At 46.5% G+C, this 241,662-nt stretch overlaps 1 protein-coding gene across 1 annotated transcript; it reads right to left on the bottom strand.

The window, feature by feature from the left end:
• Positions 1–52,342: 52,342 nt before the first annotated feature.
• Positions 52,343–231,551, bottom strand: XKR6 (XK related 6). The gene is made up of 3 exons (XM_058802390.1): positions 230,830–231,551; positions 72,089–72,285; positions 52,343–53,307 (listed from the first exon to the last, which is right to left on the bottom strand). The coding sequence occupies exons 1-3, from the start codon at positions 231,549–231,551 to the stop codon at positions 52,343–52,345; spliced, it is 1,884 nt and encodes a 627-aa protein (XP_058658373.1).
• Positions 231,552–241,662: the final 10,111 nt, after the last annotated feature.

Here is a 241,662-nt window from a genome sequence, read left to right as displayed (position 1 = left end):
GAATGATAACAAAGGTTTGTAGCTTCGCTTTCTGTCCAAGCCAGCTGACTGTGATTGGCCATTAATTACAAACATCCAACATGGACCAATCACAGATGCACCTGTTGCATTCCACAGCAGCAGATAATCATTGTTTACATTTTGTTCCCGAGGCCTCTCAGCTTCTCAGGAGGAAAAATCCTAAGGAAAGGATTTTCCATAAAAGATGTCTGTGACACCTGTTTGCTTTGGGAACACTGTGCAAGACAGTTTTTACAAGGTTTTTTGTCTTTTCTTCACAGACAAAGCAAACAAACATTTTATCTGAGTCTATTCCACTCTAAGACCCCTTCTGTCTGTCAGCAAAATTATGGTGGAGCTTGATCCTGGCAAATCTCTAACTTTATAATTAGCTTGGTGATTTATTTTTATTAGTTCATATTCAGGTCCTATTAAACTGGCTGCTCTGGCTGCCCCACTTCCTCCTTTAAACAAGAGAATTGAACTGGTCCTTTTATACTTTTCTGAGGCCATATTCCACTGCCAGGAATCCTCACAGGCTTTGTTCTCCCCAGACTTTTTATTGCCAGTTCTCTGCACTTTCAGGTCACCTTCATCAGGCTTGACTGATGTGAAAACAAATAAATACTGCCCGGACCTTCACTTTGTGGCAGAGAGATATTTTCCTGGTCAAAACTTTCACTTAACACTTTTCTCCAGGAGGAAATCCTTGGAGATCAGAATCAACCATAGAAGAGCCCTTTTTCTGTGTTCATAGGTTGGAAAAGGCCTCGAAGATCACTGAGTCCAACCTGTGACTGATCCCCACTTTGTCACCAGCCCAGAGCACTGAGTGCCCCGTCCAGACTTTCCTCAGACACCTCCAGAGATGGGGACTCCAAACCTCCCTGGGCAGCTCCTTCCAATGCCTGACCACCCTTTCCATGGAGAAATCCCTCCTGATGTGCAACCTGAACTGAAATAGCAGTCTCTTTGAGTTAGGTTTTATAAGCTTTTGGAGATTTGTTTCACATTTAAGATAGCTTAGCTACTTTAGAAGGCATAAAATTAATAGGATGGCTTTTGTGGTAGTGTTGGAAACAAAAAGTTTTTTAATAAAAGGCAAAATAACAAACTCTTTACAGAGAAAAACCAATAGGTGCAAGAGGCCCTCTTGCCCCTAGTAAAACACCTCACAAAAGTGATTAATTTCTTTGTTCTCTTCTTTTTTTTCTAGTAAGTTGCCTAGGTGAGACTTGTTGGCTTCTGTCCAATTAGCTATCCTTAATTTTGGGATGAAGTCCCCCAAGTCCTATGAGGTGTCTTCTTCACCTCATTGAGGAGATAAATTTTTAGGCTTATTTCCTTTTTAAGGGGAAAAAGCATGGTTTTGTCACTCCATCAACAAGGGGCACATTCCTACACTGAACCTCCCTGGCACAGTTTGAGGCCATTTCCTCTCATCCTGTCCCTGTTCCTGGGAGCAGAGTCCGAACCCCCTGCTTAGATTGAAAGTGCTGGGAAAGTAAAGGTAGAAATTAAGAAATATCTCCTAATTTCAAGAAATAATTCTGTTTGGTGCCTTTCTGCTTTGTTACCAACAACCTCCTGGGAGCAAAACATCTCAGGGGCTTCTCCACAGGGAGAAATACTCAGGAAAAACCATAGAAAATCACTTCTGAAGCTGTGGTTGAAAAGAAGGGCAGCTGCTCAGCTGGGGAATGTAAGATCTGCTGGAAGCCTTGAACCAGAGTCACTGAGGCTGGAAAAGATCTCCAAGACCACCAAACCCAAGCATCCCCCAGCACTGCCAAGGCCACCACTGAGCCATGTCCCCCATGTCCCCAAGTGCCACATCCTCAGGGCTCTGAAGTCCCTCCAAGGATGGGGACTCCTCCAGTGCCCTGGGCAGCTGTTCCAATGTCTGACCAACTTTTTCATGAAGGATTTTTTCCCTCATGTTCAATCTAAACCTCCCCTAGCACAATTTGAGGCCATTTCCTCTACTCCTGTCCCTGTTCCCTGGGAGCAGAGCCTGAGCCCCCTGGCTGTCCCCTCCTGTCAGGGAGTTGTGCAGAGCCACAAGGTCCCCCCTGAGCCTCCTTTTCTCCAGGCTGAGCCCCTTTCCCAGCTCCCTCAGCCCCTCCTGGTGCTCCAGCCCCTTTCCCAGCTCTCATCTGCATTCCAGCACTCACAGGTTACTCACAGCATCCTCACAGAATCACTCAGGTTGGAAAAAACTTCCAAATCCAACCATTCCCTCAGCACTGCCACGGCCACCACTGCCCCATGTCCCCAAGTGCCACATCCACATTTTTTTTAAATTATAAATGTATTTTAAATCTCTCCAGGGATGGGGACTCCAGCAGTGCCTGGACAGCCTGTTCCAAAGTTTGACCATGCTTTTGGTGAAGAAATTTTCTCTCGTATCCAATCTAAACCTCCTCTGGCACAACTTGAGGCCATTTGCTCCTCCTCTGAGGGAGTTGTAGGAAGTCTCCTCCTCCCCTTCCACCACCACCCAGGCACTCTCTGTAGTGGCCACTCTTTGCTGTCATCTGGATCTGAATAAAAGAATTTATCCCTCCCTTATCCTTTTACGTGTATTCTCTGATTCAAGTTCTCTTCCTGGCAGCAGCATACATTTTCTTGAATTATACCTCTAAAATCTCTTTTACATCAATGAAATTGTACTGTGTGTCGGGTGTTTGGATGGTCACTTGTGTGGTCCACTTCACACCAGCCAAATTCTGCTCTGGTTTTAGTTTTGGAGAGGTTTAAGTCTCTCTGGCTGAGAGCTTAGTGCTGTATTTGATCGCTCCAATAGGGAGCAGCATTCCCCACGTTTGGAACAGCTTCACTGTGGTATAAAGACATCACTGGAGGTGGAAAATGTGAAGTAATTTCTGTTAAAGGATGCCTGGAGGTTGAGATTTTTTTCTCTTGTTTGGTTTTGAAACTTAATATTCGGCTGCATCAGAGCTGCTTCTGCCTCCAGAGCTCTCACTCCTGGCTGGCAAAGAATCTCAACTGCAAACACAAAGGAGGTCGTACTTGATTTAATTATTATTTAATATTTGCTTAACGGGAAGCTTGAGGTCAAGGTCCAAATTATCTGACACGGCTCTTGCAAATTAGGAGTTTATAAAACAATTAAGTCCACGAATATGCATAGGGGCAGTGAAATTAGGCAGAGAAAAGGTTCCATCCGGGGTCAATGTGTGTTTCCCAATTACATTCCTGACTAAAAGCTGATGTCACAGGAAAGAAAAACATATGAATGTTTGAATATATATTTTTTGCTATGGGTTTTTTCAGCCCTCTGAGAAAATAGCCTAAAATCCTATTTCCAGTGTGCCTGGGGAGGTTGAGCTGTAGCTCTGCTCTGGAAAATAAAAGGATAAAGATGCCTGGTGGGCATTCCATTTGGAGCTCTTCCTTGGAAAGAGCTGTTTCCCTAGAGCCAGCCCTGCAGGCATCACCCAGGGCTCGGAGTCTGAGCAGGGAATTTTCCTCCCAGCATGTCCTTACCCATTGCTGTCAGCTCCAGAGTCCCTTCAGGCTTTGGGGAATTCCTTTGTTGCCTCTCCCAGGCTGGGTTTGGGTCATAGGGAAAGATCCAGCTGGGATGAACAGAGTCAGCAACATGGGAATTGAAAAAGCAGGAAAGTGGAGGAGGGTTGGAAGCACTTCTGAGCCTGATACTCACCTTGCCAACCCTTTTCCACCTGGACCAGATCTTTGGGAAGAGAGAATTACATTTCCCAGAGCTCTGTGCTCTGCAGAAGGGCCCCATTCCAATGCCCCATAAACCAGGGAGATGTGAGGAGGGAGAGGTGGCCAGGAAAAGCAAAGTGGGGGGAAAAAGGAGGTGGAAAGCCAGGAAAGAAATAGGATGTGAGTCACGGCTGTGCAACAAGTCCTTTGTGAGGCAAATCAGCCTCTGATATGAGGAGAGGTGGCCAGGAAAAGAAAAGTGGGGGGAAAAAGGAGGAGGAAGAGTCCCTTCAGGCTTTGGGGAATTCCTTTGGTGAAGCTCCCGGGCTGGGTTTGGGTCATAGGGAAAGATCCAGCTGGGATGAAGAGTCAGCAACATGGGAATTGAAACAGCCGGAAAGTGGAGAGGGGTTGGGAGCACTTCTAAGCCTGATACTCACCTTGCCAACCCTTTTCCACCTCGAGGAGACCCTTGGAAGATGAGAATTACATTTCCCAGAGCTCTGTGCTCTGCAGAAGGGCCCCATTCCAATGCCCCATCAACCAGGGAGGTGTGAGGAGGGAGAGGAGGCCAGGAAAAGTGGGGGGGAAAAGGAGGAGGAAAGTCAGGAAAGAAATAGGATGTGAGTCCAGACTGTGCAACAAGTCCTTTGTGAGGCAAATCAGCCTCTGATGTGAGGTGAGACAGGCAGCCAGGAAAAGAAAAGTGAGGAGAAAAGGGAGGAGGAAGAATCCCTTCAGGCTTTGGGGGATTCATTTGGTGCCGCTCCCAGGCTGGGTTGGGGCCATAGAGAAAGATCCAGCTGGGATCAGAACAGAGTCAGCAACACTGGAATTGAAACAGCAGGAAAGTGAAGGAGGGTTGGAAAAACTTCTGAGCCTGATACTCACCTTGCCAACCCCTTTCCACCTGGAGGAGATCCTTGGAAGGAGAGAATTACATTTCCCAGAGCTCTGTGCCCTGCATAAGGGCCCCATTCCAATGCCCCATTGTTGCTATGATATTTTCTGAAAAATCCCTTCTCCAGGATTTTTTCTCCTGGGAAGTTGGGAAGCTTCAGCTTCTCCATGTTTTACTGTTTTGAAATGTGATTTGGAGAACTGTTTATTCAGCATATGAATTGTTTTAACTTAATGACCAATCAAAGATAGCTGTTCCAGACTCTCTGAGGAGTCACAGGTTTTTTTATTATTCATTCTTTTCTAGCCTTCTGGTGTATCCCTTTTCTCTATTTCTTTAGTATAGTTTTGGTATAGCATTCTTAATATAATATATTAAAAATTATATCTATAAAATATAATAATAATAATAATAATAATAATAATAATAATAATAATAATAATAATTATTATTATTATTAATAATAATAATAATAATAAAAACATAAATCAGCCTTCTGAAGAACATGGAATCAGATTCCTCATCTCTTCCCTCATCCTGAGGATCTCCAAACACCACAACCAGGGAGATGTGGAGAGAGAGAGGCAGCCAGGAAAAGAAAAGTAGGGAGAAAAAGGAGGAGGAAAGCCAGGAAAGAAATAGGATGTGAATCCCGGCTGTGCAACAAGTCCTTTTGTGAGGCAAATCAGCCTCTGTTGTGGGATAAATGGCCTGAGGTCAGGCTGGAAATGCTTATTGAGGGAGTCCTGGGAGAGGCGTGATGGAAGCACAAGGGACAAGGACTGCCTGGAGACCTTAAAACGACAAGACAGCTTTGATTTCGGACACTGATTCAAGGGAGCACACGGATTAGAGGTGAGCTCTGGTGGGAGAAGCCGCCCATCAAGCGCCAGGCAGGGAGCAGGAGATTAACAACGTGTGACCCACGGAGCAAAGGATGTCACAACGAGTGCCCGCAGCCAGGAGACACGAGGGGTTCAAGGAACAGCTACTGGGGCACTGAGGAGCACGAACAGGCTCAGGGAGAGGGGATGCTGTTCCTGGAAGTGCTGCCAGCACAGAGCTGGGCAGTGGCTGGCTGGGAACGCTGGAGGGAGTGTGGTGAAAGAGGCAGCAGAGAAGAATTCTGATGATTTTTCTTCTGTTTCATGACTGCAGTGTGATGGTGTTCACAGGGGTTCTTGGATGTGAGAAGAGACGGAGGATCTGACTCCATGGTTCAGAAGGCTTGATTTATTATTTTATGATATATATTATATTAAACTATACTAAAAGAATAGAAGAAAAGGTTTCATCAGAAGGCTAGCTAAGAATAGGATAGGAAAGAATGATAACAAAGGTTTGTGTCTCGGACAGAGAGTCCAAGCTGGCTGACTGTAATTGGCCATTAATTAGAAGCATCTCTATGAGACCAATCACAGATCCACCTGTTGCATTTCACAGCAGCAGATAATCAATGCTTACATTTTGCTCCTGAGGCCTCTCAGCTTCTCAGGAGGAAAAATCCTAAGGAAAGGATTTTTTCATAAAAGATGTCTGCGACAGTGCAGTGTGTTTATATTCTTATGATTGCTCTTGTTTCATCAGCCTGGGCTTTATGGGATCATGGAAACATGGGGTGGTTTGGATTGGAAGGGATCTTACAGCTCATCCTATTCCTCCTGCCATAGGCAGAGACATGTTCCACTATCCCAGGTTGCTCCAGGCCTCATCCAACCTGGCCTTGTTCTCACCTTGATGCAGGTGAGGAGGTGAAAAACCCACAAGAAGCATTGGCAGGAGATTGAAGGCTTTGAAGATTTCTTGTATTCAGTTTTTACAGTGAAATCTGGAGTGAATTTAATGGTGAGGGTTTGGGAGTAGAAGAAAATTGATGTATCCACTTGGAGGTTTGTGACTCAGGGAAAGGTCAGCCTGGAAATTTTGAGAACTGTCGTGTAACAGCCTTTGAATCGGTAATGATCATACTGGGAGGAAGGGTGGTGGAGTTCAGGGAATGGTGGAGGAGCCACTTTGCCTTCAGTCCCTGGGAAAACCCTGCAGAAGTTCTTCCATAAATGGTTCAATATTTGTGCACTGGAGGACAGCAGAGTGTTGTAAAACACCTGAATAATTCACTGGGGACAATCCTCCACAAACCAACCCAATTTTTGTCTCTGACCATGATGATGCTGGTTTTGGTGACCAAGGGTCAAAAGGGACCAAAACTTTTCATGTGGGCACCAGCCAAGTTGGGAAAATGGGAATGACCAAGAGGCACCAACACTGGGGGGAAATAAAAAAGGAGAAGTAATAAAGCTAGAAAACAAAAAGTGAAATGAGAAACCTTAGTAAAAAACTGGTTCAAAAGAACAAATTCCTTTCTGGACTCATTACCTGTGGTGAAAGAGGATAATGGCTCCCAGTCTTGGAGATGGAAAAGCCCCACAGCTGTAACAACGTGCCCATATCTGGCCACTGCACTTCAGGAAATCAGGGATGAGCCAGGGATGGAGCAGACAGGAGAGGAAGGGATACAAGCAGATGATTGAAAAAGATGATCTGAGGAAGAGCTTGGATGAACTGGACTTCTTTGGTCAAGAAATGAAAGCACACAGGTGTCGGAACCCAGAAAATCCCTCTGGCTGTCCTGAGCAGTCAAGACCCCTGCCAGGGGGCTCAGAGACCCTGGCACAGAGACCAAAACATCTGTGATTTTGATTATGACCCATGGAGCAAATTACCAACCTTAAATGAAGATCTGCAGGCCATGACAAATTAAGTAGAATGATAGTGAAGTTATCATGGGGTGGAAAAGTAGATTTTGGGGGTTTTGGTATGGAGGTTCAGGGGGCAAGATGGAGGAATCTGGGCATGTCCAGCCTTTCTCCTTCTTCTTCTTGGCCTCCATCTTCTGCTGTGATGTTGGCACTTTTGGATTGGTTTAGAGTAGAAACTCACTGTCTAATATAGGTGATAGGTATTGGAAAGTAATTGTAAACATTGTATATGTAATTTTTAATATAAAGACGTAACACCACCCCAGGGGTGGGCAGAGTGCCTGGACTGTCTTGCTGAACAGACCTCAGCTGGACAGGAGAAAATATTTTATAGATAAGATACAATAAACAACCTTGAGACCAAGAACTGAAGAGCTCTGACTCCTTCTTCGAGTGCCAGGCTGGGAAAAGAGACTTTGGAACATTTCTCGGGGTCACTGTGACCAGCGAGAGGCCCCAAGACACACAGGAGCTCCAGCAGTGCAGGCTGCTTGGGATGGATTGGTTTCCTTGTGCACTGGCACCTGGAAAAGCAGGATCCAACATAATTGAGCATGTTGGAGAACAGGCAGAGTACAGAACACCAGGGAATGGCTAAAGGGTGCTGGGAGTGTCTTTTTGATGGTCACATTTGTCATGGATGCACTGTTTCACCTGAGCACAGAATGGGGAAGGGAGATAGGTGGCTGCCCAAAGGCTCCTCCAGCTCGTCCAGATTTTATCACTTTATGAGTTAATTCAGGAAGCCCTCTGAGAAGGCATCTTCCCTCAGGCCTGATGCAATGGCTTAACCACAAAACCAACCCTGTGGTAATTGCTCCTCTGTAAAGTGCAGCTCACTCTGCAAAATAAAGTGTCCCATTTAATCCCATGAAGTACTCACTTGCTTTGCTCTAACTGAAATGGGAGAGGAAGGGAAAAAAAATTATTTCCTGCAGATGCTGGTTCAGATTTCAAAATTAATCCCTTTCCACCACCATTTTGTTCTTTTTCTGGGAAGCAACTGGGCAGCAAATTTCATTTGCACAGGACATTTGTTGCCAGGGGTTTGAGTGTAATTTACCACACATGTGAGATAAGAAGAAAATGGCACTTTTGTGGAGAGAGGAATCATGGTCATGAAGCAGAAAAAGAAATATTGAGCAGCACAAAAGCAATGCCAATGGCTCACTTCAACAGAACCCACAAAAAATATCAGGAAGAAACTGGTAAAATAAAACAAACCATTCCTGCCCCAGATATCTTTCTTTTTTTTTTTTTTTTTTTATTTGCAGACAGTTGCAAGGAAAGTTCATTGCTTTCCACAAGGAGGAGGAAATGCCAGGCCCAGCAGCGCGTGTTTGATATATTATTCATAAGGAATTATGTGCTGAAGACTTGTCAGGATCCGGCAGCAGCAAACAGAGGTCAGCAGTGAAGAAAGCAAATAGACCTGCAATGGATTTTAAAGGGTTTTAATGCAGCCAATTTCCAGCCCCTTTTATTCATTAGCCCTGGTTGTCTGGGATGTTCTTGTGGCAGGATGGAGGTTCCTTCTGAAGGTTTCAGAACCAGCACTGCTCATAGTCCCAGCAGGGCTCAGCTTTGTAAACACAGCAAATTAGATTTAGGGCTTTTGAACAGAAATAAAGAGGGAAACCCACAAGGACATTGCTCACTTTTCAAAGTGGAGCTGCACTTTCAAGGCTGACCCAGTACTGTCATTTTGGGGCTGTTTGAGCAACCACTGGAAAATAAAAGAGCACTAAAAATAGCCAAGATGGTCTCATTAGCTCTTTAATTACATGTTGGTTTTCTTGTCTCTCATTACGCTTTGTCCTGTGAGCTCCCCATTGACAGTGACAGGGGAATGCCAGGTCTGGGGACATCACTGTCATTCACTGCCAGCCCATGTCTCTGTCCTCACCTTTTCCACACACTGGAAGAACAGGATTCCCTCATGAAGACCATGGAAGCATCACAAACATCGAGGAATGATGCTGAGAGAGTTGGAACTGTTCATAATGGGGAAGGGAGACCTCAAAGCTCCTTTCAGTGCCTAAAGGGACTCCAAGAAGCTGGAGACGGACTTGGGACAAGGGATGGAAGGACAGGATACAGGGAATGGCTTCCCACAGCCAGAGGGCAGGGATGGATGGGACATTGGGAAGGAATTCTCCCCTGTTAAGCAGGAGCTGAGCTGGAGCTTTCCTTTGTTCACCCATCGTGCAGTCAACCAGGCAGGGAATTTATTGTGCCACACTTATCCATCCCACAGACACTTCCAAATCCACAGCTAATGGAAGCAGCAGCACTACCAGTGCCTGTAAATACCATTGTTTGTTTAAGGTTCTCTGGAGCTCTTGGAAAAGTGCTCAGCTTGGGAAGAAAATCTCCACTTTACTGCAGCACTCAGGTCCTGGCTCGTTCTAGGGAGAGAGAGATTCACAAACAGGTAAAAGAGACATGCACATGTGGTCAGAGGTTTTGTAAGGTCAGAGGTTTTGTAAGGCCAGAGGTTTAGTAAGTTGTAGGCAGAGAATTAGAAAAATCAATTTAATCTATCGAGGGGCACCCCTAACAAACCCTGGAGCAGAGTCCCCCTTACTGCTGCCACCTACACCAGTCCTGCTGAATCATATCCAACCCCTTCTTCACCTCCACTTGGGAATGCTCAGCTCCCACCCACAGAACCTTCTCAGTGTCCTTTTATCCAGCCAGGAAAAAGCTGCTCCTGCTGTCTCACCCCTCACTTCCTTTCAACCATTTCTTGCTCATTTTCAACCCATTTCTTTGTCCTGACTCCTTTGTTTTCTCATCCCAGCATGTAGTTTGAGTGTGGCCATGCTGACCCACTCCATGAGTTTTCCTACAGAACCACAGACTGGGAAATTCCCAAATTCCAGGAAATCCCCCTGAATATCTGGTCTAGGTGGAGGCAACTGCTACCTACCTTGTGCTGTAACATGGCAGGAGTTCTCTCCTCAGGCAGGTGAGGGACAGCACAAAAACCAGCCAGGTTGTGGGCTAAGCTGCAGTTGTCCTCTCCAGAAGTTGTTTGATAGCAGCAAACCAGGGAAAATTATTAGGAAAAGTGCTAAAATGGAAGCTGGAAGATTGATGGAACAGGGAACAGGGAGCCTGTTTTGTCAGAAGGTTGTCCTGGGATGGGTGTCAGCAGGAGAGAAGTAATTGCTGTGTGAAGTAATTTCTTCACTTGTTTTTTCCTCCCTCAAATAGGTGAAAGATGTTTTTTCCAGGATTGCTGCTCTGCTCTGGTCCTGGTGCTGGTTGAAATCCCTTGGAATTCCTCCCTTGGCATTTATTTCTGCCTCCCTTCCTACCCTTAAGGAGTTCCTAGCTGCTTCTGTCTTCCCTCAGGTTCCTTCTCAGTTTCTCCCACCATCCCAGGACCTCTTCAGCCTCATCCCTATGTGCTACTCCTCTTCTCTCCCTTTTCCTCCACATCCCAGCCTCAAAGACCCCATTGCAAGAGCATTTGGATATGTTTGTGCTTCAGAGTTGCCATTTTATGTCGAAAAGTGCAGGAATCTCAATACTCCTGACGCATCTGGGGAGTCAAGGACATAGAGGGGTAAGAATTTCTAATTTCAGGGCTGATCCTGGTGCTGCAGATCCTTCCTCAGCTCCATTCCCTTCCCTGGACACTCTCCAGCCCCTTTTTGTCCTTGTCATGAGGGTTCCAGAGCTGTCCCCAGCACTGGAGGTGCCCCAGCAGTGCCAGCACAGGGGACAGCACTGCCCTGGCCCTGCTGCCATCCCAGAGCTGGCACAGCCCAGGTGCCTTTGGCCTCTTGCCCACCTGGGCACACCTGACTCATGCCAGCAGCACCCCCAGGGCCTTTTCCATCTTTCCAACCACTCTGCCCCAGTCTGTGTTTGTTGTGACATCCCCAGAGAGGGAAATTCGAGTCACAATAAAGGACACTGTGTGCAGTGAGTGCCCACACTCACCTGGTTTTCTTCCAGATGCCTCTCCATAACCCATGAGCTCTCTTCTCTGATGGCTCTCAGGCGTGACATTGAGGCTGCACAACCTCCCAGCCCCTTCTCCTTCCTTTCCCACTCAATATCTCCCAGCCCTGCCTTCCAACCAAGCTTTGGTGTGTCCTGAAATCCAGATCCTGCCCAGAGCATTTGGGAAGCACAAAGATGTTTGGTTTGAGCTCTTGTTGTGTATGAACACCTCCTTTCCTAGTTTGTATTCTTTGATATGCAATGAAATGCAGCAAACTGGGAGAGTTGTGGTACAAAAAGTTATTTTAGGGAGTTTTTGAAAATGAAACATAACTTTTGGAGAAAATCCCCAAGATTTTGGGACATCACTGTACCAGAAGTCCTTTTCCCCAATCACTTCCCAGGATCAGGTATTTTGCAATGGAACTGGCACCAAACTGGCAAATATGAGGAGGAATTTTCTGTGAGTCTGTACCAGGCATTCATTCTGCTTTGAAATATAGGGGTGGAGAAAACTCTCTTCTCTGATGGCTCTCAGGTGACATTGAGGCTGCACAGTTTTTCACCCCTTCTTCCTTTCCCACTCAATATCTCCCAGCCCTGCCTTCCAACCAAGCTGTGGTGTGTCCTGAAATCCAGATCCTGGATTTGGCATCTGGGAAGCATAAAGATGTTTGGTTTGAGCTCTTGTTGTGTATGAAACACCTCCTTTCCTACTTTGTATTCTTTGAAATGCAATGAAATACTGGACCTTCACAGCTGTGAGGTTCTGCCTGCTGCAAACTGGGAGTGTTGTGGTAAAATAAAAAATTATTTTAGGGAGTTTTTGAAGATGAAAATGATAACTTTTGGAGAAAATCCCCAAGATTTTGGGACATCACTGTACCAGAAGTCCTTTTTCCCAATCACCTCCCAGGATCAGGTGTTTTACAATGGAACTGGTACCAAACTGGCAAATTTGAGGAGAAAATTTCCTGGAGTCTGTACCAGGCATTTATTCTGCTTTGAAATATAGGGTGGAGCAATTTTGGGTCCATGTTTCCACTGCCACAAAAACTCCCACCAGAGGGAAGAGAACAGCAGTTTCTTGAGGGGAACAGATTTGTACTTCAGTCATGGATAATATGATCTGCTTTTCCTGAAAATACCCAAAACCTGCCACTAGAAATCAGGACCCAGTGGGGCTCCCTTGTTGTTGTGCGCTTTGGTCCTCACTACTTGTATCTATAGCAAAAAATTAAACCAATGCTGGTTTCCAGGCACATTCCTGAGCAGTTTTGGACCAGGTCACCTGGAAATGTCCCAAATAATCCTTGGACTTGCCTCAGGAGTTAGAACAGACCATTCCCAACTGGCGGTTTGGATGTGACGCCTCCTCTCCTCTGGAGTTTTGGGGGCAAGGACCTGGCCAGAAGTGTCTCAGACCCCAGGATGGAATCAGCATTTCCCTCGTGGCCACAAAAGGATTTGCTCTTCACATGACACCAGCCTCCAGCCCCTCACCAGCAGGTTCCTGTCCTCACAAGCAGCATGTCCTGGGTGCCCATGAACAGGAGTTAGAAGGACATGGCAGACCCAGGTGTGAGGGAGGGCAGCTTGCACAGACTGCATAATATGTGGGTTTTCCCTATGGAGTGATGGATTGAGGGGTCAGTTATCATCAAATGTGTATTTGGGTTCAGGAGTGGGCTGGGAGAGACACCCAACAGGAGGCACAAACTGAGGCTGGAAAACCGGAGCAGAAAATCAAGGAATGGTTTGCTTTGGAAAGAACTATAAAGATTTTCTTGTTCCCCCTACTTCCATGGGCAGGGACACCTTCCACTATCCCAGATTGCTCCAAGCTCTGCCCAGCCTGGCCTTGGACACTTCCAGGGATCCAGGGACAGCCGCAGCTTCTCTGGGCACCCTGTACCAGGGCCTCCCCACCCTCCCAGGGAACAATTCCTTCCCAATATCCCATCTAACCTAAATCTCTCCTTTTTTAGTTTACAACCATTCCTGCTTGTCCAATCACCTCTGTCTTTGTAATAAGTTGTTCTTACTCTTTTTTTACAAGCTCCTTTTAATTACCACAGTGGACTTGGCCTGGATCCTTCTCTTCTCCAGGTGAGCACTCCTAGCTCTCCCAGCCTGGCTCCAGAGCAGAGGGGCTCCAGTCCTTGGAGCATCTCTGGGGCCTCCTCTGGACTCTCTCCAGCAGCTCCAGGTCCTCCTGCTGTTGGTCCCAGGGCTGGAGGCAGCTCTGCAGGTGAGGTCTCACCTGAGCTGGGCAGAGGGGCAGAATCCCCCTCTCCCCTGCTGCCCCAGGACTTGGGGGGTTCAGGAATGGGTCATGTCCAGCTCCTACCCACCAGCACCCCCAAACCCTTCTGCCAGGGCTGCCCTCAGTGAGTTCCTCTCCCAGTGTGTGCTGATGTCTGGGATTGCCCCAGGACAAAGGACAAAGCAGAGAATGCAAAGCAAAGCTCGTGGGGAGCAGCAGAGATGTGTCCCCCTGTGTGTGTGAGGGGTTTGTGCACCTCCCTGGGCAGGGACTGGAGGAACAGCAGGGAACAAAGGAGGAATAGATGAATTTGGTGTAGGAAAAGGTCAATCCTTAGGGACTGAGTGAGTGGGGATGAGGAGGGCCAGGACAGGTGTCACACACTCAGTCCCTGTGAGAGTGGCTCTGTTGGGGTCTGAGTTCAGGGACCACACCGCTGCCAGAGGATGGAAATGGGACATGTGGGGTGATGGTGGTGCCATTCCCTGTCTGGAGACTCCACAGGGTGTCACATCACCCAGAGCCAGCAGCAGGCAATTGGATTTCCAGCTGCATGTGGGAACCCTGGACTGTTCCTATGCCCAGGTCCTCTGCTCTCTCAGGAGACCTCATCCCATGGTCTGACCCAGTGCCTCATCCTGCCCAGGACACACTCGTGCTCTGGTCTAAAAAACCCTCAGGATTGTCAAGATCTAAAATATTTATTTTGGTTTCATAATCTCTCTGTTCAATGTGGAGTGGAAAGGGAAGAATAAGAAGACACAGCACACTGCAAACATGTTATTAAAATGAACTGTTTATATTATCTCGGTTGAGTCAATACATTATAATGTATTAAAATGGAAAGGTACAAAATTGAAATAAATACTTTCTGATTCATGTATAAATCTTTTGTCAAGATGACATTTTGTTTCTTTTTTTTTCATTTTTTTTCATCGGTACATGTTTCAATAAAACATTTAAAATGACAAAATATCATTTAAAATATGGTTCATGGAAGAAAAGGTTGAAATCAAACAACTTTTGGCTTGTTTTGGCATGAGATCTTGACACAATCTGGGTTCCCCAAAACCACGTAAATGGTGGTAAAATATAAATGCTCAAACTTATTTAAAAAAATAAACAGGCTTTACAAAACCCTCTGATCCTTGACTTAGCCACTTTTCTGTATAGTCTGCACTTACGATATATACATTCATTATTGTCCAAGGGAAGACAGCCACTGACGTTCACTTAAAGAGCTTGGTGGAGAGGCTTAACAAACATTTTTGCAGCTGACAACAATTAAACACTGGTAAAGAAACTCCTGACAGTGCAAAAAAAGAAAAAAACAGCTCAGAAACCAAAGCCTACAGATGGGACAAGGAAGAGGCAGGTGCACAAGCCCAGATCTGATGCAAAAGCTCCAGGCCAGGTCTAACAAAACAGCTTCTTCTCCAAAGGGGAGCGCGGGCTTGGAGATCAGCCCTGATGAATTTTGGGCTCCACTGCAGCTCCCAGGGGTGTTCATGATGCCACGAAAATTCCCCCTTGGCACACAGGAACCTTCTGCAGACTCCTTCCTCGCTGGTGGTGAAGCAAGAGCCGAGCTCAGTGGAATATCCTGGAGCAAGCCTGGCCTGGGAGAGGGGGCTGATGTTGAGATGAGAAAACACAGAATGAGAGGGGCAGAGGGGGAAGTGTGAGTGTGGGCTTGGGACCTTGGAGGGGAGGCAGTGGGGAGTTCCCTCCTGGGCAGCAGGTTTTAACAGGATTGCAGAGCAGGCTTGGAGGTGTGCTTTAATCTCAAGTGTGCTTTTTGTCTTTGTCACTGCAGCCAGGGGCTGTCGTGGTCCCTCTAACCTCTACCATGTGCTTATCGTTCTGGGCAATGGGCAGGGTCCTGCTGGGGGCTGGGTGTGGGAGAATGGGCTCCCCTGATGGGTAATGGTGACTTCTTCCCAATTTCAGCATGCCAGCAACTCTTCAAGTTCCACTCAAAAGGGCAAAAGAAACGTGGTTATGTTAAAACGGAATTAAAGAGAATCTTCCTGCCAACCTCTGGATTAACCTTCTCAAGGCTTGGGTTGTTTTGCTGCCAGCCAGTGAAACCACAAAAAGAAGAGGGTGGATTTTCTTTGTTTGCTTGGTTTGAAGGCAGTAGAAGATTTTGCCACCTCAGAAAGGAGGGACAGCCCCATCCTGGCTGGGTTGAAGGGCAGGCAGGACTTGAGAAGGTGCTGCCTGTGCTGTTCTTGGTGCTCCACTGTCTGATGGGGATTAGATCCTCCTGGAAGCCTGGCTGTTCCCATCCTGTGAGGAAGGATCTTGTGGCACCAGCTGTTTGCAGTGCCCTGAATGTTGCTGCAAGCTCCCATATCAAAGGGAATCCCGTTGTAAAAAGAACCCTGTAAAGATGCGATACACGGTCAAGATTTGGGAAGGAAAATTGTTTTCTCTCCCTCCACAAGAAGCCAGTGAGTCACAGTTAAAACTTCTTGGGAAATGCCAACTTCAGGCCTTTTCCTGTTGGAAAATATCACATCCGTTGGGAAAGGAATGACGTGATTTGAAGCTCTTGGAGGTCTTCTTTGACATTTTCCTTCAGTTTGTTTACTTTTCATTTCAGAAAAGCTTTTGTTTCAAAATGCAGGATAATTTATACATTAAATTAAAAAAAAATGAAGAGGATGCAAACAGGGAAAGATCAAAACAATCTCCCTCCATGATAGCCAAACTGTTTCTGTTGGCATATACATTGTTTTGCATGTTTTTGTTTCATGTTTGCTGTTAGCCTTGAGGTTTCCATGTGGGCTGGAAAAATAAATTCACAGAAATTCTTAAGGGATGGAACAGTTCTTTCCTGTCCAACTCCCCTGTGCAGAAAACTTGATTCACCTTATCTAAAGCCCTCCTCTTCTCTAGTTTTGAATTTGTGACTCCATTTTCAAAGGCAAACAAAGTAGAAGTTCTCTGAGTGCTGCTTTCCAGTGGGAGGGACCCACTCAAAGCTGCTCCAAGAATTTCCACATACCAGTGTGGCTGGAAGGAGGTCATTTGTCCTACTGTTTTCCCTGAATCAAACTCATATAGTGCACAAGAAGGGTCTTTTTTGTGCTCCTTTTCCACCCCTGAGAGGGCTTTTTGCTCCTTTTTTTAAATTTTTTACCCTTTTGTTCCCTAATCCAATTTTCTTGCGGCTTTCAAAAGTCCACCTCAGTGGAGCTCTTGAAGGAGCAAGCAGAAATTCTGAGCAGAAATTCCTGCACTTGAACAGAATGGCTTTCACCCTGCTAACCATTCATTCTGATTAAGATTAAACTTGGGATAAAATAGCATTTTTTTTTTTCTGACTGTGGGGTAGGCTAAGATGGTGACAAAGTTTTCCTCTCCAGCACCAGTTGCTGGGATTCATGTCCTAAATCTTGTCTGTTGGAGCCTGAATTCATTGACTGAAGTGTGTACAGTCAAGGAGAGGCTGGCTGAGGGTGCTAAACTCCTGCCAAAACTGAGAAATTATTTTCAAATTACATATTTCTGCACATTCTTTCAAACAGCAACCAGCAAACATTTCCTGAGCTGCTCCTGCAGTGTTGTAGGACAGCCTGGACTGTGGCACAGAAAGCACTGGCATCCTTTATACAGACAAAATGTGCACTTGCACCATTCTTCAGTGAGTTGTGCAATCCAAAGGCTGGGTTTGTGGTGGAAAAGATGATTAGGTGGTTGGTGGTGGCTTGGGAATGTGGGACTAAATCCCTTTGTCCATGGTTGTGTTGGAAATTTTATGTATTTCAGGAAAAAGAGCAGGAATTCCCATAACTGATCTCCTCCACATCTCACACCCAAGCCTTGCCTGTGGGATGTCGATAGAAATGCCCCAAATTTTGGCATCAGATGAAAGGAATGAATAGAACTCCTGGTCTTTGCCAACAAGGATGTGTCAAGACAGAGTTTGGGAAAGCTGATGAGCTGATCCATAAATGGTGGATGTTCCTACCCCAGACAGGGGTCTCACAGCAGCCCTGTGAGGTAGATATTGAACCTGGGTGGGCAAATGGAGTCACACAGAGAAGATGAAGGGAGAAAGTGTGAGGAAAAACTACAGCAAGGATTCAGGGATCCTGGATACCAGCCTGCTGCTCCAGGAGAAGAAGAAATATATCTGTCTGCTGGAAGGCGGGAGGGACACCAAAGGAGCTCTTGGGACAATGCTCATTTTCCTGATTGAAGTCCAGTTTTTGGCTTTACACTGGGCATAAGACAGTGAAAGAGAGAATCCACAAGATTTGGTAAGTCAGGTATGGAGTGGGGACATGAAGGAAAGCACTTCCAAAAGGCTGCTCCAAAGGGACATCTGTGGAGTCTTCACAAGCACACCCTCAAGTGAGCTTTGGAGCTATGATGGAAAGAGCAAAGGGATTTGATTTCACAGATTCCAGTGGCTGCCAGTGGAAGCTCCTCATCTCACAAGAAAGAAAGAGGAGGAAGGAAAGAAAGGCAAAGAAGGAGGTTGAGAGAGCAAGACTGGGGAAGATATATTTTTTAAAAAAAGGAAAGAGGAAGAAAAATAAAAGAAAGAAGAAAAGAGAAATAGAGAAAAATTAGAGATAAAGGAGAGAGAGAAAGACAGAGAAAAAAAGAGAAAAAAGAGAGAAAGAGAAAGAGAGAGAAAGAGAAAGAGAAAGAGAAAGAGGAAAGAGAAAGAGAAAGAGAAAGAGAAAGAGAAAGAGAAAGAGAAAGAGAAAGAGAAAGAGAAAGAGAAAGAGAAAGAGAAAGAGAAAGAGAAAGGGAGAGAGAGAAAGAGAGAAAGAAAAGAAAGAAAGAAAGAAAGAAAGAAAGAAAGAAAGAAAGAAAGAAAGAAAGAAAGAAAGAAAGAAAGAAAGAAAGAAAGAAAGAAAGAGGATTAAGATAAAGAAAATTAAGAAAAAGTAAAGAGAAAGAAAAAGAAAGAAAAAACATAGTTTTCCCTATTTGCAATCTGCAAAGGGGATGTTTTCCCTTCCAACATTCTGCAAAGTGCTGTGAGGCAGAGACAAAACAGGGAGACTGTCCCATGCAGAAGGTTTGGGAGATAGCACCTGGCACAAGGTTTGCTACAATAACTTGGTTATTCTTTATTGCGTTGGAAATAAAACAGTCATGGAAAGTCCTGCATAAATCCACAGCCATGGCCTGCAAAATCCCCACCTCATCTTGACTTTGCTGAATATTTTCAGGGTTTAGGGCTTGAAGATTTTTGATTTTTTTTTTTAAATTTTGTTTCAAGGATGGAAATTAGAGCTGGTCATGGCATTTGTTCTTCTGAGGGCAGGAAGGGAAATTCTGTCTATACAGAGAGATTCTTCTGATGTGTTTCTGGTGAGGGTAAGCAAAGTATGTGCCCAGCCTGTAATCCAGGTCAATATTGTAAGAGGATTTTTATTTTATCCTGAAACATGTTCCTGTTGAGCAAACCAAAGCTTAGTGGACAACTGGAAGATGAACAGCTGTGGAGAGCTGTGCCATGCGATATTTCTGTGGGATTCTGGTAATTTATGTCAGATCTATGGTTAATTAATCATACGAAAGCATTTTCATGCTGGCCTTGGGACAGGGAAGGAGGATGGGCCGTTGGAGACTGACTCTGCAGGAGGCTGCTCCAAAAGCCAACTCCTCTTGATATCTGTAGGACCATAAAGAGGCAGATGGGCCAAGGGCAAGGGGACACTACAGGTCCATAAATCTAAATGGCATCTCTCAAGGAATAAACTTTTTCCTAGCAGGGCGCAGCTCCTTCTCCCAGATGTGCTGGAGATACAGAAGGCCAGCTCTGCAGAAAGAAAACTGATGGGAAAAGCTCTTGTAAGGGATTGAGTGGTGATGTTCTCCATCTGAGAATGCTCCACAACCCTGAGGGGTCTGGAGCAGCTGAGCTCGCAGCCTTTGAAAGCAAAGCTTGATTCCAGCGCAGCTTTTCTAAAGAAAGACCTCAGACTTGGGATCAACTGAATTCCTCTTGAGGGGAAAGATCCACCGAGCACCACGCCTCGAAACATCAACTAGGAGGTCTCCTCCTTTGTCCAGAGAGCCAGTGCTGAGGCATTTCCACTGTTTGACTGCAGTAACTCTGGACCTGGAACAAAGGAAGAACAAAGCTTACCAAGCTGGGGAGATGAGCACCACGAGCAGCTTTTCAGAGATGCAGCCAATCCTGCAACAAATCACAGGATTTGCAGTCAGCGGCAAGGCCAAAAGCCGGCATCCATCAAGCTGTAGGATTTGGCCACAGGACAGTGCCTATATGTGCATGCCAAGCAAGGATTCCTGCCAGTGCCTAGAGTCAGGCTGTTTATTTCTGTCTGGATTAAAACCAATTAGAACATCAAGCAGCAAAATCAGAGTGCAGCTGTCGTTTAAAAGATGTGGTGGAGATCAGGGAAGACTGGATGTTAATTGGTCAGTGACTAGAAGGAAGGTAAGCAAAGAGAGAGGTATGGAGTTGTTCTATTTCTGGAGCTGGGAAGGAAATATTTGTTCCCTATCCTCCTGTGTGAAAAGAATATTTTAAAAGCTTTCAGGAAGGAAAAAGCTGATGAAAGCAAACTGTAAAAGTTTAGGTTACTTGGACTGCTTGTGATGTGAAGACAGGAAAGAAGAGAGGGAACTGCCCAGAAAAGAAAAACTAAATGAATCAATCTGTCCTCTTGGGTCCCAGCATGGGTTTAGCTGGGATTTGTGCATGTTATACCTTTGCCAAGTCCCCCCAAGGGTGTGATCCACACCTCTTGCACCAGACTGTTGCATAGAGTGGCCGTGAGCTGGCGGGGTCACCCCAGAGGTGGCTGCAGGTCGCTAACAGTGCTCTGCCACTTTACAGGCTGCACGAGTAAGATCGTGTTATGCTGGAAAAGCCCTTGGAGACCCTCTGGGGTGAAGGACTTGAAGAAGCTGGACAGCTCCATATATTCAAGTCTAGCTCTGTCTCGGTTTTGGAAAAGGCCACTGAAGATTTTTCAGGCATTGAGAGACAAGAAGACTTGTGCTGGCATTGCCCAGCACAGGGAGGGCAGTCACACCAGCCATTAATGGTCAATAGCAAACTTTGTTGTTTCCTGCTGGAGGCTTGGAAATGTCCCCATTCTGGTGATTCAGCAGTAGCAAAGCTCGGAGAGAACTGGGAAGAGGTGTGGTGGGGGCAGGAGATGTGAAAACGAACCATGGCCTTTGCCCGCGTGGTCGCCTCTTGGACGTTTGGTCCTAACTGTCATGATGTCCATCAGCTCTGCAGGATGCAGAGCCAGCTCCTCTGGAACATGGAATTTGTGCTTCTGGAAGGGAACATGGTGCTTATTGCAAGTGCTGAAAGCTCGTTGTGTTTCTCATGGTGGCAAGGGCTGGTTGTCCACACTCCGCTACTGCTGGTACCCTGTGATTTCAGCAGTGTGGAACGGCTGCCACAAAAGCCAAATTCATCCATTAGAGAGCTGGGAGAAAGCCCAGGGCATGCCTGCTGTGATCCTGATAAAACACGTGCTGCCGAGAGGAAAAACCCAGCCTTTGTTGGTTAAGGATGGACCAAATCCTGCCCTCAAACCCCTCCTTGGTCAGAGACCGCCGGGCCTGGCGCTGGTGTCCCACTGAGCCACACCGTCAGATCCTCCTGGTCCCAGTGGCACCTGCAGCCCGGCCTGGAGCATCTCCCCGCTGTCAGATCCCAAGGGAAAGTCAAACCTGGGCTTCACAGCAAATCGAATGGAATGCAACTGAACCACGAGCGTGATGCGAAAGATCGTTTTGGCCGGACGGAACGCAGTTTCCACAACCTGGTTTTAAGGAACAGTATCACACAGAAATAGATACACTATGCTAGGTCTGGAGGAAAGAAAAGAAACCAATATGCTAAATAAACTAAGACATACAGTATAGGGGATATTCTGATCAACGAACCAATCACCATTAGAATCAAAAAGTAAACCAGCCTTTCACTTAGGACCCTAACAACATTTCTCAATGCACTAAGTACATTTTAAACCATGCAAGTTTACACAAACATCTTAACTAGGTTTTTTTTTTTTTTTACTTTTTAAAACACCAACATTATGCATTTCTTTGTTAATTATATTGGTTAAAGTTGCAGCCGTTCACTGCCAAATATCAGATACATCATATACATATTTTTATACAGAATCTGGACAACACAACATTACACAGCCTAAATAGAGAAAAAAAGATTATTTGTTCCTTTGTTTGTTTGTTTTTTTCAGTTTTGTAAAAAATATGAAATGGTGATAGGAAGGAGGGAGAAGGCGTGGGAAATCTTCTACCAAATTAAAGGATTATATCAAAATAATTCCCAAATCACAGTACATCAAGGAAAAAAATGGTTCGAACTCAGCTCCACATTTAAGATTCTCTTAGCTAAGAAACAAGACTTTACACACAGAATGTATCAGTATTTAAAAATAGAAAGAATTGCAACACCATGCTGTGATTCCAAATACATCTTAGTTTGAAAAAATGTTCAAAAGGGGAAGGTTAAAAAAAAAAAATAAATAAAAAAATCAATCAACAAACTCAGTGATTGCAAAGTTATCTGGTTGGTTTGGATTTCCTACCTACTCGCGATGCATTGCCGTGGGATGGAGCTGGACGGCCACGGCAGCCAGAGCAATGCCAGGATAAAAAGGAATGACTCGGGAATCGCTCGCTGGGTTCTGTTGGGGCAGCTAGAACTCGGAACGGGATCTGAAACCATCCCAATGGTTTGGGGGGTCTTTGCTTTTTCCTTCTGCTCGGCTCTGAACAAGAGCGGGGTGGGGACCCACGTGGCTCCCCCAAGGCCATACCCTGCCCATCCACACGGAGCAATGCATGGGTTGGATTAGACGGAGAGGAAACGGAACCTGGAAATCAACCGTGGAGGGTGCTGTGGTTGACATGGCAAGAATACAAAAATGCTAAAATTTCAGATATAATCAAAGATACAAAATCAGTTCTGACAAGAGGTTTTTTTTTTTGTAGTTTTTTTTTTTTTAATAGCAACCATTACAGTGCAAGGTTTTAAAAGTTATTATTACAGTAAAAGGTGTGTATCTGGTTTTACAGTAACTGTAGCACTGATTTTTGTTGTGTATAGTAGGTCCCTGATGTAAAGTGTATGCACCAGTTTGAGAGAAAACCCCGCACAATAACGGCTCTTTAGCTTTAAATACATTTTTCTTTTTTTTTAAACAGATACAAAATAACACAACAAGTTCACAATTTCACAAGCACGGACTTTTGCCTTAATAAAAAGCATGAAAACTTGGTTGAAACCCCGACATTTAAAGAAATGTAAAAACCATTCAATGAGGGACGTGAGTGTGTGTTTGAGTCACGGCTTTCTGCCACCCCAGCTCCTGGATGAGTCTGTGCTGTCCAAACTGCTGCTTCTTGCTCACCCACCAGCTTTTTTTTTGGCCAGGCAAAATGGTGTTCAGCTTCCCACAGCTGGGATTTGAGTTTGTGCATTTAACATTATCAACAATCTATTTTTTGGATGGATGAGTTTTCAAAAAGAAGGATCATCCACAGAGGGTCTGTGACTCCAGGCCCCAGGTTTATTTGGAAAGGGCTCTTTTTTGGAATGATCAGGATGAGATGCAAATGACTGCAGCCCTGCAATAATCCTTGGAAACTGGTTGGAAAAGACCTCTACAATCATCAACCCAACATCATGTTCACCATTAAACCATGTCCTCAAGTGCCACATCCACTCTGGTCTCCCTGCACCCAACTTTGAGTTTTCTGAGTTAAAGAAGCTTTAGAATCATAGAATCACAGAATATCCTGAGTTGGGAGGGACCCACAAGGATCATGAAAGTCCAGCTCCTGGCTCTGCACAAGACAGTTCCAAGAATCCCACCCTGTGCCTGAAGCGTCATGGTAACTCACTGATTTAGTCAAACACATTGATTTTACTCCACAACCAACCTGACTTGTCTGAAAGCAAGAAAACAGTAATCAGAAAATAGCCAGGAAAATCTGATGATGCAGTTTAAACCCCAGCTCCAAGAAGAGGGATCCAGATGACATCATAACCACCAAAAACACAGGCTTCCAACAGAAATGTTCCTGTCCCTCACCAGTGTTTCAGAAATTTATTTATTGCATGATTTTACAATTTCTACCTTCTCAAGTTGTCTTTTCTCAGGTAGATAATATATTTTTCATCTGAGTTCCAGTTATTGAAAGACCCAGAAAAGTGGTGGGGAATTCTTCTCCAAAGCTGCATATATCCTTCCACTGATGGTGGAGGAAGCAGATGCAAAGAACTCAGACTAGACTCTTTAAGGGAGAGAAAGTTAAGTGGGATTAATCCCTGTTTTGACTTCTCTCCCCACTCCAAATGGGTGGGTAAGTAAATATGCTATACTCAGGTGGGAAAGACTGCAGAACTTCTTAAAAGGAATGTCTTATACAAAAAACCACCAAACATATTTTGAAAATTGCATCTGCAATCCTTAACAAAATGCAGCCCCAGTCAGAGGCTGGAGGAGGTTTGATGAACATTGTGAGCTCAAAGGAGATAAGGACAAATGTTTTATCAAAGTTCTTCCATCTCTGCCTCCCTTTAGATTTTATTCTGGACATTTTAGAAGCAGCAGGAGTCCAACACAAGAGTGGGATCCCCTTGGTTGTGTCAGTCACCCTGTTTTAGTTCTGTCTGACACTACATCCTCCCAGCAGATTTCTCCAGTCAGCTCCACCACTGCCCCTCAGCTCCTTCTTGCCAATTCTGTAGGAATTCCAAGTAGGAATCCCTCCTTTCCCACAGCACACCTGGACCTTGTCCTGGGGAGCTTTTCCCCATGGCAAACCTGCACCTGGGTTTCCCAATTTTTAAACACTGCCTGCTTTTTGAGGAGAGCCCGACTCTGCTGGTGAGATCTGCCCAGCACTGAGGGAGCTCGTAGCAGTGCAGCTCATGGAAAAGTAAAGAGCTTGACAAAATCCCTGGTCAGGAAGAATTAATCTCTTTAAATAGGAAAGCTTTCATCACAGCGCTGCTCTACCCTAGTCTTTAATTAACAAGACATTCCTCTGGAAGCTTGACAGGCCAGTGGAAGAGCAATCCAAGCGTCGAGGCCTGTGGTAAGCCAAGAATCCAACCATGGAGGCCTGTGGTGTTGTGTGGTGCCCCACAGCAGGAAGAATTTCTTTAGGGTCATTTTTCTAAAGCAAAAAATACCTTTAATAGACTAATTCAACAAAAAAATTTGCAACCTTGTCAAAGGAAAAGCACGACTCCTCCCAGACTCTGAGCAACAAGGCGGTGAAGCACAAGCCTAACTACAAAAAGCTGAAAAGTCAGGAATTCCATGAAAACTTCATGGCCTGCCCAGAAAGTACTTGGACAATTAAAACACAATCTTTCAAGCTGGAAAAGAAGTGGTGGAAATCAGATAAGCCAAGTTGCTTCTATCAAACTATGTCAAGGTTTGGGATCTGAGACTGTGAAGCTTTTCAAGAAGGGTAGGCTTTGATTATTCCAGGAAACAAAGAAGATCTCTACTTTTTACAGTGATTTTGCCCCTTGGTGTTAATGTCTGAACTTCTCTGATGAATTGCAGATGGAAGAAGGACAGCAGGAATGTTGCCTCATTCCTACACAAAGGAATTTGCTGCCTGAGTACTGAAAATGGCCTGTGATCTCTACATTGTGTTAGAGGATCACCCCTGTCTCCTTCTGTAGTCAGTGGAAGAAAATTGGCATTTCCAGAGCTTGATTGATCTCTCCTGCTTTAGATATCTCTGCTAGGGGAGGTGAGTGTTCTTCTCCAAGGATCAAAGAAAAAGTTGAGCAGCACCAGTTAGAGTTTGGGGAGTTAACTTTTAGTTATCTAAGTCAGCTAAAGTGAATTTTACCAGCAATATTCAGTCTTAAAGGTTTGTGGAGGTCTGGATTTTTTAAAGTACTGGCACATTTCCATGCTGGCTTATTCCATCCTGAATTTATTCATCCACATTGGAGCAACAGCCATCTTAAATTTGTGTTCCTTCATTTCATGCCAGGACAACAGAGCAGCTGCTTTTCCCCAGTGTTGTCAGCACAGTTCATCTCATCCCACTGTACCTGTAATTGTTTCCCCATTTGAGTCTCCCATCGGCAGCCCTGGCCAGCGGCTTTGGGAACTGAACACCTCTTGTTCTTTGAGTCAAGCAATGGTCAAGCTGGAGCATCCCACGGAGTCCAGATTCCAGAGAGATGTTCACAAAAAAATCAACAGGATCTGTGCTTTTTGGAACATGGGAAATGCCTCAGCACTGGCTCATTGACACTAATCCTCTAAAATCTCTTTGGAAGATGGAAACAAATGATGCAATTTGTTCTGCCAGAGAAAAGATGTCAGCTTTAGGCAAGAGATGTGGGTACACTGAAGAGAAGGATTCCTTCTTCCAAAACAAGGTACCAGACATGGCAGTTCAAGCGTCTGAATTGTTTTCACATGTTGCAATAAAAATCTAGAAGAGGAGCTGCAGGACCTTGCAGTGTCCCTTTGGAGGGGCTTGGCAAGCTGATCTTGTTCAAATTTATCTGAATTCCCAAAATGAGCAAAATTGGCTGTGGCCAAATCTGGACAGAAGACCGAGAGTGAAAGCAGCTCAAGATTTTCAACAGGTGATACTTCTCCACTGAAACCCTGAGCTGGCGAAGAAAATGAGTTTGTTTGGGATGAAAATGAGATTGTTTGCAGGTGCTGCTGTGTAATTATGCTGTGGCCATTAAGGTTCCAATGAGATCTTTTACAGAAATCGAACTTTTAAATATTTTCAACTTGAGCCACGGTATTAAAAGTGAGAAATTCTCTTCCTCCCATAAAGATTGGAAGAAACAGGAGATCACCTTGACAGGTGAGCAGTCTGCAGGGCACACTTTAAAAACTGATTTGATCTTGGGACACCGGGAGCCTCATTATCTGAACAAACAGAGATCGATGCCTGTGTTTGAGTTGGTATCTCGGACTCCTTCTAAAGTCAAGACAGATGCAGACATTTCTAGGTCATGATTCACCTGACAAAGTGCAGGCAGCTGCTTTACAATGACAGGAATTGCATCCAAGAAAGGCACATTCCTTCCTAAATGTGGCATCCATTCATTAATCTACACAAGTGGGACAACCACGCTGTAAATGTCTAAAATTGGGCGAGTCAAATTTCACCTTCATTGCAAAGTTATTTCACATCTTTTTTTTTTTCCTCCCAAAGCATCCAGGATATCATGGAGCAAACACAAATCTCAAGGACCAATCCTATTTCTAGGGGGACAGTCAGAAACCTTATAACTTGAGAGATTCCTACTGCAGCTCTGTGGGAGACCTTTTCTGAATAAAGAGCAAGGGGAAGAAATAAAATTGCCCTGGAAGAATGACAATAAATTATTATCTTGCCTCACCCACCCATCTAAGGTATACAGGGGTGACAAATGGTCATGGGAATGTAGATGAAAGATACCTTAATAAAGAGTAGAAAACAAACCATGTGCTAAAATCTTCTGTTGTTGCTGCTAAGAGAAATTTTCAAAGGACAAAAACAGGTGGGTATTCTCACAGGTTTCTACAATTATCCCAAAATCCTATAGTGATAACCAGGTCTGGACACACCTGGGGAAGGACATCTGGCTCCTAAAGCCTTCAGGTTTAAGGATTTATCTTCTGGAACTCCTCAAGTAGCTAAGTAAATTATAAATGTAGCCATGGGATGTGAAGACAACCAGATTTCAATTGTTGTTTACATATTTCCAGATTATACCAAAAGACAAATGAGCACAGAATAGTTTCTTTAAATACCTGGTATAGTTTTTAATACCAGATTGATTCCAACTCTTTTTGCTTCATGCAAACCAGATTCTTCTTTTCCTGAGGAAAGAACTGAGCTGCTCCAATAAAGGGTAACAGGTGATTTCTGCTGTTTGAATTACCAAAATTTGGCAGATGTGGATGGAGGTTGCTCTTGTCATAAGAAGATGCAAATACATTTGTTTTTTCTGCTAAAATGTGACATTTTTATAGAAAAACCCTAATATTGCAAGAGCATCTGATGCACTGAACACAGGAGCTGATGAAGCCAGCACAGAGGTGATCCAGAGAGTTGTGCAGCCAAATCTCATTTACCAAATCTGTGGACTTTTAACCCAACCTGAAGTTGCAAACACCTCCCCAGGCCTCACTTGATGCAAATTCTTTCAGTGCTCTTGGCTGTGAGTTTTAAGAAACCCCAAGGCTGAGTTCTTAAAGTGAGCATCAGAGCTGGGGAATCAGATCCCCCATCAGATTTGGGGAAGAAAATGAAGAATCTTATTTTAAGTCAGTTTTGGACTGCAGAAAAGCCAGAAAAAAAAGCAAGAAAAACTCCCCCTAGCCTGAAAAATAAGGAATTGTTGCAGGAAAATGCAGCCAGCTCTGAAGGTGCTGAATTCTGCAGAAATATCTCACTTATTGAAGGGAAATGGACATAAGCACAGCACTATTTAAACTCAGGCAGCACTGTGGAGTCGTTATTTTTTTAAAAAAGCAAATGTAACAAGGCCATATGCTGTCCTTGAGGCTCTGCTGGCAGCATAACAAAGGGAAGGCATGGACCAAAAAAATTCTGGGCTCTTCTTGGAACATTCTGATCCCTTCAGCTCCCACAGAAAGCAGGGATGGTATTTTGGGACTTAATAAGAAACCTTTGGCACCTTGCAAAGTTGAATCCTCTTGATTTGGTGTGGGATAAGAACAGGTGCAAGTCAGAAGGGTGAAATGGGCCACAAAAGTTTGTTAACAATAGAATGACAACACTGGGATAAAAATCCATTTTTAGACATTTCTGAGCACTTTCCAGTCATGTTTTGGGATCTGGCATAGTCTGAGGTGATACAAGAGGCATGGTTTGAAGGGGGAGGTATTTTAATAATAAAATACATATTTCTTGTAAAAGATATGACCTCTTCCCCAAACCTTGGCTCTCTCTTATTAAACAGGAACTTGTTTTCAGGTTCGGTCTGATATCACCTCCTCTTGACTTTTGCACTGTTGCTTGTCATGACATTGAACCAAAAGCTAATGAGGTTTGTGGTGACTTTATCCATAATAAATTAAAAAATCACTGTGACAATGGTTCTTTCTCCCTGTGACAGTGTCCCTGACCCTCCACCAAAGGGTGCCCACAACCAAAGTTTTATCCAGACCTGCTGCTAAATCCTCACATGGGGGAATCTCTGGATCAATATTCACTGACTGCAGCCCAAACTGTGCCAAGAACCGAAAAACTTTTGACAACTGAGTGCCAGATCCTGCTCTGTGCAATTCCTTAGTGTGAGTGGAGACAAGGAATGCAACAGGAATGGGAGAATAATCTGGGTGTCTTATTAAGTTTAGAGTTTTTGCCACTTCAAAGCACATCCAAAATGTTACTCAGCCCCTCATCCTGCATCTCGGGGATGATGATGAAGAGACCCCAAGCAATTCCATCAGGGAAGGAGTTTGGTTGCTCATCTTGAAGACTGAACTTGGCTGGGCACTGAAACTCTCATCTGGTGCTCAGGAAGAGCTGTACCAAATTCCCTGCCAAGTGATGTCATCGGGGCTGAGCTAATGATCCAAAAGAGGGACTGGCACCAAGAGCTGAGTGTCCTCACAGCCAATGCCATTAACACCTCACAAAAGTCACTCAGGGTGCATTTTCAAGACTGGAGCCAGCCTCGGAGATGGGGCAGGCCCCCTGAGGAGGAGGAGGAAGATCATCCTTTGAGCTTCTACCAGCCTTACATCTCCTCCTGGCATACCTAGTCCAGGCCAGGCAGCACTGTGTGTTGACGGTGAGACTGCTTTGGTGAGTGCAGGTTGGTTCTCCTCAGGTTCAAGACGATCCATCACTTGTTTGAACAATTAGCTTTTCCTGACAGTAGAACAAACATAATTCACAGTTGCCCCATCAGGCATTTTGTCCTCAGCCTCCATTGCTGAGTCTGTATTTCAGAGGAGAATTTCAGTGAGCTAAAATTGCAGCACTTTTCCCATATATTTTAAGGTCTGGTATCTTTTGTAGGATCTTCTGATGGTGCACTGATCTGTCCTTCCCGTGAGAGCCTGGGCATGTCCTGATGCCCAACCCTACAGCCATGAAGGGACCCTCAAACCATGGTTTCACCCTCATGCCTTGGACAAAATTCTGTTTCTTGACTTGAGCTGAGGAGTGAATGAGCCAAATTTGACTCTGTGCAGGGCCTTGTGCTTCCAAACATCAGGAGTAACAGAGAGAAAATAAAACTGAGTCCTGCAGCCTTTCTCACTGCTCTGCTGCCTAAAGGATCTCAGGAAAAAACCTTGATCCAAATCAAATGAGTCTTGGTTTCTGTAGGAGCTCCATGGACTGAACCTGCTCAACATTTCAACCAAACCTTCTCTTTAGTAGGTGAGACAGCAGAAGACATTCCCAGTGCTGTTATATCCACTTGCTATATCCCATCTGTCATGCAGCAGACAACACAGAGGCAATTCCTGCTCAAACAGCACACCCTGCTCACTCATGGGGACTCTGCTCTAGGCCAGGATAAAAGCTGGGTCAGCTCCATGGAAGCTTTCCCACATTTAGCAAGGTGGAATAAGAGGAAAATTTTGCTCAGGAGCCAGCTTCCAAAACAAAGGGATCTTTATAGAAATTAAGAGTACTGAAAAATGGAAAGGAGCAGATAGCCCAGCAGTGAGCATGAAGCTCCTCCACATACATGGAAGACACACAGGAAGATTCTCAAAAAAGCAAAGCTGATCCCCCATAAGGACCTAAAACCTCAGAGCTGGCATTAGGAAATCATTGCAATACGACCACAGTAACAAACCAACCAGCTGGGACAAGAAAATGCTTCCATGACCAAAACTAAAGGCATCCCATCAGCACCAGTGGAAATAATTGTGGAAATAAGGGAAGAAAACCTGAGCTCCTTTCAAAGAGATGAAGAAGAAGGAATGCTGAAGAGTTCCCCAGTTCATCAAACCACCACCAGCCCTCTGAACATTTAAGGACATTGTTGATGCTGCTTCAGACATGAAGTTCATCCAGCACCTGCAGCTCTGGAGGGCAGAGAGGACCCACCAGGAACCTTGTTAACATTAATTAGTGTGACCCAATCAGATCCACGACCTGGTCCTTCCCAGAGCACATTTCATTGCAGATGAGAGGAAAGCCAGGCTGTCCCTTCCATTTACTGCACAGACTCTTTGCCACTCAATTAAAAGGAGACATTTTTGACTTCACAGCAGGGATTGAAGGCAATAACCACAAAGTACAAAATCCAACCCTATTTCTGAAGCAAATAAAGAACAAATAAGGCCAGGAATTCCATGTGATTTCTGAGCAGAAATTAAACAGCTGCATCTCTCCCTTCTGCCTAATGCAAGATGATTAATGAACAGATTGAAAGGATTGCGTATTTTATGTCAAAAATTTGGGGATTATAATAGGCAAAGATTGAACTACCATAATGGACCCTCAATCAAATTATAGCAGTTTAACAATAAATTGTGCTTTTTGGTATCTCAAGCTCTTCTCAAACTTCAGAAAGTCTCATTATCTCAAAATAAACCTTTCAAAAAGCTTGGTAGAATGACAAAATGCCCAAATTCAAACACACACATTTGAAGCATACTTTTCATATAGGTATTTTTCTCATTGTTAGGTTAATTCTTTTTCCAATTAAACTCCAACCTGTAATTCCATCTGCTATACAACTTCATGAACACATCTGTATTTCATTCCAGATAGACAAAATACTACACCATAAAAATAGAAATAGGTGAGAACAGGCAAAAATAATCAAACCGAACCAAAGAACAAGCCAGATTTGTACAGACACCAGATCAGAATGAGGAAAAAAAACGCTGTTTGTACTGAACAATTGTGCCAGTTTTAGAGAGAAGACTACGCAGAAGGGGTCTTGTGAAACCCAGTCTAAATCTGTGCTTTGCAGTCCTGTCTTGTGCTTTAACTGAAACCCAACAGCATTTTCTCCACAGAGATTTATTCATCTTTGGGTTTCATTTCCTGCTTCTTTCTTTATTTCATTTTCCTTTCTAATTTTTTTTTTATTTTTAAAAATATTTTTATTTCCTAATGGAACAGCTGGATTTATATTCAGTAATAATTATTCTCCTTGCTCTTAAAAAAATATGTCATATTCCATTTGTGTCCAATTCTTTCTGGTCACTAATTTTTTGTTTGCTTTGACAAAGCAGTGGGGGAAAATGTTACATTCCCCATCTGGTGGAAAGGAAATGGAGAGGATTCCCCCTCATTTTACTCCCAGTAAAGTAAATTACCTGTAAATATTTCCTAACCAAGCTAAGAATCCCAGTATTTGGGGCTTGGTGCTTTTTTTATTTTCTAATTCCAGCCTGTGGGAGCGGTGAGAACATTGCAAAAGGATTGCTCTGGACAGTTGTGTCCTCACATTTCTGGCAGGAGGATCAAGCTGTGAGCTCCTAGAAAGGTTTTCCTGGGAATAAACCATTGAGAGGTCCCATCCACCTCAGCAGCCCTCTCTAATGCTCCTCCCCACACTGCCAGAATTTCAGTGCCAGATGTTGGTCATTGTGGTGCTCCTGGCTACAGGGTCCAAGGACATTTTCCACCAGATAAGCACAGGGCAAAGTCTTCCTCACTTTTCCAGGAGCTCCCACATTCCTCACCCCTTCCATTGCTGGAGCACGAGGAGCTGTGTGGCTCAGAATGATGCACATGATCAAAAAACAAGGGTTTTTCACTTCCCAGGATATTTGTGCTCTGACCATGGGAATTTGGCTTTAGCTCATCAAGGTCAGATATCCAAGGTGAGCCTCAAATCCTCAATTCCAGCCATACTGAAGGAGATGCATCCCACGTGCCTTAGCCAAGTGGTGATTTGTCCTGGGGAATTCTTTGTCTCTCTCCAGTCCCCCAGAAAATACCTGGATTAGTGACTCTGGGTCAGTGGCTGCCATAAGATGGACAAATCTTTAATTAATGTGGTCCCATGGCTCGGGAAAGTGCCACATTCCAATTATTTCATAAAATGGACCCCTTCTTCACCCAAATGGAAAGAGATGAACATATTTTTCCTCCATCGGCCCTAAAAGCCCCTCTTTGTCTGCTCCCTCTCTGCCAAATTCAGTGTTGAGATCAGACAAACCAAAATTGAAAGATCAGGACTGCAAATAATTTTCTTTCAATTTTGCTGTTTGATTCCAGTTACAAACAGTCTGTATTTGGGGAAAAGAAAAATAGTAAATTCATGTTTGACAATTCTGGTGTCTATCTCACATCTCAAAAACATCACTTCAATGGAAAAGGAACAGAAATAATAACCATTCACTCATGAACACAATATCAATTCCAGTGTACAGGAAAATAGGATCTAGACAGATTTTACAACTAAGAAGGAAACATTACAATAAAGATTATGACATTTTATGAATATTCGTGTTATAGCTTTGAGCTTTATTGCAAAGCAAAAAATATATATTTGTATATATATATATATATTTTTATCTACATATCACCTCTGACATTGTATACAACACTAAATCACAAGAAATCAAAGAAATCATAGTGAGGTAGATACAAAACAAAGGGATGGTGAAGAATCCAGCTGCTAAATTTGGCTTAACGCAACTGTCATTAACATCTGTATATCCACCACAGCAGTGAGCTTTGATTCACAGCTTGATCAATGGATCCTACTAACATTGATATTGATATTAGAGCCCATTTAGGAATGATGCCATTTGGGGAATGGGGAGGAAAATAAATCAGAAGTGTTTCCTACAAATCTGTCGTCTCCGAGGGAAAATTTTCCATTGATTTTTCATGACTTTTAATGTTGATAAAACAGCTCTGAGAAATAGCCTGTGATCTAGGGGTACTGGTAGTGCCTGAGGGCAAAGAGGGAGGACTCTCCAGCAGGGAGAATCTACTGGGGTTGAACATAAGCAAAAGCAAAATAAACCATTTTCCCTTCCTTTCAGGTGGCTGAGAGGAAGCAGCACACCCGGGAATGCTGGAGGCTGCATCCACAAAAGTGTGCTCGGGAATATCAGCTTGGACTTGTTGATGATGGCAAACAAAACAAGGCTTCAGCAGGAAGGCAGCCCCTGGATGGATCCTGCTGCTCTTTTCAGGCAGCAGCAGGTACGTGGCAAGAAAATTGGTGCCGCTGAAGTGACCGGCGCTGGTGGGACCGGCGCTGGCACCTGGTGGGGTCTGGCTGCTTGCTCTGCATTCCCACAAGGAGACTTGTTAAGGCACCTGGATGACTTATGGGGCTCTACGGGTAATTCTCAGCACAATATCCCAGAATGGATTTGGGACAGCCTTGGGCTTTTAAATTTAGTCTGTCAACCCAGCACAAGATGTACCTGGTGCTTCCTTCCATGAGTGGAAAGACCGATATGAGAAGCTGTGGTTTAATGTTAGCCAAGGGGAACCAGGCTGGATCCAGGAAAAGATTTCCAATGTGTTTCCAGCACAGGGATGGTTGATAAAAGTTCTTTAGGCCATTGGACCACCTTCATCCATGGGGTGGCATGTGCAGCAAAATATAGATATGGCACCCTCATATCATTCAGGAGCCGTGAATTATCAGTGGTGTAAGGAGCTCTCAGTGCTCTGTGTCCAACACAGACAAAAGTAAGTTGGATTTTCTGGAATAGGAAGTCCCTTTGCTGCTGCTCAGACATCTCCTAATCTTCTTGCAAAGGGAGGAAGTAACACCCTGGAAGAAGCACGATTCCCCAGCTCTCCTGCAAACAGTGGCAATGCAAGCTTGATTCTTCTATCATTTACAATGTCATGGCTGGATTAAAGAAAATTAGGAGAATTGACCAGAACAAATTGCAAATGAGCAGGAGGAGAAGCCAGTGTGACTGCTACCAGCTCTCTGTGTGAATTGAACAAGTCACTGTCAGAGAATGACCTTATCCTTTAGGAAAACACACAGAAGGTTATTGCTTGTGCATTCATTTCTAAGAGATTTTTTTGGGAACACCTACAGCGACCAGAAGACAGTCACAGAAAGTGTGCAGCACTTAAGAAAATCAAATTCCCCCATTTATTTAATTCCCCCATACCTTTAGTCCTGTCAGGGGAATGCCTGATGTGGATGTGCCACTTTGGCAGGGGCTGCAGAGCCAAATTTCTGACTCCAGAGCTGTGTTGAAGGAGATAATTTTGAATGCTCATTGGCAGAGTACAAAATTCTCATGAGAAGCCGTGGTGGAGAGTGTCTTGGAAGCATGGTAAATCCTGTCCAGTTTGGATGGGATTCAGCTCACCTAAACATAACCAAATAAAGGCTACATGACAGATCTGAAATCAACTGGGATGAATTCCTACCTGGCAGTCACCCTTGAGAGAATGGATCTTGATAATTTGTGGGATACCCAGATCTTCTGGCTAAATTAGAGGATTGGATCCCTTTCACATACAGCCAAGGAACTTTGGACAAACCTCCTTATCTGAGGGAATCTGTCAAAAAATGCACCCTAGTCTTAAGCTCTGGAAGCCCGAAGTGGCTTTATACTTGTCCACAAAGTGAATTTCTCCTGTTCTGTCCCAAAGACACTGCTGAAGATTTGGATTTGGATTTGAATTTTCATGTTACCAAAAAAGCTATTTGGAACTGAAACATTGGTGTGCTTTTATTGATACTCTAAAGGGTGCCTTGCTTCGCTTTCAAGAGGCTGGGTAACACAAAAAGGAAAAAAGTATTGCCAAGCATCTTCCATTCCAAGCATTTCTTTTCCCTAACAGATTTTCTTGGTGAGTCATGGAACAAGCAGCTTTTTGCAAGTTACTTCCTTTAAGAACTGGAGTGTTCTTAAGTACGAACTTAAAATATTTTAGCTGCTGGATTACAGATTGGGTCAAACTTAACTTCCAGGGTCCTCTGCTCACTGAATTTAGCCATTAGGAAAGTATTCTAATTTTTTTCCTTAAAACTTTAGAAGAAACTGGGGCAGAGGATGACTCCACTTGGCCTCTCAGCACTGCATTTTCAGGAATGGAAATTCTAACTTAAAGTGAGCTGGGGAGGGGGGGAAGTACTCTCTTTGAAAAATACTGATTAATCATGAAATTAATCATTAATAATCATTAACACAGACTGCAGATGCTGGCATCCAGCTTTTCCACTACGGTTGTTTTCAGGTAAATGTGTCTGTAACTTGAGCAGGAAGACTCACACCAAGTTCTTGGTGAGGAACCAAATGCAAGAAGATTGGATTGAAGAAGCACCTTTGATACCACAGAATGATGAGGACACTTGTGCTCCCAGTGATACATGGAAGAGATGCCATAAATCCATTCCTTCCATCCTCCCCACTTAAGAAAGGGCCCTTTCTGTATCTACACCTGTTCCTTGGTCACGTGGAAGAACTTCACTAAGTTAGGTGTCCAATGAGTCAGAAATGGGATTTTATCTGTCCCACCCCAAGAAATTCAAGGTCACAGAATCATTGAACCACAGAATAAGTTGGAAGGCAACCATGAGGATCCAGACCATGGGATCTGGGTGCAGGATATGGGATATGGGAGTTGACAGCAGCAATCCAGGATTTTGCCCTCAGCCAAGCTGTGGCTGAGAAGAATCCAATAAAGAGATTTGAAGAGTGTCACCATGGTGGGCCACGACTCCTAAGGACAAGGAGGCCTTGAGTGGAAGGAAGAAGCACAGCCAGAAGATAAAAATAAGTTGATGATGGAAGCAGCAGTGAGCTTTGAGAACAGAAGAGAGCTGGAGGACAAGGGGCAGGTTGGTGAAGAACTCACCATAAACTGGCCCAAATCGCCTCCCGCTGGCACGGAGAGGGACCCCGCGGGGCATGCCAGGGAGGACCAGGAGTGCAAAGTGCTTAAAGGCTTGGTCAGCAGTGGCAACCCCCGTGTGACAGGCACAGAGAGGTGGGAGCTACGCGCTCGAAGCCGCAGAGGAGCCGGTGGTGGGCGTGGGGGGACAGGGCAGCCGCCTCTGGGGCCGCATGGTTTCCTGAGCTCATCACTGGACGACCCTGTTTCCTCACCGACGCTCTCCCCGTGGCTAACCGGGGGGAAGAAGAAAAGTTATCAAGACTGAATCACTGAATTCCCCTTCCCAGGAATGTTCACTGTGGATAACGGGTCGATTTTCTGCCTTTCACCTAAGGACAGGGGGAATTTTACCCAGTAGAGCCAGGCTATTTATTACAGCTGAAAGAACGACAAAACTTCTGTTTGGATGGTGTAGATGGGTATGATCCTGGGTTTGGATGTGTGTCTATATTATACACACCCTCATGTGGACATAGGCTATTATATATTTCTATAATATATAATATAGTATATAATACACACACACACACGCACACGCACGTGAGATACTCAAACACCTGAACTCCTCTTAAGTTATGGAATCAAAAGGCTCTTCCTTGAGGGGGACACTCACTACATTTTCTATATAGACAACTTTGTACATACAAGTCGTAAAGTGCGTTAAAAAGCGCGTAAAATTTTCTATGTAGAAAACTATGTACATATAGCACACACATGTACTAAAACACTTGGAATTAAGCCAAATTTCACCTTTATCTTCACATCCCCAATACCTACAATACAAAACCAGAATTAAAAAGAAAAACCAAAACAAACAAAACACAAAAGGAACCAAACAAAGAGGAAAATTTCTAAAACCCAAGAGAGAGAAATGAATTAAGAAAGGAAACCAAATCCAAAAAAAAGTCAACAGAAGCCTGGCACATGTAGAAAACATTGATTCACTTAGAGAACATAAAGAGGGTCATGTCCGAACCTCCTTTTTCTTAAAAACAAAACCAAACCCCTTTTGTTTGTCTGTTTGTTAGCTCTTATTGTTTGAGAAAAGTCACAGTAGCACTCTCACCTTGAACCAGAGTTTGGAACTTTTTGTGTTTCTTTGTACAAAAGAAAAAACGGTTTAGGTTATGGAAAATAGTTGGGAAATTTGAGGTTGGAGAGAGGAGATAGAGAGAGAAACTGGAAGATTGCATAGTTGTGAACAGTGGCTTCTCATCAAGGTGAAAAAGTGCATCATCTGATAAAATAGCATTTGATTATTATTCTTTTTTGTTCGGTTCCATACTTTTTTTTTTCCTCAGTCAACTGTACATGTCACACATGAAAAGGTATTTACAGCACACACACATGCTAACATTAAACGTCTGACACTGAAACAGCCATTCTTTAAAGGTTCCATCAGAGTTTGTTCCATGCAAATTTGTATTCTTTTTAAATACATTTTTTGCTACATCCTAAGACCACAGACTTGTCTAAGCCCATCTCATGTAATTGTGATCATTAGCAACACAAAAAGGGGAAAAGCACCAAAATGGCTCGGTTTGATCACCAAACCTCTGCTTTGACTTCTTTCTCTTTTCATTTTCATTCCTTCATCACTGCTGGTTGTTTGCTTTTTAAATTTTTTTCTCTTTGTTTTTGTCATTTGTTTACATTAATTTTCCAGAGATGGGAAAAAACAATTGACTCTTTTTTTTTTTAAAGTTTTCTTGAGGTAAGAGTTATGCTCAGGACCTGGGGCAGGCAGCAAAGCTTTCAAAAGCATTTGAGAGATGAGGTGTGAGGCCAAACACTGCCACCAACATCGTAAACTAACAATGAAACAAAACAAAACAAAACAAATTGAGATGAATATTCCAGGTTTCTGTCCCAGCTAAACCTCCCACCCTCTTTCAACCCTCTGTCCTTTTCCAAAAAATCACAAATGGAATGAAAAGGAAATAAAAGCAACTTGGCACATTCCCTCTTGCACCAGCCAAACGAAAAAAGACAGGTGTTGTGCATTAAAAAAGATACTTCAAAAGCCTTTCATGCTTGCTGCCTGTCTCAAGTGCATTTTAATATATGTCTGATCATTTACATTTATATAGGAAAGTCATATTTGTTACACTTTACACAGAATCACTTCATTTTTGTCCTTTTTAAACCTTTTCACTTTTTTTTTTTGTCTTTTGGATAATGAGTTGGTTATAACAATCTACAGTAAGGCTGCACAGGAAGAATACTGTGTGGTTTATTTTTTTTTAATCTCTAAGAACCAAAGTATATAAAATGAGGTTTGATTCTAGCACCTTTTACAGTATTATTGGTGTTGTTCCCTTTAGGAAAAAAAATACCTTCACATCTGTTTTATCATCTCTCTTTAGTTTCAGCAATACTTCAAAGGTAACAATAAGGGGATGATTGACCCAAACCAGCAGTCCTTTGACAAAAAAACCTCTCCCGCCTGAAGTCAGGCAGAACGGCTCATGTGAGCAAAGCCTTGGCCAGCTTCCCTCCTGCCTGCCAGCGAGGGCTGGGGCAGCAGTTTGCTCTGAGCAGCACAAAAAACCGAGCATCCAAAGAGGGAAAAATCCGCACCAAGTTGCTGGGGCAACTGAGATGGAGAGGCTTGACAGCAGATGGTTTTGCTCGGGGTGGGGGCAATAACACTGCTTGCCACAAGGCGCAGAGGATGCTGCCCTAGGATGCTCCCCTGGGATGCTGCCCCACTGACCCCATCGTCCTCCCACCATGGCAAGGGGAGACCTCCCCATCCCACGTGAAGAGGAAGATATGGCCTGGCAGCATCCACAGGGGAGATTTGGAGAAATTTTTGTAAATTTCTATGATGTCAAACAGCATCTTTCACTGAGAGCGTTTCTGGGAGTTGGGAGGGGAGAAGGAAGCTGGAAAAATAAAGAAACCATGGGAAAGAGAAGCTCCTTGCCAAGGTTGTAATGTTTTACAGGACGTTTGTTGGTTTCACTCAAGCAGTGTTAATCCTGCAGAGGAATGGTCCATTCCCCTGACAGCGGCATCAGAACCTCAATTATATATATATAATTATAACTATAGCAATCTATCTAGCTAGCTATCTATCTATTTTTATTTATATAAGTATACATTAAAGTCTGTTACTGCACTGGCACCTAATACAGAGGAAAAGTACTGGCGTTGCTGCTGGATGCAAGTGGTTGCCTTGACTGAAGTCCTGTGAAGGGTGAGCACCACAAGGAAAGGCACCACGAGGCTTTGAGAGTTGAAATGTTGCTACCCTAACATAACCCTCATCAACAAAAATAAAGAGCTTGGTGGAGTTCATGAGGGCAGGTGGGGCCAGGCTGAATTTTGGCCTCACTGATGATAGAAAAAACAGGGTTTTCCCAGAAAAAAATACTGGGATTTACACAGGGTGGCTGACGGTGAAATTGAGACCAGATTTTGGTCTTTTAAGGGGCACGTTGATTTTGTGAGCTCTTATGTAGCACTTTGGACACTTTTTATCAGCTTTCCTAAATTCAGACAACCTCTTTGTGCCATGTTCAACATATCTTCACCGATGGAAGAAAAGCAGGATAGAACTTTGAGCACTCAGGGAATAATCTAACACAAAGAGGGCTCAGCCTGCATGGGCTGCCTCCTGGGATGGGCTGGATGCCTTCAGGGGAAGTTGAAGGCGCTCAGTGAGTCAGATCTCATCCCTCTGCGTAGCCTTGTCCTGAATATCTCAATCCATCACACCCCAGGAGCACAGAGAATAAATTGTCCTGGACACAGACAACAATTTTGATGGGAAGAAGTTGGCAGAAGTCCTGCCAGGCTGAGGCAGAGATGAAACCTGCACCTGTCTGGTTTTCCGAGGTCTTAGCCCGTGCTTCTCATTCCCTCCTTACTCAATCAACATTTCCGCTGTGCTAAACTTTTGTGTTGGCCCTTGCTCTATTTCTTCTACTCATAAACTCATGCTCAAGCACTTTGCCCTGCAAGATGTAGAAAACAGAGGAAGAGCTGGGAATAAACCAGAGCACATCCTCAGAGCCCTCCTGCAAAATGAGAAGTTGCTGCAGACACTGCCCATCCCCAAGGGCTCCCTGTGCATAAGGTCATTGCTTGGTGATCGAAAAAGAAAAAGAAGAGACTCGCAGGCACTCAATGCCAAGTTAAGAGCACAGGTTTTGCATCATGTTGACACCTGTCAGCCCATCCCATCTGAAAATCCCGAGCTCTCCCAACAGCTGCTGACAAGCAGCCTGCCCCTGCAGTCAGCGGCATCGCGCCGAGGCAAGGACAGCACTGACGGAAATTCACTCGCTGGACAGAGAGGAGGGGCAGGACTGTCCCCAGGACTGTCCCCGGCCACTTCTGGCCAGCTCAGAGCAAGGGTGGGTGGCAACCCCATGTGAACCAAGCACCGTGTGTGTGGCTTGCTGGAAGAAGCCAAGAATGGTGTTGGGAGACCACTGCGGGGGACTAGTGGAGTTGCCTGCGGCAGGACGTGATGTGGTATTCCTTGTTCATTCAGGTCGAATTTTGGGCATCTGATTTGGATCCCAGTCTTTCTAGAATCCCAGGAAGGCTGGCTCAGGAGCAGAAATGACCTAGGAAAAAGCCAGCCTCTCCCAGATGAACTGAAAATCCTTGATCCTAACTTGGATGGATGGGTATCTTCACCTGCAAGCCACGCTGGGTCGGAATGGCACTGGAAGAACAACTTCACATGAAGGACCTGGGTTCAGAATGGGCTGAGTTTGGTTTATAAGGCAAATTCAAGGCATGGGCATGACCAAGTTTCAAGCTTAGCTAACAAAATATGTACTTTTTACTAGGAAAGCTTAGGCCATTATTCCTGACTGATGCACCTGATCGAGAGGGTCTGGAGTGAGGAGAATTCTTTGGAATTTTTTCAGCCAGGCAGGATTTAGGGTGGGAGAATAAGACACAGGGATGCCTGTGGCATGAACTCTTGGGAATCCACTTGAGGACCCATGTGCTCTCTCCACCTCTGCTGTCAACACACCCATGGCCCAACAGGACTGTGCTAAATCCTTGGTTTCTCGTTTGACTTCCTTGGATGCTTTCCCAACCAACAGCCCATGGCAGAGATGGAGAGAGAACATGGATCTTCAGGCACTGTGATTTTCAAAATAAATCCAAAAATATTCACACCACAGGGAGGGCATTTCCTTGCAATCAGAAAGTCATTCAAAGCCTCCAGAATATAGGGCCTTCCTGTGATAATCCTGGTTTTAGGGGAACAGCTCCACCATGGAATATGCTGTCAGATTCCCAAAGAGATTCCTTGTTCCTATTAGTCTGGAAGAAGGAACACACAGAAAACCAAGCAAGAATGTCACCCCACCTGTTATCTCATACTCCTTCCATAATGAGTGGCCACATCAGATTTAGTGGAATGGTCCAAACTTGGCCCAGTGACAGGAGTCACCAAAACAAGATGTGAAATAGTCCTTCCCTGAGTAAATAAAATACTTTTAAAATGAATTCCCATTCCTCATTGGGACAAAAGGCTGGAATGGTAAAACTCTGCAGAGCAGAAACAGTAGCCAGAACCATTTTTTTCTGATAGGAAAATATTTTCCATGGAAAGCCCCTCAAGATTTAGATCCATTTTGGGAAGGGACATATTTTGTAGCTAATGGAAAATTGTGATACTCAAGGTAAGATCTCTTCCCTCTCACTCTCCCTACAAAGAAAAGATGGGAGACAAAGGGATTTGGCTGTGATACCTATTTAAACCCTCCTTCAGAAATCACACATCACAGCTTTCCTACAAATGACTGCAATTACATCCAATTTAAGGCTTGTTTAATTGCTCGACTAGTTCTGGGAAGTATATGGATAAGTGCAAACCAGTCCACTTTCCCTACTACTTATCCATCATGAATTTGTTGGCTGATACTGAGACTTCAATAATCATTGAAAAAAACCCCAGGTAATAGGGGTATGGTTTGAAATTGAAATAATTTGAGGGGAGCACTTTGTAGTTTCTCCCACAGTATCTGCACATAGAATCAGAACTGGAAAGGACCCACAAGGATCATGGAAGTCCAACTCCTGGCCCTGCATGGTGCAACCCCAAGAATCACCTGGTTGAAGTCAAGAGGTTTCTTCCTTAAACTGCTGAAATTCCTGCGCGTGTGTGTCCCTGTGTGCACTTGCATGCCCTCAGAAACTGAAACCAACCCCTCAAGAGAACAGATTGCAGGTGTAATCATCTGGCATTTGTCCTGGATTTTCCCTAGTTAGGAAGGAACAGTGTTTGGTTTTAGAGTGGAAGAAGGAGAGGGAAGGCGGGGGCGGCGTGCAGGTGGCATTCAGCTGGGGCTGAGGGGAGGAGGTTCTGGCACTGGCAGCAAGTTTTATTGGTAAATACAGCTAGAAAGGAAAATATGAGCTGCTTGTCCTTGTGATTGATGAATGGGAATGACATCTGGAGCCAAAACAATAATTATTGCCTTTGAGTGGCATTTGGCATTTGAATTTTAAGGGCTTGAAATCAGATTTAGAGGGTTTACTCCCTGCAAAGGAGGGCCCTGTTTGCTGCGTGTGTTGACAGGGCTGTTGTCATTGCTGTGCTGATACTGGTGACAGGAGAAACCATCTCTTCCTCAAGTAATGCCAGGGACTACAAAGCCCCCACAGAGATCAGGGATAGTCTACACTCAGATGGCTCCTCTTGGAAAGATACTCCTGCTTTTGACCAAGTTTTGCCTGGGTTTTGACAAACCCTACAAGCTGAAGCATGAAATCTATTGTCACAGTTGAAGGAAAAGACCAATAGGGCCCTGTTTGGGCTCCCCATACCAGTCGAAATTAGTGTTTTTAGCATAGATAGTGTAAGGAGGCACCTGGCCATCAGTGCTCTATTGATTTATCCTGATGCTGTGTTTGGCCCTCATGTTTTGTCAAATTTGGTTTCCAAATTTCTTAACAAGTAGAAGATAGGTGGGACAGCATTTCCTCAGGACCTTAATCTTCTGATGGTCTTTTAATTAAAAAACAAGGAAAAAAAACCTACAAGGAATGTTTATTTCAACCCTGCTTGCAAATCCCAAATTGCTAGCACCTCTCACCAGGAATGACCTTCCTCATCTCAAAAAAGCCCTTTGGAATTCACAATGTGTTCATATATATTAAAACATATATACTGCTGCAGTAACATGGCATGTATGCTCACCTATATTTCCATGGGACTGGGGATATAGACTCAGACATACATGTTGATTAATCCCTTTAATCCTGAAAATTCATAGGCACCCTCTTCACTTCAGGCTTAATATATAGTAGGAAGAATTCTCTCTTTTCCTGCTGTTTTACTCTCACTGCCAAAGTGGGTCATACCAAAATAACAGGGTGCAAGTACAGCCAGGTGGTTTCCCTGTTAAACAGAACAATTTCAGGAGAATTAAAGGGTGATTTATCAATAATGTGAACTTCTTGTCTTTTTTTTTAAATATATATATATATATATTATAATGCCCTCAATACCTTATAGGCTATATCCTATTTAATTCCACGAGGTGGGCGACAATGAGCTTTGAAAGCAGTCTGCACCTACATCTTTTTGCTCTACCAGATACACATGAGACTTTAATTGCTTTCAAAACCACACTTGCCCTCTCTCAGCCCTCTCAGTCCATCCCTGTTCAAGACACAGATGTGTGGTGCTTTTTAGGACAAAGAGGGAATATCAGTTTGTTGGCCAGCATTTGGTTGGGTCAAACAAAGCAGTTAGCATAGCACCGAAGGAGTTACATTGCTGTTTTTTTTCCCCAACATCAATCTTTTTTTTAAAATTTTTTTTTTTTTGAACAGAAGAAGTAAAAAGAACCCAGATGCACCAAGCTGAGTGCTTAAAACAGGGCAAAGAAACAGCTGGGGAGAAGGACGGGGAAGAAGCAGACCCAAAGCCAATGCGGATGAGCGACAGCCCATCTGCAGGAGTGGGGCTTCTAAATTTGCTCTGCCCCAACAGGAAGATGTGCAGCTGCCTGGAAATTCAGGTGGAAGAGCCTGGCCCCTGTAGCCAGAAGATCGTGAACTCCCTCCTCATGGTGGATACAGGGAAGGGACAGGGAAGATACGTGGCAGACCAAGCCAGAGCTTCTTTCTTGCTTCATGCAAGGCAAGTCTTGGGCTAGAGAAGACAATGGCCACTGAAACACCTCCCAGTGATCCCAAACAGACCAGACTCCACAGTCCTTACTCAGGACAGAAAAGGAGACCCAACAACCAAACCCAGAAGTTTTGCCTGAGTAAGGAGTGCGTGAGCAGACTTCACAAAGCTTCTCCAAAAGGGAGCAGAGAATCCTGCCTGGCATTGCATTTCCACAAGAGACATCATACAATGGTCAGGACACTTAGACAATAAAAAGACAAAAAAATTCCTACACCCCAGACTTTCTATCACACATTTTTCCCTTCTGAATCATCTGACCAGTGGTGACATTTGGAGCAATGAACTGGATCCCTTCCCTTGTTCTAAAGAAAGTTATCCTGGCTTTCACCCACGTGGCTTGGGGCTCAACCAGGGACGAATCCACCTCGATGGACACGGAACCAACAGCCAAAACTCCCACAGGTGGCAGGGGAAGTTTTGCCTGCAGGAGGACGGTGAAGGCAGCCTGGTCTGGTCTCTCTAGGTGTGGCACAGGTTTTTTCTCCAGGAAAGCAGGGACTTCGGGAAGAGTTGCACGGGAGCAGCATTGGGTCTATTTTATCCTTTCACATCCCACCTTCGCCCTTTGTGTAAGGAAACAGTTCAAAAACCAAAAAAAACCAACAAAGCTACTGTACAACCAAGTAAACTGCAATTATTGTGCTGTCTTAGGCAGTCAAGAAACTCAAGAGGCAAAAACAGAAAGAAAAAAAAGATATTTTTTCACTTGTTTATCAGTTGAGACACTAGTTTTCCCATGCCTATAAGAGTCCTCAGCAATACCAGCCTCCCAAATAAGTCCAGGCTATTCCAAAACAGCGTGAGCAAATTTTTCACTGTATTCAGATGGAAGCTGATGACTGAAAGATTAGTGCACATTTAACCGTGGCTGATGAGAGCAACTTTTAAAGAAATTCAAGTATTCGTCAGTAATCTGTTCGGTTCAGAAATACTTTTGTCATCTTTAGTTTCAAGTTTTCAGAAACAGCAAGGAAAAGGGAAAGGTCACCTGTTGTGTAAGAAAATAATATTGCAAATAGTGCTGTTACATTTGACCAGGAAAGCAAGGCTGTTCAGTTGGCGCACAACAATTTTCTCCATTCCTTGCTTTTGGGGAGAGAAAAGACTTCAAATCATTTTCTCAAGGCATGCACCAGCAGGTTTTCCTTCTGCATGTTGTAACCCACCCCTTCTCTGCTCATCCCCCACAACAGCACAAACCCAGCAAGAATGAAATTTTCACGGCGCGCTTCCAGCACCTCTCACACGCATTAACTTAAGCCTCACAACACCCCTGTGAGGTAGGTAAATATTATTATACCCATGTACAGATGGGTAAACTGTAGGCACAGAAAGGTTAAATCACTTGCCCAAGGTTACACAGCAACTTCGTGGCAGAGCTGGGGTCGAAACCCAGGAGTACTGTCACCCAAAAATCTGCAATGACTTTTAGACGGTGGCCACTTTCTACGCTCTCTGTAAGAGACCATCTGACAAACACAGCATTGCACAAATCCAATTAACTCTGCGGATTACAAAGTGCCTGGCTTTCAAACAGTTGCCTTGCTGCATGTGTCCCAAAGGAATGGGGAGGGCACAGGAAGGTTTCTTCTCTCAAATATTCTTTTTTTTTTTCAGTTTGCAGGGCTTGGTTTTGGTTTGGTTTTTAGGTTTTTAATATACGACTGGAAAAGGTATCCACATTGTTTTATCAACAACATCACTTTCCAATTGGGTTCTGTGCATGTCTGAATATACATTGAGGTCCAGATGGTTTATGCAGATTTATTTCAATAGTCACCAGTTGCCTCCCTCCTCATCAGCGAAGAGCCAATGGAACATATGCAGCGATCTGTTATCTCATTTTCCCATTTCTCTCATTATCCCACTGTCTGAGCTTCAAGTAAGGAACAAGGGTTGAACACAGGCAATACCCAGCACAGCAGGAAAGCTCCTCCCTTTCTTCACATCACACCTCGACAGGAAAGAGTCACCATACCGTTATTCCCAAGTTCAAACAGAACAGAACAATGAAGCGATTCTGAACGTGCTCATGGAGAATTAAGTGGATTGCAACAATCTCTAGCGGTACCCAAAGGTCTGGAAATGCGTTCTGCACACAGTGAAAGGTTTGCCCACGTCTATTTGGGATAGCCTCAAATCTCCTCATTCAAACCAGGCTGAGATCCTCTGCACCAGAATACACCTGAGCTCCAAGGAAAAACAAAACCAGCAATCATAACCCTGGGAAAGCACCATTCCCAAAGCCCCCAGGGCTTGAGACAACTGCCAAAAGAACAGCATGCAAGCTCCAGCAAGCAAAGGGTCCACAACGGAGTTCACATCATCCCTACCATCCTACATCAGCCACCTCAGCTTCTGTGGGGATTGGCATAGATCTCAATTTGTCATGGTTATTCGGGTTTTTTGTTTTCTGGTGGGTTTTCTTTTGCAGGACCACATTCGATCTGAGCAGAACCCAGAGAAAAGCAAACCCAGTAAAAGAAGGAAAAATCCTAGGAAAGCCTGTCTCCACAAATTTCCACCGACTCCGGCAGCTTCCAAATTGTCTCCTGCCCAAGCTGCCCAGCAAGCAGGCACTAAAAGGTTTTGCAAATGCACAGTAGTAAGTTTTCCTTTTCAAAGCACCTCTGAGCTTCAATGAAATCATGCTGGACTAACCTCAGACCACATTTTCTTCAGGAGGTTTAGTCATGCTGCAGGTGTGCAGGTGACAGGTGTGACATGCAGGGCCAGGGGTGGGATAAATTGTGAAGTGAATCTTGTGTGTACAAAAATATATCTATAGAGCACAGAGTGATTGCACTGTGAAAGTCAATAGTAATGGTCCTCACGTGAGCCAGGTTTTAGCAGACAATTCACTAAAGCTTGGAATTAATTTTGCCATTTCATCCAGTCAGCTTGTAATAAAAATACATGCAAATGACTGCTGACTTTTGGCAGATGCACAAAAGGACAGGGTGAAGCAGAGAAGTAGCTCCACTGAAAATATATCTATTTACACTTGAAATGGGTGTCTCACTTGCACTTTGGACTGGTAAATATTCACCATTGGCTCCTCTTCTACAATTCAGGTTGGATTAGCTGCAGATGAAAAATGCCTCGTGTGGGTGGCAAAGCATGACAAGGGCATGGGCAGGGACCTTGTAATTCCTGTGTTTCCACTGTTGATTTGCTCTGGTCTGAATGATTCCTGTCTCTGAATTAGCTGCCTATGGATGTGTAACACTATCACAGTAAACATGCCATCCATCTGACATGAATGGAGGGATGGATGGGTTGACATCCGAACCATAAAAGTGATGCAGTTTGCAAAACAACCTCAGCAAAAGGAACAAAGTGAACTGAAAAATAACTTGTCCATTGAATCAGGCAGAAAACAGAAAAATGCCAGATTGGAGCTGATGTTCTCCACCACCTTCTGCATCTTGGTCTGTGGCATGGAGTTACGTCTTTGTCAGGAAATTAAGCACTTCCAGGATCCATTCTGGGCATGAAGTCAACTGAGTAGTGCTGGCCCCATCCTGATGCCGAAAATCTTCCACCCCTAATACAGAGCAGCTGCATCCAAACTGCTGACTGGGGACGGTCTCTGGCCAGTGCCAAAGCCTGGGCAAGCTGTGCCTGAGCCCAGGACTCCTTGGAGTGGATCAAAACCATGCCAGGGGAGGTTTGAGCAATAACAGTCGAGATGGTGGAGCCCTCGTGCCTTGGCATTGCCCTGGCATGGCACAGTTGGCTGGTTTAGATGATCCCAGGGTGAATCCAGCACCACAAATGTGCCAGAGAACTTGCCCACCGGTCTTGAGAATAGATGCAGGCTCAACCCTCTCCATGGCATTTTGAAAAGCTCCTCACGCAGTATCTTCTGGCCAGAAGGTGGGATATGGTATAAAAAAGGTACTAGGGAAAAGCTGAGGAGTTAAAATCAAAGTGAAACCAAAAGAAGTTGCTGACCATCCTCCAAAAGTGCACACCAAAAAATCAAAGGGAAAAAAGATAAAACAGGAGGAGAGGATGAGACTCTTAGCACTGGGATTAGTACCAATAAAGGGCTGGGGTAGTTTTCTACCCTGAGCTTTTGGCTTGGCAAAAGGCGCTGTTTGGCAACAAGATCACAGGTAATCCCAAAAGGAAATGGTCACCACCCCAAACTGTCCAGCAGGAACATGTTGGGAGTAGTGGCAGAGCACGTGCTTTATGTTAAGGCTGTAATGAAGTCCTGGAAAAAGAAATAGTTCTTCAGGGAGGACACAGGCTCTCCCTGGAAATCCTTAGCTAAATGAAGATGCTGATGGATATCATTCAAAGAAAGGAGAAGCAGAGGCAGAAAGTTTATGCAAGTAGTGAAACAGTCTCAACTCACAGTGGAGGCACCTGCCTTTGTTGTTATCCACACTATGAGCCATGAAGGAAGAGGACTTTGGAACAGGGACGTGTCAAGCCCTTGGTTAAGCTGGTTTGGTTGTGAGAAGTTAGCACTGCATTGAGAAGTAAGGACACTTCCAGAGTGTTTTGCCCCTCCACTCCTGGCGTGGGGCGGAGGCGACGGCTGTTGGTGTGGTGTTGTGGAATAAGATCCCGTTCCTGAGGGAAGGCAGGCTGGAGTTGCTCTTGAGAGGCAACACTGAAGGGTCTCCTCCTCCTGGCATCTGGTGACTGTGCCTTGGCTCGTTGTCACTGTCCTGGTGGGAAGGGTCTGGCTGTTCAATGGGGTCAGTGATCAGCACCACATTTCCAGACCTCAAGGTTGATGAGTTTGGGGAGCAGAACCTTCTTAGGGTGCTTTAGAAAACAAGAATGCCACCTCCTGGAAAAATGGTCCCTGAGGAACAGCAGGGTTGTTTGCCATCCATTCCTTTCTCATGCTTTTGCCATGGAAATGCAGATGTGAGGAAGAGAGCTCTTCATGCAAGGACCAAGGGGAGCCTTTACATGGGGAATTAGATCAAGATAAGTCTACACTAACATTAAAGGCAAGTCAAAAGAAAGTTCTGGAAGGAGAAATGCACGCCTGTAGCTGGAGGATGGGCACCTCTGTGTTTTAAGGACTCAGCAGGTGGGGACAGGGAGTTCACTTCACAAATTACCTCTTTTTATGGAGACTGCACATTGAGGAGAGAAACGGGGTGAAATGTTAGTAGAACACTTGAGAAGGAACTGGCTGTGGGGCACAGACAATGGAGAAGGGAAATGAAAGCTTTTCACAAATATATATCAGTTCATGTATATATATATATATACATATATGTCTTTATGTGTACAGCAAACAAGAGACTGGGGAGTTAGACAGGGGATGACAAGACCAAATCCCTCCCTTTGCATGAAAATGTGACCATCACATTGGTTGTAATCAGAGCCCAGAAACATCTGCCTGAAATGGAGTTTGACTGGGAATTACAGTACCACTGACAATTTGGCTTTGTATAAACTTTGCCATGTGTCTATAGTTTGGTGTGAAGGAGTCCTGCCCTCCTTGAAGGGGACAGACACCAGTTGAAAGTTTCCTTTACAAAACAAAATTAAACAACTGAAGAAACCCCAACGTTTTCTCAGAATACTGCAAAGGATCACTGATTGAAAAAAATGTTTCTCTTCAGGTATATTCAGGCGAAGAAAGCATTCAGCTTCTTTAAACTGTTATATAAAATTGGTACTAGTTTCTTTAAATATTATCATAATTAAAAAAACCAACTGATTCCTGAAATTAAAAAAAATTAATAATCATAATTAAAAAATATCCCTCCATGCTGATCTTCTCTTCAGAATAGGTCAGCATGGGAGTTTTGCACCCTAGACAGTTACAGTATTTCTGGAATAAAAAATTGCAATTACACACAGAAAATACTACAGCATTCACTTAAAAATATCTCATTTTGTTGTTGTTGTTTTTCCCCTCCCAAGTAGAGGGATGGTGGGATTGAAAAGATGCCCTGAAACGGGAATATTCTTTTAAAGGAGCAATACTCTCGAAACGGAAAAAGGGTGTCGGATAGACACAAACCCGGTGATTTAACTCAAAAAAAACCCAAAAAACCCAAGATGTTCCAGCACAGAAACAGAATCCGAGAGAGATGAGAATGTTCAGACACCGAGCGGGTTATTTGGAAATGTCAAGACAACCCCACAGCTTTGCCAGCATCGGAGGTGGCAGCATCTCCTGGCGGTGGAAGGCTAAGCTAAACCACGGCGCTCTCGCTACGCTCTTGGGTTTCCTCTGGTTGTTGTTTCTCGCCATGTACTTACAGTAGAGGGTGACACGAGACAGTTTTTATCAGCAGTTCCCCACACGTAACCGAGTCGAAGAATTTTTCTCAGCTAAATCACAACAACAACATCAACAGAAATAACAAAGCACCAAATTCATCTCGAGACGTGAGTCAGTTTTACAGGTTATTACCGTTTGAAGAAGTTTTGTTGGTTGTTTTGTTGTTGTTTGTTTTTTGTGTTTTTTTGTGTTTTTTTTTAATCCCGACTTTTCATGTTTTGTTTTCCTTAAAAACAAAACAGAAACAAAACAGAAAATCAAAACCCAAAAATCCCCAAAATGGAACAAAGGATGCTTTACAATCACTTTAAGGCTCGCACTGAATGAGACATGACAGGTCTTACACGAGATTACAAATAATACATGTATGCCTTTCACAGCCTTAAAATGATACAGTAGGTCAAATTATTTTGCCAGTCACTGATCAAGTATTGTGCCTTTAAATTGACTCGCTTTTTGCTACCATGCTGAGTTTTATTATTACTGAAATAATTATTAGATATGTGGAAATGTACTTTCAGATCATGTTTTTTTGGTTTATAATTTTGATAATTTTCACATTTTCCAGAAATCAAGGTGTCAGGCCTTATTCTGGGCTCAGACTCTTGGTATTTGCTCCACTGGAGACAGTGGGGCTTAAGCACGAGCAGTTGTTGGGAACAAGATCAGATCCTGTAATTTCACTCTGATCTGGTAGAATCCCACCTTTGTACAGGGTCCATTTCCACGAGGAAAACGGTCCCAGGGTGGGGTTGCCTTTATAACACGATTCGGTCAAGGCTTGGCCCAATGGTGTTATAAATTCCTTGCCAAATTATCTTACAGACCTGATTTTGTCTTTCAGCTGTTGGAAAAATCAAACTCCACTGGGGTTGTCTTGGCTTTGCTTTCTTATCTTTTCTTTCTTATCTTTAGACATTTGGAGGGTTTTTTTCTGCTAAATCCAATATGAACAACAGGACTTTTTTTTTTTAATACATTTCTCTCTTTTTGTTGTTAATTTTTTTTTTCTTTTTTAATTTAAAGGTTTGCATTTCAGTTGGATGGTTGGTTTTTCTTTTGTTTTTTTCCTGGCATATAATCATCAAAGAATTTTGCATGAGAAAGGTGACAGTACTTAATGAAACTCAGCACCTAAGGGCATAAGGCAGTTGTAGGTTTGTTTGTTTGTTTTTTTTTTTTTTATTTTTCAATCAGCACCAATCCCATAAATAATGTTCTACACTTGGTGTACGGTATAAAACTGATGTGGAGATGCCTCCTTCTCCACCTGTGAATCCTAGGTGTGGAAGTTGAAATACTGTTTCTTGTGTGTAAAAAACAAAAGAAAAGTTTTTCTTTTTGTTTTTACTTACAAAACATAGAGAATATCTTTTTTTTTTATACATACAGCAACCAGAAAGAAAGCTTATCTGAAGGTTTGTGTTTGTTTCATGATCTGTGTTTACCGTAAACAAAAATAAGGTCCCCTCTTTTACTTTTGCTTTAAGGAGCTTTAAAGTGAAGATTCATATTGTAGCAACTCATATAAGAGAGGTCCATCTCTATACCTAATACCTACAGCTGTGGGGGTGACATATTGGAGGATGTTGATAGTTCTTCTTAACCTCCTGTCTACAAAATGAGCATCCCAGGCAGGATATCTTTTTCTTGGGATGTCAATCTTAATGAGAGGCCCCTCGGGGGGGTAGGGTCGCCCAGATGGAGTAGATGGTACCATTGCTCTCACCTGGAAAACGGGCAAGCAAGTGTCAGCTGTGAGTTCCTCCTGTTGCTCCGTGACCGCTCTGGTGGGCGTAGCCTGGGCCCCCCGGTACCCAGGGGTTTGGGGCGCCATGGGCTCAACATCGGGGGGCAAAGGAATGCCCCAGAGCAGCTCGGCGCAACAGGAGCTGGCAAAGATCTTAGCTCTTGGCCCCATGGGATGCAGCACACCATAATATAACAGCATCAAAGCTATCCCAGCAGCAAAGCTAAGAAAGACACAACACAGTGCTGGCACGGCATAGGAGTCAGTGGTGTCAGGATCTCTGTAAAAATACCAAAGGAGCGTCAAGGCAGCGTTCTCCGTCAGGACCACCGTGTAATACGCAAACATTCGGTATCGAGTCCGCCCTTCCTTGACATTAAACCAGCAGAAAATGTACACAATCCCTACCACCATGTTGAAGAGGATCTCCTCCCACTTAGACATGCAGAAATCTGTCCCACCATGGATGATCCAGAAAGCCATGGCACACCAATGGACCACTACAAAGATCCCAAAGTAGAGCTGGAAGATGGAAGCAAAGAGAGCAAAAGAAATAACTCGGGATGAGATGGTGAAGAGGCGCCAGAAGAGATGGATGAGGGCCCCTCTGTAGCTCATACTCTTCTTGTCGTCCCTAGAGTCCCGAAGAAGCTTGTGATAGGAGGCTAGCACCCAAGCCAGGGACATCAGGGAGGCCACAGAGGACACACCTGCCGGAAGACACACAGATCCACTGAGTTAGACAGGAGCTTTGGTGGAAAACATCATCTGCTCACTAAATTATTGCATCTGGGGCAGGCTCTGGAGCCTGAAGGTTCAACTCACGTCAGGTTGTCCTTACAGTCTGGAGCAGAGAAATACAGAGATATCAGTGCGGGAATTGGAAATGGTATCCAGGAGTTCTCTGACTCCTTGTCCTTATCTTCCTGAGCCACTGGATTGCCATCCCACCCTGGTAGTTCCAGTAGGGAACAGCCTCTGTGCTCATCCTGACTGGATCCACACTTGAGAGTTTGAAATCCAGATCCCATCTAAATGCTGAAGCCCAAGTGTGAAAGTTACTTTCTTGGAGAGCAGAATCTCTCTTGGAATGCACCACGGCAAAAGCAGGACACCTGTATTCCCTGCAACTGCTTGGGTTCTTTTTTATTCTAAAATACTTTTATTTAGGCAACATTCCCATTGATCTGCCTTACTCGGGGATCCCCATTTGCATTTGCCTTTCAGAAGAACAAGGTTTTTGTCCCATGCAGATAAATCCAGGGAGCATCAAGACTCATCAATACCCTTGAAAGAGTCCCAAAACAAAGGATCTGATCTCTCCAGCAAATCCCTGCCTTGTTTCTGGGATGGACCCAAGACCTCTACTGGAGGTAGCTCTTCTCCAGTCTCGCCTCTTGCCTGGAGCACAAATCCAAGTGACAGTCATGTCAGGGAGGGCACAGCCTGCACTGGGGTCACCTTCAGCTCCCAACACATCCAGCTGCACCCTGACATTGGGCAGAACACCCCATGATATTCCAAAGGGACCTGGTCTTATTCTCCATCCCAACACTTACACAATTTATTTCCTCCAGAAGATAAAACAGTGGCCCCACCACACTTGAGAGGCTTTTAGGAATGAAATTCCATTGATTATCACAAGGGTAGATTGAATAACTCGTGAAGCAAAGCATCACATTAAAAAATTAATTGAGAGATTCCTGGGAAAAGACAGAGCTGCTGGCATCTTATTCCTTTGCCCACGCTGCTCACTGGACAACTGTTCTGCAGGTGCGGAAACAGATGATGAGCCAAAATCCATATTTGGGAAGCTCAGAAATTTGGTAGCTGTGGTTGGATTGGGCCTTAGCCAAAGATTTGTCTGGTAACATCACCTTTAAAGTCCAAGGGAAAAACTGCTAATGGTTCCCAGCAAAACAGTGAGAAATGCCCCTCCATTTCTGATGTGTAACTGGGTGGTAGGTCCAGATCCTATTTGGCTTTTACTTCTTTAAGAAAATCAAAGGAACATCTTGCTGCAGCTGCTCAGAGTTAAAAAGGTAAAATGCCTGAAAAACCTCAATTTCTTCATCTCCTGTTTCCTTTTTTTTCTGCTCACAGGGGCCTTGCTTCCATGGGAATGCAAATAAGGTCCACTGACTCCTCAGACCTCACTCTGTAGAATTTATCTTGGTTTTGAGGAGCTCACCCCACAGTGTGGCAGGGTTAGATTTCCCTCCTTCCAATCTATCTGTGTCTGGAGGAGAGATGGTGGAGAAGAAGGCCAGGAAGAATGGCAGACTCCAACTCTGCCCTCACTGGAATTCTCACAGCCTGCAAAGTCCACCAAAACTACACCTTTTCATCAGCTCTCAAGTTTCCCTCTGAATCCCTTGTCTTTGGGCTCAAATCGACATTTGAATTTCAGACTGAACTTTAAAAATCAGCAAACAGCAAAGCAGTGAGAGCAGTGGCCTTATCCAAGAAGGAAGCTTTAAGCCACCAGCTTTAAGAAAATCACTATTTCCCGCGAGTTCTAAGTCCTCACTAAGAAACACTTGCACACAGGACTTGGGGATTCCAGCCACAGACTCACAGAATGGTTGGAGTTGGAGGGAAGCCCTGGAGATCATCCAATCACTCTGCCAAGGTAGGATCACCTGGAGCAGGTGGCACAGGAACACATCCAGGTGGGTTTGGAATGTCTCCAGAGAGGGAATTCTTTACTCTCCCTGGGCAGCTGTTCAGTGCTCTGCCACACTCAGTGTAAAGAAGTTCTTTCTCATGTTGACGTGGAACTTCTTGTGGGTTATTTTATGGCCACTGCTCCTCATCCTGTCACTGGGCACCTCCTGCAAAGAGTCTGGCGACATCCTCTGGCACCCTTTGTAGGTATTTATATGGATTATTGAGATTCCCTCTCAGTCTTCTCCAGACTGAAGAGGCCCAGCTCCCTCAGTCTCTCCCCATAATGGATGAAAACTCTTAAATATGAACAGCCTCATACTCAAGCAGATGTAGATTAGATTCATTTTTAACCTACAAGATGAGTTACATTATTGGTAGACTTTATTAACAGTTTTGGAAGGATGAGTCATGCCACAAAGTTTTGTTATGTGTATAAGTACTGTTTGTTGCTTAACCTCTTGGCTATTCAGTTTAAAAACTTTCCATGATAAGCAGAGAAAAAATATGTCACTTATTGCCTTATTTTAGTACTGTTTTACTAGAAACTTTTACAGCATTAGCTGTACCTGTACAGCGAAACTCAAGCAACACCAACCCACAGGAGACAGATGTGTCAGCCTGGATTAAAAATGTTTCTATTGGGCTCATTTATTCCAGAAAAGAGAGAGGAATAAAATACACCCAAAACAATCCCCCAGTTTGCACATAAAGGCTTTACCTAATGTTTTCAGGGCAGAACCCTCCACTAATCACAGCCCTTGCTGTAAATTGCTCAGAGTGCGTGCGTTGAGTCACTTGCACGGCACCCGGGCTGCTGACAATCATCTGAACGTCTCCTCCAGCCAGCAGAGAGAGGCAGACACCCCCAGAAAGTGATTCAGCCTGTCCTGACACCCGTGTGTGGGACAGGGAGGGGTTGACTCATGCTCCCAAGGTGTCTGACTCCATCCCTTGCCAGGGGACGTGCGAGCACCAGCAGTCAGGCGGGATGAGCCCCCCCGTACAGAACAGCTCATTGTCTCTTCATCTGCACCGAGATCTGAGGGAGGCAATGAAGGACCTTTGGGCAGTTTGACATATTTTTGCTGTTGTTTGAAAGTTCACAAGCCTTGTGTTGAATGTGAATTTGGGCACCCTGGTGATAAGCAGGATCTGGACCTGGGTGTGAGGGGGGAGATCTGTAGGTGGACGTCAGCAGTAACTATGGAGTAGTGTTAAGACTTTTACATCACTCTTGCTTACTGCCACAGAAACTATTCCCTAGCTCTTTCATACAGACCTAAATGACACGGCACTTTTGTCATGTTGACCAGAAGTTTCCCATTCTCAACTTTCCCTGTGACTTCTAGCCTGTGACATCTTCATGCAGTTTACAATTCTCACAGACGGTGAGATAAACAATCCCTGTTTTTCCTCTCAAATTCTCCAGACTTTATCTCTAAGCAACTTTAGACATCTCTTCAATTATAACTAAAACAAACAGTCCTGAAAAGTTGGATCACATGAGCAATCATTTTTTATTTTGATTCTGACTCTTGCACGTGGTAACTGATGCACCTTGGTGGAGCATGAGTAGGTTTCAACTCCCTTCCAATGTTTGTTTATCAAAGGGATGAGGTTGGGTAAACACTGAAGTCACTTTGAAAAAAGCCCACTCCCACTCTTCCCACTCTGTTCCCAGCCTTGGGAGTGGAACATCCCCACCATGCACAGCCACATCTCTGCAGGCATTCTCAAGTCAGGTGCAAATCAGCTCCTGTGAGGGTGGAAGCTCTGGGATCTGTATCCCACCTGCCCGCAATGAGGCAGACTGGCACAGACTGGGGTTCTCTTCAAACCACTCTGCCCAGGGACGCCATGAGTGACACACAGACCAAAGTCAGCACCATCAAGGAGTCAAGTCCCTGTGTCTTGAATGACACAGCACAAGAAATAATCCCCCAGATTCCTTTAGGGATGAACCCTGAAGTCCTGGCAGTGAGACATCTGCTCACCTACATTCAGCATGAGGAGGCAGAGCTCTACAATGTCCCTTTTGACAGATGAAGCACCAAGATTTGAAGGATTTACCCAAGATCTCATACAAAATCCAAGCTAAAGCAGGGAGTAGTTCTCCTTCACATCACAGTGAGCTTGACAAGACATTTCAGACAGGATTCAGCTCCTACTGTAGAGACTCACCCCAGGGTGTCCTGGGTTAAATGATGTCTGTTTGCTCAAAGGAGGATCAAAGCTTAGTGAAACCATCACAGGTGGGAATCCAACAATGTTTGAGATGCTTTAGGATATTCCAGACCACCATGTGGAGCTGGCAGATGTGACAAACTTGCATGCAGAGGACAAGAACATTTCTGAACTGGGAGCTGGGGTGAAGGAAGGCACTCAAGGCATTTCAAATGACACCAGCTGAGACTCAAAAAAATTCTGCCATTCTCAGGGGAGCTCATGATCCCTCTTCAATGATAAACACATGTGCAACAGGAAATGGCACAGAGAGATGAGAAAGCAGTGGGAAATAAGGCAGGTGTATAAAAGTTAAATTTCTGAGAATGTCAGGCCAAGGAATAGATTCTCTGAGAAAGGGAAACAAGAGCTGCTGCTTTGGATCATGAAAGCCTGGTGGACTTGAGTACAATGTAGACAGTGATCTGATACCAGAGAAGAAGAGCCTGAATGACTCTGAGTTCAAGGGAAACTGCAGAAGCTCACAGGAACACCCTGAATTTCATCCTGGTTTGGTTTTCCTCCCCTGGTTCCTACCCATAGTCCAGAAAAAGAAAAGGTCATCTCAGATTTGTAAAAAGGCTCTTTAGGAAAAAAAACCCCAATCCATCCACATGAAAGAATCAAAGCAATGACTCCCCTGAAATTGCCTGGGAACAGAAACAGTGCAGGGAAAGCCATCCCTGTCTATCTGGCCTATTCCTGCTATGCAGGGTTTTACAACCACTCTAATGAAAAAAAATCACACACACACACACACACACACAAATGAATATTTAAAATGAACAATACACCCATTCTGGCCTTACTCAGTGCTGTCGAGCTGAGGAGAGAGGATTTTCACTAGGGGTAGGTACAGTTTTCATCACAAATCCAGCTGCAGGTCATTGGCTGCCCATAATTTTGATGCAGTTGCTGTAGCACATTCCCTGAGCATTTCCTGTGGTGCCTGCCCCTTTAACGTTGAAAATGATGCCTGAACAGTGCTCTGTTTCTTTTTTGACATTAATTCTCCTTAAGACTCCACTAAAACAAAATGGGAAGATACCAACATTTCTCCCGGGTGAGCGGGATGGCAAATATTGAGCGTGACACGAAACCTTCCCTCAGCCCCTGTGCAGAGGCAGCTCTTGCTTAATGCCAAGTGCCACATTTCAGTTCATCCCCATCCCTCCCTGGCTGCTCAGGCCCCTGTGCTGTGAACCCTGTTATCCTGTTTTCCCCTTTGGGTGGCACGTTCCTCCCTGAAGCTCAGTAGGAGACAAGGAGCAGGCTTTCATTTTGATGCACACGGAGTGAAAATGCATTTATACACAAAAGAGATCAAGGCAGATCCTGCTTTTGTAACAACAGGGCCTGAAAGTCACTCTCCCTCATTTTCTAATCTGATTTAATTTGTTTGTGTCAGAGTAAAAGGGGTCAGAATCAGACCCCAGGTCTGATTTTCGTTGTTTCCTGATGGATTTTGATGCTTGATCTTTCTTAATTCTTTCCCATCCGATGAGGGAATGACTTTTGTCTTTTCTCCTTTATTTTCCCTCTTTATTTGTCTCCTTAAACATGGACAAATATGGAACATTACTAACATATAAATAATAAAGGTCTGCACAGACTATTTTGCCTTTCATTTTCCTTGCTGGATTTCAGGACACTTCCTTAAACAGTTCCTCCAGTGTGCCACCAGTCCAGTATGGCAGATGGGAACTGTTCCATCTATTGTGAACATGATGCAAAAATCTGACCCAGGAATGGCCTCCTCCCATTTATGAGACACCTCTGTGCTCTACTAAGAGCTGGAATTACCAGGGACGAAAATCCAGATCTTTACACTGGGGAGACTGGGAAGAAATACCACACCAGTGTCCTGCCCTTTGCTCTTTTCTCATGGAAAATATTTTGGTTTCATCTGGTGAGGGGTGAGTTCACATCCTCAGCACCTGCTCCCTTGCCATGGAGATCCTCTGGGACCTTCCTCCAAGGGGTATCACATCCCCATTCTCCAGGACCCAGCTCACCTGGACACAGCATCACCATTCCATGAGAAATAGAAAACTGCTGATGACTGGGAAAGGCAGGATGCAAAGGTAACTCCTTTCAGGGACAGATTTCCAAGTAGGTCGGGATAACAAGAAAGCCTCCTACCACCAAATCCCACTGGAATGCCACACAAGGCTTGTGCTGGGTTTCTGTAAGGACAGCCCATGTCCAAGCTGGCACAAGGAGAGCTCTTGCACATTAGACCAGAGGCACATCCATATTCCCAAACCTTTCTCTGTGAGAAAATCCATGCCAAGGCACCTCCACAAAAGCTCACTCACATGGAGAGTTGCCCTCCAGCCCCTCAACAGTTAAAGTCTGGCTCATGTCCTGAAATGCTGCTTCCTTTTGCTAAATTAAGATGTCCTTGGTGACCCCAGAAAAGCCGAATCCCTCCTTAGTTCCTCCCCCAGCCCACGCCTCAGCACTGCCTTGAGGAAGCATCCATGGGGTCACCAGGGATTGTGTTTCCAAAGGCCTTGCTTTCCTTGCCCTTTCATCCTGCTGCCTCTCAGCTGTCCCCAGTGCCCCTTTTCCCTGCTGCAGGAAGGGGTGTCCAGCCACACTCATCTGATCTGGGCTCTCATTATCTAGGCTGCTTCTGTCGTGTCTCCTCCTATTCATGTTCTCTGTGAACTCGGGCACTCCAAAGCAGCTCCAACCCTGCAGCCATCGAGGCTTGGATCTCCTCCTGGATGCAAGCCAGAGACTGATCTTGCTGTGGGAGGCACGAGCACTCCAGGGCAAGCAGAGATGGGATAATCCACCCCCTGTTTGGGATTGTCCTCAAATAACCTCAGTGAAGTGTCAATCTCCTGTTCAAAATGTTGGCCCACCACATCAGGATTGGCAAAGCTTCCCCACTGTTCTAAAACCTTCTGTATGAAGATGCCCTGTCCATCATGTGCCTCAGTGTTTATTTCATGCCAGGAATGCTGTCTGAGACATGGGATGAGCTGTCTGGAAATGCCTCTGTCTCTCTATTGACTCTTCCTGGTGAATCATGGAATGGTTTGAGACGGAAGGATCCTTAAAGCTCATCTCATTCCAACCCCCTGCCATGGGTACAGACACCTTTCACTCTCCCAGGTGGCTCAACCTGGCCCTGAACACTTCCAGGGATGGGGTTCAAACTGAAATAATCAAAGAAGAACATGGTAAGATGAATAGTAGATAACAGAGGTTTGACATCCACCAGCTCCCCACAAGAGCTCATGGAGGAACACTGAGTCTCAACGAGGTGAAGAGAGGAGAAAAGAGGATTGCTGAGACCTCTTCCTGGCTCCAGGATGAGCAGAACAGCCCACAGTGGCTCCTGCAGAGCAGAAGCTGACAGACCCGACATGATCTGGGCATATTCAAGTAACACAACACAATGATTTTACACCACTGAAGGCCAAGCAGGCAAAACCAGCCCCCAACACCCTCCTGATGTGAGAAAGGTGCCATGGTCAGCCAGAGGACATCCTAGAACAGCCAGACAGAGTTACCAACATCCTCAAGGGGTAGGAGAAAGATAACATCCCTCTGTTACATCACTGAGAAGAAGGCTGGTCTCCAACAGGCCTGTGTGTACACAGCCCTCAGCAGCATGAAAATTCACTTTTTGCTTTCCATGACAGCCTTGCCCCTTTCCCAGGATGCTGACTGCAAGTATCTCAGGTTTTACCTATCTATGTAGGGAAAGAAGCTGCTGACACCTTTTCCAGAGCTGGAACATTTCTGGCTGGGGGAACAGGGGGAAATCTCAGTCCCTGTATAAGCAGAGGTCCACAAACAAGCCTCAACTCACTTGGCTAACTGGGGTCTTTGATCCTGTGTGGTGAATTGTCACCACAGATTGGCTCATAAAAACCAGCAGAGAGGAGAAGGACACATGGGAAGAGAATCTGGTGGTGGTATCTGAACCCCAAATGAGAAACAGGATTATTTGTAGACCCTGAGCCCAGCTGGCAGAATCTGCTATGCCCATCCTGTTAAAATCCCTCAAGAGTTGTATCCAACCTGCCAATGGGAATGGTTCCTGGACTATTTGAATTTGTTTTCTCATGCCTGGGAAAGCTTTGGGAAAGGGCTGGCAGGCAAAACTCTACCAGAGACCAATTTAGCACAAACACCTGAGTGCCAGTGCTTGGGCTCCAACACTGTTTGTGTTACAGGTATAGAGAAAATCTGATCACAGTCCTCTGTTTATCACAACCATGGTCGTATAATCCTTCTCATAATGCTAAAAATAACGTGGAAGACCTTTGGCTCAACTCCTCAATGCCTGGAGATAAAGCTTCTCATATTATCAGATTTTCCAGGCTGGGCAGAGTAAATTAGTCCAGGTGGCTTCTGTGTCTGGACAGCTCTGGGGAGCCCAGGCATGGAAGGCAGAGCTTAGGTAAAGGGTAATACAGATGTGGGGACAACTTTCTGGCAGAAAAATGTTATTTTAGCAGGACAGGGTAATCCTTCCAGGAATCTGGTGTCAGCTATGCTCCCAAAATTATGCCTGAGGAAAATGTCAGTGTGAGTCCATTGCTAGAGACAAATCCTGCCTTCTGCAGAGCAGCCTCTTCTGCAACAGATCCACCAGAGTCTCTGATGGGACTCTAATGGTAGAGTTCAAGGAAATGACAACACACAAACTCACTTTTTAGGGGGAACAATGCATGGCATATGTCTAAGAAATCCATTCAGGAATTTGGAGTGAGTTTGGTGATTTGGCTCAGTCCTAAAGAAGCTGGAGGCAATCAGGGAGCAGAGAGACACACACAGTGTTACTTTTGGAGTTCCTGTTGGTGTGGCATAAATGATATAAAAGTATTTATAACACAACACTATTTATTTTGAAATGGCTCTTCCATTTTGAAACTTCCCCTAAATATTAAGAAAATGAAATGGAAAGGATTTACTGTTTTTCTTTCAGCAAAAGCAGATTGTTTTTTCTCACTGAAAGAACCCCCACTTCATCAGATGCTCCTTTGAGGGTGTTCATGAAGAACAGTTCTTTCCTTTGTGATTTTTAAAATCAGAATTTTTATTAATCCTACTGATGGTGTTTTCAGTGTCAGTGTGGGGCTGCATGGATGGTGTTTAGAAGAGCTGCTGTTGTCATAAAAATTTGGGTTGATGTGGACCAGTAACCCACATTGCAGCAGCAAGGACTCAAGTGCCAAAACCTCTCAAGGATCTTCCCACCATGCCCAAGTTCACCTTTTCCCAGTGCATCCTTCAGAGATCCTGAATCCGACAAATCCCTGAATCTCAGGTGGGCAGGGATGGCACTGCAGCTGATAGAACACTCAGAACCAACAACCATGTGCATCCTTGTCTTCTAATGAGCCACAGACACAAAGGAGAGATGGTCTGCCCTGAGCTTGGTCTAAATCCCTCCAGGCACCAATCACCTGGGTTAATTCTGCATTAGAAATGTGCTGGGAAAGCAGCAGCCAGGATTTCCCGGGCACAGATTAGCTTGTTTGGAAATAGAGCATGAGAACTGCTCTTCGTGTCTATTTTTGTCAAAAGCTGCATGGATTGCTACTCTTTTCAGTCCGAGGTGCCCTCTGCACAGCCACCACTGTAATTATAAACACTTTTGAGTTAAATCCATGTTAATCTGGAGCCTTTAAATGCTGTCTCAGAATGACACTGACAAAGAACCCCACCTGAGCCCCTAAAAGTGAACAGCCACACACGAGAGGATGCGAAGCTCCTCGAGAGACCCCGAGAGCTTTCATTGGAAATGCTCCACCAGGATGCTCTGACAACACCTCCAGCAAGGACAGGATTTAACTCTGTGCAAACAGACCAAAAAATCCCTCTTTGTAGCGTTAGAAGGCAGGGCAGTCACAGAAACTTGGCTCAACCTGACAGGGACACAACCATCTCTAGAAACTTCCACTGCTATTTCCTGTTGAGAACTTAGTTTTTGTCCCTTTGCTAATTAAAATTGTCTTTCTAGAACAAAAGGCATAAAAACCCCACCCAAACATGGTTACTTCAACAGGTAAGAATAAGATGGCAAAATCCAAGAGGGGTTATTCTTGGAGGAAAAAAAAACACATTTCACATTCATCAGCTGCTTCTTTGTGAAGGGCACTTTAGTTACAACTTTCAGTGGCCAATTGTTTGCTAAGATTTTCAAGTATAGCAAATCCAGCAGAGCTGCTTCCAGTTTGAATCCTGAAAATATCAGAAGGAGCCTCCTACACTGAGATTTTTCAGATCTAATTATATTTGAGCTCTACTGTTAGGAATCCTTAGAAGAGAAACACACCTAAAGGAACCACTTGCATGCACTGAAATGGTGAAAAAAAACCCCAAACAAACTGTTTTGCTAAAAAAAAACAACACATGGCTCCATTTAGCACAAAATCTTTTCTCACCCATTTCTAGGAGTATGATGGTTGGCATGAAACAGCAGGACTCCACAAACATGTACAATATATGTGCATTTCAACACTGCAATCTGACATCTGTTACACCCTTATCCTGTCACTCCTTTTCTTTTTATTTCTGTTTTAATTCAGATAAGGACTGCAGACATTGGGAAACATGCAAACCTGCCTACTACAAGTTGAAAGCATCCTGTAATTCTACAAGTAGGGGTTAAAATAGTATGAAAAAGAGAGGAGCAGCACCCCAGTGCTGGAAAGGAAAGTCCAAAGAGTTCCACTGTCTGCTTTGGAGACCAAACACAAGGATCTCTTTTTCCTTAGCCTAGATCTGGGGCAGCATTGCACCCTGCACCCAGAAGTCAGCAACTAAGCCAAGCCTAATTCTGTGGACTGCTGAGTTCTGTCCCAGCCTTTGAAACAGGGTGGCCCAGAGTGCTTGGTGGGAATTGTTCTTGCCATCACCTGAGCCAAGCACGGGAATTGTTTGGGTTGGTGTTGGCTGCCGGGAGCTAAAAATGTGCCAGGGGCTGATAATTGAAGCAGAGGATGAACAAGATCTGGTGGCTGTGCTCATGTTCTGATGTGTTTTGGTTCATCAGCAGGGATGAAACCCAACAGACTTGTCCCAGGATTGGGAAAGCAACATTTCCTGCCAGGGTTTTGTGAGGGAACTTCCTGCTGAAAACAGCTCCCACAGGCTGTTCCTTGGGGATGAGACAACATCAAGGCAATGCTCCAAAGAGTCTGTGACAGCACCAAACAGGGATCCTGCAAACCTCTGGTAGGTGGCTGGGCCTGGATGCAGAGCAACTGCAAGCAATTAGGGAAATAACTTCATCCCAGCTCTGATGGGAAGATGAAGGGACCCAGCTGGGATCGCACTCAGTGGCCAAAGAAAGCGGGATCCATCCAGAGGTGTGTCAGCAGTGCACACTTTGTAACCTTACAGTTTATAAACCTCTGATGTTGTGCAGGGGAGCCTTTGGTGGAAATGCCTCAGCATAATCCCAGCTGAGGGGACTGGTCTCTGGAAAAGAAGGAGCCTCTCAACATTCCTGGGGAATGCGCAGGGCTGACATCTATGAGGCAAGTCTGGCAGAGTGTTCCTGTGAGGGGGAGTGACAAAGTGGCAAAAACGGCTGTGGTGCAGCTGGTGCTGTCTCACAGTGGGGTACTGAAGGCACCAGGGACACTGATCTCCAAGGATAACAGCAGGAAACTCTTTCTCCCTCTGCTTCCCACATTTTGTATGCTCTGCAAAGACCTATGTGACAGGTAGCAGGTCACAACTTGGTGTCCAAGTTCTTCAAGGGCCTGGAGTGACAGGACAAGGGGGAATGGCTTCAGATGGAGAGAGAGAAGGTTTAGGTTGGATATTGGGAAGGAATTCTTATTGTGAGGGTGGGAGGCCCTGGCACAGGTGGTCCAGAGAAGTTTTGGATGCCCCTGGGTCCCTGGAAGTGTCCAAGGCCAGGCTGGATGGGACTTGGAGCAGCCTGGGATGGTGGGAGCTGTCTGTGCCCATGTCCTTCACACATTACGTCACGCTTATCCTGGCTTATCTCCTGGGTCTTTTTGCCTTCTGCAAATATTTTTGGGACCTCAGTGTACACCAGACAAGGGCTTCTGTGCCTGGTGGCTGTCCCCCCTCAGTGACCCTCTGTGTGAAGACATGGATGTTTTGAGGGCACTGAGAGCATGTGGTTGGTCAAATGCCAGTTGGGACAAAAGTAATTTCAGGAGATTTCTACTGACTCAGTAATTTTGCTGCATGCACAGACTCAGAGCTGTCACCCCAAGCTAATCATTAAAAAACAATTAATAGCTTCTGAAGTGAGACAATTCTTTCCTTCAAAACTTGATGATTTTGAGTTGCATCAACCTGAACTGCTCCACCTCTATCAGGGGTAGAAGCACAGAGTAGTCCCTGCCCAACAGGGCATCTTTCCCATGTCTTTTTGGACATCCCAGAGCCTGTGTGGCGTCTTTTCCATGTTTTCCTACACATCCCAGGGCTTATGTGCTCCCTGTTTATCTGTGCTTTCCTAGATTCCTGACAAGAATCCCGCACTAGAGCAACCTGAAGCTAAAAAGAATTGCATTTCACTAACCAACAGCAGCTTTTTCTACGCTCTTATCCCAAACCTCCCATGAGAGGTCTATCTCCAGAAAGCCTGCAGCATGGAGTCACCAAAAAAAGTCTGAATTTCCTGCCTGGAATCTGCTTGACAAGAACCCAAACTTCTCTCCATGCCTCATTTTCCTGGCTGGCCCCCAGCTCCTGGGAACAGCATGAGCTAATGCTGTTGTAGTGCTCTGATGATGTAACCCCTTCCCAGTGATTACCACAGTCTGACAAAGCCTAAAATTGGCAGCACTGGCCCCCTGCCAGCTCTGTCCCGTGAATGGTGACTCATCTTTCCTGGCTGTGCCATGTCCTGTGTGTGACGGCAACACGTGGTACCGAACAGACGGGGTTTTATCAGCACTCCAGAAATAAGAACCAGAGACATGGCAAGGTGGTGGACAGAGAAGCTGCAGGTGGGGATGGGTGAAGGGATGATGTCTTTCTTTGGGCTGGCTCCAAATCCTGCTGGAAAAAGAAAAAATAGCTGTCCCTGGCTCTGAAAGCTCCTGGATCCCACGGCACCGGGACAATACGGCTGATGATGGTACAAGCTGTCCCATGCCAGCGTGCCTCAGGCTTGGCCTGCTCTCAGCATGCCAGAGCAAGGCGTCCTCAGTGCCACTGCCAACTGTGGAGATGGCTTTTTGATGCTGCTGGGAATTGGCCAGGCACCAGAGGCTCCTTTCCAGCAGGGCACCAAATTGCTCCCTGTCATCCGGCTTTGGTGGGAAGGAGGGGAAGGCAGGAACAGAGCCATATGCCCCAGTCTGGCAGAGCACTGGAGTCATATGAGTGGCCTCCCAGGCAAGCTGCTTATGAGTTCAGAGCTATCTGGGCCTCCTTGGGCTGCTGGTGAACATTTAAAGGGAAACTGTGGTGGAGTCAGGACAAATTTTCAGGGCAGATCACCCCAAATCCTCCAGGCCCAGCAAGTACATCCCTTTCCCACATGGCAATGAGCAACTGCTTTTCTCCTTGTGCTTCTTCTGTCACAGGAAACAAGGCCTGGGTGATGGAGATGTCTCCCACTTCTTTTAATCCCCAAGGAATAACATGAGAAATAAGGAAAAAAGAAAAACTGCCTTTGGGCCAGAGATGCGTTGCATCTCTTTTTCCTCATGATCTGTCTCAGAACCTGAGCCAAAGCCCAGAGTGGGGCTCTGGTAGATCTTGTCCCCACCTCATCTCCTGTTACTGAGGACTTTATAAGGCAAAGACTTCTTTAGAAATACAGTGAAGTTCTCTTGGTGGATCTCAGGAAAAATGCACCAGTCAGGAAGAGGATTTCTGCTTTGCAGAAATAGGACTTTCCCCCACAGAACCTGCAGATGCCATATTGAATTTTGTACTAATCCCCACAGGATCTGGTGCCTGTGTAGAGCAAACCCTGGTTTATTTATGAGGTTATGGGACTCTGCACAAATGGGGGCAATTTTGTGTTGTGAGGTCACAGAGATTGGGTTTGGGGGTTTGGATTCCTGTTTGAACATTGTTGGACACACCTGTTTGGCCTAGGCCAGCATGAATGGTCTTACACTAACTTTGAGTGTTCCTTCAAGTGGTGAAAAGGATGAAATTTCAAATCTCATGAGTCTTTTTTTCACTTTCACTGGAGACCTGTGGATTTTAGTCTCCTCAGTTGTGTTCAGTGTTGATATCACTTGAAACTCACATTTTTGAACACCTACAGGCTGAAGGTCGCTTTCTAACTCAGTTGACCAGCTGAGTCTTCTAAACTAAGTGACAGGATAAATTATCTTTAGTTCACCCCTGCAAAAAGGAATCATAAATGATTATAAATGGTCCCCAGACATGGCACAGATGAGGGAGAATGTGATAAAAAATAGGAATTCACTTTGGGAAGAACCAGATGATTTGCAAATTCCACCAGGATAAATCTGCAGCCAGCGCACATCTGTATCTGAGATGTCTGAAATCCATTTTAAAGCCTAATTTGTATCACTCTGCTTAAATAAAATGACCCCCCAAACCCCTAAGTTATTGTTGCTTTTTCTTAAATACATGAGCAGCTTCATCCTACTTTTGAGGGCTTTGGAGAGTGCAAACACCACCCAAAATCCCGGAGACTCCAGCAGGACTTTGCAAAAGGAAGGCTTATGCTGCTAATCTCTCTCAGATCAGCTGTAGGGTTGTTGAAGAGATGGACACAGCATCTGTGGAGAGATGTGGGGTTTTTTAGAGGGAGAGACCCTGTACTGAAAACTGCAGCCTCATACAGGCAGAAATCTTTGTTTAAAGAACTTGTGACATGAGTGGAAGGACGTTGGTGCTTCAGCTACATCTCATTAAGATTTAAAGAAGCCATGTAAAAAAAAAAAAATTAAAAATTGAATGGAAGCAAACCTCTTTAAGAGGAGATTTATGCCAGAAAAACTGGAATCCCTCTCACCTCCCTGTCTGCCTGGAGGTTGAGTGTCTCCTTTAAGCTGTTTTGATCTGCTCCTTCCCATTTGGCATAGAGGAAGCAGCACCTCTGTGGGGTGAAGGGGTTAAGGATGGTTTGTTCTGCAAGGAGTGAGGTGGATTATCTGCTGGGAGTGATTATGGAATGAGGATCTGGGTTGTTGAGTTTTTTCTGTTGTTAATGCTATGTTTTCCCCCTGCAAATACATGATTTAAATAATGGGAAGTCCTCTGGCTGTTGTTGCCCAGGTGTCTGAGAGATGGGCACCCTCTTATCCTCTCCTAAACCTCAGACACAGTGAGGATGACTGAGGGACAATGCTGCATCCTCTCCAGCATCCCTTCCCCTCCTTCAGCCTCACTCCAATGATAGGTATAAATGCATCAGATTCCCTGGAGAAAAGGGCTGCTGCTGGTTGAGCATCTCATCCCACCCTCTTCAGCTGCTTTGGGCATGAGCTGTTCCATGTCTTGGATCCATCCTTATTCCCTCACCTTCTCTTGACTCTGTTTTGGGGCCACCCAGCTGTGGTTGTAGCAGATAAATCCTCCACAGAGGGGCTGCATACCAACACCAGCTCCTTCCACATGGATATTCAGGAGATTATGTTGCTCCATTTGCTCCACCAACCAAAGAATTCCAGCTCAGGCTCTCAACATTCACCTTTCACTGCCCACCTGATGGAGTTCACAGAGTTCTCATCTCTTTTCTCTCAATGCTCTTTTCTGTTGTTGCTCAGACAAGGGCAGCTAAGCTGAGATCTGCTCTGCCTTGTGCTGGGGATAGGATGAAGGAATGAGCCCTGACTCTCATGAAATCCCAGCTTGTCTTGTCCCAAGCTTTATTGAGGCTGGGTAAACCTCAAATTCCAGCTCCAGCACTTCTGCTGCTGGACATTCTCACTTTTGGGTGAAACTCCTCCATTCTTTGAGTGCAGAAGGAACAACAAATGCAAGTCCTACCCAATCCTCTCACAAAGGTACCTCTCATGGTCAAATAGTTCTTGCAAGGCATGATGAGGTTTTTCTTTCTTTCACCCACCCAATAGATTGAAACCCAGGAAATTAGGCATTATCCTGGTGGTATCACTTTCTACTCATCCTTCCAAGATCAGTCCTTTCTACCACCATGCTGTGTGGCAGAAATGCTTTGGAGGAGATGCTCTGGATCTGAGTAAAGAAATAGGACTTTCAATGTGTTCACTCTTCTTTCCTCAACAGCTCTCTTAACACAGGAATTAGGAGACAGAAGCAAAACCTCCTGATAGCCATTCCAATGACTCCCTTTCTAAAGCTCCTTAAATAGAAGTTGACCTGTTTGGGGAGAAGTGGAGCCTGGGCTTGGCATTACAATCCAAAGAGCAGGGATGGCTGGCGCTTGGAAGAGGGATGTATGCCACAGGAAATGGTGAACTGACCTTGTCTGGCACTAAATGAGTCCATAGAAGTCTGTGGGGCATGTATGGAAGCAGCTGGAGTCTGGACACATCAGCAGAGGCAGTACCTGGGCTTTTAAGCCCTTCCCTGGGCTGTTTTCTCATTCCTCAGGGATGCAGCTGATGCTGTCCCTGTTTAAAGGCAGAACTGGCCCCTTCCTGTGACGAGCCATGCTCCCACAGACTCGATGAGCCAGGAGAGACTCGATTTGATTTTTAAACACACTGCCTTCCTAACAGTATCCATCTCCCTTTGCTTTTCCCCTGCTGGAAGTGAAAATCTTCGATGCTCCCTTTCCCAACAGCTCCTCTCAGCATTTAATTTGCTTTTATATAATTATGGACTGGCTGCGAGGAGGAGAAGGAGAATGAGAAGGAGGAGGAGGAGGTGGAAGAGAGAAGCACTGAACGTGCATGGAGGAGCTCTAGGAATCCTTGCGCCGGAGGAGTCAAGGAGCGCTGAGCAAGCTCCGCTGCTCTCATCCATCAGCGCCCGCATCCCTGGCACGGGTGGGGAGGGAGGCAGGGAGAGGATGCATTGGGGACCTGGTGAGCTCGGCTGCTGGAGCGTGGCAAGCAAAGAGCCCTCCAGGGCTTGGGGAGGCAGGCGGGGACGTGCGCTGCCTTGGAAGAGAGCGCTGCCTTGGAAGAGAGAGCGCAGCCGGCTCGGCGCGCTGGATGGAGGAGCGGAGGAACTGCAAAGCCCAGGAAGGGAGGGGAGGGGGATGCTGGAAAAAAAATGATGCAGCTCGTTCAGTGGATTAGGCAGCCGTGCCTGGAAGTGGCAAAGTGAAAGAGCCACGGATTTGAAAGCCTGGAGGGATTATTCTCCCGCGTTGTCTGACTTGCGGCACAACACAGAGGCCAACAAACTTCACCCGGCGCTTTCTGTGGCAAGCCCAGCAATCTGCAGAACGCCCTGGCAAACCTCCTGGGCTGTGATTTCTGCATTTTCAGTTGGGTTAATAACGTTGGAAGCAGCAGGAAGAAGGGGGCTGGCAAATGTGAGCCATTCTAGCAGGAGTTGTAGAAAGGCATATTCATCATGTCAGCACTTTGGAGGCCTGGAGAGCTCGTGATGAGAGGTTTCAAGAAAAGACTGCATAAATAGGAGGAGGGAAGCTTCTATAAACAACTGTGATGGACATGTTGGCAATACAGGGGAAAGGGAGAGTGGCTGGCCTTCCTTGATGCTGTAGATAGTGGTGACCTTGGCAAAACCAGCAAAATTTAAACCCCAAAGGAAATTCCAATTTCAGCTCCCACCTCAGCTCCAAAAACTCCTCAGAAATGACAGGCCCCAACCAGGCTGTCTTTGGGAAGCTGAGTGTCACCCTATGGTGCACGAACTGAACAGAGGCTGAATAACCAAGCAGCTCCACTGCTGGTCCTTGGAAAGGATGGTTGTCCCTCAGGCTGGTCACGCCGGGGCTGGGACAGGGCCATGTCCCCCTTAGCTGGGACAGATGCCCCATGCTGAGCACATCACAGTGGTGGACACTCTGGTGGGCACCAGAATTGGCAAAATATTCCCTATGGAGGCTTTTAAGCCTCCTCTTATCATTTAATTGCCTGTCCAACTAAACCTCCATAACATCCTTGTCCCTACACAATCCTCTCCACTGCCTTCCCCTCCTCTTTTCCTGGGCTTGGTGAGAACCATGGTACCAATGATAAGACCTTTAACTCCTGGGCACTCATCAGAAAAGGCCCTACAGCATTTAGCTGTTAAACCCCCCTTTTTTTACACTTAACACCATCAGAGCATTGCATAGGCATTGAACCATTTGTCCTCACAACACAAACTCAAATCTGGCCAGTTTTATCATCCTACTTATGTAAGGAGGGAAACTGAGGCAAGGAATGGTCATATTTGCCCGGTGTCAAGCGACAAACAAGTGGTGCCACAGCAGCAGAGCCTGCTTGCCTCCTCCTGACACCACCATCATTCCTTTAGCCTGGACTGGGTGTGGAAGAGCTGAATCCCATCTTTTCCTTGACACTGACTTGTTTTTTTCTCCTCAGAGGAAACCAGCAGAAATTTTACCCAGCGAACTCAGCAGAGATTTGTCCCAAAGCAGCAACCCCCAGCCAGGGTGGGAAGTGAGCAGCACATCCATCAGCTGCCAGGCACTGGGAGCAGAGGGGAAAGGCTGGAAAGGTGGGGAAGAGAGGGACCACTTACATGGTAATGTTTCTGCACGGTTCTTTTGGATCATTATGCAGAGCTGTAGCACCAGTTGAGGGGCGCTCTCGAGGAACGTTTCCAGGAGGCGCAGCATGTTCACGTCTGCATATTCGTACATCATAGCCCAGTAGAAACGCCGCTGGTGTTCCTTCCTCCTCTGGCTCTGGATCCCCAGGTACATTGTTCGGATATACCTGCAGGGGACAGGAGGGAAAAGCTGGGTGTGAGATGTTGGAGTTGCAGCAAAATCTGTTTCTGGGGTTCTGGGGAGACATTGGGGTTTGCGTGGTTCTTCCGCTCCCGTCACTGTCATATTTTCTGAGAAATCCCCTTGCCCAGGATTCTTCTCCTGGGAAGCTGAGAAGCCCCAGAGAAAAAGAAAAATAATATTATTTCATTTGCTTCTCCTGTATTTGGAATGTGGTTTGGAGATTGTTTATCCAATATGTGAATTGGTTTTATTTAATGACCAATCATGGTCCACCTATGTTGGGACTCTGGAAGCTTTCGCAAGTTTTAATTAGTATCTTGTTAAGCCTTCTGTATGTATCATTTCTCTATTCTTTAGTATAGTTTCAGTATAGCATAATATAATAGAACATAACGTAACATATAATATAATATATAATATATAGAATATAATATATATAATATATATCTAATATAATATATATAATGTATTATATATAATATAATGTATATATTACATAATACATAATACATAATACATAATACATAATATATAATATATAATATATAATATATAAATTATATATTATATATTATATATTATATATTATATATTATATATTATATATTATATATTATATGTAATATAATATATGTAATATATTATATATTATATATTATATATTATGTATTATATATTATGTGTTATGTATTATATATTATATGTATATTATATATATTCTATATATATATAAAATATATATATAAATTAGCCTTCTAAGAACATGGAGTCAGATTCATCAATTCCTCCTTTATCCTGGGGACCCAGCAAATACCACAGGCTCCCTCCTGTCAGATCTGAGGAGGACTTTTAGAATCTGACTAATCATTAATGTTGGAAAAGGCCTCCAAGATCACCAAGCCCAGCCTTAAACTCATTGCCACCCTGAGAACAAGATCATATAATGAAGTGTATTTGGTGTTGCAAGGGTGGGAAAAGTTTAACTGATACCACCCAAATGTGAAGCCTGGGAGTAGGAAGTGCTTTTGAAATACAAGAGAACAACACCCTCACCTAATTTTCATCACAAGAAGTGAACCCACATGAAAAATACTGGTCCTAACACTTGGAAGTGGCTTGAGAGACCATCTAAACCCCCTCAGCACTCTGGTAAGGAGCTTCACTCACAGACCCCAGAGCTCAAGAAGTGTTTGCACCCTGCTCTCAGGCTCACTGTGGGATTCTTGAAGTTGTCCAGGAATTGGAATCTGACAATCTTTGTGGGTCTCTTCCAGCTCAGGATGTTCTGTGATTCTATGATTTGACCCTGTTTCATCATAGGTGGAGCAATGAGACACCACCTTCACCTCAGCATGTGTGTGACCCACAGATGTGAAAGGCCACAGTTTGTCACTGGTCAGCTTTGAGACTTTGGGCAACGTTGGAGTACAAGGAGGTGTCTCATGCACGGACAGGCACAGCTCTACCATTGCCTCTGTCTCAGGACTTGTGACATTTAAGAAAAAACCCTAACAGAGTCCTTTTTAATGCCTGTTGATATCACAGAATCCCAGAATGGTTTGTGTTGGAAGAGACCTTAAAAATCATCTTGTTCCAGCTCCCTGCCATAGGAAGGAGCACCTTCCACTATCCCAGGTTGCTCCAAGCCCTGTCCAGCCCAGCCTTGGACACTTCTAGGGATTGACAATCTAATATTGTGCCTTCTTCCTTCTCATCCTGAATGGTGGCTGTAACCCCGTTTGGGATGGGAACCATTTCACCTAATGCTGCTCATCTGAGCCAGTCAATCGTCGGAAATGTCTCCTCCCGGGACTGTTCATCTGTCCCAGCTCGGCTGCCAGCACGGGAGAGGGATGAAACGCCTTCTGGATGCTCTGGGAGGGGCTCCCGGCACAAGCTTTGGGGTTTGGCCAAAACGATTAGATCATCCCCTGGCTCTCGGGCGAGACTGCACAGCCGGGCAGAGCAGGAGGGAAGGACGAGAGCCTGGAGAGCCTCCGGATCTCCGAACTGCACCCAGGGATGGGGAGCTGGGAGAGAAACAGAGGCAGCTCTGCGAACCCTGTCCTTCATCCAGCATCTTGTCCTTCCTGACCGGCACAGGAGGTGAAAAAAATCCCGAAAAGAGGGACCGCAAGGACACCAAAAATGACGCAGGAGAGCCACCAGATGGGGCTCGAGACTCGAGAAAATGCTGCGCCAGTCACACGACACTGGTGACACTGGTGTGACATCCACAGCAGACCCCGATGGGACGGAGATGGCCATGGGGCACCTGCTCTCCCAACACGCCCAAATCCACCACCTGCATTTGGAATCTCCATGGAAAGACCCCAACCCCAGGAGCTGCAGCATGACACAGGAATCCTGCCTTCCCTTCAGCCAGGAATTAAATAAATGCAGTTTAGCTGGAAAGGCAAAGTCAGGGAGAGTGTGGTGGCTCAAGGAGAAAGCAGAGAAAAGGAGAATGCAATGGTTTTTGTAATGTTAGTGACACAGAGACAGCAAAAACCAAGTGGTGGTGTCCATAATGTGCTGCCCACTGGCAAAAGAACCATAACCTCTGCCAAATTCCACCAAATTCCACCAAATCCGTCCTGTAGTCCTGGATGGTCTCCCCCTCCCCAGAAGCTCCCATTCCTGCCTGTACACAAAACCTAAACTCCTTTTCAGAAGGTTAAACCACTCATTTCTCATCACCTCAGCCACAGACAAGAAGAATTTGTTGCTTTTCACCCTGCAGCAGTCTTTTACCTGTTTGCACATAGTTGCCATGTAAACCTTTCATTTCTCCAGATTAAAAAAAAAAATCACAGTTCCATAGAATCATAGAATTATTAAGGTTTGAAAATATCCCTAAGATCATGGAGTTCAATCATTTCCCTAGTACTGCAAAGGCCACCACTAACCTGTGTCCCCAAGTGCCACATCCACATGGCTTTTAAGTCCCTCCAGAGATGAGGACTCTCCCTGACCAGCCACTTCCAATGCCTGATAACCCTTTTTCTGAAGGAATTCTTCCTGATGCCCAACCTGAACCTTCCCTGCTCCATCTTGAGGCTGTTTCCTGTCATCCTGTCCTTTGTTCCCTGGCAGGAGAGCCTGACACCCCACAGCTGCCCCCTCCTGTCAGGAAGGTCCCCCTTGAATCTCCTTTTCTCCAGAAAAAAATTCTCTCAGTGCCTTCTCACAGTTCCTATTTCCTACACCTCTGCTCTTCCACAATGCTGTTCCCAACAGCTGTCTCCACTTTTGGGTTATTTTAAGACCATCTTTACTTTTCCCAGCCCCCCATTTGGCTGAACCAAGCTGCAACAATGGCATTGGGCCACTCAAAAAGATTAGGAGGAAATTATCAGACAGGACACAATGTCCTGCAATAATTTCTCCTGGATCTCTGGGGTTAGGGTGAATCTCTAGGGATTCACACCATCCACAGTTTAAGCACAGATTTTTCTTACTGGCCACAGAAAGAGGACATCACACCAATCCATGGAGGCAGAATGCATGGGAAAAATATTCAAATTCATGGGATTGACACAGTGTCCTGATCCTGCCTCCACCAGTGGCAGTGGCACAAACACCAAGTTCTCCCTGACTGCTGAGCCCACAGATTTTGGCAAAGGTCACCTGCATTGTGCCTCTTCCATGGATGGGGAAACTGAGCCAGAGAGCACCAAAAAGATGCTCTCAAAGTTGTTTTGGCATCAAATCTCAGATCTTTCAGTGCTGTCCCCTGCCTCTAATACCACATGAGTGGAGCACAGCCCTACCAGCTGATGCTCCTCCATCCAGGGTGGACATAATTCCTTCACAGCATAAATCCCAGCCCTGCCCAATCTGATCCCAAAGGACAAATCTGTCCCTATCCCATGGGGCTGTGACCTCAGAAACCCCTTGGCAAATGTTGGGCAGTGTGAGCAAAGCAGCTCTGAGGACCATTTGCAGCAAAAAGTAAATTGACTTAATTTTTCTTTCTCTTCAGTCCATGAAAAAATATGGTGCTCTGTTTTTAGCATCCTTCAGATTCAAATCTGGCAAAGAGAGGAAAGGAATGACTGAGATCCTGTTCCTTCCTCATGCCAGTGGATTGTGATAAAAGTAATAAAGTCATATTTCCACCTTGTGGGCTTTCGGCAAGTAATAAATACCTGCTTAATTTCTACTTAATTAATCAACATAAAATTTCACCCAGCTCCAACATTGATAATTCTAAACCCTATTTCCAAACACCAATGTACAGAACTGGTGTAAACAGTTTTATTCCAGGTCATCTGTTTCCTTATTTTATTTACTTGAGGGTCTTTCAAACCTTTCCTAATATTGGTTAAGTGTAGACAACTTAAGAAGAATTAAGAAAAAAAAAAAAATCAATGTCATTTCACCTGAAATTCATTGTTCCCGGTCAAGCTGGTGGCAAACAGGCTTCTATAATTAGGCTTTAAAATCCATATTCAGGACTGATCTTCAATCTTTAGCAACATGATGCTTCCTCTTATGTCAGTGAAAACCATTCACTGCTCTGTGCTTTTGAAAATCAGACTAATTTATTTATTTAAGAGCTTAATTTTGGATACAGGAGCCTAACTTTGGCCTTTTTTTTTTCTTTTTTTTTGAATGCTGGCTATTTTTATATAAGAGTGTGTGTATTTGTGTGTATTTTTAGTTCTAAGTCTCATCACGGCTTCAAGAGATAGAATTTGGGGTTGTGAGGGGGATTGGGGCAAAGTTTTTTATTTTTTTTATTTTTTTTTAGTGCACAAAGGATTGGCTGTCCCCTCCCTCCTGGCAGGGCTCCCATAATTCTTGTTGGTATAATTACCCTCACTCTTATTTACTACACATGTTACAGCAGCACACGAACTGCTGGGGTCAAAGTCACTGCTGTCCCCGCTCCAAAGTGCCTTTTTAAGGAGCCAAATCCACCAAATGTGGTCAAATAACCTTTGGAAAGAGCTGCAGGAGCCCACCAGGAGGGAGAAGAGGAGATGCGATGCTCCTGCTGTAAAAACACAACCCACCCTGAGCTCTGTGGAAAAAGCTGCTCCATGGGGATGACAGGGGTTGGATTCTGGAGGCTCTGGTTTTGTGTCACGAAATGAAGCAGTCCCTGGCCAGCTGGCAAGGATCAGCTCTGTGTGACTACATCCATCTAATTTGCCCTGGCCAAAATTTCCAGGGGCTGTGTTGATAATTTTACAGGGTGAACTACTGCAGGGTCGTGCCTGGGCCTTGGCAGGGTTGGATTTGCTGAGGTGGCACCAGGAAATGTAGGAGGATGCCTCTGGCAATGGGCTGGTTGAGGGGAGGAGGATGAGTGTCAGAACCCAGGAAATTCCTCTGGGGGGAAAATTCCCAGGAAATTCCTGTCCAGGGACTCAGAGACCCTGGCCCAGAGCCCAAGACCCCTGTGCCCTTGATCTTGACCCATGGAAAAAATTACCAACCTTACATGAGGATCTGCAAGCCACGAAAGTTTAAGTAGAATGATAGTGAATTTATCACAGGGTGAAAAATATATTTTTTTGGGTTTTTAGAATGGGGGTTCAGGGGGCAAGATGGAGAAATCTGGGCATGTCCAGTCTTTCTCCTTCTTCTTCCTAACCTCCATCTTCTGCTGTGATGTTGGCACTTTTGTATTGGTTTAGAGTAGAAGCTCACTGTCTAACATAGGTGATAGGTACTGGAAAGTAATTATAAATAATGTATATGTAGTTTTTAGTATAAAAAGATTCTGAGAGATGAGGATGGGTAAAAGGGTCAGAGCTCTCTTGGGAGCCCAGAAAGGCACATTAGGACAGGCCCTGGGCTGTGCTTTGGGGCCAGGAGAGTCCTGGTGGCCTGTCCCACACAACCACAAGCTGACCAAGGACAGGAATCTCAGGCTGTAACAGTCTGATCATCTTTCCTGAGGCCAACAGGCCAAGATTCAAGAAATGAGCTCTCTCATCCTCCAAAACCAGGAAACTTCCTCCATATTCAGCACTGGGAATGATTCCTGGCCCTTGTAGATTGCTGAAACCTGCACAAGTTGTGATGACTTGGGAGAGATCGAATATGCCTGGACCATTCTAATGATTATATTCAGATTTTGGCACGGAATCAAAGAATATCCTGAGTTAGGAGGGACCCACAGGGATCACTGAGTCCAACCCCTGGCCCTGTACAGGGTGTTGTGAAATTGCAGTGCCCATGAACAGGTCTTGAAATGGCCTGGTTTCTCAGTACAGGTGTATGTGAAATGGATTTTGCTCGTGTCCAGCCCTCTGTTGGGGTGGAATGCTGGAGAAGCAGCTCTGATGCTGTGGTAGCCAAAACACTGGGGTGTTACCAACACCTTCCCAGCTCCAAATGCGAAGCACAGCAGTGTGGGGGCTGTTGTGGGGAAAACAAACTCCATCTCAGCCAGACCCAGCCAAAGAATCACACAATCTTTGAGGCTGGAAAATATCTCTAAGATCAAGTCCACCCAGCATGCCAGCACCATCATGTTCACCACTGACCCATGTCCACAAATGCCATATCCACACTTCTTGAACACTTCCAGGGGTGGTGGCTCCACAATGTGATGGTGATGCCACAATGTGTCACAGCTTGAGGCTGTTCCCTCTCCTCCTGTCCCTGTTCCCTGGGAGCAGAGCAGACCCCCCTGGCTGTCCCCTCCTGTCAGGGAGTTGTGCAGAGCCACAAGGTCCCCCCTGAGCCTCCTTTTCTCCAGGCTGAGCCCCTTTCCCTGCTCCCTCAGCCCCTTATGGTGCTCCAGCCCCTTCTCCAGCTCCATTCCCTTCCCTGGACATGTTCAGCCCCCCAATGTCCCTCTTGTCATGAGGGTGCCAGGGCTGTCCCCAGCACTGGTGTCAGATTAAGCCCTTTTCTGATGCAGAGATGGGGCAACTGAGAGGCATTTAAAAAACTTTTGTTCCATTTTCACTCTCATGAGAAGGGTGAGACAATACAGATGTTATAATTCATGCTATCACAATCTCTACAAATCCATTTCCCACACGCTGGAGGTTCCCCAGCAGTGCCAGCACAGTGGACATTCACTGTCCTGGCCCTGTTGGCCACACTGTTCCTGGATATTCCATCCAAGAACCCCTTAGGCTTCTTGGCCACCTGTCACTCTGCTGTTCAGAAATGTCCTGTGGCACTGCAGGAGCCTGGTTGTGACCTTGGTGATGTGGCAGCAACACCCATCATATGGATGGGCACCATCCCATGGCACCAACCTCCTCCCTGGTGGTCCTTCCTGGAGGAAGAGGATGGGAATGGGGATGGGAATGTCCTTCAGCTGAGGGCTCACCCTCCTGCCACCTCATCTGCCTATCAGGATTTTTTTTTTATTTTCTCAGTGTTTTCCCAGAATTTGCTTGGAATTTAGTGTTTTTCCCCTCAGTGATGACCCCAGCATGGCCCTCAGCCCGTCGTCCCCTTCACGCTGAGAACCAGCTCGGTGCTGACTTTCCCTTTGCCCTATCATGATTTTTAGGACTTTCTCAGGATTTTTCTCAGATCTTCTTAGGATTTTCTGGAGATTTCCCATATTTTTCCCTGGAATTATGTATGCTTTTCCCCAGTGATGATGTGGGGCACGGCCTTCAGCCCCTCATACTGCTTCATACTGAGTGACGGTTCCCTGCTGATCCTCCCTGGGCCCTATTGGGGTTTTTGGCATTAGATTTTCATCAAATTGAGGGTTTTTTGATTGGATTGGGATTTTTTTTTTATTTTCTCAGGATTTTTCCCAAGATTTTCCTGGAATTCAGTGTTTTTCCCCTCAGTGATGACTCCAGCATGGCCTTCAGTCCCTCATCCCCTTCATGCTGCGTGATGGCTCCTTGCTGATCCTGCCTGTGCCCTGTTGGTTTTGATATTAAATTTCCATTAAATTGCATTTTTGGATTAGATTAGGATTTTCTCTGGATTTTCTTGAGATTTTACCATAGTTTTCCTGGGATTTAGGTGTTTTTTCCCTCAGTGATGACTCTGGCGGGGCCCTCAGCTCCTCGTCCCCTTCACATTGAGTGACAGCTCAGTGCGGGTTCTCCCTGGGTCCATTTGGGTTTTTTTGGGATCAAATTGGAATTGAATTGGGGTTTTTGGGATTGGATTGGGATTTTTGGAGGATTTTCTCAGGATTTTCCCAGAATTTTCTTGGGATTTTCCTGGAATTCTGTGCAAGGGGCCTCATGCACTGGAGGGTGTTCCCAGATTAAAATCCCTCTCCTTGGAGGGGAGGAAACCAGGCCATGAGTAACTGCTGGGAGCAGAGGCTGCCTGAACATCCCCTTACAATGAGGTTACGTGAGGGCAGATCTCAGCTGGAGCAAGCTGGCATCCACAGGGCTCTGGCAATTTACACCAGCTGCGGCTTTGGCCCGCTTTTTTAATTTTAATGAATTATTTTCATTCTAACTGATGTAAAAGGAATGGGAGATGCAGCGCTGGAGCAACAGGGGAGTAGGAAAGTGAAATGCTGTCTATTAAAAAATCAAACTCAAACTTGGAGTTGCCTTCACCATTAATGTGCTCAATATCAACATTTGCTTGTTATTTTCTTTGTTATAATGTCACATGCTAGTGATAAGGATTCACAGATTCACAGATTCACAGATTGATTGTTCCTAGTTTGAGTATCAAAATAGGAAATACAGGGTCCCATCCAGGGGCTGATATTCCACAGCTTTTTCTGGCTGCTCCCACGGCATCAAACTCCTCCAGAACAAGGGGCTGCATCCAAGCTGTCTCTAGGGAGTTGTTCCTGGTCTGGCCTGAGCCTTGAAGGGTGTGCAGGATTTATTTTCACCACTGCTGGTTGTGTTGGGTCAAAACCATGCTGAACTGAGAAAGATCACTTTTCACCTCAAAATTAAGAAAGGGATCTTTATTTCTGCACAAACTCTAATCTAGCCTCCCCACAGGTCATCCTGACCACACACACCTAAATAATTATTTTGATGACCTTCATCAAGGCCCTGATCTTCAGAACTGGGGGTCTCAGTGCTTTCTGACAATTTCAGGGGATTTGCTTATATGGTTTACACCTAAAAAATCAATAAAAAAAAGTGTGTTCATCAAGGGGTTTAACCATTCTGCCTTGCAGTTTCTGATCTAAGTCTTATCTACTTGTTTCTATCAGCTCCCATTAAAGAATTAATAATTTGTATTACATACTCTCACTTTCTGCCAAATGTGAGACTGAAATTTGTGTTTGAAGGAATGATTGTCCCAGACTTCTTCTGCACAGGAGAAACTGTTACAATTTCATATTTTAAGCCAGTCTGAAGCTGTTTTAAAGCACAGATGGCTTTACTACACACCAACCTCAAAAGATGCAACTGATTTATAAAACTTATGTTGGGAAGGATCATATTGTGGAATCACAGAAGAATTTAGGTGAGAAGGAGATTTTAGAGGTCTGTGAATCAAGGGTCCCATCCAAGTGGGGATAACTTTGAAGTTAGGGAAGGCTGGTCATGGTCTGGTGCAGTTGAGTTTTGAAAATCTCCAAGGATGGAGATTCCACAGCCCCTCTGGACAACCTGTTCCAGCATTTAACCCCAATCCCTGCAGAATCATGGAATCATCCAGCTTGAAAAAGACCTCTTGAGTTCAACCATCCACCCAGCATTATGGGCATGTCCAAACCAAGTCCTCAAGTGCCACATCCACATGGTTTTTTGAACATTCCTGGGGATGGTGAAATGATTTCTAGCCCAAGATCACTTCCACTACTTGAAGAAAGTTTACAAATCAGCCCCTCCTTGGATGGAATTAAAAAAAAATAAAATAAAAGCATGACACTGTGGCATTTTTAGGATCCGGTTCCAACAGCTTTGGTATTTGCAGGCTGATTTAACTCATGATAATCTGGGGGTTCTGATACACAAAACAGGGCTCTGTCATTGATCATTCCTGAGCAATGTCCCCAGCTCTTCTGAAATTATTGCTGGTGAAAGGGACATAAACCTACACCCCCTCCTCTGGGGCAGCACTCCTGGTCTTCGTTCAAATCCCTTTTACCTGATGGTTCAAGTGGGTATTTGGGACTGCGAGAGCACAGTCAGGGCTGCAGGTGTGATTTCATCCTGCTGACAGACACTGGGGTCACAACCTCCAGCAGCTGCACAGGGCAGGGAAGTGGGGCAAGGGCATCACTGCAGATAAAACTCCAGAGGCCAAAGGTGCAGGAGCTGCTCGTGCTGCTCCATCTGGGAGATGTTTCTGGGATTTGTTTCTGTGACTGCTCTCCTTCCTCAGCTGCAGAGTAATTGTCTCTGACTCACAGGCTGAAAGATCACAACGAGAAGAAGAGAAACAAATCATAAAGAAGTGCTAGCCCTAAACAGCCCCACTTTTTGGCACTGATTTGCCAATCCTTCCCCAGCCTGGCTGTTACTGAACTATCCTTGCTTAGCCAGAGCCTGTCCAGTGTTTCTTTATTTGCCAAGATAGTCATGATTGTGTTATTGACATATTCACCACAACCCCAGTTTTGGAAGCAGACTCTCCTTGCTGCATCCCCACAGCTGAGGGGCTCCCCTGGATATCCAGACTGCAGAATCCCCATTTCCAGGTCTCTGCTCAGTAAATCAACACAGAATCAGAGAATAGCTTTGTAGCAGCAGCTACCATTGTTTCAACCCAGACTCCTAGAAATCATGTTTGTGTTTTCATTTGTTAATTATTTTCTGAGATGTAGAGCTCTAAAACAGGAATACAAACCCTAAGACCTCTCCAGAACCATGGCATGAATGCCCTTTTTTATAAATTTCAATGTGGAAACCATGCTGCATGAAGGAGGAGGCAGAGCAGCGGGGGCTGCTGGAGAGGGTGTCCAAGTGATGGGTGCTACAGAGACATGTCACAGCATCTATCACACGTGGGATTGTCCTAGCACTGAGCCAAATGCTCTCTTTTATCATGTATTCCCCCTCTAAGTTAGTGATGAATTCTTAAACCCCAGTCCCTTCCCTATTTTGCACATGCTTATTTGCTTTAAGGATACTCCAACACTTGATGCTGTCGCCTCCGGCAAAGCCTTCTGTTTTAAATCAAAGCTGTTAAACAGCTTTACACAGGGACCAGGAAGTTGGACTCACACTGAGTTTTTGTTTCAAGTGTGTTTGTGAAAATAAGGTTTAGTGTCAGGGCTCTCTTTGCGGAAATGAAGATGGTCCCAGTCCAGCCAGTCCTGCAGGAGCAGCTGAAAGCCTTGAAAGGAAGCAAGGATGTTCTAATTGACTTGTCTTGGCTCCAAGCAAGGGAAATTCCCTGAAATGCCAAAGGAAATCCCAAGCAAGTGCCTGAGGACAGCCAAAATGTGATCTCAGGGGCACATGGGAGCAGTCACCTCACCCTTTGAACAGGATGGGTCACGTTACAGTGTTTTAACCCAGATGGTCTTGAGAAGAGATTTGGCATCACCAGAGCCATGGGGTAGCTCAGGGGAGGAGAAGCTGGCATTGCTCTGGGACACCAGTCAGTGACAGGGACACATCTTCATCTCCTCACAGAGATCCCTTGGTGCAGAATGCAGAGCAGGAGAGGGGAAAGAGAGGATTTTTGCTATCAGTAAGTCCTTGGAGATGGACACACTTGTGGTTTTCTCGTCCAAGGTTTTCTCACTTCTTGAAGGGTTTAACAGTTTGGGGTAGTGGGTCCAGAGAGCTGAACAGACACTGCAAATTCCCTGTGGTCTGAACCCTCAAAAGGCAATGTGGACCCCAGGATCACAGTGACAAAACTGGGAGTTTGTTCCCTCACTCAGAGGGAGACATTTCCATTCCCACACTCTGGCTGCTGGAAAAGATGAGGGGGTCACCTCTGTGTCTGGGAGATCAGATATGGATTCTAGGAGAGCATTCCCTGAATTTACAGTATTTACTCTCTCCTCAGCCCTCAGGGTGACTGATGCTTCTGCAGGACCTGAAATCACCAGATAAGCAAAGCAAAGCCTCTCCTAACCCTCCTTTGTAGAGCTGAGGAGGTAGACGCTCCAGGATTTTCAAACAGCATGCCAGAAAAACAGCAGCCAGGAGGGGTTTAGGGGGAAAGTATTCTGCTCAGGAAAAGGAGAGCTGGTTCTTGAGGAGCTGGTGCAGCTGCAAAGAAGCTGCTGCAGAGCTGCCAGGGTCAGAGCGGTGGCTCGCTGCCAGCTGCAGCGCGCTCTGCCCGCCGCTTGCATCCAGAGCACCAGGGCTCCCAGAAAATCCTCAGGATGCTGATCAGCAGCTACCAGGCATTCCTGAGCCCTTCAGAGAGCCAGGACCGTGCCTTCAGCAGCACATCCCCGTCTCCCCTGTGCTGCAGGGGTCAGAGGCATCCCTGGAGCGAAGCTCCTTCGCATGGGGGCTGCGACTGTCGCCTTGGCTTTGCCATCCCTTTGAGGAGAAGGAGCTAAAAATTGGGTGAGCGCCTGTGAAATCCTGGAAGAACAGCTTCAGATCGTGGCTATTTTTAGTTCCACAGAAGCTGCTGCATACATTAGTGAGGGCCTGCCTTCCTCTCCAGGCTCGGAGAAATCACACGGTGTCCTCCCAGCCTGCCAGGAAAGAGTTTAACCCTTGTTGTCCCACCACAGTCAGCCCCAGACAGCTGCACCGTGATGGGGACCAGAACAAGCGGGAGAAAGGTTTTCCTGGGCATTTTGGCTCTTGCAAAGTAAAGGAAGAATGTCTTTGTCCCATGGACCTTGTACCATCATATGTAGTGGGAGGAGCAGGGACTGGAAGAACGTTCCAGCACAGAAATGGGATCTGACTGCCACCACCATCGTCCCTGTCCAAGGAACAGCCTCACTCCGGGCTGAGAGGGGCAGGGAGCAGCTCAGAGTTTGCAGAACCTGAGAGTTGATTCCTCAACTCTGGTGACCTCTCATGGTAGCCAGGACAGGTGACATTCACGAACTGCCATATGTGGCCTTCAATTCATCCATCACAGCATTACAGAATCACAGAATGTTCTGGGTTGGAAGGGAATTTAAGGGAATTTAAGCCTCATTTTTTTGCACCCCATGCCACTGGCAGGGGAACATTCCACTATCCCAGGTTGCTCCAAGCCCTGTCAAACCTGGCCTTGGACATTCCAGGGATGGGGAAATTAAGCACCATGAGCTACTTAATCCAAATTTGCAATCTTTTAGCCATGCAACCTCCTGGGAAACAAAACCTCATCATCACACAGGCCCCTCAGATCCTTGGTGTTGCATCTCCTTCCTCCCACTGGATGTGTATCCGCTGCTCCAGACACATCACACCAGGAAAACCATGGCTGGGACACAGAAAGGAAATGAGGCCAGGGATGAGCTCACCAGCCCACTGGAACCGTGATGCCTTTCAGTGCACAATTAACAAAAAATAATTGCAACGCTTATTCCTCCACTTTTTTCTCGGATGGATGAAGAGCAAAGGCTGATCCCTGCACTTCACACCCACAGCGCCTGTCAGCTCTGCTGCCCGTGCGCTTTCACATTTTTCCAGCTCTTTAATATTTATTACCTCTGCTGCTTTGTATTACTCATCAGCTATTCCTGGCCAGAGGAAACAATGTACTGGTGGGTTCTGGAGCGTGCACGTTCCCTGTTACTCGAGGGGGCTGAGTACAACAGCACCTCTAAACTCTCACTCACTGCTGGGCCAGTGCAGCTTCCCATGGCTTTGGAGGGAGGACACTCAGACAAGCCTTGCCATCCCATCACAAGTGGCTTTCCAAAGGCCACCAGGATGCTTTAGGCCATCAGCAGAGGAGACACAGCCTTTTTGGGAGGTACAGGAACCTTTCCATGGGTGTATCCTGCTGATCCCTGCAGGAACATCCCTCAGGAAGTTCACCTGAGCATCCTTCCCTTCTTCACTTGTTGTTCTTTTCCAAGTCTCCTCCCAGCCCTGTGGTTAACCACGGGTCTGCCAGCCCCTTTGCCTGCTTGCAGGATTTCTTCCAGATGCTGGGGGCTCTAAGTAAGGATATTTAAAATAAAATTCAGCAAGTCAAGCTGTGCAGCAGCCTGTGGGTGGCAGCACTTGCAGTTGTTCCATTCAACAGGCAGCTCTGAGTTAAGACTGGTTCTAAACAATATTGCAAAGAGGACCCTTTTTTAGTGGTCATGTTCAGGAGAAGAACCAGCCCAGGCATGGAACTACCCAGCACCACAGCATTTTTACCTTTTATCTATTCTCCTACTTATTTAAAAGGAGATTTCTGCTCAAAGCTTAATAAAAGTGAAGCCACCTGACCACATCCTTGCTCCACCACCCTCCGGGTGCAGCTGAATCCTCTCGTGCCAGCAGCCAGCTCATCCAAGTGACACAAATGAGGTCACAGGAGCTTTCTGTCAGCGAGCAGCATCTGGGAGGTGAGGTGTGGAATCCTGCAGCTCAGCCCAAGGGAGGGATGTTCATGCACAGTTAGGTGCAGAAATGGAGGCAGAGAGGTTAAGTGACTTCCTCTGGGCAAGTGGTGGTTGGTGGGGTTTAATTTAGAATGGAGTAGAATAGAATAGAATAGAATAGAATAGAATAGAATAGAATAGAATAGAATAGAATAGAATAGAATAGAATAGAATAGAATAGAATAGAATAATTTCAGATGCAAGGACTCTGCAATGACCATCAAGTCCAGCTTCCAGTTGGGGAGGCCCTTGTCTCTCTCTCCCTGCTGGATGGACTCCTTTTGGAAGTGCTTAATCCAAAGGAAAGAAAGCCTTTCATTTTCACACACGTTCCTTTCAACCTCCTGCTGCTCCAAATGCTTTCCCAGCCCATTTGGATGCCTCTCACACACCTGCTCCAGCCCAGACAGCTGCCCTGCCCTGTGTGGAGGATGTTTGCATTAACATTGACTGTTGCAGCTGCTTGGATGAGATCTATCCCAGAAGCACCAATAAATTGCTGAATGCATTGATCCAGACGTGACTCAGTAGCCACCACTGGATAATCTCCCTCTGCACCTTCCCCTGGCTGAGCCTGGGCAGAGTTTCTGCTCCCCTCAGCAAAGCAGTGGAGGACTCTTCCATCTTTGCATTTCTCCAGGGGCAGGCCTGCTTCAATGACACGTGGGGGTTATTGATTTCTGTAATGAATGGATGGATTTTCCCCTCCTGCTCTCACACCTCCTCCCTCTCCCGTGGAATAATTCAGTGCCTCTGTCATTTACTGCCCAAATGCCTCTCCCAAGTGCAAACATGCAGCCTTTCCCTGCTGGAATTGTGTGCTGCCTCCAAAGCTTTCACTGTTTTCTCCTGATCTCCTCTGATCTTGCCTCCAGGAGGGATTATTTAAACCAGTGCAGTAAGGCAAGGATCCCAGGCAAGGAGAACAGGAAACTTTTCCTCTCCAGAAGGAAGGTGTGTGGCCAGAGTGGTTGGAAAAGCTCAAGCTGTGAGTTGGATGTTGAAGAACTGGCTGGGAAAGGTGGTGGAGACACCTGTTGGGATGGACCTGGAGGAGATTCCCACACTCCAGGGATCTTAAACAGGAGCACAGTAGATGTTTTAGTTGTTGAGGAGATGAAGGGATTGCAGCTGGGGAGGTAGCAGTTGTGGGTTGAAGAAAAACCCACTGGTGTCACTGGGATCAACTGAGAAGTTGCCCAGAGAAGTTGTGAACTCCCCATCCCTGGAAGTGTTGAGAACCAGGCTGGATGGAGTTAGGAGCAATCTGGAACAGTAGAAGATGTCCCTGTCCATGGCAGGGGTTGGAACTGGATGATCTTTAAGGTTCCTTCCACCACAAAACCACTCTGGGACTCAACAAGGGTCTCACCCCTAGCCCAAAACACCAATTCCCGGCTTCCTTCAGCTCCTCCCTGGATATCCCCCTCTCACCACCCACTTCTCCCCAGCCAGATCTCTGTAGCTCATCTGAAGTGCTACAACCCATCTCCTGCTTTTGGGACCCTTCTCTTCTCACCACCCCACCTTCAAGTGACATGTCCTGCATCCTGTTGCTGGTGGCACTTGGCCACAGCTCAGGGGACAGCTCTGCAGGGGAGAGATGTACCATCTCTCTGTGCACAGGTTCCAAGGAGCCTGGCACTGCCTGTCTGCCCTCCTGGCCCTACAAATCCTGCCTGACCCTCCACAGGACCCAGGACCTCAAATATCACAGGATGTGGTATTTGTCACCTCCTACATTTGCAGAGATTTGGAAAGACCAAGAGACCCAGCTGGAACGAGGTCCAAGATATGTCCTGCCCATAAACCTGGAATTGCAGAGCATCCATGGGGAGCTGGGATTTGACATAACTTCTGCATTACAAACTCCCAGTCTGGCTCAGGTTGCCCTTTGCCTCCACAGCCTCACCAGTGAAAAATTTGCAGCTGACTCTGAGTATGTCAGCCCAGAACACAAATTCTTCCAATCCTGGTCTAAAACTTCAATTATTTGAGCCTTAAAACTGAAAGTTTTTGAGTTTCTTCAGCAGGTAAGCCATGGCAGGCAGGCACAGGAAGGCCTGGCCAACACCAATGACTGTCCTGAACCACTAAAAGATTCGTCATTTCATTTTCCATCCTTCCCTGCCTCCAACAGACCATCCACCATGTTGGCCCAGACCTCAACACCCAACTAAGAACAGTGAGTGCCCTCTCCTGCACTCAGGAAAGTGTCCAGATGGGTTCAGAGCCCTTTTTTTAAGGTTTAAACTCCTTCCTATGGGTTCAAATTTCTTCTTGTGGATTCAAACCCTTTATTGTAGGTTAAAATCCTTTCTTGTGGGTTTAAATCCCCCCTTGTGTGTTCAAATCCCTTTTTTATTGTTTCAAATCCCATCCTGCGGGTTCAAACCCCTTTCTGTGTGTTCAAATCCATTCTTGTGGGTTCAGATCAGCTGCCTCTGTGCTCAAATTCCTTCTTGTGATTTCAAATCTGCTTCCTGTAGATTCAAATCCTTTCTTGCAGATTAAAACCTTTCTTGTGGGTTCAAATCCCTTTTTGTGGGTTCAAAACCCTTCTTGTGGGTTCAAATTCCTTTTTGTGTGTTCAAATCCCTCCTTGTGTGTTCAAATCCCTTCCTGAGGGTTCAAATCCTTTCTTGTCATTTCAAACTCCTTCCTGTAGGTTCAAGAATCTTCTTCTAGGTTCAAACCCTTTCTTGTGGGTTCAAATCTTTCCTGTAGGTACAAATCCCTCCTTGTGTGTTCAAATCCCTTTTTATTGGTACAAATGCCTTGGTACAGGTTCAAATTCCTTCTTGTGGGTTCAAACCCCTTCCTGTAGGCTAAAATTCCTTCTTGAGGGTTCAAATCCCTTCTTATAGTTTCATACCCCTTCCTGTAGGCTCAAATCCTTTCTTGTAGGTTAAAAACCTTGTGGGTTCATATCCTTCCTGTAGGTGGAAATCCCCCCTTGTGTTGTACCAATAAAAAAATCCCTTTTTATTGGTACAAATCCCTTCCTGAGGGTTCAAATCCCTTCTTGTGACTTCAAACCCTTTCCTGTAGGCTCAAATCCCTTCTTGAGGGTTCAAACCCCATTCTGTAGGTTCAAATCCTTTCTTGTAGATTAAAACTCGTTCCTGTGGCTTCAAGTCCTTTTTTGTGGGTTCATACCCCTTCTTGTAGGTTCAAATCCCTCCTGCTGGGTTCAAATCCCTTTTATTGGTACAGATCCTTTCCTGTGTATTCAAATTCCTTCCTGTGGCTCAAACCCCTTCCTGTAGGCTCACATCCTTTCTCATAGGTTAAAAACCTTGGGTGTTCAAATTCTTCCTGCAGGCTCAAATCCTTTCTTGTAGGTTAAAAACCTTGTGTGTTCAAATCATTCCTGTAGGTGCAAATCCCTCCTTGTGTGTTCAAATCCCTTTTTATTGGTACAAATCCCTTTTTGTGGGTTCAAACCCCTTCATTTTGGTTCAAACCCTTCTCTGTGAGCTCCAAACCCTTCTTTGCTACACATGAAGGCAAGAGCTTGACCTTGGCCATCGAACATCCCAGACAAATCCATCAACCCCCCCGAGCTGGCCGAGGAGACAAAGCTCTCAGGTTCCCATGTTGGGGCTGCTGGGCAGGATATCCAACACTGGAACACCCCCTGGGACATGGCAGAGTGTCAGGAAGGCTCTTCTCTGCTGGCTCCAAGGGTGGCCTGGTCTCGGGTTGCTGTTGATAATTGCTGCCCTGAGATGCGTAGGATGTCTCTGCTTCGCCCCGTGCGTCTGAAGAACGAGTCTGGACTCTTCACTTTTCGGTCTTGAGGTTGTTTATTAATTCTTACTTGTAAAATTTTCTTCCTGCCCAGCCGAGATCTGCTCAGCAAGGCAGCCACAGGCACTCTGACCGCCCCCGAGGTGGTGTTGTCCTTTTATACTACAAACTACGTGTAACATATTTACACTTAATTCTCAATACCTATCACCTATGTTAGACAGTGCACTTCTACTCTAAACCAATCCCAAAGTGCCAACATCACTGCAGAAAATGGAGATCAAGAAGAAGAAGAAGAAAGGCTAGACATGCCCAGATCCCTCCATCTTGTCCCCATAACTCCCATACCAAAATTCCTAAAATCTACATTTTCACCCTGTGATTATATTGTTATTACACTATTCAAACCTGTGTGACTTTCACATCCTCATACAAAGTTGGCAACTCACTCCAGGGGTCAAAATCAAATCCCCAGGTATTCTGGGCAGCATGCCAGGGTCTCTGAGCCCCCCAGCGGGGTCCTTGGAAACTCTGGACAACCGGAGGGATGCACTGAGTTCCGACAGCCCGGAGAGGATTTTGCTGGGGCTCGATTCCCTGCCGTTGGAAACGCTCCCTCGGCCGGGAGCCAGCGGGCCGGGTTTCCACCCTGGTCTCATGAGGACACTCTGCTGGAAAGAGGATGCTGCAGGCTTGAGTCATCTCCAGGCTCTGGAGGGAATTAAAGTCTCCACCTCCCACCCCCCTGCCTGCGTGTCCTGCCACTTGAGGTGACAGAGCCAAAAGCAGGACATGGAGCCTGCGTGTTTTAAAGGAGCTTTGGGATTGAGTCCCTTTTCCCGTGCTGTCCTGGTACAGCCTTTCTCCCTGGCATATATGGAATATTTTGTGTCATATGTGCCCCCCTCTGATACCCCAGGCCCCTGGTGTGACCCTGGATGCTCCAGTTGTTCCCAGATTTTTTGTGAAGCTCAAGCTCACATGATTGGAAATCCTTTTGGAGCCACCACAGTTGACCCAAGTCCTCTCAGATGAGATTTCCATTCCTCATCTGTTCGAAAATGGGAAAGCTGATCCAAACCCATCATCTCAATTCCCTCTTTTATCAATAGAGAGAAGGAGAGAGATTTCCAGAAAGCCATTCATCCCATCTCCAGATAAGTGTCTGCAACACCTCCCACGGATTTCCTGTCTCCTTCCCTTGACTACAGAAGGGTCCAGACGACCGACTGACTGAGAGCTGATGGCTGATACCAGATGTCTCCCATCTCCTTGGCATCATTTCCCTATCAGATGCCTCTCACCTCCTTGCTGTCATTTTGAGAAGTCATTTTAAGGAATCACTTGTACTTCCCCCATGGAAAAGATCTGGGGGACATGGAGGCTGTGGTAGTGCTGTGCCAACAGGTAGGGTAGGAATTTTCCTGTGGGAAGCAAAGTCCATGCTAAAATGGAATGCATTCCCATCTGACAGCTGGAATGGGAGCTCCCAGAGCTAGCTGGGATTTCTTTTGTTCACATCATCTCTTAATCTGGCCTGTTTTTTCTCCTTGTGAAGCAAATGCACAGCTGTGTGTAGGTGACACATGCCGTGAGTAGTTCTTGTCTAGAACAGAACAGATTTTATCCCATAGTTTTTATGTTCTTCCCACCTGGAGGAGTGGTATACTGCCTTTCAAAGGAATCCCAGTGGAGATCAATCCCATGCATTATCGTAGAATCATGGAATCTCTGAGCTTGGAAAAGTTCTTAAAGTCATCAAGTCCAACTGTTGACCCAGCAGGGTCAAGTCTGCCACTGCCCTGTGTCCCTAAGTGCCACATCCACGCATCTTCTAAATCTATCCAGGGATGGGGAGTCCACCACTACCCTGGGCAGCTGTGTCAGGGCTGGAGAGCCCTTTCAGTGAATAAATTGTTCCAAATATCCAACCTAATCCTTCTATGCCTCAAATTGAAGGATTTGTTTCCCTTTGTCCTGTCCCTGTTCCCTGGGAGCAGAGCCTGACCCTCCTGGCTGTTCCCTCCTGTCAGGAGTTGTGCAGAGCCACAAGGTCCCCCTGAGCCTTCTTTTCTCCAGGCTGAGCCCCTTTCCAGCTCCCTCAGCCACTCTTCATCAAAGCTCAGTGCTCCAGACCCTTCCCCAGCCCTGTTTCCATACTTTGGAAAAGCTCAAAGGCCTGCTGGCCTCTCCAAGGCATCCCTGAAGAAGATGGAGACCAGGGGCAAGACTCACAGGCACCTTAATTTGAATTTGAATTTTTCAGAGGATATCAAAGATACCCATGGACTGCTGGCAGGTGGGACACAGGGCATGAAGAAGACCTCTGCCCTTCTAGACCCACACCTGAGGGTGCACTGAACTGCTAGAGCATCTTGAGCAGTTTGGACAAGGGAATGGAGCTCCTGGGTCTCAGTCCAAAAGGGGAATCTCTAAAGCAACAGTCCATGGAGCCAGGCAGGACAACTGAACCATTTTCTCCTCTTCCTCACTCTATCGTTGCTCCATCCACAGGTTTCCCGTGGGAATCTTGCCCCTGCTGCCCCAACCAACTGGAAGAATCCCTTGCTCTGAGACTGACAGCACAGTCTGCATGTCCCTGCAAGCCACAGCTACCAGGACCTTCTGTCCTTGCGGCCTCCAGGGCTGCTGGTCCCCCTGTCACCAGTTCAAAGATGTCACTGCTCAGTGCTTAGAGGAGGGGACAGCACCCAAAGGGGGTTTGGGAGCTCCCTTGGTGAGTTTGTAGCAGCAAAGAGGAGAACATGGACAGAGTAAATCTCCCTGGACAGCTTTGCATGTTATGGGAGCAAATGGAGAGGGCTGAGGAGTGTGAAGGAGCAGAATGACAGTCATAGAGTGGAGCCAAGACACTTCCCACAAATCCTTTGCTCTGGTGTTGGAGCAGTTCTATGAGTAAGTGCAACCCCTACCATTTTTTCCTTTAGGACTTTTTATCAGAAAGCCAAATCTAACTCATATTATTTATTCCCAATTGGCTTTTCAACTCTTGCACCCCATCAACCCCACTTTAAAGTCATTCATAAACAGATCCTGTACTCCTCAACCTTCTGACCACTATTTCAGACAGTCTTTATTTTAGAAACAGGTCAAATAAAATCATCCCTGGTTTCAGTGCAGGGTTGAGAGACCCAGGCAGAGAACCCAGGAGCTCTGTTCCCAGGTATCATTGATATTTATATGATAGCAATGTTAAAAGGCTTCTGCTGAGATCAGAGTTGGATTGTGCTGAGTCCGGAGCGCACACGGAGTAAGAAACAGCTCCTGCCCTAAAGGATTCACAATCTAAACTGACAAGGACAGAACCACAGCAAAGGAAAGGATGTGTTATTAACAGCAGGGGACCCAGGCACTGAGAGATGCAATAAATTGCCTGCAGTCACATGGGCAGCTCGTGGAGGAACCAAAACCTGACCCTTGGTTTCCCACCGACGCTGCCTTATCTCAGCCATCAGGGAAGGAGCACACCGGGAATCTGGGTGAGTTGGGAATTCTGCTGGTGAGTCAGGTGAGGTCAGGAACCCTGCCAAAAGACACAGCCCCTCACAAAGGCATTCTTGTCCCTGCCCCAGCTTTATTTGTGTATGGCTGGGAAGGAGGAGAAAAGCCCTTTCTGACACCAGCAACCCCAGTGTCATCATCATCCAAACTGATTTTTGTTCTCTCAGACAGGTCCTCTCTCAATCCTGTAGAGGGCTCAGGGCTGAGGCTGATAAACCACTCAAGGTACTTTTACAGACTGGCAAAAATCACAGAATCATGGAATCAATAAGGCTGGAAAAGACCTTTAAGGCTGTCAAGTCTAAGTGTTAGCCCAGCCTTTGCTCACCACTAAACCACATCCACACAATTTTTGAAAACTTCCAGAGATACTGATTCCACCATTTCCCTGGGAAGCCTCTTCCAATGCTTTACAACCCTTTCTCTCAAGAAATTTTTCTTAATGTCTAATCTAGGAAGGGGAAACTGCAATCACTTTTCCTTAGAGGAAACTTGCCTGAAAGAGTGGGCTTCAGGGGACACCTGTGTGAAAGAGTGACCCACAGCAAGTTTGCTCTGTTGGGCATAAAACTGGACTAAAACATGTTGGCAATTTCTGGGTCAGGGCATCTCAAAGCACGATGAGATTGTCCCACCTGTCTGTACACAACTGCCCTGCAGCATTCCATGTCCACACACCTGAGAGAAAGCATGTGAGGAAAAATAAATTTCCTCTGTCCACTTATACATAGGCTCCTACTACATTTGTCATGGCCTCATGGCCAGGGGAGGTTCAGGTTGAACATCAGGAGAATTTTCCTCATGGAAAGGGAGGTCAGACATTGGAACTGCCCTGGGAGATCTAGAGTCCCCATCCCTGGGGGTGTCCAGGGAATGCCTGGATGTGGCACTCAATGCTCTGGTCTCGGTGACAAGGTGGGGATAAGCCACAGGTTGGACTCGATGGTCTTGGAGGTTTTTTCCAACCTGAGTGATGCTGTGATTCCATGACCTTTGAGATTTTGTTCTGACATAGTTTCCTGTACCATTACCTAGCCTGCCCAATTTCTTTAACTCTCAGGAATGGATTTGAACCATAGCAGTGACACATAGGAGACTTCTACCATTCAGTGGAACCCCCAATCTGAAGAGTTTACAATTAGGTATGGCAGGGTTTGCTTTCAGTTGAAAACAAACAGTAAATTTAGGTTCTTGACTCACCACATCCAGCTGTGTCTCATTTAGGCGCTTGTTTACCATTCCTGGTCCATTCCAGATATTTGGTTGTCATGGAGTCACAGTATCATTTAGATTGGAAAATACCTCTAAGATCAGCCAGTCCAACCATCCACCCAGCACCACTTGTTCCCCACTCACCCATGTCCCCAAGTGCCACATCTACACAGCTTTTAAATCCCTCCAGGGATGGAGACTCCAAAAATTCCCTGGGCAGCCTGTACCAAGGCCTGACAACCATTTCAGGGAAGAGTTTTTCCCAATATCCAATCTAAACCTCCCCTGGCACAGCTTGAGGTTGTTTCCTCTCCTCCTGTCCCTGTTCCCTGGCAGCACAGCCCGACACCCCTGGCTGTCCCCTCCTGTCAGGGAGTTGTGCAGAGCCACAAGGTCCCCCCTGAGCCTCCTTTTCTCCAGGCTGAGCCCCTTCCCAGCTCCCTCACCCCTCCTGGTGCTTCCCAGCTCTGTTCCCTTCCCTGGACATGTCATGACACTGGTTTCTGTTCTGAAGCTGTATCCACCAGGACTCCACTCCTCAGACAAACAAAACAAACAAGATTTAGGAAATCGGGGTAAATTACCCAGGGTCTTGCACAGCAAAACCCATATGTCTGAGATCACCCTACCTTGGTCACAGAGTCATCTTTTTGTGTAACTTCCTCCTTTTCTCCCTTTCCCAAGAAACCAAGCTGGATTAGGAATGGTTTTGATATCAATAAATGCTTTCCTTCTGTGGGTGCTCACAACATCTGTGCATGAACCCCTGGATGCCTCCACGGCAACAGAGAATTCAAATGTTCTGTCTGATCTCATCCTTCTCCTTGCAGGAACAAACATTCCCATGGATTACTCGTATCAAATCCTGGAGTTTCCATGTGCTCCTGAGTACAAACAGGATCTCTCCTTACAGGATGTTTATGGAGCAGAAGCATCAGGTGAGAAATGAGCAGTTTTAGGGCTCATGTCATTTACTTGGCCAGGAAAAGGAATTGTTTGTAGCATCGAGGTTTGTTCCAGTCTCTGGGATCTCATATAAAGTAATTAACTGAGAACTTCAGGGTCAGTGTCTGGCCCTGAGGCCAACAGGAAGAATCTGGCCACATCCATGCTCCAGAACACTCCAAGCCTTCAAAACCAGGTGGGCACATCCAAATCCTGCAGGGAATGGGATGAGCAGGGTGGGTGTGGGCAGCAGGGCAGCTCCTCCACAGCTCTAGTCTCATCAGACAGGGAGGACAGGATGTAATAATGCCTTGTGTTGATTTATTGTAAATATTTCATATTGCCAGTGATCCATGGGAAAGCACCTCTGGTGCCATGAGCTTCAGGCAGTCTGAGAGAGCTGCTGCCTCTACAAAACCTTAGTCCTGCACAGGATCCTGTCCCACGGCACTGAGAGCTTGGACATCCCTGAAGAAGGGTAAAATCTTCAGGATGTGACCCCACAACTCATTACTGCTGCTTCAAGAGGTCCTTGGGTCTAGTTTTCATCACAATTAGGCTGATTATTTTGTGTTTTGCTTCTGATTCATCCCAGCACCAAAAACATCACCTTGGCTGAAGCAGATTTTTGAGTTTGGGTTTTGCAATCTGCCCCCTCCCTCTCCCTTGGCCTCCCTTGGTGAAAGTTAATTTAGGATGGCAGCCTTTGAGTGAAAAATGGTGTTTTTCAGGAAGCACCAACTGAGGGCAGCTGTCCATGCAGGACAGGGCAATCCTTGCTTTTAGGAATATCAAGGACAAGTCCCCAGGAAGAAAAGTCATGCCTGAAATTCCTGCTGTTACCCTGATCCAAGTCAGGGAGCTTCTTGGTGATTGCCACAGCACCATCCCCACCAGAATCATTTAAAGAAAAAACAATAAATAACCAACGGTAACACAGCTTTTCTTCATGGATCAGGTTGTTCTCAACCAAGAAAACATTCCCTAATAACAGGATTCCACCATGATGATGTCACCAAAGCCTGGCAACGCCACTTGAGAGCCCCTGATCTTAAATAAAGTATTTTCCTTCACAGCAGTGAAAACTGCAGTGCCTTCACCCACTCCTCTGAATAATGGGAGTGTTTCTGCAAGCTTGCCATGGTAATTTAAAATCAATTTTACTTTGGTTTCCCATTATAACTTTTGCTATAGGAAATTAACACTTTAGTAAATCACCTATCGCCTGCAAAAACAACAGAGTGCAATAAATGGTAGTGCCTGTGAGGTTTGGTTGGATTGCAATGAAAAAAAATCCCAGTGGATATAATAATATGTGATAATTGAAATCTGTATTTTGGTAGAATCATAGAATAGTTTGGGTTGGAAGGGGCCTTTAAAGGCCATCCAGTGCCATGCTCCTGATGTGGGCAGTGACATCTTCAACCCAGGTTGCTCAGGGCTCTGTCCAGCTTGGCGTTGAACAGATGCAGGAGGGGCTGTACCCTTTGGATCTACCCTTTGGAGGAGCCAGCATGATGAAAGCATCATCCCTGTGTGTGCAGGGTGGTCACCAGCCCCACAGACAGTGCTGGGGAGGATATGAAGGTGATAAATAAAGCTCACTTCAGCCTGTGGCCCAGCAAATCGTTTTGGAGAATATCTGAGCCCAGGTCTTCTTGCTGTCTCAGTTGGCTTCACCATCTCATTACAAGGTACAGCAGAGGATCCTGTTCACCCTCCTGTTTTTGGGAAATGATGCTCAACCCCCCTGGTGATGCTGTTGTGAAAGCAGAGCTATATCTCCCATGGCAAATAAACTGCTCCATTGCTCCTGGAGTTATGGGGCTTATTTTCTGATGGTTTCCTGCCTGTTTTCCCAGCAGTGAGCAGGAATTACAGAATATACCAGCTAACTCCAGCTCTTCCCATGACTACCACTTCAATAAAAACCATGCAAAAGAGATTATGAAGGAAAAAAAAAACAAACCCACAACTGTCTCTGAGTTCCCCATTTAAATTGTTACAGCCATTCAAAAGCAGGTGATTCCTGCCATCCAAACCCCCAGATTATCCAGCCCAGCTCTTTAAATGCATAGGACAGGGAAAAAAATGTGTTAGGCTGGGCCTTCATCTCCTCTCCTGGTGATTCCTGCTTTCAGCCCTTGCTGTCAGCAGTCCCCTCCCAGCACCAGCAGAATCAAAGGTGGAACCAGCTCCGACAGGAGGAATAACAAAAGTGCCGGCACTGCTCGCGAGTCATTTGGAAGTTCCTGCCTCTCTCCCAGTTGCACGTTAATGAGCACAGGGAGAGCTGGGGCTGGTTTGGCTCTGTGTTTGAGAGCCTGCTCAGGAGCTGGAGCTCGCTGTTCTGTGGCTTTCACAGGAAAAACGCTCCCCTCCCAGGCACCAAAAATCCTCATCAAAACTGGTGTGCACAGGCAGATCCAGAGGATGGAGATGGAGGATGGATGGGGATGGATGATGGATGGCTTCTGCAGAGACAGGCTGCAGAAAGCCCCTCTGATCTCTCCATGTGTCTCCCCTCGTTTCCTCTGAGGCATTTTGGGGTGGATGTTTGAATTTTAAGTGTAAAACATCTTTGGGATTAACACCAAGGGTGCAGGACACAAACAACAAATGGACAAGCCAGGGTGGATGTTGAGTGTGGGCTTAAGAAGAACCCCCTCAAAGGTCTGGAGATCCTGGAGGAGATAAAGGCTCTGGTTTTCCTTTCTCAGCTTAGGACTCCTTATAAAATAAGGGCCAGAAGGTAAAATTGGGACAGAAAGGCTACACCTACACAGGCAAATCTGCCTTCCAGCTCTTGGTCTCCCTCTTCTCTAGACATGTCACCATGGTATGGGACACCTCATCCCTGATGGACATCCCCAAGCTTTGAAGATGCAGTATGGAGACAGAAGACCATCTTGGTCCCAAAACAAAACACTTCCCATGAATCCCAGAATCACAGAATGGGTCAGGTTGGAAGGGATCACAGAGAGTGAGTGATGTTGTCCAACCTCCCTGCTCCAGCAGGGCTATCTCAGAGCACAGGGCACAGGATTGTGTCCGGACAGTTCTGGAATATCCCCAGTGCGGAGACTCCACAGCCTGTCTGGACAATCTGTTCAGTGCTTGGTCACTGCACTGCACTCCTCACCCAGAGGGAGAAGCCAAGCATTCCTACCCGGATATAATCTGGAGATTCTGGAACACCAGCATGGCTTCTCCACTGGATTTCCCAGAGGAACAGCAGCTGCCTCTTCCACTGGATCTTCAGAGGAAGACTACACCCTTTTCTACAGGATCCCTGCTCCAGCAGAACCACACCTGACACTCCAGGAGGGCTGCAGCCACATTTCCAATTGGATTGCTACCAACATCCTGACCCACAGAGTGTCAGGTTGTGTTCTGATTCTGTCAGTGTTGTTTTAGTTTACTTCATTGTTTATTTTATCTTTTTATTTTTTCCCTATTAAAGAACTGTTATTTCCTCCTCCCATATTTTTGCCTGAGAGCCCCTCAATTTAAAATTTATAGCAATTTGGAAAAGGGAGGGCGTTCACATTTTCCATTTCAGGGGAGGCTCCTGCCTTCCTTAGCAGACATGTGTCTTTTGAAACCAAGACCTTCAAGAAAAAACCTTCAAGATCTAAGTCCAACTAGAAAGTTAAGACAACCAGGTACAGCACTAAACCATGTCCCTAAGCACCACATCTGTGGCACAGTTCTCAGTCCAGCTCATCCACTCTTCCAGTCCACATTTCCTGAGTTTATCCAACAGAAATTATGGGAGACAGTGTCACAAGCCCTGCTGAAGTCCAGGTACACAAAACCCACTGCTCTCCCCTTGTCCATCCAGGTGGTTGTCTCATCATGGAAGGCAATTGTGTTGGTCAAACATGATTTCCCTTCAGTGAATCCATGCTGACAACTCCTGATTGCCTTTCCTGACACTGGTGTTTTCCCACTTAAAGCATTTCCTTTTGATAAATGGGCATCTCCCTTCGGGGGACAGCAAACAGAGTCACTGGAAAATGCCTCCCTTGTGTTAATGAGCATTTTGCAGATGTGCAGGGACCCCCACCCCGTGGGGGAGAACACAGTGATGCTCTGAGAGCTCTGCAGAGCCTCCTGGGAGCTGGCAGGATCTCTGCCAGACTTCCTGGTGCACAGCAAGTCCTGTGGGATCACTCGTGCCATTCCACACCACTGTGGAGTTGGATGGACAGGCAGGTGGAGAAGGAAAAGCAGGAATAAATTAAACGTTTCTTGCCCCATCCTCTCTCATCCCAAATCAGTGAGAGGCTGCCAGTGCCTGGGGTGCCACGTCCAAGACAATCACAGCTGACAGTGCCTTCGAGGGACGCTGTCAAAGACTTTTAGGCTCATCATTCAGCAATGGGAAGATTTCCTGACCGATTTCGTGGGAAGGAGCCCCTTTGCAGACACGCTGGGAGTGCCACCTGCATCTGGTGTGGCTTCAGCCCTGCTTCCCAGAGCTCCAGGATGGTGCCACCACCCCTGAAGGTGAGGGCTGGGTCACAGGAGCAGGAGGAGAGGCGTGGTGAGGAGCCAGGGATGAGGAGGTCTCTGTGGAACACTTTTGATGGGTGGATGGTGGCCATACCATGGTGCAGCCACACCTGGTGGGATGGGGAGATGCCCTTTTCTTCTCATCCTGGTCCATGTTTTTGTCATGGTTTGAGGACTACAGGTATTGGCAGCACCTCAGGATTTCTGGGGAGTTGATGCTCACAGCACCAGGTAATTCCTGACTCCAACACCAGATGTCTGATGTCAGATGGGAATACTCTGAGATCAGGGAGAGCAAGGGGCAGGTGCAGAGGGTGACACATGTGACACAGCCAGCATCCCACAATGTCATCCTGTGGAGGAATTGCTCTCTGGGATGGGGAGAAGGAGGATGAGGTCGGACATCTTCCACTATCCCAGGTTGCTCCAAGCCCTGTTCAACATGGCCTTGGACACTTCCAGGGATGCAAGGGCTGTGAGGGTGGTGAGGCCCTGGCACAGATTATCCACAGTTTCTCTAGATAACCTGTGCCAGGGCCTGTCCACCCTCACAGGAAACAATTCTTTCCCAATAACCCATCCATCCCTGCCCTCTGGCAGTGGGAAGCCATTCCTTGTGTCCTGTGCCTCCATGCCTTGTAAATGATCTCTCCCCATCTTTCTTGTAGGCTCCTTCAGGAACTGGAAGGCCACAATCAGCACATCCCAAAGCCTTCTCCAGGCTGAACAATCCCAGTTCCCTCAGCCTTTCCTCACAGCTGAGCTGCTCCATCCCTCTGCTCATCCTGGTGCCTCCTCTGGACTCTCTCCAGCAGCTCCACATTCCTCTGATGGATCCCAGGGCTGGAGGCAGCTCTGCAGGTGGGGTCTCACCTGAGAGGGGCAGAGGGGGCAGAATTCCCCCCTCCCCTGCTGCCCACACTGTGGGATCAGCCCAGGGCATGGGGAGGTTGGAATGGGTCCTGTCCAGCTCTCAGACCCCTACCTCAAGCTGAGATAAATTATGAATTAATTTATGTTCAACACCTCATTGGGAAATCTCTCAATTGCCAAAGTACCAAATGGGGTGAACCCCACACTTCTGATCCACAAATTCTCCTGATTATTAAATACCCTCCATATTCATCTAATTCCCCTTTTCCACACCAGACCCTTGCACCACTTTCATCTTTCCCAGGAGTTTGCCCACAACCTTTTTACTTAATGATTCTGGATTTAATTTTTAAACAGTTTTGATAATTTTTTTTTACATTTATAGCAGCCATGCTGGACAATGCGTTCCAAGGAAAAATGTACAATCAACAAACATACCATGTATATAAATTCATACCTTAAACATAGATATAGGTGCATATTCATGTGCAAACCTGTATGAATGTATGGCTTACTTATTCATTTGAGGTGCATATACCTGTATATAGAGAGGTGTATGGCATACAGAAATAAAAGAAAAATATCTGATTTATGAGGTATATATTTATATAAGTAAACCATATATGTTTATATATATCATATATATGACCATATTCATGATTTATTTATTCATTTCTACATCTATATGGACAATCTCCTGCTGGCAGAGAGTTGAAACCAGGCACTGCTGTCTGATGTAAGGATGGGAATTCAGTTTTGAGGTCAAACTGAAGTAAATGAATAAGTATTTTGATGGTTTCGTGTAAAAGACCTTTGGAACTATTCGGAAAAGCCCTTTTTAGAAATGTAGGGAATGTCACTTCTTGGCAAAACTGTTCTTTCTGACTGGATCTCCTTTTTTTTAAAATTCACATTCAGTGCCTCTCATTTGAAGTGACCCATTGCTGTCTGACATACTATCATGGCACAATAAATCATAAAATAAAATAAAGTAAAATAACATAAATAAAATAACACAAAATAAAATAAAAGTAAAATAAATAAAATAAAATAAAATAAAATAAAATAAAATAAAATAAAATAAAATAAAATAACATAAATAAAATTAAATTAAATTAAATTAAATTAAATTAAATTAAATTAAATTAAAATAAAATAAAATAAAATTAATGTAGCTTCATACAGGTGGCATTATTGTCATTGGAAAGGCAAAGGGTTTGCTCACAGATGATGCAAGGAAGTAGCTGAAGATAAGGAGAAATTTCCTCTATCAGGTTGCTGCTCCACATGGAGGCATCAGGAGACCATGGCCAAGCTCTCACTGCCCTTTCTTCGTCCTGACATTCCCGGAGACGTTACACGAGCTGAACTTCGCTCAGATTCTGGCATCTCCCTCCGTGCTCCCATTCCCCCCTGCCTTTCTCTGGTTTCCCTCCCAAGCTGCAGACGGCAGGTCTGGGCAGCAGAGATCTTATCTGTCCTCCTGGATGCTGAGAAGGAGGGAGGGAGGGATGGAGGAGCCTCTCCTGCCCTGGATGTGAGATGGGATCAGTGCTCAGCCACTCCATCCCCGCATCCCATCCCTGCATCCCCTTCTCCACCACTCCATCCCCCAGCCTTGGCTCTGGGAGGAGGTGTAGCTTTAAATTTGACCTAAAAAGAGCATTGGAGTGACTCACTGGATTATAGACAGACCCACACGTGGATCCTGGGCTGAGGGGAAGGAATCTCACTCACATCAATTCATGAATCCAAGCTCAGATGCGGATCTGTGGGTGAGGAGAGGTTCCCCTCCTGCCACCCCAGCCCTGGGATTTGGTTCAGATTTTGATAATCTCAAGACTAACAGGCCAGAGGGGGGATTTTATTTAATGCATTGGTGTTTGGGGAAGGGGGAAAGCAGCCAAAAATCACCAAGTGCAAATCAGGGCAAAGAGGAAACATTCTCCACCATGGAGATGTGCCACCCAGGAGAGCTGGGGGATGATACCATGGGTAACAGTGAATATCCTGCTGTGGAGGGAAGGGAAAGAGCCAGGATCCAGCCCTTTGCCTCTCCTAGAAAATCACTAAAGCAAGCAATAGTAATTGGAGAGCTACTTGTAAGCTGGGCATCTTCTCCCCAGCTAAAAGCTTTGCCTGTAGCACCGAAGGAGCGGCTTGTGATAAATATATATATATTAAAAATATCCGCTCTGACAAGCGTGAAGCTGGAGAGGCAGAGAGGCAGGGGAGGAGGTAAGGCGGGTAGGAAGCATAAATCAAAATGTTTTGCTGCTCCTAATTAAATCCATCAACCTGTTTGTAACAAAACCCACTCTTGGTCAACGGGAAGATTGGAGGACGAGGAGCTGACGATGCTTGATGGCCATGGTGGCCAACAACTCCCTGAGCCTCATGTAGGAACAGGGGGGAGTCCTTACACTGGGATTTGAGCTCCAGGAAAACCTCCAGCCATCTGTGCCAGAGGAGGCAGAGCAATCACAGCCAGGCAGGGAGGAGAGGGGGGAAAAGCAGTGCAGGGAGGGCTGGGAACCTTCTCAGAGCTCCACATCCTCTGCAGCCAGACGGCTGCAATGTGCTGCTGCCAGCCCTGCAGCCACCACGGCCTCTGCAGCTGGGATTGGGTCAGGAAGAGCAAAATGGGATAAAAGGGAGGGCTGGGGAGGAGAGGGGGTGAACAGGGAGTCGTGCTGCTGCTGCTGCACTGTCCAGGATGTGCCTGCAGTGGGCTTGTGGCCCTCACTCATCTCCCAAAGGAGATACAGAGCAAGAAAATAATACTCAGAGAAGGATGGAGAAGGAGATCAGGGGGATGGAACAGTTTCTGTACATTCAGAGAATGGTTTGGGTTGGAAGAGACCTTTAAGATAACCTTATTCTACCATGGGAATATTCCTGCCATGGGCAAGGATACCTCCCACTATCCCAGGCTGCTCCAAACCTTGTCTAACTTGGCCTTGGACACTTACAGAATTCCAGAGGCAGCCACAGCTGCTTTGGAAAACATGTGCCAGGGCCTCACCATAGTCAAGAATTCCTTTGTAATATCCCATCTAACCCTGCCCTCTGGCAATGGGAAGCCATTCCCTCTGTCCTGTCCCTCCATCCCTTGTCCCCAGTCCCTCTCCAGCTCTCCTGGAGCCCCTTTAGGCCCTGGAAGGGGCTCTGAGCTCTCCCTGGATCCTTCTCTTCCCCAGGTGAACACCCCTAGCTCTCCCAGTCTGGCTCCAGCCCCCAGAGCATTCCCATGGCCTCCTCTGGATTCATTCCAGCAGCTCCACATTCTTCTTATGCTGAGGACTCCAGACAAATGTGTCACAGAGACCAAGATTCTTCAGCCCAGAAAAGGGAGAGCTGATGTCATTCAAGACAAAGAGCTGTGAAATCCAGAGTGCCCTGCAATGAAGGATTTCAATCTGTATGGGGAGGTTGGTGACAGATCAAACCCAGCAAAAAGAAAGCTCCTTTTTTTCTATAAAGCACAGCTGAACTGGGCAACTCCTTCTCATAATGCCAAGGATTTAGGAAAAATGAATAACAGAGAAACTCAACCACCAAGGAACATTCTGTTATTAAATCAACAGCAGCACATCCCTCTCAGAATCATCCTGGGATGCATCCCTGTGTGCTTGCTTTGTTCTTGCACCCACCTGTTACTCAACCTGCTCCTGGTGGACTTTAAACCTGGCCCAGCATTACTGTTGGGTTTTTTCAGTCCCAAACATGGCCCATTTCAATTTTTTCAGCAAATTCCACCCAAAAGTTGAGTTGACATCTGCAGGGCAGCCTGAGCTGAGCCTGGTGCTTGTGACTGAAGGAAATTACCCAGTGCCCTGAAATCCTGAACAGGGATGGTTTTGCCCTGGCTTTCCCAGGGCAACATCAAAATCTGCCCCAGCTGAAGCAGGTTTGGCACAGAATTGGTGAGAATGAAACTGTGTGGGATGATTTGTCCCCATCCCACATCCTGCTTGCAAAGGGCATCACAGACCTGATGTGTTTTGGGGCCACCTGCTGTGATCTCTTCATCAAGGAGTGGTGCAGCTGCTCCAAAATCTTATAAACAACCTACAGCCCTTCCCACTGTCCTGACTTTGCTCTGTGCCTTGCAGTGCTGGTTTCCAGAAGGATTGGGGAATCTTTATGGGGAGTGAATGCTCTTCTATTGCTCACATGAACTGTGAGTGGAAATCTGCTGAGCTGTTGGGAAGAGAGGGGGTAAAGGAGCAAGCTCTGGAGAAACACAGAAGCTGCTCCTGCTCTTCAATCCAGCCAAAATTAAACACTGTTAAAATCCCACAGGTTGGTGGAGGTGCTAAATATTGCTGTGAAGTGGGCAAAGTGAGAGTGACAATTAGATACTTAATAAGGGTTTGTTTTATATTTAAGGGTTTATTTGTTTCTTCAAGGATGTATGGAGTGGGAGGTGATGTAACAGGTCAGGAATGAGCTTTGGTGTGATTTTCCTTAGCACCTGGGATGGGGAATTTCACTTGAGAAATGCCATCAGGATTTGGCTTCCAGAGCTATCCAGGTTGGATTTATCCACACAAATAATGGAGGAAAAAATACCCAGGGTCCCTGCTGGTGATTTGTTCCCATTACTGCCTTCCCACGCTGCTGGAAGATGTGGAGCTTGTTCCAAGCTGGAATTTGACTGACATCCCACTCCAAACACTGGAGCTCACTGGGTGATTTTATCTCCTGCACAGAGCAGAGATTGCCTTGCTGAGGGTGAGTAACCAGAGGTGCCCATGGCAGGAGTGACTTCAGTGCTTTCAGAAATCAGAGTTCACCCACTGGGCCTGTTCTGACTCGGGAGACAGGAGCCATGGGAACCATTGTTAGCATTTCACAGGAGAGTGGGTTGATATTTTTTAATCAACATTTGCATGCTTAAAACTTCGCCTCTATTTTATTTTTATCCACCTCCTTTCTCCTTGTACGTTTCCAGCACACAAAAAAGAAGGAAAGAAAGGAAGAGAACTTTTTAATTAAACTTTTGAAGAAAACTACAGTACAAAGCTGTTCTTTATATTGCAGGAGATAAATCACTGCAAACATTTGGAAAAGCCCAGGCTTTGGTGCATTGTGCCAGTGAAATCACACATCAGGAATGATCTGGGGCCCAAATTTGGCTCCTGGTTGAAGGGGCCACTAAATGAACTTGGTTGTTGCTGCTTATCAGGCTAAGAGACCAAGGGAATGTGATGCTGGACATGTCTTGGCCAAGCTGGATGGGGCTTGGAACAACTTGGTCTGGTGGAAGGTGTCCCTGCCCATGGCAGGGGGTGGAACTGGATGAGATTTAAAGATTCCTTTCATTGCAAGGCACCTTTAAATAAGCAAAATGCTAAAGCTGAAAAAGCAGCAAGAAATGAATAATGCAATGAGCTGAGCTGAACTTTAGGTGAGTAAAACATGTGCCTGGTTCTGAGGTGTTTGCTCTAGATCCTTCCAGCTGGGATAAATCCATTTGTGTCCTTTAGGCACAGGTGTCCTTCCATTACTGTGAAGGAGCTCAAGGGAATGCTCAGAAATGTGTCTCCATTTTGGAGATTTTCTTCTGCTAAGGTGACTCTTGTTTTTCCTTGAGTCCAACCATTAACCCAGCACTGCTGTGTTCACCACCAAGCCACATCCCCCTTGTGACACCTTCTGGACACTTCCAGGGATTCCAGTGGGGATTCCACCACTTCCCTGGAGAGCTGATCCAATGCCTGACCCCTCCCACTACAGTGGAGATTCTGCCTCTGCTCTGCTGTCAGTGATGGACCAACTCTATCCACACAAATCAATGGCATGCAGGGTTATAACGACCTTAAAGAAGGATTTTTTCAGGAGAAAAAGGAACAGGAGGGGAAAAAATGCCCTCTACTCTAGACAAGATTTCCTCAACCTCTCCTCAGCTGGCTCATTTAGCACAGTGAACTCTCAAAATATCCCTCCGCTTGTTCCAGTGAAGCTCTGCTCCTGCTTCCATGGACTTTGGAGCAGCATTTTGGTCTCCAGACCCAACTTCCTGAGCAGTTTGGCAGCACTCAGTGCAGCTCATGGGCAAGGCAGGGAGGGATGCCCCCTTTCCACACTCTGGCCAGGAATATCCCTGGATTTAATGGCTCATATCCTGGCCTTGTCCCCCTTGTGCAGGGCTATCTGGCTCTCAGATGGATCATGCAGCCACTGCAGCTTGTCACCATGTGGAAGGTGAGCTGTGATAAGCCCAGCATCCCATAAAAGCTGTCCTCAACACTGACAGCCAGGGTGATCTCCCACCCTGTCAGCAGCAAAGGAAAAGGAAGGAATGTGAGGAAGGGCCTTTCCCAAAGGGCCTATTCCTTAGCCTGAACCTGCTGGCAGGGGGGTGAGGCAGGCAGGGGAAGGGCAGGATCAGTAACAGGGAGCTGAATGTGAGCTGAATCCTCACATTTTCCTTGGTTCACACACCAGCTTGGGTTGATAAGGGGGCTGCAAAGCTTTTCTGTTACACCCTTGGCTTTTGTAGTGCAATATTGAGGTGGAAAAGCAGGTATCCTGTCTGGTTGGGGCTGCAGAGAATCAGAGAAGTATTGAGAAATCTGGAGGTCTCTGTCTGACCATCGCCTGATTGGGTCAGCCAGGGCTTGGCATCATCCATGATTCCATAGCCTGCACAAAGATGGAGATTCCCCCACTTCTCTGAGTGCCTATTCCAGTGCTGCACAATCTCCTGTGAAACAGCCTTTCCTGTTGTTCCATCTGAACATCCCAGACTCTTGGAGAAGCAGTCATGGAATCCCAGAATGGTTTGGGATTTGGATTTGGGTTGGAAGGGACCTTAAAGATCATCCAGTTGCACTCCCTGCCATGGGCAGGGACATTTTCCACTATCCCAGACCGCTCCAACCTGGCCTTGGACATTTCCAGGGATCCAGGGGCAGCCACTGCTTCTCTGGGCACCCTGTGCCAGGGCCTCAGCACCCTCACAGCCAAGAGTTCCTTCCCAGTATCTCACCTTAATCTCTCCTCTTTTAATACCCAACAATTCTTGATTGAAAAAATGGCTGAATGGAAAAAGGGAAGCAAAGTGTGAATTTTGGTATCAGTTTTGCATTAGAAATAAAATGGCACCAAAGAAAGAGCAGAGAAGTGCAAGAATTTTATACTGGCATTTCACAAATCAAGTGTTTCAATCTCCCATGTCAGCAGTTAGCTCAAAAGAAAATGGAAAAATCCCCCTGAAACAAAGGAACTTCTTTTTTTTTTTTTAATATCCTAAAGCAGAGTGTGAGCTGCACTGGGAAGGGGAGGGTCTGCCTGCTGAACATGGAGAGAGCAGGAGCACTTAAAATAAGCAAAATGCTAAAGCTAAAAGTAGTAAAATCAGGGATGGATCCCTCTTCCTCCAGATTTGCTCCTGGATTTCCATCTGTGCCTGAATTCAGCCTTGAGCAAGACGTGGGCTTGCCTCTCTCCACGCTGCAGCCCAGCAGCAAACCAGGAGTTCAGAGACCACAGCAGGCATTATGTCATCCTGCGAGGAGGAGCTGGGCAATCCTGCAACCACTTCTTTCCAAACCCTTTCATCCAATCCCTCCTCCAGCAGCATTGCTGAAAACTGGGGGAAAAAAGAAAAGGAGCCTGGCCCCGGGGGATGGGTATGACAAAAGGAGATCCCACTCCAGGATGTCCCGATCAGCATCCCAGAGGGGGAAGAGCTGCGGTGCCGGGTTGAGAGGGGTGGAAATGCCTCCCTGGCTGTTGTTCACCTGCCAGATCCCTCCTGCTTGCAAGAAAATCTGTGTGCAGCAAAAGGTGATGTCATCCCTTCCCCGCTCCTGAAATCCAACTCCTTGCTGAATGTGGCTCAGGGCTGGTGTTATTAACACTCTCTTTGACACATCCTGTGCTCTGATTATTTCTTTCTTTCTATTTATTTTATTTTATTTTATTTTATTTTATTTTATTTTATTTTATTTTATATTTTATTTCCATTTATTTTATTTTATTTCATTTTATATATATTTTTAAACTTTATTTTCATTTATGTTATTAATTTTTTATTTCTATTTATTTTATTTTATTTATTTTTATATTTTATTTTAAATTTGTTTTATATTTTTTTAATTTTAATTTTATTTTCTATTTCATTTTATTTCATTTTATTGTCTTTATTTTACTGTATTTCAATTTAATTTATTTTATTTATTTTATTTCTATTTATTTTAAAATTTATTTTATTTTTATTTTTTATTTTATTCTTAATTTTATTTTATATTTTAATTTAATTTAATTTAATTTCATTTCATTTTATTTTATTGATTTTTTTTAATTTTTTTTTTTATATTTTTTTCATTTTCCACCCCTCTTTTCCTCCTCTTGCTGCACACTGACCAGGCTCCTGAGACTCAGGTTGATTAAATTTCTATGCCTTGCATCTTCCCTGGAGTCCACATAATTTATGTAAATACAAGAGATAAGAAACAAGGGGGAATCACAAGAAAAATGGAGCATTAAGCCGCCAAGATCCATTAAATTCTCCATCACCCTTTTCAGAATCTCAATGCTCAGCCGCACCCGCCCCCATGTTTTCCCCCTGCCACAGCAGCGTGGATCAAATTGATGCTGTTGGGATGAGGAAATCCATGGGATCATTCCTGACTCCTGCCTGACACCGGGGTTCAGCCCTGCCTGCAGTAGATCCATGCAGGGAACCAGCCCTGCTCCTGTTGTGGTGTGCCCAGGGCGCCCAGAGAAGCTGTGGCTGCCCCATCCCTGGAAGTGTCCAAAGCCAGGTTGGACAGGGCTTGGAATTACCTGGGATAGTGGAAAGTGTCCCTGCCCATGGCAGGGGGTGGAACTGGCTGAGCTTTAAGGTCTCTTCCCATTCTAGGATTCTATGATTCTTTACCAAAGACTTCTCATTTTTAGTGATTTATCCGCATTCTCCACTCAGCTGTGCCCAGCATCACACAATTTCAGCCAAAATGGATCACCCTGGTGCTGCTCATTTCCAGCACAAAGTGCCCTCCTGTATTCTGAAACCTCCTCCCCTCCACTCATCCCATTTTATCCTCACTCCTGTTCATCACCAGCCACAACCAACAAGGAGCCAAGCAGCTCCAGAGCCATTATCCCAAACTCCTTATCCTATCCTCAAACTCCTGCTTCTTATCCTTATAATCCTCTTGATGACAGGGAGGCTTGTTGCAGTGTGATTTCAGGGTTTACCTCAGAAACCCAGGTCCTTCCCCTGACCATTCCCTCCCAGGTATGTCAATCACCTCTCCTTTCCCCTCCAAGCACTGTCTGTCAATCCTGGCATTCCAGAAGGGCATGGAGTGATTGGCAGATTCAAAGGATGCCCTCCACCCCTGGGGGGACATTGGGCCATCCAGGTGTCCTTTGTCCCTTAAGACCTCCCCTCCTGTACCTGGTTGGTGGCTGCCTACTCCTTCCCTGCCCCTCTCTCTGGGTTAAAAGGAACAGCAACCATGCAGTTTGGGAGTTCTATTGGAGCTGTTGTTGGATTCAGAGGCCTGTGGGTCAGAATAAAGCTCTGAATCCAAACCCTCCATCAGAACCGACTCCTTTCCTTCACCACCACCTGTGGGAATTCAAGACATCCCTCTGGCTGTCCTGAGCAGCCAAGACCCCTGCCAGGGATCTCAGAGACCCTGGCACAGAGCTCAAGACATCTGTGACTTTGATAATGACCCATGGAAAAAATTACCAACCTTTTATGAGGATCTGCAAGCCACGACAGTTTGAGTAGAATGACAGTGAATTTATCATGGGGTGAAAAACAAATTTTTTGGGGTTTTTAGAATGGGGGTTCAGGGGGCAAGATGGAGGGATCTGGGCATGTCCAGCCTTTCTCCTTCTTCTTCTTGGCCTCCATCTTCTGCTGTGATGTTGGCACTTTTGGATTGGTTTAGAGTAGAAGCTCACTGTCTAACATAGGTGATAGGTATTGGGAAGTAATTGTAAATATTGCACACATAGTTTTTAGTATAAAAAGATAACACTGCCCCAGGGGCAGGCAGTGTGCCTTGGACTGTCTTGCTGAGTGGGCCTTGGCCCAGGAGAAATAATTTTATAAATAAGAAACAATAAACAACTTTGAGACTGAGAAATGAAGAGCTCTGACTCCTTCTTCGATAGCCAGGCTGGGAAAAGAGACTTTCTAACGCATCTCGGAGTCACTCTGACCAGCTAAAGTCCTGAGACCCCCTTAAAGCTTCTCTGCCAGAGGTAAACCTGAGGAGCAGCCTCTGTTACAGGGAAAGCTCCATCCCACAGCCACCAGAGCTCCTGAAAGCCTGAACTTGCCTCCGTGTACCCAGCTGCAACACCCAGGCAGCCAAAAGTGTCTCTGGGGTGAAAACACCTCAGTTGCCACTATTTGATTCAGCACCAAGGGCCAGACAAGCTCAAGCACATCCTGTCCACAATATTGGTTATTATTCCAATATGATCCAGAGGCAGGTGGATCAGCTGCCTCCTTGCCCAGCTCTATCCTGAGCAGCTGGAGCCCCCTCTGGGACAGGATGTCACATCCCGAGGGACAGAGTTATTCCTGGGTAAAGCGAGGTAAGCAGGGTGATGTAGTTTAGGATCCTCCAGAGACCCTCTGCACTGCCTGCACCACTGGGCAGCACAAGAGCCCAGCCAGGGCTGCACCCAAGATGAACCCAAAATGGTCACAAAATGGACAACCAGTTATGGGGTCTCACACTTTTATAAGTTCTGGTCCATTTTCATATAATTGGAGTTAATTGTCCAATTACAGCTTTAGGTTACGAAGGTTTCTGCTCAGGGTGTTCCTGTGCTGTCAGCTGAGCCCAAGGGCATGACCTGAACGTGGCCCCAAATCGGCCTTTCAACCCCAGTTCCTGGAAAGCTGTGTTGGGAAGGAGTAGGAGTTGTGTCAGCAGCCTGTTGTCCTTTGGGCTGCCTCTGCCTTGCCTAAGTCGCTTCCTAACCATCCTGATGGATGGAACCCCCTTCTCCTTCCTGTTCATCACGCAGCAGGGTAGGTCAGGCTTCAAAGCCAGTTAAGATCTTCCTGGAATAATTCCAAGGAAATTGGCACTGCAGTTTGGTGATCTGGCTCACTAAAATGTCTGTGGAATCACGGAATGGTTTGGATTGGAAGGGATATTAAAGATCATCTCATTCCACCCTCTGCCATGGGCAGGGACACCTTTCAATACCAGGTTGCTCCAAGCCTTGTCCAACCTGGCCTTGGACACTTCCAGAGATCCAGGGCAGACACAGCTGCTCTGGACAACCTGTTCCTGGCAGTGTTTTGGCCCCCAACAAGGAGCAAACCCCAAAAATGAACCCCAAAAATGAGGTTGTTTTGGGAGGTGGCTGGAACATGTCCCACTTGGCAGAGTGGATGGGAATGCTGTTTTGGGAAGGATGCAAGGACATGAGGGATGGGAATCGTGGCAGTCAGGGCATGGCCAGATTGCACCAATTGGCCTCAGAGCCAGGACACACATCTGGGAATCTGTTCCAAAGGTGCACAAGCACTTGGCAAACCCTGTCCCAGCCCTGGTGCAGGCACCTACACATGTTATGCCTCAGGTTTTAGCTTTTGTGTTTTTCACATTCTGCACTGCTTTAGTGTGTAATTCTGAGCTTCACATTAAGGAATAGTGAGCTCTCTTCACAGAGTAGAGAGATAAAACAATTCCTTTTCTAGCTTGGGACCAAGGACAACTGATCCAAATCTCAGGCCCAAGAGCATAAACAACGTGGACTGAAGAGAGAAAACAAGAAGGATGGTACTTCATAGCCTAAAGCTATAACTGGACAATTAACTCCAATATGCAAATGGACCAGAACTTATAAAAGTGTGAGACCTCATGACTGGTTGCCATTTTTTGTGACCATTTTGGGTTCATCCTGGGTGTACCCCTGGCTAGGCTCTTGTGCTGCCCAAGGTGTATCCATTGAGGCCTTTTAATAAATCCTTACTTTATTCTTTAACTCTGTCCAGCCTCTGTTCTAGCTCAGCCTTCACAAGGCATCACATGGACACACACATGGACACCTCTGCCCACTCCTGAGCCATTCCCAGCTCAGTCACCAGAGCCACAACACTCCCAGTCAGCAGCAGGGCTGGAAGGGCACCTGCCCCCACGAGCGACAGCTGAGACCTCTTGTGACAGCACCAGGAGCCTCGGGGCTGTGCTGTCTGAGAGTCACTCAGACCCAGAGAGCTCCTCTGAGACACAGCCTCCTGCTTCCCTGGGACTTCCAGTCCTGCACAGAAAGTGCAGTTAACCCCAGCTCCTGGAAAATCTTTCCCTCTGCCAATGGATGGCATTGGGAATAATGACATAGTTTTATTTTTTTTATTTAAGTTTTGAGCTCACAGGCACTTCTTGAACTGCTTTTCCTAAGTGTGACGCAGAGAAACACTTCTTCAATGGAAGCAAAGACTTTCCAATAAAAATATGATTTCAGGATGCTGGAGCTTGAGGAAAAACCACAAATCCTGAGCGGTGATGGCATCCCAGGAGCAGAAGTCCCTGGCTGTCACTCAGCCCTATCCCTAAACTGGATGCTGTAGCAGTACTGTGGGTGTTTCTGCCTTCAGTGCTCTGCAGAGTCAATCCTTGGTGCCTGTGCCCAGGGCACAATTAACTACTCCAATAATCTAATATCAACTTATAGATCTTTCAATAGTCATCCAGGATCATGGTCTAATTAAGACTACAAATGAGTTAATCACGTGTGATGAAGTCTTCTAAGAAAATTACACCCAAGACTTCCATTCTGCTGGAGCAGCAGATACTTCTGACAGACCCCCAAAGCAGAGACTAAAAGAGTGGTGATTAAATGGAGTGATGGGCATGAAAAAAACAAAGCTTTGTAGATTTCAAAGAAGGAGGCTACCTATAGTCTGCAGCTTGGAGCGCTGTATTATTTGAGACAAATTTGATTTGGCAGATTCTCTTGAAATATCTGATAATTTTACAAACCACTCAGTGACCAGCAGTTAAAAGAGACCTACTGAGTCTCTCCCACTGGAGCAAAATATCTAATTTTGACCAGTGGGGCAGTGAAACACAGACCAGGACCAGCAGTGATCACAACCAAGAAGGGCCAAGGAGAAGTGACAAACTTTTTGAATCTCCAAACCAGCAAGGGGAGCGACCCAGCCCTGTAAATAAATGGGTGCCTGACATTCCACAGGGTTTGAAAGGTCTGTGCCTTGGCCTCATCCCGTGCCATGGATGCATCATTTGCTGTGCTCTCACGCTAGAAATGACTGCAGTCATTAGGAACAATTTATGCTCAGGGAAATAATTATGGTCATTAATGGGGCTGCAAAGCAGAAGCTCTCAGGGAGCAGGAGTGGAGCGGTGGCAGCCACCCGTGCGTGCGCCGGGACTGATGGGCACAGCAATTATGGTGTTCCCAGGACTGGGCATCCCAAAGAACTCAAATCCAGCCTCAGGAGGCAGCCAATAACTGATTGCTGCAAGGGGTGTTTGGGAAAATCCAGCGGGATCACAAGAAAAGCCACAGCAGTGCCTGGGAGAGTTGGCTGGACACGGAGCAGGGGTGAGTCCCCAGAAGTCACCACTGACCACAGCTGGCAGTTTTAAATCCGCTGATAGTAATTAGTGAGCGATGATAGTAGCTATTAATGAGGTCATGTCTGTCTTTTGGACCACAACTTTGCAGAAATACAGTCCAATATGGAATGCGAAATGTTTGCAAATGTCTGCAAAGAATCCTAAGCTGGGTTCCCAAGTCTTTGACGCAGCTGATGGTATAGGCAGGACCCAGCGGTGTGGAGGAAATGGCTCATCCTCTGGGATAGCTCTCCCAGTGGAAAATAAAGGTTGGAGGAAATCTGGAAGCATCCAATGGCAATGACATTTTCAGGTGACACAATGTGACGCAGGGAACACTGATCTAAGGAAATCATTGAGAGCAGGAGGAGCTGGACTTAATGATCCTTGTGGGTTCCTTCCAACTCAGGATATTCTGTGATTCTGTGTGTGATTTCCTGGAAAGTCCTGCCTGGATTTCCTGTTTCTGTGGAAAGCACAGGATTATTGACAGTTAGCTAATAAAGCTCATTTGGATTGTCTGGACAGTCTCCTAAAGATTTAATACATTACTTAAAACAGTGGATTTGGAAAGGACACTAGTCAGTGAAATTGGCCAATGGTTGATTGATAACACAAATATGTGCTGTATTCACTGAGACTAGCGAGGAAAGGAAGTTTAACCCAGCCCATGGCAGTTTCTATTTAAGGCAAATCTCTTCTATCCCCTGAAAAGGAGCCTGAAATCAGCCTTGCTGGGCACTCTGGCCACAGCTATGAGTTTGAGACCATCTACATCCCTTGGTGACCAAGTTATACCCTTGGGGACCAAACTCCCAGCTGCTTTTAGAGCCAAACTGAAAAATATCTTGTTTCTTCAGCAGAGGAATGACTGATCCTGTTTGTGTCACTGTGCTGCTTGCAAGTTCCTGGTCCTGCATTGACTTCCAGGCTGAATTTTGCCAATTCAGCAGCTGGGATCTTGTTGTGATTGAACTTGATAAATTAAGCAGCCTTTTAGGGCAGGGGATGTCCCTGGTGTTTATTTAGTGAGCCAGACTAAATCAATCCATGCTGTTGTACACAAATAGGTTATTTCACTGTCCCTGCTTGCCTTGGGATTCCCCTTGGTGACAAGCAAGGTGTGACCAGAGGGAGAAGCAAACAAGCAGGGGTTGGTGGGGAAAGAAGGGGCTAAAATCACCACAAAGGATTGTCCTGCCAAACTTCCCACGTGGCTGAATTAAACAAAATTAACTTCAAAAAAATACCAAAACTTAACAAAAATTAACTTTAAAAAATTAACTGGCTTGAGAATGATGGTGTTGTGGCCACTTGTCTCCAAGGGCTCCTTGGTTGGGAATGAAGGACCAACAACATTGTCCCACCTTCAGTAAGATCCTGAGTGCCAGTAAGATTAATTTATTAATATTAATAATAATAATAATATAAATAACATAATAATATATGTATATTATTATATTAGGTATGCAAAGTGCTCAGATGTTACCAAAATACAAGAGGTGGTGCCTCCAGCTGCAGGATGACCAGAGAGCAGGGGAATTACCACATTGTGGTAAAACAGGACACAGAGGTTATGTGGCTTCTCAGGCCTTGGTGCTGCCTCCCAGGCTTCAGCATTTCTCTAAATAGTTCATTTAATAAATAGATCTTTTGGTTCTGGAGGACTCTCCCTGCTGCATTCCAGCAGGTATTACATGGAACATGGTGGCAGGAGGCAGCATGGCCAGACAGGCAGCATGGAAATGCCTAATTAACAGGGAAACCACCCAGCAGCCAGGAAGGGAATCTGAAGAGGCAGCGTGGAGAGATTAAGGCAGCCAGGAGACTGCCAGGGAATCAATCCATACAGGCATGGGAAGAAGAACTGAGGCCAACTGCAGAGATGAACATGGATGGTAACGATCACAGAGTCACAGAATGGTTACAGTTGAAAGGGACCTTAAAGATCATCTCATTCCAACCCCCCTGCCATGAGCAGGGAAACTTCCAATGATCCACATGCAAGGAAAACACACATATTTTTATCCCTGTATTGTTGGGGACAAAGTGACACAGGACCTGAGTAGGAGTGGTGCCAATGGCAATTCCCAAGCCACACCTATTTGGTGATTTGGGGACTGAAATTAAAAAGGGGGGAGTTGACTGAAAAATCTCCTGAGGGCCTTTCCAAATTGAAATCCTCTGCAATTCTGAGAAATGTGTAGACACTACAGTGTCCAGTCAAAGCCATGCAGTCCAAATCCAGATGGGAATGTGGGCTCCAGGAATCCCTTGCAAAGAGAAAAGCAGGCAGCCCTGCTTGGAAATAGTGTAAAAAGTTTGATAGCAAGGGCAAAATGCAGAGAAATTCCACAAACTTGCTTTCCACAGGGATTTGGGCACCAACTCAGGAGGAAGGCTGAGAAACAAGACTCTCTTTCCCCTGGAGGTTGGTCCCTTGCAATGTGGCCACAGCATGGACAATGCCCAGGAGCAGGGAAGAGAAAGACGAACCAGCCAGGTTGGCATGAACAACTTTGGCCCCTGCAAGCCAGGAAAAATATCCAAATGGGAAGATAAAAATACAAAAATACAAAAAATAAAACATGAAAAGGAGAGGTGTAATAGCCCACATGGAGCAGAGGAAGCCAAGCTGCAGTCTCACCCTGGCTGCCCTGCAGAGAATGAGTTTAGGGCTGAAACTGTTCCATTTTAGGAGCATTTTGCTGTGCTGGTGCTCAGGGCAGAGCAGGCACTGGCCCTGGCCCTGGCCCTGTTCATGCTCCCAGGGCCAGGTGGAAGCGGCATCTCCACAATCCCTGCGGGCAGCAGAAAGTGGGTGAGGCTCCTTCCCTGTCCCCTCTGCTCCTGCCACCATGCAAGGAGTGGGAGGCAGGATGACCTACTTGTGTCATGCCCTGGAAGCCTCTTTTTGCTCCAGCCAAGGCATCTCCATGCTCTGAGGCTCCTGCTCTGCCTGTTGGAGCTGTCTGAAAGGATTTTGTTACTCCTCTCTTCCCTCCCCTCCTGTCCCCTTGGCTCACCTGGGGCTGGAAGGGCTGCAAAAGCATTTTGAGAGATGCAATAGGAACAGAAAGCAGAGGCTGGATTGTTTTAATCCCATAGTTTTGCTGTGGGAGGGGGAGATGTGGTGGAGGAGCATCCCTTGACATTGCGTTCCTGAGAAACAGGGGTGCAGGTGCTCTCCTTGATGAGAGATGTAAATCCATTGGTATCATTCGTGTCCCTCCAGGCTGGGGGCAGGATTATGGAAATCATTCTCTCTTCTCTCCCCATGAGGAAGGATGGGAGAACTGGGCTTTTAGGGATATGATTTTTTTTTTTTGTGATGATATTTATTTATTTGCCTGCTTAGTCAAAAATATGTGAGGGGTGAGCATTTCCCAAGCTCTCAGAATCAGCAGCTCTGCTCCTTCACTGATTTTGGAGGTATAGACCTTGTTGACTTCTGTGGGAGCCGAGATAGCCCAGGTCTGCAAAATTCAGCCCTGAAAGTATAGTATAGTATGATATAATAATATATAATATATAATATATAATATATAATATATAATATATAATATATAATATATAATATATAATATATAATATATAATATATAATATATAATATATAATATATAATATATAATATATAATATATAATATATAATATATAATATATAATATATAATATATAATTTATAATTTATAATATTGTATAGTATTATATTATATACAATATATTACATTAATCCCTATTTTTAAAAAGATTTTTATAAAAACTGTTACCACACACATTATCACAGTTTTTTGGCACAGCCCCTACAAAACCAAAGATATTTTCACTGCACCTTGTGAGGCACTCATAAAGAATCTACTGCCTGTGTTACTGAGCTCTCAGAGATATTTCTTGGTCCTTCACCTGCAGCTGTGGCCTCAGAGCTGTGACAGATTTCATTTAAGGCCCTCTATTTCCTGCTATGATATGTTCTCATTTAATCAGCCCTGTCCACCCCCCTTCCCACCTTCCATGTGGGAGGAAAATGCTGCTGGAGCCGGAAGACACAAGGAGCAAACCCCACAATCAGACAGACAGGTAATGACATTTTCCCTCTCCCATGGGTGAAGAGTGTTTGTCATATTGATTCCCTGAGGAATAGGCTGGGGGATCTGGGGGTGTCCAGCTGGAGAAGGCTCCAGGAAGAGCTTAAGGACATTCCCAGTACTAAAAGGGCACTTAGGAAAAGAGGAAGAGGGACTTTTTACACAGGAGGATAGTGTTAGGATAAGGGGCAATGATTTTAAACTAAAAAAGAGAGAGATTTAGGTTAGATGTGAGGAAGAAATTGTTCCTTGTGAGGGTGGTGAGGCCCTGGCACAGGGTGCCCAGAGAAGCTGTGGCTGCCCCTGGATTCCTGGAAGTGTCAAAGGCCAGGCTGGACAGGGCTTGGAGAAACCTGGGATAGTGAAGGTGATGCCTCAGGTTTTAACTTTTGTATTTTTCAGGTTCTTCACTGCTTTATTGTGTAATTCTGAGCTTCATATTAGGGGATGGTGAGCTCTCATCACAGAGAAGGGAGACGAAACAATTCCTTCTCTAGCTGGGGATTAAGGACAAATGATCAAAACTTCAGGCCCATGAGCATAAACAATGATGGACTGAAGAGAGAAAAACAAGAAGGATGGGACTTCATAACCTAAAGCTATAATTGGACAATGAACTCCCATTTGCAAATGGACCAGAAATTATAAAAGTGAGACACTCCATGACCTGTTGCCCATTTTTGTGACCATTTTGGGTTCTTCCTGGGCGCAGCCCCAGCTGGGCTCTTGTGCTGCTCAAGGTGTATCCATTGAGGCCTTTTGATAAATCCCTACTTTATTCTTTAGCCCCTTCTAATCTCTGTTCTAGGTCATCCTTCTCAAGGCACCAAAGGTGCTGTGGTTGAAATACATCCTTTAAGTTCCCTTCCAACCCAAACCATCCTGTGATCCTGTGGTATTCTGCTGTTGAGTTTTCCCTGGACAGAAGTAGCTGAACACTCTGCACACCTCTCACTTCCTCTGGAAGCTGCTCTGCCTTGGGATGGATCAAAATGGAGATGCCAGTCAAGTTTTGTCCACTTTTTGTCCACTAAGACAGGGCCTTGTGACAAGGTCACCTGCGCTGTCCTTCAGAACATGTGCTGGGAGAGGGGCCCTGCTGCTCAGGATTGTGTCCAGATGGATTTTAATAATCTCCAGGGAAGCGACTCCACTGAAAAACACAAGGAAAAACCACTGTATGGCACTGGGAGCAGGATCAGTCAGACCATCCCTCCTGGTCACTGATACCTTGTGAAGGCTGACCTAGAACAGAGGCTGGACAGAGCTAAAGAATAAAGTAGGGATTGATGAAAAGGCCTCAATGGATACACCTTGGGCAGCACAAGAGCCTAGCCAGGGCTGCACCCAAGATGAACCCAAAATGGTCACAAAATGGACAACCAGTCACGAGATCTCTCACTTTTATGAGTTCTGGTCCATTTGCATATTGGAGTTAATTGTCCAATTCCAGCTTTAGGTTATGAAGTACAATCCTTCTTGTTTTTCCCTCTTCAGCCCACGGTGTTTGTGCTCTTGGGCCTGAGATTTGGATCATTTGTCCTTGGTCCCCAGCTAGAGCAGGAATTGTTTTGTCTCCCTACTCTGTGAAGAGAGCTCACCACTCCCTAATATGAAACCCAGACCCACACACTAAAGCAGCACAGAATCTGAAAAAATACAAAATCTAAAACCTGAAGTATCACCACAATCACCTTGTGCTGTGAGGTGCCCAGAGACCCTCGAGGAAGAGCATTCCTGAGAGGTGGGATCCCAGCACAGCAAGGTAAATTTGCAGTTCCTGGGGGAAGAGCTGTCGCCTTGTCACCACCTCGGGATGCTCCATCCACCAACACCTCCTCCCCCAAAGAGCAGAGCCCCTCTCCTCACTGCAGACCTGGCTGAGAAAGCCTGGCCAGTGTCTACACGTTAACATCATCACCACAATGATTCCCCCTGGGAGCACATCAAGAGGAAGTTAATGTGAAGGGAAGGGGCTCACCATCATCTGTTCCAGAAGTGACAATGATCCCTGGTCAGCCTGATCTCGGGGGGACTCAGTCCCGCAGGCCAAGGGTGGCTGTGCAGAAGGTCTGACCCTGCTGCACTCCAGGAGCTCACCCTAGGCCACGTTAGTGCCAGCCTCCCTGGGGACCTGAGCTGTCTCACTTCGTCACATCACAGGGGCAGCAGACAGATGATTTACAGAGAGCTCCCCTCCCTAACTTCATTTATTTCATATTTCCCTAATCCTGGTGCTGCTCCAGAGCTCTCTGGGTAGTGCAGCTCCTGAAATTTCTTAGAGCAAAGCCTGGACTGGGCTTCAAACCATGAAGAAACATTTTCCTCTTGAGTGTCTCACCACCCCATCATTATCCCTGCCCTGTTCTAACTCCAAAAGTGCTCCTGGGAACCACCTGAGTCAATGCTACTGGCCCAAAATCACCCCCTGGCACTGCCTAACCCATCCATCCAGCTGGAGTCTGCAGGTGTCTCATGGAAATGGTGGAACAGCTGATATCTCAAGCCACTTTCAGGCATTTTTAAGACTTTCCTCTCTCTTTTTTTCACCTTTTTACCCCCTAAAAGCAGAGTGATTTTCTTTATACTGCTCCAGAGCTGGAAACCTCTGTGGTAGAGCAGGGGGTTCCGTGCTCCAGCACTCCAGATCAATCACTGGTGGGACCTCTCTTTTCTCCATGAATAAATCAAGACTCTGCTTTCCATCTCCTCTGGGAATGTCCAAAAAGCCCTTTCCTGCACTCAGGCAGGAATTCTGTTTAATTCATGCCAGTGGGGAATTTCCAAAAAAAAACTTAAAAAAACCCCATCAAGCCAAAGAAAGCAAACAGAAAGGGAAGACCCCCTCCCCACAGGTGTGTTGGAAACTCCAGATGATTGAGAGTACGAGGTCTCTTTGCCAGGTCCAAGAACACCTGATGCAGCATCAGAGAAAAGAGGGGTTTAGCACTGACATTTTGGGTTCTGTAAGTTAAATATTCCACAGAAAATATCCAGTTATCCCTTGGATACCCAACCTCTCTGCTCCACAGTTTGGTCTCTGGAATGATGCACACACACAAGAAGTGAATTGTCACTGAACCAAACAAATCCCCAAATCTGCACCATCCCCATCAGAGCTCAGATACCCCAGGGTCCTTGGCTAAGGCAGCTTCCACAAGGCAAATGCATGGAAATGTTGGAATTAATCCAGAGGAGGCCACAGAGATACTCTGAGGAGTAGAGCCCCTCTGCTCTGGAGCCAGGCTGGGAGAGCTCGGGGTGTTCACCTGGAGAGGAGAAGGATCCAGGGAGAGCTCAGAGCCCCTTCCAGGGCCTAAAGGGGCTCCAGGAGAGCTGGAGAGGGACTGGGGACAAGGGATGGAGGGACAGGACACAGGGAATGGCTCCCACTGCCAGAGGGCAGGGATGGATGGGATATTGGGAAGGAATTCTTCCCTGTGAGGATGGGGAGGCCCTGACACAGGGTGCTCAGAGAAGCTGTGGCTGCCCCTGGATCCCTGGAAGGCCAGGCTAAACAGGGCTGGGAGCACCCTGGGATGGTGAAAGGGTTCCCTGCCCATGGCAGGGGACAGGACTGGATGATTTTTAAGGTCCCTTCCAACCCAAACTACTGAATCTCTGATTATACCAATTATATAACATCATTATTAAACAGGCTCCTTTATTGTGTGTATATTTTGGTTTTTGTTGTTTGGGTTGTTTTGGCTTTTTTTGTTTGTTTGGTTTTGCATTTTTCAGTTTTGCTGGTTCTTAGTGTTCATGGTACCTCCGATGAAGCTTCTTGTTTGTTTCAAATTTAAAAATTCTTCAGCTTTAGGAAAAAAAAAAGTAAAAATAAAAGAACACTAAATTAGTGATTAGTTCAAATCATACACCAAGTGGCAAAAAAATGGATAAACTATCAGCACTATGCCCATAACAAAGCTCTTCCAACTCCTTGTCCCAGTCAGGCTGCTCATCTATGAAATCTTCCGTGCAGATTTATTTTTGGGAGGAAAAAATCACTCTGGTTACAGCAGGAATGGAGTTTAGAGTAGAATTGCTATTTCCCAGTGGTGCTGGGGGCTCTTACACTAAATCACATTACTGCAATTTAAAATACAACTGCACATCTGCTGAGGCTTGGGTATTGCTAACGTGTGTTTTTCAGTCCGAGGCAGGTATTTTTACGTGGATTTTTTCCTCCTCTCTGGGATGTAAAATGAAGCTGAATTCCTTTACATTTTCCATGGATTCTCCTGCCTATCCAGTAGGTTACCAAAGCTCAGCTGCTTTGTGCTAATTTCTTAACCTGGTTTTGTGGCAGGGTCCCAGGTGGATTGAGCTAATTTGGAAGAAGGCATGTCTGATTCTGGAATAGGAGCATCAACACAGGGAATTAATTATGAACCACTAATGTCAGGTGCACTGTCCAGAATAAGTCCTTGGATAGATGAAGCTTAAGGCCATCACCTCTAATTTTTCTAAAAGCAAATTATTTTTTTTCCTTGTCTGTCTCTTGATCTGCCTATCAGGAAATAGGGTTTGAAACTGGAGAATCTTTAAGGTCTCTTCCAACCCAAACCATCCTGTGATTTTTTTGGCTATGGAATGGACACACAGATGTTTTGTCCTCACCCCGTTCCAACCCCTGATCACTCAAGATCAGCTCTGTGAATGGGGTGCTCAGTGTGTAAAGTCCTTCCTACATTTAGGGCTTGATCTTGGCCTGTAAATCACTGGGATTATTTGTCTAAAAGCTTACTCAGATCATAGTCCCTTCCTTATCAGAGTTCAACCAAATACAGATCATAGCATTCCAGAATGGTTTGGGTTGGAAGGGACCTTAAACATCACCTCATTCCAACCCAAACACCTTCCACTATCCCAGGGTGTTCCAATCCCATTCCAACCTGGTCTTGGACAATTCCATAGATCCATGGGCAGCCACAGTTTACCTGTGCCAGGGCCTCACACCCTCACAGGGAAGAATTCCTTCCAAATATCCCAACTATCCCTGCCCTCTGGCACTGGGAATTCATTCCCTTGCCCCATTTAAAGCCTTGTTTAGCTCTGGATGCAAATTACAGCACCTCCTGTGCAACAGCTTATGGAGGTAAAATTTTAATACAAAAATCTTTCTTCTCATGAAAACCTTGGGTTGTGGGTGTTTTGGCTGACAGAAACTACTCTTTTATCCTAGGACCCCCATGTGCTGGATTTCCAGCAGATTTCCAGAAGTCTTTTCCAACCCCTTCATTCTCTTCTTAGAGCAACCACTGTCCTGCAACCTGAAAGGAATTTTCCACTCTGGTTCTCCAAAATCCTCCTTGTTCTCCTTGAGAAACTTCACACCTGCAGGTGGCTGCCATGAATGCACAAAGTTGCTTTTCTCAACCTCCTCTCACCATCCCACCTCAGCCCCCAGTGGCTGAAGGACAACAACCCAGGACATGGCTGTGGCCTTAATCAACCCCACCAGGCACTTCCACAAAACTGAGGACAGCAAAAATTCATCAGTCTTAGCCGTAAATTCCTAGAAACAGGGAAATCCTGAATTTGGCTGTGAATTCTCCCACCCTAAGAAATCTGCAAAATTTGGATTTTCCTCCTTTGTGTTAGCCCCACCTTCTTTTGGGAACAAAAAAACTGATGGAGCTTAAAAAGATGAATTACCTGATCTGCACATTCAATGGAGCTCAAACACTCCATAAACGCGACAGGAGTTTTAACAGTATTTAATGGTTTGCATTAATTAATAAGTCTTTAAAGATGTCAGACATTTGTAGGTTTAAAAACTTTATAACTTTCAATAAATTCAGTGGGGCTTAATGAATTCCTGTCAATTTACAGAGCTTTGGAAACACACTCGCTCTAAAACAACACCACCAGTGTTTGTTATTTTAAGAGACAGGAAGAAAGACAAGAAGGAAAAAAGAAAAAGAATGAGGAAGAAAAGGAGACAATTTATTATGTTGTGATTTACTATGAAATAGATTTATTTTTCATTTCAATATTTGGTTACTTGATTGATTTTTTCGAGCAATTCTCTGAAGAACTGGTGATGCAATGAGGGGTGGGGAGCTCTGAAAGCCTCCATGTCTCTGTACACAGACTCAAAGGATCATTTAGATTGGAAGAGACCTCTGAGACCATCCAGTCCAACCTTGACTGATCCCCACCTTGTCACCAGCCCAGAGTGCCATGTCCAGACATGAACACCTCCAGGGATGGGGACTCCAACACCTCCCTGGGCAGCCCCTTCCAGTGCTTGACAACCCTTATCAGGAAGAAATTCCTCCTGACGCCCAACCTGAACCTCCCCTGGTGCAGTTTGAGGCCATTTCCTCTCCTCCTGTCCCTGTTCCCTGGGAGCAGAGCCTGACCCCCCTAGCTGTCCCCTCCTGTCAGGGAGTTGTGCAGAGCCACAAGGTCCCCCCGAGCCTCCTTTTCTCCAGGCTGAGCCCCTTTCCAGCTCCCTCAGCCCCTCCTGGTGCTCCAGCCCCTTTCCCAGCTCTGTTCCCTTCCCTGGACACCCTCCAGCCCCTCAATGTCATTCCCAGAGCTGTCCCCAGCACTGGAGGCGCCCCAGCAGTGCCAGCACAGGGGACAGCACTGCCCTGGTCCCGCTGCCACCCCAGAGCTGGCATAGCCCAGGTGCCTTTGGCCTCTTGCCCACCTGGGTTCATGTTCAGACACTGTTGACCAGCACCACCAGCACCACTACTGGGCAGTTTTCCAGTCAAACATCTCCATATCAGTGTCTGGATTTGTATGCATATCCACACAGCTGTACACACACACACATTCACAAATATATATTTAATATCTAAATTTTGTTGGTATTTTTTCTGAAGGAAACTACACCAGAAATCCAATTCCACACACGTATCCTAAAGGTCAGCTTCTTACATCCATTTGGGATGAACACAAAGAGTGAATATTCCAATTCCTCCCCACACCTTTGGTAATTACAGATTTCTGAGAAGCTCTTTGCCCAGAGGGAAGCAAAGTGAGAGGCAGGGGCAGGGCTGAAGGCAGAGCAGGGGGAGGAAAGAGAGCATAACTCATCCTCATGGGTGGCATATGTGTATGAATGGGCTGGGATTTATCCTAAAACAACTTCCTGTGCTCATGACGGAAGAAAGACAAGAGGAATCATAAAAACAATGAATGCAGAGAGGGGAATGAGCCTTGGCTCTGGCTTGTACAGGGAATTCTTCTCCCAGGCATCTCACCAGCCTTCTGGTCAGGATCACTCATCCCACTCCTACACACTGGATGTAAAAATACCAGGAAATATTTGCTGTAATGCTGTCCCTGCCTTTGTAAAGGCCACTCCATGAGGGATGAGAAGGAAATGCCATAGGACCTGTTGGTTGCTTTCAGGTGATGGGGCTGGGGAACAAATCACAGAGGGGAATCACTGCAGGTTCCACAGGGTTGGCACTGCTTTTTCTTAGTCATCATCACCACACAAAAATCAGAGCAGAGGCCCCACAAGGAAATGGGATGGTGCCAATGCATGTCAGGATCTTCCCACAGATTCACCAGCAGGAGCATGGAACAGGTTGTCCAGAGAAAGTGTGGCTACCCCATCCCTGGAAGTGTCCAAAGCCAGGTTGGACAGGGCTTGGAATAACCTGGGATAGTGGAAAGTGTCCCTGCCCATGGCAGGGGGTGGAACTGGCTGAGCTTTAAGGTCTCTTCCCATTCCAGGATTCTATGATTCTTTACCAAGGATTATCTCATTTTTAGTGATTTATCCACATTCTGCACCCAGCTGTGCCCAACATTACACAATGTCAGCCAAAATGGATCACCCTGGTGCTGCTCATTTCCAGCACAAAGTGCTTTCCTGTGTTCTGAAACCTCCTCCCCTCCACTCATCCCATTTTATCCCCACTCCTGTTCATCACGGCCACAACCAACAAGGATCAAAGGGGCTCCAGAGCCATTATCCCAAACTCTTTATCCTATCCTCAAACTCCTGCTTCTTATCCTTATTATCCCCTTGATGACAGGGAGGCTTGTTGCAGTGTGATTTCAGGGTTTACCTCAGAACTTCGGGTCCCTCCCCTGATCATTCCCTTCCCAGGTGTGCCAGTCACCTCTCCTTTCCCTCCCTGGCCCCTCCCAGCACTGTCTGTCAATCCTGGCATTCCAGAAGGGCATGGAGTGATTGGGCAGATTCAAAGGATGCCCTCTACCCCTGGGGGGGCATTGGGCCATCCAGGTGTCCTTTGTCCCTTAAGACCTCCTCTCCTGTACCTGGTTGGTGGGTCCCTACCCCTTCCCTGCCCCTTTCCCTGGGTTAAAAGGAGCAGCAACCACATGGTCAGGGAGTTCTATTGGAACATGTAAAAAGATTGGCTTTTCACAAACATTAAAATGAATATTATATGTGTTGTGTTAGAAAGTGATGCTGTATTAATTCTCTTAAGTAGTGTAGTAAATAGAGTTTTAGGTTATAACAAAATGTAAAATAGAAACTGTGCTACATAGGATACTTTGTTTTTTCTAAAGAAAGGACTTGCACTGAGATAGCAGCCACAGGATACCTAAATCTTTCAGAGAAAGGGAATTTATTGTTCCATTATCAGAAGAAATGAACTTCTTCCCACCTCCCTCAGTCATGAAGACGCCGTCAGGATTAAAAGGAAGAAGTTGGCACTGACCAGACAGAATCCTGTGTTTGAATGGAATTTATGCATCATGTATGAAGTGTACGAATATGCAACAGGCTATTGTTTTTAAGGGTTAATCCTTTGTTAATGTGTGTCCTTTTTCAAGCTTGTGCTGCCCAGAAAATTGTACCCAGACATCCGTAACTCTTTGTTTCTATTGTCTCATATTGTCCTAATCCAAATTGTCCAAATTATTATTACTCTAATTATGTATTACTAGTTTTATAACCATTTTATTACTATTAAACTTTTAAAATTTTAAAAACAAGTGATTGGCGTTTTTCACAGAGCTGTTGCTGGATTCAGAGGCCTGTGGGCCAGAATACAGCTCTGGATGGAAAACCGACTCCTTTCCTTCACCATCGCCTTAAAGCTTCTCCATCAGGGGTAAAAACCTGAGGAGCAGATCCTGTTATGGGGAAAGCTCCATCCCACAGCCACCTGAGCTCCTGCAAGCCTGGACTCCTCTCCACTTGCCCAGCTGCACCACCCAGCTAGCCAAAATGTCTCTCGGGTGAAACACCACAGTTGCCACTATTTGGTTCAGCAGCAAGGGCCAGACAAGCCCTTGGTAAATATTCCAATGGATGCTCTTCCCCCTCCCCAGCTTTGGCAGGACCCTCTGTCCAGCAGGCAGCAGGAGGCTCAGTGCCCGTGATGGAGCTCACAGGGATGCTGCCCATCCATATGGAGATTTGGGTACCAATTTTTTTTGTATTTTGCTGACGTGCTGCTGCCTCCGCTCATCCAACAGATCCTGGCTGTGCCCCTGGCCCCATCCTGCCCTCATTTGCTGACAGGGATCGGCTGCTTGGACTGGCAGCATCCCGGGAACTTCCTGGCTTTGGGCTTGGCTGGGCACGCTGAGCTGGGAGACTGACAGAGGAAGAGTGTGTAATTGCAACAGAGGGGAAAGCTGCGGGGGAGTTTGTCTCGGGATGACGAACAGGAGCTGGAAAGGCTGAGGGGAAGGGGGTGAGCAGTCACGAGAGTGGCCTGGCCTGCTTTGAGGCACAGGAGACAGCCAGGAGAAGGGGATGCAGATCTCTCTTCTTGTCCCTGAGCTGATCCAGCAGCACCAAACACGCTGCTGTGATCACCAAATCACCACACCTGGCATTTCAGAGCTGGACTTGAAATTATGTCGAAAAAGGTCTTGCTGAGACCAGAGCAGCCTGATGGACTTTGGTAAATAACCACTAATTAATGTCTAATCTGTGGGGCTGTATCAGAGCTGTGGACTCATGGGCTGCTGGATCTGTGAGCACTGGGAAACTGAGGCACAGAGCAGTGACCAGTCTGATCACAGAACCACAGGATGATTGTGACCACTGAAGGTCCTCTAGACCAATATCCCTGTTCAAGTAGGGTTCCCTAGAGCAGGTTACACAGGATTGTACCCAGACAGGTCTGGAATATCCCCAGTGAGGAGACCCCACAGCCTCTCTGGACTATCTGTTCAGTGCTTGGTCACTGTACAGGAAAGAAGTTCTGCTTCCTGTCCAGATGGAACTTGCTGGGCTCAGTCCCTGCCCGTGGCTCTGGTGCCATTGCTGGGCCCTGGAGCAGAGCCTGGACCCTGCTCTGACCCTCCCTGCACACAGGGACACTCAGGGCTGAGGACCCCTCTCAGCTGGGTCTCCTCTCACCCTTTCCTCATCAAGAAGACACTCCAGTCCTTTCACCATCTCCATAGTCCTCCACTGGACCCTCTCCAGGAGCTCCGTGATGATTCCCTGAAGGAAATCAGCCTTCCAGGGACCTGTGGGAAAGCACAGCAATGCTCTCCCAATGGAAACACAGAAATTCTGCTCCCTGGAAACACCACAAACTTCTGCTGCTGGACACCAGACTTGCTGGTTTGGCATCACTTCTCTTGCCTAAATCCAAAGGGAACATCCCAAGGCAACACAAGTGGTTGGAAGCACCAAAAAATGGAAAATTTGAAGAGCTTTTGGGAAAGAGATAAAAATTTTCTTTCAGCACCGCCTTCTGCCCTGTGTCCCTGGTCCTTCTTGAAGGTTTGGGAACTCGCTGTTCTGAAGCTGGGGTGATAAAAAAAAAAAGCCTGTGCCCTTTTTGGATAATGCAATAAAGACTTAGATGCTTTTCGGACGTCAGCTGCTGCCAGTAATCAGCGCTTCGCAGCTGCTGAGTCACAAATAGCTTGAAAAATATTTCCAGTCCTTGCTCTCCTGAGAGCTAATCCCAGAATGGGCAGTCATAAAAAACCATAAATCCCCAAATTACCAGAATGGCCCCAGAAATCTCTTTTAAGGCGATTAGTTCGATGTCGGTTCTGGATTTCTGGATTGTCTTTACCTCGTTGTTTCTCCTCTATGTTCCTCTCTCCTCTCTTTTCCCTGGACATCCCCACAGGGCTGGAAAAGGTCATTCCTCTGTTCCTCTTTGTCCAAACACTCCCTAACACCTTATATCTATTCTCTTCCTGGCATGGACTCTGTGCCCCCTCCCCACACCTGTCCTGTCCCCTCTGTGTGTGTGTCCCTGCCAGAAGATGAGATAAAACACTAAGCACAGAGAGATTCTCTTTCTGGGGGTTTAGGGGGTGTTGTTTTTATCGTTTATGGTGAGAACAGAGATGTTCCCTTGTGGGCTTGTCCACAAATTTTTCACCCTTCAAACCAAACATAAATCTTTGCCACAGCTTTCTGCAGGAGACTTTACCCTGGTGTCCAAAGGGCTCCTCCAAGTCTGTATTTATATTTCAAAATTGCTTTATCCATTATTATTAAGAAGAAAAAGAAGAAATAACCGTGTCCTTCATGACACTTTTTTATAAGGGAATGCCACGCACGCTGCAAGAGTCGTCACCATTAATTAAGCAGAAGAAAGGGCAGCTGAAGCCCATGTGAGCGTGTCCATGCAGCTGTTGGCATCATGTTAAATAAGCAAACATATAAATATAAAAACTACATAAATTACATAGAAATTAATTTCTGTTTATTTATTTTTTTATATATATGTATAAGTGGGTTGCAGAGAAGGCCATGGAGATGCTCTGAGGGCTGGAGCCAGGATGGGAGAGGAGGGGATGCTCACCTGGGCAAGAGAAGGCTCCAGGGAGACCTCAGAGCCCCTTCCAGTGCCTAAAGGGGCTTATGAAAAAGAGGGAAAGGGAGTTTTTACACAGGCAGTTGGTGATGGGACAAGGGGGAATGGTTTTAAACTAAAAGAGAGAATATTTAGATTAGATGTTAGGAAGGAATTGTTCCCTGTGAGGGTGGTGAGGCCCTGGCACAGGTTGCCCAGAGAAGCTGTGGCTGCCCCTGGATCCCTGGAAGTGTCCAAGGCCAGGTTGGACAGGGCTTGGAGCAACCTGGGACAGTGGAAGGTGTCGCTGCTTATGGGACACTTTATAGGCTTATAGGTGGTTGGAATGAGATGATCTTCAAGATCTCTTTCAACCTAAATCATTCTCAGATGTGGCAGAGGATCAGGAAGCATCAGGTAATCCTTGTCAGATAAGTTCTTTTGTAGGGACATGATGTGGTCAGATGTTGACACTATCAGTTTGAAGCCATTCCCCCTTGTCATTCCATGTCCTTGTCCCAAGTCCCTCTCCAGATCTCCTGGAGCCCCTTTAGGCCCTGGAAGGGGCTCTGAGCTCTCCCTGGATCCTTCTCCAGGTGAGCACCACCAGCTCTCCCAACCTGGTTCCAGAGCAGAGGGGTTCCAGCCCTTGGAGCATCTCCATGGCCTCCTCTGAAGGGAGGTGGCTGTACCCAGACAAATTTGTGGCCCATCAGTGCCAGGACAAGGAGCAGTGCAGGCAGTGGAATGCAGACCCCGTCAGGGTCCCAGCGCTGCTGCATTTGCTGATACAGACTTTCTGTGGCTCTCCCTGCTTTACCCTGGGTGCCCCACTTCTCTCTCCCTCTCTGCCTGTGACCCCAGTCTGGGACATCCTCAGTTCCATAAATCTCATTCCCCTCCCCTTCCCAAGGGCTCAGTGCTTTATGTAAGAAGGGGAAGACAGGATCCATCCACACTGAGACAGCCTGAGAGCAGCACAAGCCTCTATCACTCAGCAGAGAATATTTTTAACATTAACAATAATATCCGGGTGGCCTGGCCTACAAAACGCTGCTCCAGGGCATCCATCCCAACATGGCAGCGTTCCCAACCTGGCTGCTGGGACTCTCTGCACTAAGTTTAGCCCTGAAATGAGCTCAGACCCCTGGCTGAGGTCTCTGACTCGTGCTCCCCTGGCTAGGGAAGCTTTGCTGCTTCCCCTTCCATCCCTTGGCACCGAGGATCCTTTGCCACGGGTGGCTCGGCCTGCGCCAGCCGAGAAGACGCAAATGCACCCGTGGGACATGGCAGGGACACGTCACCCCTGCGGTGACAGCACCAGGCCCTTCCTGTGCTGAAGGCTCCAAGGCCTCAGCGGCTGCCCTGGGTTGCTCCCTGCTCTGGTTTTGGCTTTCTTCTCTCCTTGCTGCTCCTCACGTGAAATAAAACCCCAGGGACAACATGGGAGTGTTCCTGGCCTTGCAGGGCCTTGCAGGATCCTGCCCCAGGGTCACAGCAGCACCCAGACCAGAGGAGACAGCTAGGGAAGGGCTCTGAAATTCACCCCGGGTGCCCTGGGTTGCTCCCTGCTCTGGTTTTGGCTTTGTTCTCCTCCTTGCTGCTCCACACATGAAATAAAATCCCAGGGACAACCTGGGAGTGTTTCTGCAACCAAGATCTGCAGCACAGCCTTGTAGGACCCTGGTCCAGCCAGGAGGAGGTAGCCAGGGAAGGGCTCTGAAATTCCCTGGGTGACATGGGTGCCTTGGGCTGCTCCCTGCTCTGCTTTTGGCTTTGTTCTCCTCCTTGCTGCTCCCCAACATAAAACAAAACCCCAGGGAAAACCTGGAAGTGTTCCTGCCTTTCAGGGCCTTGCAGAACCCTGCCTCAGGGTCACAGCAGCATCCAGCCAGGAGGACACAGCCAGGGAAGGGCTCTGAAATTACCTGGGTGACATAGGTGCCCTGGGTTGCTCCCTACTCTGGTTTTGGCTTTGTTCTCCTCCTTGCTGCTCCCTACATGGAATAAAACCCCAGGGACAAGGTGGGAGTGTTCCTGCCTTGCAGGGCCTTGCAGGACCCTGCTCCAGGGTCACAGCAGCACCCAGGCAGGAGGAGATAGCCAGGGAAGGGCTCTGAAATTTCCTGGGTGACATCCCAGCATCACCCACGCTGTATTTGTCACCCATGGCAGCCCTGATTGATTCTCCCCCCAGATTCTTCCCCTGCTCCAAATGTAATGCTCAGAGCTGAGCCTGCCCCCCCTGTGAGCTTTGCACAGACCAAGAGGCCTTCAAGGACATTTTTACAAAGTATGATGTGACATAAGGAATAAACTGCGGAGGGGGAAGCACCCTAGGAATCTCAGAGCCACCACTGGGGCTGTGCACGGGCACAGGGGAAGGAGGGGCAGCGAGGAGCCAGCTTGCTATTTTAAGGACAAGCTCCAATAGTAAAGTAATCATCTCCCCAGCAATGCTATTTTCTGGATCCGTGCCCTCAAGTCAGCACGAAGCCACCGTGCTTTCTATTCCGGTCACAGCGAACGCTTCCCACCGATCTATCCATCTTAATCCCGGCAGCCTCACAGCCCCACCGGGGCCGAGGGGGTTTGGAGCTGGGTGCATCCCTGCCAGCCCATCCCTGGGCACACCGGACCATCCTCTCCATCCTTTCATCTGCATCCTCACTGCTGCTGCTGCTGCTGCTGCTGCTGGACAAAATGCCTCCCACGTAATCAGCTCCCATCCTCTCTCTCCTCCTCCTCCTCCCCCCCTCCGTGGTTCTCCTCGCTCTATCCCCTCCTCTGGCGCACCGCGGATAAAGGGATCGGTCCTGCGGCGCTGGGGTCATTTCAGGAGCTGTCGCCGCTGGGGTGGCGGGGCTTTGCACGCACAGAATTACAGAATTACAGAATTCCCGTCCCCGCTGCAGCAGAGGCTGGGCACGGGCAGCCGAGGAGCTGCCAGCATCCTTCACCCGAGTTGTGCACCCGCATCCCTGCTCGGGGACATCCCGACCTGTGCTCCGTGCCTGCCCTGTCCCCTCCTCATCCAAAAGGGATGTGCTGGGAACGGAGACACCGCACAAAAGCTGCTTCACCACCTCCAGGACCACTGCATCTCATCCTTACATCCCTGCATCCCATCCCCACATCCCATCCCTACATCCCATCCTCGCATCCCATCTCCGCATCCTCCTCGCACCGAGGGCATCCAGACCACAGGATCACCTCCCTCTCTTTTTATTTTTTTTTTCCTTTTTTTATCGGTGTGATGAGGCAGAAGCTGCACTTCCTGCTGCAAGGATTTCCCTGCAGATTTCACCTTCAAAAGCACCGGATCCCCAGAGCCCCCGAGGTGCAAGGTTTCCCTCTGCTGAGCGCTAACAAGTGGTCAGGAGCTTGGGGTTTTGGTGAGGTTCCCTAAATAGAACATCTCTTCAGAAGCCCAAAAAGATTAAAAGCTCAGCTGACTTCAAGAAAAAAATGATGTTTATACAGAGCACAACAGGATCTGGAGTTTAAATGTATATATATTTACACAAACACTTACATAAGGACCCTCCTAGACACAAGTTAACCTCCAGTTATGCTTTGGGAGGAAATTTTCCCTGGGATTTTGGTGTTTTTTCCCTATCCAGACAATTCCCAAGTACTAGTCACTGCAATAAAAATGCACTGCATTGTAAAGCCTAAAAATTGCCTGGTTTTGGTACTTTTTGCTCGCAGACTTGGATATGAATTCCTTTTTTTTTCCATCAGAGTGCTCAAAAGCCCTGAGCTCCAAGAGGTGCATCTCTCTGTGCCTCAGTTTCCCCAATTTAGAAACAGGTGACGCTGAAGTTTATTACATGTCCAAGACCTGTTTCTGATAGAAAAATCTACTGCAAATTAAAAGTCAAAACTGAGAAAGTGCTCCAGGGAGGATGGTTGGAGTTTTTGAAGGTGGGAGAACATTTTTGAGGTTTGGGGTTTTTTTGAGAATTTTCTATAAAACAACACAATCTAACAAAACCAACCAAAAACAATCACAAGAGACCCAAAGCTTTAAAAAAGTGACCTCATAATTCTTCCCTAAACCACAAACCAACTCAAATAGGAGCATTAATCAAGTTCCATCATTAAGAGATTTGCAGTCCACAGATGACTCAGATTTAGTCTTTACTTTGATTTCCTCACTCCCATTTCCCCAGTTTGCATTTTTTCCTCTTCCCACCCTTCTGTCTCCACCTCAGTACAGCATTTAACAGGGCAATGCAATTTAAATATACTGATAAATAAATATTTATTTCTTTATGTGTTTAGTGGATGAGTTCAGGTGAGTGAGGCTGAGGAGGAGGAGGAGGAGATGAGATGGGATGGGTTGGGATGGGATGGAATGGGATGGGATGATAAAGAATGACCATTTGCAAGGGGCTGCACCAGTGTGGGAGATACACAAATATATAAATTATATCTCTAAAAGCATAGATATACATAAATACCCAAACCCAGAATTTGTAAGGGTTTTTCCCTGCCTGTAAAAAGGTAAGGAAAAAAATATAAAGAAGAAGCAAAAAAGGCAGAACAAGCCCAGTTCTCTGACAAAAATAACAATAGGATCCTGCTAAGGAGTAATTCCAGGTCTCCTGGACTAAATTGCAGCAGGTTCCCAGGAGTCAGCAGAGAAGAGGCAGAGTGCTGCAAGAGCCAGTCACACACCCTGCAGCTGGCAAAATAATAATAACAGTAATAATAATAATCAGCCATATCCAATCAGCCCTAATATCCATTACCACCATCAGGTTCAGTGCAGGATTAAGAACTGCAAGTGAATAAATGTGCCTGTGATTTCCACCGTGTTTAGAGGCTGATTGGAAGTCCTCGTGGAGGGGTGTTTGCAGCCATGGATGCATTTTCCAAGCTGGGAATGCTGTGGCTCTCTCTTGGCTGCACTCTTGACTCCTGACACCCTGAAATCCCAGAATGGTTTGGGTGGGAAAGGACCTCAAAGATCAGCTGGTTCCACCTCCTTCCTCTATCCCAGGTTGCTCCAAGCTGGCATTGGAGACTTCCATGGATGCAGGGGCAGCCACAGCTTCTCTGGATAACTTGTGCCATGGGCTCACCACCCTTGGTGTGGGAACACATATTCCAAACATGGATATGGATTCATTCCTCGAGTTGGCCAAAATTTTGAGTTGAACCCACAAATAAGACCTTGTGCTGCTCTTTGTGCAGTAAACGTAATATTGCTTAGGCACCTCCTTGTCACCCAGCCCCTTGCTGTGTGTACTTTTAACCTCATAGTTAAGGAATAAGATCACAGAACTTCATTTCCTCATGGTGGTCCCATCCACTCTCCTAGGAAATTAAATTCCCTCACTTCACCTTCTGCTACTTACACACCCACCTGCAGATTTCAGTGCCCTGCCCCCAAAATAGCATGGAAAGTCATGGGAACATCCTCAGCAAGGCAATATAGGTGAGGGAAGGTCTGGAGAAGCTGGGCTGTGGTGGTGTTCACAGGGGTCTCAGTATGAGGGAAGAGACAAGGATCTGACCCCATGTTTCAGAAGGCTTGATTTATTATTTTATGATATATATTATATTAAAACTATACTAAAAGAATAGAAGAAAGGATTTCATCAGAAGGCTGGCTAAGAATAGAAAAAGAAAGAATGATAACAATGGCTTATGTCTTGGACAGACAGTCCTAGCCAGCTGACTGTGATTGGCCATCAATTAGAAACAACCACATGAGACCAATCACAGATCCACCTGTTGCATTCCACAGCAGCAGATAATCAATGTTTACATTTTTTTCCTGAGGCCTCCCAGCTTCTCAGGAGGAAAAATCCTAAGGAAAGGATTTTTCATAACAGATGTCTGCGACACTGGGCCATGAGGGGGATCTCGTTGAGGAGTCTCATCCTCCACTTCAGCCATGTGGCAAGAGCCAGTCCTGAGTTACTGCCATGCCTATAGGATCTGATTTGATTTTCCCACCCCAACCTGCTAAAGCAACCCTTGGCACAGCTCATAGCAGCCCAGACCCAGCCATGTCTGACCCTGGGGGTGAGCAGAGCCCTGAGGATGCCCCAGAATGCTGTTCCCAGGGTCACAGCATGGGTGCAATGTGGAATTCCCTCCTGATGTCCACATGTGAACCTCTGCTCTGTACCACTGTCACCCCTGAATCACAGCCAGACTTGGCCTTTGGTGACTTCCCCAGGGTCTCCTTGGGGGAAACCAAACATCCTAATGGTCAACAGAGTCCCAGGGAAGGATGGAAAGGGGACAGAGGCCCCCACACCAACACCAGGACTGTGTCCTGCCCACCATGGCCACGGTCCTGTGGCACCTCCATGGTGTCCCACCTCTCAGAACTCCCTGAGGAGGAGCAAGGAGGGGACCAGGCTGTTTTTGGGGAAGGCAGAGGGAGGAGTGGCTGTGATTGCCTCAGAGCACTCAGGGGATGATGGATGAAGCTCCATCATTGGTGCCTTCCAGTGCCACCCTGCACAGAGGAATCACAGAGATGAGCACAGTGGGGATTCAAAGTTACTCCTCTTCACACCTCTGGATCCTCTTTCTTTCCTCGCTTTCCTTTTAATTCCTCTTTTTTTTTTTTTCTTTCCTCGATTTCCTGCTCCTTTTAATTCTTTTTTTTCTTTCTTTGTTTTCCTAATTTTTTTCTTTTCTTTCTTTCCTTCTTTCCTTCTTTCCTTCTTTCCTTCTTTCTTTCTTTCTTTCTTTCTTTCTTTCTTTCTTTCTTTCTTTCTTTCTTTCTTTCTTTCTTTCTTTCTTTCTTTCTTTCTTTCTTTCTTTCTTTCTTTCTTTCTTCTTTCTTTCTTTCTTTCTCTCTCTCTTTCCTCATTTTTCTGCTCCTTTTTATTCTTCCTCTCTTTTGTTGGTGGCACAGGGAGGAAGAGTTTCAGAAGGAACAGCGCAGACACATCCATCAACTCCAGCGAGCAGGAGCCGAGCAGGCAAGCTCTCGACAGCAGCAGGGAGACGTCTCTTCCTTGGGGGAATCTCTGCATGGAGGGATGATGGGAGACCCCCTCCGCCCTCCCGAATCCTCCGCACTCTCGGCATCCCCTCTTCTCTCCGCCTCCTCCCCAACTCTCCGGTTTCCGTGACAACGCTTGGCTCACAGGAGCCTCTCCATTGCAGAGCCCAGCTCCACGCACAGCTCCTGGTGCCTGTGCAGCCCACGTGGGGTTCAGAGGGTTCAGCAGCAAGCAACAGCCTCGGGTTGAGTGCTTGGAGGAAGCTCCAAACACGGATTCTAACAGGAGAAGGCTGCCAGGTTGGGGATTCTCTTTGATCCAGCTCCCAGCAATGGTTGCTGTGAGAGGTGGGTGATGAGAGAGGTTGGGATGAAAAGAGGGAAAACCCTCACAGTGCTCAGGTCAGAGCTGATCATGGAATCAAAAGAGTCCCTGAATGGTTTGTTTTGGAAGGGACCTTAAAGGTCAACTTATTCCATCCCCTGCCATGGCCAGGGACATCTTCTACTCTCCCAGGTGGTTCCAAGCCCTGTCCAACCTGGCCTTGGACACTTCCAGGGATCCAGGGGCAGCCACAGCTTCTCTGGGCACCCTGTCCCAGGCTCTCCCACCTTCACAGGGAAGACCTTCCCACTATCCCATCTAGCCCTGCCCTCTGGCAGTGGGAAGCCATTCCCTGCATCCTGTCCCTCCATGCCTTGTCCCCAGTCCCTCTCCAGCTCTCCTGAAGTCCCCTTAGGCACTGAAAGAGGCTCTGAGGTCTCCCTGAAGCCTTCTCTTCTTCTTCTGGTGAGCACCCCCAGCTCTCCCACCCAGCCTGATGCTGTGGTTACACCCTCCACAATAAATCCATGCTGGAGCCTGATCTCCATCCCTGAGACCATTAACCCTTCCCACCCTCCTAAAGGCAGTGCCTGCACCCCAACCACATCTTGGGGATGATCCCTGACCTGTGCCACCTTCTGAGCTGAGACAGGGATGGTTTGGCTGAATCTGAGTTGGCCAGGGCTGAAAAGGCCCTGGGGATGGCAGCAAAAACAGAAAGGTGAAGGTTGAACCCCAGCCCTTGTGTTCTGACTCTGTTCCACTCACCACTCACAATAATCAATCACCCAGCCCTGGCAGGGCCTGGGCAAGCCTGAGTCCATGTGCTGGCAGTGCTCTCAATCCCTCTGTGCCCCAGGGATGTCACAGCAAGTGCCCAGAGCAGCAGCAGTGACTTCTACCAAGGGCTGGACCCAGAGGGGGACTCACAGAGCCCTCTCAGGTGATTGTGCCCCGCCCCAGGGGACAGAATCAGACTCTGGTTATTTTGGCTGAACAGTCACCAAGGACATGAAGCCACCTTGTAGAGACCCAGACAGTGCTGGGAGTGTAGGCATGTGCCCAGGAAAGAGCCACAGAGTGGGAATAAAGGGCAGGAACCATTTAGAATCGTAAAATCACAGACTGTCCTGAGCTGGAAGGGACCCACCAGAATCATCCAGTCCAACTCCTGTGCACAGACACCCCAAAATCCCACCCTGTGCATCCCTGAGTGTTGTCCAAGTGCTCCTGGAACTCTGGCAGCCTTGGGGCTGTGCCTATTCCCTGGGGAGCCTTTTCAGTGCCCCACAACCCTCTGGGGAAGAACCTTTCCCTGACATCCAACCGAATCCCAAAATAAGCACAACTGGTTTAGATGTGTGGATAATGGTTGGTAAATAACAATCAAACAAAACATCCAAACTCTTGCAGGTTTTCTCACACCCCAGTGCTTGGCAGGGTGTGGGGAGGACTTTGTTTCCTTGGCACAGCCTTGGCACAGACTAATGAATGCTGTTCCAAATTGTCCCACCATATAAATCCCAAAAAGGACCCAGGACCAGTGGCTGCACAGAGCTACCACTGATCACAGAATCATGGAACAGTCTGGGTTGGAAGGGACCTTTAAAGGTCATCAAGTCCAAACCCCTGGAATGAGCAGGGACATCTCCAACTAGGTCAGCTTGTCCAGCTGACAGCCTGTCCCCTTTGGTTCTGGTGTTCCACCCTCACAAATATCACAATGGGTACAAAAGAAAGGGGTATGATAACTTTTTTTCCTCATTCCCATGAATCTGGGCAAACCTGATCTGAAGGCAGAATCCCTCTGCTTTCCAGGACTTAAGGCTGGCCATGAGCAAGGAGGGAGTTCCATACACTGCTACCTGTCCTGGCCCATGGAAATAAACCATGGAAATAAAACACAGCCCAGGGTGAACCTCAGCCTGTGGGAGAGTGAGCTAATTACCCCTCGAGAAGAGAAGAGAAGAGAAGAGAAGAGAAGAGAAGAGAAGAGAAGAGAAGAGAAGAGAAGAGAAGAGAAGAGAAGAGAAGAGAAGAGAAGAGAAGAGAAGAGGGAAAGGAAAGGAAAAGGGAAAGGAAAGGAAAGGGAAAGGAAAGGAAAGGAAAGGAAAGGAAAGGAAAGGAAAGGAAAGGAAAGGAAAGGAAAGGAAAGGAAAGGAAAGGAAGGAAAGGAAAGGAAAGGAAAGGAAAGGAAAAGGAAAGGAAAGGAAAGGAAAGGAAAGGAAAGGAAGAGGAAAGGAAAGGAAAGGAAAGGAAAGGAAAGGAAGGAAAGGAAAGGAAAGGAAAGGAAAGGAAAGGAAAGGAAAGGAAAGGAAAGGAAGGAAAGGAAAGGAAAGGAAAGGAAAGGAAAGGAAAGGAAAGGAAAGGGCAAGGCACAGTCACTGCTGGAATTTGTTTGCCAGCCACTTTCATCAATGACAAGAGAAAGGCAGCTCTGCTCACTAAAAAGCAGCTTCCATGGGGTGAGATCCTCCTGCTTCCAGCTGAAGTTCTTCCTTAACAGGACCCAAAGGTGATGGAAATGTTATTTACAGGCAGCCAAATTCCCAGGAAGGGACTGGCAGGGGCAACTCTTGGGTATCAGGCGGAATCATGTTTTAACTCCTGGGAACAGAGCCCACTCCAAGCTCTGGACTCCTGGTTTTGGTGGGAATTCTGGCACCAGCTGGATGTGGGGTTGTCCTCTCTGACATTGAGAAGCCAGCTGAGATTCCAGCTGCCAGAACAAAGGCTGAGGAGCTGTGTTTAACAGCACGAGGGCCCAGCTCTACATTACACACACACACGCACACGCTGAGCTGTCCCCAGCATTAAAATTTCATTACAAGGAGTGCACCAGGAATAACCATTATCAATTATATATTACACACTGCTTTTAGTCTAAAAGAAATCTGATGGCTTGGGGGTTCTGCTGTGAGAAGGAGCCTCTCTGGCAGGCTTTGGAGCTGATGGTGTGGTGGAGCTTTGTGATTCACCACTCAGTTCCCACTCTCCCAGCCCCGTGTCCTCATGGTGGGAATATCCACTCCTGGCTGGCTGTTTGTCCCAGTTCCACGCAGGTCATGCTGGGTTATCACAGAATCACAGAATTGGTTTGGGTTGGAAGGGTTCCAGTCACACTTTCCACTGTCCCAGGTTGCTCCAAGCCCTGTCCAAGCCAGCTTTTAACATTTCCAGGGATGAGGCAGCCACAGCTTCTCTGGGCCACTCTCTGTGGGATGCCCAGGACATGTCAGAGACTGAGGATTGGATTTTGTGGCTTTTTGCAAAGAGCTGGCTTTGCTATCTGGATAATGCCAGGAGCTGCTTAGGTCACTCACTTGGTCACCTGAGATGTCACCTACAGTCAGGGACACCTCCAAAGGTGCTGTCCTGTGTGTCCTGGACACCTCTCATGGGTGGGACAACTGGACGTGTCCCCACTGCTGACAGAAGGTTATTTGGTGGCCTTAGTGTCCTCTTTCAGATACTTTGGTCTGAGAACCAGAACCTCACTCACACCCCAGAGCTGGAGTGTCCATGAACTTGCCCTGTGCCATTTCCCTGGGACAGCAGTGGACAGTCACCCCTCCAGAGTCTACAGCACCCAAATCTCCTCTTTCCCCCAGCACACCAGGCCTGAGGAGCTTTTAAAACACCAAACCCACAAACTCTTCCATTCTTAAGCTGCTCCTCATCCCCACCCTGAGCAGCCTTGGCCCTGTGAAAAATCCACTTCCATTTCTTCATGTTGAGGAATGTTGGCACAATCTGAAGGATTTCCTGTAAAGTGATCCCCCCCCCCCCCCATAGATGGCAGACAATAAACAACCCCAAAACAACCCCAAATCCTGACAGATGATAATGACAGAGACATTAAGAAGTGATGGGGTGGAGGGAGGGGATGTTGAAGGGTGTTTAAGTCTTTACATTGATATTTCAATCCAATTAATGCCTCTGTGTGTGATGCCCTAGGATTTTAGTTTTTATATTTTCTTATATTTGTAATCCTGGAAATTCTTTAGTGTATAACTCTAAAGTTGCCTGTCAGCTGCTGTTCTTCCATTTTATTTGGACCAAACAATTCCTCTCTAGGCCCAGGACTCAAGGACACCTCACTGTCTCAGGCCCCAAGAAGTTCAAACAAAAGTAAGTTTAGGGGAGAAGCAAAGTGGGAGTTTATGACTTCATTACCTGAAGCTGTAATTGGAGGATTAATCCCTGATATGTAAATTGACCAAACTTAAAACTGTATGAAAAATTGGTGACCATTTCCCCCAAGGTATACGATTTAGATTTGATTTTAAGAAGAAATTCTTCCCTGTGAGGGTGCTGAGGCCCTGGCACAGGTTGCCCAGAGAAGCTGTGGCTGTCCCTGGATCCCTGGAAGTGTCCAAGGCCAGGCTGGATGGGGCTTGGAGCAACCTGGGATAGTGGAAAGTGTCCCTGCCCCTGGCAGGTGGTGGGATGGGATGATCTTTAAGGTCCCTTCCCATCCAAATAATTCTGTGATTAAACTCCAGTGGACCCCACATTTCTTTGCTGCCAACAAGCCCATGGCTGCACTTTGAAATCCTTATTTCCCTTTCCCATCCAGTGGATCGTGCCTGAGAAAGCGATTTCTCAGGATGCAGATTAAAGCAGAACAGCAGAGAGCCTCCAGTGCAATTATGAAAAGGAAGTCATAAAAAATAGTAATTAAAAGTCATATTTCTGCTGGGTAAATGCCTGGGCAGGGCTGGGAGCTGGAGACAAAGATGCCTGAAATGCAGAGGATGCAGCAGAGGTAGAGATGGGACAGAAAAGCTTTGTCTGTGCCAGTAAAGGAAGCAGGGACAGGGATTGCACCACTCCTGCTGTCACCTGTTGGCACAGTCCCTTGCACAGTTTCAATCCAGAAAACAGCCCTGTTGGGTGCTGATCTCTGCTGTCACCTGCCTGTGACTCAGTTTCCTGCTGGATGAGCCAGGAATGATGAGTGCTTTGGTCTGTGTGGATGGTGGGACACACAGCATCCCAGTGCAGCTGCTGAAAAGGAGCTGGGGAAAAGCAAAGCAGTTTGAATTGGGTGGAAGAGGTTTTACTCACTGAAATGAAAACATGGGCAGAGTTTCATTTGGTTCCACCCTGAGCTGAGCCCCTTTGACCTCCTGGAGTGGCACAGCCTGAGGGCATCTCAGGTGGCTTTTGGCACCTGGGGAAAAACTAGGAGAAAACAACATCTGTATCTGTGAAATATCCAGAGCCTCTTCTCCAAGATTCTGAGGTCTTTTCCTTGGCCTACTCAAACTGCAAATGCTCTTCCAGCTCCTTACCCAGCAAGGATTTACACCTCAAAGATCCTGCACCCCTCTGGACATGGAGTCATGGTGTCCTTCTGCCTCTCCCCAACCCTCTCAGACCTGGCCAAAGCGAGACCTCTGAGCTGACTGGTTGGCAGATGATTGAAACCTCAACACCTGGAAACTCCAACCACGCTCCTGCCGTGGATGTTCACCCAGGAGAAGATGCCAGTGGGACAACTGGGATGAGACCTTCCCAGGAAAGTCTTCCTGCACCACCCATCAGCCCATTTCTGCTGTGGGGAAATTGGTCCAGCCCACAGGCAGCAAATGAGACCCCAGCCAGGGGGAACATTTCAGGAAATGCTTAAAAAACCCTCTAAAGGCAAAACCCTGGAGGCCAGAGGAACTCTTTGCCCTCCTGCTGCTGAATCACCAGTGGGGAGCAGGAATTAAACAGAAGAAAATAAGAATATAAGGGGAGATTGTAAATACAGACCAGATTAAAAACTTAATGGGTCTAAGCAGGCTCTGGAGAGGGGAGAGAGAGGGGAGGCTGGTGCTGTCTAAAAGGGCTGTGGAAAGCTCCAGCAACCCCACTGCACCCAGGAGAAGGGAAACAGATACTCTGGAGTGGGAGCTGGAAGTGCAATTACTGGGCTGGGTCATTGCCAAGAGCTCAGGGGACATTTGGAGGGACAAGGTGGAAGCTCAGGACTGCCACCATGCCAGCCCCTGCTGGGGGCCAAAAGGGCTGTGGGGCAGGGATGGGGTGCAGACTGATGGAGGCTGTTTGGTGGGTGATGGGAATTCATGGATATGAAGGAAGAAAAGGTTTTTCAGCCCTGTGTAAATGTGCCTGGGGCAAAGGGGAGATGGGCCCATGGAAATCAGCCTCCTCAGGTATTAAATTAGGAGGAAGCTCAGGCCAGCCCAGGATGAACCTGGTGGTTGAAGATGCAGAAGACTGAGGCTCAAATTCCACTTCTTGCAGTATCCCAGAGTTCAAAACACCCAGCTTTACCCATTTGCCTCCCAAACTTTTCCTTTACATGCTCCAACATGAAATTACATCCAGATTTCTCCCCACACTACAGCTAAGAAAACAAATCCTCTGTGAGTAAAAGAGCAAAGCAAGGTTGGTTTTCAAGGGATGGTGGATTCTCCAGCATCCAGTAAAGAATAAACTCCAGTGAAAGATTTACCCAAGCCTGTGGCACTCATCAAATTTCTCTGATGGGTGGTTTGGCTGGAATTTAGGAGGGAATATGGTCCAAGGGGTGATTTTTCCCTCACTGAGGATCCTGAGGTTCAAATTCTGTTTCCACTTGCTTGGTTGTGTGAAAGTTGAAGGATTTATCCTCTGAAAAATCAGTATTAAAAGTTTTGAGGGGTCCACCCTCTGTCCCTACATAGGTCTAGTTTCTTTAGGAAACAAATGTAAAGCTGTGGTGAAAAACTGCCCAAAACCAAATAGCAAAACTTTGGAAACAGAATTTTGCACCTCTTAGACAAAGAGAAGCATTTAAAATGTCTCTGAGATGAGGTTTGACTTCAAAATTTTCCTCCAGGCTCTAACATCTGAGGGGAAAAAAATAATGATGAAGAAATGGAATGCCCATGACTACTTCTCTACGTGCCTGGATTTTAAACCATGGAATGACACAATCATTTGGGTTGGAAAAGACCTTTCAGATCATCATTTTTGTTACTTTCTGAGGGCTTGGTGTGCATCTTGGAGAGCCTGACATTGGCAATGCCTTAGCTGGAGCCAGTGAATTTCAGGACATGGGGAAAAGAGCTGTTTGATCACACTAGTGATCTGAGCTGCAGATGGGACAGGAACCCTGTCTGGTGGCTCAGCAACCACGTCCTGGTGCTGGTGACCGTGTCCCCTCCCTGCTGTGCCCATCACCCCAGCCAGTCTCTGAGACAACCATGGGAAAGCTGTGGCATCCCACAGAGCTGAGGTGAATCCTCTTTTTGGATCTTCCTTGTGTGAGTCACCTCCTCTTGTCCTTCTCCAAGAATGGACCACATTCCTGCATGGCTGCATGGAAAAGCTGCAAGATGCCACCTTGTCCCAGCAGGCACGTGTGTCACCATGGAATCATCTTGGATTTCTGTGGTTGAGATGACTTTTGAGGTGTCAGAAAGTCTCTTTTTTCCCAGCCCCACGACCAAAGAGACAGTCGAGATTCATCAGTTCTGCTTTTCAAGGTTGTTTATTTTCTCTTATTTATTACATTCTTTCTCTGACCTGCTGAGATCTGTCCAGCAGGTCGGGGTTGTGGCACAGTGACTGCCCTTGAGGTGGTGTTAACTTTTTATACTAAAAACTACATGTACTTTATTTACAATAATTTTCCAATACCTATCACCTACATTAGACAGTCTGTCTCTACTCTAAACAATCTAAAAGTGTCACCATCACAGCAGAAGATGGAGGACAAGAAGAAGATGGAGAAGGACAGGACACCCAGATTTGTCCATCTTGCCTCTTGAACCCCCATTCTAAATCCCCAAAATTCTACATTTTCACCCCATGATAAATTTATTATAATTCTACTCAAACTCTTGTGGCTTGTAAATCTTCACACAAAGCTAGTAATTGCTTCCATGGGTTAAAATCAAAGGCAAAGGTGTCTGACTCTGTGCTAAGGTCTCTGAGCCCCTTGCCAGGGTCTCGAGCCATCCAGGACAGCCAGAGGAATGTCCTGGGTTCCAACCAATGAAAGAGGGATTTGGGTTGGAAGGGAAAATAAAGCTCATCTTATTCCACCCCCTGACATGGCAGGGACATTTCTCACTATCCCAGGCTGATCCAAGCCCCATCCAAACTGGCCTTGGACACTTCCAGGGATCCAGGGGCAGCCACAGCTTCTCTGGGAACCCTGTGCCAGGGCCTCCCCACCCTTAGAGGGAACAATTCCTTCCCAATATCCCTCTATCCCTACTCTCTGTCAGTCTGAAGCCATTCCCTGTGTCCTGTCACTCCTACATCCATGGAACTGTTCCAGAGGATCCAAGCAAACCCTTTCCAGGCAGATCCCTGAGGCATTAACCAGCAGTCAGGGGATCCTGCAGTGACTCATCCTCAGGATCTGACAAACCCTTGATCCCATTGATAAAAGCCCTGGAGGGTTCTGGCTCCTGGCCAAATCCCTCCACTTCATTCATGGAAAAGAGGGACAGGGAGGGAAACGGGCTGGGCTCAGGTCCAGGGAACAGAAGCACAGGAGGATCTGGCCATAGCACAGAGTCCTCCTATAGCCATGGATGGAGGCCAGGGCCAGGGGAAGGAACCACAGCCAGCCCTGCACAAGGAGGCTCCAGCCAGGAAACAGCAGGGTAGCAGAGTCCTGGGCCAGGAACTCACCTTGGGGGAGCGAGGAGGAGCAGACCCTTCAGGAAAGCTCTGTTCACAGGCAAGGTCACGTCCTCCTGGAAAAATCCCTCCAGTGGCACCGTTAACCTGAGCAGTGTGGTTTTCCCAGCTGGATCTAGAGCCAAATTCCAGTCTTAAACACCAGCAAAACCTTAAGCATCAGCAGGACAGGTAAGGACAAGGAAAGGGCATTCACTGGGTGTTGTGGGATGCAAATATTCCTTGTGCAATCCTTTGTGCATCCACATCTTTTTGTGTGCCCACAGATCTTTCCAGTGTTGGAAATTGCATATGTTCCTCACAGCTTTTTCCTAATTGCTGCTGGAGATGAAAAGGCATCCAGGGATTTGAAACAAGGTGGTCTTTAAGGTCCCAACCCAAACCATCCAGTGATTTGGTGGGATACTGGAGCATACCACACCCACAGGGACACCAATAACTGGGGAAAACCTGACAAATAGTAACCCCTAAATAATTCCCTGATCACCAGAGTGTTATTTCAGAGGGATCATTCCTGCTGGAGACATTACTGGAACAAGCATCTTCCTAGAAAAGGAATTTTTTTTTGCTGAACTGGTATTTTCCAGCAGGGAAATGAAAGTTTGCCTTGAGAAATTCCTGGAAAGCTTCCTCAGGAGATTCATACACTCATCAAGTCACAAAGGTTGGAAAAGCCCTTTAGGATGATTGAGTCCAACTGTGCCCCCAGCACTGCCAAGCCCACCACTGATCCACATCCCCAAGTGCCACATCCCTCTTTTTAAGGGCTTTTAAATCCCTCCAGGGATGGGGAATCCACCACTGCCCTGGGCAGGGAATGAGTTGTGCTTCAGTGAAATCTGCTTGGAAAAGGCTACTGAAGAGGCAGGAAACCCTCCATGGGTTTCAAGTGTCAGGCCAGGAGACCTGACAGCCACCCCCAGAATATTTGAAACATGGGGATAATAATATTTTAAATTATTTTAAAATAATAATTATAAATAATTAAATAATTTTAATTATTTTTAGATAATATTTTAAGCCACAACCCTCTCTCAGAAGGCACATGGAGGAGGCAGGCTGGGACAGGCTCTTGTTTCCACTGACTGCATCTCCAGGTCTTAGGGATGAGCTGCAGGGAGTGACAACCTGTCAAAGACAAAAAGACTCTTCAATATGACCCCAACTGGAGTTTGATCCCCAGCCAAGCCTCTTGTAAGGGAGAGGGGGTGGCTGGTTTGCTTTCAGTGGCTGCAGGCAGTGCAGCCCCCAGCCTGGTGCTGGATTAGTCTCACCCCAGTGCTTTAATGTGCCTGAAAAAGTTCAGAGCTCACTCCTGGAGGTGTCAGGCACGCCATGGGGCTGTGCTGGGAGGGGAAGCAGAAATGACAGCTGGAAAGCAAGCAGAGGGAAAATTTAGGAGGTTTAAGAAGAGCCTTATAAAGAGAGAGATGTTGGTCTGGGGGGCAGAGCCTGGGAGGGAAGGGGATCAATCCAACCCCCAATTTGGGGCTGATCACTGATTTCACAGACGGTAGGAAGGTGAATTTGGAAAACACAAGTCTAACACAAGGCAAAAGTGCAGCAACAAGGCCAAAACATCTGCAGAGACCTCAACCATGCTCCTGGGCCACAAGAAACCCTCGGAGAGGGATCCACGTCACTATAGGGCACGAAATAACGCGACACGCACACACTGCTGCTCTCAAGGCGAAAAAAGGGAATTTTATTTTCTGACTCCAACATTTATAGATTTCCAAAAGTGACAGTGGATTGGAAGGTGAAAGTGCCACCTCTCCAATGACACTGGATGAAACAACAGTCCATAAAATTTCTCCTCCTCCATATAAGAGTGCAAAACAATAAGTTATTTACAGAAAGTGTGTGAGAAAGTTCCTTACAAGAATGTAAACATCAGAAGGCTCAAAAAAACTTAAAAAAATCAGGGCAACAGATCCATGCCATCCCCCATCCCAAAATCACCTCAGAGCCTTGCTGCAGAATTCAGGGAAGCAAGCAGTGACTCCAGCAAGCAGGGAGGAAAATGAACATTTCAGTTGTAGCATTAGTCACGGGCTCCTGTGCGTGAGGGAAGTGGATCCCGGCCTTGTGCTCTTCCCACACGAGCAGTCCCATTGAGATCCAGAACTACTCAAGCAGGGAGAAGTCAAGCAAAGTGAGGATGTGTGGGAAGCTCTCACAGTGCTTTTAAGGTAACGTTGGAGGTTGACGTCCATTTTTTTTTCCCTCTTGAAATTCACTGAACAATTTTCTCCCTCTTGCAATCTTTTTTTTTTTTTTAATTTTTTTTTCTCTTTAAACCAAATCCACATTACAGAGAAAAATGGCAAGAAAGTGTAATTGTAGAGGAGGGGAGGGAATGCAGAGTAGGGAGAGGAGGCAGCTGTATTGACCATCTGCTATACCACTAAAAACACCCACTTAAGTGTCTGTTTACAAATCAAGTTTCCCGTGTCAGGAGAAACAGAGGCACTTCTTCAGCAGGATCAGATGATTGGCTGCCAGCACGCTGGGTTTATTAGGGAGCAGCCTGGGTCTGGGTGAAAATGTTTGGTAGGAGAGGAACAAACCCAAAATCTGTCCCCAACAAGGAAATACTGAGAGGCACTGAAGGCAGGGAAAACCAGGGCCTGCAAGGAGCTGTAAAGTGGGCTCACCCCTGAGCCAGCTGCCATTCCTAGAGGGATCCCAAGATTTCCTGAATATGAGGTTTATCTCAAAAAAAGCCTCACAAACATTCAGCTCCAGCTTCATTGTTTGCCAAGGATGATGTCACAGAATCATGGAATCGCGGAATGTTTGGGTTGGAAGGGACTTTAAAGACCATCTCATTCCACCTCCTGTCAACACCTTCCACTATCCCAGGTTGCTCCAAGTCCCATCCAACCTGGCCTTGGACACTTCCAGGGATCCAGAGACAGCCACAGTTTCTCTGGGCAACCTGTGCCAGGGCCTCCCCACCCTCACAGGAATAATTTCCTCCTAAGATCTAATCTAAATCTATTCTTTTTTAGTTTAAAACAGATCCTTGCTGTCCCGTCGCAATCTGCCTGTGTAAAAAGTCCCTCTTCATCTTTTATTATGTCCCCCTTTAAGATTAAGTGAGACCAACTCCTTTTCCCTTTTTCTGAATTCCAGGTAAGACCAACTCCTTTTCCCTTCTTTCCACTTTGGGCAGTGCTATATCCTTCCTCCAGAAGAGCCTGGAAGCCCATCAGACAGCATTGCTTGACACTTCACATCCATCTTACACAGAAATATTAAACAAAAAGCTGCCAAACACTTTTCCAGAGGTGTGTTTAATACCAGCAGGGATAATGAAGCATCCTGACCCCCCAGATGTCAGGTCATTGCTCATAAGTGCCTAATGATGCAAACGAAGCTTTAAAGATGCATTGCTAACTGATTCCTGCTTCCATTCCCACCATCCTTGGGAAAGCAGGTGCAGGAGGATCCAGCTGCATTTTGGGAATCTGTACACACAGCTGAGGCTGCCTCTGTTCCACAAACCAGGGGCCCTGAGCTTCTGACACAGCCACGTCTCAGGTGATGCCCTTCAGAGAACCTGATCTGGGTCTCCAGGGGCCACCTCACCCTCCCATTCCAGCCTAAAAAGATTTGAGGGCACCAGGAATTTTTGGATAAACCAGCAATGATATCCTGAAGCCAGCTGGGAGGAACAGCTTTCTCTGATTGTGGAATTCATGAGATGGGACTTGAGAAACAGGGAATCATGCAGGTAGAGTTGCCTTAAGACTTAACTGCACTCAACTCTCCCAAATCCAGTTCCTGGGATTCTATAAAATCAGAAGCCAGGTGTTTTCTGTGTTGGAAACTCATCCAGCATAGTCAAAGAGTCCCAGGAGAGGGAAGTTTTAGATGCCAGATATCAGTCAAGGAACCCTTAAAGGGATTCCCGTGACTGTTTCCAACTGCTGGGCACACGTGGGAATGAGATCATGGAATCACCAGATTGATAAAGTTGGAAAAGACCTCTGAGAACACAGAGTCCAACCATTAACCCAGCACTGTCAAATCCACCCCTAACCCAAGTCCCCAAGTGCCACATGCAGACAGTTTTTAAATCCTTTCAAGGATGGGGATTCCACACTGCCCTGAGCAGCTGTGCCATGCCTGGCCCCCCTTTAAGTGAAGAAATTTTCCACAAAATCCCATCTAAACCTCCCCTGGCACAATTTGAGTTCATTTCCTCTTCAATCCAAGCATTTCCACAATTGTGGAGCAATGAGTGGCCCTGATGTTGGTGCCCAAGGCAGCCACAACGGTTGTACATCAAAGCTGCCCCACCAAGGTCGCTCAATTTGCATTTCTTTACATCCATGGAAATCCTGGCTTGCATTCCAGCTCAGGCATGAGCAGGTGTCCAAGTGGGACTATAAAAACAGTGGTGGGGATGTTGCAGACATCTTTTATGAAAAATCCTTTCCTTAGGATTTTTCCTCCTTGAGAAGCTGGGAGGCCTCAGGAACAAAATGTAAACATTGATTATCTGCTGCTGTGGAATGCAACAGGTGCATCTGTGATTGGCCCATGTTGGATGTTTCTAATTAATGACCAATTACAGCCCAGCTGGCTCAGACAGAGAGTCTGAGACAGAAGCCATTGTTATCATTCCTTCTTATTCTATTCTACTCTCAGCTAGCCTTCTGACGAAATCCTTTCTTCTATTCTTTCAGTATAGTTTTAATGTAATATATATGATAAAATAATAAATCAAGCCTTCTGAAACATGGAGTCAGATCCTCATCTCTTCCCTCAACCCGAGACCCCTGTGAACACGGTCACAGTGGGGACACTTAGAAATGTTAATGCAGATGGCACAGCTCCATCGCAACTCCTGCCTGCAGAAAACCCTGGCAAACCCTTCAGGAGTCCTGGCTGACCTGCCTGCAGCCACTGAGACCATTCCAGGCTGTGTAAAATCCCAGCCACGTGCCAGGGATCTTCCCCATGACCAACAGTCCTATCAGAAGCCCAGCACACCTCTGGAGGAAAGCCCTACCAGCCTTTCCTCCCTTATGCTGCCCTACCCAGTAGTTTTCTCTCACTGAGGAGCTCAAGGAATAGGTTCTCTGTGCAGGCACAGCAATTTTTAAGATGCAGACACACCAGAGAGGCAGCCAGGCCTCTCCTGCAGCCTGTGGTCAGCTGGCAAGGCTGCATGGGAGGCAGATCCGGGCAGTGCCAGCCCTGCGGGAGCTGGTGTTTATCGAACAGGGTGGGGCTGCTGTGGAATGTGCTTTGAGCTGTTTTATTTTCCAGCATCAGTCTCATTACATGATTATGACAATGGGAAGATGCCACCAGCTCACATCCCAGGCAGCAGACCAAGAATTTAATGTTACAACTCACTTTATAAGTTTCTTGACCAATCACACAAAGCAAAAGGACATTGACAGTAGTTCTATCCAATCACCACACATACCTTTGGTTAAAACAATGCTTGCTTATTTTGAATAGAATACCTACTTGTAAGCCTTAAAACACAATGCACAGAGCTCCATTATCAAGCTTTAACCTTCCTAATATCTTGCTGGATAAACTTTTCTGTAGCTCAGAGAGTAATTCTAGACAAGCGTTAATACACAGACCATTGTTCTATTCGTCTTTGCTTTTCTACAGTTTAAATAATTTTTCTGCTGACCAATCTCATGGCTGCTGCTTAGCTCTAATCACAGGTCTACTGTATCTGAGGCCTGCCTTTTGCAGCTTTCCCAAAACCCTCTGATTTTGTGGATTCCCACAGTGTTCCCTGTCCCTCTGAACAACTGCACGTTACCAGTGAGTCAATGGAGCAGACATTGCTGATCAGCTGTTAATGCTCACTCCAAAGATGAAACATTTAACACAAAATCAGATCATAGAGGATTTTTTTATTACTATTATTATTTTTATTCTCTCTCCCTTCTTCTTTTTTTTTTTTTTATTCCCATCCCTTTTAATTCGCTCCTTTATCTCCCAGGCCTTGATAGTGTCAGGAACTGACTGATGACTACAGTGTTAAGTTGCCTCTGGTTAAATCAAACACTGCTTCAAGCAGAGAGTTTCTGGCTGGGAGCAGTTCAGGAGTGACATGGAGCAAGGGAATAAAAATGCCTCTTTGATGGGTGGAGGGAGCCACGCTCCTGGATTGATGGAGAGAGGAGGAAACATCCCTATGCTGGTTTATCCCTGTCATGTATACATACAGGGAGGGTTCAGATCATTTGGGCAGCAGGGTAGGGGAGCATGGCTGTAGGAACAAAAGCTCACAAAAGTGACAGCAGCTTCCACTCAGAGGGGACAGAGGATCCTGTGCTTTGTCTCCTCACAGAGATATGCACACAAAAAAACCCCCAATGCCTCCTGCTGGAGTGAAGCTCCACAGCCTCTCTCCCTGCAGGAGGAAATCAGTGGAAATGTTAGTCCAGGGACTCATTTTGCTCAGCAGCAGCTGCTTCTCAGAGGGTTGTTCAGCCACTGAACCAGCCCCATCCAGTTGTGCTTCCAGGTGCACACCCTGCTGCATTCCCATTATACCAAGCAGCCTTTCCAGGGGCTCACAGATGTCCCAAGTCTGAGCTGAGTTTCCTTCAAGGTCAGTTCCTGCCTCTGCTCCCACCAGGTGAAGCTTTTCTAGAAAGCTGGTGAACTCCTCCTGCTCCACTTTGTGCCATTCTGCATTAAAATCAATGTCACTTGGAGCAGCAAAGCTCTGCTCTTTATTCATTCAGCAGGGCTGCTCATCCCCCTCATGCACATGAGCACCAAATACATCCTGGGAGCATCCAGGGAATCCATCCCCCACTTCAAAGAGCCATTCTGGTTAACACAGAAAGCTGCAAAGTCTGGATAAAGAGGTTATTTTATTTTTAATTTTTTCTAAGCACATTAGGTATGACCCAAGCTCCCTATGGTGAAGGCTGCATCTCTATGGATGTGTCCTGGGGGATGGAACACATCACTTTGGTGGCCAGGTGGGGTTTTCAGCATGGCTCTGAATTCACACAGCAGCTGGGATGTTGTCTCTGGGATATTTAAGTCCCTTGGAGCCCAAACACTTCTTCTCCCAAGGCCCTGCCCAGCCCTTTATGTTCTGTGCTCTAGAAGTTGCTGAGCTGTGCCATAATTCAAACATGTCCAAACCCAAACTCCCTTGAATCAAAGTTGGATCAATTCCTGTAAGATGTCACAAACTGCTCTGATGGGTCATACTCAGCCATTTTCTGGCTCTAACAATCACCAGTAGCAGATTCCCAAGGAAAGGATGAGAATTGGGTAAGATGAGAATTTCCCACAACTCTCCCAGTCTCCAGCAGTTTCCACATTTGGTGCTACCAGAGAAGGGAACAGAGCTGGGCAAGGGGCTGGAGCACCAGGAGGGGCTGAGGGAGCTGGAAAGGGGCTCAGCCTGGAGAAAAGGAGGGTCAGGGGGGACCTTGTGGCTCTGCACAACTCCCTGACAGGAGGGGACAGCCGGGGGCGTCGGGCTCTGCTCCCAGGGAACAGGGACAGGAGGAGAGGAAATGGCCTCAAACTGCACCAGGGGAGGTTTAGATTGGATATTAGGGAAAAATTCTTCATGGAAAGGGTTGTCAAACCCTAGAACAGCTGCCCAGGGCTGTGGTGGAGTCTCCATTCCTGAAGGGACTCAAAAGCCATGTGGATGTGGCACTTGGGGACATGGGTCAGTGGTGGCCTTGGCAGTGCTGAGGGAATGGTTGGACTCAATGATCTTAAAGATTATTTCCAACCTAAATAATTCTATGATTCCACCTACACATATGGATTCTAGGGCTTTTTTTTTTCTTTTTTCAAATTTCCCTTATTCTAATGAGTTTTTCAGTTACATAAACCTCCAGAGTCTACTTCTCTCTTTCAGCAATGAATTCCATTCAGAACTGGATCATAGAGCCATAGGATATCCTGAGTTGGAAGGGACCCACAAGGATCATCCTGCCCAACTCCTGGCCCTGCACAGAACACCCCAACAATTCCATCCTGTGCCTGAGACTGAGATGATCTTGGATTGGATGAGTCCTCCTGAGCCCCAGCACATTTTTGCAGCACCCAGGTTCCTGACAGTGCTTTTGCCTTGATTTTCACTGCCCAAACTAATCACCCACATCCAAACTGCGCCTCTCTGGTGATGATTTCCAGAGTGTGGATCCAGCATCTGCATCCTGTGGGGTCCTAGTAGCTCAAACAAGTCCTGTGTCTCCTGTGTTTTGATTGCAAATGTTCTGGATCTGGGGCTGTTTCTCCTGGGATGTACAGAAAACACTGGATGCTGGATTACATCACAGGTTTCCCAGGAAGGGAGGGAGCAGCCAGTGGGGTTTAATTCTCCCATTAACAGCCCCTAAAACTCCCAGACACCTGGCAAAGGGCAGCTCGGCTTGCAGAGCTTGATGAATCCAGAGCCTCCGGGCCATGCATCCCAAATCTCTGCTAGGAAATAAAATGGGTCAGGGCCAGTTCTCTGAGGGCAAAGCAGCATGGCACAGCTCACATCCATATGGACAAACTCTCCCGTCCTCCAAAGCAGGCTGGCACGGAGCCTGCTGGAAAACATCCCTGCTAAACCCTCAGGCACACCCAGATATTGTCTGGGAGAGGGGTGCTTGGTCTGGGCCCAGCCCATGTTTGGGATCGGGGTATGGATTTAGTGCCAGGGATGATCCCAGAGGTGGATTCAGCCTCCTGCCCTTGCCCTGCCTGGTTTGTCTGATGTGGCCCTGGGGAGCTCTGGGCTCTCACACACAGATTGTACCTGCCAGGACCCAGCACCTGGGCAAACAGTGCAGGACCCTAAAATGTGGCATTGTGGATTGTGATGGCATTCACAGGGGTTTCCAGGTAAGGGAAGAGATGACAATGTTGACTCCATCTTCAGAAGGTTTGATTTATTATTTTATGATATATATATTACATTAAAACTATATTAAAAGAATAGAAGAAAAAGTTTCATCTCAGAAGGCTAGCTAAGCTAAGAATAGAAAAGAAAGAATGACAACAAAAGGCAGCTGCTTCAGACTCTGTCCAAGACAGCTCGGCCTTGATTGGCCATTAATTATAAACATCCAAGATGGGCCAATCAAAAATCCACCTTATGCATTCCACAGCAGCAGATAACCATTGTTTACATTTTGTTCCTGGAGCCTCTCAGCTTCTCAGGAAGAAAAAATCCCAAGAAAAGGATTTTCATAAAAAGATGTCTGCGACAGTGGATAACTCTGCTCCAGAGTCCAAGTCTGGGGTTAAATTAGCTGGTACAGATAGACCCTCCTCACCTGGATACATCCTCCCTCTGTCCACCTCCCTGCCCATTTTTCCCAGGAAAAATCAGCTGAACAGGCACTCCTGGATCCTGCAAGGTGCTGAAGGGGAAAATGCCCCATGTGGGCAGGGTCTGCTCCCACCTTGAGTCACCCCAACCCCCAGAGAAATTAAAGACACAAGTATTGCAAAATGGGGAATCAGAAAATCCTACTACGGTTGGATTGGAAGGGACCTTAAAGATCATTTAATTCCACCCCCATGACATGTGCAGGGACACCTTTCACCATCCCTGGCTGCTCCAAACCCTGTCCAATGTGGCCTTGAATGTTTCCAGGGATGGAACATTCATAAGTTCTCTGGTCAGCCTGTTGCAGTGCTTTATCACCCTCACTATAAAAAAAAATCTTCTTTATATTTAATATAAATTGACCCTCTATAAGTTTAAAAGTCCTTTTCCTGTCACTACAGGTCCTAATAAAAAGTTGTCCCCATCTTGCAGGCCCCAGGCCTGGATCAGAGGCAGATCTGAAACCCCGGCTCTGTTAGGCTGCTCCTGGAGCAGGATCCTGCCTCTCCAAATCTCTGCGTCTCCATTGCAAACTTTAATTATCTTAGAGGAATGAAACAGGAAGAGGGCAGAGATCTGAAATGTGGCTTTCCATTTGAGCCAATCATGGAATCCTTAAGGTTGCAAAAGATCTCTGAGATCATTGAGTCCAACCATCAGCCAGCACCACCCTGTTCACCACTGAACCACATCCCCAGGGGCCACATCCACACATTTTAAACACTTCAGAGGTGGTGACTCCAGCACTACCCTGGGCAGTCTGTTCCAATGCCTGATTGCTCTTTTGGTGAACAAATTGTTCCTAAAATCCAGCTTGAATCTCTCATAGCACAACTTGAGGGTGTTTCCTCTTGCTCTATCACTTGTTCCCTTGAACATTCCTATTTCTTCTCTTACCACACCCAGTTAAAACCAGGCTTGAGTCTCAGCCTTGACCACCCAGCTGTTTATGGCCTAAAATGCTGTAAAATAGATTTTTCTTTCAACAGTTTTAACAGTACGAACCTTTACACTAAACCCAACTTCAACTTGGACCACAAACGCATTACTGCAGGAATTAAATTATTAAATCCCATAGAAATGTGATGGGGGGAAAAAAGTTAATTTGTCTGCAGAACGACCCACTTTGCTTGGGGTCTTTCCAAAATGATGATGTTAACATCCTTACTGCCAAGAGATTTAGAGGTTTAGTGAGGATTTGGCTTTATAGAATAAAATCATGCCATGGAAGGGATGCTCAAGGATCATCAAGTCCCACTCCTGGCCCTTCACAGAACAACCCCAAGGATCACATCATGTTTTCCTGGAAGTCTGAATCCATGCCTGCCTGCCTGGAAGAGGAGGGTGAGCAGAGGCTCTGAGTGCACCCAGGGGGAACAACAAGCATTGTCCAGAAATCAAAAACTTCCTCAATTCATAAAAATTCCAAGGACGCATATTTCCCACACAGAGGAGAATTAGCCACTGGCACAATTTACCCAGGAGCATGGAAAAAGCCTTGTTTCCTGCTGTGTTGAAATTAAGGTGGATTTCCTTCGGAAACCCCCTCCTTGGGCTTGGTTGGGGGTACTTAAAGTGGTTACTTTTCACTCAAAACCTCAGATCCAGCTGATCCCAGCATCACAGAATTGTTTAGGTTGAAAAAGAACTCCAAAACCATGGAGTCCAACCATTCCTTCAGCCCCACCACAATCACCACCAAACCTTGTCCCCAAGTTCCACATGCATTTGTTTTTGAACACTTCCAAGAGATGGTGACTCCATCACTTCCTGACCAGCCTGTCCCAATGCCTGAGCACCCTTTCAGTGAAGATTTTTTTCCCTAACTACCAATCTTTGGATTTTAGGCTCCTCCTAATCCCCTGAGGATGGCAGGGAACTCTTCAAGCTGGCCTGGTTCAACTTTATGTACTATGAGTTTGTTGAGTTCCTTCCCAACAAATAACGCTGTGCACGGATCATCCACTGCTTGTTCCACAAGGCTCCAAGCAGAATCCATGGCAGGGGGTGGAATGAGGTGAGTTTAAGGTCCCTTCCAACCCAAACCATTCCATGATTCCATGATTTCTTTGTGTCCTTCATCACACAACTTGTTCACATCCTCTGTGGTTTTCAATGAGAGCTTCCCCCTCCAGCTTTGCTCCTGTGCCCTGGCTCCTCAACACATCTGAAAGGCTCCAAGCCAATCCTGAGGGGACATTCATCATTAGAGCTTTCACATTTGGATTTTTTACCTCCTTGAAGGCTTCCCAAGGATAGACGGAGGAGGGATCCACTTTTAGGTGCATGAAGCAGATGAAAAAAACCACAAACTTAGCACTTTGTGCATTTAGCAGACTGGCAAGTGTGACGGTGTTCACAGGGGTTCTTGGAGAAGGGAAGAGATGAGGATCTGACTCCATGTTTCAGAAGGCTTGATTTATTATTTTATCATATATATTACATTAAAACTATACTAAAAGAATAGAAGAAAAGGTTTCATCAGAAGGCTGGCTAAAAATAGAAAGGAAAGAATGATAACAAAGGTTTGTGGCTCGGGCTCTGTGCCTGAGCCAGCTGTGCTGTGATTGACATTAATTAAAAACAACCACATGAGACCAATCACAGATCTATCTGTTGCATTCCACAGCAGCAGATAATCAATGTTTACATTTTGTTCCTGAGGCCTCCCAGCTTCTCAGGAGGAAAAATCCTAAGGAAAGGATTTTTCCTGAAAGATGTCTGTGACAGGCAAATGTTTGATCTGATCCTCAGGTTGGAAAGGATGGGATTTCCTTGTGCAGAAGCCAGACAGCATCTCCTCCTCCCAAATCAAATTTCAGCCTCCAGCACCAGCCCCTCACAGGCTGTGGTTTCAGGGGATGTTTCCAAGAGCTGGGAGCACGTGCCTGCCCCGTGTTAGGTGAACACACACAAATGGAAATTGCACAAACAAATTCCCTTAATTCTGAGTGGAGGGGCTCAAAAAGCTCCAGTGCACCCTGGAAAAATGTTAGGAATCCAAACTTGCAACAGCAGGTGCTGCAAGGAGCTCAGGGACAGACTAACAGCCCACGCAGGATGGTGCTGGGCGCTTTCTGCACGCAATCCTTTCCTGGCAGGGAAGTGCTGTCAACCCTGAAGTGTTGGAAGTGCAAAAGGAGGTGGGAATTGTCCCCAGAGACAGCCAGGAAGTCGGGCATGGAGGTGTTTCTAAAGCAGAGGGCATTGCCCTGTGACCATAGCAAACCCCATGGACTCCTAAGTGATGGGATAGATCAGCCCCATCCAAGTTGCCTCAAAACCTGAAGAAAATTTCTGTGTTTACCTCCAATACAGCTGTGATAGAGGGAAGGTTATAAGCCAAGGGATTGAAAGAGATCATTTTTTTGATATTTCATTTTGGGTATCAGTCCTTTACCCCAAGTAACAAATGACAGAACAAGAGGAAACGTCCTCAGGTTGAGCCAGGGGAGGTTATATTGGATATTTGGAATAATTTCTCCACAGAAAAGTTTGTCAACACTGGCACAGCTGCCCAGGGCAGTGGTGGAATCAGCACTCCTGGAGGGATCTAAAAGAAGTGTGGATGAGGTGCCTGGGGACAGGGAATAGGGAATGGTTCTGTTGGCAGCAAGTGGGGGATTCTGATCTCCTCCCTGCCTCAGGAGAAGAACCCAGAAAGGAAATCATTGTATGGGTTGGTGTAGAATTATAGAATTGTTTAGTCTGGAAAAATCCTCCAAGACTGAGTCCAGTTGCTAACCCAGCACTGACAAGGAGGTGGCAGCTGTCCTGGTGGGGCTTTGGCCATCCCAGGGTGTGATTTTAAAAAAGCCATTTGACCCATGTGAACACCAAGTTCAACCCTTGGGATCAACCTGTGCCAGGTTTCCTTGCCATGATCCAACACAGGCACACCCTGGGGGTTAAGACACAGAAGTTTCCTTGCTGGTGGCTCCAAGACCCAGGATGCTTCCAGCTGCTGCCCCAAACTCCTTCTGTTATCACCCCAGCTGAGCAGTTTGGGATGGTTGGAAACAGATCACAGAGCCATGGCAAAGTTTGGGTGGGAAGGGAACTTTAAATGTCACCTAGCCCAACCCTCTCCTCTGGACTCTGAACTCTGCCCAGTTCTGGACCCACCCTGGATGTGCTAGGAACACCAGAAATGGGAGCCAAGTTCCAGCCAGAGCTCCAAGATCAGATAGAATCAAGCTGGTCCAGAGACACTCCTGATTCCCCCTCCTTTCTCCTCTTCCAGGCTACATTTTCCACCTTGTGATCAATCCACACAGAGTTTTTCTTCGTGTTTTTGCTGTTTCCAAGCCAGGCCCCTCCACCTTGGCACAGTGAGTCCACAAGCCCATGTGCTCAACTCCACCTGCTCCACACCCCGCTCCTCAAAGCCAGCCAGGCTCATCTGACATCTCCTGCTCCCCTCTCTACATGCAGGGCATGGCAGCCCCAGAGCCAGGTCTGGAGGCCAACCTAAGCCTTGTGGAGGCAGCAGAAATAATCTCATTAATGTGAATTCCCAATAAATAAGGTATTTGTACAAGACTTCCCATTTCTAACCAGTAAATCTAATTTAATTTGTAATACAAAGTCTTTTTGCAGCACAGCATGTGCCAGCTCCTGCAAGAAGAGCAAAACGAGCTGCAGCAGCTTCTGGGAAAGTACCTGATTTCTCCTGGGATGGGGCATGTGCTGGTGATTCCTCTGTGGAGCAGGGCTGGAGCCTCCTGCTCTGTGTTCTGAGTGAGTCAGAACTTGTGCAAATCTTTTGCATTTCCACTTCTCTCTCTAGCTGAAGCTCTGCTCATCCTGAGCTCCTGGAGCACATGGACTTTGTCAGAAAAAAATACATTTCACAAGCAAAGATCCTTAGGAAAATGAGATACTTGATGAAAAGCTTTCCCTTTGCCTTCCCTCCCAATTATTTTTTAACTACTATAGGCATGAAATAAAATATTTTTTATTAAAATGTCAGCAGGCAAACAAAAAAATCTGACAAGATATTCCACAGCAAAGCCAAAATCAACTCTGAAAAATGACTCAAGCAGAAGGGTTAACCCTCAGCCTGTAATTTCTTTCCCAGGGAGACAGCAAATCCTCTCGAGTTCTCTGTACAGAGGGACTCCTGCAAAGTCTGGCATTATTTGATTTTATTGTTTTCTGAGTAATAACAGCCCTTCTCTAAGGCTGGGGACTGGATTTGTCCTTATAAAATGACCTTTTTGTAGCCTACAAGTAGTGACAAAAGGACAAACTGGCAGAAAACTGATGAGATCTGTGGCTTTCTGCTGGTGGAAAGTCAAGTTTTATCCACCCTCAGCCCTGAGCTGCTCCAGAGACAGAAGGGTGGAGATCTCTGTTATCCCTTGGGATCTGCCATTTCCAGAGCCCCTGGAAACTATGTCCACAATGTGTTTTTGTTTTTCCTCCAATGGTCGAACAATTCCCACCTTGTTCTTTGGAGCAGGTGGAGCCCTTTCCCACTGCCAGTTTCCCTACAGATGCCAACAGCCTTCCTGTGACATCATTCCCTCTCCCAAAATCACACCCATCCTGTCCAAAACTAATGTATTTTCTCTAAAGCAGAAGGAATCATGACATGCTGGAAGATCCAAGCACTGCTGTTCAGGTTAATCTACCCAAAGTCTTTCAAATCCTGCAAAGTTCCTGCCAGAACACCACAGAACAAAACAGAAGTTTTAGTTCTCATTCCCCTGATGGGATTTTATTTGGTTTTGTTTTTCCTGCAATGGTTGAACAATCTCCCCTCACTCTTTGGAGCAAGTGGAGCCCTTTCCCGCTGCCAGTTTTCCTATAGATGCCAAGAGCCTTCCTGCTCTTCTTGTGTCATCATTCCCTCTCCTGAAATCTCACCCATCCTGTCCAAAACTGATGTTTTTTCCTCCAAAAGTGGAAGATATACTGAACATTCAAGTGCTGCTGTTCAGGTTAATCTACCCAAAGTCTTTCGAATCCTGCAAAGTCCCTGATAGAACATCACAGAACAAAACAGAAATTTTATTCCTCATTCCCCTGATTGGATTTTATCTCTTCTGGTCAACTCTCCTTCATCTCCACTAAGAAAAGCTGGGAACAGCTCTCTGTCTGTTTGGAAGGTGAAGAAGCAAAAGAAAATGGCCAAATACTGAAAAAGGAGGATAATTTGCTTCCTTGGGTAGATCAGAGCAGGCTGGTCTGCACAAAACCCACCTCTGCACACAGAGCTGAAGTGAGGAGCTGCTGGGAATCTTCGTTTTCAAACCCACATTTTCAAACCCACATTTTCAATGGGGCTACAAGGAGAGGGAATGAGTCAGATGACAGAAAGTGAGTGAGGAAGCATGAAGACCATCCCAAGCAAACCATCTGGGCCTGAAATGTCAGGCAGATCCTTCCTGGAGGAATCAATCAGGGCAGTCTTTCTTCCAGCGTGCGCACGAGTGAGCGAGCACCTCAATTACGGCTCTGTGTTCCACTGCACATTGACCTTAAGAGCTCAGTGCTTTATAGGAAGGAGATTAATTCAATTAACACACCCAGGGGCTTCCAGCCAGGCTCAAACTGACCTGCTGGCAGCAGGCATTGGAAGCAGCACAGGGCACTGCAGTTCAAATGTCCCATCTTCCCCTGCTTTCCATCTGCAGCCAAGAAAAAGGGGCATTGGTGACACCGCAAAGGTAGGGTTTGTTTGAAAAACATCCCAAGGGTTTGGGGCTTTATTGTAGTTAAAGGCAAGGCACTGAGAAAAGCCTGAGCACATCCTCTTCTTGATAGGATCTGACCCTGTTCATGCTCCTTCCCATGCATGTGGGAAATTTCACAATTTCCCACAAATTGGGGAAATTGTGAGCAGCAACTTGATGTCCTGAAATCCTGGAATGGTTTGGGTTGGAAGGGACATTAAAGATCATCCCATTCCTCTTCCTGCTGTGCACAGGGACACGTTCCACTATCCCAGGCTGCTCCAAGCCCCATCCAGCCTGGCCTTGGACACTTCCAGGGATCCAGGGGCAGCATCAGCTTCTCTGGGCACCCTGTGCCAGGACCTCCCCACCCTCACAGGGGGGAATTTCTTCCGAAAATTTCACTGAAATCTCTCCTCTGTCAGTTTAAAACAATTCCCCCTTGTCCTGTCACTCTCTACCCATGTAAAAAGTCTCTCCCTCTTTTTTATAAGCCCCCTCTCAGTACTGAATTGAAGTGTCCCCAGAGCCTTCTCTTCCCAAACTGCTCTGCCATCAGCAATCCTGTTTTCCTCTTGGCTGTGTGAATTTCAGCATTTCTTATGGGAGGGAGGGAGGGAGGGAGGGAGGGAGGGAGGGAGGGAGGGAGGGAGGGAGGGAGGGAGAGAGACCTTGTACAAGCAAAGTCACTTGAGCACCAGAGCATCTGCACAAGGAACATTTTCTCTCTCCCCCATCCTATCAAAGGATGACTTGAGGGGAGAAGCAGTGTTAATCCTAACATGGTATACCAAATTCCATCTCATTCTAAACCAAGTTTTTTTTTAATCCCTAAATCTTTATGCAGGTGTGTTTTTCTTCTTGAGGTGAGAAAGGAATCAGAGAGTCATGGAATTGTTAAGGTTGGAAAAGACCTTTAAAATCAACAAGTCCAACCATCAACCCCTCGCCACCACTGTGTCCTCAAGTGCCACATCCACAAATTTTTTTAACATTTCCAGGGATGGTGACTCCCTGGGAAGCCTATTCCAGTACGTGACAACCTCTTCTGTGAAGAAATTATTCCTAATATCCAATCTAAATCTCCCCTAATGGAGCAAGTCAAACTGGAAGATCCAAACTTTTTGAAACATCAGTGATGCCACCAGCTCTGTCCAAGCACTGGCTGTGCCCCACTTCTCCGGCCAAGACATGGATAATTCTGCATCCTTGGACAGGATTTGGTGGCTTTTATGGTGTTCATGTGAGTGGTCATCAACATCATGTACCTTCAGCTTTGCACAGCATCCCACTGGCTGAAAGCAAGAGAAGGAGGCAGCAAAGATGCCGAGGGAACTCAGGGAGAGTGGGAATTGCTGAGCTGCACCCAGAGGGATGAGCAGAAGGGGTTAAAACAGGAAAGCTTTGAAAACTGGGGGCTCGTTCCCAGTGCTTTTGCTCCGTGGATTGCAAGGGAGCACGTCTGGAGAAGCAGGGGCACCGACAGCTTTCCTCCTCCTCCTCCTCCTTCTCCAGGGTATCTCAGAGCTGCGGGGAAAAAAAAAATTAAAAAAAAAAAAAAAAAGGAGAAAAACCGTCCAGCGACCTCACTGAAATTAGAAACTTAACAATGAACACGCTCCACATACAACTTGCCCGTCTCTGTCGTCATGGAGACGGGTACAAATCTGTGTCAGCTGCAATCCGCTCTCCAGTCCCGAAAATTTAAACGAAAAAGGAGGGAGAGCGGGCTGGGAGGCGGGAAGAGGGAATTCCTCTGCTCTGCTAGGCTTTGATGTGCAGCACGTTTAAAGGCACAGGGGATTATTCGAGCCCGGTGCCGGAATGAAGCGGCAGCCGTGCAGCAGCTGATGTGCGCTGGCCACGTTTGCCTCCAGCAGAGCATCTCCCCAGCCTGCAGAACAGCATCTCCACAGATTCCAGGACATGATCTCCCCAGATTCCAGCAAAACATCTCCCCAGATTCCAACAGAACATCTCCCCAGATTCCAGGGCAGCATCTTCCCAGATTCCAGCAAAATATCACCTCAGATTCCAACAGAGCATCTCCCTATATGCCAGGACATGATCTTCCCAGATTCCAGCAAAATGTCTCCCCAAATTCCAGCAGAGCATCTTCCCAGCCTCCAGCAGAGCATCTTCCCAGATTCCAGAACAGCACCTGCGGGGCCTTCAGAGCAGCACATCCCCAAATTCCAGGACAGCATCTTCCCAAATTTCCACAAAACATCTTCCCAGATTCCAGCAGAGCATCTTCCCAGATTTCAACAGAACATCTTCCCAACCTCCAGGACATGATCTTCCAAATTCCAGAAAACATATCCCCATTCCAGAACATCATCTCCACAGATTTCAGGACAGCACCTTCCCAAATTCCAGCAAAACATCTTCCCAGATTCCAGCAGAGCATCTTTCCAAATTTTAGTAAAACATCTCCCCGCATTCCAACAGAGCATCTTCCTAACTTCCAGGACACAATTTTTCCAGATTCCAGCAGAGCATCTTCCCAGATCCAGCAAAACATCTCCCCAAATTCCAGCAGAGCATCTTTCCAGACTCTAGGACAGCATATCCCCAGATTCCAGGGCAGTGTCTTCCCAAATTTCCGCAAAACATCTTCCCAGATTCCAGCAGAGCATCTCCCCAACCTCCAGGACATGATCTTCCCAAATTCCAGCAAAATATCTCCCCAGATTCCAACAGAACATCTCCCCAGCCTCCAGGACATCATCTCCCCAGATTCTAGCAAAACATCTCCCCAGATTCCAACAGTGCATCTTTCCAACCTCCAGGACATATCTTCCCAGCCTCCAGAAGAGCATCTTCCCAGATTCCAGAATAGCATCTTCCCAAATTCTAGCAAAACATCTCCCCAGATTCCAGCAGAGCATCTTCCCAGATTCCAACAGAACATCTTCTCAGATTCCAGGACAGCATCTCCCCAGCTTCCAGGACATATCTTCCTAGATTCCAGGACAGCACCACCCCAAATTCCAGCAGATCATCCCCCTCCAGCCTCTACAGGGGCTGTGTGGGAACCTCCTGGAGCCCAGGATGAGCCCAGCCCCATGGCATTCCCAAGAGGATACAGAGCATCAGCAGCACCCTGCAGGCAGCAGGATGAGGCAGCACCCCAGAGAGGATTGAAGGACTGGGATGAGACTGGGAAAGGAGCATCCCAAGGGTCAGTGGAGGTGTTCAGTGGGAAAACACCCAGCAAGGAGGTTGGTGGTGTCTTCAGGGCAAAAAGAGCAGAGTCAGACAGGAATTCCTGCTGCTGGTGTGGCAGGAGGGAAGATGAAGCAGGAAGGAGAAAGATGGGACCTGAGATTTGTTTGTGGTGGGTTCAGAAGTCACAGCTGGGATTTGGGGCATGGACACCCTCCATGTTAGGTGGCTACACAGAAAAATCATGGAAAATGGCCCTTCCAGCTAGGAAAGAGCAAAGCCAGGGGATACAGGATGGTAAAGGTTGGAAGGGAGCACAGTGGGGTCATCTGTCTCACCTCCCTGCTCCTGCAGGGTCATCCCAGAGCACAGGGCACAGGATTGTGTCCAGATGGTGCTGGAATATCTGGAGACTCCGGAGCCTCTCTGAGCAGCCTGTTCCAGTGCTTTCCAGTTCTTCTCAAAGGGAATGAAGAATAGACACTCCACAGACCTTCCTGGAGAAATTCTCTTCCATCCTGACAACTCAGCCCCCACCTCTGACAATTCCTAGGATTTGGGTCAATTTTTGTATGACTGGAGGCAGTTATTGGCCAGAAATTCAGGAAAATGGATCAAAAGCAACCTAATTTCCTCCTGCATTCATTTCCTGCTCCACCATGCTCCCACTAATATTAAAGGGACATTTAGGATGGATAGGGTGGAGAAATGAGAAGTGACCCAACAGGAGAAGACTCCTGGGACACTGTCCCTTGGGCACGGATGCAAAGCAGAAATACACCTCACAGTAACTGCAGTAACAGAGACACCAGAAATTCCAAATTCAATAATCTCTTCTGTCAAATGAGCATTTTTCCAACAGGGGTGGAGTTACCCTGTTCACTGTGATGCACTATCCAATATATAACCACTGGATTAAGATCTAAAACATGCATGGAGGATTTGCTGAAATGGTCTCATTTGCTGCAAAGCAATTAATTAGAGATACATTCCCAGCCAGGTATGTTTTTAATGCTATCCAGAGAATAAGGCTAAAAAAAAAAAAAAAAAAAGAAAAAAAAAAGGAAAGAAAAAGGAAAAATGAGTTTAAAATTAGTTAAATCCATAAATTAAACACACCAGTGTAACTCCTCTTCCTTGGAAAACAGATGCTTTGCTTTTCCTTTTTGAGAAAAACCCTTCAGAAGGCATATTTGCTGAATTTTGGATTTTTTTCCAATCAGTGAAGTGCAGCTGAAACCAGAATTTAGACTGGAAGGAGGGAATGAACAGGAGCACTTGTTGAACAGAGCTCCATCAACACCCCACCCTGAGCAATTAGGAGTGCCTCGTTATGTGCACTGCAGCAACTCCCCAATTAATTCCTTCCTCTTTGCAGAGCCATTGCAGGAGACAAAGCATTAAATATGGATGCTAAATAAAAGGGAATAAATAGCAGGCACCACTTGGCTCTCCAGGTTTCCAGGCCCCACCAGTGGGGACGTTCTCTTCCTCCTTAACTAAGGCCTGTAAGTGCATTATTAATTTTTCAGCAGCATCTACCAGACATAATGAAGACACAGTTACTCTGGGCATGAGGAGTCTCCCCAGAAGAGCTTTAAAATCTCCAGCCTTGTGGCTGGAAGGGTCAGTGCTGCTCTGCATCCCAGCCAGAGCATGGGCCAGGCATGCAGGAGTGACCCCTTTGCAGCCAGGAGAGTTCCTGATGCTCATTTTTGTTTTCCACCATCCAGTTTGCTCCAAGTCCCATCCATCCTGGCCTTGGACACTTTCAGGGATCCAGAGGCATCCACAGCTTCTCTGAGAAACCTCAGGGCCTCCCCACACTCACAGGGAAGAGTTTGTTCCCAATGTCCCATCTAAATCTCCTCTCAGTTGGAAGCCATTCCCCCTCATCCATGACACATCTCTGCACATCCTCCACAAGATCCCAGCTGAAACCAGGCACTGGTGACCATGCAGAGTTTCTCTTCCTCGATGAAGGCTCTTTGCAAACAGTTTCTACACCACAACATTCTTGTTCTGATCTTTGCACTGATGAAAGAGAAAAAATAAACCTGTAAAAGTTTGAACAAAGGATTTAAGTCCAACCCAATGGCTCTCAGAGGCAACAAAAGACACCCCTACTACGAGGGTATTGGTGGAGATGGCCTCTTTCACAGAATCCCAGAATTATTTAGGTTGGAGAAGACCTCTCAGGCCCCCTGTGACCAATCCTTGTCACCCAGCCTAGAGCACTGATCCTTTCCTGGACACCTCCAGGGATGAGGACTCCATGACTTCCCTGAGCAGTGCCCTCCAATGCCTGACCACCCTTTCCATGGAGAAATTCCTCCTGCTGTCCAACCTGACCCTCCCCTGGTGCAGACTGAGGCTGTGAGGACACAGAAAGATGTGGAGATGCACCTGAGAGCAGGACACCTCTTGAGAAGGATGTGATCCCAGTCTCTCATTTGCTAACTCAGAAGGAATTTCAGCCTGAGCCTGCATTGCCTGTACTTCTAACCATAAAACAGCGCTAGCAGGTGTAAGACACCTCAAATTCAGGCAGAGAAGTCCTGTCCATCACTTGTGGATCTTCCACAGCAGCCCAGACCTGTGGGCAGGCCTCCAGAGAAGGTATTATCTTCCTGAAATCCATCCCCAAAGCACCTCTGGGTTCCCCAATCCTTCCTTCCACTCCCACTGGAAGGTGATCACAGCAGTGATCACCCACTGCTGTTTCATCACTTGTGATGATCAGGGGGCAGCATTCAAAAACAAGAAATCTTCTTTGCATGTCCCCTCTCCTAGCCTGCAGGTGCTGAGGGGACAGGTTGACAGTCTGTGCACTCAGCTGGTGTGTTCCCTTGCTTTAGGATTACATCAATTATCCCTATTTTTAGGCTTGAGGGCACAGCCCTGTAGACCACAACAGAGGCAAAATGACTCCCAAAGAAAAGGTATAAACATATCTTTATATTCCAGTCTTTGTTAAGCTCCATGAGGGGGCCATCAAGAACCAGAAGCCTACCAATTTCCAAAGCCTGGAGTATTTCCAGGAGTCAGTTCTGCTCCAATCCAGCTGGGATTTTTTTTCCCCCTTTCCTTTTCTTTCCTTGTTCTTTGCTATCCGTGGGAGTTCATTTGCCTCAGAGTACCTTGTACTTGGTTGAGCTTGTGTCATTATTATCCTCCCTGCAGAAATCCTTGCATGGGGGGGTTTAAAACAACATTTTTTTATTTGGGGCCTCATCCCCATTGCAATCAGCAGCCAGAAAATTCAGCACCTCATTGGAATTTTCTCTTCGATTGAGCCGATTTTACCTTGAGAATAGAATCCTTGCCAATTTTACCTTGAGAAGAGAATCACTGAAGAAGAGTTTGGGTTGGAAGGGTCCCTAAGGATCATCCAGTTCCTAAAACACCATTCCTTCATTTGGGGCCTCACCCCCATTGCAATCAGCAGCCAGGAAATTCAATCCCTTGTTGGAATTTTCTCTTTGATTGAGCCAATCCTTGCCAACCTTACCTCGACAAGAGAATCACTGAAGGGTTTGGGTTGGAAGGGACCCTAAGGATCATCCAGTTCCTAAAATAACATTTCTTCATTTGGGGCTTCATCCCCATTGCAATCAGCAGCCAGGAAATTCAACATCTCATTGGAATTTTCTCTTTGATTGAGAAAATTCTTTTCTACCTTATCTTGAGAAGAGAATCACTGAAGGGTTTGGGTTGGAAGGGACCTTAAGGATCATCCAGTTCCTAAAACACCATTTCTTCATTTGGGGCCTCAAAAGCATCCAGGAAATTCAACACCTCATTGGAATTTTCTCTTTGATTGAGCCAATCCTTGCCAATTTTACCTCGAGAAGAGAATCACGGAAGGATTTGGGCTGGAATGGACCCTAAGGATCATCCAGTTCCTAAAACACCTTTGCTTCATTTGGGGCTTCATCCCCATTGCAATCAGCAGCCAGAAAATTCAACCCCTTGTTGCAATTTTCTATCTGATTGAGCCAATTCTTGACAATTTTACCTTGAGAAGAGAATCACTGAAGGGTTTGGGTTGGAAGGGACCCTAAGGATCATCCAGTTCCTAAAACACCATTCCTTCATTTGGGGCTTCATCCCCATTGGAATAAGCAGCCAGGAAATTCAACACTTTGTTGGAATTTTCTCTTTGATTGAGCCAACCCGTGCTAATTTTACCTCAAGAATAGAATCACTGAAGAGTGTGGGTTGGAAGGGACCTTAAGAACCATCCAGTTCCAGCCCCTGCCATGGGTAGAAACACCTTCCACTATCCCAGGTTGCTCCAAGCCCAATCCAACCTGTCTTTGAAGCTTTCTTGCCCCAAAATTCCTTATGCACATCTTATTTTTCAAGACATTATAATTAATTTCCACGAGCGCTGTGGGTTCTGTGCTGGACACCACACGACAGAGGTGATGCACAAGCATCAAGCAGAGCTGGAAAACTCTAAAGGATGCTCTGGACTCTTCACACCCTCCTTTTGGTCACTACACCACCACAGCACAGGATTTGGGGTTGTGCAGTGAACTCCCCTCTCTCCAATGTTGCAAGGAGCTTTCCCGAGCCTCCACCTCTCCTCCATGACATCATTTTTGCCATTCAAGGGCAAGGAGCAAACAAAAGAGGCTTTTGAGCCCCTGCACCACCTGGCTGCCCTGGCTTTGTTTCCCCAGCCTGTGTGACCAAGCAGCTCCCAGCAGAGAGGGAACAGCAGCTGGTACAAAGCTGCCACTTCAAGAGCTTTTGGACATCCACCCTCCAATGCTGCAGAGGCTGGGGACAGTGACAGGCCCTGAGCCACCACAGGCTTTGTTATTCCCATTTGGAGGCCAGCTGTGAAGTGGGACAGGGCAGCAGGAAGGTCGTGGCTGGAAGTGGTTGGGACACTTGCCTCAGGAAGGGAGGAGGGATTTTCTGCCAGTCTCTTTCCTCTTTCGGTGTGTTCACCAGCACAGACATCCCCTAATGAAGGCTTCATCTAATTAAGTTTTAATTTAGGACTTTGCTTGATGGAACCTGTGAGTTTTAAGGAAAATAAGGCACTCTAGGCTGCAGGGCAGTGGTTGACCAACATCCCCCTCCACAAACAGGGAAGTGGAGAAGGGTTAGAAGGAATGGGCGGCACAAAACACAGCCAGGGTCAACAAACAGGAGTTCTTCAATGTTTTAAAGTTTCCACCTAAAATGTGGAAGTGATGCTGAGATGGAGCACAGGATTCAGGTACTATGTCCATTTAAAAGAAATCTTACATTTAAGAGAAGGCCAACATATCCCTGCAATGGGAAAGAGTTTATTTAAGAATAATCATGGAATTTTAAAATGGTTTGAGTGGAAGGGACTTTATAGATCTTTTAGTTCCATCCCCTGTCATGGGCAGGGACACCTTCCACTTTTCCAGCTTGTTCCAATCCCTGTCCAACCTGGCCTTGACACTCCCAGGGATCCAGAGGCAGCCACAGCTTCTCTGGGCAACCTGTGCCAGGGCCTCCCCACCCTGCTCACAGCCAAGAATTCCTTCCCAGTATCCCATCCATCCCTGCCCTCTGGCAGTGTGAGCCATTCCCTGTGTCCTGTCCCTCCATCCCTTGTCCCCAGTCCCTCTCCAGCTCTCCTGGAGCCCCTTTAGGCTCTGGAAGGGGCTCTGAGCTCTCCCTGGATCCTTCTCCTCTCCAGGTGAGCACCCCCAGCTCTCCCAGCCTGGCTGAGCCCTGCCCATCTCCAGACACAGGAGAGAGGCAGCTCTGGGGGTGGATGAAGGCTCTGTAATCCCAACATCTCCAGTGTTACATGAGCCTGAACATGAATAAACCACAGAGTCACACTTAAAAGGGCCCTGACAGACCTTCCCCTGCTACCTCCAAAACCCTGTAGACAGAGTTATTTAACACAGTACAAAAATAGCACCCAGACTGCCCTGCTGTGCCAGACAGAGCACAAACATCTGGCAGGCAACAGATCTTGTCCCCAAAAAACTCAGCAGGAGGTTAGTGGGTAGCTCAATTCTAGATCCATCTGTCCCAGGACCTAGGGAAGTATTTTATCCTCTCTTCAACACTGATCCTCCCAGCAATGTGAGAAAAGCTATTCCTGTCCACAAAATAAGAGGGCAGGAATGTCCAGCTCAGGAAAGCACAATGCCCAGCCTGGCTTTTTGTACTCAGATGTGGAGAATCACAAGCTGTACCCAAGAGTCACGAGTGGCACTGTTAAAAGGGAAATTCATATTAAATACAAATGCAAAGCAGCCCTTGGAGTGGAAACAATTCCTGGTGTGAAAGGAAAGTGGAGGCTGTGCTGTCGCTCAGCTGTCTCTGCACTCACAGCTCCTTTTGAATTCAGTGTTGGTACAAAAACACACTCCCACCTGGGACTCGCTTCCCCCACGTCTCTCCCTCTCTGGGAGGCTCCCAAAACCCTGGAGAGCCTGCACAGGTAATGGGAAGTGAGTGGTTTCCATGGGATGTTCCTGCCTTTGCACTGGAAACCTCATTGCTCTGCCATCTACATCCATCATGGAATCATGGAAATGGTTGGAGTTGGAAAGGACTTTATGAATAATTTACTTTCAACCCCCTGCCATGGGTATGGACACTTTGCACTATCCCAGGGTGCTCCAAGCCCTTTCCAACCTGGCCTGGGACAATTCCATGGATGGGGCAGCCACAGCTCCTCAGGGCATGGATGATGCTTTGTGGATGTGGCTTCATTCCCAGACCACCAAAAGGCAGGTATCCACATCCAAGCCTCCTCCCCAGGCTCCCACTGCAGCTCCTGGTGAAATCTCCAGCAGCCAGAGGAGGCTGCAGTGGTTTTCCCCAGGAGCTGCCTCCCATGAGTGGTTGTAGGAGGAGCTGAACACAACCCCAGCCCGACGGTTCCTCTTCCTTATCCTTATTCAACCCCTCAATTCACACACAGCTCCTGCTCTGGGAGCTCTCCTCAGCTGCTCCCTGGCCTGCCTGTCCTGTCTGTGGTGTGGAGATGCCTCTTTGGGGACTGTAGCACTTGCTAGGATCACAGGAGGACAGAGCCATGGATGGCGTGCTGGTGCCGAGGGCAGCCGGGGGCTCTGCAGGCGCGATGGGATTTCCTCACGGAAAACAAACATTTTAGTGCAGGGCAGAGGTGGGGACAAACACCTGAGCACAGCAGCTCTTCTTGCAGCAAAAGCAGTCAGATCAGCGAAGCTGGGAGCTGGGTTCCCACAGAGCTCCTCTGAGTGATGGCTCTCAAATTGCATTAGCGAGTGAGATTGTCCCCAGAGGCCTCAGAGTGAGGAAATGCTGGAAGTGAAGGCACCACAGGGACCAAAATCCACCTGGCAGCTCGCTGACAGCTGCACTGGCTCTGGGGCACAGCCTGGGAGCTCCTGCAAACTCAGCTGGAGGCTGCTAACCCAAACATAATCCAACACCTCAGCCAGCACTGCTGGGAAAGGGGCTCAGGAGGGAGAAAAGGAGGCTCAGAGGGGACCTTATGGCTCTGCACAGCTCCCTGACAGGAGGGGACAGCCAGGGGATGGCAGGCTCTGCTCCCAGGGAACAGGGACAGGAAAAGAGGAAACAGCCTCAAGTTGTGCCAGGGGAAGTTTTGGTTGGATATCAGAATATTAGGGAAAAAAATTCTTCATGGAAAGGGTAGTGAGGCACTGGAACAGCTGCCCAGAACAGTGATGGAGTTCCCATCCTTGCAGGGATTAAAGAGCCCTGTGGATGTGACCCTTGGGGACATGGGCCAGTGGTGGCCTTGGCAGTGCTGGGGGAATGGTTGGACTGGATGATCTCGCAGGACTTTCCCAACCTCAGCAATTCTCTGCCTCTGTGCTCTAATGAAGGAATTTAGGTGTTTTCAAGCTGTCAGGAGCACTTTGGAGCTCTCCTCCAAGAGGTTGAGCATCCCAACTCTGCTCTCAGCACCAAGAGCTCATTCTGGTTTTCCTCACCAATTCCGGGTCCCACACACCCTCATGTCTTTATCTGCTTGGCTGGAGTTCTGCAGCTGGGATTCCAAGTGGCTGCACAAGGTGACACCAGGACATTCTGGTCTCTCCCTTTAATAGTCTCTTTGTTTCTCAATGGACAAAGAGTAAGCTTTGTGGCACCTACAGATTAAATGGCAAATGCTGGTTGCTGCTTTCTGCAAAGACAATACACAAAGACACAAAACCTGGGGAGGCTTACAAGCTCACTGTGTTGAACTGCAAACACAAGGAAAAATTTTCTCTACAGTTGGTTCATATTTGATGAAATGAAATCATAATATTTTGTACATGAGTATCTGTGTTAAAGGACTTGAAAATTGTTTATCTTGAGAAGAGGCAAACAAAAACACTCAGGGCAAGATAGGACAAGAGGGCATGGCCTCAAGTTAGGTCAGGAGAGGTTTAGATTGGATATTGCGAAAAATTTAATCACCAAAAGGGTTGTGAAACTTTGGAACAAATTGCCTGGGAAGTGGTTGATTCACAGTTCTCTCAAAGTGGCTGCACAAGGTGACACCAAGAAGTTCTCCCTCCAGCCACCCTGGCCAGTAGTGCTCTTTCTCTTAGAAGCCTTTGAGAATTTCACCCCAGGAATTGGTGTTTATTTATTTATTTGAAAAAAACCTGCCTTTTATAAATGGACAGAAATCACCCTGCCCACACACAAAGAAATAGACCTGCAGGCTGAAAGCTGCTGCTCCTGGGGGTTTCTCCCCAGGTTTGGGTGTTTTTTTTAAAAATAAAAAGCACTTTTTTTTTTTTTTTCTTTTGTGGCCACAGAACCACATAATGGGAGGGCTCCTGCATCAAATGAAGATCCATTTAATAATCACATTTGGAGTTTGCAAAGCAATTTATTGGAAGTATTGGTTGGAAGGGACATTAAAGAGTATTGCATTCCACCCCCTGTGATCAGCAGGGACACCTTCCACTATCCCAGGGTGCTCCAAGCCCCATCCAGCCTGGACTTGGACACTTCCAGGGATCCAGGGGCAGCCACAGCTTCTCTGGGCACCCTGTGCCAGGGCCTCCCCACCCTCCCAGGGAAGAAATTATTCTTAATATCTAATTTAAATTGTTTAATACAGAAGATCCAGCCTGACCCCAGTGTCTCCATGTGCTCCTGTAACTGCTGTGATTCCCACACAGAGCCTGGATTTCTGCAGCAATCAGACTGGGCAGCTCCAAAATGTCACAGGTGCTCACAAAGGGAATGACTGCACCTTGAAAGCATCTGAGTAACCATGAGAGTCATTCAGTTCAGAGAAATTGCTGATATTTAAGCTACAGATGGAGAAAAATTATGTCAAGAGCATGGTTCAAAACCACTGCACAGTTTAAATAACCTCCTCCAGGCAGCTTTGGTAAACACAATGCCATAAAGGAGTCCTTGTGCTGCCACGGAGAGCTCTGAAGGCAGCAAATGACAGTGGTGGGTCACAGGGACTCCTCTGCTCCTGCTCTCTCCTCTCATAAAGGGAAGCTGCTCAGAGGGAGCACAGCCTGGCTGCCACTCCTGATCCAGGAAAATGCTCCTGTAAAGGGAGGATTCCTCCCTGGAACAACTTGGGAGAGTGGAAGGTGTCCCTGCCCGTGCAGGGGGTTGGACTGGATGGTCTTTAGGGCTCCTTCCCACCCAGACCACCCTGTGCTTCTTTGAATTGAAGCTCAGGCCTGCACATAAAATGTGCAATAACCTTTAAGTGATGGTTAATACTCCCCTCCTCTCAGCCCCTTCATTTCTCTTTTCCTGCAGACCAGAAGCTCTGCAAACAGAATCCCAGAATGGTTTGGGTTGAAAAGGACCTTAAAGCTCATCTCAATTCCAGCCCCTGCTATGGCCAGGGACTCCTTCCACTATCCCAGGCTGCTCCCAGCCCTGCCAACCTGGCCTTGGACACTTCCAGGGGCAGTCACAGCTTCTGTGTGCCAGGGCAGACCTGGATGCACTCCCTGGTCCCCATAATGCCTCACCTCAGCCTCGTTAGCTCCAGCATATCATTATCACTTTAATTGCCCAAACCTGAGTGCTTGTAATACCTTTATTAGATTGCACTCATCCCCCAGTGCCAGGCACAGCCTGATTTAACAGGTCCAGTGCTGCATTTATGAGTACAGCCTCTTTCATTACTGTCTGAAGGTAATTCCTCTTGATCCAAAACTTCCCGTGGCCTGGAGTGATACCCTGGGAAAGGAGAGAAGGGAAAACTGCCAGGCAGGTCAAAATACCCAGCTGGGGAGCTTGGAGCATTCCTGCCCTGTCCTGGAGATCCCCACCTCATCAGAAGCAGCCAGAGGGAATTTGGGAGACTCCCAGACACACAACCTACAGCAACAACTCTCACCTGCCCTGATCTTTGCAAACCAGATCCCAAACTGAGGTGGACTGAGCTGCCTGATGGTGTTGAAGAGCCTCCCTGGCTCTCCTGTGCCCCACATGAGCAGCAAATGTTTGGATCCTCAGGGCAGGGGAACCTTCTGGTGTGGAGACAGTGCCTGGGGGGATTGGAGGGAGTTTGAGGAGGAGTTTTAGCAACCCATGCAGGGGAAAACAAGGGTTAAAGGCCATTATCTTGGTCAACTTGTGATTTTATATTTGTAAAAGAGAAGAGGGAAAGGATTCTCCACACTGGATCCTCCACCTCTGATTTCTGCTCTCTGTGAGCAGGAACAGGACCCAGGAATGGCTGAAGCTGTGTCAGGGGAAGGTTAAGCTGGATATTGGGAAAAGCTTCTTCCCCAGAGGGTGTTTGGGCACTGAGCAGGCTCCCCAAGGAGCTTGGGACAACCTGGGATACTGTAGGTGTCCCTGCCCATGGCAGGGGTTGGAATGAGAGGAGTTTTGGGGTCTTTCCTCACTCACTCAAACCACTCTGGGATCCTGGAACCGCATCCCAGTTTTTCAAGGCACTACAACCTCAGCATCTTGAGTATCTGAAGCAAACACCACAGGCAGTGTCTATTTTAGACCATATTATTCACTTTCAAGACTTCTCAACACCGGTTTTCTTCCTTTTTAATTGCAACTCCACCTTTGGGATTAGTGATTTTATTTTATGATGGGATATTAAGAGTAGGCAGCCTTCTTTTTTTCTTTTCTAGTCCAAGCCAGTATTTAGAAGGAATAGCTTAAATTATTAAATACACACAAGCACAGGAAACACAGGAAACTCTCAGCCATTATCCTATGAAGACAATGCCAATGCAAACACTGTAATAAAATATTCTTCACTGAAATCAACACTAATTTTCCCAGGCAATCAAATCCATCCCTGTGATCCCTCCTCCTAGGGAAAACAGCCAGCACAGCTAAATTCAGATCTCTGTGGCTCCATGCTTAAATTTGGCTCAGACACACTGCAAATCAATGACTCCAGAAAGGTTTTCTAAGGAAAAAATTCCCAGTGGGCAAAGTTTGCTCCAGCCCACGGCAGCTCTCCTGACACAGCAGCAAAGAGCCCGGGGCTGCATGGATCTGGGAATCCAGGAAGGCTGAAACTTCCAGTTGTGAACTTGTTGAGGTCACCACTGTTGGGACATGGCTCCTGTGCCCAAGGGGACAGTCCCCAAGGATAGCTCAGCCATGAGGATGATGCACCAGCAGCCCTGAAACAGCACTGAGTCTCTACAAGCTCCTCCCTCATCCACCCACAGTGAGGATGAGGATGGGATGGAGAAAGGGATGGAGCAGGTTTGGTCAGCACCTGCCAGCTCAGGAGGATGGGGATAGGACATGTGACAGGAAGTATTTTGGGTTGGAAAAAGCTTTTAAATGCCTTCCAACCTCCTGCAGTGAGTGGTGACATCTTCAACCAGATGAGGCTGCTCAGAGATCCACCCAACCTGATCCTGAATGTTTTTAGGGATGGAGGAACCAGAACTTCCCTCCCCAGCTGTGGGAAATCTGTGGATTGCCCATGCCCAGGGCTGTTTCACATGACACTCAGAAAACACCATTTTCTTGTCTCCAGAAAGTGTTGGTGCCTCTCTTTGATGTCCCTGAACTCTTACTCAGTAAGAGGATGAATAAATGTTCCACCGAGGTATTGTATGGTAGGTGCAAACCCTCCATGACTTCTTTAAGGATCTTGCAGCACCTTGGGCCAAAGACCATGGCAAAATAAAAATAACACAATCATGGAAGATCAACCATTTCCCAGCACTGCTAAGGCCACCACTAACCCATGTCCCCAACTGCCACATCCATGTGGCCTTTAAATTCCTCCAGGGACAGAGACTCCACCAGTGCCCTGGGCAGCTGTGCCAGAGCTCAGCAGCCCTTTTGGGGAAGAAATTATTCCTAATAAATAGCTTTAATCTCTCCTGAGGATCTTGAGGCTGTTCCCTCTCATCCTGTCCCTGTTCCCTGGGAGCAGAGCAGACTCCCCTGGCTGTCCCCTCCTGTCAGGAGTTGTGCAGAACCACAAGGTCCCCCCTGAGCCTCCTTTTCTCCAGGCTGAGCCCCTTCCCAGCTCCCTCAGCCCCTCCTGGTGCTCCAGCCCCTTCCCCAGCTCCGTTCCCTCCCCTGGACATGCTCCAGCCCCTCAATGTCTCTCTTATCAGGAGGGTCAGAGAGCTTATCAGAGCTGTCTCCAACACTGGAGATGCTCCAGCAGCTCCAGCACAGGGGACAGCACTGCCCTGGTCCTGGTGGACACACATTTCCTGGAACAGCCCATCGGCCCTTGGCCTTTTTGGCCACCTGGGCACACCTGGCTCTTGTTCAGCTGCCTGTTATTCATAGCATGGAAGTTCCAGCCCCACCAGACCAGAGCTGGAGCCCCTGCCCAGCTTTACAACACCCCCAGCCCTGTCCCAGCCTGTCCCCCAGGGCAGCAGAGCAGTGATGGTGACAGTCCCTTGGCCAGGCAGCCAGAGCTGTGTCACCAGGCTCAGACACAGCCCAGCACCAAAGTGACAGAGGCTCAATCATTTCTCCTTCCATACCCAAGGCCCAGGATCAATGAACCTCTGCCATGGCTCCTCCTGTGAATCACTTAAGAGGGGGCACAGTGAAACCACTTCATAGGAAGCAGTTTTAAAAATGTCCTGCTCTGCATAAGATGAGTTTGCCACAGAGAAAGGGGGAAAAAAATTCAAGCATGTTCAGCATCTTATAGATTAATCCTAGGCCTAGAGCCAGGATAATTACTGCCAGAAGGAATAAAAGTAACATAAATATAGGTTAACACACAAAGGGTCCCGTTTGCAAGGTTTTACACATCACCAGCTCACAGGCGGATTTGTAAATTTAATTATAGAAAGATTTATAAAAGCAGGTAATACCCAAAGGGTAATAAAAATAATTTTACTACAGTGAAGAGAACAAAACAAAAATTAAAAAAATAAAAATAAAAGAAACTCCAAACATTTAAAATTAAGTAGGGCATTGATGGATCTCCTGAAGCACTTCCACAGGATCCAGCCCAGACTGTGGAGCTGCATCTGCCACGGCCTCCCAGAAATGCCATTTCCAGAGGAGAGCAGATAAGTCACTCTGACAGCTTTGTGACCTTCCAGAGCTGATGTGTTTAAAAAAAAATCTTTTTTTTTTTTTTTTTGTAGAGGGTGCTCCTGGTATGGTCAAAGCCTTGTTAGGATGGGGGAGGACAATTCCAAACCACCTTTGCAGCAGGAGTGCCATGAAATCCCTGGAATTGCTGCTTCCCACCAGGATTAATGGTGTTTTTCTGCCAAGGACAGCTTTGGGGGAGGAGGATGGTTCCCTGTCCATGGCAGGGGGTTGGAATGAGATGATTTTTAAGGTCCCTTCCAACCCAAATCATTCTGTGACTCCATGATTAAATATCACTGGGATGGATTTAGGTTCTGAAGGAGATGTTGTCAGTGAAGGAAAAAGCAGGAGCAGGGGCTACCCAAGGAACTCAGCATGGAAAAACAGGGATATTCTCTGGCAACCATGCTACTAGAGTGTTTAAAACTCTGTCCTTCTATGAATGCTGCATTCTTGAAGAAAAATGAAATATTGTTACAAGGTGAGTATGAAAGGAAGGCACAGGGAAGAGAACTCCATTCTGGGATCTCCTGGGCTTCCCACTAAAATACAGCCACCCTTAGAAACTTGAAATTGTAATTCTTTCCTATAAACCCCATTTTTGGTGTATAAACCATGTTTCTGACCTATCCAGTGCTTTCTGCTCCAGGAGGCACTTCCTGAAAGATCCCTGGAAGTGATGCAAATGCTAAACCAAGATTTTGCCAGTAAAGCAAAACATGGTGTCACTTTTAAATGCACCTTTTGGGGACTTCAAACAGCTCCTGGCTGGAATGCTCTGCTACCCCCATACCAGTGCATGTGTGAGGAGAAAATGTTCAGAATGCTGAATGCCTGTAAAAAAGCATTTCAAAGGATCACAGACAAGGATTTTTTCAACCTGAAAATACACATTTATTAGGAAGAAAACTTATGGGGTTACAAATATCATAAATAAAATATAGTGTGATATAAAAACCCCTCAGGACTGAGCAGCAAATCTCTGGAAAATGGGGACAGGACCCTCCACTTTGCCACGATCACCATCAGCTCTGCACAGGTGGCTCTTGGAATCTCATTTCACACCAGTTGTTTCTGTGCACAAAGATCCAGGATGGACATTCCAAATTCTTTTTGTATCTAGATCTGTTCCTATAGTTTGAAAACCTCCACACAGGACACCAGAGATGTTTGTAGTTTAAATATACATCAATGTATATTAATGGAGTGAGCACCCAAAACAGCACGGGGAGGGTAACAGGGAGGGTAACAATCCCTCTGCCTTGGGAAGGCTGATCCCAAAAGCAGCAGCAGCAGCGTTATGGGATGGCACAGGATGGAATGGGATGCAGTAATGGGAATGCAAATTGAATCTCAGTATCAAGGAAGTGCCACTAAATCAGCAGACAGAGCCGGGAGGAGCTCGAGCTCGGTCCCCCCGGGCCGTGTAAAACTGGATTAGGTGTGAACTTCAAACCCAGTGTGATGTGGAATAATCCTATGCTGGCAGAAAGGGATCAAAGCTAATTTCTCTAACTTGCTTAATCTTCTGCAGAGATGTCTCAACTGGGGAGACACAGCAGGCAGGGGGTTAAAGCCCTGCTCTGTCAGAGGGTTCAGCAGGGGCTGAGGGAGAACAGAGCACGTTAAAAATCCTGGGAGTGGAGGTGTTTCTGATGAGCTTTTAGAAAATCAGGGAATCACAGGACTGGATTGGAAGGGACCTTAAAAATCATCTCATCTCTTAAAATTCCTCCCTGGAAATGTCCAAGGCCAGGTTGGATGGTGCAACCTGGGATAGTGGAAGGTGTCCCTGCCCATGGGAGAGGGGTGGAACAAGATGGGATTTAAGGTCCCCTCCAACTCAAACCATTCTGATTTCATGATTCTCTGTCTCTATACCTGGATCAACTCTGCTGATGTAAAATTCCAGAAACTTAAAGTAACACAACCAAAAAACAGCCAAAAAAAGAAATCCACTCCTTCCCACATTAAATAAACAGATTGATCCAAGCACTGGAACATCTCAGCACCCATATAAACCTTTCATACCTAAAAAACAAAAAAAGAGAAAAGAATAAAATTAAATAAATAATAATGCTTAAACCTTAACTAAACCATTATTGATCAATTAAAGCTTAAATAGTGAAATAAAAATAGGATGTTCAGGAATCCCTGATGGGGTGGCAGAGCTCATCCCACCAAAGGTTCAGTGTCTGAGGTGCAGACTCAGTCAAAGGTCAGGATTTCTAGGAGAGGACACATGGCAGCGTCAGTGACTGAGGGAGGCAAGAGCAGCAGCTCTGCCTGGGCAGCTCACTTGGAATCACTGAACCTTTAAGGTTGGAAAAATCTTTAAGGTCATCGAGCTCCCCCAGCACTGCCAGGGCCACCACTGGTCCATGTCCCCAAGTGCCACATCCACATGGCTTTGAAATCCCTGCAGGGATGGTGATTCCACCATGGGCAGCCTCTTTCAGTGCCTGAGCATCCCTTCAGTGAAGGAACAGATAAACGAAGTCAGATGGAATAAAAAATCCCAGCAGTGTAAATTAACCATTCCAAAGCCTTTAAGAAAATAATTTTACAGGTGGGTGCCAATTAATTGGTAACTACACCTTAAACTGGGTCAGGAATTGGGATTTCTGGTTTGGGATGAGATCCTTCCACACTCAGTGCTCACTTTATGCTGCTAAAAGGTTGCTGGCAATTGATAAACCCAGAGCTCCAGGAGAAATAGTCTACTTTGAGGTGTAAATCAGCTCTTACACTGCAATCTACAAATGATTCTGCTGGATAAAAAGCACAAAAAATTAAGTACAAAGAGGCTCAATCACCTCAAATAATGATTAGCCATAAGTGGATACATTATACCACAGACATGTCTCTGCTCTGTTAACTATTAATTTAAATGGGCACATTTTAAAAGACATATAATAGGGATAAGCAGTTTTTGTTAAAGGAGAGCAACTCCTGTTAGTGAGTAAGAAAGGAACAGCTCAGAGGAGAGCAGAAGGATTTCAAGCAAGAACACTCCAAGGATAAGAAAAATATATGTACAGTAACCTGATACAATTATATGCATGTAAACATGTGCATTCAGTGCAGCTTTTCTGCATAATTCCTTAAAATCTTGAATTGCAAGCCAAATAAGATAATGCATTGCTGATCTCTAAATCTGTGGGATCATTCAGCTTTCCAGAATGGAGTAACACTGAGCTAAAACACACACAGAGCTGAAACCAGCCCAGTTTTGGCTGCAACTCGAGGCAACGTCAGCAGCTGCCACTGCAAAATGTGCAGAGAGCTCTCTCCAAGCTTCATCCACACCCCCTAAATAAATCCTGTGCCAAAACACAGCAAATACTCTCTGTCAGAGACCAAGCTGTAAAGCTGTTTGGCTTGGGTTTTTTTTGCTTCTTTAAGTTCCAGCTTGAGGAGTGCTTGGGAATGCTGTGACATGGGAAGGGAAGTATCAGCCTGAGTATGTGCCCACCTTGTTTCCTCCACTGTTGGTATTACGATATTATGATATTATTATATAATTATATGTAAATTTTCTGGTGATAATTTACTGAGAAATTTGGTACATTTGCCAATTACCTGTCAACACAAAACTTTATTTCATTCTTAGTTATGGAATCATAGAGTCACAAAATTACAGAATCGGGGAATGGTTTGGGTGGGAAGGGACATTAAAGCCCACCCAGTTCCACCCCTGCCATGGGCAGGAACACCTTCCACTATCCCAGGCTGCTCCAATCCCTGTCCAGCCTGGCTTTGGATACTTCCACGGGCAGCCACAACTTCTCATGTAATTTTTGGCTTTGTACAATGCTGCCTAAGCTCCCCTCTAGCTCCTATAGCACTTTTGGGGGGAATTATGGGATACCCAGGACTACTGCAAGAGGAAACCCCATGGAAAAGGAAAGAGAAGCTTTGCAAAGCAGCAGAAGTTGTGGCTGAAGACAAGAACAGAGAATGACAGTACAACAGAAGCCTTTCTTGGTCTCATTACCATTTTGTTGGAAGTTTTCCAGAGTGCTGGTGTCCTACAGCTCCTTCTATGATGGAATCAGGTGATGTGAAAATAACCCCAATTCTGCCTTAGTGCTTCTTTCTCTCTGGTTTAAGCTAAAAACAAAGACACACATGGATGATTATGGAATGGAAAACACAAGAAAATGAAAATAATGTTTTTTTTCAGGATTCTGAATTGTCATGAACAGTGAAAACGAATAAATAAATATAAACAAAGAACAAAAATGCTTTATCTTAAACGATGGGTATAATGTATATACATTAAAATATATATACATTGGAATAAAAGGGATGAAAATAACAGGTAAGAAACCACATTGTGTTTGCAACAGATGACAGAAATGAACAGAAATCTGTTTACAGGAACTGAAAACACACTGCCACGGTGCAATCCTGACTTTTTTCACCACTTACCCAGCTGCAATTACCATCACCTCAGCCACAAACAGCACATCTGGGGAGGGAGGGAGGGAGGGGAATTATTAGGAACTCCTTTGTCATCCCGAATTACCTGCCCTCCGTGTGTACACAAGCACTGGCTTAAACATTCAAAGGAATTTGCCTCCAAGAAAAGTCATCTTTATTGTCATTGTCCCCAATTTCACGGCCAGACCAGCGACACAGCCGGCTGTGTGTCAGCACAGCCCCCAGTTTGAGGAATCCACACTGACACGACAAGAACTAATCCTATTATTTCCTTAACGGCATCTGAATAGGCATTTTCCAAGTCCTGCTTCTTATTGTAAGTTTAACCCATGTGTTAATTCTCTTACTGAGATCTCAAGCTGCTTTCTCTAGAATCGGGGATTTAAGGGAATCAAATCCCTTCTATTCAATTTGCTACTTAAGAGACAAACCTTTCAAAATTAAACTTGGAGGCTGTTTGCCTGAAAAACATCTCTTCTCTTTCCAAGGAAAGTATCTCTAAAACCTGTTTTAAGCACAGAGAGAAGAAGTTTTTAGCACATCTCAAGTTTAAACCTGACAGCAGCTGCCTTGAAGTAAGAACTAGGAGGGCAGAAATTCATTGGGGGAAAGATTTTCAGTTTATTTTAATACCAATTTGATGAGTGAGCAACCAAGCAGTGCTTTATTTGAGTAAATTATTTCCTGTTATTGTGATTCTCCTCCAGTAAACCACAATCACAGAAGGGCTTGGGTTGGAAGGGATCTTAAAGGTCATTTTGTTCCAATTCCCTGCCATGGGCAGGGACACATTCCATAATCCCAGGCTGCTCCAAATCCCATCCAACGTGGCCTTGGACACTCCAGGGATCCAGGGCAGCCACAGCTTCTCTGGGTAATATTCAACGGTGATCAAGTGGGGAAAGAGTTGGGCAAAACCCAACTCCTCGTGACACTTCTGTGGCTGAAAAAATTTTTGAGCACATCATTATCAGGGGAGTTTTTCTTTCTGTAATCAAATATTAAGCTCTGAAGCCCCATGAAAACAAACACCTCACTCTACACACACACAGACACTTTCTGTGCTTTCCAGCAAAGCCACAACAACAGATTTGCTGTGGGCCTGCAGGAACTTATAGGTAACATATTAAATATTGATTGAAAATAAATCCAAATAATTAGGCTTAAATTTTAATACCCGGGTAGGTTTCTCTATAATTCATGATGAACGGCATTTTCTGAGGTTCCACGAGAGGCTCTGGGTTTAATTTTAATTATGCATTTATTACATAATTCACCAAATTCAGTAATGTGCAGCGAGTCTCCCAGCCATTGAAGTGAGTAACGAGATTTATCAGCCCAGTTTGTCACACAACAAACAGGATTCAGAGCCTTATAAAGGCGGGTGATGAAAGATACATAGAGGGAGGGAAGAACCAGCAGCAGCTTTATTTCCATGTAATAATGCTAATAATATGCAAATAATTCCCCATCTTAATGAATACTTCAGATGAATGCCACGTTCCAAGCGGGGATGGCACAGGGAGGGGAGGGAACTCAGCTGCTGGGAGTGTTCAAAGCTCTTTGGAAACCACAGTTACAGCTGTGGGTAAAACTGAGCTTCCCTTCTCCCCCCAGAGGGTGGTAAGGCACTGGAACAGCTCCCCAGGGAATGGGCACAGCCCCAAGGCTGCCAGAGCTCCAGGAGAGTTTGGACAATGCTCTAAGGGATGCACAGGGTGGGATTGCTGGGGTGTCTGTGCAGGGCCAGGGGTTGGATCAATGATCCTGATGGATCCCTCTGAACTCAGGATATTCTGTGATTCCATGATCCCCACATACCAGGAATGACACTGTCACATGGCAGAAGGTTCCTAAGCTCCTCAAGCTCCTTACATCCTGGTTTTAGACAGTGACAGTCACATCAAAAATGTGAATAATTTTCAAAACAGGCAGGGATACACACACCTCCCTGTAGGGATCTCCCTCTGGAGGCTGGAGCACAAACAACACTTTATAGACCCAAACCTCCAGGGGTCTGTGACCTGCTCTCCTAAATACTTCTGGTGATTCTTCAAAGCTGCATTTGGAAGTTTCTCCTGAATCCCTCCAACTGTTGCTGTCCTTTGACAAACATTTCAATATTTATTTTTTTTTACAGTTTCTGAAGTTTTTGCAAACTTCCCCCCTTCCAGCAGGAATCATCTCCCCTGGGACACTGGGCATGTGCTCAGAAGCCAGGGGTATCAGGTACTTGCCATGCTGTTCTTTTCCCTTATTATTTTAATCTCAAACATCTTCAGGGAACTCAAATATTTAAGTCTTACAAGCTTCTCACAAAGCCAAGCCAGCATTCCTTCCCACGTTCTCACTTGAAACCCACATTTCTTCAGTCCTCCTTAGGCATCCCTTTCACTCAGCTTCCCATTCCCACACATCCTCTGGGATTTCCAGTCTATCTCCTCTCTCAACAAAGTGTTAGGAGAAGCAGGAACCTTTGGGGGGCCTCCTCCATCTGCAAGAAGAAGCTCCTAAGCCTCCTTTTCTCCAAGCTGAGCCCCCCAGCTCCTTCAGCTGCTCCTCATAGGACTTCCTCTCTAGACCCCAAATTCCTGCGGAACAAAAAGGCCTAAAATCCTCCAAAAGTTCACCCTGATGATGAATGGAAGTGGTGGATCCTCCTCTATGCTCATCCTTGGGGAAAAAAGAAAGTGTGAAACTGTCACTTCTCAGGCACCAAAGGATCTGCAGAGAAGAGAGAACCCATTAAATGACACAAAACCTTCCACCAATTCTCTGAGATTCCCCCTGGGTCCCAGAGCTGTGAGACAGAACTCCAGGACATCAGGCTTTGTTAGGTCTGGCTCTCACAGCACTGCTCCTGGGATATCCCAACTGGAAGAAAACAAAACCTCCCCCTGTGGAATCTGCAGCTCCAATGCAACCATAGGACTTGACTGTGGAATCATTGAAATATTTTGCTTATTTTGACCTCAGACACTGAGGGGAATCTGCTGCTTTCACTGTCAGGTGGGACCAGCAGAGAAAGAATTTTTTCAATGTCTGACCCAGCACCAGCAGAGCTCATTACTCACCAAGTGCAGGAACACTCTCTGAACTGAAAAATAAACTCAGTCCTCACCTCTGCTTAAAGGATGCCCTCAGACACCAGCTGACAGTGGGCTGTGACCGGGAATTTACTGCAAGATATCAAAGCTGCTGCAGGAATAAGGAAACCCAGAGGTAGAAAAGACACAGAGGCTGTGCTGCACCCAGTGAAATGCAGTGTTCCCAAAATAAAGGTTTTGCATTTGACACCAGGAACAGAGAATGGTCTGGGATGGAAGGGAACTTAAATATCATCTCTAAACCCCTGCCAAGGGAAGGGAAACCACTCAAGAGCCACTGCCGCTCCAAGCCCCATCCAGCCCGGCCTTGGACACTGCCAGGGATCCAGGGGCAGCCACAGCTTCTCTGGGCACCCTGTGCCAGGGCCTCCCCACCCTCATAGCCAAGAATTGCTTCCCAATATCCCATCCATCCCTGCCCTCTGGCAGTGGGAAGCCATTCCCTGTGTCCTGTCCCTCCATCCCTTGTCCCCAGTCCCTCTCCAGCTCTCCTGGAGCCCCTTTAGGCCCTGGAAAGGGCTCTGAGCTCTCCCTGGATCCTTCTCTTCTCCAGGCTGGACATTCCCAGCTCTCCCAGCCTGGCTCCAGAGCAGAGACTGCTCAGGGAAGACACCACTTGCAATCAAAACTGTACAAATTACACTTCACTGCTCCTTTTCCATGTATTTCATGGGGAACACAAGTGTGAAGAACAGGAAATGCTCTTCCACCTCTGAAACATTCAGCTCTAATACATAGCACTGCCAAGTAGAGCACTGTGAAATTATTCAGATTTCAGGTAGTATCACAAATTTGCAATAACCCACAAAGCCCTTCATTCTTCCCCAAATAATTTCTGAGTAGATCCAAGCACACAAAGGAAAACAAGCAGGGAAGGAATGAGGGAGTGACTTTTTACATGGGCTGATAAGGGATAGGACAAAGGGGAGAAGGAAAGAGATTTAGATGGGACATCAGAAGGAAGTTCTGCCCTGTGAGGGTGCTGAGACCCTGGCACAGGTTGCCCAGAGAAGCTGTCCCTGGATCCCTGGAAGTGCCCAAGGCCAGTTTGGACAGGGCTTGGAGCAATCTGGAATAGCGGAAGGTGTCCCTGCCCATGGCAGGGATGGGAGCTTTGCAGCAGAACTGTTCCAACCTGTTCATTGATTATAAAATCTAAATAAAATAAAGGAAAATGGACAAATAAGCAACCAGAGCAGCACATCTGAGCTGCCAGGTGGGGAAACATCACTTAATAAGGGAATTTTGTGGGCAGCAGCACCAGAGCTGGAAACCTTTATTCTGGCCTCTACAATCAGCACTTGCAGCACTTTGTTGACACAACAGAACATGGCTCAATTTCAAGCACCGTTGAGGTTGAGTAATTTCAAACATCTTTTAATGTTTGTAGAGAGTCCAGAGGGAAGTTGGTTGAAAAGATCTCCAAGGCAGCCACGTGGAAATAAGATACAAACCCCTTCAAATCACTGCAGTGCCAGGCAGGAGGCAGGAATGGACACAGAGGAGGGAAAAGGGGAAAGGTGAGGATCCACACTTCCAGCTAAACTGCTTAAAGCATTTATTTATGTCCAGTGGCTCCATTACAAGTTCACAGTGTGCCTTGGGGAGCAGTAACAGACCAGTTCCAGAAACACAGATTGGTAATTCAGAAGTAAAATTTTAAGTGTAATCTGTACTCCTATTTCTTCTCATGGCAGGGACACTCCTTTTAGAGGGAGGTCATCCTCCTGTTCTCTTACAGGTACCAAAATTGTGCATGAGCAATCAGATAAGACATTCATACAGCTGGATTTAACTTGAGTATTGCACACCAGGGCATTGGTGCTTTTAATGAAAATCTGGGAAAGATTGCTGATAAACCTGAGTTGGGAGCAATGACAGTGAAAATAGGCTACCACTCATCTACAGAGCTTCCCCTAAACTTGTGAGGTCAAGGGAGAGCCCTTTTAAAGTCTAAATTAAATTTACAAAGGACAAAATTAGCTGCTCATTGTTGGTATTAGAGCATTTTTCAGAGCAGGATCCAGCAGCAGTATCCCAGCAAGGAACTTCAGGATAACAAACAGTAAATACAAACCAGTACTTAGGGTTTGTGTTGTTTTTTTGGTCACTCATGTTATGATGATTCAGAATAAGGAAATTTGTCCTGAGAACGCTGAGGGACACACAGCTCTTCAGGATGCCCTAACAGAACAGGAATGCCCTGCAAAAGGGTCCCTGGAATGATCCAGCAGTGGAGGATGTCAGGGAACACAGGAACACACCTCCAGCAACAGGACAATGCTCTGAGGTTGGAGGATACAAAGCTAAAATCTGCTCAAGTCCTGCTGGCAGCTCTGGTTTCCTCCTGACCTTGTGTCTCCATGCATAGGCTGGATTATCACTGCTCCAGAGGCTGGAGTTTAAATCTGGCAGCAGGGAAAAACAACCAGGGCCACAAACAGCCCAGAAACCCTGAGGCAAGGTGCAGAGATGATGGGTGCAGAGTGCTCCATCTTCCTCTGGCTGAGCACAAACTCTGCTTCTGCTTCCAGCAGCTTTCTGGGAGTGCTCAGCACTCTTGGAAGCTAAACCAGATGTGAATGGCAATGGAGTGGTGCCCACAGCACTCCTGTCACATCTGGAGTCACAGAATGGTTTGGATAGGAAGGGGCCTTAAAGCTCATCCAGTTCCAAACCTCTGCCATGGGCAGGGACACCTTCCATTATCCCAGGCTGCTCCAAGCCCCATCCAGCCTGTCCTTGGGCACTTCCAGGGATCCAGGGGCAGCCACAGCTTCTCTGGGCACCCTGTGCCAGGGCCTCACCACCCTCACATGAAGAATTCCTAAAATCTCTAATTTAAATCTATTATTTTTCAGTTTAAGCCATTTCCCCTTGTCCTGTCCCTCCATCCCTTATCCCAAGTCCCTCTCCAGCTCTCTTGAAGCTCCTTTAGGCACTGAAGGGGCTCTGAGGTCTCCTTGGATCCTTGTCTTTCCAAGCTGAACACTCCCAGTGCTCCCAGCCTGTCTACAATGGGATATTTTATGTTTTTATATTACAGCAGCAGGACTGTCAGATTTGCTGTGAAATCAGCAATGGGGACAAGGGTGCAGCCTCACCCTGAGCCATGGGACAGCTGCTGTGCAGGTCTGCCTGCTTCCACCACATCCTGCTGCATCTGCCACTGCTGAGCACCTCTGGCAGCACCACTTTTAGAGGAAAGCCAAATTAAATCATTCCTGTCCATTTCTTCAGGACATTCAATCCCTTGCACAGATCCCCACAGCTGTCCCAAAGTGCATCAGGATGGATTAAATTCTTCTCTAAGTTTTATGATTATTCCAAGGGTGAAGAATGAAAATAAACCTCTTCTTCAACATCACCTCAGAGAGCAGAGAAAGCCTCAGAGGCATCAGCAGCTGCTGAAATTGTCCTTCCAAGCCTGTCCTGACACCTAAAAACCTGAAACCTTTTCCTGAAGGAAGATTTTTCTCAGTGCAGCACCAGCAACACTGCATCAAGCCCCAGTTAATTTGCCATTTGCTCCTACCCAGCAGAGGTAAGGAGTAAATCAGCACCTCTGTGGCTCTGTCACAGATGCCACAGGATTTTCCAGCCAGACAGACAGACAGACTGTAAGTGCTGCCCTGCTGGGACACCGCATGCCACAGCACTGGCACATTAAGAGGATCATGATCCCAGCATTAGCTGTGGGAACACTCCCAATAAATTGCTATTTTTCCAGCCTGATTGTTCCAGCTTCCATCATTTCACATTTTAATGCAGATTCTTCCTGTGAGCAGACTCATCACTGCCCAGCTCAGTCTGTCCATCCGGCCCAGACACCACATTTGTTCACACAAGGCTGTGGCATATGGATTTTTCCTTCAAAAATGAGGAGTGTCAGCATTTTCCTATCATTCTTCTGGAGCAAAAGTGATCTTAACTACACCCTCTTAAAAGCTGGAGCACATTTCATGAGAACTCCACTTTGTCAGGCCGTGGTGAGGTCACAGATCAGGTTGGCAGGTGGAAAAGAAGGTTTAAATGTGTTTTTAGGGTCACCAGAGAAGGATCCCTCAGCCATTTGGGTTTTTCAGCAGCTCTCTACTGCCTGAATGCAGAGCAGCCTCAGCTGAATTTCACTAATTCCTTCAAAGGCTCTCTTACACTCATCTGCACAGATTATGCAGTAAATACTCTTTAAGAAAGTACTCTCTAACCCCAACAAGGCTATTCAAAAAATAAGGCTTAACCAGATGACCTCTGATTATCTTCAGCAGTTCACCCATCTGTCTCCAATACACAAATTCCAGCCTCAAAGCAATGTGTCTGAACTGGATCTTAACAATCACAATGCTCTTCAATGAAATGGTGACATGAAAATGTCCAAACTGTCCCCAAAAAAAGCTCAGTGAGGGCTGTGAACACTTAAACCCCTCCTGAAAGTCACCATAACCCAGGCACAGGACACTGAAGCAGCATTTCTGCTCTCAAGGGACACATCAGGACCACCCCATCAGGATCTGTGCCCCATTTCACACATGGACAAGATCAGCCCAAATGAAGTGAACCCAAATCCCTCCTCCCACAGTGACTTTGGGAAGAAACTTTCCCAGTAGCTTTGCCTTTTGTAGTGACAGTGTTTACAAAATTTGGGAGCTGTGAAGAAAACTGGGATTGCTCAATGGCAGCTTTCATGAAGCGCAGCAGGCTGCAAAGTAAGTGGCATTTGAAGCTAAAAATTAGTGAATTATTTTTCTAGAGGTGCAGTAGCTCCTTCTTCTCCCTGGAGAACTGGACACCTCTGTTACCATTCCATAGGAGCTGCAGGAGACATGGCATCAATCAGGAAACTAAAGGGTTATCCCAAACCTCCTGGGGTATCACAAACTTCAATTTTCCCCTTCTGCCTCAGGTTATTTTGAAGTCTCAGCCACCTTTAACTGCAGCCAGGAGCTCACTCTGCCACCAGCCATGGAACACAGAATGTTTGGGTTGGAAGGGACCTTAAAAATCATTCAGTGCCACCCCCTGCCATGGGCAGGGACACCTCCCACTGTCCCAGGTTGTCCCATGCTCCATCCAACGTGGCCTTGGACACTTCCAGGGATCCAGGGCAGCCACAGCTTCTCTGGGCAATCCATGCCAGGATCTCCAGATGCTGCCACCCTCCTGATGTCTGTGAACTAAGAGAGCAATTTCAGCCACTCCAACCCTCTAAAAGTGGTGTTTGACCCTTTCCAGCCTGGAATCCAGCCTCTTTAACATCCAATATGGACACTGTAAGCAGCTTTTGAATTTGAAGGGTTTCCACTGAGTGCATTTTACAAGTTAGGTGTCTTCAGGTTCAAATCTTTCTCATAGTACATTTGAAATCATCCAGAGAAATCCTGATCCTGGCAGGGCTTGGAGATTGTTTTGATTACAAAAAAAAAAAAAAAAATGCACAAATACATCTTAAAGAAAGGGGAAGATGGAAGAGGAGCTTTCAAATGGAAGCAGCTTTGCTTGAGACAGGAAAAAAATCACAGGAAATGAGGGAGCACCAGTCTGGGAAACAAAGGACCTGCAAGAGGCTGATTGTGGTCTTGATTAACAATCCCTGCTCAGGGCTGGGGCAACAGGAGCAGCAGTGGGCAAAGCCACCCCTGGGAAGAGGTGAAGGAAGGCAGGAGCTGCTTTCCAGGAGAACTGAGCTACAGGGACTCTCCACACCCCCATTATCCATGAGGGAAGAGCCCAGGGCACTTCCCATGGAAATTAATCTTGGCTCAGGAGTGAGATAGAGCTGTGAGAGAGGAGGAAGCACCCACACCCAATTTTCCTGCCTTAACTCAGAATAGATCAGTATTTTGTCATCTTTCACCCTGAGTATTTAGAGGGTTGTTCATTTCAGGGAAAAGGAGGATGCAAACCCACCGCAACGCATGGTGGGGCACGAGCTGGCTCAAAAAGATACAGGGACCTGATCTTGCACCTCCAAATTCCTATGGTGCAGCCAGACTGAGGACACTGCAAAGCTCATGAGATGTCACCTCTCAGCCTGAGGCCACCAGGAGTGTAGGAGGGGCACTGGATGCACTTGTGACCTGGGTTTATGCAACAAAATTCTCTGCTCTAACTCACCATGTGTCCTCCTGTAAAAAACACTGTGCAGAGTGTAGGTTTAGATGGGGTATTAGAAAAACATCTTTCCTTGTGAGGGTGGGGAGGCCCTGGCACAGGGTGCCCAGAGAAGCTGTGTCTGTCCCTGGATCCCTGGAAGTGTCCAAGGCCAGGCTGGATGGGGCTTGGAGCAACCTGGGATAGGAGAAAGTTCCCTGGCCATGGCAGGGGTTGGAATGAGATGAGCTTTAAGGCTCCTTCCAACCCAAACCATTCTGTGATTCTGTGATATAACAGAGCAAATTCTCTCCCTTCATCTCAAATTAAATCTAAGCATGAAGCAAAAGCAGCTGCATTTGTGTAGTGATACATGAAAGTGTCTGCAAAGCATTTTAGGATCCTTCAGGAAAAATGCTAAATATCTGTTCTATAATTCAATGAATGTTAATATATTCATCACAGATTTCCACTCTTCAATTGCATGGGAGAAAAACAAGAAAATTGGTGCTTGTTGCAACGTTACGATGCCAAGGGATGGAAGCAGTCCAGGGCCTTGGAATATTCAAGTTCTGTGTGGGATGCAGGGAAATCCCCCATGAGAACACAAGCAGAGCCTGTGTGCTGTGGGATGAGGAGTGAAGGCACACTCAGGCTGGCTCTGACCTCCAGAGCCACAAACCAGATGTTGTTTTACCTTTCTGTGGTTGCCAAAATCAAACCCAAAGCTGCCTCTGTCCTCACACCGAGGGCTCTGGCCCTGCTTGCCAGGCAGAGCCGGGTGAATCATTCTCCTCGCTGGTTTTTCACTTTGTGCCCTCCTAAAAAGCTCAACCTCAGGCGCCTTCCTGCGCCAGCAGCTCTTGCCTGACACGACCTCGACCTGGTGAGGACAGAGCTGCAGACCACAAAGGCAGAGCACTTGCCCTGCTTTTCCCAGGCACGCCATTCACTGCTACTCCAAGGTATTTTTGTTCGCTGCTTGGAGCGACTCCGAGCCCATAACTGCCCTCCTTTGTTCAGGCTCTTTAACAAGAGAACCCACGGCTTTTGCAGTCTGCTCAAACATAAAGACTCTCAGCAATACCGTGTGGTTTAACCTCGGGCTATTTTAGCATGTGCTAAATTAGGGGAGTGTTTGTAATGCGCTCACCTAAATGATCAGTGCTCACACACCTCCTGCTTTTACACCTAGGTGGAAAAAACAAATCCCTGCTGCGCTGAGTCCACACGGGAATAAGCTCCTCTGTGGTCTCCCTGCAATTTCCCAAAACATCCTGCTATTCATCTTCTCCCCCAGCATCCTGGGTGTGTCAGTGACCATTTAAGAAAGTTACTTCAGAGGGCTGGAGTTCTGTGCCTGAAACAGGCTGGGAGAGCTGGGGGTGCTCACATGGAGAAGGGGAAGGATCCAGGGAGAGCTCAGAGCCCCTTCAAGTGCTTAAAGGGGCTCCAGGAGAGCTGGAGAGGGACTGGGGACAAGGGATGGAGGGAAAGGACACAGGGGAATGGTTTTAGGCTGAAAGAGGGCAGAGTTAGATATTGGGAAGGAATTACTGGCTGTGAGGGTGGAGAGGCCCTGGCAGTGTGAAAAATGCCAATCACTTGTTTTTAAAATTTTAGAAGTTTAATAGCAATAAAATGGTTATAAAAATAGTAATATAATTAGAGTAATAATAATTTGGACAATTTGGATTAGGACAATATGAGACAAGAGAGACAAAGAGTTACAGATGTCTGGGTACCTTTTCTGGGCAGCACAAGCCCTAAAAATGACACACATTAACAAAGGATTAACCCTTAAAACAACAGCCTGTTGCATATTCATACACTTCATACATGATGCATAAATTCCATTCAAACACAGAATTCTGTCTGGTCAGTGTCAGCTTCTTCCTCTGAATCCTCACAGCATCTTCATGGCTGAGCGAGGCGAGAAGAAGTTTGTTTCTTCTGATAATGGCGCAATAAATTCTCTTTCTCTGAAAAATCAGGTGTCCTGTGGCTGCTATCTGGTGCAAGTACCTCATTCCTTTCTTAAAAAAATATCTCACATACATAGTTTCTATTTTAACATTATGTTATAACCTAAACTATATTTAACACACTACTTAAAACATTAATACAGCGCAACTTTCTAATGTAACACATATAATATTCATTTTAATATCTGTGAAATGCCAATCATAAAATATGCATTTTTCACACACAGGGTGCCCAGAGAAGCTGTGGCTGCCCCTGGCTCCCTAGAAGTGTCCAAGGCCAGGTTGGATGGGGCTTGGAGCAACCTGGGATAGTGGAAGGTGGCCCTGCTGACCTCAGGGGGTGGAATGTGATGCTCCCTAAGGTCCCTTCCAACCCAAACCATTCTCTGATTCTGTAACTTTTGCCCTCAGCCCCGTTACAAAGCTCCTCCCGTTTTTCTCCCAATAATATCCCTCATCCTGGCAGCTGGAGCACTGCTGGAGTGCCTTTGCAGGAGGGGAAGGAGAAGCACCTCAAAGTGAAGGAGGATTATTCTCCAGCAGCGGAGCACCCTTTCCTCCAGCCTGGAACCACAGCAACCTTTGCTTTCCCCTGCTCTCCAACAATTTCCTCCCCCTGATGTGCTTATGAAAGGCCCGACCCAAAAATCAGCCCTTAAAACAACGTCAGCAGTTTTTAAACCCCACTAAGCTGCGCACTGGAAGGAGGAGGGGAACAAACTGGCCCCAAAGGCAAACTCCAATTCAGCTCCATTCAGCCATAGAAACTAAAATGTTAAAATAAAATATGTGTGCACAGTGGTGAACCCCTGAGCTGGCAGGTCACAGGGTGGGCAAAGCACAGGGTGTGCTGGCAGGGCTTGGAGCAACCTGGGATAGTGGAAAGTGTCCCTGCTCATGGAAGGAGGCTGGACCAAAATAAGCTTTAAGGTCCTTTCCAACCCAAACATTCTGTGATTCCAAGAAATACAGCAGGGTTACAATACTTTTAAACTGGTTACTTTTTTATGTTATTCTCAGAAAATATTTGCAAAATGGCCATCCAGCATCTCATCTTGATTATCTCAATGCCATCAAATCCACACAGATTTTGCCTCTAAATGCAGAGTACTAAATGCAGAGTATAATATTTAGGCATTTTAGAGTTTCAAGGCTGGAAAAGCCATTTCAATCTAAAGAGCCTCAAGAAGCAATAAATCATAACAGCTCAGACAGGAGTTGTTTTTGACTCAGTATTACTGAGGTAAATTACTTGTAGCATTACAGAAGAGTAATTCTGTGTGTGAGAAGCGAGCAGCAGCACTTTGGTGATAAGGTTAGAGAGATATTTGTGCTAACGAGGAAATTTAAGCTCCATTTCAAGGCAGACTCCGGAGCCTTCAGTGGTGTCTCCTGCCTTTCTCCAGGGACCAACTTAGTATCACTCTCACATCCTTCTCTGGAGTGATGAAAGCACATTATAGGCTGATAAAGGCAATCCGTGGTATTTCTTACAGGTCTCCAAAGATCAGCAATTTATTAAAAAGCGCTTTTCAGGAACTGGGCAAAAACAAAACGTTCCTCATCAACACCTCACACCGAATCCATCTTGCCTTAAATAAATTCACAGCTCTGGCAATACAAACTCACTCCTCCCTAATTGCTGCTGTTCTACATTTGCAAATTCAAGTGGTGATGCCTCTCTGCTTGTCAGCAGAGATTTATCAACCCTGATCCGTGTCCAAAGGTCACACTCAGAGTAAATCTGAATGTGTTCTGAGCAGGAATCTCTCTCTGCTCCTGAGCTGTCCCATCCACAGCAGTGCACAGACCCAGGGTGACACAGAATATAACAGCTTAAATAAGGAAAATCAAATTGATAATTATCAAATGAAGGAACAAAGCAGCTCTGATACACAACGAGCTTTGCTTTGCTTTATCCTCCCGTGACTTATTTGCAACAGGTCTCACAGGATCTGCTGAGAATTAACAGCAATGAAGGGATGCTCTGGGGCTTGGTTAAAGGCTACTGCACCCAGCTGTTCATCTGTCATCAAAACACAAAGAAACCACCAGAAAATTGAAGGTCTGAATCTCACTTCCCACTTAAAACCACCCTGGCAGTGCAAACATGAGAATAAATTATACTCCTCCAGCAGCAGCGTAAATGAGCTGTGGTGGAAAGGCTGATCCAGCTGAAGATTTCAAGTTAAAAACTAAAGCAAACCCAAGTACAGATGTTTTGTATTCTTGTGCCTTGTGCAAATGCTGCTTTCAGTGTGTGCTGGAGCTGCTCAGCTCTCCTCTGAGCAGCACCTGGGAACTGTAGTGTCATGTCAGACACTAAAACCAGGCACGGAAATGCCCAGTAAATGAACCATCCAAAAATTTCTTTTACTGTTTCTGCACCTTCACTGATACCAAATCTCTCTCCAGCCCACCTGCTGCCATGGAGCTCTTTGATTCATCCCCACAGCTGAGAAAAGCTTAAGCCAAGCCCCTGTGTGTGAAATCAGGGGAAATCAGTTAAATCAGCCAAGTCAAGTGGAATAACCAGGCAGGGAACTGAAGTATCCTTATCCATTGTGGGTCACACTGCTGGAATTCAGGTCTGTTTTTCCCTTGGCTTCCCAAAGCTCTCTGCACTCAGAGTGATACCTTCAGCTGATGGGGGTCACCTCCCAAAAATCCACCCCTCTAGCTCAGTGCCAGCTCAGCAATGAGGGGCTGCCAGGGATGTAGGACACCAGAGCAGGAGAAGCCTGGCACAAGCCCTGGTTTGTTCCCAAAGGTTTTTGCTCCAGGACCTGGCTGACCCTGACTTCAGTGTTAATATAATTTTTCCATGCTGTCATTTTTTTAAACAAATATGACTAAAATTGGAAGATGTACCTGTGTGGCTCAGACACAACCCGCCCTGACAGGGGGACAAGGTCAAGTAACCCTTTGATTTATTGACTCTGGAATGTCTGAGTCACAGAATTATAAAATCACAGAACCACAGAGCCTGGCTGGAAAAGACCCCTGAGATCACCATGTCCAACCACCACCATATTAACCACTAAACCATGTCCTCAAATAACACATCCACACACTTTTAGAAAGCTTCTAGGGATGATGACATGGATACCCTACTCTGAAAACCAGAGTTATCCAACCTTACAGTCCTTATTAACCTTATTGGGACCTACAGTCCTAATAAAACCTTATTCTCCTTTTTCTCCCAAAATTCTGAGGGTTCTGCTTCACCACTTAGACTTCAGAATGTATCACCTGAGTCTGTTATAGTGCACTGAAAGCAGCAAAATTGTCAAAATGCACATCCCAGGCTGATACTACCAAACTGAGTTGGGTGAGGTCAGAATATTTTGGTAGGGAATGATTTGAGCAGCTCATTTTTCTAAATTACACTGCGGTGCTGAAAGCAAGCGGCACTCAGTGTTTCACTCAAAGCCTAATTCAATTTTACTCTGTCTCAGAAAAAGAAAACAGCACATTAATCCCGAATCCTGTAAACACAGAGTTGTAAACACTCCCCAGCACCCTCCCCACCCATGCTGAGGAGGGCAGGCCTGTTTTCCAAGCCTGTGTGAAAGCAGATGGCAGCCACCTAATTCGGATTCGGTGCAATCTGTTGCTGGTGAGGAAAAAAAGGGAAGATACTTGACTGCTTTTCCTTATAAATGTAAAACCTGGGAAGTTCAACCCACTCTGTAGTTTTGTGAGATGCTTGGTAGCAGTTTTGCCAACAGAAGCAGCTCTGCTCAAGGAGAACACATGCTTCTTGTTCTCAGCCTGAACTCTGCAGTGAAAAATCCCCTTGGATCACTTGGGAAGGGAGAGTTGTCTGTGGGCTCAGTTCCTACTCTGGCTTTGCACCCTGCAAGTGCACCAATCATGACAACATCATGATAAACGGAGACACCTTATCTACCTCATTTTTCATCACAGCAATGAAGATCTTATTGAAAACAGAAATATATTACAGCAGGTATAAATGCTTTTTTGTGTCCAAACACTCCACACTGTCGGCCTGATGGTGAATCCTCTCTGGTTCAGAGAAGTTCTTATGAGGCACAAAACTGGATGTGGGATTTTGTGTATGACCAACAGAGGGGGTTAGGTCACTCTCTTGTGGTTGGGCTCCTGTTTAAACAGCCTGAGATGCTGCTGGTGTGTTCCCTTTTCTGGGAAGGGAACGGAGCTGGGGAAGGGGCTGGAGCACCATGAGGGGCTGAGGGAGCTGGGAAAGGGGCTCAGCCTGGAGAAAAGGAGGCTCAGGGGGGACCTTGTGGCTCTGCACAACTCCTGACAGGAGGGGACAGCCAGGGGGGTCAGGCTCTGCTCCTGGGGAACTCCTTCTTTCCCTGCACATGCCTAGAAATTTGTTCAAATTGTTCATCCCACAATTTCTTCAGGAGTCAAAATGGAGATAACTGCCCTGTAGCTCCTTGGATTTGTAGCCTTAGGAAGACAGGGGCAATGTTTACCATTTTCCCATCATCTCCATGGATTTTCAGAGTGGCCTTGCTTTGACACAGCCACCTCTCAGCACCCAGCAGGTCTCATGGATCTGCAGGTGATCCTTCATCCCACTGTTATCCACTGCTGATGTTCCTCTATGGCTCAAACCCCTCTGGTCTTTGCCCGTGCCAGAGACCAAGGAACACGAGTCATGGAATCATTTAGGCTGGAAAAGCCTTTCAAGATTAGCAAGTCCAACCATTCCCCCAGCACTGCCAAGCCCACCACTAAACCATGTCCCCAAGTGCCACATGCACACAACCTTTAAAAACATCTTGCTCTTTCTGACAACCCCTTGCAAGCATCAACTGTAGCTGAGTTCTGGCTTTCCTGACACAAACCAAACATGCCTGAACAATGTTTAAACATCCACTCTTGCAGCCAGACCCTGCTTCTTTCTCCTGAATATTGTTTTTTTTTGCATATTGAATGCCAAATGAACCCACTGCCTTGTGCCTCTAGCACAGGCCGCAGCACGATGCCTCAAAGTGAAAAACCTCTTCAGCCCCACTCAAAACTCAGGGCTTTGATAGCTCTTCTCTCCAAGCATGAAAAACTGGATAATGCTGCCAGTGATTAGTTAAACCCCTTCACAGCAGCCTCTAAATAACCCTGGCTTGACACAAATGCCAGTGGTCACAAAGCTTCAAAGTCCTTTTTCAAAACTGGCCGATTTTATGTGACTGGGTTTCTCCGTGCAGGAATGAATTTGAGAGGTTGATTCTATGTGATACAATCAGGATGTTTTAGTTCCTGGAGATAAGTTGACACTTCTCCTCCTACCCACAGCTATAGACTTGAGAAGCGTGACACAGATTTCCTACAAACTTACAAATGTTTGCTTTGCTGTTTCAGCAGCCTCAAAGTGCCTTAACTGCATTTTTTTTTTTGGTTAAAAATAAAAAATCGCTAAATGCTGAAGTTACAACATTTCTGTCATCCCTGATGTTTATAAACATTAAATGAAGCTTTCAATGAGCATGTTCATGCTGTCACCAGCACAGAGCTGCCTTGCTTTGCTTTTTGTCTCCTGAGGAGAAATGCAGCTGTGAATTCTCCTATCCAAGAGTAACAGGAAAACCTGGACAGCAGCTGGTGAGTCAGGTTGAGCTGGGAACTTCACTGGAATAAAGGAAAACGTACAAACGCAAGACTAGAAAGCTCTACTGGTTGTTCTTACTCTTCATGAACTATTTACTTAAATTCCTGCCATTTTTTCCCTTATCTCAGTACCAACAATGCTTTTTAACAATTTGGCTTAAAAACTCCTCCCATTATTGCTACCATCAACCCTTCACCTAAATAGCATCAGGGATGAGGTGATATTGGAACACTCTTCCCTATACTTGATGCATTTCCTTGGGGCATTAATCCATCAGATAAACAAACTGAAAGGGGGGAGGTTGAGATTAGATACTTTAGGAAAAAATTCCTCCTGCGAGGGTGGTGAGGCCCTGGCACAGGGTGCCCAGAGAAGCTTTGGCTGCTCCTGGATCCCTGGAAGTGTCCAAGGCCAGGTTGGATGGGGTTTGGAGCAACTTGGGATAGTGGAAGGTGTCCCTGCCTGTGATCCTACAATATTAGATCAGTCACCCACCTTGGAAGATGTGCTGCCTTTGTAAGGGATAAAAACCTTTCAGGAGATGGCAAAAGGACCAGCCCGCTCCTTCCACTTCCCTCTGTGGAGGACAACTACCAAAACTGCCCTGCAGCTTGGAAGAGGAGTTAAAGGAATTTGTTCCTGACTTGCTTCCTTGCTAAAGCACAAAGCCTTTTTAACCCATTTGGAATTATAAAATCACACCAAGACTTCTCTGCAACTTCAAAGAGCCTCAAGGCTACCACAGCTCAAGAAGTGTTTCGATAATGCTCTCAGCACTGGGTGGGATTGTTAAGGTGTCTGTGCAGGGCCAGGAGTTGGACTCCTGGTGCGTCATTTTGTTTTTCTTAAGTTTTTCTAAGCCTTTTGATGTTTATATTTCTAACAAACTTTTTCACACACTTTATGTAAATAACTTACTGTTTTACATTCTTTTATGGAGGAGGAGAAATTTGATAGACTGTAAGTTTGCCCAGTGTCATTGGAGAGGTGGCACTTTCACCCTCCAATCCACTGTCACTTTTAGAAATCTATAAATGTTAGAGTCAGAAATTACAAGTTCTCTTTTTCACCTTGGGAAAGCTGCATGTCCACATTGTGTTATTTCGTGTCCTACAGTGACACTGGTGGGTCCCTTTCAGCTCAGGACATTCTGTGATTCCTCCTGAGAAGCTCCTGGGTGAGCAGAGTGAGAACATCTCTCCTCAAGCAGTGCAAGGTTTGGTGTTTCCCACCTGCTCTGCCTTGGAGCAGCTGCTGTGGCTGAAGCTCACCCAAATCTGCTCTGCTGACAAAGCAGCACCGTTGTACCCCGGCCTCCTTCACTGCTGCCTGCCCCAGATTGGGAACTTTGGGGGCAGGACCCGAGGCAGCAGCTGGCACAGATGGGACACACCACACTGAATAAATGAAGGCTGGTCTCAGGTGATGCTGCTCCACTGCCAAAACCACTCTGGAGATGGTCTGGCTGCTTCCCTTGTGTTCTAAGTCACCACTTCATGAGATGCTGGACCAATGTCCACCCTCAGGGTCCATCTCAGTTGCATCAGTTCAGCCCCTGGCAAAACAATCCTGTACTAAACTCAGTTCAACCCTGTCACACCATGGGCTTGGAATTATGGGCTGCCTCTTGACCCATCAGGTTCTCTGTTAGAGGATAGCAAGAGCAGGGGCTGAGTTTTAGTGCCCTGGAGCCAAGAGACTCCTCTCTGTCTCTTAGCAGTGTAATTTCACAGAATCCATCTCTCCAGAGGTACTCCTGCTCACTTTAAAGGTTACAGACGTGGTTTCACTAGATTTATTTTCATGAAATGAGACTTTTATACTCCTTTTTATAAATCATCTGATCTCCCAGTATAGTTCAGCTGTGATATTAATTGTAAAACCCCCACATAAGCAGGCAGAAATGTTAAACAGGGAATGCTCAAGAACTGGAGAATTATATGAGGGATGCAGAAGGATCAGTGCAAGGGCAATCCAGCATCCTGCTGAGAGCAGAAGATAGGCACATGCAACCACCTTTCACCAATCATGTGAAAAAACTTTGGGAAAGATGAATAAATCCACGGGATAATTAAGAAGGGACTGTTTTTGAGAAGTGAACTGCATGAAATGTGGAGAAGGATGTCAACACTTTGTTTCAACACCGCCTCCAACAAAGCCTTCCACTCTCAGCCTCTGCCATGCTGTGTACATCAGTACTCAAATCTTTTAAAGCAGAGTGGCAGCTCTCCAGTCCTACACTACTTCCAGCATATTGATCCCAAGCATGCAAAAAGCAGCAGCCATAATTATTATGTGTTTTGGAAGCAGCTGCTTTGTTGTAACTTGGACAGAAATTACACATCAGTGAGAAGTAGGTGAAATATTGTTGCACCTACTTGGCCTACATAGTAACAAGTCTGTGTGTCTGTAGCAAAATGGGGAAGACCACAGTTGTCTAATAAGATTGTAATTCACTGACTCAGAATGGAAGTTTTGGCCAGGTCTTAATCTGTAAAAATTACATTTGTTTCAGCAATCAAGTCTCCCTCTCATTACGTCACTGCTATCAGGATTCTGATATAATTGACATGATCATTTTCAACAGGAAAGTTTGGATTTCAGAACAGCCAATCTTGTCCTTTTTTTTTTATAGTATTTACACTCATCCATTTATACAATCAGAATTTTTCCCATACCCCCTTCTAGAAAAATACATTCAAAATAGTTCCAATGTCCATCTAATTAATAATACAAGCTGAGTGAACAAAAAAAGAGTTTCTAAAGGGACAAAACCTCTTCCTTTTCCATTTAAGATGACCAGGCTTCCTAATTATTTCTCTCCAGGTAAGAGCTTGTCCCTAACATGGTGACACAGCACACTTTGTGCCCCTCTGAACATTCTCATTCACACCTGGCTGTCCCCACTTGCCCTCAGCTCTCCCCTCTCCAGCACAGGTCAGGGATGTGACAGCCCAGGCTGTGACCTGTCCTGCTGAATTCTGCCCCCAGAAACCCTTCTTGATGATAAAACTGATTTATAGAATAAACTTTTCCCAGTGCTGAGAACAAGGCTGCCTGTTGTAAAGTCCTGTCCTGCTACCAAACAGTTCTGACATAAATCATCCTCTGCAGCACCTGAGGCAGGGAAAAACCCTCCACAGAATCATGGAATGGGTTGGGTTGGAAGGGAATTTTAAAAATCTCTGTGTCAAACCCTCCTGCCATGGGCAGGGATATAAACTTGCTCAGGGCTCCATCTGATCCAACCTTGAATTTTTGCAGGGATGGGGCACCCATGGTGCATCATTTATGATGAGGGTGGTGGGGATCCCCCAACACCCTCATCATAAAAAATGTCTCCTTTATCTACTCTCATAATAAAAAATGTCTCCTCATCATAAAAAATGTCTCCTTTATCTACTCTCATCATAAAAAATGTCTCCTTTATCTACTCTCCTATCCATAACTGTTGTGACTGCCAGGTCCTCTCTGCACAAACTCCTCTTCCCTGGCATTTTCTCATTCCTATCCCTTCCTCTGTGCTTGCACTGCTCAAAACCCGGCTGGCTGAAAAGCCAAAAAAAAAAAAATCCCTAAAACAAAAGAACCTAAAGCTTAGACGCCTGGAATTTCCTCTTAACACCTCTTCAAGCGTTCACTGTTCACTGAGCCTTTCATTTCCTTCTCAAATAACCTCCCACTGAGTTAAACCAACACAATCGAACAAAATCTCTGTAACCAGGCCAACACACGGAGCTCCCATAGATGCAGGGAACACGTGGAGATCTGGCACACCCCCTCCCATAGTGCCGGGAGCCTGAGCTGGGGTCGGCAGCTGCAGGAGGAAAAGCAGAGCCCTGGGATCAGATTATGGCATCACTTCTACCAAAGATTTACCTGCAAAAGAGGAAAGACCTTGGCGATTGACAGAGATCATCACAGAATGATCATTGACAAAATCATCACAGAATCATTTAGGTTGGAAAAGAACTCTGAGATCACCGAGTCCCACCTGTGACTGATCCCCACCTTGTTAACTGGAATAATTGTGTCCTGGTAAACTCACAAATGTGGCAGCTTTTACTCCTTTGGACCTCTAATAGGTTTTTCTCTCCCCTCTGTTTTCAGGGACCCAGCAACCATTTGTGATCAGAAAAATCTGCACTGAAAACTTCTGGTTGAAATGGGTCAAATTCAGAAGCTAACTCAGGGGCAGACTCTGTGTGTCCTGCACACATGGAAAACACCACAATAATGATTAAATAATTTCACATAATCACAGAAGGGACCTTAAAACCCATCCCATTCCAGTCCCTGCCATGGGTTCCACTATCCCAGGCTGCTCCAAGCCCTGTCCAACCTGGCCTTGGACACTTCCAGGGATCCAGGAGCAGCCACAGCTTCTCTGGGCAACCTTTGCCAGTGTTTCCCCACCTCAAAGCAAGAATTCCTTCCTAATATTCAATCTAAATCTAAAATATTCAAAAGAGCCTAATTATCCAGTGCTTTATGCTATGCTTTTTCATGATTCAGATGCTCTGATTTCATAATTCAGGACATCAGGAAAAGAAGCTAAAGATCACTATGGAAAACACTCATCATGTCTTCTCCAAAGTTTTTTAGTAAGTAGCATAAATACAACCCCTATTTCTTCTTAACCACCCTTTTGAGGAAAACTCAGTAAAAGTGGCACACTTTAGACATCTTTTTATTTCACTTTGACCACAACATCCTCATCTTCTGGCTGCTCCACCACAGTACAGACACTTTCAGGACTTCCCCATTCCAGCTCCCTCTCTGCCCCAAATCTTGGGCTCAGCTCTGTCACATGTCCTTCCACACGCTCCAACTTGTGATTCCTTCACCATTTACCTCCTCAGGAACATGATACCTTCCAAATGCTTATTTTAAACTGCTCAGAAGCTGTTCAGATCCATGGAGAGCAGCAAATCAACTCTCTGCCACCCCCTGCTTCAGTTTCTGCACCAAACTGGGGCATCCTTGGGATCTGTGAAGGGAGCATGGAAGATCCCACCTCCTCCCCTTGGCCTCCATCCTCCTCCTGAACTTCTGGCTTTCTTTAAAGCTCACACTGCCAAAAAGGACACCTCTCTCTTGAGAGAAGAGTTTTCTTTCCTCTCCTGCAGCCTTCAGGGTGGCAAAAGCGAAACACGAACATTTTTGTTTCTTTTCTAGTGAGAATTCCCCGGTTTTACATTCAGAGCAGAAAAACACCAAAGTTGGAAAAAACTGGTTGTTCCTGAGGAACAGATACTCCCTCTGTGGGAAGGGATGTGCTGTGAGCCTGTTCCCTTCCCACAGGGATGTTCAGCACTTTCCTAAGTGATCAGAGACATCCTGAGTCACCCTGTGTCAATCAACATCATCCCTTAAAATACAACCACCAGGCTATTTTCTCTCTCTTTCTCAAAACCAGGTACCAGAGAATCAATCGTGGAATTATAGAAAGGTTTGGAAAGGACTTTACAGATTCTCATCCCACCCCCTGTCATGGGCAGGGACGCGTTCCATTACCCCAGGTTGATCCAAATCCCATCCAACTTGGCCTTGGGCACTTCCAGAGATCCAGGGGCAACCACAGCTTCTCTGGGCACCCTGTGCCAGGGCCTGCCCACTCTCACAGGGAAGATGTTTTTCTTAATATCCATTCTAAACCTATTCTCTTTTATTTTGAAACCATTCTCCCTTGTCCTGTCCCTCCAGATTGTGGTAAATAGTCTCTCTCCATTTTTATTATTGAGGAGTCAATAAGGTCACTCCAGAGCCTTCCCTTCTCCAGGATGAGCAATCCCAATCCTTTCAGCTATTCCTCATGGGAGGGGTGCTCCTTTCCTCTAGATTTACCTCCAGGTACAACTCCTCTACAGTTTTCCTGCTTTCCTCCCACCCCAGAGATCCACTGTGGATTATAAGTGAAAAAAATACTAAGTCCAAGATAAACCAGTGATGACAAGGTCCAGATCTTCTGAAATAACAAATTCCTGTTCTGGCTGCAAGGTCAGCACATCCACAGGCTCTGGACTCTGCCAAGACAACACATGGATATCACAGGGACCCTGACACAGGCTGACAGAGACCTTTTCCTTAGATCCTCTGCCAGGTCTCCTGTGTGCCAGAATATTCAACCACCTCCATCCCCATCACTGAGAAAACACCCCCAGCTCTGCCTTACCCTAATCCATGGACAAGATCAATCTGCAGGACAGAAAGCAGCAGCTCAGGTGATGCCAACCAGCCAAGGTGGTTTTTATTTCAATTTTCCCATGCTCTGGAGTGGTACCTGATGGCTGCCGAGCCAAACCTGCAGAGCCTGGCATTAGGAGCTGTGTTTTGTGCTTCCTCAGAAAGCCAGCAGTTAATGGCATTCAGGCTGCCTCCAGAATCATGAAAATATCTTTATTAAGCATGTCAGGAAACGCAGCAAAATGCTGTGTCGAACAATTGGCCGTAGCAATGCTACTCAGCTCTGCAAAGCGAGTCTGGATCACATCTGATGTGCTACATAAAATATATGTCAGCATTTTCCTGGCAATAACAATAGAGCACTTGCTGAAAAAAAAAACCCTTAACACACTGCAAATAAAATATTTGGAAGTGTGGTCACTGCAGAGCTTAACACACTCAGCTGGAGACTCACATGTCTCAATCCCCTTAGAGGAGAGCTGAATAAGCCCAACTTTTGCAGGTATATTTAGACACAGTGTTGTGTCTAAGAGCTTCTTATATATTTCAGGTATAAAAGGCATTTTTACTTAGGCCTATCTATGCTTTCCTGCATATAGGAAATGACCTGAGGGGGAAAAAAGAGGAGATGAAAGCAAGAAAGTAAGGCCAGTGTAAGGAAGGAGGTGCAGGCAGAGAATTTTTTTATGAAGCTTGAAAACTGCTGTGCTTAGTCATGAAGGAAATCAGAAATGTAAAATAAGAGGTAGAAAAATAAAATATGCTGAGTTGGAAGGCACCCATTAGGATCACAGAGTCCAACTCCTGGTCCTGCACAGACACCCCAACAATCCCACCCTGAGACTGAGAACATTGTCCAAACACTTCTTGAGCTGTGACCATTCCTGGCAGAAACAAGTAAAAAATCCAAACAAACAGGGAACCAACTTTTAAAGAGTTTTAGTATTGCCTGGAGGTCTTAAAAGAATACCAGTAGGAAGCAATTTACCCTCAGAGATCATTTAACATTGAATTTCTGCTGGGGACTCTGTCCATTTCATGATTTTGTGATTATGAGTAAAAACCATCCAGGACAACAAAACTACAAGAACAAAATTCAACTTTGAGTGAAAAGTCCCACACAGGCAATGACTGAACACTGGTTCAGATTAAATCCAGCATTTCTTGAAACTCCAAGACTTCCCAGCTTTTCTCACTGTAATATCCCAGGATCATCACTTACACAGGGCTGGAGCATTTGGAAAAGGAGGGGCTGTGCACTGGATATCCCCAGCCCTGTGCACTGGATATCCCCAGCCCTGTGCACTGGATATCCCCAGCCCTGTGCACTGGATATCCCCAGCCCTGTGCACTGGATATCCCCAGAACTGTGCACTGGATATCCCCAGAACTGTGCACTGGATATCCCCAGAACTGTGCACTGGATATCCCCAGAACTGTGCACTGGATATCCCCAGCCCTGTGATGCTCTGAGAGGAGCAGGACTGGGCTGATGGCTTTGCTGTGCTTCAGGTACCTTTGAAGAGACTGACACCAGCAGAAACAAAGCACTCGCCTTTCTGTGAGTGCAGTCATCCCAGGAGAGCACTTCTGAAAGGTTTAGGAAGCCTTTTGATTAAAGGGGAAATTGGAAATCCTAGCTACAGATCCTACCACATAATAGGCCAAAACCTGCTGTCACCAAAACTACCCATTTAATTTTTTTTTTTCCCCACAGCTCTACCAGAAAATGAGTTACACAGAAAACAAGATTAAGGGGAAGGAAGAACAGAGAGGGCTGCGAGTGTGCTCTCCCCATCACCTCCATGGATGATCCCTCCTTCAGGTAATTCCAGCTTTGTCCAAACTACCACAGAGAAACCCCTGTGCTCATCTGTTTTATCTGTGATTTCTCTTTAGAGATGACACAACTGGGGGCTAATTTAATGCATCTCGATATCTAACAATGCTCCTGATCTTACAAGTAGTGCAAGGTGCCCTTCCCACCCATTCCAGCCATCATTCTTCCTTGAAAATCTGCAGCAGACAAGGATTTAGCCCTAATCCCAGCAGTTTAAAGTAGTCATTGTGCCACTGAAGGATGGTGCCCACATGTTTGGTGGTGGAGGGGTTAAACATCACCAACAGACTTTTGTTATTGCTATTAAAAAAATGAAAAAAATAAGTAGAAATTGGGCCAGTCTTGAGCCAGAATTGAGTGGCTGACCCTTCTCATAAGGATTTGCAGCAGGGGACACAGGACCCACCTCACAAGGATGCTGGGATGTCCTTGTGCAAAGGAGAGAGCAGATCCCAAACCTGGCTGTAGCATCCTGCAACCTGCCAGGCCAGGTGAGTTCCAGAGGCAGAGGAAAAAGCCTTGAGGAGGCAAAGCTTTACAGGAACAACAGGATGGGGAGATCTGGCAGGCCCACTGCAAATGTAAATTTGCTCTTCTTAGATTATTTAGGGTGTCCCCCTAAATCTTCCTTGGCCCTGCCTTGTCTGAGGCTGGCCCTGCCAGAGACACTAATTTTCCCTGCCCCATCTGTTTGGATTTGCTTACTTCCTAATTTATCCAACGCCTAGCTCCATGGTGGCTAAGCATTTTAATCACAGTGATTAACACACTGAGCAAGAACAAAACAAAAATGGTTAATCAAATGCTATTAGCAGTGTTTGAATGTCTAGACGCCGTTTTACACATGAATGCTGGTTAACGATCATCTCCCCAGAACGTTCCCTGATTTATTCCTTCCCTTGCCAGCTCCACAGTTTGCCACCACCACAGCAGAGATTTTGACCCATTTGGCACCAGGAGAACACAACACTCTCCTGCAGGAAACACTCAGGCTTTTCAGGCTGCCTGAAGTGCTTCACACCACCAGCAATCTCCAGCAAAGGGAAATCCTCAGCTCCATCCTGCATCCAGTGGGAGATGAAATCCACCATGCTCTGAACTCCCTGTGCCTCCAACATAAAGAGGATCCTTCCCAAATCGAGGAGGAAAAGCCAAGAAATGTCATTATTAAATGCACAATGTCTTAACCAGTGTTTGTCACACTCAGGTATTGTTTATGCATGAACATAAATGGGTTGGGGATTAATAAAAGCCTGGATTTGCTCCAACAACCCTGGGTGTTCAACTTTCCACCCCAAAATTACTCCCAAAAACCAGAGCCCAGTGCCCAGCTGGGAATGAGAACTCCCTTGGGTGAAGGCATGTCTGTCCACAAAAAGGCTCTGGCTCGAGGATTCCTCACAGGGATACACAAGGAAAGGAAGGGATGCCCTAATACCTGGACAAATCATTAATTTAGGAAGCCCAGACCTCTAAGAATGAGTTATGTGGGCAGGGAAAGTGTCTTATCTGTGTTTGTAAAGCCCTGTGTAAATTAACAGTCTTGCACAAACAGGATTTAAAACAAAAATACAAGAGCAGCAACAGGGTTTATGGCTTTAAATACATCTCCAGTGGTTTGGGCTGTGAGCACAGCTCTCAGTGGTTTATTTACAAGTCACAGCAGCTTCAAGTAAAGCAGAACTGTAAGTTTGTTGGGTTTTTTACAGTTAATACAAATAAAAACAACAAAAAAAGTTTGGTCACTTTCAATTCCACTGTCTTCAACTGGTCCTTCTGTCACTGAGCTTTTTCTGAGGCCCCTTTGGCCACATAAGTTTTATTTTTCTTGTAAAATAAGGTCTCACAGCTGCAGTACTGAGCTCTGGGCAGGCTCTGGGTTCAAAAGGCTCCAGTAAAAGCTGAATCCTGGGTGAATCATAGAACCATTAAGGTTGGAAAAGATCTGTGAGATCATTGATTCCAACAGTTAACTATGATAGCCATGATAACCAGTAAAGTTAAAAATGCTACAATCCCATACCAGCACACACAGAGTCATGTCCCTCAGGATACAAAGGTTTATTTGGTGGTAAGCTGGAAGGAAATGGACAAGGAATTACCCTTATTCTACCCAGATTTTTACCTCCCTTTTCCAGCCAATCATCAATCATTTTAGCACAATCTTTCCCTTCCTTGGAAGGGTATGTTTACAGCAAAAATAGCAGTTTGGAGGGGTTTATCTCTGATGAAATCCTACGAAAACACCTATCCAAATCTCAGTGCTGTGCAAAAGAGAAGAGGCATCTCAAGAGAAGATGAACGTCAATTAGCTCAGTCAAACCATGTCTCCAGTCACTTAAGTCCCTTAAAACTGCATTACCAGCCACAGGAAGCAATAACCCCACTGAATCTGCACATTAGTGATTTAAAAAGCCTGGCTGGTACATCCTCACATTGACCATCCCAGCTTTCCACCAGTTCTACTCCACTGTTGACTGTTTATTTATAATTTACTATCCAGGTGTCTCTGGGACAACTTAATACTCTGTGATAGTCTCTCATCTCTTCCCTGCTAATGAAGGCAATAAATAACTACAGTAAGCATTGCAATCAATATTACACTCTGCTCACATCCTGGAGAACACGAGGTCTGTGGCCTGCAATCCTGCTGGAGATGAAAACTCTCCCTGGGATCTGCTCAGAGCAGGTGGATTAGCATCACAGGGCTGGGGTCTGTGTGCTCCAAAGGCTGGAAGGCACCTGCAGCTCACAGCCTCACATTTCAGGTGAGATACAAGAATGGTTTTAAACTAAAAGAGGGGAGATTTAAGTTAAATTATAGGAAAAAGGTCTTCCCTATGAGGGTGGGGAGGCCCTGGCACAGGGTGCCCAGAGAAGCTGTGGCTGCCCCTGGATCCCTGAAGTGTCCAAGGCCAGGCTGGAGCAACCTGGGATAGTGGAAGGTGTCCCTGCCCATGGCAGGGGCTGGAATGAGATGATCTTTAGGTCCCTTCCAACCCAAACCATTCCACAGTTGTATGAAGAGACATCAAAGTTTTATGCACTGCGTAACGTTTGTGAACAATCCTAAAGATCCATTTGTGATTTGTGAAAATAAATTAATTTAATGCAAAATGGCATTAACTGCATGAAAAGAAAAGGCTGCAACTGCTTGGAATTTTCCTTCCCACAATGAAAAATCACAGAAAACTCTTGTGATTCTGAATTTAAGTGCTTTTTCCTTTCATCTCCTGCCCTTACAAAGTCATAACTTCATGCTGCCTGTGATATTCCTCCATTCATGCTGCAGTGATATTCCTCCATTCATCCACCAGCTCTCCACCTTCTCCCTGAGCTGCTCCAAGGCATGAGCCAAACCACATTATCCAGAGGCTGAAATCAGGCATGAGCTGTTCTTTCCAAACCATCCCCTCTGAGATCAGCCATTATTACACCCCTTAGTACCCTCCCAGGAAATATTTAGCCAAGCTATCTCCTTGCAATTCCCTCTCTCCCTTCTCAGTGCTTGCCCCCTTCCAGGATTTTTCCTCAAACCCTGCTGTACATCTCAGAACCAGGATCACAATCTGCTGCAGAGAAATCTGCAGGGACCAATTGTCCCCAGAGCCTGCAGGGAGTTACTCCAAGTGGTAAAAGATGAGCAAAAGGAGAGAAACTACAACTACTGACTCATCTCAGAGAGGAGCTTTGCTGCTGAAGCTGTTCCTGTGTAAAATCACCTCTGTTCATCAGCATGAGCGTCCCATGTGGGAGGCAGGATTTGATCTGAAGGGGGTCCTGTTTCCTTGGGTCTCCCTCCTCTTCACAGCTCAGCTCTCTGTGTAGACAGCACAGGCATTTTAAAAATGCAATTTTACCTTCTAGAAAGGTGTCCCTGCCATGGCAGGAGGCTGGAACTTGAGAAGTTTTAAGGCTCCTTCCAATCCAAACCATCCCAGGATTCTATGATTCAATAAAATCCTTCTCACTAAAACACCCTTTGACTGCAGAGTAAATAACACATTCACACTAAACATTCTGACAGCACAGGAGTATTTTCTCTATCCATATTCCCAAAGTCCAATACACACAAAACATAATTACCCAATAAAAATACCATTGAATCCAACTGTCAACACTGACACCACACTGAAGCTGGAAAACTGACTTTGGAATATTCAGTACCTTGCTTCACTAATACATAGAGTATCCACAATTAATCTATGGAAAGGTTTTTGTTGCACAGGTATTTTCCCTCTCTGCAAGGGGCAGAAACTCACGCCACTGGTTTCAGTTCCTCAGGATAACTTACTATGTGTAAAGCTCAACTAATCCCCGTTCCACAGAGGAATCTGCATGAAAACAAACCAAAGTCCCCCCAAAAAAGCCCCAAATAAAACAACTGTCATTGTCCCACTCTCAATATTTTCAGGAAAACAGTTTCAAGCACAAAATCATCAATCAGAATGGTTTGGGTTGAAAGGGACCTTGAAAATCCTTCAGATCCAATCCCCTGCCATAAGCAGGGAATCTCCCACTAGAAGATTCATATTTGGGAATCTTCCTGATGAAAAGAGCAAGGAGACACCAAGCAACGAAAAATTAAAAAAAAAAAAAAGAAGAAAATTTTACCAAGCTCCAAAACTAAAGCATTCATCATGGGCTATTAAATACACACCACCTCCTGCTCAGAAACTTTTAAACCACAAATGCCAGATGATGGCATGAGAACCTGGAGGAAAATCAGGATGTACCTGCCCAGATCCAACCCCTTTTCCTGGGCCAGCTGTGCTCTTTTCTGCTCACCATCAGAAAGCAGATAATGAGCTGCACGGTGCTTTGGCCTGAGATCTCTGAAGGTACTTTCCTATACTGCCAGAAAAGCTCTTTCAAGCATTGTGAACTGTCTTCAGTAACTGATAAAGTTCAAAAAAAATTAAAAAAAAGGTGTTTTACACTTAAATCAGAACTACTTTAAAAACGCCAAACATTGCTGCTGCTCTGTGGTTCCTTCCTTTAATTCCAGCAGTTATTACAGATCACAGGGAGCTGGGCACAAAAGCTGGTTATCCCTGTCACCCTGAGCTCCGAACCATTCAGGACATGCAGTTACTTCTTTAATTCACCAAAGGCAGGGTGGAACAAGTGCAGGACACCCCAGGAAGGGCCCCCATCAAAGGCAGAGCAGAGACAGGTCGGGAAGGACAGCGGAGCAGACAGCCTCATTTAGATAATCCCACTGGTTTGACCCAAAGAGATCCAACTTTATCAGGTAACAGAACTCCTGTGGGGGGGAAAAAAAGAGTGTGAGATCATAAACTGACAAAAGCTGACTTTGCTGACTGAATCCAGAGGTTTCAGATATATCTGACACTTCACTGCTGTGGCTGAATGGGGAAGTGCATAGAGGAAAATAATGGTTATGCCACAGAACTGGGTAAACAGCCTCATTTAAAGCAGGAGTTCCTTATTCTAATTCTATTCCTATGATTAGGAGGAGCAATAGATACCCTTTAATAGGCAAATAATTTCAGTGTCATCATGAGAATCATGGGCAAAAGGATGTGGGAGCAAATTTTATGTCTGGGATGGTGAATTTTTGTGGTCATCCCCTGCTCCTGTGAGAAGGCTTTTCTGAAATCCAATAACACCATTTTCAGTAAAACCAGCTTTGGTTTTTTGGGCCTTTAAGCTGCATTTCTATTAGGAATCTTGTCTTTTATTAAAAAGCCAAAGGTACCCAAGCTCCAAAAACCTGAAACTTTCTGAGGTAACCCCAGCAGATGATGCTTGAAGGGCAGGGAAAGCCAGCCTTGGACATGTATCCCATTTCTTAGGTGATACAAGAAAATTAATATGGACCAAAGGAAACTCTAAAGCCTGAACTACCTGACAGGAGGTTGTCACAGGTGGGGGTTGATCTCTTCTCCCACATAACAAGTGACAGGATGAGAGGAAATTGCCTCAAGTTGTGCCAGGGGAGGTTTAGACTGGAAATGAGAAATTGTTTCTTTACCAAAAGCTTTGGAAGGGGCTGCCCAGGACAGCAGGAGTCACCATCCCTGGTGCTACTTAAAAGCTGTGTGGATGTGGCATTTGGGGACACGGGCCAGTGGTGGCCCTGGCAGTGCTGGAGGAACTGTTGCACTCTATGATCTTAAGAGAGCTTTTCCAAGCTTAGCAATTCTCTGATCCTGTGGTTAATAAAATGTTGCAGTTCCTGGGTTTCTGCCACTCAGTTCACTCAGTGAGCAGCCCAGTCCTGGGGACACTCAGTTTAAAAGCAACAATGACCACAGCAACTCAAGGCACAGATTGCACAGAAACCCTGGGTTTGAGGGGAAAAAAAGAGTCCAAATAAAACACTTCAACCAACTTCAACAATATTGAAGAAAACAATACATTCCAGCTGGGGAAGGGGCTGGAGCACCAGGAGGGGATGAGGGAGCTGGGAAAGGGGCTCAGCCTGGAGAAAAAGAGGCTCAGGGGGGACCTTGTGGCTCTGCACAACTCCTGACAGGAGGGGACAGCCAGGGGGGTCGGGCTCTGCTCCCAGGGAACAGGGACAGGAGGAGAGGAAATGGCTCAAGTTACACCAGGGAAGGTTCAGGCTGGACATCAGGAAGAATTTCTTCCCTGAAGGGATAGTCAGACATTGGAAGGGGCTGCTCAGGGAGGTGGTGGAGTCCCCATCCCTGGAGGTGTCCAAGGAATGATTGGATGTGGCACTCAGTGACAAGATGGGGATCAATCACAGGTTGGACTCGATGGTCTTGGAGGTCTTTTCCAACTTTAATGATTCTATAATTCAGTAATTCTGCAGAAAACAGATGAGGGGCGATGCCAAGGGAGGAGGACAGAACACATCTCAGAGCTCTTGACAGGTGTCACATTCCCACCTGCCTCACAAGCAAGAACACAAACTTGCCCTCAGAGTTAACACAGATTTAGCGTCCTACTGAAAGGCTTCCTCTTGGAAAAAGAACTGGAAGAGAAGTGAGTATATTTAAAGGAGTCTCATCAGTAAAAATGTCCAGTTTTATGATGGTGAAATTGTTCCTAAGAATGCAGACTCCTACTCTAAGTGACTAACAGATGTTTTCATGGAGGATTTAGGACAGAAAAAATACAAATGCGCTGATAATGGCAGCCTAATGAAGCTTAGTCCTCAGTTAATTCACACAACCAATTAATCCTATAGCCAGTGGAAAGTGGCAGCAAGGCAAGGACCCTTTTGCTGACCATAAGGAGCAGTGCTAGGCAGAATATCCACTCTAAATATCATGGAATTATGGAATGGTTTGGGTTGGAAGGGAACCTAAAGATCATAAATATGTGCATTTTCATTCTTAATTAGGGCTGTGGTCTTTTATGAGCCTCACAGCAGCACACAAGGACCCAGCACCAGATGCCAACAATTCCCAGCCTGGCTCAGGATCCTTAAACAGCTTTCTGCTCCAGTGAGACACATATTCCATGTGGGAATCTGCTCTAAACAATAATTTTTCAATTAGTATATCCTCATTCTTCAATTCCTACTTAAAATTACTCAGCAGAATTATTCCAAAATAAATACTCAAAATTAAAAGCATGATTTCCTCACCATTCCCCCCCAAAACCAGTTTCAGGATGGCAAAAGTAGTTCACTCAAAGTAAATGGAGGAGGTGTAAACCCAGTGCCTCAGACACCTTTGTTAGGAGTGCTGCTTCCCAAATAAATCCCCTAATCCCCTGAAAAAAGGGGGAAATAATCCATTCCCAGGCAAAGAAGTTGGCAAAGCCACCAGAAATGCAACTTAACCCCTGAATTCAAACTCCACGCTGCAGTTACGCAGCTCCCGACAATTGCAGGAAATCGGAAAAATTGTATTTTTTTTCCTCTCAGAATACACTTAAATATCAACAAAAAAAATTAAAAGAGTTAGAGATAATTTGCCCTCATTGATAAAAAAATTGGTCACTTCCCAGGAATGTCAAAGATCTTATTCCCAGTGAAAGGAGCAGCAGGGAATTACAGGGAGATCTGTGTGTTCAAACAGAAAATTCAGTGGTTCGTTGCAAGCAGAGCTTGATCACAACAAAAAAAAAAAAAATAATGAGAGCCTTTAACGAAGCTCTAATTGTGCAATAAGCCATACTAGGGAGAAAAGAAACAACAAAACCCCAAATGTTTTGATAAATGGGATTATGAAACTCCAGAGCAGTAAAACAAAGACTAAGAACGCAAATGGTAATAAAGCATCATTAAAGGTGCTGTTTTGAAGCTCTGCTGAAGCACAGGTAAATGTCAGGTTACCCAGGCAGAGTTTTAGTACTCAAAAGCAATGTTTAATCTGATTTTTTGCTCTCCTGAATTTCTGAATGGAAGATATTCCCCTTACTGAGGGATAATTTTTATTTTCTTATGAGGATATTTGGATTTTTACAGCCCCTTCTGAGACATGGGGCACTATGAGAAAGGACCAAGCACTTAGACCAACCCCACAGGGGTCATTTGTCCCTTTTGTTGACTGCTTGACAAACAGATTTCAAACTGGGTTTTGCATCCCCATCAGAAGATCCACACCAATCTTAGAGCAAGCTGAGGAAATGCTGGAGAATGTCTGAATTTAGGGATGCCAAGATTTTCCCACAATAAAACCGGGGCAGATCAACCATAATTTTTTGCAAAATTATAAATGACACCTGAAGTCCTGGCTGGCTTCACCTACTGAGGGATGATTAAGCTGCAAATCTACAATTACTTCTAATCTTAAATAACTGATAGGATTTGAACTCCCAACATACAGTAGCTCAAATGTGATTTTACGGGGAGCTTTCTGAAGCCAATCAATAACTATTAAAGCTGGATCCCATCAGCTACCACCAGGTATTAGCCACTTTCTCAATATTTCAAGGATTCAGTTATTCTTAGCTACAGTTAAAGTAGTAAAATGAAGTGGTCTCATACTGACACTGCGATAAATACGAGATTAAATATAGAACAAATTTATTACTCCCTGAAGTCCTACTGAGTGTCCTGATTTTTTTTTCCTTTTTTTTTTCTCTATCCATAACAATCTGGTTTACTTTGATGTTTTATTATCCCAGATCTAAAGCTCAGGATTGAAAAGCAAAGCCTGAGCTGGTTCAAAGAACCCAACCCCGGCCACGCCGGGGGAAGGGAACAAATTCACAAATTCCAAAGAGAAGGTGGGGATGGCAGAGCCGGCCCTGTGACAGCCGTCATGCCCCACTTAGAGCAAGTGGCACTCACAGGCGAGTGATTTGTGACACTGAGCGGGTGTGACACGGCACAGCACCCCTGGAGTGCCTTGGGCTGCCAGAGGATCGTGCCTGCAGGAGCCGACTTTTCCTAATACCCCGTGCTTTGAAGAAAGCGGAATAATCAACCCATTTTTAAAGCACTGGTTTGAAGGGCTCCGAGGAGTTTTAAAGGAAAGCAGTTAATTGCTTGGCTCGCTTTAAAAATAAATTAACCCACAAATTGGAGTCTGGGTGATGATGGGTGACCCCAAAAGTGTGCATTTTTGGCTCGCTGCATGTCCTGAGCTCCCAGGGATGATCCCAGTTTAACCCCAGCGGGTCTTCCCTGAGGAGCAAAGCACTCCAGAAAACTGTGGGAGCAACAAACCACATCCTCCTCCACCAGCATCTGAGGGGGATGAGTCCACAGGGACACGAGTGTTTGGGTCTCAGCTGAATTCCCTGGAAGTGTTCAAGACCAGGGCTTGGAGCAACCCAAGACAGTGGAAGATGTCCCTGCCCATCGGAGGGGACTGGAACTGGATCAGCTTTAAAGTCCATTCTGTCATTCCATGATTTATGACATGTCCAGGCATTTCTCTGCTCTCCTCACCTGGGATTCACCCCTAAGCAACTGAATATAACCCAGTGGCCCACTGAATATAACTCTCCCAAAGATGACAGTGACAATCTAACCCAATAAAGGGATCTGTCCTCCACTACTGGTGCACATATAAAATAAATTTAGTCCCAAACAGATAAGTCTGGTGGCCATGTCCAAAAGCTAGAGGTGGATTTTGCTGGAGACTCTGACAGGCTGGACACACCTTCATCAGAGTGGAAAAACAAGCCCATGCTCTCATAAGAAAATAAAAATTAACCCTAAGTAAAGGGAGCATTTTCCTTGTGTTGCTAGGATGTGCTACTCGCTTCTGGGCTCCTCCTTGTCTACTGGACAGGGATGTTGTTGCCTTCAAGGCTCAACCAGCTCAGGATCATCCCTGGGATGATAATCATCCCTACAAGCCCTTACTTCAAGAAGCACCACCAGAACCATTCCCAGCTGGCATCCTGGAGGCATCCCAAAAGCCAAGAAAGCTTAACATGCCAGAAACAGCCACACTGTGCCAGCCCATCTCAGGGTCAGAGGGCAAATCCTGCCACTACCAAGCTCCTAAGAGGAGATGTGGCCACTGATGATGAGTTCCTGGCAAGAGAGATGAAGAGGGCTCTATCCTTGATTAGTGCACATGGTTGGACTTTGAGATGGAACCAGAAAAGGGGAAAAGTGTCCCTGCCCATGGCAAGGGGTTGCAATGAGATGATCTTTAAGGTCCCTTCCAGCCCAAACCATTGTGAGATTCACTGAAGGGCTCTGGTATCATCACACTTGGAGCTGGAGCCTTTCCTGGCGTCAGTGGCACGATGCATTTACGTCAGCGTGTGACAAGGGGCCCGGAGTGACAAGGACTAAGGTAAGATTAAGCATTCAGGAGCAAAGCGTGTCCTTCACTGAAACAAGGGCGCCGGAGCCTTATCGCGCTGCCTTTCGGCACAGCCACGTGCCCAGGCACAGCCTCAACCTCCAGCCCCGGTTCAGATGCACATGACTTGGCAAGGCACTGCTGCAGCTCCTTTCTCCCAAGGAAATCATTCCTTTCCTTTCTCCCAAGGAAATCATTCCTTGCCCAGCCCAGCCGTGACAAACGCTGGGAAATAAAGCCCCGAGTCAAGCTCCCGCTGCATCGCCGACGTGTCGGCGTGACAAACGCCGTGTGGTGACTTCACACCCCAACGTGAGCGTCTTCCCTGAATTTGTGAGTGTTTCATGAGGGAGGAACTGATGGATTTCTGCAGCCAGTGATGCTTGGAGAGCTGTTGGTGCACGCTGTTCCAAATTATTTCCATTTCTAATTAATATTCATAAACGAGCCACAATACTGCGCCTTCCATCAGCCGTCACACACCACCCACGCTAGATGAAAGGACAACTACACAAGATAAGCAGTTTATTGGATCAAAAGTCCCCTTTAGACGAGGAAGACAGCTACTGCAACAGCCTCAAACTGATAGCATCCCATCACATGGAGGGAGTATCAGCAAATCTCCCTCTTTAAACCCCAGATTCAGCGCACGGAATGCACAACGCAATTATTATGTTAATTTAGCTGCATTTCGCTGCCTGCTTGAGGCTTGAGCTGGAGGGAGGAACTTGGGTTTGAAGAGCTGCCACTGAAAATGGCTACTTCAAAAAACTCAACTGACACCCAATTATACCATCAGCTGTCCAGTTTAATCCCCTTTTGTCCCTGTTGGCAGCAGGGCTGCCTCACCTGGCTGGTTTTGGGCAAGGACTCTGCCCTTCAGCTTTTGCCTCTACCAACCATCTACGTCTTGCTCCAGCAGGATCCTGAAGGAGCATTAACTGTCCTCCTCCTCAAACTCAGTTTAGGTGACAGAAAACAAGGATTTCATCTGTTTGCACAGAACATGGCCTGGGAATAACAGCTGTTATTGTGAGGTCCTGGCACAGATTTCCCAGAGAAGCTGTGGCTGCCTCTGGATCCCTGGAAGTGTCCAAGGCCAGGCTGGACAGGGCTTGGAGCAACCTGGGATAGAAGAAGGTGTCCCTGCCCATGGAAAGGGGTTGGAACTGGAAGATCCTTAGAGTCCCTTTGAACCCAAACCATCCCAAAATTCCATGATTAAAAAGAGCAGAGGAAGGTGCATTGCCCACTGCTCTCCAGAGCTGTTCTGCTCCTCATCCACGAGGGACCCAAACAGCCTGCCCAAGAAGAAGCATATTTACACCCATTGCCAGAGAGGGAAAGTATAAATATTTCCAAAGCTTTATGAAGGCTGGTACTTACAGTCATGCTTTGAAAGGGAAAGAATAAAGCAAAATATTCAATTAGAAAAAATTACTATAATTGCAGGTTCTATTTTATCCCTCCATTAAAGCAATAAAGTGCCTCGAAATATTGCTAAGCTGGGATACAGAGCTTAGTGCTACTTAACATATTAATATACATCCAGGGGGGTTAATTTAATTTAGATCTGCATGAGGGTCTCCTCTCCTCCCTGGCCCCTATGGTCTCCCCCTACACTTCCAGCTGGATATCCATCCATGCTTCTCCCCCCATTCCAAGGGATGGACACGCAATGCTGAGGCTGGACATAAATTCTGACATGTGCCACACACCTCTGGAGCCAGAGGAGCCATCAAGCACATCCATGCACAGCTCCACACACACAGATGCCCAGCTTAAACCATGTTTGCCTGCCTCTCAAAGCTCTGATGTCTGAGTATTTGATTTTTTGTTGGACAAAAATGTCCTATTCCTGCTGTCTGAACATCAAACAAAATCCTCTTGGAAATGTAAAACCATCCCATTTTGCTCTAATAGCACATAAATCCCATGGGAAGGGATTTGCTGTTGAAAGTCACTGAGGAAGGAACTGCTGAGGCTGAAGAAGGGGCTCTTCCTCCCAGCCTTGGCTCTCTCCGTGCTTTCTCCACACTACGGTGCCACAAGCTGCAGTTTTCCCAATATAACCTCGCTCTTCCCAGCTACAGAAGATAAGTGAATCTTATTTTAGGGAGCCCTTCATCCTTTTAATTAAACAAATTTATATCACTTCTCCGTATCTCATAGCCTCCATTATCTTTTGTGAACTCCTACAATTCTGTTGTAAAGATATATTGAAAAGCGCTAATTGAGATAATCTCTGGAATTCAAGAGTTGCTGTATTTTTAGCCATGTTTTAAAACTATTTTCCCTTTGTTTCTGGAATGCCTCCCATCCTTCCTCCCATGCCAGACTGTTTACATTATTTAAATGCCTTCTGCTTATACCACTCTTTACAATTTTTACTTCAACAACATCGGCCTCCGTTGCTCTTTTTTCCCTCGCTTAGACATAACTGGGATGAATTCCAATCCCAAACTCAAAACCACTCCTGGTGCTTCACTGCTGTCTTCTGTGTTTGGTAGATCAGGAAACGTATTTCTGCCATCCTGTCATCCAGGGCTGCCTGTGTGGGGGATCCAAGCATGAGGAGTTAAACTGATCTTTTTTTTATAAGAGAAAATTGGAGAATGGTGAATTTCCCAGAGACTGGAACTCTTCAAACTCACAGGGATATGTGGCATGTCCCTGCTTTAGGAGATGATCCTGAGCGACCCCACTGATAGGATGGGGGAGCTCATGTCTCCTGGACTTTTGTTGGAGAGTTGTGATGTCCAGTGTCCATCACAGAAGCAAAATATGGTCCTGCCCCTACAGAAAACCCCAGAGAACCCCATGAGCTGAGGGAGGTTCTGGCAGCTGGACATGATCCTCCCTCACTCAGGTTTGGGTTTTTCCCACAGGTTTAATTAGCAAAGTGATAAAGGCAGCTCCAGCTGCCAGAGCCTTTTGCATTGTGGCTCCTGAGGAGTTTTTAATAAGAGTTCTGCCAAAATGGTGGGGGTTTTATGGGAAACTTCTCCCACATCAAGCAGACCTGTGAAGGCAGAAAAGGTGGTGTAGCTCAGCAGCTGACAGGAGTTTTCCAGCATGAGCTGAGACCTCTGCAGTGTCCATTTTTGTGTCTGTTCACAACAGGCTTGGTTTTCCTAGCACTCATTCAGTGACCATCTAAAGAGCACTGAGAGATTCCTGTCTTAGTCCTATTTCCCACAGGGTTTTAGGACAGGGATAAGATGCCTATTCCCTCAGCCCATCCTGTACAGAGAGGGGTACTTAAACAGGGTGTACAAAAAAGAGGAAAAGTGGCTTTCTACATGGACAGATAGTGATGGGACAAGTGGGAACAGTCTTAAACCAAAAGAGGAGAGATTTAGGTCAGATATGTAGAAGGAATTCTTTCATGTGAGGATGGAGAGACCCCGGCTCAGGTTGCCCAGAGAAGCTGTGGCTGCCCCTGCATCCCTGGAAGTGTTTAAGGTTAGGTTGGACAGGGCTTGGAGCAACCTGGGATGGTGGAAGGTGTCCCTGTCCATGGCAGGGGTGGCACAGGATGATCTTTAAGGTCCCTTCCAACCCAAACCATTCCATGAAATGATTCTATTCCATAATAACACGGGGATATTTCTTTGGGATACCAAAATCTTGCTGCAGGTAAACCAAATCAGAATGGAGCAGAGGAAGAGGAGGTCACGATAAAGGCTCTGGGCTTGAACACAGAAGGTTTCAACAAAGCTGCCAATTCTGCAAAAATTTTCTGTGCAGCTGAAGTCACTTAAGGACAGACTGTGAATATTTCAGAGGTGAACCTGAGCTCTCACAGTTTTCCAAAACAAGGAGACGTGAGGAGCAGCACAGTCTTCAGGTCCCGTTATAGTTTTGGGGACACGTTTGAGATGGCCTTTTGCTCTATTTTTTTGTCTCTTGGCCAAGATTTGAATTTCTTCCTGGTTCAAGATATGGAAGTAAGGAATAAAACACCCATTTATACTGAAATAATGAAACTCCATCACTGAAATTTGTTCAGGAATGGACAAATAGCAACTCCTGAGACTCCTTCACAGCACTGTGAATGTAGTTCCTCTGCTACAGCATTTCCATATAACCAAACACAGGCTGAAACTGGAATACAGGGTGGTTGGAAATTTAAATCCCAAGTGGAGAGAGTGACAAAAAATATAAAAATAAAAATCCATCCATGGAGAGATGCAGTGGGCTGCTACTGGGACACAGCTAAATGCTCAGTCCCACAATCCAGAAGATTTTGGGAGCATCTTTGACACTGCAGCTTAAAGGACATGGGATGTGCCTGCAAAGATCAAGCAATTCCACTCCACAGGGTTAAAAATACAAGATATTCCCCCCTCCATCAGACTGCTGGTAGGTTGGAGGATTTTCTAAATATCCTCCTTCCCTGGAAAGCTCTTTCCCCATTTTCTTGGGATCTGTTTGGAAAAGCATCTTGGTGCCCTAAATGATGATAGGCTTGCCCATTATTCTGAATGCCAGCACATCAGAAGAAGGTGGGTCAATGAAGTGACAATATTTGGCACATGTTCTTTGCTTACGCCTTTAATTACAATTTAATTTTCTCTCTAGCAAAGCTTTACTCTGACTCACAATTCCTCCTGGTTAAAAGCTTCCAGGTGTTAAAACACTGCCTTGTACTACTGCTGATTTTCACTACAGTCAGGTGCTAAAAATCAAGTCAGGATTCAAGGGAAATAAAACAAAATGAGTAGAGAGCGAAGTTGTGTGAGGGATCCACACTTTTCCACAGGCTCACCTTCATTCCCCAAGGAAAATTACAAATTTGACATCCCATTTCTGCTCCTTGCAGTCTCAAGGCGGAGCAAGCAGCTCTCCTCCAAAGAGATGCTTTATCACCATCAGTTCTTCCTCCATCCTTTTCATTAAAAGAAATGCTCCCTGAATAACCTACATTTGTTCAGAGAGGAGAACCACTGCAAGGAATAAAGCTGGCTCAGTGCAGCTGAAAGCAAAATGGAAGTGTCTGGAAAGGTGGAAAATACAGAGCCTGGAATTTTAACACATAAAAAATGGTGAGCCATCTTTCCCTCCTCCCCTTGGCACCCTGCCTCCCCTCCACCAGGAAAGGCACTGTCAGGCTGCCACTGGCATTAGAGATAAAGCCATAGGGAGAGTGGGAAAAAAACAAACAGCTGTTTTTCCTGGAGTTCAGCTTGAACAGCTGAAAAGGGATGTTGTGGTCAAGGTCCACATGGGGGGAGCATTTAGGAAAGCAGCCTGCAGCTCAACTTCAAAGCAGTTGGGTTCCCTTCCAGTTTTTGGACTCCTGGAGATGCTGTCCCCAAAATACCTTGCAATGGTGTCTTTACCTTGAAAGCCATGGAAATTTTATGCTGGTTCCAGTAAGAACTAAGTCAGGTCACCCAAGCAGTTCTGCTCCCCTTTTATACCCCCCTAAAAACCAGGGCAGGGGGTGATGAGCTGCTGTCACTGCCCAGCACCATGTAGCTCTTCCTCAACAGCATCCAAGAGCAAACCAAACTCCAATTTCTCCTCCAAATCCCATCCCCACCTGCCCAAGCCATGCTGTCTCTGCAGGAACACTGGATTGCATGGGAAGGGGAGTTCCCAGCAGCTCAGGGCAGGATATTATTTCTCCCAAGGAAAGATTTGGAGAAATCTCTGCCCTCCCAAGTCTGGCCCAGCAGATCCGCTCCAACATCTGTGGTTGGACCCCCTCTAGTGGGAACCACTCAACAAGACACGGAGCATCACCACCAGCAGCCACCCATGGAGACCCCACTCGAGGGATAAAGCCCTTTTCCCATCGTTATTATGATTATGATTATTATTATTATTATTTCCACTCTCTCACAAGCTACATGCTCTGTAGATGTTGTTGGACCTCTACACCCACAGCCCAGCACTTCCTTATGGAGATCCTGCAGAAATGGGGGTGGAATGGGTAAGTTTTTTGAAAGGGAGAACAACCTCACTGGAAAAAAAATATAAAAAGTTAAACCCCAGACCTGATTTTGTAGGGAGAACATATTTATCATCTATCCCAGAATGTCTTCCCTCTGCCAACTTGTCAAAAACTGACAAAACTCCATACTATAAAAGCAAGCTGTTAAAACTTGGCTAAAAGGAAAAACTCAGCTGCCAGACAAGCTAACCAGAAAAAGCTGAAAAAAATATTCCAACGTGCCAAGGAAGGCAGCAAATTTACAGAAAGTCTCTACAGAGCTGAACATCCCAAACCAAGACAAGGAGGCAGCATTGGGTCAGCAGCTTCTGGTTCATCTGCTGTTTGACAAGCAGATGGCTTCCACTTTGAGGGATTCAGACAGAGAACTTCAGAGTTGTAGCTGCCTGTATTTCTAAACTATCCAAAATAATGTGTCTCCAACTCACAAAGTTCATCCCAGACAAAGTATTTTAGGAGAGCCTGAACCCACTCAAACACAAAGTCATTAAATGCCACATATTCCATTTAAACCCATTGATTCATCCTTCCACCTCCAAAGATGAACAGCTCACAGATTTGGTCTTTACACTAATAAAAAAGATGCCAACTCTCTGCCTAAACATTAGGAATTTCTCACCGTGTACATACACAAGACAATTTTTAATGTCACAACAATGACAAGGTTTGTTGTGGTTTGCTGGGGTTTCTTGCACAGAATGTTTTTCTCCTAGATCTGTATTCAAATCTGTTTTAATAACGAACCCCACAAACAGAGCACATTCACGTCCCAAAACTCACCATCACTGATGGTTTAACACACACACAGAGATTTCCAGCTGGTCAGCATTCATTTTAGCTCAGCTCCACATCCCGTTAATCCAATGGAATCCAATAATGTTTGCTTTAATAGCACAGCACAACGCAAGGGATCCGACTTTCCACTCTAAACCCCCCATTCCAGGGCAGCATCCATGACCCAGTAACCCACTTCCAGCAGAGGTTAAGGAAAGGTACATCAGACAGGGAAGTTCATTCCTGTCATTCATACAACCTGTGCAACTACTCAAGATACCAAAACTTCTGCTTCTCCTGAATTTACATGGCTGAACAGCTCCAGCAAAAGAACAGCCCTGTCCTCACCCCGTTTCCAGCAAAACCACAGCATCCCTCCTCAAGGAACAGCCCTTGGCAGCTTGCACTGCAGCACCTCAGTAATGAGCATAATGTGCCCCAACTGGCATCCTTCACTTTTTGGATAGTCTGAATGAATTGTTCAAGTCCTCAAATTGAGAGGAAAGGTGAATATTGTAGGTTTATGAAGGTAAAAACCTCAGGAGCTGAGCTGTATTGGTGGGAATGGCATTGGAGATCAGACTACTGGCATCCATTTGAGATCAGACTACTTCCAGCAAGAATTCAAAATAAATACATCTATACACACACACATATGTTTTTACTATTTTTCCAACAGCCACTACAGACAGACAGTATTAACACATCCTTCAGATCCCAGCTGAACTAAAAAAAAACACAAAAACTCCAGGAATATCACTAAGTGGCCCCTCAGCACTCGCACTGCCCCCTCAACCCTCCTGCCTGGTCACGATCCACCCTCTGAATACGACACAAACAGACAAAGCCCTCATCCAGACTGCTCCAAAACAAGCTCCTTCTCCCACAATCCTGACAAAATGAAGAGACAGCCTTGCTAAAATAAGATCCCAATGTATATTTATATTTCTGCCATAAAATGCTATTTATTCACCATCTTATTGGCGAGCCTTCCCAGTATTTACGAGAAGAAGCTGCCACAGGAATTGTGTCATCCCTCAAAATCCAAACGCACATTTACCTAACGTATTCAGGATGAGAATTCCTCTACTACTCCAACCTGCCCCCCTCCAATTCTCCACGGTTTCGTTCCCAGCTGCTGAGCAACACCCACGACATCCCCTACGTAAGGTACGATCCCAATTACGCTCCGTGCAGCGGCAGCGCGGATCCGTGATCCCACGGGAGAGCAGGCTCGGAGCATTACGCACTGAACTTACGCTGTCCCAGGTTTTCCTCCTCCATCCCCATGCCTAAACTTCTCCCCAGCAGGCAGGGATTGTGCTGCAGGCAAAGCTGGCCAAACCAGTGTGATCCAGTATTAGTCCCATCACCGCATCCGAGATTAATTTTAATGGCGTTGGCAATAGCTGGAGTGGGAATGCAAAAAGACACCCTCGTGGAGGCTGCTCCACAGATCCCAGGAAGTTAATTCTGGCTCTGGTCAGATATTGGGAGTCAGCTCCACGCTGTCCAGCGTGCCTTAAAGAGCAGGAGCTGGGTGCTGGTGGGATTAGAGATCAACAGGAGAGAAAGCTCCCTGATTTCACCTGACATGATCTGGGCTGCAGCATTCCTTATCAGTCCCCTTTGGCATTCCCAGCCCTGCACAATCTCAGAAGCAAATGTTTTTCCTCTGCATTACCCTAGCAGAGAAAAGTCTGGGCAACTTGAGCTCTGTTTCTTCCTATTACCCAAAAATCAGCCCCCTGCATGAATCCCCTCTGTCCCTGCCGGCATCACTTCGGCATCCCCCTCCCCACATGCTCACTCGACTGTGCCACGGCATGGGGTGTTTGTGCACAGCTAAAACACAATCATTTCTTCTGCCTGACTCCAAGAAAGGAAAAATCCAACTTGCCAGAGGAGCATCTGCATTGAGAACTGCTTTTGCTGATGGGATCAGCATTTGGGAGTACCAGGGGAAGCAGCAGAAAGGGTCGCGGACCAATTCATCATCCTCACACGCACCACCCACAGACATCCCCCTCCCGCCACCCCCCAGCCCAAATCCCGACCGTAAAAACCCATAAAAATAGAATAAACCCCCAAGCAGAAGTTGAGAACAAATGTGCTTTGAACGCTGCACAAATGACATTGAAGATGCAGAAGAAATATGTATTTGCTGTTGCACTGCATGATTGCATGGGCTTATTTCCTACGTACACATCTCACGCACCCTTCCCACGCAGATCCCCTCCCCTCCACCCCCGCGGCTTCTTCAAAAAAAATTGGGAAAATAAAAATCTTGGATCCCTAAGGATTATTTGAAAAGCTACAAACGCTGAGGGACCCCCATCTGGAGCCTCTTCCCTACAGCCTGACCCATCCATGGTGTGGAGGGGGTGCAGCCACCACCCTGTGACACAATCCAGAGTTGTCCCTCTACCCCCACCCCAAATCTCACACCCCTTCTACGTTCCCAACCCGCGCCCCAGCTCAGAGGATGCTGGGCCACGCCGGGCTTTTACAGCTGTCCTTACACCACCTCTTTCGGCAAGCCCGACATCTCTGTGGCAGTGTTTGCATCCACAGGCTTTCATCCTGGAGAATCCCTCCCTGCCTCCTCCCACCTCTCTTTTTGGGGAGGATAACGTAATTTCCAGCTCGCACTGGAGGATGTTTTTTTATTCCTGCCGAGCCCGAGGTCACTTGCCAGACTCGTCCTCTGGCCAGTGTCTCCTCCACCCCAGGACCTCTCTCTCCGGCAGGGAAGAGTCCCTTATCCCTGACTTTCATGCTGGCACCGGCAGCCCCACCGCCGCCGCCGTCCCCACCGAGGAGGCTTCTCCCTTCTCCACAGCCACAGCCGAGGCATCACGCTGCGTTTTTCCACTCCCACCACCCGCTCCTTCGGTTCAAGGGGAGTCAGCGAGCCAGCAGCTCTCGCTCCTGCTCCTCTGGCTGGGGGGAGGCTCTCGGGGATGGATGAGACCCTCACCCCTCATCCTCACGGGATCTGTGCCAGGAGGACATCAACCCTCTGGAACCAGCACGTCCCAGTGCTTGGCAGCCACGGGTCCATCCCCCTGCAGACCCTCTCTGGAGCAGCCCCTGCGTTCCATGGCGGCTTTTTCTCATTGCCCCCTGGCTCCAGGAGGGGGTGATGGGGTGAGTCCCCTCCTGAGACACAGGACCTCCCTCTGCAGTGCTGCCACTGCCAGGGTCACCCCCAGCCCTGGACCTGTCCTGGAGGGAAGAGCAGCTCCATGAGCTCCCTCCCATGTCTGACCCATGTCTGTGGAGCACCATCTCATTCCCACGGAGCACCATCTCATTCCCACGGAGCTAGAATCCCTTCCATCCCACACCATGGGGGGCACAGAACTGTGTCCCCTCCAAGCTGTGAGGTGACAGCAGCCCTACTCCCCTCTCCTCAGCCCCACATGCTGCATCTCTGCTCCCTTTGGGGCTCTTCTCAGTGAAGAAGGGGTCACCCCAAATCTCCACGTGGGGAGCACCAATCTCATGTTCTGCTTGTACCAACCAATGCCACTCCTCCCACCTCAGCCCCACAGACATATTTTGGGGGAACTTCTCTTCCCCTCAAAGGTCCCCTCAGCACAAGGGGGCCCTTGACACCTCCTCCACCGTGGGGAGCACTGGCAAGGGTCCACCTCAGACAATGAGGTGACAATGACCCCCATGTCCCACAGGCTCATTTTGTGGGTTTCTCATCACTCAAAGTTGGAGCAACCCCCAAATCTCCACGTGGGGAGCAACTGCACTGACCACCACCACCTCAGACCACGAGGTGACACTGAGCCATGTCCATCTCACACCACAAGCCGACAACAACCCCCATCTGCCCTACCTCAGCCGGGGACAGTGACCCATGTCCACCTCAAATCATGAGGTGACATTGACTCCCATCGGTCCCACCTCAGCCAGGGGACACTGATCCACCTCAAGCCATGAGATGACACTGCCCCACGTCTGCCTCCAACCATGAGATAACAGCAATGGCCATCTGGTCCACCTCAGCTAGGGGACAGTGAGCCACCTCAGACTACTGAGGTGACACTGACCCCCATCTGCCCCACCTTGTCCAGGGGACACTGACCCACACCAAACCATGATATGACACTGACCCACCTCAAACCAGGAGGTGACACTGACCCACGTCCACCTTGGACCACGAGCTGAGAGCTCCACACCTCATCCAGGGGACAGTGACCCATTTTAAACCAGAGGGTGACACTGACCCATGCCCATCTTGGACCACGAGCTGACAGTCACCCACAGCCGCCTCAAACCAGGTGCTGACAACCACCTACAGCAGCACACTGACCCACGTCCACCTTGGACCACGAGGTGACACTGTCCCCGTCCATCTCAAACCAGGAGGTGACAGTGCCCCACATCCCCCTCGGAGCAGGGGCTGACGCTGCCCCCCGTTCGCCTCGCACCGGGCGCTCGCAGTCCCCGCTCCCGCCCCTCCGCCGCCGCGGTCCCCGAGACCCAGCGCGCCGCCCGCCCCGCCGGGGGCACGGCGGAGTCCCCGGCCGCCCCTTACCTCCAGACCTGCCCCATCTGCAGCAGGTGGATGACGGACTGCCAGACCCAGACGGAGATCCTGCAGAGGCGCTGCGCCCCGGGGGTGGCGGTGCCGCCGGCTCCTCCTACCCCGCCGGCGGGTCCCCCACGCCGGCCCGCGGTCCCCCCCATCATGGGCGGCCCGCGGCTGCTGAGCCCCTGCACGGCACCCAGCCCGCCGCCCGTGTAGTCCTGCACGAACCAGCGGAAGCTCAGGATCTGCACCAGCACCGAGGGCAGCAGCACGAAGGCCAGGGTGAGGCCGCACCACAAGTAGTCCCGCCGGCCGTAGTGGTGCAGCGCCAGCCACAGGTCCGTGCCCACATCCCCCAGCAGCACCAGCAGCGCCAGCACGATCCACAGGCAGTCCAGCCACGGCCGCTCGGCCGCCTCGCCGCCCTCCGGCGGCCCTTCGGCGGCGGCGGCGGGGGGGCGCGGGGCCAGCGGCTCGGCGGCGGCGGTGGCGGCGGCCCGCCCGAAGAGGTTCCGCAGGCAGGCGCTCCGGCAGCCCCAGTAGCAAGACGACGTGTTGCAGCAGTGGCAGATGTGCAAGGAGCTGCTTGCGCCCGGCTCCTCCGCCACCTCGGCCGCCGCTGCCCCGACGCCGCCGCCCGTGGCCGCCGCCGCCTCGTCCAGGTTGTGCAGCTGGGCGAAGCCGCTGCCGCCGCCGCCGCCGCCGCCGCCATCCGACTTGGCCGCCATCTTGCTGCCGCCGCCGCCGCGTCCCCGGCCCGTTCGCCGGGCGCTCGCTCGCTCTGCCCCCCCCGTGCCCGCTCCCCCCGCCCGCCGCTTCCGGGGGCGGCGCTTCCGCGGCGCGCGGGACGGGCCGGGGCCGCCTGGCGGCGACAGCGACCGGCGGCGGGGCCGGCGCGGACGGGAGGGAGCGGCGCCCTCCACACGCCGTGCCCGGGCACGGACAGCGCCCGCCGCAGCGGGATGCTCCGTGCCCCGTCCCGCCTGGCCCGGGAACTCACGGGGATGAGGCCTGGAGAAGGGGAAGATGAGGGGAGGTCTCAACTTGCTCATGAGGGGGAGAGGAGGAGCAGGCGCCGGGCTCTGCTCGGTGCTGGCCCGGACGGGAGCCGAGGGAATGGGCTGGAGTTGTGTCAGGGGAGGGTTAGGCTGGATACTGGGGAAAGGTTCTGATCCCAGAGGGTGACTGGGCATTGGGACAGCTCCTCTGGGAATGGTCACAGCACCAAACCTGACAGAGTTCGAGGAGCAGCACTTGGACAGCGCTCTCAGGCATGGGGTGGGATTGTTGGGGATGCTCCTTTGTGAGGCCAGGAGTTGGACTGGATGATCCTTGTGGATGATTCTCTAGACAACCTCTGACCTCACAGGTCTCAACACCCTCACAGGGAAGAATTTCTTCCTAAAATCCCATCTAGCCTTGCCCTTTTTCAACTTAAAACCATTCCCCCTTGTCCTGTCACTCCATGCCCTTGTCCAATGTCCCTCTCCAGCTTTCTTGGAGCTCCTTTACAGAATTAGGTTGGAAAAGACCTCTGGCATCACCAAGTCCAGCTGTTAACCCGTGGACATGATCACGCCTAAATTGTGTTTCCAAGTTCTACATCTACACATGTTTTGGAAACCTTCAAGGATGGAGTTCCACCATCAGGTTTCCTTGGGCAGCCTGTTCCATTGCCTGACCACTCTTTCCATGAAGAATTTTTTTCTGAATATCCAATCTAAACCTCCCCTGGTACAACTTGAGATCACAGAATCACAGAATGACAAAATCATTTAGGTTGGAGAACACATATGTAATCATCAAGTCCAACATATGGCCAAACACCACCTTGTCAACCACAGCAGAGAACTGAGTGCCATGTCCAGTGATTCCCTGAACACCGCCATGATGGTGACTCTAAAACCTCAATGGGCTGCCTGTTCCAAAGTCTAATCACCCTTTTTGTAAAGAAATTCCTCCTAATGTCCATCCTGAACCTCCTTTTCAGCCATGTAAGACCTAGGCTCTAAGATCTCCCCAGGGCTGTCTTCTCCAGGCTGAACAACCTCAATTCTCTCAGCCTTTCCTCATAGGAGAGGTGTTCCATATCTTTAGTCATCTTGAAATCACAACATCTACACTGAATCATAGAATATTCTGATTTGGAAGGGGCACACAAGTCCAATCCCTGACCTTGCACAGGACACCCCAGCTATCCCATCCTGCGCCTGAGAGTGTTTTCCAAAGGCTCTGGCAGCCTTGGGGCCATGCCCATTCCCTGGGGAGCTGTTCAGTGCCCTATCACCCTCTGGGGAAGAACTTTTCCCTGATATCCAATCTAAATCTTCCTGACACAGCTCCAGCCGTTCCCTGGGTCCTGTCTCTGTCTCTGGGAGCAGAGATTGGAGCTGCCCCTCGGAGGTGCTGCAGCCCCCAGCAAGGTCTGACCTCCATCTCCTCCAGCTGAACAAAGCCAGTGATGTCATTTGCTCCTCAGATGGCCCCTGAGATCCTTCACCCTCTTCCTGGCTCTCCTCTGGGCACTCAAAAAGTTCCATTGTGCTTCTTCCCCCAAGGCTCAGGTGCTGACACCTCCATTCCCCAGACCAGCCTTGGCTGGAGCCCCTTGTGCTGACCCCATCCTGCTCCCAAATCAGCTCCCCAGTCCAGTGTCAACTGCCCTGTCCCTGCTCAACCTCAAATCCCAGGATCACCCCTCAGTTCATCCTCAGCCAGGCTGCTTTCCACCTTCCCGCCTCCAGCAGCTCCCAGGTCCCTGGGAGACCTGAGACCTCCTCTGGGTTTCTTTTTGCCTTTTCCCTTCCTATGGTTGTGCTGAGGAAGGGGGGCTCCTGTCCCTCCCCATTCCACAGGTCCCTCTCCTGTACTCAGAGGGTGGTGGAGCTGTGGTTTCCCCATCCCTGTAAATGTTCAAAGCCAGGTTTGATGGGACTTGGATAACCTGGGATAGTGGAAGGTGCCCCTGCCCACAGCAGTGGGTGGCACTGGATGAGTTTTAAGGTCTCTTCCAACCCAAACCTTTCTGGGATTCATTCTCTGTTGATAACAGCTCTCTCCAAGCACACCTTGGCACCCTGACCTGACACCACCTTGTTGCCTTCTCAAATCCCCCACCTTGGTGTCTTCCTGTCCTTCTAACACAGGGATTCTCCATCCCCTCCTCTGCTCTTTGTCACTCCCTTACCCACTTTGGGGGACATTGCTTTTCCCACTGTGTACTTAGAGTCAGGCAGACTCTCCAGGGGCTCAGCTCTGTGCTGGAGGAACCTCTTGCAGGCTGAGCAAGCAGCTCCTGGCTCTGCTTTTGGGATCTGCCTGGAGCTGAGCTGCACCCCAGGCAGCTGTTTTACCAAAGGACCCACTGGCAATGTGGGAAAGCCAAATTCCAGGTTACACATCTGTTCATTCATCATATCCATCTTTTCTGAGCTGTCTTGTGCTGTCCTCTGTAGGTTACAATCTCTCTTTTCCATGTTTTTTTTTTCCCTCACCATTCAATAGGAAGGCTCCTTCCAGATGCTTCTTCTCCAGCACCTGCTTCTGCCTCTTTCTGTGGGAGTTTGAATTCTACCCTTTCTCCTTTTTTTTTTCCTTTAAATTGTGTCAAAATATCAGGACTGAGAATGTCAGGACTCCAGAACTGGCTGAAAAAGTTGCTGCTTTGCAGAGCCTAAATTGCAACATGGAGAAAAAAGAAACAGCTCCAAGAGGGTAGAAAAATGAGATAAAGTGCAGATAAAATGCCTTTTCAGGGAGGAAAAATTAATTTAATCTTGAAAAAAAAGCGGGAGGACTTTCATGTATTAATCAGGCTATCTGGGAAAGGTGTATTTGGTGTTTCTTGGTGATGTCAAAAAAGCTGAAAAGTTTTGTGAAGTCTGAAAAAAAATGCTGTTGGTTTTGAAATGGTTGGATCCTCCTGCAGCAAAGAAACAGAAGAAAGGGAGCAGAAAGCAAAGCTTTGGGCATGATCCACTTGGATGCACCTGATGCACACCTGGATGTGGACAAATTTCACTTGGAGTGAAACTGGCACAAAGTTCCCCAAAGGGACAAAACTGCTATTATGTATAATATTATTTAATGGGATCAGACAAAACAGGATCCCACAGATCCCCATCATAGCATATTCAAATATTGAAGATATTATCTTATTTTCTGCAACTTCAGCTATTGCAAGAATATGGAAATAAATAAGAGCAAAACCAGCCCTCAACCAAATTACTTCATGTGCATAAGACATGTATAAATATAAATATATATATATAACTTCAACTCCCTCTCCTGATAGATACTTTCAAACCTAAATATGGCTGTTAATTCTCACAGCAGTAAGAAATAAGACTCTGGGACCCATATTTTTGGGTGAGAAGCACCCAGATTAAGCTTCGACTTCTGATTTGCTGTATAAAGAGATATAAATGGAAGCATCCCTCATTCCCTCAAACTTTTCTGTGTGGCAGATTTGCTACATATGATTAAAAGATAAAAAAAAATCTCCCAAAACCCAAAACAACAGAGAAGTAAACAAACTATTTCATCTTATTACTTATATAGAAGTGTAGGTGAGCCAGTAAGGGGGCAGACGAGTCATCTGTTTTGATACAAAACCAACCCAAACTTGTTTGATGAGACATTCTGGTGGGAGAAGGCAGCAGTTGAGGATTTCAGCGTTGGCACGTGGAGTGAGAGAAGCAGCTGCTTGGACAAGGGATGACACAATGACAATACCCTGCTGGCACTGCCCCCAAACTCCTCGGTGCAGCTGTGGTCACCTGTGCCCAGCCCAGGAAAGGTGAATTCCAGCTGCAGGGAAGAGCTGGGTGTTGATCAGAGCGCAGGACAATCTGTCTTTTCTCCCTTGGACTGAAAGAATTTGGCTTGTTTAGTTGAGCTAAAAAATGAGGCTGGAGAAGGAATATGTTTTCCTGCCTATAAATACATCCTGGAAAATAAATGTGAGCGGAGGGAAAGGCGTTGGGACACTGAAGGGCAACGGTGGAAAAGTAAATGAGTAGGAACTGGCCATGAATATTTTTAGCCTGGAAATCGGAAGATCTTTCCAGTAGGAGTATCGGAGACTGAAATAAAAAAGTAACTCATTTAACACATCACTTCCTGATTTTATCAAGAAAAAGGCATGCCAGTGTGGAGGGACAAACAGCTGGGATGGAAGCCCTTTAAAGGTCTTCCATGCCAGATCATCTCTCCTTGGAAAGATCCTGTCCATTTTGATGCACGGTACGCTACGTTCCTTCCTGCACCAGGGGATGAGTCATGGCTACATGACTCCGTGGGTGGCCAGAAGTGATATCTCCACCACTTACATCTTAATTCCTGATTATCCCATGATGTTCTCCAGCTCCTGCTCCCTCTCAGCACACAGCAGAGATGTTCCCATGTCCCAGTCTCCCCACAACCCCCTAATTTCCCTGTTTCCCACAGCTGCTGCTGTGGGGTTGCTTTGGCCAAGGACTTGGGGGAGATCCTTTGCCCCTTTAATCCACAAGAGCTCCCATTCCTCTGTAGTCCTGCCCTCCCAGAGAGCCAGAAGTCATTGCTCAGAGCCTGTTTCTTTTATTAGCCAACAGTCTGTATTTTTAGGGATTTTTTGGAAGTTGTGAGTGTCAATCACACCCATGATGAGATCTCTCAACTCATATTTTTGAGAGGAGAAATCTTTTCTTGGCACTCAGCAGCATCCCACGCTTCCATCACGCTGGAGGCGCTTGTGTCCGGAGGTCTGGGTAAACTCTGGGTGACCCCAAGATCTGCAAGTATTTATAAAACATGTTTAGCCAGGGTTTTCCTTCACAGCACTGGGACCTGATCTGTCTGGGCCTTGCATTTTGTGTTCCTGCTGTTCTCCAGGAGCAGCAGGGAGGCACTGGGAAGGGGAGGCGTGTTCAGTGCTCCAGCAGCACCCCAGCATGGGATCACAACCTCTTTGTGCTGCTTGGTTAAAGGCTTTTTTCATACTGATCAATACCCTAATTGAGCTGTGTGGTCTTCCATCTTCCAGGCATTTATTCAGATCAGGGGAACAAACACTAAATATAGAGAGGTATGTAAGCCAGAATCAGAGTTGTGTAAATCTGGAGCTACCTCATTTAAATAACTGGGGGATGGATCCAGCTGAGTGTTTGGTGTACATGGAGTACAGATAATTACAATTAATGGGGATTTACTTTAAGCAAAGTAGGTCAGAAAAAAATGACATCTTATTGTGTCATTAGTTTCCATCAATTACTTCCATGTTGTTTGCTCAGTTCCCAAGTCAAACGAGTGTGGGCTGACAGCCTCGCAAGCTCAACTTGGTATTGTCTCTAAAAATCAAACTGCATTATTTCTGCCTCATGCATCATCACTAACAATAAAGCATTCACTGCTGGAATATAGCAGGTGGCTTTGTTATTCATGCATGAGGCAGAAAAAGCTCCAGCTTCCGTTGCCACAACGTTCATGTGTCCACAGGATCAAAAGTTGGATGTGTTGGTAAACTTACTAGTTACGTGTGAGCTTGACTTAGAAGACTCACTTAGGCCAGTTCTTCTGTTGATTAACTTTGTTAATTTCTATTAACCTCTTTGAATGCTACATGTCTATACCAGGGGAGGATCAACAGGATGCTGCTTCTGCTGCCACTTGTCTCCCTCTGGCAGCACTGTCTAGAATCATGGAATGGTTTGGGTTGGAAGTGATTTCTTAAAACTTATTTTGTTCCAGCACCCAGCCATGGGCAAGGAGACCTTCCACTATCCCAGGTGGCTCCAAGACCTGCCCAGCCTGGCCTTGGACACTTCCAGGGATGGGGCAGCCAGGGATCCTCTGGGTAACCTGTGCCAGGGCCTCACCACCCTCATTGTAAAAAACTCATTTCTTCTATCTAATCTAAACTGACCCTCCTTCAGTTTTAAGGCATCAATCCTTGTCCCTTTTGTCCCCATCTGTCTTACAGCCCCCCTTCAAGTACTAAAAGGCTGCAATAAGTTTTCCGTGATCCTTCTCTTCCCCACGTGAGCACCCCCAGCTCTCCCATCCTGGCTCCAGAGCAGAGGAGCTCCAACCCTTGGCGCATCTCTGTGGCCTCCTCTGGACTCTCCCCAGCACCTCCAGGTCCTTCTGCTGTTGTCCCCAGGGCTGGGGCAGCTCTGCAGGTGGGGTCTCACCTGAGTGGGACAGAGGGGCAGAATCCCCCCCTCTCCTGCTGCCCACACTGGGGGATCCCCCTGGGCATGGGGAGTTTCTGGGGTGTGAGAGCACATGGCCAGGGCACGTCCAGCTTTCACCCACCACTTTGTGACGCTGGGCTCTCTAGGAAAGGTGCAGAAGTTCCCAAATGTTCTCTATTGAAAAGCCAATTCACAGCCATCATAAGAACTGCCTCTAAAACAGTGTGAGGAGTGTTTGGTGAACCTTTCCAATTCCAGCCCTTCTCTTTTATAGGAGGGCTTCATCTTTGAGTTTTCATTTTAGCACTGCAATTGACTGGGAAGTGATATCAGTGACTGCCAATAGTGTTAGTCCTTAATCATGGAATCACTGAATGTTTGGGGTAGGAAGGGACCTTAAAGACCATCTTGATCTATTCCCTGCCATGGGTTGGGAATCTCCCACCAGACCAGGCTGTTCAGAGCCTCATCCAGCCTGGTTTTTAAACAACTGAACATGGTTTGTTCCCATATCTGGACCAGTTCCTTACAAGTCCCTGAAATGTGTTCAGGTCCCCAGGTGTTACATGATAAAACCTGGATACCAATTCCCCACTAAATATGAAATTATATTAATCCCAAACTTGTCTCTATTGGACAAAAATGTTACATTTAAATCACTTTACACCTCCTGACAAATTTAAGAATTAGTATGGTCTTGAGACGTGTGCATTAGCAAACTTCATCGTTGCTGTTATCTAGATCTTACCTGTGGTGACAGGGTTTATTCAGCTCTCCTCAGGCTCCCTTTAATCTCCTGAGAGCTGCAGCTGTTTTCATTTATTTCTGTGCATCAAAAGGAACCTGTCTGCTCTCTCTGCTTTCCCCAAAATGCCTCTGTGGGATGCCATTTCAATATCATCAGCTGAACAAGTGACATAGGGCCACCTGGGGTGGGGAGCTGGCCAGGAGAGGGTGACTCCAGGATTTCCATCCTTTTTCTGGAAGTTCTTGCATCTTTCCCATTAAACCAAGCATGGGATAATCCCCTTGAGGAGTGTCCTGCTCCTCGAGGAACTCATTATCCAGTAGGAAGGAGCAACATGACTTCATCAGCCAAGGAAGGTGGTGAGCAGTGCAGGGAACTGTGTTTCTCCCCTTGGAAAAGCAGTAACAGCTCAGGCCTCCAGTTTGATGGACTTGCTCGGTGCTTTTCCAAGCTGGGATTTAGGAAAAGTGACTACACAGCATTTCCTACTTCCCCCCATGGGATTCCAGTGATTTAATTGGCTCTGAAGGGCAGGGATATATCTCATAGAGTAGTTGGCTGCTGTTGTCACTGTGCCACGCTGCTCTCCAGAGCTCAGTGAAAAATAAACTTATCAGGCAATGCTTCCCCTTCCAAGCAGGGTGAAGGTTGGCCCCTGTGCCAATGGGAAATGTGGGTAACATCCAGTTTTGCTGTTCTTCTGGGTCACTAGAAAAGCCAATGTGAAGCCATGGACTGTGGGAGGAAGTGGATTTCACACCTTAACTAAGGTAAGGTATGTTCCTTTAAAATAATCCCCCTTCCCACAGTCCCTGATGCTTGGATTTTATAACTGATAATCACTGAATCACAGAATCGTTTGGGTTGGAAGGGACCTAAAAGTTCATCCCTTTCCACCCCCTGCCATGAGCAGGGACACCTTCCACTTTTCCAAGTTGCTCCAAGCCCCATCCAGCCTGGCCTTGGACACTGCCAGCAATCCAGAGGCAGCCACAGCTTCTCTTTACAACCTGTGCCAGGGCCTCACCGCCCTCACAGGAAACATTTCCTTCCCAAATCCCATCCATCCCTGCCCTGTGGCAGTGTGCAGCCATTCCCTGTGTCCTGTCCCTCCATCCCTTGTCCCCAGTCCCTTTCCAGCTCTCCTGGAGCCCCTTTAGGCCCTGGAAGGGGCTCTGAGGTCTCCCTGGAGCCTTCTCTTCTCCAGGTGAACATTCCCAGCTCTCTCAGCCTGGCTTTAGAGCAGAAGAAACCTTCAGAGCATCTCCACAGCATCCTCTGCACTCAGTCCAACAGGTCCATGTCCTTCTTATGTTGGAGGCCCCAGATCTGGAAGCAGCACCTCAAGTGGGCTCTCATGATGCTGAACCTTCCCTGAACCTCTGAATGTAACAGAATATTTTTCTAATATTTAACATTGTCACTACATAATTGTTAATGTGAAAAATGCATGTATTTTATGATTGGCTTTTCACAAATATTAAAATGAATATAATATGTTTGTGTTAGAAAGCAACGCTGCATTAATTTTCTTAAGTACTGTGTTAAATATAGTTTTAGGTTATAAAAATTGTTAAAATAGAAACTATGCTATGTAAGATGTTTTGTTTAAAAGAAAGGACTTGCAGCGAGATAACAGCCACAGGACACCTAGTTCTTTCAGAGAAAAAGAATTTATGGCCTTCTTATCGGAAGAAACTGACTTCTTCCCGCCTCGAAGGCGCTGTTAGGATTAGAGGGGAGAAGTTGATGAAGACCAGATGGAATCCTGTGTTTGAATGGAATTTATGCATCATGTATGAAGTGTATGAATATGAAATGGGCTATTGTTCTTAAGGGTTAATCCTTTGTTAATGTGTGTCCTTTTTTGGGCTCGTGCTGCCCAGAAAAGGTACCTGGATGTCCGTAACTCTTTGTTTTTATTGTCTCATATTGTCTTAATTCAATTTGTCCAAATTATTATTACTCTGTGTTACTATTTTTACAACTATTTTATTACTATTGAACTTTTAAAAATTTTAAAAACAAGTGATTGGCGTTTTTCACAGTCAATTAAATGCATGACCTTTTATATCAAACAAAATTTAGACAGGATGGTGCACAAATCCAAATGTACCTGGGGTCCCTCCTGGAAACAAGTCAAGGAAAAGGTGACTGGTGACTGCAGCTTCTTCCATCTCCCTCTGGTTGAAATATCAGCCCAACCATTGCCTCTTTCTATTGTGGGCTGCTACACCTTGGTGTGTTTCTTCACTTCTTGGTCCTTCCTCTTGGTCCTCCTTGGTACTGCAGAGAAATCACCTTCCCTTGATTCCCTGATCATCTTCTGAGATTCTCCATGGCCCATTTTCCTAAAGCTCTGTCCACACCAGGTCTTCTTGCTTTTCTCTCCTTTTTCATCCTGAGGACAGAATTTCCATTTCCATTTAATTCCTGTTGTTTATGGTGTGAACCTTGGAGTTGTTCTGTGCAGGGCCAGGTGTTGGATTTGGATGAACCTTGTGGGTCCCTTCCATCTCTGGATGTTCTTTAATTCTGTGTTGGTGATACCTTTGCAGCCCTCCTCTTCTCCCCATGCACCACACAGGACTCTGATTTTTGTGTCCTTTTGCACTCTGTAAATCTTTTCCCACTGCCTTGGCCCCACTTCAGCCACCATTTGTCCCACTTTGGTCCTGAGTGGGAACGTAGAGTCTCAGAATGGTTTGAGTTGGAAGAGCTCTTAAAAATCATCTAATTCCAGTCCCTTGCCAGGGATTTTCCCATCCCATGATTTTGTCCTCTCCTAGATCAGCTTCTCTTGGCAGGAACATGCTCCAGTTTCAGGAAACAGCATAGAAATTTTGCCTGTTTTGGGGAAATCAATTGTCTGCCTTTGTCACTTGGCATTAAGTGTAAGGAGATGGGGCATAAAGA

Source organism: Ammospiza caudacuta, chromosome 3 (assembly GCF_027887145.1).
Source record: "Ammospiza caudacuta isolate bAmmCau1 chromosome 3, bAmmCau1.pri, whole genome shotgun sequence".
In the NCBI taxonomy this organism is placed as follows: Eukaryota; Metazoa; Chordata; class Aves; order Passeriformes; family Passerellidae; genus Ammospiza; species Ammospiza caudacuta.
The sequence above is the reverse complement of the archived record's forward strand: the minus strand, read 5'-3'. Positions and strand labels throughout refer to the sequence as shown.

Coding starts and splice junctions, on each gene's coding strand:
- XKR6 (XM_058802390.1), bottom strand. CDS start 231,551: ATGGCGGCCAAGTCGGATGGCGGCGGCGGCGGCGGCGGCGGCAGCGGC. Junction 72,286..230,829: donor CAGATGGGGCAGGTCTGGAG/GTAAGGGGCGGC, acceptor TGTCCCCTGCAG/GTATATCCGAACAATGTACC. Junction 53,308..72,088: donor CCGTGCAGAAACATTACCAT/GTAAGTGGTCCC, acceptor GTCTTCCGGCAG/GTGTGTCCTCTGTGGCCTCC.